The sequence below is a fragment of the Notechis scutatus genome, chromosome 4 (genome assembly GCF_049901735.1).
Source record: "Notechis scutatus isolate UNSWTSFEM ecotype Mainland chromosome 4, rNotScu1.2, whole genome shotgun sequence".
Classification (NCBI taxonomy): domain Eukaryota; kingdom Metazoa; phylum Chordata; class Lepidosauria; order Squamata; family Elapidae; genus Notechis; species Notechis scutatus.
Genome location: NC_142012.1, coordinates 136,895,712 through 137,184,069, shown reverse-complemented (window position 1 = coordinate 137,184,069; position 288,358 = coordinate 136,895,712). Strand labels below are relative to the sequence as shown.

General features: G+C 35.5%; 1 protein-coding gene across 3 annotated transcripts; it reads right to left on the bottom strand.

Annotated features, from left to right (window-relative positions):
- Positions 1–144,285: 144,285 nt before the first annotated feature.
- On the bottom strand, positions 144,286–282,389 carry NYAP2 (neuronal tyrosine-phosphorylated phosphoinositide-3-kinase adaptor 2). 3 transcript variants are annotated; one of them, XM_087965042.1, is made up of 8 exons: positions 281,806–282,389; positions 281,041–281,564; positions 273,694–273,916; positions 208,382–208,683; positions 187,534–188,631; positions 179,273–179,482; positions 170,058–170,161; positions 144,286–147,028 (listed from the first exon to the last, which is right to left on the bottom strand). In XM_087965042.1, exons 3-8 carry the CDS (start codon positions 273,897–273,899, stop codon positions 146,801–146,803), a joined length of 2,148 nt encoding a protein of 715 aa, XP_087821168.1. In that variant the 5' UTR covers positions 273,900–273,916; positions 281,041–281,564; positions 281,806–282,389; the 3' UTR covers positions 144,286–146,800. The 3 variants fall into 3 exon arrangements, with proteins under 3 accessions (XP_087821168.1, XP_026523805.1, XP_087821169.1); XM_026668020.2 differs by having other exon boundaries at positions 281,041–282,389; XM_087965043.1 differs by lacking the exon at positions 281,041–281,564.
- Between the last annotated feature and the right edge of the window lie 5,969 nt (positions 282,390–288,358).

Here is a 288,358-nt window from a genome sequence, read left to right as displayed (position 1 = left end):
ATCATTGTCTACTGATTCAGATATAATCTAATTTGATCTTGAGGCCAAGAAGGAAAATACAAAGGCAGAGCTTCCTGAGTTTTCAAACTGTAGTTTAGGCAATGGGAAATATTATTTCTATGTGTAATTTTCTGGAAGCCATCAGTCAGATGTTAAGAGATCAATTAAGGCTGCCGTAGGCAGTTTTCTTGATTAATACATTTCTCTTGCAGGGAAAAGGGTATTAGTTTTCATATAAGTAACTTTGTAGCAAGACATTCAAATTTCACCACAGGGCTCTCAAAGTTGCCTTGATTTGCTGAGTGTGTCTAAGCAGGTGGTGCCTACCTATTAAAAACTTAAGTGTTCTCTATCCTCCACTTTACAACTCTACAGACAAATCCATCATGCTCTTTGACATATGAATTCAATTGGATTAAAGCCATTTGAGGAGTAAAAGTTGTATTCCCACTGGGCTGTTACAAATCATGGAGATTTCCTCCCTTTAGTTTTAATTCAGCTTTTTCTCTCAGAAATGCACGAATAAAAGAATAGATGATGTGCTGATGGATAATACATTATATTACTTGCAAAATTTGTAATTATTCAAAATACATTTATTCAAAGGATTATTATAATGCCACAGAATTAGATCGCAGGCTAAAAACTATATGCAATGTGTACTAAAATCCATTTTAAATAATCTCTTTTCACTGCTTGATCCAAATGGATTTAGTAAACTAAGAGAAGATTCCACATCTCATTCAAAGATCAGAGGGTATTAAGGTCCAAACTGAAGTAAATGAACCTTAGATACTGTGCTCTGATAAGTAGAACCTCAGTGATCTCTAATTTCTTCTCCAGGTTTGCTATGTATTCGTTTAGAATATTTCTAAAACATCCACCACACACACACAAAAGCATTCTGGGTAATACAAAACATATCCTAAGTTGAGAGATATATTTTCCCCATCATCCCACTATGTTTGCTATCTTTTGCTAAAGAAGCAGACTTAATGTTTTAAGTTTAGCACTTCATAAAACACTGTTCCACTGTTGTCTTTCATTTCACTGAGGGTCATTGGTGGAAAAACAAATGAAAAGTCATTGAAAATGAATGGAAAGATTTTTAGGAGGGCCAAACTCAAAGAACTATTAGATATATTACTTGAATTACTACTTTAATCCAAAGCCTCATCAGGACAGGTCGTTTCCAGCATAAGCAACCCATGCTGACGATTCATAACCATCACTTCAAGCCATTTAGCTGTGCAGTTCTGTAGGCTTAAGTGCTGCTGTGCCAACGACTATTTAACATTTGTGGTTTTTCTTGCTGAGAAGTGTTGTTGCACTTATCTCATAATGGAGCATCAAGTTTAGCCCAAGAAACTACAAACTTACCTTTAGGAAAATAGTGCACACCCATGTACATTTGTAAATGAATAGAAACAGCCAGCATATAGTTCCTAGTCAATTGAATGCGAATATATTATTAGATATGTCATTATACAAAAATAATATGTGCTGCATTCATTTTTTCATCATTCCTGCCACTGGTAACAGACAATTGAACTATGTGAAAACCAAGAAGCTCTGTTACAAATTCTCATTTGGCAATGAATTTTAATAGGTGATTGTGTATTCTTCACTATCTCTCAGCCCAAATCTTGATGAAAGAAATATATATACCAGTATGAGTCTTTGGAACAATGGTAAGATACAAATGAAGTATTTATTTATTAACTTCTCCCTTCTGTACCTAGTTATCTGAATAGTATTTCGTCTTAAGGATATCACATCTGCCAGGGATTATTTGTACAGTGATTCATGTGAAGGCATTCCATATTCAAATATCCCAATTGTGGAATTGTCTCCCTATTCAGTTATGGTAGCTGTCAAGCCTTTCATTCCCAAATAAAAACATGTCTATTCTAGTTAAGTTTGTGTTACTGTACTTTCTGCTTTTGGGTTGATGTTCTGTAAAATGAGATATTCTTCCTATGTAAATAGATTTAAAGATTTAAGGGTTTTAGAAGGGTTTTATTGTAAATGGATTTAAATTGTTGTATGGAGTAAGGTAAATAACAAGCTTGCAGATAACAGTGTATCTTAAGCTATTTATTATGATTTTTGTCTTCATATTGGCAACAATGGCATCATGCAAAATGTTCGGCATCTGAGATAGGGTCAGGTGAAAATGTAAAGAAGGAGGGAATCCTTCTGAAGTCCATGTGAAACAAAATATCTGAGTACTTATTCACAATTACTCTTTTGTGTACTGATTTTAAATTATTTAGTAGCTAAAATCAGTAACTCTATATTTCCTGCATGACACTGAAATGATTCAAAGTAGTTAATATATCTAGATCCAGTAAAAGGTTTAGTGAATAGTTAGTTAACAGAAGCAGAAATTAGAAACTTAAAAGTTTAGGGGAATTATTAACTATATAATGAAGGTTTACTAGTATGGATAAACTAATATTACTATTACTATGTGATTATTATCAATGATATGTATATTGCTATTATTTTTCAAAACTAACTGTACTCAGACAACATGCTGTTCATGTAGATATTGAGTTTTTATGTTTACTAAAGAAAAATATGTAAATAATTTTTTTTTTAAATGAAATGACTACATAGCCAAATTTTTATTTCAGGGTGGATTGTTTACTATTATTCTTTATCAGCATTATCAGTACTGCTGATGTGGACTATGATGTCTATCAAATCAAATCTGGCTGACTTATTGGAGCAAACAATCAAATAACATTTGCATAATTTGTGTAATTTGCATATTATTTCCTAGTAGAAAATGTGCAAACTTAGCCTTCTGTTTTGAATTTCAAGATTGGAATGTATAGTAAACTAATATTTAGTCAGGCAGCTACCGTAGTTAGTCAGAAACTGGTGTAAGTGTCTCCTTGCCTCCACCACTAATTCCCAGGGATTTCTTGCTTTCCTTAATTGTTTTGCAGCAAGCCCTCTGGGAAATGGTAATAATAATAATAATAAAATATTTCTGCATTGTCCAGAAATATGAATGCCAGTGTACTCATTTTTAAAATAATTTTATTAGACTTATTGAAGTATAAAACACAAATGAAAATGAAAAGACTAGGGAAACAAGAACGGGGAACAGGGGAAGATGGAAGTGTAGGATAAAGGGGGAAAAAAGAGAAACACATTAACTTCCAACTCTTTTCAAGTTGCAATAGAATAAGAATATTTACAACCTCAAGTTTTTACTTTTGTACACTTAATATGTACTAGCCATTTCTATTACAATAAACTTACCTAATTAGCAAATCTACAAGTTTCATTTTTTTCTACCTCAAGCACAAAATCCAGAAGTGGTTTCCAAGAAGAAAAAAAGTTGGATGCATTCTTTTCTTTGTTTAAAGCAGTTAATTTGGCCAACTCTGCCAATTCCACCAGTTTTTCCAGCCATTAGTATATCTTTCCATTTTTGCACATAAAAAATATAATGTCAACTTGTATAACAACAAAGTTCCATTTTTGCAAATTCTTTGTTTAAAATAAATAAAAGTCTGTTTGATTTTTATAATCATTTTAAGAATCTTCTGTATTAAAATATGAATCTTAGCCCAGTATTTCTTTGCTTTGTCACAAGTCCACAACAGATGATAAAAAGTTTCTCCTTTACATTTGCATTTCCAATACACATTTGAGGCCCCTTTATGCACCCTTTTCACAATTTGTTCCAGTTTAAATACCATAATGCATCATTTGATAAAGTTTTCTTTTAAGTTATAGTTCAGTGTAAATTTTCAACCCCTTGTCCATATATTTTCCCATTGTTCAAGCATTATATTATGGGCAAAATTCATTGGTCATTGAATCATACAATACTTCACATATTTATTCTCCAAATTTATTTGAATGCTTTCAAACTGCTAGGTGTGTACAGCTGGGGCAACAATGGAGGTTCACTCCATAACAGGTACTTTGGATCTCAAAACCAGACTGTCAGCTTTCTAGGTAATAAGCTCAGCATCTTTAACTACTGAGCCATTGCACCTCCTTATGCCTAATAAAATGCTTCTTAAAATCAATATTTATTTTAATCTTCTCACACCATAAGAAGGACTTCCATCCAGGACTTCCGGCTGATGTAGTGGCAAGATCAGACACGAGGAGTGGGTCTCTGCTCTCCCACATGGAGTTCTCCCCATTGGAGGGCTCCAAAAGAAGCTAAATCCATTCTGTAGGGGTGGTAAAGAAAAGAGGGGTGCTCTGCAGGTTGTAGAGAGCTGTAACTCTTCCACTCGACCCAGGGCTTTCTTCCGTCTCATCCACGATGAGGAGAAGAGGCTGCCATGAAGCTGGGACAGCTGAGACAACAAAGAAAGTGCAGGAGGAGTATAGATTCACAGTCACTGGAACTGGGTGAGATTATTCCTTTTTTCCCTAGAACCTAACCCCAAAAGGAAAAAAAAAAGTCCAGGAAGAGAGACTCTTAGAACTATTTGTTAAAGCAGCAAACAATTACTCAGAGAAAAATCTCAGACCTGAAAGAAGGGAACTAAGGGGAGAAAAGTATTTTTTTTAAAAAAAGAAAGAAAATTGGACTTTTAAACTGGGTAGGAGCTGTTTTGGAAAGGCATTTTTAAATGCTGGAACTATCTACTTGAATAACTGACTTTGCTTCCATAAATTGAATTAAAATTGGGTTAAATGCCTGTCAGATTTGAGACAACACTAAAACCTAAGCTGAGGGCACCACCTACTGATGAATGGAAAATATACTATACCCCTACAAGTCTGGGGAAAATTTTGATAAGAGAAATAAACAACATTTATTTGATGGACTGTGGTGATACCTACTGTTCTATAATTATCTATTTTATGATTATTGGAGACTCGACTGTGAAAACAAGGAAGATACCTAAGTAAAGTGACTTTTGAATGTTAAGATATATGTTTAAGCTTATAGAGTGGACTGAAGGAGATATTTGGAAAGCTTCCTGGACTATCTAAATGGAATTGATTGAATAATCCTAGGATATAAAGAACTATTATTATTGTACTCTCTGAGGAGCAACATTAGGCTTGAATATATTGTTTGTGGACTATTGAGCAAAAGTGGGATTTACTAAAATAAGATGAAATGCTTCATCAGGGAGAAATGAATGTAATTAGAAAAGAAATGGCATTGTTGCTCCAAAGCATTAATGACATTATGACAAAGAACCACAGGGAGATAAAGAACTTACTGCATGGCATAGATGGAAAAATAGAACTGAATAAAGATCAAAAAAGAGAGAAGACAACAGAAAGAATGGAGGAAAAGTTAGAACAGGCAAATCAGAAAATAAAGCAAGAAGACAAGAAGGAGAAGACAATAAAGATAATAATGACTGATCAAATAAATCAAGGGGAAAGTATTTTAAAAGATTTAAAAATGGAATCAGATAAGCAGGAAGATACTTTTGAAAAGGAGATAGGGGCTTGGGCAGACACTCTGGAGGTCTGGCAGCATAGAGGGGTAGAGATGGAAGAAATATTTAGACTGAATAGTAAAGATAGAGATGTAGATAGAGACAAAGGTCCAGGGAGGAATATGGAAGGCAAGCTAAAAATGAATAAGAATTGAATTATTAAAATGAACAAGAGATGATGGATAGAAAGGAAATGCATTTTACTATGATGTTGACCTAATTAAAAACTAGAATAGAGGTAGAAATAAGAATACACACTTTTACATAATAGAATAAAAGCAATAGTTATATGGAAAGATTAGAGGTTGAAAGATGGTATTATTATGTATGCTTAAATAATGTGGTGATTGGCACTAGAATGGCACATTGAAACATTGAATAATTAAATAATGAAGGATTATATCTCAATACAAACATTAACACTAGGATTAGTAATAGTGACCTGATTAGAAGCTAGAATACAGGTAGAAATAAGAAATAGGGGAATATTTGCATACACATTTTTATATAATAGAATAAAAGCAATAATTAGATGGAAAGATTAGCAGTTAAAACATGGCATTACTATGCATACTCAAATAATATTGTGATTGGCATTAGAATGGCACATTGAAACACTGAATAACTATCTTAATAGAAACACGTGTATTAACACTAGGATTACATGAGTTTGACTAATGTAACAAATATTATTAACATTATTATTGTTATTTGTACAAAATGAATGATACCCAAATGCCACACTGTTCATGTATTGATGTTGATGTATGTCCTTTACAATGAAGACATTAAGAAGACAATATTGTGTTCCCTGGAAAAAATTTAGAGGGATAGGATATTGTGGACAGAAAGGTTTGGAGATTGTCTATAGTTGAAGGACTTGATATGTCGGTCTCAGAAATATTATCTTCATTTCTTCTCTGCCATTTGTATTCAGATGATTCTAAGGTATTTCAGGGTAGATATAAGAAAATAGTTTTTCATCATCCTGGCCTATGATTTTCCACCTCAAATGAGGCAAATAGAAGGGGCTTTTAACCAAGGTAACAAGGTGATCCCTAGTCTAAAAAGGACTCCAGAATATCTCATCAGATAGATCTTTTCACTTAAAGATTTTAACCATGAATTAGATGGCAAACTGCCTAGCCAAGAGGAGTTTTGTCATTTCATATATGCAATCAAAAGACTGAAGGAAGAAGTGCAGGGAAAAGCTCATAGCTTATAAGTGATGCTTGTAAGCTTATAAGTAGCATGTGCCTCTGAAATCTCTGATCCATAACAAACACTAAATGGCATGAGTTGTGTTTAAGTGGAACCAGAATGCATATATATTTAATCTTTTTCCAACTAGAATTGGATGCTGGAGTAACTTTTCTATTATAGGCTGCTTTCATGTGTTTCAGGTTGGGTTGAGTTTGATTCCTTAAGTCCTTGGTTTCAGCTCAACTTTGACTAAGTCATTGCTTTACTATTCAACTGCTAACTTCTATGCTTCACTTTGGGCATATCTATAGTTCTCATCAGTATTAAAAGTTTAAAGGCATTTTATCAGGATCTATTAGAAAAGCAGACATCATTGTTAGGATAAGAAGCAATTGAGGTTTATGAGTGGGTCTGGCCAGTATATGAATAATTGGATTGTACTGGCATGTTCTTATGCTGTATTGTACCCAGGCTTCTTATCGTCCTCTTTGATTTGTTTAAACTGGACATTACATGTAATAGCTGTGTGAGTGTGTGTGTGTGGGGGGGGGGGTACAAGGTTACATATTCTCATGAACTGGAAGGTGTCTAAAAACAGAATAGGACTAAATGGTTCATAAAATTGGCTCTTTCAGAATTAGTATGTGGACTATTCTGTTTTTAATTTGTTTATAAACAATCTGAATTCAGAGATAAGCAATGATACAGCCTGATTTGTTGCTGATTCAAATGTCTGAACATTACATAAAGTAAAACAGATTACAGAGAGCTCAAAAACACTTTATCCACTCTGGTGAATTAGCATCAAAATGGCTAATGCTTTTCAATGCAAGGAAGTACAAATGTGATTTACATTAATGGGACCTGAACTTGCAATGGATCGTAAAGGAGAGCTTGAGGAAAATGTCAAGCCAGTCTGCAGCTGTTGTAAAAAAATGTGCATTCAATGTTGATATTATTAGAAAAGAGATTGAAAATAAAATCACCAATTTAATAACATCCTATCCAAATCCATGGTAAGACTTCCTTTAGAATATTGTATATCATTCTAGTCATCCTATTGATAAAGGATATTGTAAAACTAGAAAATTTACACACACATCTCTCCCCAAAGTGCAATGAAATTTATTAGGAACTTTTGAAAAAGTCCACATTAGCAGTTTATGTAGTGCTTAGGGCTTTGAAGTTTGGATAGAAGAAAGTCAGGGTATGATACAAAGGATCATGAAACAAAAATATAGCATTATGGATCTTATGGGAAATGTTGAATGGGACTTTTTTCCCTTTCTCACAATTCTACTACTTGGAATCAATCCAATCATTAAAATTAAATGTGGAGAGATTTAAAATTGAATAAAGTAATTTACTGACACAACATATCAACATATTGGAATTTGTTGGTATCTGATATGACAGCTACTAGAGTTTTAAACTGGACATATTCATGGAAGAGGCTCTCTACTCTCTATGGGTGTTTTCTGCCTTCAGAATTGTAAGCATCCTGCTTCTAGGCAGCAATAGTCATTATTTTTCCAACAGTTGTGTAATTCTGGAATGTATCTTGATGGATCTGTGGCATGTAATGCTCTAGGAATGTTCTTCTTGTGCTGTCAGTTTCAGTCACTTGTGTGTGGCTCCACATATGTTGCCTGCATATGAGATATTACCTTCTATGCATGGTTCATGGGGATAATTAAACAAAGATTAGCTGCCAAAATGAAGAATGTTACTCTTTCTTCAAAAATCCATGATATAGACATAACATAGACATTGGATTTGACTGCACTGAAATATGCAAAAAAAAAATTCATCATGTACACATCTCATTAGCAATCCTGATTATTTCACAAGTTTGTAAGTCCTAATTCTATTATTTTACTTCTCAATTATTTTATTAGGATTTGCTTCTATAAAATTATTGACAATTCTGTCTCATCTGGTTGTTTTTCCCTCCTGTGATGCATGATTGCCAGCTGAGAGGAAAAAGCAGCTGTTCCTTGAGATGGGAATGAATAATAAGCAATGATCAGCCAACTGATTGAAAGTAGGTTTTAACATTTTTTAAATTCTTCATCATCTGTTATCGTAATCTTTGTGCACTCTTCATATTTTTGAGATATACAACGGTATAGAAACATTAAAAAAACATGGATGGCATCATGATAAAACTTTGAGTCTCTTATAAATTGTCTTATAAAATGTTTAACTTAAAAAGCATTTTGAAAATATTATTACCCGTGTATAAAAATCCACATTGCTGATGAATATTTGGCTGAATTTATCTGCCAACATACTATACATATACTGTATAAAGGTTGGTTATTAATTATCAGTCATTTCATCAAAACACTAGATATTCTTAATGACCTATTCAAATTGTAAAGCAAGATGATTTTTGGCTAAATATAAAAACACAATTGAAGGAATCTAAAAAAAACATTTTAGTAAACTATTTTAAAATATGCTGTGGTAAAATCTGCACATAATGATTATAAATATTTATGTTCAGCCAACTGAACATTAACACAGAAAATGTATTCGGGTCAATCCAATTCATATGCATGCATGAATAACTGCATTTTTATCATATCCCTAGGGAGTATAAGTATTTACAATATATTGTAGAAATTTTCTGTTTTGATAATGTTACAAATTTGGCTCTCAAGATACAAAGTATTTGGTCTGTGATCTGTTCATAAAATGGTGCATGAAAAGCTAAAATGTTCTTTACTCACATATCAAACTTGGGTGGATAACAATTTTATCATATAAAACCAAAAAGCATTATTAAAATAACTTGTACTAATTTGTTCATAAAAAGAATTGCAACATGAAAGTAAGGGTATGCTGCAACTGTAATATCTGGACCACAAATTAGTTGATTTGGAAATAGCCTGCTTACATTCAAATTGAAACAAACCTGTCTGACTCAAAGTTGAATCCAAAGATTATAGAGAAAGTGCAACTAACATTGGACTTCAGGGGAAGATATGATGAACTGAAGATACATCCACTAAAGTGAGAACTCCACTAAAGTGAGAACTGACAGTGTAAAGAAGAGCTAGTGAATAAGTTGGCTCTTAGTAATTCCCCTCTGAACAAGAAGAGGACTTGATATTGCCCACAAGTGTTCCAAACAGTTGATCCTCACAAGAGACTGCAAGACAGCAGTTTAAAACTCTGGGAGATGATGGAATAACCACCTCGCTCAAACCATAGTCAATGCCTTTAAAAGAACATAGGTTTGCACAGTAGCTTTTCTAATCATTTTCAGAAATTGCTTTTTAACTTAGGAAACTTTTGATTCAAATGTATGAAAATACTAAATGCCCCAAACATGATCAATATTTTAAGTTTAGATGTTTGACAAAGGAATGTTTTGTTTTGCAATCCTTGAAACTTCCATGCTTATATGCATTTTCCACTTTTTGTACTCATTATTCCCCTTTTGTTGTCATGACAATCAGTTTCAGGACATTGAGAAGAACAGTATCAATTGACATTTTAGGCTTTGATTTTTAAGCAGAAATTTTAAATTCTAATTGGAAATGCTTTACTCCTTATTTTAGCATTACTAGCATCGGGCAACTATTATATTCTGTTGGCCATAGAAATCTTATAAGCCCCCTTTATTCCATCTGTTATGATAACCTGATGATTCTGATGATACTATTCCTTTTCAGGTAGGCCTTAAACAGAAAATTACAATCCAGAAATACTAATGGAATATTATTAAGAAGGAGGAAAAGAAGCCAATGAAAATAAAGAAATAAAATTAGTGTTTGACAAAAACCTGGAAAAGGTTATACGGTATCTGAGAGACATTCTAGTAGCCAGAAATCAAAGAATCCAGAAATTCCTTCGTGTGATTTATAACTGTTGTTAGTGTCTCTTTTTAAATTCTTGATGGAAGACAAAGAGCAGCAAGGTCAAGGAAATCATGATTATGATGTGAAAAAAGTAGAAATGGGAAATGATGAAATAGGGAATAATTGTGCTGTTTTATGGCTGCAAGGCATCTTTTTTTGAAGAACTTGGACCAGGTGGGTTTCATGTAGCTCAACTGTACACAAGTGGACAATTTTTCTTCTGAAAAGAATAAATTGACATCCTGTCAAGCAGCCCATTAGATATCTCATGAGTAATGTTTTAAAAAGTAAAGGCCAGCTGGAGATATTGGGGTAATGATAAGGTAGTCCAGGCTTTTCACTTTACTTATTGTTTGCGTATAGGAAAGGTCAAGAATTGTACACATAGCTTGCATTAAAATCCTCTGACATTTGACTGTTTATTGTTAAATGTTTACTTGTAGAAAGAACGATTTCCTGCATTCCATATACTGGATGATAAACTGTATCTTAGGTATGTTTATAAATGGGGATCACAGTAATTTTTGTAGTGCATTCTTTCTTCCCCTCAACAGCATACCTGTTTGGGATGTCAATTAGTCACAACACCATTCAGGAGGAGCCCAAGAAGGCATTGCAGCCTCCACATCTCATTTTCTGGGTTTTCATTCCAGTTAACAGAATGTAAACACTCCTCAATGGACAAGGTAACTTCTGCCCCTTTATCATTTTTCAATAAACTGTAATTAATATGCAGCCCTTTGTTGATAACGTGCTTTTTCTTTCTTTGTTATCCAATTCATTATCATGCATCACTTATGCTTGTTATTAGAGGCAGTGATCCTTCCATAATGGTGGAGATATTTATAAATAAATGCATCAGTATAATTAAATATACAATAAACCGATTCATTACTATATTACATTATCCTGGCAATCATGAATATGTCCACTACAAAATGTTTGAACTAATTCAGAGTTCCAAACAGCAGTTATTGTTTTCTGTCTGAGAAATTACTTTTCCTTATGCCTTATGAAACTATTTCAATGTGTCATTGTTAATCCTTTAGTTTCAAGATAAATTAATTAGCAAGATGCACCTCAGGCTGCCTAAGGTTTTTACACACATGCACATATACCTATTTTCTATGTTAGAAGTCTGTTCTATGTACCTACATATTTTAAAGTTTTTAATCAGTTTAATAATCATACAGATAGCTCTGTTAGGTGGCCGCAAAGTATAAGATGACTTACAAAGATTTGAGGTAGTATGAATTTGTGACAAGAACACCATAGTGAACAAAGGTTGATTTAACACGGTTATAAAATGAGAACTAATTGCAACTATTATCAAGTCTTGGAACTCTCCAGATGTTTGGACTTCAACTCCCAGGATTTCCTAGCCAGCTTTGCCATTGCTGAGAATTCTGGGAGTTGAAATCAGTAGAATTAGGAAATCTGAGTTAGACTTGTAATAGGGCAAATGACAGGAATAATGCCAAGATTCAAAGCAATCTAATCATTTCTATGATTTCTGAATGGATATTACAAATATGTTTTAATGTATGAAACTTGAAGCCTGAGAGCATTTGGCCTTCAAATAGCAAACTATGTATGGATAACACACCGAAGTAGGTGGGAGCAGGATGAGTATCAGGTTGTTGTTGTGGTGGTTTTAGTTTTTATTGAATCATGGCAAAGAAACATTGAGTAATTAAATTAACATAAATTCAAGATACATAATGAAGAAAATATGGAAAATACAAACAACTCTGTTAAAATGTAAATAGATAAGTACTGCACATGCAGAAATTTACTATGTATGTAAAATATTATATTATAGTCTATACCTACTGAGGTAAGTCATAAAATAGATTTAGATTTCATTAATTTGTGATTCCTGCCCCTGCTATCTCATTATTTTAATTTTGTCTGTATTTTTTTCTATTGTAGCAATTGAATATATCTTATTAATCCACATCTCAATTATTATGTTTAAATAGAGAATTCCAATGTTGGACAATTATTATTTTAGCTGCTAAAATTAGATAGATAATAAGTTCCTTATTTTTAAGTTCATTGTTCATTGTCAATGTAATCAAAATTATTTTATTCAGCGCACATAATACATTTATCCAATATACAGATAGTCCTTCCTACAACCACAATTGAACCCAAAGTTTCTGTTGTTAAGTGAAACCTTTGTAAAGTGAGTTTTGCTTCAGCAAACTTTCTACAGTTTCAGGAATAGAGCTTTTTTTGTTATGGCAGGAGATTCCTTTTTCAAATCAAAGCCATGTGTGGCATTTGTTGATTGATTTTTATTACAAACATTTATATCACGCCTAACCTCTATAGAGCTCTAGAGAACTTAGAACATCAATAAAACCATGAAATATAAGCCAACAAATGGTTGAGGAACCACAATTAAATATTTTAACAAGCAGTTTGCTATACACTAAAAGCATTCCTAAAAAGGAAGTCCTTTGTTAATGCTGGAAAGCTATTAATGAGGAAATGAGAGCCACTTGGAGTCCTTGGAGCTCAGTAAGAAATAAAGAGCAATAAATAAATAATAGAATGACACAGGCTTACTTGGAAAGAACTCTATGGCCTTGGAGCAGCCACTGAAGAGGCTTCTCTTTCCCAATCAGATGGAGCTGTGGAAGTCTCACTGTATGGCCTGATTTCAGGTATGGTCAACTGCAATGAAAATATTGTTGTGAGCTACCTATGACATTGTATGATATAGGTGGCCATATAAGTCCTCTAAAGAAACAAATAAAATATTCTGATTCTAAAGAATTTGTGACCTTAATGATCAAAACATTGCTGGATTGATACAACTGTTTTTGAAATGACACAAGGATTATACAGGCCTAATTTTCATATTGCGTTGTCTCGAGCATTATTTGAAAAGCCCTTATTTCTGTCTTTCCATCATGCACCATAGCAAAGGTAGTTTATTAAAAAGAGAACTGAACATGGGAGCTACAAAAGGAGATATATTCAGATATACCTTTTTAATCTTTTTTATCCTGAAGAAATCATTAAAATGATTTTCAGGACTCAGGCATCAGACCTGCATAAAAATTGCAATAATGTCCTCCTATCCCAACCCTCCCACTTTACAATATTTTCACTACTAACTTACCCAATCAATGTTTCATAATGTTTACCATAGTGAAGCAGCAGGCAAGCAGTTGAGTCACAGGGTGGAAAAATTTCTAATACTGTAAGCACTAGCATTGTGCAGTATATGGAATACATGAAGTTAAAATATAGGTTTTTTTTCCATCATAATCTCTTACTGAATCAATTGAAAAAGACTGCTCCATATGTCCTTACATATATATCCCTATTGTCAGTTTTCAGCTTAACCACTTTGAGCACGTCAGAAAGAGATGTTCACTAGAGCTCACTAGAATTTGTTTGAATCTGAATGAAACTGTATACATAATTAGAAACCCTGAAAAAATCAGAGTTCATCATTATGATATTTTCACAAAAGATGTAAACAGGGAACAGAATTTGCAGATGCATTTTCATGTGGTATCTTTTCTTCTCATGCATAATAGCTAAAAATCTGCATGCAGCTCACTTGTAGATTTAGCACTATACATCATGTTATAATGTAAATTCAACTCATTTCACCTCACTCATCCTGTCATCTCATTTATACTGGAACTTCTGGCATAAACATGCTGAGCATATTTTACCACAGAGTGTTTCATATGCATTGGAAGATATAAACATCTTAAATAAAACCTACCAAAATAGATTATGTTTATGCATTAATCAATTAATGTTTAGATATAATAAGAATCTAAAAATGTTCAGGTTCCACACATCTAATGTACCATGTAGTCAGGAAAAGTTGGGAGAGGAATATCCTGGCAATGGTCCACTGGAGAAAGTATCAATTCTCAAATATCGGGATCATGTGCAACTGCATATGAAAAGTATAAAGAAATAGAAAGACCAAATAACAGAACATCAAATTGAAACAGTTGTCAGCAAACACAAATTATGGAACATGATTCAGAGAAAAAGCTGTCTGAAATCTTGCAATTTATCAAAACTTTTCTTGTTCTGACCTAGGCTTTCCCAACAGCACAAAGCTGACTACTCATCCCAATAAACTCCTTTTATTTAGTTTACAGTGAATTCCTCTCCAGCAAAGTCCCAGCCAACAGTCTTTCAAGATATTTCCCAATTACAGACCTTTATCAGGCTTGGAGATTTGCCAGGCTGATATCTTTCAGATGCCACATTGTAGCAGACAATACTTGGCAAGATCTCCACCCAAATGAACTAATCGTCTCCTGCAAAACCCCACTCCCTTTTCGCTCCTCTTTTATTCCCCATGGGAGGGGCCATTTGCCATCCACCTGTGGCTTTACTCCCATCGACCCTTGTTCCTTAGCTGTTCCCTTCTTCTGGCAGCTCTACGCATGCACACACTGGGAATAGGCTCCACTGTTCTTCTGCCTCACTGATGTCCGACTCCGAAGGCAGCTGATAACTGTCAGACAGCCCTGGCCCCATCCCTGCCTCTGATGCAGAGCACTTGTCAGAGCCTTCCCCAGACTCCAAGATTGGCCCATGTTCCTCCCCAACCTCCTCACTGTCTGAATCTGCTGCCAGTTCCACTGGCCGCTGGCAGGCCACAACAGTTCTGTGGATTTTGTTCATATGATATACATTTTAGAAATGGTCAACATTTCATGGAATGAAGAATTTTTGTTTCAATGGTAATATGGTGGGGAGATATCTGTTGAATGAGGTATATTTAATACTATGGCTAAGCAACTTTTTGGTTGGTTTAATTTGCATATGGAAAAGAACATCAGACTATGGGTAAAATACCAATAGCACTTGCTAGTAAAGATTTTAAAATCATCTGACAAGTAGAAAAATTTTGTTTAGCAGTATGCTAATATGCAATTGTTATATTATAAAGAGGATCCTCAAATATTAGTGAGATAAAGATGATTGAGTGTATTACTCAAATTTATATGGAATTTAAATATTGGCGCTGATTTGTAATTGTCACAAATTTTTTTTGTTGAAAATTTTATTTAGGTTTTCACAAAAACAATTAAAATTGATACAGTATTTTTGGTACTTATAGAGTATTTTATTTTGCCACATTTTAAATACTTAAGAAGTGTTTTGTGTATCCTTATCTGAGCTGTGTAAGTTTTGTCATAGAGATAATTCTGGCTCAGTGACTGTAATAAAGGTGTGTGTTTGTTCAACTCATCATTTGCCTATTAGTCTGATCCAGGGGAGATATTTTATCAAATCCCACATAGCTTTCCAGCCTAGCCTGTGGTATTCCTAAGCATATACTTCACCTGAAGGGTGCACTTTGCTTGTAATATTGCTATTTTAGTGCTATTCAAAGTAGAAACTGACACTTTTCATTGAAAAATTGCAGTGCTATTACTAGATAACATATAGAATCAGTATCTACTTTTTCTGACAGGATACATTTCCAGACAGTTTTTCTTAAGGATCAAAGCCTGTGCTTACATAATATAGAAATCTACAACTCCTGAATGAATATTTCTCATATTTCTAAACTTCAGTTTATTCCATTCTGTTTCCAATAAGTTTAGGATTTCTTTAAAACTTAAAAAAAAATATTTCTTTTGATGTATAGGTAGTCCTCAAATTATGACCATAATTGGGACCAGAATTTCCATTGCTAAGCAAGGGAGCTATTAATAGCAATAGCAAAAGCAGCTAAGCTTATATACTCTCACATGATGCTGTACAGCGCTCTCTGGGCACTTTACAATGTTAGCATATTGTTCCGGACAATTTGGGTTCTCATTTACTGACCTCAGAAGGATGGAAAGCTATGTGAGTAACCTTGAGCTCCGCCAGGATTGAACTCCAGGCTGTAGGCAGAGTTAGCTTGCAATACTGCATTTTAACTGCTGTGCCATCAGAGCATCTGGTGGGCTGTGAGTTGCACATAATTTTATGGGTTGCTTTTTTTTTTTGCCATAGTTGTTAAATGAATCACTGCACTTGTTAAGGGAATCATGTGGTTGTTAAGAAGATCTACCAGTGACTTTGCTTGTCAGAAGCTGGCTGCACAAGCTTTAAAATGGTGATCATGTGACCCTGGGATGCTGCAACTTTCACAAATACATACTGGTTGCCAAGCACCTGAAATCTGATCACGTGATCTTGGGGATGCTGTGATGGATGGTTGTAAGAATGAAGACTGGTGGTAAGTCATTTTTTCACAGCTGTTGTCACATTGGTTGCTAAGTGAACAGTTGTAAGTCGAGGATTATCTGTATCTATTTTGGAAACATACACACAGAGACACAAAGATGCATAGACGCACAGACACATACATCTAGCACTCTGCTACTTTTGCATGCTTCCTTCCCCCTCCCCAACACTAAGCTACCCATGTCCATGTTTCCTTAGTATACACTATGACAACGTCTTGTTTTCAAAGGACTGCGTTACAAAGATATGATGGGCATGAACACCACACTGGATATTGTTGTGGCCTGTCAGCCACCTACCCTTCCAGAAGCCAAATCAGAGGAGGAGGAGGAGGAGGAGGCATGGGAGTCAGGCCAGCATAAGGGCAATATGGGAAGGGAAGAGGGAATAAAGCTGGCAGAGAGATAGAGATAGAAGTGGAGCCTAGGCCATCCATCAGCCCTCAGATGGAGAGTCAATAACCCCCAGATCTGGAGGTGTTTGGTGAAGAAGAGGAGGAACAGGTGGGTCTAGTGCCTGATGCGCAGCTGTGCAGAAGGCAGAGAAGAGGAGAGCAGTGCAAAGCCATGGGCCGATCCTGGGGAAGGAAGAGCCACCATTGCTAGCAAGGCCTCACCCTAGCTCTGGGGATAAAAGCAGTGGTGGTATTCTACTGGTTCGGCCCGGTTCTGGCGAGGCGGTAGCAGCGATGAGCAGCAGAGACCGAACTGGTTCTCTCCACTGCTCTGCTGTTGGGCCCACCTGCCTGCCCGGGCTCCCATACCCTTTATCTGCTGAATTTGAAGCACAGCTGCTTTGCGTGGCACAGAATAGTACTGCACAGCAGCTGCTAAAAAGACCAGGATCATACAGGCTTGCAGGAGGTGAGTTAGAATGTCTCTGCGCCTGTGCAAAGTGCACGTTTGGTGCACATGTGCAGGCAAAGTGTGTGCAAGCATGTGAAGTGTGCCCACTGCGCCACGCCCACCGAGCCAGTGGCAAAAATATTTTAATCCCACTACTGGCAAAGGGCAGAGATGAATAGGTGTGGCAGAGAACTATTCATCTTCCAGCCAGACTTGTTAACCTGCTAGAGAAAATTTTTTGCTGAGGCTGCCTGCATTCCTAATAAAGGAATCTTTTGAGTTCAGATCAGAGGTTTGTCGTGTTTGGGGAGCTGGGTCAGAACAGCTACGAAACTGTTCTCCGTTTCTAATTGTAGGACTCATCAGGTACAAAAGTGCTAGAACAGGTCCAGTAAGGGTGTGTGTGTGTGCATGTATCAAAGCTATGCGCAGATATCCATTGTGGAAGTGACATCAAACTCTTATTAATATCAACAAAGACAATAATTGCCATTGAGCTAACTGTTCCCACTACAAATGTTCCCAGAAAACTTTAATACTTTTAAAAGGTCCCAGAGAAATCTAAAAGCAAACAGGAAAAAAGAACACTTGCTGCTCAGAGCTTAACATTTCTTTTAAACCTTTAAAATGGGTATTTACGACAAAATGAAATACAAGTCCATTTTTTTAATTAATCCAAACACTTGCATTCAACAACAACAGAATGCACAACACATGACATTAAAAGGGATTTAAGGAACAGACATCAAAAAGAAATTCTTGAAACATTAGGTAAGGGTTTTTCAACCTTGGCAACTTTAAGATGGAATTATCTTAAATTCAAGTAGAATTTAATTCAACTGGAATTCAACTCTCAGAATTCTCCAATATGTATGGGATTGAAGTCTGTACATCTCAAAGTTGCCAAATTTGAAAAGCACTGTACTCGATAATCAAATTGCTTATTTCCTCAGTATTGTATGCCAACTCCCACTTCATGACCAACTGGGCCTACTGCCCCATGTCTGGCTGCTTTTATTTTTGTATTAGAAAATGTGTCTTTCTCTGAGCATTTAAATGCTGGGCTAGGACTCAAATTAGGCATGTGATGGAAGACTTTTATGCTCTAGTGGTGATGAAACTTTCATGGGAGAAGAATGCAGTCAGACAAAACCTCAGAAGTAAGCTTATTTCTTCTTTAGTCCATTTGAGGTTTCCTTTCCCTTTTGGAATCTCCTCACTTAATGACTTATTGACTTATTGTACAAGGTCATTGTGCCAAAATCATTGTGCCAAAATAACAGTAATTAGGGCAGGCTTTATGAAGCTTCAAGAGTGGTGAATGGGCTACATGCTTTACGTTACCAGGGGCATCAGTTGCTTTCTATGGCATTCTTTTTTTTTCTTTAGTTACCTCCTAAATACTGGCTTTACTGCAGTTCTGAAAGCAAAACAAGTTCTAGAGCCAAATGATAATGTTAGTGCAGGCTTCCTCACAAGCTCAGTACCAATTAAGATTTTTGTTCCACCACTGACCACTTTACCTTACTAGCACTCAGCTGATTTTGTCATTCTAATAGGGCTAACAAATCTGAGGCATGAAAAAAGAGGTTTATTTTTCTGTTCCTTTGCTACTATCTAAGACAGGGGTTCCCAAACTGGGGTGTTCGCACCCCCTGGGGGTGCGAGACAATATTCCAGGGGGTGCGAGAAAAGTCCAGGTAAATAATAGGATATTGGCTATATGTTGGCATTTTTATTTATTATTTATTTCAGGGGGTGCGAGGTTCGAGTGAAATTTCTTTAGGGGTGCGGGGCGAAAAAAAGGTTGGGAACCACTGATCTAAGATGATCTGGATTTCTGCAGCTTTGGAGCAGAAAAATGAGCTCTTTTTAAAATGCCTTTTTAATTAATTTGGTGACAGCTTCTTGAACCAATAGCAGTTCCTACATGATAATCCCAGTTCCAAGCAATTTGGATCCATAATTCTCATTAGAATCATGAACTTTATTAGTTAATATTAATGGATTTTGAAAGAGCAGCAGAAGACTCCTGAGAATCTGGTGACAAATCAATCTAGAATTCTTATTCAAGGCATACCATGACAGACTCAAATTATCCTACTTTGGACACATTATGTGAAGTCCTAGTTTTCTAGATAGGCCGGGAAATGAAAGAAAGAGAAGACAAGGACTGCCATTAGCTCACACTCAGTTACAGGAACAGAATGACACACACACATACAAATCTCACTCCCAAAATGACATTTAAGAAATTATATGAACCGTGGTTTCCGGTTTGTCGGCTTCGCGAGCGGTAGGGATTCGCGAAGCTGCGCGATCCCTGCCACGCTAGCCGTTTTGGGGCTCCGATCCGGACGGGTGCGGAGCAAGGCTGCCCTGCAGGGGTAGCTGAAGGTAAGGGGGATCCGGAGGAAGGGTCTGGGGGTGTTGCAGACCCCCTCCCTGGCCGGCAGAACCCCCTTTTACCAGGACGGTGCAGCGGCGGTCCGTAATGGCCGCCACAAAGAAGTCGGCAGCCGGGCAAGTATGCGCAGGAGGAAGAGGAGAAAGTTATTAAAAGTGAAAGTTCTTCTTGGTCGACCCAGGGCTTTGAGATTTATCTAATTTAATTCCTGGAAAAGATGGTTTTTTGATGATTCTTTCCACAAGAGAAAAAAAGCGGCAATTTTGAGGTGCTGAAGGGAAAGTTTACTCTCCCTAAGACGGAAGGGAGAGGACAAAGAAAATATATAAATTTGGATCTTGGTGGAGGAGATGCCTTGAAGATTTGAGGACAGAAACATAATTTTAATAAGGCTTTAAAATATAGATCTGGACTCTCTTTTTTTGTTTGTTTGTTTGATACCACCCCTGGAAGAGGAAGGGGGAATTTTGGCTTGCTTGGATTTATTGAGGATTGTGGACTTTGGGATTGTTTTACCTTTCTCTCGGAATATTTGGTTGGTGTAAGAAGAAAGAGGAATAAAGAAAAGAAAAGATTTATTTATAATGGCTTTTCCTTTTGAGGAACTGAGGGATGAATATGAGCAAACAAAAGCAGCCTGCAAAGATGGTATGGAAAAAGCTTTTCTATTTCTAGAAATGGCGCTGGTTAATTACCAACAGACAATGAAACAGATGGAAACAGAAGAACAACAACAAGAAAAAGACGAAGACGCCATCTTTATTGAATCCCAAAACTTATCTAAGAAAGAAGGAAGGAAGAGAGCAAGGAAAATGAAGGACTTAAGATCTAAAAAAACATTTGAGAAAGAGAAAAATATGATGCAAAGTAAATATAATGATAGCAAACAAGAGAAAAAGGGAACACAACAGAGAAGGGATCCCAGCAAGGCAGAGGTTAGAAGAAGAAGGGTGGGTAGGAAGATTTGGTGGGGGAAGAAAGAAAGGGGAAAGGCGGAGAAAAGCCTCAAAGTTTTAAAATTGGATGGGAGAAGAGGAATTTTTTTTAGGGACAAAGGATGAAATATAAACTTCTGTAAGAAAGATTCTGCTAGGTACATAAGATGGTATTGTAACATTTATATTTGAAATAGTAAATTAGAATGGTTTAAGATTTAATAAGAAATTAAAATGTTGAAGTCTTTAATAATGATTGATTTTTAAAATGTAATAAAATATTGAAGGAAAGGAGGATACAATGTATTTAAACATTTTTGGTGGATAGAATGTACCAAGCAGAACCAAATTGGGTATTTGTTATGTTGAATGTTAATTTTACTAACTTAGGGGGAGGATAGAAAGGCATCATACTCTGATTAGTGATTTCAGGAGAAATTCTTTTTATTATAAGAAGAGATAGAGGGATAATGAATGGGCAAAAGATATAAATATAATGATTTAATTAAGATGGATTAAATAAGATAGAATTGTGAAGAGTGAAATGCGCTGCCCATACAAAGAGAGGTAACTGGGGCCAAGGTACTTTACTAAAAGATTTTTTATATGTTTGTTTGTGTTTGTTTGTGTTTTATGAGAATATTGGGGAAATTTCTGTAGAAAGACAGGAAAAGATTTAAATATGTAATGATTTGTTTGTTGTTGAAATTAATAAAACTTGTTTTTTTTTTTTTTTAAAAAAAGAAATTATATGAACCGTTTAGTGTAGGTTGCGTTGTAATTTTGGCATACAAATTATAGTAAATCTAGTCTGGGACAGAAATATGCCATCCAAGTTATCATTAAGAAAACATTTGCCATCTAAGTAAATGTGTGTCTTTGTGTGTGTGCATGTGCACACATGAACCCATGTGCAAAAATATAATAAAATATTTAAGTTGGATCAAGGTAATCCGACATTAAATTATAACTATCTATTCTGTAAATAATGAGGAACTATAGTTTAAACAAAACCCGAATCAACTTGTTGAAGCATGAACAATGGTGGGAGAGCAATGAGGGAAAGGCATAGAGATTCATAGCTTACTTCTACTTACTTCTATGAAATAATTAACACATAGCCCCCCCACTACTACCACCACCAATAGCTTTGCCCTATCCTTATGAAAATTTGAGTTTTGTTATCATATTCTCTCAATGATGCTAAGTTATTGATTAGAATGCCTGGAGTATCAATTCAGCTATTGATGCTCCTTTAACATTTTTAAAGAGTCTCTCACTTCTCCTTATTGAGACATTTATATGCTCATGTTTCCTTAGATAAGGTCTTTTAACATGCCTAAAACAGTTGCATGACAAATTGCTGACTTTCACTACTGAATTTGTATTGACATAAAAATATTTTTCTGGAATTTCAAACCTTTTGAAGTCTGCTTTAACACAGGAAGTGCTGGTAGTGAAAGTGACTGCTAAGTGATTCTAAGTCATTACTACTAGAAGCAAAGGCATCTTCCAGAACCCATTGAACCCAAGTTATTTATTATTGGTTCTTGAAACTTTCTGATTTATGTTGACAGATGTTCATCTTGATGACCCCAATCAGAAAGTAGGGCACATACACTTTATAACTTCTGATCTTGTTTACTGCTATAGTCAGAAAACTATAAAATTATAGGCACTCTAAATCTCTTCCTGTGTATTCGCTAACACAAGGAATAAGCTGCAAATATATATAAGGACTTTTGAAAACATTGTTGATAGTACTTTGCTAATATATAGTGTGTGACTAGGGGTGGGATTCAAATTTCTTAACAACCGGTTCTGTGGGCGTGGCTTAATTTGTGGGTGTGGCTTGGTGGTCATGTGACTGGCTGGGCTTGGCTTGCTGGCTGGGTGTGGCTTGGTGGTCACATGACTGGGTGAGTCTGACCAACTCAATGTCACTCACGTCAAGGGATGCCTCGCCTAACCCCTCCCCTCCCAGCCATTTCTTGTCACACCCAGCCTCAATTTATCTATAGTTCTGTAAAAATGTTGTTCACCTTTTTTTGACTTTATTATCTACGTGCTATAGATCACTGGACCACTGAAAGGAGGACATGGCTCATATGCTTTGCCCAAGAGGGTGATAGGCAACAAGGCTTTTAAGGGGCTGCCAGAAAGAAGAGGGTCAGAATGTATTTTCCAAAGAAGCAGAAGGCAAAACAAGAAGCAATGGATGGAAACTGAACAAAGAGAGAAGCAACATAAAACTAAGAAGAAACTTCCTGACCATGAGAACAATTAACCTGCTTGTTTCTAGAAGTTCTGGGTGCTCCAACATTGGAGGTTTTTAAGAAAAGACCGGACAGCCATTTCTCTGAAATGGTATAGAGTTCCCCCCAAGGTCCCTTCTAAGTGTTATTCTGACACCTTTCCCAGGACCTCCACTCAGATCCAAAATGTGGCTATGATAGTTGATCAGAGATCCTCTGTTTTTTTATATACAGCAGCTTTAGCGTTTAGGACAGAGGTCTCCAAACTTGGCAACTTTAAGACTTGTGGACTTCAACTCCCAGAATTCCTCTTCTGGCTGAGCCTCCCTGCATTTACCTGGGAGCCAGAACCAGATGCATGGGGTCTTCTGGGAGGCATGGGGTGAGGTGGGCGAGGCCAGCTGATCTTTAGAACTACTGGTTCGCCAAACCAGATGTACCAGGGGTGGGATTTTACCAGTTCTGTCCGGTAATGATGGAAAGGCAGAAAAAAGGGTTTTTCAAAATGTAAATCACCAAACTGGTAGTTACACCGGTTGGATCCCACCCCTGGGATGTACAATTAACATCCGGTTTGCCTGAACTGGTAGAATCTCACCCCTGTGTGTGACTGTTTTGAGTAATGGTTCCCTGATGGTATAATGGTGCTTGTCTAGTCAAGGTAAATGACCACTTACATTTGCACACTTGCTATTCCCCTTCAGTTGATATGGAAACAAGATGTAGCTAACAGAATTGAGAATACATATAAACTCTGGGTAAAATGCTAAATACTCTTTCTTAGGAAAAGGTTTCTATTAAACTGGTGGGATGATAAAAATGATATTTCTTTCTTTCAGCATGGAGAAAGAGAAAAGTAATGTCATAAGCAGCTTCATTAATTGATATATAAAGTGAAGTCCAAGAACCTATTTGGTGTAGCGGTTAAAGCACCAGGCTGGAAACTGGGAGTCTGTGAATTTAGTCCCACCATAGCCACAAAGGCCTGAGCCCACTGCTCTCTCTTAGCCCTAGGAAGCAGACAATGGCAAGCTACTTCTGTTAAACCTTGCCAAGCAAACTGCACTTACCAGAAGCCAACAACTTACTTGAAGCCACCAAAAGAAAAAAGGTTAAAAATGTATTTTGTATAAACTGGGTTATGTCTTTACAAAAAATGATGACCTGTTAAATATATAATATTAAAAATGGAAATTATTTCATCATGTAAAAATGACTAATTAAAGTTTTAAAGGATGTTTAACTGGAGAAGTTACAAGGGTATAAAAAAGAGAAAGCTTCTTTGGTTGATTAGTGAAGATGTTTTGTTACTGGAAAACATATTGTAATTTTCTATTGCTTAATAACTTCTGTTTGTAAACTTTTGCTACTTACTACTACTATTTTCCTAAACATGCTTAATATCTTTTGGATGCTGATAATAAATATATAAATGCACAATAAAATTATCAGTTTTATTAGAAAGTAGAAACTATTATGTATTTTTGGAAACTATAGGTAAGCAATAATTTCATTCCAAAATTTCACACTACAAATACTTAAGACCTGGTATGTTAAACAATAGAGATGATATGATAATATATTAACTATTTTAGGCATACTGCTAAAATAGGACAAATCAATTTTTACTATCTCCTTCTTTGGAAACATTTTTTTAATAAAGATATCCATTTCTCATTTTGTTTGCATTGAATACCTAGTCATTCTGTTCAATTTACCTTTCATCCCATAATAGTGAAGGATTACATTGGTATTTTATTATCTCAATCGTTTACATGTTTATAGCAAAAGTGAAATAAGAAAAAATAATTTTCAATGCTTTTGTTAATTTTTAATATGAAGAATAAATCCAGGCTAACTCTAAGTTTTCTAAGATTTCTTATTTTTACTACACAGTTACACATAAAAACTGCCAATCCTGATTTGCTCCAATTAATAACCAAGCTTGTCTACTTTCTTTCTAAGTTATAGAGATGTAGAACTGAACCAGTGTGTCTTCAGCCTGTAAATGAATTTTCACATGTTGAGGGAATATTCCTTTCTCCCTTTCCTCTACTAAAAGGGTTGTTGTGATGAAAGACAATAAAGATCAGAATAATATAGTTAGTATCCTTTGTTTGTTTCTTTTTCTGTCTAGGAAGTGGAGTACAGCATACTGAATAGGTTTACTACTGATGATAAACTACTTTATAATTAAAAAAGACAAGAGCTAATTCTCTTGTTTTACTCTATTGCTTGTTATCTCAGAAGTCTCTAATTAATTTTTTTGTCAGGAGTGGCATAATATAATCACAGTCTTGTCATATTCTTATTAATATTGTAATTAATCTAATTTGTAGAATTGGTTGAATTACTATTAGCATAGATGGGTACTGATATTTGTACCCTATTCCTTAATTGTTTGCAAACAAATCACATCACGTTTAAAAAAAATTCTGCAAGGAATCTTTGATAATAGGCTTATGTACATTTTGTAGCTATTTGAATGGTACTGATTTTGCTCAGACATATACTCCTTTGTCCTATCCATGCCTATGCAACCCCAGCCAAAGTGAAGCATCATTTTGAAAAAGTTTATTTTTCCCTCTTCTTAGGCGCTAAATGTCCATGCATTTCCTGATGGCATTAATGGTATATCCAATTGCAAATCTTGGCATACAACTAGCTGCACAGTGAGTTTCCCATCACCATAAAAACACCCTGGAGATATGATAATTAACATCTGACACTAAATGAAGTGTCTGAGAAGCTTCCAATGGGGGTTCATAAATCAGGTTTTGAATAAAAGTACATCACCCTTTTTTTGGGTTTGAGAGATATCTTAGCCACTGAAAGTCACATTAGGAGCACATTGCAAAAGTATATAACTAGAATAATTTTTAATTCTATGCTTTTCCCCCAAATACATATTTACATTTAAGCACATAGCTCTTCCATTCAGATTTTAGATGCAATATACACCATAATCTCAATGTTCTTCATTCCTTACTTTGTAAAAGAATCCCTCCACTGACCCCAAAAACACCTATGATGGAGACAAGATGGGGTGTGATTCTTCAGGGTTCACATCACACTTTCGGGTATTCTGAACATGGCTCAGAGAACATAGGTTGGCTCTTTAGCTTACAAGTTGATGATAAAGTATTGGGCAGTTCCATCTGTAACAGCTATCCTGATTAAAACTAAGATAGAGAAATGGGCAAAAGTTAAATGTGTTCAATTTAAGGGTAAATAATATAGCAAATAATAATTATTACATGATTATACACAAACCTATTTATTATTTTCCCCTTCTCTTACACTGAAAATTACAATTGGAGAGCAATTGTATGTTGAGGCTCAGTCTCCCTGTGACTGTGGGACATCAGGCTGTGACTCATCGATATAGTCTTCCAGTTCTCATGGCTTCTAATAGCTTCTCAAAAAAAACAACAACAACAAAGTTGTTGCTCATTAACTCTATTGACATGAATCTCATCATTTTGTAGTATGATAAGTGTATAAAAAGGTTGCTTCTACTTCTGTTTGAGCAAATATCCCATTATAACAATGAAATGTATGTAAATGAAAACTATTTTATGATTTTTAAAGCCTGATTTTGTAGTTCTTTTAGTTTTTATTTCTATTTCAAATAAGCAAGGGTTCTGAGATTCCCATTACTTCATGCAGATCATAGCAGAGCAGATACTCATTTCAGCAATTTCCCAAGTTTTCATTATGTATTTACAGTTCTTGAGGCCAGTTAGATGACATTCCCTCTAAACTACTCCCAAGAGATACTCATGTTCCCAGGCCACCCCTGGTATTTAGGGGACATTTTTTCACCCTCTGTTTCCAAGCAAGCAACACTTTATATGGAATCTACATTTTATCTACATTTATCTACATTCTCGCAACAGAATGTTTTTTTCTCTTGCCCTTATCTTCCAAGACATATTCAAAGGTTAATATAAGATTGACATGTCAGGAATCTATTTCAAGCATTTAGCAATAATCTGAATTAGTTAGATGTGCCACTTTGTTAGCTGTTATCTGCTGCTCTGAGTAGTTTCTATTAGGACAAAATGCTTCTAGCAGCAATATTGCTTTCATCTGTAAAAGCCCCTGGAGATTAGCAAAGATTAAACATGAAATTCTGAGATAATTTAAGATTATTTACAACTGTTTAAATATCAGGTGCTCAGGAGATGTGACATTAATTCATAATAGATAAATGCAAGGAACTTGTGCTTATTTATTATATTTTTATTCCCTCTTTATCCAAAGTCTCCAAGAACATTATGGAATTCTTATCTAGATACATTTACAAAAACTATGCAGTAAATGTAGTCAGGATTGTGATTGTGATCTCTCTTTCTTACTCTCTTATCTTTTTGTCTTGATCTCATTTATTGCCTACTTTTTGGACATACAATTTCTAGCAGGGATTTTTTTTTTAATGCTTTTAAGTCAGTGTTGACTCCTGGCAACTCCCTGTAGACTTCTTTGCAATGTTTTCAGAAGTGGTTTTTCATTGCCTGCTCCTAAGACGAGAGGGGGGGGAGACTGTCCCAAGTCACTCAACTTGCTTTGTGCCTAAGACAGCACTATATTTCCAGGAGACAGGACAGGATGAAAGTTTTTTATCTGAATGGATCTCTTAAGAAAGGGTTGAACAGTAGCCTCCTGAAAGACCTAAGAAACCACCCCCTTCTAAAAAAAATCATTTACCACTGCCAGAACCCATCCACATGTCACCTCTCAGGAACCTTAACCTGCCAGGGATCTAAAACACAGGTGACCGAGCTCACATCCCCTAGGATCATGCTTACTTCCTCAGGAGTTGTTTCCAAATAACTGGGAAAAGATCTACCCTTGGAATTTCCATTGGATCAGTGTTCACACTGTTACCTTATTCTGAATAGATCTAAGTGAGTTTTTCTGCCTTAAAATCGTCAAATTCCTCAGGACGCCCCTGCAGATGAACCTCTGAGTCCTATTTCCCGATGAGAAATCCAGTCACTCTAAAAAGATCCCCCAGGCAATTATTTACAACTGCAGTTTGTGCAGTATTACTCTTTTATCACATGATGAGGCTTTAACAGTAGCTCTTATCTGTGTTCCATTGAGCTTATTCTTCATCTTCCTCCACTGGTTCTCTAGTCATCTCTGGATCCACCGCTTTTCTCTCATTTCCTCCATAAACTACAGAGAATGACAAGATCCACAAGATGAGAGAAGCTACTTGGGTGCAATTCTGTCCAGGACCTTACTTACCTTCTTATTCCAGACAGCAACTAGTGTCTCTGCAGGACTGTACAGCAAATCCTGAGTTATAACCCCTGTATCCTTCTGAAACCAGTCAGAGTCCATTAGTCGCTGGGGGCAGACCAATCTTCTAGATCCTGTTTCCCTGCAGAGGGATACAGCTCTAGAGAAGCTCATAGCCACCAAACTGTGATCTGATCATGACAAGGGGACCAAAAACACATCCACCAATTCTACACCCACCACTAATTTTAAACAAACAAATAAACAAACCAAAACAGACATTGATTCAGAGCTGGTATTCAGCAGATTCTGACCAGTTCTGGAGAACCAGTAGCAGAAATTTTGAGCAGTTTGGAGAACTGGCAAATATTACCTCTGACTGGAGATTTTACAATATCCTTCCCCTGCCATGCCCACCAAGCAGAGGTGGTATTCAGCAGGTTCTGACCAGCTCTGGAGAACCGGTAGCGAAAATTTTGAGTAGTTCGGAGAACCGGCAAATACCACCTCTGACTGGAAATGTCACAGTATCCTTCCCCTGCCATGCCCACCAAGCCACGCCCACAGAACCGGTAGTAAAAATTTTTGAATCCCACCACTACCACCAAGCCATGCCCACAGAACTGGTAGTAAAAAAAATTGAATCCCACCACTGCATTGAGTGATTTACAATAGCTACAAAGAAACAAAAACTAAGCACATAAATTAAAATACAATAAGAACTAAAACAAAAAACAACAAAACAATATAAATAAATCAAATAGTTCTGGCAATCAATTAATTACTATAAACTGTCAAAAATAACACAATATTCAATATTTTTCAGAAAACTCCAGACAGAACAGTAACTGGTGCCCCAGCTGAAGTCAGGCAAGTTCTTCTCTCTGACCAAGGTGTCTACCATACTTCAACAAAACAAGCACTTTTAGCTATTCTAAGCAAAAATGAGTATTTTAATTTTACAGATGAGCAATTTTTTTATCAGAAGCAATATAACTGGGGGGAACTGGCATATTAAGAAAGTTGTATATCTCCAGAATGAGAATATATGGATGAGTGGGCTTTTTTTGGCATTGAACACTTGAATGATAATGGCACACTTTGCATGGTAATCTTTTATGATTATTTATATACTTCTTTCATGCCATTGCAATGCTCTATAAATGAAGAATTACAAGGCTGAATGAGTTGCTTGTATTCTAATGAAAGAATATAGCAAAACGGGCTAATTTCATATTTTTTAAAATATATTTTAATATATTTTTAATATAATTAAAATTTAACATATTTTTCTTAGCTGAAAAATAAGTGTAATCTCTAGCTCTTTCTTAAATATTACTTCAATTTTTCAAATGAAGAAAAAGAATCATATAATGATATTTTAATTTTTTAGTCCCATTGATCGGGATGTCTGTTATTATTTATTTTCTGCTGCTTCAGTTTCACAAGCCATTAAAAGGCATTGTTTCTACAAAATAGTGGTTTCTTACAGAGATAAAGAACCCAGAGGCATTCCTGAGAGTAAAGACAACGCTGGAGACAAGCACTTTGGTGCATACCAGCTTCCAATTTACCGTGTTTCTCATATAATAAGGCCGGGTCTTATTTTTTTTTGAGCCCCGAAAAAATGGCTAGGCCGTCTTTTCGGGGGTGACTTAATTCCCCCCCTTGCATCTTCGGGCGGGGGGCGACGGCTTGGATGTTGACCTCGGCATTGGTGGAGCACTTCGTATCGGGGTCAACGCAGGCAGCACCATATCCGGGTGTGCAACAAAAGTACTTCCTAATGGCAAGCCCCCCCACCATTCCCCCCCATTTTGCATGTTTTAATATAGGCCTTAATTTGGGGGGAGGGGCTTAATTTCATTTCATGCCTATAAAACATGCTGGGACTTCCTATTGGGGGAGGCCGTATTGTTGGAGAAACAGGGTATGTATTTTAAATTAATCTTTTAAAAAAGAGTACTAAGGGGAATAGGAATCTTCTGAGCATGAAGAGCTGGGTTTATAAGCACATCTGTATCTATGAGTGTTATCCTGAAGACCTCATGTACAGAATTATAGGGGTATTAATCAGGAAAGGAGGATACTTTAGCAAACACAAAGAAGCAAGCAACACCAGAATGTTTCCTTCCTGCCTTCCTTACAGGATTAGGCCAGTAATTTCTTCTAACAACTGGTTCTCTGAACTGCTTAGAATGTTAACAACCGGTTCTAGAGAATAGGTGCGAACTGGTAGAATCCTACCCCTGCTTGTAAGGTATATTAAAGAATATTTTATGTATTTATTTATGTATTTTAAATCAATTTTTTTTAAAAAAAGACCTACCAAAGGGAATAGAAAGCATGAAAATGTGTCTGTAAACACATCTGTAACTATGTGTGCCATTCTGGAGACCTACTGGACAATGATTTTATTTTTGGCAAACTAGCCAAAATGTGCAAAAACTAGCAGACAGGTCTCCCTTTATAAACCAGTGATACATTTATATTATATAACTATTATATAAATTTCAGACATCATTAACTCTAGCTCTTTAGAAAGCTCTGCCCACAGCAGTCTTGGAGGGCTGATATAAAAGAAGTCCCACATGAGCTGAGACTGAGACCATATGTGCCATTAGAACCATAGCTGTCCTGCTGTATTGCATCCTCAATAAAAATTCACAGACTTGTTTTATGACACTTTATTTGGCAAACTATCCTGGAAATTCGGATTTCTTTTATATGAAATTATTCTTATTGGATTAGTATGATACAGTTGCTTTGAACATAGCTATATTATGCTGTATTGTGTGTAAAATTAGGTAGGCCCTGGTGACCATTGATGATTTCACCATCATTTGTAATACATTACTCTGTCCTGTCCTGTCCTGTCCTGTCCTTTCTCTTTTATTTCATTCAAGATTTAACTTTTATTCTGGTCTGTGATTGTAATAAAAATTGATTGATTGCAAAACCTAACTGCTATTTAGCAGTGGTAATGGGGATGTGATATGTGGCCCTGGTACAGATAAAGCTGATAGCCTAATTTATACCTCTATCTTACTAAACAGTGTTATATAAATACCTTGTTTGCCAAGTACATGATATACCGCAGGTGTCAATTTTCATGGACCCGTTTGATGAGACTATGACACAGAAGATTTTGATCTGTAAGAGGAATATATAATGAATAGGTTATTGTGCGTTATAAATTTGCTGAAGAGAGTTGAAAATACAAATGGTTTGGAAGTTCAAGTACTGAAAGTCAGGAGACTACCATAGCAAAAAATAATAATAAAATAAATAAATAAAAAATCATAGACAAATCAATACAGAGTTTGCGTTTAAGGGACAAATGTTCAAACTCAAATTACTGTGTTTGGGGCATGTTATACAAAGACTAGTGCTCTCTGCCTTTATTGGGAGAGGTGGAAGTAAATAGAAAAAAATAAAGATGATGAAAAGCAAGTTGGATGGAGTCAATTATAGTGCCAAAAGGTACTATGGCACCTTTGAAAAATCTGAAGGATCAGATTGAGAACAAAATATTCTAGGGCAAATCTATTTGGTCACTAAAAATGACATTGACTCAAATGCAATTAATTAATGATGATTAAAACACTTCTGAATTAAATCTTTGATAAATTGATGGCCTTTGAAATGTCTATAGTTCTGAATATAATATTTTTAGAAGTAAAATAAACAATTCAGCTATATTGGCAATCGAGAATAAATAATACTTTATAAGAAATTTGGAATAACGACCTAAATCATTAAATCCTAAAAAAAATCAGTACCCTCAAGGTGATCTTCAGATTCATTACTTTTCAGATTATATCAGATGTGGACTATATAATCAGAAATATAAGAAAGGTGGGCTATATAATTTCTTATGTTGTAGATGCAATAAAGTAGAAAGTATAAAATCCAATTTAGATTTACTTATTATATTTTGATTGGATATATTTAGTATCATATCATAAGTACATAGCAAAGGATATCATCATGCTGTTTAAGTATATTCCTATAATGTGGATCCTTTCCAGTGATAAATAACTGTGGATTGCTTGTTGAAGGTTTTTAGAAAAACATTAGAAAATGTTCCTATTAGTTCCTGGAAAGATACAAATATGAATGGCTGGTTGAGAAAACATGCATATTCTCTAAACTGACTCTTTATTGACATAGTGGAATGGCTGCACAATATGATTGCATGTGATTAAGATTTACTTAATTATTTAAAAATTGAGCAGCATTGCTGTTAACCTTCATTATTTTAAAAAATGAGCAGCATTATTTGTTAATGATATATTTCTTTATTATATTTAGCCATTTTTTTCTTTTTTTCTACTTTATATGTTTTATTTTTGTTGTCCTAAAGCAATAAAAGAAATAAAAAGAAGAAACCATATAAACTATTTCCAGTTCCACATGTTATTTTTTTCTCAAGCTACCTTGCATAGCAAAATATTATAAATCCTCTTCTTGTAGATAATATTCCTATGTTACAATTTACAAAAAGCACAGAAGCATTGTAAAACTAATTGATTTTTTTGGTAATACAATTCACTGAAGCTTAAATGTAATTTTATCTTTTGCATTTTCATATAAAGGTATTAATATTTTATTGTTATGCTTATATAGCTTAGTCAGTTTTTCCATTCTTAAAGTGAAATAGCTTTTGGATATCATAAAAGTATATTCATAATCCTCAATGGTTTTCATGAAAACAATTTCAACATTTCAAATCTTTTCCCAATTTTTTTTCATTTAGATATTGTGTCCAAATGTTTACAACATTAGATATATTTCCGTTTTGATGTAATACCCACACTCAGATTAACACTACTGTAAAAGTTATATGTACATTGGGACTTCCGGTTTGTCGGCCCGCGGCGGCAGGGATTTGCGAAGCTGCGCGATTCCTGCCGCTAGCCGTTTTGGGGCTCCGACCCAGGCGGAGTGCAGACTAGGCTGCCCTGCAGGGGCAGCTGAAGGTAGGGGATCCGGAGAAGGGTTTGGGGGTGTTGCAGACCCCCTCCCTGGCCGGCAGAACTCCCTTTTCCCAGGACGGTGCAGCGGCGGTCAGTAATGGCCGCCACAAAGAAGCTGGCAGCCGGGTAAGAATGCGCAGGAGGAAGTGGAGAAAGTGATTGAGAGGAGAAAGTTTTTCTTGGCTCCTAGGACTCTAAGACATATTTAATAAAATTCCTGAAAAGTATGACTTTCTGAATAATACCTGCCAGAAGAGGAAAAAAGCGGCTGTTTGAAGGTGCTGAAAGGATAGCTTTCCCTCTTTTCCTACGGAATAAATAACTGGATATTAAGAAACCTATTTCTTTTAGGTGAAAATTGGTTTTAAGCGATGAGTGGGAAGAGAGAGGATTAAAAGAAAATATTTGTATGCTAAGACTTTGTTGGAGCAGATGCCTTAAGGATTTGAAGACTAGAATATATTGTAATAAGATTTTAAACAGATTTGGACTTTCTTTCTCTTGGATTGATATTACCCCAGAAGGAGAAAGTGAGAACTCTGCCTTGGTTTGGACTGACTGATAACTTTGGGACTGTTTTATTTTTTTATTTTCTTTTGAATATTCTGGTTGTTGTAAGAAGAAAGAAGGGGAAAAGAAAAGAAAAGATTTATAATGCTCTCTCTGTTGAGGAACTAAGAAAAGAATATGAACAAGCAAAAAAATGGTAAAGATGGTGTGGAAGAAGCTTTCCTTTTTTTAGAAATGGCACTTACTAATTATCAACAAACATTACAACAGATGAAGACAGCAGAGGAACAAGAAAGAAAGGAAGGAGCCATTTTTAATGAATCTCAGAATTTGATCCAGAAAGAAGGAAGAGAGAAAGAAAAGAAAAGAAGAGAAAAGAAGAAAACTAAAGGACTTAAGGACTTAACATCTAAAAAAACATTTAAGAAAGGGAAAAATACGGTGCAAAACCAATATGATGATAGTAAACAAAAGGGAAAAGGAATACGACAGAGAAGGGAGGCTGGTAAGGCAGAGGCTAGAAGAAGGGGGGTAGAAAGGTTTGTTGGGAGAAGAAAGAAAGGAAAAGGTGGAGAAAAGCTACAATGTTTTGAAATTAAATGAAAAAAAGAATTTTTTTATGGATAATGGATAAAGTATAATTTTTTTTTAAAAAAAGATTTTGCAGGTACATAAGATGAGATGGTAGCATTGTAATGGTTTAAGAGTTGATAAGAGATTAAAATGTTAAAATGTTTAAAAATGATTGGCTTTAAAACTTAATAATAGGGGAGGTTTAGAATATTGTTTTAATTAGTTTAATAAGACTATGGTATTGATGTTATTATAAAATTTTTATTATAGTATCTTTTTTAATATTTGGATTTATTGTCTAATTATGTACTTAATTATGTTGGATGTATTAGTTAGATAGAATGTACCAAGCAAAATCGGATTCGGTATTAGATATTATTTTAAAGATTAATTTGATTAACTTAGGGGGAGATAGAAAGGCATCATACTCTGATTAATGATTTCAGGAGAAACTTATTTTCTTTTTTTTTTATAAGGAATGAGACAAAGGGATGATAAAAAATGGACAAAAGATATAAATATAATGATTCAAACTAAGATGATTAATTAAGATAGAAGTAAGAAGTGTGAAATATGTGGGGAAGTTAATATAGAAGGCTTAGAATGGTAAATAAAATAAGTAATGATATGTAAGATGAGCATGAATATAATTGAAGTCCATGAAGAGAGAGATACCTGGGTCCAAGTTACTTTCCAAAAAGATTTTTTTATGTTTTGTGTGTTGTGTGTATATGTCTTTTGGGGGAGAATTAGTTAAAACTTGTAGAAATATAGAATGAGAATAATGGTAACTAAGTCAGAAAGAAACAGATGAAATAATAATAATGATATTGAATAAGAGTAAAGAGAAGTAAAGAGAAATTGAATAAGAGGTTTTGGTATGTTGTATGGAAATGGTTTAAAACAGAATCATAATTTATCTGACTTGTTAAATTGACAATGAAAAAAGGTTTAAACATGTAATGAATAATGATAATTTGTGTGTTTTAAAAATTAATAAAACTTGTTTAAAAAAAAAAAAAAGTTATATGTACATTGCATGCATATTACAAAACCTGATAAAAACAATTGAAACTGAAACCAAAAGACAGCACCTTTCATTTTGTGAAGGAAGAAAAAAGCATTGTTAGGTATCTGTTTCTTTCCCCTTTCATTATATGTGCCCTATTTCAGCTATGAAAAAGTTGGAAACAGTATAAAAAAATGGAAAGGCCATATTTTAGGGTTATGTTAGCACCATGACAGACATCCTTTGTTCCTTTTTGGTTCAGATCTTACCTTGCTCTCTTAGATAAAAAGAAAGATAATAAATCTTTCCAGGTGTTTCATTGCACATTACTACCTCTTGATGAAAATCTAGTGACAATGATGGATCTAGAGTACCAATTGCAAACTGCTTCAGGACAGGCAGGATACTACTCAGCTGGACAGATGCACTACTAAAACCAGTATTGTCTGAACTGAATCTTAAGTTTATTAGACCTCATCTGGTCAATTATCCTGATCAAGCCCTGGTTCAGAACACTAACCATCTCACCTGATTAGGTAAAATAGAGAGATAGAGTAAGGTGTTACTTTCATATTGATGGCATCTCAGCTTAATCTCTGAATGATCTCCCCCAACAGTTTCATGTAGATGTTAAAGAATAAAATAGAATCCTGAAGAACTGCATAACTCAACAACCATGAGGCAGAAGAGTTGCTCCTCTGTGGCACCTTCTGGAAATAAACATCCAAGTAGGAGTGAAATTACCATAGTACAGTGACTCTACAGTTCAACTTTGGCAACTTGTCCAGGAGGATATCATGGTTGATGGCACTAAAAGATGCTGAGAAGTCCAGGACAACCAAAAGGGTCACATTCCATCTAATTTTTTCTTAGCACAAGTCTTCCTATGGGTGGTCAATGCAGTTTCTGTTTCATAACCAGACCTGAAGACTAGATTGAAACTAATCTAGATTAAATCTGAGTGATAGAATAATGCTTTAATTCAGCAAGGAAAAAACATTCTCAGGTTTCTTTGTATAGCTTATGAAAAGACCATGAACTAGATACTTTTGATCAGGCAGACAAAACTAGAGTTATAGCAGCAAAACAGTTGAGAGCAGCTGAAGGGATTCTAATTTTGCAGGACATGTTAAGCCACTAAATGGCATCAAAAATATAATATTTTCTTTGCCTCTTTGCTGCTGTCTAGTGGTCATCACTATTTTTGAAGTCCCAGTCTGATTGCTCCACAGTGAACTAAAAGCTAATGGTTCACACAATATACTAAATTACAGAAACCTTATTGAGAGTTTACACTAACCAGGCTTAGCATGTTGTACAAATGTTGTTTTTTTATCTGCATTGCAGTTCACTGCACTGCAGGAATACAGCTAGTTAATTAACGGTACAGGAAAATAAGTTCCTGTGTTTTGTTTAATTAGTATCCAGTGGAAGATCGGGAAAGGAAAGTCAACTAAGGTTGCTTATTTAAAAGGTACCTTAAAGTAGCTGTCCAAGGTTTCAAGCAATTCATAAATTTGATTTTTAGTGGATGCATGTACATATTTCTACAAAACACTAAAGGAGAAAATATTAGACCAAACTAAACTTATATATGCAGGACAATAGCTTCTAATTTTTTGAATAGTTTTTAATTTTGCTAAGCTTATTATTTTGGGTATATACTAAATAACATCACTTTAATTTCTGTCAAAAACAATTTAATAGATGTATTTGTTTTTAGAGGTATGTAAATAATTACACAACCCCTTTTAGAATAGATTAATTAGATGCTTTGTTAAAGGGCTTTATCACAATGCTTATATTATCATGATAGGAATCTCAGGCTACTGTGAAAAAGTATTAAAACTCCAGTAAATCTTGTGAATGTTGGTGAAACAAGTAAAAATATATTGAATCTGGTATTTTGTTCCCTCACCTAGACAACTGTGAGTGTAGTTCAGTTATGTAAGAGCTGAAAAAACATTTATAGAGAACTTTTGATAAATTTGTGCAGATGAGTATCCTTATTCCCTAATATTTCCCTACTGTCATCAGAAATATATACAGAAGATTAGAATTAATACAAATGTTTTAGGCTGCCAATACTAGTTGTCAATAAATGAGTCTTGAAATACTGTAGCTAAAAGAGCAATTTTTTTTCTCTTGCTTCAGAGGACAGGATAAAATATAGTGTACAATACACTACTAAGCAATAGAATAGAAAGGATGGCAGATGCTGCTATGCTGGCAAGAAAAAAACCTAGAAGTACTCCCAAAGAAAGAAGAAGAAAGTGCAAGCCAAAATTATTCTAGATACCGTTGGGTTTTGAAAACTTGCTTTTGATTCCAGGAGAAACTGATGAAAAGCTCTTGCAGTGGCGATTCAAGAGAAGGTGTAATGAAACAATAAGTGACAAATGAAAGTTAGTTCATCATAACTTTCCTAAGGGAAAGCTCATTTGGTCACCCAACAGAAGAAAAAAAATAACCTGAGACAGTTAGAAAGCCAGTTAATATAATTATCCTTTACAAGTATATTTAATAATAAATACTAATTCAGAGCTGTGCTTTCAAACTCTGGCAGCCCAGAGTTAAAACAATTAATTAAAACAAATCTTAGAACTTCTGATCAAAATGGAAAGCTTTAGGGATAAATAATTAGCTAAGTTTGAATGAATTTTCCTTAGATCTTACAGATCACCATTAAAAAAACCCCAATAGAGTATAGTAGCAGCAGTGCATATACACCTTGAAAGCCATCCTCTAAGTTGAGGCCACACTGTGGTTCTGTTTCAGGAGAGTGAAAGACTTAGCTTTTAAAACTTTGCTCGATCATAAATCAAACTTGCTTATTACCACTCCCTGTTGATTATTTTTAAAAAAGGGAGGAAGGGATGGTAGCACCTAAGTTATTTTACAAGCCTGAAACTGAAAGTTATGTGTTTAATTTTTCTTTTCAGTTCAATAAAGGGAAAAACAATCATAAAGAAAGTGTCCTGCAATCCTATCAATTCCTTATGACAGTCCCAAATGGAGCAAATGGCCTTTCATAGCTAAGGGTGAATTTCAACTGTAGTCCCAAAGGTGCTTTTTCCATAGACATTTCAAGGGTAGATTTCAATCAAGGCCTAAAATGATGCATGTTAAGTTTTATAAGAGATATGCAGAGATTTTCTAATGCTCACTGCTGGAGGTGGCTGATGGGATAAGAAGACCACATCCCTGTTCTGTCCATCTCTTAGTTCACTTAGTTTTGGTTTTAGTACAGTTTTTAACAGTATTTGAATCTGTGTAGTTATAATGTTCAATATTTTAATTATTTTTTATTGGTTTTATACCTTGTAAGCCAGCCCTAGTTACCCTTGTAGGGGAGAAGGACAGCATAAACATTTAATAAATAATAATATTAATCTGGTTCACTTGTGGGATGCATTCAAAGCTCTAGGAAAGGATCTGCTCTCAAATTCTCTGGAATGATCCATAGATCACTAAATGATATATACCATAAAGGGCCTGTAAATTTTGATTTTATTATTATAATAGTGAACCTAATTGTTATGAATAGATCCTATGGGATTTTCTAGCTATAATGCCCTAGTTGACTGATCTTGGGTAATATCCATCTGGGATTAGATGGGTGAAGAAATTCCGCTTATCACTTTGCCTCAGATAGCAAAATATTTTCTGCTAGAGAAGAAGACAGCAATAAGTAAGACCATGGTAGGCCAATTCTCTCAGATTCTATTAAGCCACAGAAAATTTGAAAGAGAATGTAGAAATCTTTTCAGATTCCTTGGCCTTACAGTTCTCAAAGCTGAAATACAAGACTTGCAAGTTAATCAGACAAACGCTGCATCTCCTAGCATGAAAATTAATCTCCAGATGATTCTCATCTATTTTATGCTTTAAAGAGTCCAATAAATTTCAATAAACTATATTTCATTTTATTGCTTTTTTTTGAAACATGAATCGTGTCCTTAAGGAAAATGAAAATTTAATGTCTCTTCTACAGGAACACTTGGTTTTATTAGAAACTGCTGTTTCACTGCCCATCATATTAATATATTTAAGGCTGTGTATTTTAGGAATTGAAAAGCAAGATTCTCTGTACTGTACAAGATAATGTAAGACATTAAGGACAATGAATTATTTCTTCTTTTAAAAGTCGCAATCATTTCTGGTGCTTCGTATAGTGATAAACAATTTGGTTTCAGGAAAAAACTATCCTGTAATCTGCAACTCTTACACTGCAAAAACATATGGACGACACAACCGACCAGGGCAAAACAATAGACGCAATCTACATAGACTTCTGTAAAGCCTTTGATTCAGTGGTACACGACAAACTACTCCTAAAAATAAAATCCTATGGTATCTCTGGACAACTGAATAACTGGATAGAAGCATTCCTGTCAAACAGACAACAAATGGTCAAAATCGGGAGCGTCCTATCAAATCCAGTACCTGTCAATAGTGGTGTTCCCCAAGGCAGTGTTCTAGGACCAACTCTCTTCATACTCTACATAAACGACCTCTGTGATCATATTAAGAGCAATTGCGTTCTTCGCTGATGATGTAAAGCTGTTCAATACCACAGACAATACTGCTACCCTACAAAAAGATCTTGACTATGTATCCGAATGGTCAAACAAATGGCAACTTCAAATCTCAACAAATAAATGCTCTGTCTTACATATTGGCAAAAAAAATCAGAAAATAAAATACAAGCTGAATAGTCAAGATCTTGTTGATGACCCAAGCTCTGTAAAGGACCTTGGAATACTCACCTCTAATGATCTAAGTGCTAGAGCACACTGCAACTACATAGCCAAAAAGGCATTAAGAGTTGTTAACCTAATCCTACGTAGCTTTTTCTCTGGTAATATCACACTACTAACCAGAGCATACAAAACATTTGCTAGACCAATACTCGAATACAGTTCATCAGTCTGGAACCCACACTACGTATCTGATATTAGCACAATTGAGAAAGTCCAGAAATATTTCACAAGAAGAGTTCTCCACTCCTCTACTCGCTGTAGAATACCTTATGCCACCAGACTTGAAATTCTAGAACTAGAAAACCTTGAATTACGCCGTCTTCGGTCTGACTTAAGCATGGTATACAAAATCATACATTGCAATGTCCTACCTGTCAATGAATACTTCAGCTTCAACCATAACAACACAAGAGCACACAATAGATACAAACTCAAAGTAAACCGCACCAAACTTGATTGCAGGAAATACGACTTCAGCAATAGAGTGGTCAATGTCTGGAATACTCTACCCGACTCTGTAGTTTCTTCCCCAAACCCCAAAAACTTTAACCTTAGACTGTCTACTATTGACCTCACCCCTTTCCTAAGAGGTCTGTAGGGGGCGTGCATAAGCGCACCAACGTGCCTACCGTCCCTGTCCTATTGTTTCTCTTATTCTTTTATTTTTCTTATATGTAACCATTTCATGTATTCACAACTATGTATACATTTATACTTATTATCTTGTAAACAATTGGCAAATCAAACAAATAAATAAAATATGACTGTAACATGTGACATACTTTAGCATAACTACTTGTGCCATGCAAATAGGCTAACTCTACACAGTATTATATTACTTACTTACTTTGAGGGGCTGCCACAGGGAGGAAGAGGTCAAGCTATTTTCTAAAGCTCCTGTAGTGTGGGAATAAACTTTGACTTGAGTATTGGGTAATGATTAGTCTAAGACCTTATACATACATGTCTGCCTAAAGGTCACTGAGATAAAGCAAGGAAATTAAAAGCAAACACCAGAAACAATTAAGGAGCTCAGACAAGTATAAACAATTCTATGTACTATATCTAATTATTGTAATCCACAATGTGAATGCTTACTATGTACAAAATTCTCAATAAAAAGGGAGCACTGAAATTTGCTCTGGGCTTCCATCCCGAGTACACACGTTTGTGTCTCATTCTTTCCATGGGAGACCACCACAAGTGGTGACCCTGACGTGACCCACTGCAGGTGGTACGTTCCGGACCTCCGTGTTTCCTCGCCTGGAATAGGTAAAGTACGTACTTAACTATTGCTGGACAATAGGATTTTTTCAGGGAGCATGGGGGGAAAACTCTCTCAGCCACAGGAACGGCATGTTAGTGAGCTGCTGAAGTTAGTCAGAACAAACTTCTTTATCTTTAAACCCTCTGGGGGGGAGCAAATAGTTCTTTCAAAAGGTAATGTGAGAGAGCTGCTGCAAGAGATCTGGCGACAATGTCCCTGGTACTCTGAGAAGGGATCTTTAAAGTTAGACACATGGAGGAGAATTGGAACTATCCTTCATGAAGAGCCACGGGCAACAGCTGAAATTTTGATATATTGGAAGGTTGTTATGACTGCTTTAGAAACCCAGCAACAACCTCTTTTAAAAACTTTAGTAGAACCTTCTCCTTATGAAGGAGTTGTGTTGCACCCCCCAATTTCTAAATTGGAATATGCCTTCTCAACCCCAACAGCGCTTACGCCTGTAGAGGAGAAAATCCAATCACAAACGGGGAAAGTTCAAGCAATGATGCATCAGGCTTTCAATGAAGGGAAATTAGAGCCTGACGAGATTCCCCAGATGAATTTGTTTCCAGTTAATAGGCAAATAAATGCTCAAGGTAATCTGCAAACTGAATGGGTTCCGATTCCTTTAGCAGTTCTTAGGGAAATTAAAAAAGCAGTTAAAGATTATGGTATTCAAAGTCCTTTTACTAAGGGGCTTCTGACAAGTTTGGCTACCTCACGCATGATTCCTAGTGACTGGAAAGATTTAATGAGAATGATATTGAGCTCTACTCAGTATGTGGTCTTTGACTCAGAATACCAAAGGGAAGCTATCACTAGGGGAAGGAATTCAGGGGGGCTGTATACGCCAGACCAAATCTATGGGGCAGGCTTGTTTGAATCCACTGCTGATCAAGCTGCTAATTTGCCTGATCATGTATTTCCAGTGGTTATGGCAGCTGTCCTTGGGGCGTTGTCCCGCATCCAGGATGTGGGAACCCCAGCACAGTCTTTTTCTCAAATTAAGCAAACAGCATCTGAGTCTTATAACGATTTTGTGGAAAGGCTACAATTGGCTATTACCAGACATATCTCTAATGAGGAAGCTGCAAAAGAACTTTTGCTGAAATTGGCAGTTGAAAATGTAAACGCTGACTGCAAGCGTATCTTACAGCCTTTGGTGGCTAGAGGTGAGGTTACTCTGGCTGATCTGTTAAAGGCATGTGCAGTGGTGGGTTCTCAGGCTTACAACATGGAGACTTTGGCTATGGCATTACAAAAAGGGATGAAACCTACAGGGAATTGTTTTAATTGTGGGAAGCCTGGCCATTTTAAAGCCCAGTGCCGTGCCCCTGGGGAGGGAATGGCATTTAACAAAAATAAAAATAGGGACATCCGCCCGAAATCAGTCTGTCCAAAATGCAAAAAAGGGTTTCATTGGGCAAATCAATGTCGCTCTGATCAGAACCAAAATTTGGAAAACTAAATTTGGGGCGTGCAGCTAGCCCCGCTCCCAAGGCTGTCACAAAAGCATTGCCTGCAATTACTGGGAGTGCAGGTTTGAGTTTAAAAATGTTGAACTCAATTAATGTGACCTTTCCTAATCAAGTGTACATTGAGGACACTGATTTGCATGGGCCACTGCCAGAAAAAACAGTGGGATTGGTACTTCCCAGATCTTCTGCATCAGAAAAAGGGTTTTTTGTTATACCAGGAGTTATTGATCAAAATTATAAAGGGGTTATTAAGGTACAATTATACACTGATACTCCTACATCATTAATGGCCGGTGAATCTATTGCCCAGTTATTATTGATTCCATACATTCCTATGAATCCTTTAATTGGGATCCCACTCACTGGCGGTTTTGGGTCCACTGAAATGGCCAGTTCTCCAGTTGCTGCAGAATTGCTAGCGCTGACAAAAAATTTGACTACAGACCAACCTAAAATGACAATTGAAATTCAAGGAAAATCATTTTCTGGCCTTATAGATTCCGGAGCAGATGTCTCTGTGATAGGCCAAAAGGAATGGCCAAATGAATGGGCACTTGAGGATTCTCCGGCTGTTCGTGGAGTGGGTGGTATGCAGTTTGCAAGAAGTAGTGTACATTGGTTGAAGGCATTGCATAGAGAAACTGGTGAGACTGCAAGGATTCAACCTCTTGTGTTGCCCTTGCATATAAACTTGTGGGGTAGAGATTTGCTGTCACAATTTCGCACAAAAATTGTTATTGGATAATGGAAAAATTGCAATTGTTAACCTCTCAGCCAGTCTGGATTGACCAATGGCCACTTCCAAAAGAAAAGCTTACAGCTTTACATCAATTGGTAGCTGAGCAGCTACAATTAGGACACATTGAGCCAACTTCTAGTCTGTATAACACTCCCTCATATAAAAACAAAAACGGGGGAAGTGGATGGATATGGCTTGCCTTACATACAAAACATTCTTAATATTACTTTATATACTTTAAATTTTCTAAACATGACAGCTGCTACGGCAGCCAGTAGGCATTTTGCTTCCTCCCATTCTGCAGGTATGCCAAGACCGAAAGTTCGGTATAGGAGACTACCAGATCCAATGTGGAGAGGACCTGTCCCGCTGATAACTTGGGGCAGAGGATACGCTGCTGTTGAAGATGAGGGGACAGTTGTTTGGGTTCCTGCTCGCTGTGTGCGTCCTTATCATCAGCCAAAGGGGCAAGGGGATGGATTTGGGGGAATGGAAAAAAAACACGTTGATCCAGGACATGGGGAAGCTAGCAAACCTTCATAATAAAACTGATTGTTGGATATGTATGACATGCCAACTCACAAAACATCAGGGCTTCCAATGGCTGCAGTACCTCTGGCCGAAGGTGACTGGTATAAGGGACAATGTTATGGTTGTTCAGGGATGTGGTCTAACAGTTGGACTACAAGTAACATAAATACCTTGCACCTTGGAAGCCGAATCCAAGAGGTGGCGGGTATCTGCTGGACCCACAATGAGACAGTAGAAAATATGACTTACTTGGGGACATATCCGTTTTGCAACAAAACAATTGTTATTAGCAATGGAAGTCGGTTTTATTCGAATGATATGAAAACTAAAAATCTCACTTACTTTGTACATAACATTTCTCAATATGATATCATATCTTTGATCAATGAAAATAGGTGTCCATATATCCCTGCCACATGTTGTCCCACCACGAGAGAAAACCAGTTGTACAAATGTGCGAATGGGAAATACGCACCATCATCCACTTATTTGGCTATGTTAATGGAATCCTTTGCACAATTAATCTATGCTGAACCAAATACGGTTGGTCATCTCCTGGGAGCAAATCTATGGTTGCTGTGTGGACGGATGGCCTATGATCGCATGCCAGCACGATGGAAAGGGGTCTGCACCTTTGGGAAAGTAATCCCATCTCATTTCATTCAAAAATCTTTGGGGACTGCTCATATCCGCAATGCGCGTTCCGCAACGGAAGTAAACTCTGTTTTGACTCATGACTACTGGACACAGATATCAAGGGGAGTTATTCCTCCTTTAGGAGTCATGATGAACTATAGAGATTTACATTGTTTAAACAATTGGACAGTTACTATGTTTAAAGACACCATTAAAACTCTAAAGCTGCTGGAAGAAGAGCAAGGAAAAATCCTTGACTTTGTCCTACAAACCAGATATGCGGTGGACACTATTTTGGCAGCGCAAGGGGGAGTTTGCGCTGTGATTCATATGCATTGTTGCATGTATATCTCTGATTATTCTCCAAACATTACAGCTACTATACAGCATATGGAACAAACCCTGAATGAGAATCCATTACAATCGGAGGGTGAGGGACTGGACGTGTGGTCTGCACTTTGGTCCTGGTTGCCAGATGGTTCATGGATTCGTCACCTAATCGCTGGAGTGATATTGCTTTTTTTACTTTCTCTTTGTGTATGCTGTTGTATCCAATGTCTCCCTGGACTTTTAGGAATGTGTCAGGTGAAGCCTACGGAAGGAGAATTGCTGTTGCAGATGGAGAAAAGCTACCGAGGCATCTGCGATCATCAAAAAACTAAAACAGGGGAGATGTGGGAATAAACTTTGACTTGAGTATTGGGTAATGATTAGTCTAAGACCTTATACATACATGTCTGCCTAAAGGTCACCGAGATAAAGCAAGGAAATTAAAAGCAAACACCAGAAACAATTAAGCAGCTCAGACAAGTATAAACAATTCTATGTACTATATCTAATTATTGTAATCCACAATGTGAATGCTTACTATGTACAAAATTCTCAATAAAAAGGGAGCACTGAAATTTGCTCTGGGCTTCCATCCCGAGTACACACGTTTGTGTCTCATTCTTTCCATGGGAGACCACCACACTGTAGGCCAGACAAGGAATAATGGATGGAAACTGAACAAAGAGAGATTTAACCTGGAAACAAGGAGAAACTTTCTGACAGTGAAAACAATCAACCAATGGAATAGCTTGTCCTCGGAAGTTGTGGGAGTGCCATCACTTGAGACTTTCAAGAAGAGATTGGACTGCCATTTGTCAGAAATGGTGTAGGGTCTCCCACTTGGGTGGGGGGTTGGACTAGATGACCTACAAGATCCCTTCCAACTCTGATTATCTGTATCTGTCACACAAATGAATCTAACAGGAAAACCACAATGGAAATACTTACTGTAGCAGAGTGGAATAAATAATGAGAAATATAAAAGTTGAGGAAATCACTGCTCTAATGCAACATGACCAGCTCAATCCTATAGGAAAAAGTCATAGGTGCCCAATGGAAACAACCTGATAAGTCTGCAGAAGAATAGTTTCCTTCTCAATTGCCTTCTGGGTGATGCTATGAAAATAATACTTGAACCAGGGCAACAGGCCAATTGTGTAACTTTAACTCTCATCACTTTTCATTGTTGAACTGTATTCCTGTCACCACAGTATCAATTTTTGTAGCAGAAGGATGAAAAACCTTGGCTTTCCAGATGTTGCTGAAAAGCAGTGTTGTGGAATACTCATAGTTTTAAGCATTTGTACAAGAAATCTTTGAAAGGCAGGGGTGTTATGTGAAGTTATTTAACCAAAGCTATTTATTGAATGTATGTTTATATATTATGTAGGACATCTATCAGCATTCCATCCCACTGAGTATAGTCATTCTTGAATTATTGGGTCCGAAGAGTCCCCTGATGATAAGGAAGAGGTATTGCTTCTTCAGGAGTAGAAACATACTTACCAGCCACCCCTCAAGGAGGAACAAGAAGCAAATACTTCTTCAGAAGTGGAAACATTTGTAAATAAGAAGCTGGTGAGACACATGAACCATCTTGCCTCACTCTAATCCCAGAGAGCAGAGACACTCAGGCTGCAATGATGGAGATACAGGAGGAACAAAAACAGAATCGCTCTGGATGATTCATTAAGCAGAACATGGTGGGAATGCTGACAGATTTAAATAAGCTTTTTAAATTTCCTCTTTCATTTTTAAAAACCTTCCCCAGTGCATTTTGAATCTTCGGGGTATAATTCCAGCTTCCAGGACTTCTGGAATAATCTTCCATCTCCCTGTTCATCCCTTTGTCTTCTCCTAAGAATCATGATATGACCTGGCTACAGAGACCAACCATGCTTCAAATAAAGTATGTCCATTCACTGAAACTTTCCCCATTGCTTTTTCATCTCCTCCTAGAGCAGCTGCTTCTCTGCCAGAAGGATTTACAACTAATGTAACAAGAAGGAGAATATCTCTCCTGTAAGGTTTTCCAAAACATATTTTTGCTGTACATCTGCAAATCTTTAAGTTCTGAATCCAGAAAACATTTTATTGAGTGAAAGGACAAGATGGGAGCTCTACTCCATTGTAGATTATGATATTAATATATCACATATACATCAAATATCAAATATACATCAAAAAAATTCAGCTTCCTGCAATAACACCAGTGGAACTGCAAAAAATGTGCTACTTGGAACATCATACATCAGATACTAGGTTGATACCTAGGATGCTGGCAGCAACCTGTATCAATCATCAGTACCAGTCAATGATATTTGTTAAATGTTCAATTGACTGAGTTTCATGGTTAATGAATAAAATAATAATAATAATAATAATAATAATAATAATAATAATAATAATAATAATAATAATAATAATAATAATAATAATAATAATAATAAATATTTACAATTAGAAATAGAACAACTGTGGCAAAGGCAAGCAAGGGTAGTATCAATAGTAATAGGCATGTTGCATGCAATTCCAAAACAACTGGAGCATCACTTGAACATCATGGGCATTGACAAATTTGCCATCAGTCAATTGCAGTAGGTGGCTTTACTTGGCACACCTGCCATCCTGCAACAATATCTGTAACACCGTCAAATATCCAGATTTGCCTATCCCAGCTCCTTGATAAGTACTGATAGGTAGACAAAAATGCCAACCCCAATCGGAACATCTGACTGACTGTGCGATGATTAATAACAACAGCAGCAACAACAATAATATAACTTAGTAGTTCAATCTTGCTTCAGATGCCTTGAACTGGTATGAGCCAACATTGCCTTTTGCTCAACAACAACAACAACAACAACAACTGTAGTCAGAGAGCTCTGTTCAAAAGGGTCATCTAGAATCTTAATTTATTCTCCTGTTAACTCGGCAACACTATACCTACTCAAAAGAAATATAACATGTGATGGAGAGTTGAGGTGTCCATACCACAAGTGATACATGATGCAGTGGTAACAGCATGTTATTTATGTTCCAAACTAGTCAGCATCTTGCTGGGCTTGCAGCCATCATAACTGCAGTACAATATAAACTTATGTTACCTCAGCATTCTGTCACCAGCTTTGTGTTAGTAGAGTATTGTAAATTCATGTGGAATTGAGATCTAAGGATATGGGGATCAGAAGAGAGATATCTCAAAAAGGTGTGTTGTCTGTAGAAAGATATTGCTTCACTGTGTCTCATAAAGGACTGCTTGGACTCAACTGGCTATTTCAATTGAAGATAAGGAGTGTTTATATGTTTCAGAATGAAACAGATCTTAGCTCTACGCAGCCCTTTTGAAAATTAGATTTAGTATTTTTTTTAGTATTTATTTGATTTGTCAATTGCTTACAAGATACAGGTATAAGAATAAATATAGTTTTGAATACATGAGATAGATACTTACAAGAAAAACAAAAAACAATAGGACAGGGATGGTAGGCACTTATGCACGCCCCCTACAGGCCTCTTCGGAAGGGGGTGAGGTCAATAGTAGACAGTCTAAGGTTAAAGTTTTTGGGGTTTGGGTAAGAAACCACAGAGTCTGATAGAGTATTCCAGACATTGACCACTCTGTTGCTGAAGTCGTATTTTTTGCAGTCAAGTTTGGTGCAGTTAACCTTGAGTTTGTATCTATTGTATGCTCTTGTATTGTTATGATTGAAGCTGAAGTATTCATTTGCAGGTAGGACAATGCAATGTATGATTTTATGGCGTAGTTCTAGGTTTTCTAGGTCTAGAATTTCAAGTCTGGTGGCATAAGGTATTCTGCAATGAGTAGAGGAGCGGAGAACTCCCTCTTGTGAAATATTTCTGGACTTTTTCAATTGTGTTAATATCAGATACATGATATGGGTTCCAGACTGATGAGTTGTATTCAAGTATAGGTCTAGCAAATGTTTTGTATGCTCTAGTTAGTAGTGTGATATTACCAGAGAAGAAGCTATATAGGAGTAGATTAACAACTCTTAATGCCTTTTTGGCTATGTAGTTACAGTGGGCTCTAGCACTTAGATAATTTGAGATGAGTACTCCAAGGTCCTTGATAAAGTTTGGATCCTCAACAAGGTCTTGACTATTTAGCTTGTATTTTATTTTATGATTTTTTCTGCCAATATGTAAGGCAGAGCATTTATTTGTTGAGATTTGAAGTTGCCATTTGATTGACCATTCTGATACATAGTCAAGGTGTTCAAGATGTTCAGACAAGTATTCCCACAGTCTCTTTTTCTTAAACTTCCTGGACTGACTTTCCTTTTCAGCACAGTCATATTTCCAGGCTTGAAATTTTGGGCTTAGACAATCTGGAATTGCGCTGCCTGAGGTCTGATCTAAACATAGTACACAAAATTGTCTGCTACAATGTCTTGCCTGTCAACGACTTCTTCAGCTTCATCCACAATAATCCACAGGCAAACAATCAATACAAACTCAAGGAAAACTGCTTGAAACTTGATTGCAGAAAATATGACTTCAGCAACAGAGTGGTCAATGCCTGGAATGCTTTAACCAATTCCATTGTTACAGCCTCAAACCCTCACCGCTTCAATCTCAAACTGTCTACCATAGACCTCACCCATTCTTAAGAGGTCCTTAAAGGGGGCGTGCCTACCGTTCCTGTCTTACTGTCCCCATTTATCTGTATTTACTTCCTTTGTTCATATTTATGTTCATACCTATACTTGTTATATTGTGAATGTTTGATAAAAAATAAAATAAAAAATAAAATAGTTAAGACCAGCTATTTATATGCTTTATATATACTTTATATACTTCTTGAATTCTAGTTTATTAGATGATTGGCTATAATTTTTTTAAATCATTCCTCCAGGGTTTTGCAACAAGTTACCAAAATCATGGAATGGTGGGCTACTGTTTTTCATTTGGTATCTACATGAGTAAGGACTAAAAGAAGAAGGAGCAAATACAATATGTGCACTTATTCCCCCACCCACCAATAGTATAGCAACAATTATTAAAGAATTCACAACCATCAAAGTAGAGAGCTAAATCAATAACTGGGGCCTATGGAAATACCAAAAATAATAAATAGTAAATATTCCAATGATACATATTTGTGAATTAGCCAGCTGCAATTTGTTTGCTTTCTGTAGATCCATACCCAATTTGTAGCAAGTATGACTAAGGCATTGGATTGGTCTACTAGGGTATTTGTTGAACGTATTTGAGAGTAAACAGTATAATCATTATTTGCAAACAAATTTGCAAGTGGCAAAAGTGTTTCCATTAGTAAATGTATTCATAAGAAATGTGTATAAATCTATGCATTACCTTAAATGACATTGTTGGCCTAGTCTTCTGCTTCTGAATTAAGCTACTGTTTCCTTGGCAACTGGCATGTAAGAAGTATATCATCTGGAATTGCGCCGCCTGCGGTCTGGTCTAAGCATAGTACACAAAATTTATGGCTCTACCTTAAGATAAGTGCAGAGTTCCACTTGCTAAACTGTAAAGAGGTTTATGCACAGAAAAAGGATGGAGGATTATGAGTTATTTAACATTCATGGCTATATTGTATAAATGTTAAATAGATCTGATTTAGTGAGATGATTGCATTTGTGCAAGCACAGAAGGAGAAGAATCAACAGTTCAACTTACTGGAGGATAGTAAGGCATTTTTCTTTTGTTTCTGTTTAGTGCAAGAGTGTCTGTAAGTTTGATGAGTGATTCAATGAACTGGAGAATAACTCAAATCAAGCATAGGTAATGTACATCTCCCAATCATAGACTTGTGTGATATTTACTGATGCCTGGAGACAAGGAAATGGGATTCCTGCATCTCTTGACATTTAGTGCTCACGTTGATATCTCATATCTGAATATAATATCTGTTTTTCAAGCAGAATGGTGTGCTACCCTGAGTGCACATTTTAAGACTTCCAAATTCAAGAGATCCAGATCTTTTAGTTTCTGGTCAGTCCCTGACTTTGCCAAAACAGATGGATTGATAGATAGGGAACATAAAGAGCTTACTGGCTAGTTCTCAGCAAAATAATGAAGGAAAGTTCAGAATAAAACAGTTTCTCAAGGATGTTTCAGAATGGCTGTATTCAGAATAAACTCAAAATCTTTCCTTTCCTTTCCTTTCCTTTCCTTTCCTTTCCTTTCCTTTCCTTTCCTTTCCTTTCCTTTCCATTTTTTTCTCCTTTTATTCTTTATTGGCTTGTTAGTTCTTATGGTTTATGCAAGGTATCAAAATCAAGGAGCCTGTATCTATTTCATTTTGGGAACTTGTATCTATTTCTTTTGGGAATTTTGAAAGCATGAAAAGTAGATGACATTAACCATGCAAATTTCAGTCAGATAGCTACATTTTTGAACTATGTTACTGCAGTTTTTAAATGCTGAAATATTACTCTACCTCTGATTTTAGTAGTTTGGAAAGGGAAACCCACATTGTTAGTTAGCTTATGACATAGTGTGCTCTTAGACCTGATTTTTATTCATTTATTTATCTTCTATTTATTTGTTCATGAGGGGTCTTTGGTGTTCTGAGCTTGGTTGTTGTTCTTTGCAGATGTTTCATTACCAAAACTAGGTAATATCATCAGGGCTAGTGCTAGATTTATTTGTTCAATTTATATTCTTTTCTATTCAATTAGCTTTCAAGGCAGTTGACACTAAATAGAGTAACAGGATCCAACAGATCGGATTATATTTGCATACTTTATGGTGAAAATGAGCAGAGAGTCACAAAGATGCACACTGACTTCTCCCATGTCTTAAACCAAAGTGAAATCATTCATATGGGGAATATAGGAACACTTTCTCATCGATATATATGAAAAATATGACCATGACACCATTTTTCCTATGTTAAACTGAGTAAAATTTTCATTTTCAGATCTATAGGTATAATGAGGAAACTCTTATACCAAAAACTGTCACTGAAATATGTATGTACATGTTTGGAGTGGTAACAGGTTTTAGGCTACAAATGCACATTCCATAATAATTATTTTCAATGTATCTGGATTATTGTGGAAAATTAATAGTGACTGATAGTTTGGCATCCATGACTTTGGGTCAACAATTTGATTGTTTTTAACATTTGTCAAAGCTGTGTGTGTTGCTCAGTGATTAAATAGTCTTTGCACTCATGGAACATTTAATTTCAGGCAATTCTCTCCTGATCCTGGCTGAAACCCAAGCTTCACATCTTCTGGTTGCAGGATTCTTTTCTGCAAACCTTGCTGTTTGCAAAGGACTCTGTGTAACATGAGACTTGTCCCATTTCCCAGCAGGCAGCAAGTTAAAGATCTTCATGGAGGCCAGCTGCAAAGACAGGTGTTATTCTGTCTTTTCTTTCCATTTATGCTTGCAAATAGCCTTTCAAACAATAGGAACAAGGAAGGGTAAGAGGGAGGAAAGGAAGGAAGAAAGAAGGAATGAATTTTTATTGGCTCATTATTTCATATTTAAAATTCTATTCAATATTACTTACTGTATCTTCACTTCTTTGTATCCTCTTGGGTACCATGATTTCCCTGTCACTCCTGGAACTGAATGCTAAATTCCATTCACAATATTATTACGTAGATTCCTGCTAGGAAAATTGAGAATTTTGTTCATCTGAACTTGGGCTGGGGAATTGAATTTGGATATGGACAAGAGCCAAATCTCTGCCAAATATAAGAGTGTTAATTTCTGACTTCACTTTTTGGCTTGATCCAGCCTATAGATTAGATGGCAATAGTATTCTGAGCTAATCTGATATAATGGAATTTTCTGATCGTACAAGTTGCAGCATGAAGGTTTTAAGGTTTGGAATATGTTTAAGGTTTCCCTTGAACTTCTGTTTCTTATGCTTTCTACAGCATCAGATGGCCTGTTACTTCCCCACAAATAACCCAATTAAAAACAACTGTGGAATTGAAATGCATGGAGGAATGCCTTGTGGTAAAGATGGGTAATGTTCATTTTCCATCCTATGGTCTTTTGGCAGCCACAGCAGTGTTATGATCAACAAGGGACCTCTTCTATGAATGTATGTATTGTCTTAGTATCATGAAGAAAAATAGAAAGCAAAAGAACCTTGAAACACATGTGAATATATATACATACATGCATACATATAAGACCATATCTTTATAAAGAAACCTCTATATTTATTCATTAAAGTTAACAAATAAAGATCCCAAATTCATTATCTCCATAAATGCAGGAATTAGGTTTTTATTTCTTTAAAACAACTTAGCCATAATATTCATTCAAAATTCCACAACAAAATAGCATTCCTCAAGTCATATCACATCATTCCTTGAAGCAGATGTGCTGACAATTTTGAACTTAAACTCAGTTTCCTACTTTCTAGCCTGGTGCCTTAACATGAAATCAAACTGGAGAAGGAGACAATGACAAAGCATTTATTGCTCCCAAGAAAATTGCACAGATATATCTGTTTAGCCCATGCCACTAGGTGCCAGTCACTAGGAATTGAACTGACTACTTTGATTAAAATTGCAGCTCTTGTTGGCTTTGTATTAAGAGGAACTGATAGTATCCATGTAATTGCCTCTGCTCAGGTGCTGACATTCATACTGATACTTTTCATATAGAAAGTTGATCTTGATTTTGAAGGGTTTTTTTCTCTTTCTTTCTTTTTATATTCCAGATGGGATTAAAAAAGAGATGGATAAAAGAAGAAAGATGAAAGACAGATACACATGGAAGAATTTACATGAGCCAATGCATAAAGCACAGCATAATTTCCAAGGGTATTTGAATGTGCTTCATGGATTGCTTGAATGTGAAAGATACACCTGACCACCATTTGTTGAACTTTTTTTTTTTTTTTAAAGAATGAAACCTAGTACCACCAAAAGAGTAGTATTTAGGCCTGACATGCTTTGGCAATATTTTCCTTTCTCAAGGGCACTGTAAAAACCAAACAGAGAAACCATTAAAATTACTTATAACATACCATACATATATTGATCTTTCAAAAAACAGGCATCACATAAGTTCTAATTCAAAAATGCCTAAAATACTGTAGGATAGCCTCAGGTTATGAATGCAAATAATCAAAGATATAAAACAACAATATTCTTGTCTACATATTTGCATGCATTTCAGAAAGTAAAACATTTCCATGACTAGTTCTGTCTTTGTGGGAGTCTTTTCACTTTTACTTTCATTTACATTAGTGGCAAATATTTGCAACATATTTTAAGAACATTCATGTTGCTTGTAGTTAATTATTTTATTAAGTTAAACGATACATGCCTTCCTATCTTTTTGGGATATCAAAATGGTATACTAAACCAAACTTTACATCACACACCATCTTTGGTTCTTAAAACATCTATTTCAGAAGCCCTCATAAATTTATCCAGACACAACTTACACAGTTTTTCTATTCCTTTCAACTCATCATTTACTTTAATATATATGACTACCTATCATCCGTCCATCTCTATCTTTATCATCTCTCTCTCTCTGTGTCTATCTGTCTGTCTGTCTATCTATTTATCTATCTACACAGACAAACATACAGACATACAGACAGACACAAATACAGTATATGCATGCATGCAAGCATGTATGTATCTTACAGGCTGCCTATCCAACAAATATCCACCTTCCCAACCTAAGACAATAGGGAACATTTCCTTCCTATCAGAAATTACAATGTGTCTCTATGGCTGCTCCCTTCCTTTCAGGAAAAAAATTCTGACTCCATACAGCAAGATAGGCATCATCATAGCCGTCTAGAGAATATTTAAAACCTGGCTTTCACTAAAGGTATCTGGTAATTAGACAGCTAAAAAAGTAATATTATTATCATTGCTCAAAGTTTCATTGGTCTTTATTATATTGCACTTTCTGATGCATTTGACTTTGTATACCACCTATAGGCTTGCAAGGGATGTGGATTATAAATGTTGTAAATAAATAATTCTCAATCTATCATGCACTTACAGTCATTTTGTTTGTATAGCCAACATACTTCTATTTGTTTTGTATTAGTAACTCTCCTTTTCACCCAATCCATATTCTTTCAGCACCCATTTATTCCTTCTGACCCCAACTTTCATTATTTTAACATAAACATTTCTTAAGCAACTTATTCCCTCTGATATAACTAGCTTTCACTTCCATATAGTATCACACCTCTGCTTCATTGCAAATTTAAAGTTCAGTTGTTTTATATCCATTTATATCTATATCCATTCCTTTGTTTTTTTATATATATGTATGTATGTATGTATGTATGTATGTATGTAGGTAGGTAGGTAGGTAGGTAGGTAGGTAGGTAGGTAGGTAGGTCTAGATGTGTTCAGGTCTTTTCCCGTGTAAGATTAAGAGTATCTTGGCGACGTTTCGGCGAGGTCCCACTCACCATCCTCAGGCTGGTGCTTTTGGCTTTGTGCCAGTGCAAGCAGTGTGTGATCGGAGCTGCCGTCTCTCTATATATACCGGTGGTGGGGGCTGGTGTGCTGGGCTGGTTGGCTGTGCTGCTGCAAAACACAAAAACACAGTCAGAAGAGATGAAAATACTTCCTCCCTCTTCCAGCACCTTAAAGCCACAGGACATGAAATTAATTTCGAAGGAACCAAATTAATATCCAACACTGAACACTCCATCGAGATAGAGAAACACCCCCATAACATGAATAAACGGGATGATACCTCCCACCTACTAGACATCTGGAAGCTAGCTCTCACCAACAAACAAGTCCCAGCCACGAAAACCAACACCAGACCCAAAACAGCTTGGGACACCACTGCCAATCCCTCATCAGACCCAAGCCCAAGCCCATCCTATAAACGAAGGACAACCACCATCCAGAAAACAGACCATGGCTGCTTCGGCAGCTGTCACACACCCTGACCCCAAAACCAAACAAGCTGACACACACCAAGAACACAGACCCAGACCCCAAACTTGAAGCCAGACTAAAACCCAGAATGCTACATCACAGCCACCCGCTCAGGACATCACATCAGAAAACTCAGGAAATTACACCACAAGAACTCAAGAAGTTGCAACACAGCAAATGACCCAGGATATCACAGCACAAGACCAAGGATACCACAGCAATAAATCTCACAAGGTCATCACATAACCCATTACCCAAGCCATTACTACACAGGAGGCTAATGGAAAAGAGATCAAAACACAAGCGACCCAGGATATTACAACGCAGGACCCAGGATACTACAACAAAACTCACAAGGCCATCACACAGCCCATTATACCAACATCAACTCCATCAACCAATCAAGAGGCAGCAGCGCAGCCAACCAGACCAGCACCCACCACCAGTATATATAGAGAGACGGCAGCTCTGATCACACACTGCTTGCACTGGCACAAAGCCGAAAGCACCAGCCTGAGGATGGTGAGTGGGACCTAAATGTCACCAAGATACTCTTAATCTTACATGGGAAAAGACCCGAACACACCTAGACCTACATTCCAGTACCTGTGAAAATCTACGAAAACAAATACACACACACACACTTGGACAGATTTACACTTAAGCCATGTATCCAAAAAAGACTCATTTTCTCATCATTTTCTGTTTTAAATTAATTTCTTATATCCTCTCATTTTATTCTTGCCCAAATCACAACAAACTATTTCCCCCTACATGCACATTAAAATATTGAAATATTTTTACATGAACACAATTTTAAATTAATACAATTTTTCACAATTAGTACATTTAGTTAGCACTGATTTAAATTAACTGATTTCCTGGAATGTAACATGCAACTATATCAACTTCTAGATTCCTGATTTTCATCCACATCCACAGCAACACCCCAGCTGATTCTTTTTGCATATATTTTAGCCCTTTCATTCATAATTATAACTACATTTTTATTACCTTGCACATATTTATCAATTCCAAAAATCAACACACATTCATTTAGATCTATTGCATCATTTACCCTTCTCTTAGTTTCACAGAAACACAATGTCTATTTTTTATCTTTTATTTCATTTATTGACTCATGCTCACATACTCCTCTTACATTCCAATTTGTAAGTTATCATCATATTTTGTTTATTTAGCATATGGCAAATCCTTTGACATATAGTGGTTCAAATGTTAATATCTAGTCCACCCAGACATTCAAGGACAGGGTGGTTTATGTTGAAAAAATCAGACATTGTGCCAGTGTAAGCTCTTGATGGACATTCCGACACAATGTGATGGATATTTTGTCGAGGAGCACCCCAGTCACACTGAGGGTAGAGACAAGTTCCCACTTAAACAATGAGTCCTGGCAGATACCATGTTGGGTACAGATCCTGTTTAGAGTTGACCTTGCTGGTGAAGAAGGTCAAAACCTGGCACCTTTTATGTAGGGTCGTCTTGTAACTGCATGTTTCTGAGCATTCAGTAGCCTTTGGCTTTTCACTGTGTATTGATGTCAAAGTTGTTAGACAACTGTTGATCGAGTGCTAGAGAGGGCTTCCTGGATTTAAGCTTGCCAACTGATAAATGAGGAAGATCAGCGTGCACAGGTAGAAGTGGGTTTCTCAAAATCATCATATTATTCTATCTATATTGGCCTTCACTCATTATTGTGATGAATTGAGCTTTTTACTAAATGCTGTTTACTAAATCTACAAGACTAGTTACCAATCTTAGCAATATAAAACATTTATTGTGCATATCAACCTTATTTATAAATGAATATACTGTATAGAAAGAAAAAAACAATTATAAAGAAAACAATGCCATAAAGTTAATTAAATGGATGTAGAAACAAAATAGATTATTGAGACTAAATTACCTTGCCTTGATTCCAAAGCTCTTCAGGGGATTTGCTTAACAGAATGCTTAACAAAATCCATCATTAGATTTTAACTTTTGAATATTTTGTCCCAGTTGAACTTAATGATAGTTGGTGGGCTATTTATAGGATTGTTATATCTATTATATCTAATAGATCTAATTTCTAATTTGTATCTAATTTTGGTTCGATCCAGTCTCCTAAGAATTATAAATCTATGCCTGAGTAGAAATGCAGCATATAAGCCATTTAATTCTAACAGCACAATTCTGATGGATAAGAGCTGGAGTTTGCCTTGATGGTTGCAGAATGTAGCTAATTTATTTGATGGGTTTCTATGAGCCCCAGGAATACAGTTTCATGGCACAATTGTGTAGCTGGCAGTTCAGATGACTTGGGTAGTAGTATGCTTTTTTCAAAGTAATAAACATTACTGAATGCACTGTCTCAAAGTCCCCTGAGCAGCTTTGAACTGTGTGATCGTGATTGCTCCTTGACTTTTCATTAAGCTACTGTTTCTCTCAAGCCATTCCCTGAAGAGGTGATGATTGAGAGCAGGTCTGTGCCAGCAATACATTGTCATATGTCAAGGGACCTTTGGTTTTATGGCCTCTGTGAAAGCAGAAAGTCTTGTACATTGTGGCCAAGAAAATGGAAAGGAAGAATAATTTCTGTTTATTACAAATGCAGCTCATGAAATCTAGCCCTATGCCATTTGTTTTCTTTGGCTTAAGTAATTTCTTATAGTTAAAAATATTTCCCAGTTCTGTCTAAGATTGTAAAAATGATCTAATGGCTTTCCTTTCCCATTGTCTGTCTTTTCTGCTCCAAAGGTTTACAGTATTTTTGGAAAAAGTATATGAAAGCAGAGAAGTGGGTTAGTGATTTTAGTACAAGACTTATTTAACACAAACACTTCATCATTCTTACGAGGGAGGGAGGAAGGAAGAGAGGAAGGAAAGAAGGACATCATACAATAGTTACACAAAATTGTTTCTGACATATAATTGGAATTGAGAAATCAGCTTTCTATGAGAAATATTATCTAAAAGTTAGCAAATTTTCAAATTAATTTTAGCCTTGCTTTATTCCCCTCTTCAAGGCATATCCATTTACCTCAAAATTTATCACTTTTTTTATTCAGATATGCTCTGAAAATCAAATTACAAATGCAAATTTGTAAGAGGAAAAACACTAACAAAACAATCTCCTTGACAGATATCATTGGTGGGATAAGCACTCTGTAGCAATAAAATAAAATAATAAATGAAATAAAAAGGGGAAGATATATCCATACAATTAGCACCAATAAACTATTTCAGACAACAGAGTCATGGTTTGCCAACAGCTGGCACAATGTTTGGCACCAAGTAACTTATTGCAAACAATAAATATTTGAGTCCCACATGTGTATGCATATTCTTAAATATGTGTATGTGACAGCTGGCACCACTCTTTAAGATACTGTTGCTACATTCTGCACAAAGAGTTAAGAAAGATACACTAGGAAATATTAAGCTAATATATTTATTGGTGGCTTGTCAAGGCATGAATTGTTAGGGTAGGATTAGGTTTTTAAATAGGCTTTTAATCTTCAAAAATAGAAAAATCTAGATTTAGTTCTATGTAACTGGTGGCCCACAGTAAAATTTAAAAAAATAATCCGTAGCTCACTTTGTTCCTATCTCTTCCATTGAAGTAGAAAACACCAGCAGAGACTTGAAGCCATTTTAGACTATTCTATCTGTTGAATGATCAAAAGCTATGCAGACAAGCCAATAACATTTATTTACAAGTTAATTCATTTATAACAAGTACAGTTATTTGTATATCCATCAATCCACCCATCTTTGCTAGTTTGACGATAGTCAAGATGATTAAAAAGTTAGAAGTGTGAATTAAAGTTGATATTAAAATGCTTGCTAAATCATTTAGCAATTAAAAAATGGGTAAACAGCTACATGACCAAATTCGGATCCCCAAAAGTACATTCCAGAAACTGAAAGCAATCAGGAGAAGCAGGTTTACACAATGTTCCATTAAGATGGAGTTCTGATAGCAGAGGCTATTCAAAAGGGAGTCTCTTAACTTCAATCTAGATCTCAGGATAATGTAACCTTAATTAACATCTACCTTTATACTTAATTTGTTCATTTAATAATGAACAATTACCTTTTGATTTTTAAACTGCTCTTTTTACTTGATTTGTAGAAAATGGTTCAGAAACACTGATTCTTTACAGCTTTTATCCATTAGGTCATCCTCTTTGTTCTCATTGTCTGTGTTCAGTTTCTCCAGTTGGAGAAGCTATACTTTTTAAGTGCTTTCCTTCAATCTGCTTCCTACAAAAATAAATTATTCATTTCTTTTTTCCTTTTCTTCTCTATAAGGCCAGAAATCTCATAGCTGCAAGTTTCTATCACATAATGTGATTTTAAATTTTCCTAATAAATCCTCCATGTTGTTCCGAATCTTAAGCATCTATTTGTAATAGTTTGAATGTACCCACTCATGCATACTTTGATAAATATGAACCCCAGTGAACAAATTAGAGGATCCTCACATTTCCATACATCTGTCACATATTTGAAAATATAGTCCTTTTTTCTGTGACCCTTTTCGTTTTATAGGCTAACTGTACTTTCAATATTCCCTAATAAGGTTTTTTTTACATACTGCTGACTGTCTTTATTGGTCTTCTCTGAACTTACTCAAATATGTCTCTGTCATTTTTAAAGGAGGGTATTCAGAACTATTATATAATTCTGAGGAGAGGTGTTAAATAGAACTAGTACTTTCAAGCCCATGGTTGTATGAAGGGGGATCTCATTGCAACACAGGCCAGATACATATTAACAAGAGAGATCAGAGCAGCAAAAAGAAGATAGTCCGAAAAGTTAAGGAATCAGTTCTCAAGGAACCAGCAAACATGTGGAAAACTCTTAAAAACATCACTGGCTACAGCAAACCTTCTTCCCAGGCAGAAGGAAATCAACAACTAGCAGATAACCTGAATGTGTTTTACTGCAGGTTTGAAAGAAAACTACAGCCACTATTTCCACAACCCCCATCTCAAACACACCAGCAACATCCAAGCCTCCCACAACTGACCCCAACTCATGGGTTCACAACCCCTGGTGATCACAGAAAAAAAAGTGCAAGATCTATTTCACAGACAAAAGCCAAGAAAAGCACCAGAGCCAGACAAGACAACTCCTTCTTGCTTAAAAGTCGGTGCTGTCCAATTGGCCCCCATCTTCACCCAAATCTTCAATAAATCACTAGAGATGTGCTATGTTCCTTCTTGCTTCAAACGCCCTACTATCATCATGCAATGGATATTGGAATATTTGATGATTTTGGAAAAAAATTAAAGAAGAATTAATAGAAGCTGATCGTTGGAAATAAACATCAAAGACACTGGCTGAATTAAATTACTGGACAATTGGTCTGGACTTAAATACTAAAGAAAGGGATACGGAAAAACTAAAATAAGTGTATAAAAATGGCACAACTTTTCTTGGAACTAAAAATGGAACTAAGAAACATAAAGGAAATGTTACATGAAAGAAATGAATCATGCTGTATTGCCTTATAACTAATAGAAATGGTGATTTTGGAGAACAAAGAACAACAAGGAGTGCCAGAAGGGGAGGAGCTGATTAAAGAAGAAGCCAGCTTTAATGAACAAATAGAACAACAAATATTAAAATGAAGGGCAAAAGAATGGAAATTAAAACTTGGAGGCTTGAGGAGATAATTAAAAAGGGAAACGTCTGGAAAGCCAAACAAAGAAAAAGGAAACAGCAGAAAAGAAATTCACAGAAGAAAGTCTTAAAGAAGGAGGGGAAAAAAACCAGAATAAAAAATGGAGGGGAAAAATGAAGGGGGGAAAAGGCAATAAGAGAAAGAACCAGAAAATAAGGAGATATGGAAACCAAACAAAAATGAAAAATTGTTTAGTTAGGAGACATAATAGGTAGATAAAGATTAAAGAAAAGGAATTCTGCAAGGTAATGTGTTGTAATATATGAGAATGTAGTTTTTTAAAGCTAATGGAACTGATATCTCTTTTTTAAATTGGCTCCTTTTTAAATGATTATTGTTAAATTATATATGGATATAATTGAAATAAATGTGGAAATTGAAGCTATGATAAGAAAATGATACAAAACAAAGAATACAGTTAAAATGAATTATGAGGATTCTAATGGGAAAGACTAATGTCATTCCTATAATTAACTGAATAGATCAATACATTTGAAATAATAAATGATTTAGAAAGTAATTGAGGGAAAGAATACCAGGTGGAATCTATCTATCTATCTATCTATCTATCTATCTATCTATCTATCTATCTATCTATCTATATGGCATTCAGCTTTGTTCGGGTATTTTCCCACGTCATTGTAGTTGTGCTTTTAAAGTTGCAGCTACAACTTTAAAAGCACAACTACAATGACGTGGGAAAATACCCGAACAAAGCTGAATGCCATACATGTAAGTACCCGTGAAAACTTGAGAAAACATCTATCTATCTATCTATCTATCTATCTATCTATCTATCTATCTATCTATCTATCTATCTAGATATAGATATAGATATAGATTGATATATTGATATATGATATATATGATATATAGTAGTTAGGAGATTATTGTTATTAAACCAGAATGTGATAATTATAAAGTGATTATATTATGATAAATTTTGATTATGGATTAAAGGGGAACAAATTGAGGGACATATAAGACAAAGGGGTGGCACACTCAAATTGGTAATTAAAGAGAGAAATTTTTAAAATTATTAGATTTCAGATGAAATGTATTGAATAATGAAATAAAAGTATGTGATAAAATTGCAAATGTGACAGATAAAAGCATAAAAGTATAATGAATTTAGAATAAAAAACAAGAATGTTAGATTATAAAACAAGACATGAGAATATTTAAAGAAAAAGGAATTAAGATATAAATTGAAAATGTAATAAGTGTAAAGAAAATAAGATGGGGAAATGGAAGTAATGATATGATACGGAATTGAATGTGAAAGATAAATATATACTAAGGTCATGTATTGTTCACTGAAAGAGATGTTTTTAAAATGTAAAAATAACAAATTTATTGCAAAAAAAAGCACAACAAAGAATGTTCTTTCTATGCCAACTCAAAAAGCTCAAACTGCCCAATGAGCTGCTGATACAGTTCTACAGAGGAATTATTGAATCTATCATCTGCACCTCTATAACTGTCTGGTTTGGTTCTGCAACCCAACAGGACAGACACAGACTTCAGAGGATAATTAGGACTGCAGAAAAAACAAATACTACCAACCTGCCTTCCACCAAGGACCTGTATACTGCACAAGTCAAAAAGAGGGCTGTGAAAATATTTACAGACCCCTCACATCCTGGACATGAACTATTTCAATTCCTACCCTCAAAATGATGCTATAGAGCACTGCACACCAGAACAACTAGATACAAGGACACCAGAACAACTGAACAACTGATCACTAACTAGCCACAAGTTTTTTCCTAAATGCCATCACTCTGCTAAACAAACAATTCCCTCAACACTGTCCAACTATTTACAAAGTCTGAACTACTATTACTATTAATCTTCTCATCACTCCTTATCACCCGTCCCCTCCCACTTGTGACTGTATGACTGTAACTTTGTCACTTGTATCCTTATGATCTATATTGACTGTTTTCTAGTATGATTTGATTGCTGATTGTACCCTATGACTATTATTAAGTGTTGTACCTTATGATTCTTGACTCTTGACAAATGTATCTTTTCTTTTATGTACACTGAGAGCATTGGCATCAAGACAAATTCCTTGTATGTCCAATCATACTTGTCCAATAAAGAATTCTATTCTATTTTATTTCTATTCACGGATGAATTGCTATATCATCATCATCAAAATGCTTTATCATCATCATCAAAAATATTTAAGTCTGATAATATTATTGTTAGCCTTCCCCCAAAGCTTATGATTTTGATATGTTAAGTCTTTATTTTTAACTCAATGAAAGATTTATATCCCAAATTCCTTCTCAAAGATTGTTGTTAAAATGACATTACTTGTGAGTATTCTTTCTAAAATATCTCCATTTGCTTCTTTTCAGTTTAAGAACCTCTGGAGAAACATCTAGACATCCCAACGAACTTCAAAACAGTTTTATGATAAAATCTGAACCCTAACTACATTCTTCTGATTGATTATGCAAGGATTAATTTAACTACATTAAAATATTGTTATGGACAACTGAACTCCTTATAGTTTATATGAAACAATGGTTAATAAACTACACTGATGAGAATATTTATAATTATAAAGTTAAAATGTGATATACAGATGAATGTCAAACAGCATTCCACTACAGATAAACTTTGGAGTTATCCCCAAGCACCCATAAATAAATTATTCAGGCCTCTGTTCCTTTTCAAGGATTTCAATTCATCCAACTCAATTCATTTTAACAATTACCCTGAAATAAACAGATAGAAGAATGTCAAATTTTATTTACATCTTGCCCCACTTGTTTTATCTTCTTTGTTTCATTTATGACTAAAATAGTGCTCCTTGCTTTAAGAAACCTAATTAACTCTTCAAGTATTGCTGTTAGATGAACAAAATATAGTTATAAGGAATTATGAGACTGAAGTTAATTTCAGACTTTTTAGGCATAAGAAGAAAAGATTTCCTCCAAGCTCAGTATAATAGTCTCATTTCCTGCAGGATTTGAAGCTTCTGTGTTACATTATCTAGAGGCAAAGCTCACTCAATGGCCAACTGCCCACTACTGCAATATGTCCATCTGAAACACATGTCAGGAAGCAAAGAAAGTTTGTGGAGAAATCAGCATTTCCTCCTCCCCAGCACCATTTTAAGCAAAACAAATTTCAAAGCAAAGGGGCTGGAAAGGGAACCAAAACAAAAAATGCTTTCAATGAAATGAATGACGTATTCTTCTACTAGGTCTGTAGAAACCAGGAAACATTTGGATTTTATTCTCAGTTGGATTCAGTCCATGAAAGTTCAGTTAAATGTAAGTCCTTAAGCAAATGAAATTCATTTCCTACCCACAGCCTGGCAAAATGGACTTTGTGTTTTCCAGATATCATTAGTAATGAATCTTCTTCAGCCAAGCTAATTTTTCCTTTTGACTGGTCTTTAATCTTTGTCATTTAAAACTCGTGGCTTCAGATGTTATCTCTATAGTGATGAATATAGTTGACCTGTCAAGCCTTCATTAATGAATATGTGAATGTTTAAACCAGGAAGAGAGATAATCCAAGGTCCTCCTTTTTTTTTTTTATATGTGTCTTCCAACTTAGAGGAAATCTGGAAATCTTCCAATAATGGACAGAATGTAATTTAAATGCTCTGTTTTCTTGTCAACATTTTAATTAATTCTTTTTTTTTTATGACAGAGGATTTCCAGTAATTTGCCAAATTTTCTTAGCTGTTATGGTTATGGATAAATATACTTGTACAGTTTTTTTTCATTTTTGATCCACACATTGCCTTTGGAGTTTATAATTATTGAATTGTTAATTTACATTATATTGTCTTCTGGTATTTGAAAACTGTTGCAACTATGATTGTATTCAAAAGCAATGATTTCATGTTTCATGTTAAAATGCAAATTTGAAATATGCATTTATATTAGATGTTGGAATGAGAATATGTACAGTAACAGCAAATTTTGTCTTGATGTTGCTATGCATGTATCTCCATTATATTGTAAATTCTGAGCCGTTATGTGTGACCTCCTGGTTTTGGGGTGCTTAATAATGATATTGATGTCAGTGTTCTTAGGTAGACTAAAACGTGCCCAGATAAGCTAATTCTACTTTATTTACATAAAAGAATTTTGCATTTGAAAGTACAAATACCCCATTATTTCCTTTATAGTTTGAGAAGTTGACAAGTGATCCTTCTGAGCCATTTTCTCTGCTCCTTATAGAGCTGTGGGCTATGCCATTTCTTATCTGACCATCCCCTAGGCAGCATTTATTTGCCCCGGTTGTCCAGGTTTTTCTCAGACTGTTACTTTAAAATGAATTTCTACAAGTTTCTCCTTGAAGAACATCTGCAAGATTTAATTGACACAAAATGTAACAGTTAGACTGATAATTACTGCACATCTGATACCTGAAATTGAAACATATATATATAAAAACTAGAACAATTGCTTTCCAAATTCAGATCAGAATAAAAGTTTTAACACAGACATTCCCAGATTGTCTAGACCCAAGCTGTCAGACTCCCGACCCATGGGTTGAATGCGTCACATGCTAACCACACTCATGCCCGGTTTGGCAAAGGAGAAAAAAAATATTGATACATTACATGACGCCGCTGTGATGACGTGAGTTTGACACTCCTGGTCTAGATCCTAACTATCTAAGGACCTATTTATATCATTTTAGGATCTTTAGAAGAGGCTGTTTTAAAGATACCATTGCACAGAGAAATGTATTTTATCAAGTAGACAGAAAAAGCATTTTCCTTCATAACTGAAGACTGAGCTTTCTTCAGAATTAAGACCAATCCTTGCTCTTTCAATTTTTCATAAGCAGTTTAATTTGACTTTGTAAACTCCATTCACTAGTACTAATATTGATTTACTATTATTTTAATATTTTTATATGGTTTCATTATTAAATTATGCTTTTCATTTATCTAATCTATTGCCCTGGTTATATTTGTGGGAAGGTAAGTAAAGAAAGTTTCTAAATAAATATCACTGGAAACCAACTCTTCTGATTTTTGGGGGGATATTTCTATTAATTCAAAAAATATTTTAGGAAAGTAAACATATTTTGACAGTCTGCTTCAATGAAAGAGTTGATGGGCTATTAGCATGGCTTCTGGAACAAATTTGCATTCCACATATATGTTATGAATCCACATTATAGGCAAGTGAAATGTCATATAAAAATACATTCTTCAACAGCAAGAGAAAAATATATGTATTTTCCAGTTTCAAAACTTGTTTGCCAAGTTTTAGCCCAAAGCAAATTTTTATGGCTGAGTTACAAACCTCTGAAAATAAGGGTTTATAATGGAAACACTGACACAACACTGACTATAGTGGCACAGACGTGGCTGTTATAGTATGCACTAGAAATACCAAAGAAGATTAGAAATGACATTTTGGATGCGGGGCCTTCTTTGGGCTTGGGATTCTATTCCCCCCCCCTACCCTCAGAAAGCTTTCCCAGGTGGAATGTTATCTCTAATTCCATTTTTCATTTCTGTCACGTGTTTACTTAAAGCACTATTATTATTTCCATAAAATGTATTTAGGAACATTATAGTTTTTCCAATTTAAAGCATTTGGTATTGTTACAGATCTATTCCTTCCCCATTTCACTTCCATTGTGAGTCTGATTTCAAAGGACTGTCCAATCAGTTTAGGCTTAAAGATAAAGAGAAAACTCCAAAGAAGTGACAACAGGAGTCATTAAAATGGCCATCCATCATTAGAGCTTGAAAAGCAGGTTCAAGTGCACATGATAGTCATTCATTTTTCACCCTTAACTTTGTTTAATGGGGAAAGGTAAGGGGCAGCGTGTGTAAAATGAAACCTACAAAGCTACATGCATTTTTTAAATTATTCTTTTAAAACAACGGAATGATGGAAATAAATTATGTACAGGGAGTTTGCTTGTTAATAAAATAACTTTCCCAAGCTGAAGAGAACAGGACCATATTTGGTGTGAGGGGAGAAGCCAGCAAAAGAAAAATTGTTTATGAAAATTAGCCAGGGACTACGAAGTTAAAAAAAAATCCCCAAATTACCTCACTGCATCCCTATGCAAGGAGAGTTGGGTAATGGAGTGACCAATGCTCACTGCTGTCTTCTAATCCCACTTTCTTTCTCCTTCACTGTCATGTGACACAGAGCGAAAAGCATGAAGCTTGTCCATTCTCCTCAATATGCACAAACATATGGGCATTGCTGGTAAAAAAGTTTGAAAGAACTCCAGAAGTCATCCTCTGCATTATCCTATATTATGAATACAATTACCTTTTCATCAAATTATAATTCTATTTAACAAATATTAATGAAATATAACATGAACATGCAGAAAATATTTTTGTTAATTTGAATTATTCATTACTCTTGAGTCGATAACTATTTATGCCTTCATAATAATAGTAAAATTATTCTTATTTTGGATATGTCATACATTGGGATGGTTATTTTTTGTGTGTGAAGATTTTTTTAAAGAAACATACTCAAAATATAAGAGAAGGAACTAATTGGGCTATTCATTGTGGCAATCCTGGTTTAGTGACACAGAACAGTAAGTTATTTAGAATGGTCCTTAGCTAATGGGCTAAATGTATTAGGAAAAGGCCACACAGATGCTTGAACTTTCATTAACAAAATGTTGTTATAACCAAACAAAAACAGAGAGCATAAAACATATGGCATATACTTCTGTGCATTTACCCAGCAAGTAAGATCCAAAGGAATTTGATATTGAAGTGGGAAAAGTTATACCATGGGGCTTTGGTAAATTGTAATGCAATGAGTTTTTCACAACTTCATAATCCAGAATATTCTGAATTATCAGAATATTCTGGATTAGTTATATTTTGCACTTTAAATTATTTGCTTATAGAGAGTCATTAGTTAAAAATTATCCAAATTCTAATCAAAAACTTCACAGAAACAAGAGAAGTTTCAATCTGTCAGCAGAATGGAACAAAAGTATATTTCAGATTATGTTAGCATCTCTCTTCTCCTCCCCCCCTTCCCCCTCTCTCTGCATGTTATCATCAATAATGTTAATTTCAATAACAATATTAAAATACTGCAAAATTATATGATATGGATCTATGATCTTCCAAAACTACTTACAGAGTTCAGCAAGGCACTCAACAGAACGGATTATTGGGAAAATCCCAAGCACTGTCTGGAATCCCTTCAGATCCACCCAATAACTAATGAAGCAAATCCTTTGTGGAAACATACATAATATAATCCTTTTAAAATTAAATAAAATATTGCATATATTGTATACATAACTCTTAACCAAATCGGAGGTAGAGATTTACCACATATTAAAAAGGAATTATAATGAATACAGTTAATTTATAAGCAAATAACTAAGTGCAAAAGAAAATTGAAGCAGGAGTTAGAGGTATTATTCTAAAATTCTATGTAGAGGTCTACACATCCTTTTTATTTAGTATCTTCATGCAATGATCGTTATTTGTGAATTTTTGTTTTGCAGTCTTTCAAACCTTATAGCAGAGAAACATTTATAAGCCTCAACTATGAGCTTATTTCTTGGTGTTTTAATTTAATTAATTGTTTAAATGAATTTATATTATTGTTTTTTTTTTTAAAACAAGTTTTATTAATTTTTAAAACACACAAATTATCATTATTCATTACATGTTTAAACCTTTTTCCCTTATAAATTTAACAAGTCAGATAAATTATGATTCTGTTTTAAACCATTTCCATATAATATACCAAAACCTCTTATTCAATTTCTCTTTACTTCTCTTTACTCTTATTCAATATCATTATTATTATTTCATCTGTTTCTTTCTGACTTAGTTACCATTATTCTCATTCTATATTTCTACAAGTTTTTACCAATTCTCCCCCAAAAAGACATATACACACAACACACAAAACATAAAAAAATATCTTTTTGAAAGTAACTTGGACCCAGGTGTCTCTCTCTTCATGGACTTCAATTATATTCATGCTCATCTTACATATCATTACTTATTTTATTTACCATTCTAAGCCTTCTATATTAACTTCTCCACATATTTCACACTTCTTAATTCTACCTTAATTAATCATCTTAGTTTAAATTATTATATTTGTATCTTTTGTCCATTTTTTATCATCCCTTTGTCTCATCCCTTATGAAAAAAAAAGAAAATCAGTTTCTCCTGAAATCATTAATCAGAGTATGATGCCTTTCTATCTCCCCTAAGTTAATCAAATTAATCTTTAAAATAATATCTAATACCCAATCAGATTTTGCTTGGTACATTCTATCTAACTAATACATCCAACACAATTAAATGCATAATTAGAGAATAAATCCAAATATTAAAAAGAAATACTATAATAAAAATTTTATAATAACATCAACACCATAATTTTATTAAACTCTTTAATTAAAACAATATTCTAAACCTCTCCTATTATTAAGTTTTAAAACCAATCATTTTTAAACATTTTAACATTTTAATCTCTTATCAACTCTTAAACCATTACAATACTACCATCTCATCTTATGTACCTTGCAAAATCTTTTTTAAAAAAAAAAAAATTATACTTTATCCATTATCCATAAAAAATTCCTTTTTTCCATTTAATTTCAAAACGTTGTAGCTTTTCTCCACCTTTTCCCTTTCTTTCTTTTCCCAACAAACCTTTCTACCCCCCTTCTTCTAGCCTCTGCCTTACCGGCTTCCCTTCTCTGTCGTATTTCTTTTCCCCTTTGTTTACAATCATCATATTGGTTTTGCACTTTATTTTTCCCTTTCTTAAATGTTTTTTAGATCTTAAGTCCTTAAATCCTTTAGTTTTCTTCTTTTCTCTTCTTTTCTTTTCTTTCTCTCTTCCTTTTTTCTGGATCAAATTCTGAGATTCATTAAAGATGGCTCCTTCCTTTCTTTCTTGTTCCTCTGCTGTCTTCATCTGTTGTAATTTTTGTTGATAATTAGTAAGCGCCATTTCTAAGAAAAGAAAAGCTTCTTCCACACCATTTCTCAGTTCCTCAACAGAAAGAGCCATTATAAATCTTTTCTTTTCTTTTCCTTCTTTCTTCTTACAACAACCAGAATATTCAAAAGAAAATAAAAAAGATAAAACAGTCCCAAAGTTATCAATCAGTCCAAACAAAGGCAGAGTTCTCACTTTCTCCTTCTGGGGTGATATCAATCAAAGAGAAAGAAAGTCCAAATCTGTTTAAAGTCTTGTTACAATATATTCTAGTCTTCAAATCCTTAAGGCATCTGCTCCAACAAATCTTAGCATACAAATATTTTCTTTTTAATCCTCTCTCTCCCACTCATCGCTTAAATCCAATTTCCACCTAAAAAATAGGTTTCTTAATATCCAGTTATTTATTCCGTAGGAAAAGAGGGAAAGCTATCCTTTCAGCACCTTCAAGCAGCCGCTTTTTTCCTCTTCTGGCAGGTATTATTCAGAAAGTCATACTTTTCAGGAATTTTATTAAATATGTCTTAGAGTCCTAGGAGCCAAGAAAAACTTTCTCCTCTCAATCACTTTCTCCACTTCCTCCTGCGCATTCTTACCCGGCTGCCAGCTTCTTTGTGGCGGCCATTACGGACCGCCGCTGCACCGTCCTGGGAAAAGGGGGTTCTGCCGGCCAGGAGGGGGTCTGCAGCACCCCCAAACCCTTCTCCGGATCCCCTACCTTCAGCTGCCCCTGCAGGGCAGCCTAGCTCCGCACCGGCTGGGTCGGAGCCCCAAAACGCTAGCGGGCAGGGATCGCGCAGCTCGCAAATCCCTGCCGCCGCGGCCGACAAACCGGAAGTGTCGAATTTATATTATTGTTGTTGTTGTACCCCCATTTCTTTCTCTTGATTCTGTCCATAGAGCACCAGCTTTCAGTACATCAAACAAGTGTCGAGCACTTTTGCTGTACCTGACACAGAGACAGCAAAAAATATTTTTTCCATTAAAAAATAGCACCACTACAAAACCTAGCTAAACACTTAGCAAAGCAGCTACAGCCCCATGCTGAAGCAGCAGCTTCACATGTACAAAACTCATACCACCTCTTGGAAATGATCAAAGATCTATACATGGAACAAGAAGATCTACTTGTAAGTTTCGACGTGGTTTCACTATTCACTCAAGTCCTGATAAAAGAAACTCTTGAAATCATCAAAAATAAATACCAACCACCTCATTGAACTAGCAGAACACTGCTTAACCAACACATATTTCATATACAAAGGACAAAGATACAATCAAATTGAAGGAGCCCCTATGGGCTCACCACTGTCACCCGTCATTGCAAACCTGTTCATGGAAGAATTCAAAACCAGAGCCCTAGCTAATTCCACCCACAAACCCAAACTATGGTTAAGATACATCAATGACACATTTGTGATTTGGCCCCATGGAAAAGAAAACCTAAACAATTTCCCAAAACACCTAAACAGCACACACCCCAAAATCAAGTTCACCATGGAAACTGAAACAAACAAACAACTACCATTCCTAGATGTACTAATCTACAAAGAAAACAGATGGCACACTAGGACACACCATATACCAGAAGAAAACACACACCAACCGCTACCTCAATGCCCAATCCCACCACCACCCAGCACAGATAAACTCCGTGGCCAAAACACTAATTGCCAGAACCAAACGCCTGGCAGATAAGACACACATAAAGACTGAACTATGCACCCTGACTAAAGTACTGACAGCCAACGGCTTCCACAAAAGCAAAATCACCGGCTTGATCCACAAAAACACACTGAGACATAATGGAGACCTAGAAGATGAACAGACCTGTGGAACAGCTGTCCTGCCCTACATAAGAGGTGCTACAGACAAAATCAGTAAGATACTACACAGGTATCACATCAAGACTGCCTTCAAAACAGATAGAAAAATAACAGCCATCCAAAGAAACCCCAAAGATAAAATTGACCTGGAAAACCAAGGCATATATGAAGTCCCCTGTGCATCATGCCCTGCCATATACATAGGACAGACCAATAGAAGAATAAGTACCCGTCTGGATGAACATAAAAATGCAGTAAAAAAGCTGGAACACACTTCCTCACTAGTCCAACACATGAAAGCAACAGGTCATAGCATCGACTTCAATGGCATCCAAACCCTAGCCACTATAGAAAACCCCAGCCACAGAATTATCAGAGAAGCCATAGAGATTGAAAAAAAAACCTGAAAGCATGAATAGAAGAGATGATTCCACCAGACTGTCAATTATTTGGAAGCCTGCACTCACAAACAAAAAAATCTCCATACCACAAGCCAGGCAAACACCTGGGCACAAACAGATCCCCGCTGATACCTCCAGCTCAAACACACCCCAACCAGGCACCCAGATGAAACCTAGCTTCCTAACAAATGATAGCCGTCCATTTACTCGGAGCCAAGCTGCACTAAAAGCCTCCAATACAGGAACACAATGTTGCCAGCCAATCAAGACAAAAAAAGCCACAAAACAGACAGAAGATATTAGAAACACCAATCAAGCAGAACACAGCTAACTCCAAGACCAATAAACACAGACCAAGACTCCCAACCAATCAGGATGAAGAAAAAACCATTCTGGCACCGCAGTAGGCTAGCCCCAAATTTAAAACTGAAATGGCTGTGAAAGTCTGACTCACAGACGAACACAGTACAGAAGCCTGATGAGAAGCAGATGAGATTCTGCCGAAATGTTGCTACAACTTTAAAAGCACAAATATAATGACGTGGGAAAATACCGGAACAAACAAGTCACACTGCACTGGCAGTTAAAAGAAAAAACAGCTGCAAGCTCACATTACTCCAAGAAGCACAAAGCTGAAGACACAAGCCTGAAGATGACGAATGAGATTTCGTCGAAACATCGCCAAAATACTTCCAATTTTACATGGGAGAAAACCCGAATAACCAAAGATCCACACACACACACACACACACACACACACACACACACACACACACACACTACATTTCATTACAAAAGAAATCACTGTGAAAAACAAAACTAGTGCACATAAACCATATATGTTTCTCATCAATTAGACTGTGTGTTCTTTCCTCAGAAACAATTTTCCTAATATTCATTTCCTGTTGTTGGTAAATATTCTTAGTCTAACCCCTTTATTTTTTTCCAGTCCTTATCTTTCATTCTCTGGTTTTTATCCTTAATCCAATTGTACCATCAAAAATTACTTAAGAATATGCAATCCTTCATAGACTTCTACAGTGCCCTGCAAAGTAGTTTTAATTTTATAGACTGCTATTTCTCAATCTTGGCAACTTTAAGATGTATAGACTTCAAATCCCAGTATTCCCCAGCCAACAATAGTTGAGGAACACTGATGTAGACAACCATGAGTCAGAAGTTATCATCACATTGTAATGCGCAGTTTTTACTGTGGAAATTGGACCTTGGAATAGATGTGTTTGCCATCTACAGTGTATTAAAATTAGCTTTCTATGACAGATTTGATTTTAAGAGGAAGGAAAATTTTCTGTTTGTCTAACTTTGAACCATCTCTTTCCCATCTTACAAAGTGGCTCAAAAATTAGCACTACACTTGTTAACAAGGCTTTTACAACCACTTCAATAAGTTAGCTGCATACCATTTAGAATTTCTTGCTAGTACTTTGATGCAAAAGTAGTAAAATGAACTCTTTTCTTTTATGTCCCAAAGGTGCTTTTTCAGGAGGCAGCTGGACTTGCTTGTTGTTTTTTTTTGCAGATGTTTTGCTTCTCATCCAAGAAGCTTCTTCAGCTCTAACTGCATAGTGGAAAATGGAAGGATTCATATATTCCTTGCAGATAGCTGCAGGAGTGGGATTCAGTTTTTTTAACAACTGATTCTGTGGGAGTGGTTTAGTTGGTGGGTGTGGCTTGGTGGTCATGTGACTGGGTGGGCGTGACCAACTTGACATCACTCATGTCAAGGGGCGCTTCTCCTCACCTGGCCTCTCATGACAGTGGGGATGCTACAACGGTCATAAGTGTGAAAAATGCTCATAAGTCATTTTTTTCAGTGCTGTTGTAACTTTGAATGGTCACTAAATGAACTGTTGCAAGTCAAGGACTACCTGTACAAAAATACAAAAAGCTTCTTTGCTTGCAAAAAGCTGCCCTAAATACCAATCATTAGATTAAAAATACCTGCAAGCTGAAGTTTCAAATCAGGCAGGGTGCCAGAGCACCTTGAGGAATGAAAATATTTAAAATGCAGTGATAACTATCAAGCAGCCAACTTTTGCTCATAAAGTGAAACCCTTTAGCAGAGAGGCCAATTAAGCTCTCCAGAAAAAGCAGACCCAGGAAAAGCAATCCTTAGATCCATTTGCACCACTTAAAATACCAGCTGGTCTCACTCACCTCACAAGATATCCTAAGGAAATCACCCAGATTTAAGGAAAGGTCACATGCTCCCCAGAAAGGCAGTAAAAAAAATCAGTGCCAACCTTGCATCCTGCCACTCAGAAGTATACCCCAAAAGGACAGTGCCAGATAGTATTAAAGCAGTGAAGGAAGACCCCCTCCCCAAATAGAAAAAGAAACCCTGAGGCAAGAAAAAATTCAAACACAATATAAATAATTAAATTACAACAGTAGCTGTTGCGTGTTGAAGCTGAATAGGGAAAATTATCCCATCAATAAACACAGGATTAAACTTCACAAAAAACCAGTTTTAGACCAAAACTCAGAAAGAGTATGTAAACTCATGTTTGAATGTCAATTCTTCTAGCTAGCCAAGAAGCCTTGCTGAATGTCACTCATCTTGATTCCCTGTCACTAAAAGCTTTGCTTCATTATTCAATTATTTCTTCAAAGTGCTGATTGTCCAGGGAAGTATTTCCTCCCAACAGCAGTGTAAAAATCTTAATACAACCCTTCCCCTTTAAGAAAGCCAAGCCTCACAAACTCTGAAGACAGGAAGTCTAGGCTGTCTGCCAAGAAGGGTGGAAAAAAACAAACAGAGATTGCTTCTAACTACCAGTTCTCCGAACTACTTAGAAAGTTAACAAGGGGTTAACAAGGGGTTCTATAGAACCAAATAGAACCAGTAGAATCCCACCCCTGGATAGCTGGTCATTAGCTGGTCATATTGTTGGTTTGGAGAACCAGCAAATACCACCTCTGACTGGAGCTTTTACAGTATCCTTTCCCTGCCATGCCCACCAAGCCATGCCCACAGAACTGGTAGCAAAAAAAATTTGAATCCCAGCACTGGTCAGCATATTCCAACAATCTGGGTCCTCATTTTATCGACCTTGAAAGGATGGAAGCTGAGCCAACCTTGAGCCAGTGAGAATCAAACTGCTGAACTGCAGGCAGACAGCAGAAGTAGCCTGCAGTACTGCAGTACAGCATTCTTGTCCCTGCACCACCATGGCTCTTATTCCCTTTCCATTTTTATGTTACTTTAATTTTAATGTTTGATTCTGAAATTTAATTTTTTTTTTTAAAAAAATAAACAAATAATTTGGAACATACGGTAGTACACTCAACTATTTATTCTTCCATGACAGATAGGACTGTGCTACTATTATCGTAGCCGATGCTGCAGTGGTTCCTGCCCATGTGTTAGTTGGTAAGAAAGTCATTAATTTTGTTGGTAACTTGCTCTAAAAGAGAACATCTTGTAATTAACTGCTGAAAGGTAAAGATTATGATCTTTTCCGAAAAATAGGAGAAGCTGGAATGGAACTATTATGTAAAGCAAGTAGTTTTTTTAATTGCATCCAGCATTTGGTTCACAGGTTTCACAGGAAATGTGCTACACAGTTAAGTATTACACCATTTGTCATTTTATTATGTTTAGTTGTTGTTGGGTTTTACGTAAAGCAATAGTGAGCTAGATCCTGCTGTGTATTAATTATTTATTAAAAGTGTTTTAATTATCTATATATGCCCAGAGGCTTTACTAGGTTGGATGCTTGTTTTTTTTAATAAAAAATTGAAACATAAATAATTAAATTCCTAGAATATTAAATAGAAAAATATATTGCTGAAACACAATAGATGTAACTGGCCATAAAATAAATACAATAGTTAAAATCATAGATAGGGGTCCTAAACTATATTTTGCTCAGTTACTTCCTTTCTAATTTAAGTGAGTATTTGTATGGGTCTGTCTTTATATTGTATACACACACACACACACAGAAGGAAGGAATGAGAAATTGAGGAGAGGTAAAATTGAGTTCCCAATTTGGTGAAAATATTACTTGGGCATTTCTTTGGATTTTCACTCTACCTCTTTTTTTTTACATAAATCTACATATAAGGAAGGTGTGATGAGGTGGGGGCAGAGAATAATAACTGTGATTGAATTATTCATGGCCTCTATAATACATCAACCTTAGACTAAGGTGGAAGAAGATCTATGAAAGCTGTCCCCAAACATTGGCATTGACATCAACATAATTTGAAGATAAGTGAATATATTTCTTGTACATGATAATTGTGCAAGCTTTTAATCCCTCATTCCATCCTACACCATTTCTATTTTAATCTAAAATATATAAATCCTTCCCAGAAACACTACTTACATTTTCTTTGAACTAAATTTTACTTCCTAGTTTCTAACTCTGACAGGAGGAACTAGTTAGGTGACTTATATTAGTGGTCACAGATACTAAGGCTTCAAGTCCAGAAGTATGGAAGAGGCAAAGGACTGCTAAGGTGGAGGTCATAAAACTTCTTCCATCAATACTTTCCATATCAAAAAGGCACCATTTAAATGAAATAATTGATTCCTGAAAGGGAAATAATTTTGAGTTCAATTCCTGCTTTTTTAATGACTCAAGCTTCTTTTTCTAAAGTATTGCATTGGTACATAAAAGGCAATACTTTTGAAAATCATATTCCATTTAGTCTGAATTTCATATAGTAAAACACATCATTCAATTTCAGTCTGTCTTCCACAGGCTGGCAGCATTTGAGAGGTAGTCAATGGCATAGCTATGACTTAGAGCCTGATTGTAGCTTTTCTAAACAATGGTGCTTGGATGCTGACTTTAAGGTTCACAAGCTTTTCCTTGCTAAGTGAATTGAAACATTTCTGTTCCACCTTCAAGGACTGAAGAATTATGGCTGCATTAAACTAGGGCAACATTCCTAGAACTTATAAAGATTTATTTTAACAATTTATAATAAAAGAAATATTGCTGTGATTCAGGAGATCTGATGCTCATATATAGTAGGTTGGTAATATATAGTACATCGGGCGAATAGAATTTGAAGCATACAGACTGTCTGGTTGCCAATATTTTCTAGATGATAGATGAAGAACATTGAAAAATAGGGCACTGAACTCAAGCTGGTTTTCTGTTCAGAGATAGACACATAAAATCTAGTTTCTCTTAATATTTTTCCCCTGCTGGTATATTTCTCTTGATACAAATAATTGATTTTGATCAACATTACTGCACCCACTTCTCCAGTATTGTTGATAATGCTAAAATGGCAGGTACAATTTCTTCCCTGCAATTATTTTAAATATCAGCTGCATGTTCTTTCCCTTTGGATAATACTGAACTCTTGCACTTCTCTAGTATTGCTTCAAACCACATGCTCCTTTTGAAAGCATGTATCTCTCTAAGCCAGAGATGTCAAACTCACCTCGTCATGACATCATCATGTGATGTATCATGACTTTTCCCCCTTGACTAAACAAGGCATGGGCATGGCCAGCATGTGATGCATCTGGCCCATGGATTGTGAGTTTGACAGCCCTGCCCTAAGCAATTCTATCATTGAATTGAGGAATGACAAGATTTTTCATTTGTTCTTCTTATTAAATAAGAATATTAAGGTCTTTCCATTCATGCAATCAGAGGATTGGAAGGATGGAAGAACCTTGGAGATTTACTAGTCCAACTCCTGTCTAGAGCTGGAATCCTCAGACTATCCCAGACAGAATCCAATTTTTGCTTGAAAACCTGCTCTGTTGCAACATCTATTATTCAGGGATATAGACTGTTCTATCACTTAATATCTCTTATGGTCAAGAAATTCCTCCTATTTTGAGCTTGGGACTCTCTGTAAAGCTTCCACTCACTGATTCTTTTCTTACCCACATTTTCCTGTGTGACATCTCTCCAAGTATTGAAGTCCTATCAGGTCTTTCCTTAGCCTCCTCTTCTTCAAGATGTATTTCCAATTCATTTAATGAAAAATAAAGGCTGTAATACAAACATGTAATCAATTGGGATATAAACTTCCTCTTTGCTTATTTTTGATTAAATTGGCAACAGATTATACAGTTTTTGCAATATTTCAAATAGACAACACTGCAATTTTTATTTATATATTATATTTTAATCTATAAATATTCAAATAAACATGCATATTCCCAAAGCCTAAATATTTTCAGTGAGGAATCAAAAGGCGAAAGGTAATTAGGGTCTGTGATTAAAGTTATTCTTGTTTTGCCTCTGCAGAGCCATGATCCTGTAGCTCCTGTCCAAAATCTTTTCTCGTGAGAGAGAACTCCAATTTCAGCGAGGGGAACCTTTTTCATGAGCTTTCCCTCAATGTAGTATCTTTCAAATGTGCTGCATTTATATTCCTATCATCTCCAGTTAAAACATCTCAAAATAATAGGAGTTGCAGTCCAATACATCTGGAGAGCACCAGCTAGAGGAAGACAGTATGTGTCCATATTCAACAAACAGATGTTCAGAAAACTCCTGAACCTTCCATTCCGGTCTCATGTTGGACTGAGTATTTTAGCAGATATTCTCTTTAAGATTCTATCTACACAACACAATATTATCAAATGTCTGGACAAGTATTACTTGTACAATGCTGTGGAATGTTTGAATATAGGTTACAAGTAGACAGTTTCTCTCCGCCCTACTTTGTCTGACATCTGCATACAAAACAGACTTGGAAGCAAGAAGAGGCATATATTTTGCTTGCTGTTAATCGTCAATTATCTAAGGATGCTTTCTTACATTCACGGTGGATATTGTTTGCTTATTGCTTTTCATTTAATACTACATTATGTTAATATAAAACAACAACATAACATGTCTAATATTAATTTATATTCCTGTTATGAAACTTTTGTGAGAGCTGCTAACAAAAGAAAAACTGGAAAGATTTGTTCATGGAGCTGCAGAAGCACCAGTAATGAAAGCAAAGTCACAGTCTTTTGTTAAAATGAATAAAAAGGCTTCACTGGCAATAGTGAACATTTGTGGAGAAGTGGGAGGCCATTAAACTGACTGGAAAATATAACGCTCCCTACATTAATGAAAAATTTAATCAGCTTTCTGATGTTCAAAATGACTGGCACATCCTTTCCTCTGTCCTTTTTAAGCCATGGTAGTTGTCTGAGTCAGAGATAAGCTATGTGGTCTGAGGCAAGTATCAATTAAATCAGGGGGTGACGTGATAAATCAAAAGATCAGATATGCTGTCGAGAAAGGAGCCAAAAATAAAAGGCAGCTGGGAAGGCAAGTGTAATCCCCTGTCTTTAATGGGTTAGTAAGATTGCGGAAACAAAGCCTGAGTTAGTTATTTATACAAAAAACAAAAATTCCCTACTGGTTATGCAGGATATCTGATTTAGTTGAACTAATCTGCAGTTTTTTGTTTCCATGTTACATGTATTTCCTGGATGTCTATGGAACCCAGACATAGGACCAGAAAGAATAATGGCCAAGATAATGACCATATTCATTTTTTATATCAGAAAATATTATAACCAGTCTTCATATATCCTGGCTTTACTGCAGTGATATCTCTTAGTGGAATTTGTAAATTATCCCCTATTCAATTCAGCAGTTAATTCTGGAAGAGTGGATCCTGAAAGACAAAGATTTTTTTTTCCATTTAGGAATGTTTAGGCAGAGCAACAAATCAGCAAGCATGTTGTGGATTATGAAATCTGAAATCCCTTATATTTGACTAACATGAACCTTCTCATTTGACAGAGAATTCCATTATACTTTTCTTCATAAATTGCGATATTGAAGAGAACATTCTTGTTCCTTCTGCTCTACCCAGCACAGGTGAAGAAGTGCTTAATTAAATCTTATAATAGTAGTGGCTGAGGAATAAGAATTCCCTAGCAACCATGTACTGGCAGGGATGCTGCATAATTACCATAATATTTGAATACTCAAGAAAACTCAGTGGATGCATACAAAGAAGCTTCTCTATTACAGCTGTAGAGGAAAAGGTCTTGCTTAAATAAGAAGGGAGGGCTGCCAATCATTTCTGGCTAAGTAAAATATTTAGGAGGGAATGTAATTGTTTGAAAGCATGGGATGGAAGAATGTCCTACATCTTATTGGTATCAGTTGCTAATATGGCTGTTACAGCACAATGCGAAGAATGGTGTTGAACTTACTAGATCTGCCACTTTCACTCATCCTGTCTTATGTATTTTTTTGGGGAAAAAGAACTTTACCTTTTACCTATAGCTTCCATGTGGTATTGCAAAGTTCCATATAAGGGGAGACCTAACTCTTCCATGCTGCAGATTTTTACCCTATTATTGGATGGGAAGGAAAATGTCAGCAAAACATGAGCAACCACAGAAAAATCAAAATTTTCAGAATAATAGGTACAATGTCATGATCAGAGCTTTGGGCCTTTTCTATGTCCATGTGACATTGGGCAGGACTTCCATCATGGACCCAGGACCTCTATCTGCTGCTGCCAGCTAGGGAATAGCTCTTTTTCTCTTTTTTGTACATATTGAAATTCTAAGTAAGGATATGGTGCTTATCTTTGACAAGACCAGCCCAAGTCTGGCCAAGATTGGACTCACAACAGGCTCAAATCTGTGAATGATTTAAAAAGTAAACTACAAATGGATTCCTTGCAAGTGGCAAATAGGTGATTAGTAAGTAAAATGTGATGTGTGATATGATGAACTGGGAATGTCTGTAGATGAACAAATATGTTTTTTCATTAAATTCACATTTTTGAAGCATAGGATTGTTTCCTCTTATCATTGCATGAACTTGCATATAAACTGAAAATGGAGATGGGGTGAAGAATGGCTTAACCAAAATCTGATCAGTCAAGAGTCAATAAGACCTGATATTACAGATTTGATTTACAACTATTTGTTTAACAACTGTTCATAGTTACAATGACTGAAAAAGGTGACTTTCAATCTGTCCTCGCATTTATCACCATTGCAGCATCCCCATGGTCATCTGATCAAAATTTGAGTGCTTAACCCTAACCCTAACTCATATAAGGACTGCTATTTTAGTAGGATATTTTATTATACGTTGTCCAGAGGTCTTCAGAATTTGCAGCATAACAACATTGTGATAGATAGATAGATAGATAGATAGATAGATAGATAGATAGATAGATAGATAGATAGATAGATAGATAGATAATGATAGATAGGAAAAGATATATCATACTAGGATATATATAACTAAATAAGACAGATCAAGATGAGTTGCTCAAGTTGAATCAAGCAGATCACATAAATCAGATTGTATGAAGAAAACCAGTTTCCTAATTTTGGAAGTTTTAAGAGAGCAATAATGAAGATGAATGGAAAATGATGTCTTAGCAGAGGAAGCCTGAAGATTTAAAAAGTCAGACAGAACTTGGTCTTCCAAATGTTTAAATTTCAGCTTCATTGATAAAATTACTGAAGTTGCTTTTATGCACTGAAACATAGGAATAAGCATATGTAGCACATTTAGAGATGGAAGATGATAGGAAAAATAATCAGAATGGCAGGTGTATAAGGACTGCTGGAATAGTAGACTTGGAAGTAGGACATAGCAAACTAAGAATACAAATTTGGATAGCGATCTGCATACTGGTGCACAATTGATTCCAAACTGGGGTATATTTTATTTTAAAATATCAAGGATGTCCCTCCATTTTATGCTTTCTAGGGAAGTGTAGGGATTAATGGCAGCCAGTAATTCTTTTACAGTTTACCAGTAGAATCCCACCCCTGGATAGCTGGTCATTAGCTGGTCATATTGTTGGTTTGGAGAACCAGCAAATACCACCTCTGACTGGAGCTTTTACAGTATCCTTTCCCTGCCATGCCCACCAAGCCATGCCCACAGAACTGGTAGCAAAAAAAATTTGAATCCCAGCACTGGTCAGCATATTCCAACAATCTGGGTCCTCATTTTATCGACCTTGAAAGGATGGAAGCTGAGCCAACCTTGAGCCAGTGAGAATCAAACTGCTGAACTGCAGGCAGACAGCAGAAGTAGCCTGCAGTACTGCAGTACAGCATTCTTGTCCCTGCACCACCATGGCTCTTATTCCCTTTCCATTTGGCTATTTCAGTACCTGTGACCTTACATCAAGCATGTAGACTGTAGCTCATTGTCTATAATCAAGCAGATGATAGCTTTCATACTGAGATTATGTTAAGATCACTAAATCCTGTGATCAAATAAATAGCAAGCATTATGTTAAGCATCATGCCTATCCAAATTGTACAGACAAAAAAGCACATATATTTTCACAGGACAAGTTAAGACAGGGATTCCAGAAATATTCTGCGTCTCTTATTTTATGCTCCTGAGTCAGAAGATCTACTTACTCCATTTACAACTTTCTGTTTCATAATTCCCCAAACTTCTATCTTTCTTACATATACTGTTACGAACTAAGCAAACGCGTTAGTTTAAAATCCTAAATAGTTTTGCTTCCATGGCAGGCTCGTAATCCTGCACTTCTGATTGGCCCGCGAACAGCGGATCGTGATTGGTCATTTCTGGCTGATCTGATTGGCTGACAGCGGGTTGCCACTGATTGGATGCTCCCAGCGCTGCAAACTCAAATCATTGGTTATTGTGACAGCAGCCAGCTCTATAAAAGGAGCTGCTGCTGCCCAAGTATTTTGCTCTGTTCTGAAGTCACTAATAAAGAGTTGGAGTCACTATTACATGCCTCGTCTCCGCTTCTTGCGCCCACGCTCCAGACTTAACACTGGCGACGAAGGTGGGATACGGAGACGATAGAGCTGACTAAACACTCACCGAACGCTAACAGAGCACGTGGCTGAGAGAGGACCAAGAAGCGGCAGAATGACCAGCAGCGCTATACCACCCGCTCCATTTGACCCGGCTAACGAAGACTGGGACTCGATATAGACAGGTTCCAGATGTTCCTGGAGACCAACAATCTGAAAGATGCTATGTCTGGCAAGAAACAAGCTGTGTTCCTGACCCATTGCGGGCCCACCGCTTTTAAGATGGCGAAAGCACTTGCGAAACCAGCAGAAGTCAAGACAATGGACTGGGACACCTCGCCCCAATCCTCTGGGCCCATTATGCACTGGCAGTGCCAACGCTCATCAGGAGACACGAGTTTTACCAGAGGGACCAACAGGAAAGCGAAAGTGTTGGAGACTTCATCGCTGACCTCAGGAACCTGGGGGGACTCTGTGGCTTCGCAAATCTCGAGGAAGCCATGAGAGATCGAATTGTTCTGGGCCTGAAAGACCCCACGACCCAGAGCAAGATTATGGTGAAGGGAGACATCGCCCTCGCAGATGTCATCACCGATGCTACTGCAGCAGAAGCAACCAGGAAGTCAGCCGCTCGAATGCGCCGAGCGAACGCACCGCACCGCCAACTCGCCAGTGACACTACGCCTTTCTCCGAGAGGCACACAACGACCACCCACCATGAGGACCTCGAATCCTCATCAGAAAGCAAGGAAGAGGAGGTCAACAGACTCAGGTCAGAATGCGACCAGCGAGACCAGCGAAATCGCAAGCCTCCGTGCCAATGTACTGGATGTGGGGAAAATCACCCGCGATCAGACTGCAAATTCCTAGATGCACTCTGCTGTTCCTGTGGGAAGAGGGGCCACATCGCAAAGGTCTGCAGAAGCAAGCGAGGGTCCAGCCCAACCAGAAGAGAAAATAGTTTCCGGCAGACAACAGACACCCCACCAGTAAATCGGGACCGCCTAAGCAATCAATGGAACCACCACTACAGAAATCGAGCACCTGCCACTTCGTCCAGACGAGAAGAGGCACATCAGACCATCACCATCGCCACGCTTCATCCCTTGATGCAAGGAAGATCCGAGTGAAGGTCGCCATTGAGAATCAACCATGTGTTATGGAGGTCGACTCTGGGTCGTCCCTATCCATGGTCTCCTGGAAAACCTTCAAACAGCTGATCCCTGACATCCGCCGCCAGGACCTCAGCACTCAAAAAATCATATTGAAAGACTACCAAGGAAACAGAATTCCAGTTGCTGGTTCCAGCCACGTCCGAGTATCCTTCAAAGACCACACCGCAACCCTACCTCTGACCATCGCCGATCGAGATCGGCCCAGCCTGCTAGGCTTGCAGTGGTTCGCGCATTAGGAATTGAACTAGCTGGCATCAACCAGACCGGAAGTGATGACTGGGAAGCGCCCTCGTCCAGGAATTCCAGGACGTGTTCACCGAGAAGCTAGGCAAGTACAAGGGATCCCCATATCATTTAACCTCAGCCCCGAGGTTGCGCCCATTCGCCTTAAGCCTCGTCAAGTGCCCTTTGCACTCAAGCCAAAGATTGATGAACAACTGGACAAATTAATAGCCCAGGGTGTGTTGGAACCGATTGACCACGCCCGATGGGAGACCCCAATCATAACCCCCATAAAACCTGACGGATCTTTGAGAATTTGTGGGGATTACTGGGCCACCCTAAATCACGCGCTCCAGCAGAGCGCTTACCCTGTACCTGTGGTCCAACACCTTCTTCATTCCCTGGGAGGTGGGAAAATATTCGCAAAATTGGACCTAGCTCAGGCGTACCAGCAGTTGCCCATAGATGCACAGACTGCAGAGGCCCAAACTATAGTCACGCACAGAGGGGCATTCAAGTGTAATAGACTTCAATTCGGAGTGAGTGTAGCACCTGGCATTTTCCAAAGTTTGATGGAAAGATTGCTACAAGGCATAAAAGGGGTCGTGCCCTACTTCGATGATGTCTTGATAGCTGCCCCCACTAGAAGCCTATTAGAAAAACGACTCAGAATGGTTCTCCAGAAATTTAAAGATGCACAGACTGAAGGTCAAGAAGGACAAGTGCCAACTATGTACGGAGAGGGTTGAATTCTGGGTACCTCTTGACAAACAGGGAATTCACCCTACTGAGAAAAAAACTGACTGCAATAAAAAACACCCCAAGACCTAGAAATAAAACAGACCTCCAAGCCTTCCTGGGACTCATTAATTTTTATAACATCTTCTTGCCTCAGAAGGCGACTGTTGCTGAACCCCCTGCATAGGCTCCTCGACAAGAAGGCTTCCTGGGTCTGGGGACATCGGGAAGAGCGAGCTTTTCAGCAAGTAAAGGACCTTTTAACTTCAGATGCTGTATTGATACAATATAACGAGACTTTACCCTTAACTGTCACCTGCGATGCCTCACCATTTGGGGTAGGAGCCATCCTGAGCCATGTCCTACCAAACGGTACTGAGGCACCTATTGCTTTTTTTCAAGAACTTTATCTAAAACTGAGAGAAACTATAGCCAACTTGATAAAGAGGCTCTCGCTATTGTGGCTGCGATCAAACGATTCCATGAGTATGTATATGGAAGACCCTTTTCCATAATTACCTATCACAAACCATTACTTGGCATTTTAGCGGAGACAAACCAACGCCCCCATCTTATCGCCAAGAATGACACGTTGGTCAGAGTTTTTAGCCGCATACGATTACCAACTGCTACACCGCCCAGGGAAAGCCATTCCCCACGCTGATGCCTTGAGTCGCTCGCCGCCACCAAGTCATAGATGACCCAGCTCCAACCCTAGCTACGCTGCAAATCGAAACCCTTCCTTCACCACCACTGACTGCACAAGACATCGCCTCAGAAACAAGGAAGGATCCTTGTTTGGCTCGAGTCCTCAGCTGGGTGGAAAGAGGTTGGCCTGACAACGAACCCAACAACACCTTCAAACCATTCAAAAACTGACAGACAGAGCTTTTCTCACAAAGAAGATGCGTCTTGTGGGGAGACAGAGTCTTCATTCCGGAGCGGCTACAGCATAAAGTTCTGAAACTACTGCACGATGGACACCCTGGCATCGTGCGAATGAAGGCACTAGCGAGGAGCTACGCTTGGTGGCCAGGTACAGATAAGCAAATAGAAACCTGGGTGGCCACTTGCAACAAGTGTCAGGAAACTCGCTCAGCTCCACCAAAAGCCCCGCCAACTGAATGGGAAATGCCCCAGGGTCCCTGGTCCCATTATCCACATCCATTTTGGGACCTACCAAGGGGCATACATTTCTCATAACTGTGGATGCCTATTCCAATTGGCTAGAGGTCCACAAAACGAAGAGCACCACCACAGAAGCAGTCGTTAAAAAACTAAATAGACTATTCACTACACACGGGTTGCCAGATATCCTGGTTTCAGATAATGGACTCCAATTCACTGCTCTTGCATTTGAACAGTACCTAGCAAACCAGGGATACGCCACGCCTTAACATCGCCAGCTCACACTGCGGCCAATGGCAGGGCCAATTCATAAAGAAAACTTTACACAAGATGGAGCAAGGGGACATTGATGATAAGGTGACCAGGATGCTCCTCCTCCAACATATCACCCCAAACAGCACCACAAACAAAACCCCAGCCGAACTCCTGATGGGCCAGAAACTTCGCTCACATCTTGACCTCCTACACCCTGCCTACACACCAGAAAAGCCCCTGGGGTCCAGCAGCAGGTATCGCACGTTCAAGGTAGGCGACCCAGTTTTTGCAAAAAACTTCTCAACTTACGGGCCCCGTTCCTACCGTTTACAAACTGCTGATGGGAAAATGTGGGCGCCACATCGACCAACTTCGCTCCAGACTGGCACCCACTTCCGTCACAAGCCCTGAGCCTCAAACCTGGGGGGAAGGGAAATCGAGGGCCGGAAAAGAGCTAGCATATGACCCAGTACTCAAAACCCAGAAATCAGCACAACCAACCCTGGGATATTCACCTTCCAAAGGAGAGCTGGACCAGATGATCACCTCGCCACAAAGCAGCACTGTGACAGCAGCAAATCCAAGGAATCCAGATGACAGCCTTGACGGAAGCAGGGATGACAACCCTGAGTCGCCCAGCGAAGAGGTTGGACCAGCCTTGCCGCTGAGCTCAGCGAACAGCCCATCGGAACCACAGTCAGGTCAAGGACTGATGGAGCAACGCAGATCAGGTAGACAGGTGAAACGACCTGCTTACTTGTGAGAATACATCACCCCACCCTCAGACGGAACCTAGGGGAGGGGTGTTACGAACTAAGCAAACACGTTAGTTTAAAATCCTAAATAGTTTTGCTTCCATGGCAGGCTCGTAATCCTGCACTTCTGATTGGCCCGCGAACAGCGGATCGTGATTGGTCGTTTCTGGCTGATTTGATTGGCTGACAGCGGTCGCCGCTGATTGGATGCTCCCAGCGCGGCAAACTCAAATCATTGGTTATTGTGACAGCAGCCAGCTCTATAAAAGGAGCTGCTGCTGCCCAAGTATTTTGCTCTGTTCTGAAGTCACTAATAAAGAGTTGGAGTCACTATTCGATGCCTCATCTCCGTTCTTTGCGCCCACGCTCCAGACTTAACATATACAAAAACTACTCCACCTCCTTTTATAGTTACTCAAAAACATAGAAGAGACATCTAGGGGGTAAATCGCTGCTACTGGTATCATTTTGTTAAATTCATTTAAGTCAATGAATTTAACAGAGCTCAATGAAGTTATTTATACCATATCAACAAAATTAAATTGATGTGTCAAATTTAAAATTGGGAATAAATGATACACTAAAATTAATATATCCTTCCATCCCAAATAGTAGGTTGAGGCTTCTAAAGGAAAAAAACCGAAGGATTGTAGATGGCTCTATGAAAAGCAGAACTGATAACCATGGTGGAATGAAAAGTCAACAAAAAGATCCGCTGTGATAATTACTATCTAGAGAAGGAGAGCACTTGAGATCACTCACAAATGCTCCAGATAACTGTTCCTCATGAGGTGGATTTAGAACTCTGGGAGACTAGTGAATAATTGACAACAGAATAGCTATCTTGCTCAAACCATGATTGGTCCCTTGAAAGTGACTAACTTTGGATAAATCCTTTTCTAACAACTTTAAGGAACTGCTCAATAACTGCTTTTCAGCTGTTAGAAATGTTTGGATTAATAAATTTGACAGTAATGGGTAGGTCCTTTAGCAAAAAATGTTTTAAATACAAGTTCTAACATATTTTAACATTGGACATATTGATGGATATTTTTGAACAATGCACTCAAAATAATTTTTATTTCAAAATTAAAAGATATATACAACAATAGATTATGAAAGTGACATGGATAATTTTCCTACATTGGATTTGCAAAACAGTTTTGAAAAAAATATCATGACAAGAAGCAAAGAAAAAGTGAAAAGGAATAAAATTCAATGACATTATTTGAAGGGACTAAAGATTAAGATTGTTAATTGTAAAAAAAAAAGAATATAAATTTGGTTAAAGGTTAAAATAAATATGTTATTATTTCTGGTAATCCTTTAATGGACTTTTGCTGATACTAGAACTGAAATGATGATACTTTATGGATTTCTTTATAGATAAAAAGAAGATGCAATTTGTTATATTTTAAGAGGATGCAATAAGTTACTAAAATTGTTTATACTTGTTGAGACGAAAGTAGGAAGTCTTTTTATGTATTTATTTTCTTTTTCTTTTTTGCTATTGTTGGAAGAAAAATCCTTCTGAGTTCAGTTCCAAGTGGGGAAAAAGACACTGGAAACATGGAGGCTGTTTGGAAGATTTAATGGTGGACAGGACCACATGGCCTGGAGCTCTAGAGTGAAAAGAAAGGATGATCACATGCTTCAAGGTGAAGGAGGAGATCAAGAAAGGGCTGAGGTGCTGAGAATGCCTGGGTTTTATAACCTTTGTTGGGATTTGACTTGGAACTTGTATTCTGATTGGTTGTTAGACTCCCATGGGCCATGCAGGGGCAACTCTATAGGCTGTCCTGAGTTCCAGGGTTGGTTGAGCCTTGCTGGATGATGATGCACTGAAAAGGGCTTTTGGCAATTGCTATCACTTTACCTGGAGATCTTTGTTATGTAAAGTATTCTGGCCCAGGCCTTAATGGCCCACCCATTATCAAAGGTGAGGGTGAGCTTCTGCTTCTGAGGTGAGTTTCTGCTTTTAAGTTTCTACTCTTTTTAGAGGAAATATTCTGCCTTTTTAATATTTCCCAGGGTATTTCATTTTTCTAGGAGAGGAGTGGCTGCTAACTTCCTACACTATATTCATACTTTTTTCTTTTCCCCCCCTTCTTTTCTGCATCTTTTACTCTTTCTTTTTATTCTTTTTTTTAAAGTTTGCATTACCTATTACTGTTATAATTAGTCATCTTTAATAAAATTGCTATATAAAAAAAATGCTAGATTGGATTCTTTACTGGTCAAAAGAAAATCAGGAAGAAATTGTTGGCTGGAATCTCACGTCACCAGAAAGTTGTAACTTGGGAATATGTATCTTTGACATAACTTCCAAATGAAATAATGTAAACTTTTGTTTTAATCTGTCAAAATGTTATGCTTCCTGAAATCAATTTATAAAACCAAAAACTGTAAAAATACAAAAATTCCTGAGTTTTAACGATATAGCTGCCTGTCTGAAATATTTCTTCAGGAAGCTTTCAATCCATCAATGCCCTCGAGGGTTAGACAAACAGGAACCCAGAGTTTTATGGAACTGTTGTTATGTATGTTGCCTAGGGAACCAGAACTGGAATGCTGAAATGTGCTCTTTCTCTCAAACCCATATGAGGGTCTTTGCTGTTTGGGAAGGGAATTGGGGTTTCATCAAACTAGATGTTTATCAGAAGTGATAAGGGTTCACATTCTTGCCCAGTTTAATTTGGTACAAGATGCTTTCTCTCCATTTCTGCCGAAAGCAATGCTCTGACAACACATAACTTATGCATTTGTAGGCAAAACACATCTAGTTTAAAATGCAGAAACTTTAGTGTGCTGTTATCAGATATCTGTGTTATTTCTAAAACAGACTTGTTAAGAAATTGTTATATTGTACACAATTTTGTGCACTGAAAGTGGTTTCTCATTTATCCATATGAATGTCCACACACGTATACAGCAGCCAAAGGATCAGGTTTAGGTATATCATTCAAAGCAAAAGTGAAATGGTTTATTTAATACTCTTTTAGTTTAACATGAGAGCAAGTACTATTCCATTAAAAAAAAAACTTCTAAGGATGGGCATGTCATTTAATTTAATTTATTAATATATAATTTACTTTAATTAACTGATCTGTTTATTTAATGCATTTCAAAGAGTTTTGCTGATTTATTGGCCCTGCCAATAGATTGTTGTTAAATAGCTGAAATAATTCACAGAAACCAACTAATAATTTGTGCAATGCTTTCTTATATTTTACACTTCTTCTCAATGGGAGCCTTTTCAAGGTTTGGAACTTTTCATCCAAATGTTCATCTTCAGCTTTCTCTTTCAAAATCTGGCCTTGTGTTACCAATCATTATTTGTAAATACTGAGATAATGATTAAATAAAACACATAGCTTACTGAGATGTGTGAAAGTCTGCTGAAAGATGAAACCATCTTATTTTTATAAGACTCTGTGAAACATTCTAAATTCCTACCATCTTGAAGTCCTTGCTTCTGGGAGAGTTCCATTCATTTTCATTTTTCCTTAAGACAGTTATTTTGATGGACTTTAAGGGGAGTCCATGCAGTGAGAGGAGTGGGTTTTGAGTTGGAAGGTAACCAAATTCATTGGGAGGTCATCCTGCCCAGCTCCCAGTGAACCCTGGCTGAATCACAGAAGCACAATATATAAAGCTAACAAATGGAGCTTTTAAAAACATAAATGTCTCTAGTTTAAATAGCTTCTATCTCATGGAACATATATTTTTTAAAAATAAATTTGTCAAAATCTGATCATTTTTTAAAAATTTGCATGCTTAGGAGATCAATGTCCAGAATAATATTGTCTTTAAATGCCATGTGATTACAAGTAGTAGAAATACAAAGAAAAAGGGACAAGTGAGAAGGAATGGTAGATGTAAGCACTATTGAATAAAATACTTTCACATTAAAGTATGACACAGCCATATGCCTTGTTTTTCCTTTTCCCTTTGAAAATATGTGCAGTTGTATTCAGTATCTATTAACCTTTACATAAAGCCTACAGTTTTCTTTGCTGTCTCAAAATGTCTTGACTTGGCTGCTCTTATCAGTTGACATTGATAAGACTCCATCAGCAGCAAGAGGATTATAAATGATAATTGCCAAAATAAGTCATTTTGTCATAGTGCCATTTGTATGGATCATACAGTAATTGCACAATTTGGTTTGACTGGCAGGTTCTTGGGAGCAGCTAACATCTAGAAAAGTATAGTTAGCTTATATCTTCAAAGTGAATTGCAAAGTCAACATTTGGATGTAAGTCATGGACCTGCAATTGACTTAGACAAATCTTTCATTGCTGGAATTATTATGCATTTCTTAAATCGGTAAACTGGAATCACAATTTTGTTCAGAAATTGCCAAAAAAAATTGAATTAACCAGAGAACCTAATTGAACTAATTAGCAGTTATTCAGGTTATTGAATATTTTGAAGTAGAATTCATATCTAATTTTAAGAATAAGATTATTTTATTTGTATTAGAAGTCCTAAATATCTTTGATACTAATTGAATTTCAGAACTGCTAAATCTTATTGAAAACCATTATTTCAGAGTGAGGGAGAATAGTGAAAAATACTGAAGTAATTGGTTCCTTGTGATTATCTATTGAATTGATATAGAATTTTAGCTTTACTGAGCCTTGTCACTAAAGTATTTCAGAACTGAAGCATCAATCATGATTTTTTTCCTTATTTAAAAGATCAAAAGAAATGTTAACCTTTGATTTGTCATTTTAAAGATCACTATACATGTCTAAGTAAACTATCATCAGATCAGCAATATTACAGACTTAAAGTATCAGAAAAGAAATAATGAAATACATGTGCATATCTAATACCAGTTCTCTTATTTTGCCTGGGTAATTACTAAGTTCTTGTCAAACATGCATTCTTATCTGATAGTTTTATTAATTTTCATTAGACCCTAGGCGGAATTGATCAAAGAAATTTAGTGCTACAATTCAAAGACACAATAGGTATAACTTTGCAGGATTCTCTTTCTTTCTTTCTTTCTTTCTTTCTTTCTTTCTTTCTTTCTTTCTTTCTTTCTTTCTTTCTTTCTTTCTTTCTTTCTTTCTTTCTTTCTTTCTTTTGTTCTTTCTTTCTTATTCCCCAAAGTAGTTGTTTGTTTATTATTTATTTATTTAACCATCCATCCATTTTTGCTTTCAATGCTTTTTTGAGCTGATGAAAAGAAACTTAACAGATCATTTTCACAAACAAACAAAACAAAGTTCTAATAGTTCAACTTCAAATAGTAGGTATTTCACTCCTGCCTGGGGAATTGGAGATATGTAGATGTAGGTCAGACTGGTTAACATTCCAAACATGTCCTTCCCAAACAGAAGATGTTTGAATCCTTGATAGACTCCCATTTAAGTAGAATTTTAGGAATTTAGGTTCACTCTTACTTTCTGATGTAAACAAATAATTTAGCAGCATATCTGGATTTTATTACAACTCTACTTTTTCTACAAGAAGCCATGGTAGCATGTAAGCTTCCCATTTTATTCTTAAATCAAGGGTTGACTGAATAACAGATTAACAGAATTGGTAAGGGACCTTGGATGTTTCTAATCAAACCCCCTTCTCAAACAGGAGACCCTATACCCCTTCAGACAAATGGCTGACCAATCTCTTCTTAAAAGCCTCCAATGATGGAGCACCCATACAGTAACTTCTGAAGGCAAGCTGCTCCAATGGTTAATTGTTCTCACTGTTAGGAAACTTCTCCTGAGTTCTAGATTGCTCCTCTCCTTGATTAGTTTTCATTCATTGTTTCTTGTCTTGCCTTCTGATGCTTTGGAAAATAAGTTAAGCCCCTCTTCTTTGTGGCAGACCCTCTGTGAAGACCCAGGGTACGACGCAAAGGCAACACAGTCAGAAAATCAGTAGGAGTCCCTTTATTAGCTCCAACTTTGCCCCCAATGTCCTGGTTACTTTCGGGGGTGGAGAAAAACTCTCCCAGGAACAGCCTTTGGCTGCAGAGAATCAAGTCCAAAATGTGGTCAACAAAAATTGTAACTATAAGTCCAATCAAAGCAAAATGAGGTAATTAGTCCGGCAGGACAGAAGCAAGAATTCCAGACATGAAGGCACAGCAATAATTCAACACAGTTGGGAAGATACCAGGAACTCAGATAATCAAAGTCAACACAAGATAAAATCATGTTTGCTCCCAGTAGCTGCTGTACTCAGCATGCATTTCTTTTAAACTCTCTTCCCAGCTGTTGCTAATGAAGGAAATCAGGGCCCTTTCCTCCCCCATAAGCCACGCAACCCACATTGCTCTCTTCTCTGTTCCTCTCTACATGTCCTAGGATGAAGAGGGGTGGGCCTGGGTTTTCCTCTGAACTCCCTCTCCCTTGTTCTACCTCTTTCCTACTCTGCCCAGCCAGACTATGCCCTTCCCCAGTTTTCTCCATAGCCAATGGATCCACACTCCCACTCCCTGTCAGCTGTTAGTTTTCCTCCTTGGATTCAGACTCCGACAGGGGCATGACACCCTCAAATATTGGAACACTGCTATCATATCATCCCAAGTCCTTCTTCTCATTAAACTAGACAAACCCATTTCCTGCAACTGTTCTTCATATGTTTCATATGTTTTCTAATCAGTTGTTCTTTTCCACATTCTTTTCAGAGTTTCAATATCTTGTTTTTAATATGGTGACCAAAAATGGATTCTAAGTGTGGTCTTACTTAGGCTTTACAAAGCAGTACTAATACTTCATGTGATCTTGGTTCTATCCTTCTGTTAATTCAACCTAAGATAGTATTGGCTTCTTTGATTGCTGCCACATACTGGTGGCTCATATTTAAGTGATCATCCACTAGGACTCCAAGATCCTTCTCACAGTTACTGCTATTGAGTCAGCCTAATCTGTACCTGTACATTTGGTTTTTCTTGGCGAAGGGTAAAACCTTACTTTTCTCTGCATTGAATTTCACTTTGTTAAATAGTGTTCAAGTCTGTCATGATCCATCTGGATCTTGAGCCTACCGCCTAAATAGTTTATGAAGATATTGAAAAGTACTGAGTTTAAAATGGAACATTGGGTACCCCACTGTTTACTTTCCTCCATGTAGATGTAGTTCATTGAGGACTACACATTGAGTGTGGTTTGTCAGCCAGTTACAAATCCATCTGGTGGTGATACTGTCTATCCCACATTTTTTATCTTACCAAGAAGCAGGTTGTGGTCCACTTTATCAAATGCTGTACTGAAACCTAAGTATACTATGTCCCCTGCATTTCGTTGGTCCACTAATTTAGTCACTTTGTCAAAGAACGAAATAAGATTTGTTTGGCATGAACTGTTTTTGACAAACTTGTCTTGGTTTCTGTTATAACTTTGCTTATATTGATGTGGTTTTCATGATTTCTATTCCGGTTGACAATGGCAGCAACAGCAGATGGTAAAAAGATGGCAACAGTGGCAATAAAGCTTTCATGCCTTTGATTAGTTAGGCTAACATCAAGTGGCAAATTGGGAATTCACGGTCAATACTACAGAAGGTCCTGCTGAAAGAAAATGGTGTTTTTTCAATGTAAGCAGGTTAGATCTCCTTAACTCAGAGAATGTCATTTAAATTGCCTTTAGAAGTCTGCCTTTCAAATCACATTCTTCCATACATGCACAAAAACACAGTTCTTCTCCCGCAGCCAGCCTTTGAAATGGAAAATTTATATTCTGTTGAAAGGGTTGGTGTTATAGTAAACAGCTAGTGCCATCATTCTGCTAGTATTTAGACTGCAATTAAAACTAAACCTCACACAGACATGCTGTTTGCAACAGGCCTGCTCCCTTGGCCTCTCCTTGACTGTTATTATATACTTGGTGTTTTTTTCCCTCTTGCCCTTCTGCCAAAATTATCCCCTCTTCTTTCCATCAGGCATGTAAAGTTGGGGATTTTGCAAACAATTATATAACATGTGAGTCGGTGGATTGTTTAGGCACAGCACTGCAAGAATGTATCTGGAAGGCCAAAACAGAATCTTGTGCTTAAATTCCTTGAGATAAATGAGGTCATTTTCTCATCGTCGTCTCCTCTTTTCTGTATTTGCCACAGACATGCACACCTTTAACAACAACCTCTTTCTTCATATTAGAAATGGAAACACATCCTCTGCAGGAATTTTCCACTTAATAGCTTGTGCTTTCCTACCAGGGGCCTCAGCACACCAGCACTGCAATGCTGTATTTCTTTCCACTGCAGTCTGACATTTTGCAGTTTGCACAATAAGCCGTATTCAGTCATTGCAGATTTTTAAAAACACATCCCCGTTGGCACAGAGGACACAGCTAGACTGAAACATATTTTGAGCAAGATCTCTTCGCAGAAAACATTGTCAAATGGTAATAGTCTTTTATAGCACTTTCTTAAACTCCCACCTTTTAGACATAAATATCAAGATACAGCTCTCCATTTGTGCCTTGCTTTTTCAGCAAGCATGAAAAGGCAATTCTATGTTCCAGAGCTGACTGTAATTGTTTGCCTTGAATTATATCCTTTACATCACATGTGCAAACTGTATATCACAGCCTGACATTATGATAAGGGGGAACATAGATTGCTTATAATCTCAGCAATAAAAAAAAAACTAGCTTTCAAATATGCTAAACAGTCTGTCAGGAAGTCGTAGCATCTGCAAGACCGTTTGCTTTTAAATGCAGTTGTTATAGGATCTCTCACCCAAAAATCCAAATTGGTGAAGCAAATCATTGAAATTGTTTCATTAGGAGGACTAGGTTATAAAAATGATGATATATCAACCTCTCCTCCTCCTCCTCCTCTTCCTTGCCTGGATGCTGGTTTTGTCTATATTTACTCCTCTTTTTCTGGCATTCTTAAATCAGAGTATTTCAGGGAACATGGCCATATTTACTGATGGAGCAGAGGGTTTCACTCTCTGGAATGGTATAATCTCCTGACAGAAAGACCATTCCATATTGGCTGGCATTTGGCTAGAAATCAAATCATGGTTTAGGAGAAGAGATAGAAGAAAAGGAGGGAATGGGAAAGTAGCAATGAAGAAGTTAGGAGATGGGCAAGACTCTGTGTGTGTGTGCATGAATGATTGATGGTTTGCAGGACACCTAGGGTATTTCTTTCAGAGGGTATTACTTCCACTGTTAGCCAAGAACAAGGCCTGGGCTGGGGGGAGCAGCAAGAGTTGACAGCCTTCTGTTGATCAAAGGGACATTGCACTGAACACCTTCCTAGCTATCTTTTATTAGAAAGACTGGAGGGCTTTGCTATTCTAACAAGGAAAGGAGGATTAAAGATCAAAAATAGAAAAGAAAGAAATGTATGGGCCATGTGTATGTGTGTGTGTGTGTATGTGTGTGTGTGTGTGTATATATATATGTGTGTGTGTGTATATATATATGTGTGTGTGTATGTGTGTGTGTATACACACACAAACACATGCTATATATCAAAAAGGAGGAAAGAAATAAAATACAATATTTTCCCAATGAGTTACATCAACTACCTATTTTTAGTGGTCAGGTTTTCTGATTAGGAATAACTAAGCATTCTCTATGTGTGTGTGCATGTGCACATTTAAATGTAAAGATCTTGTCCCTCTGTGGGGAACCTGATTGTTTATAAAACCATCTTTTAGCCTGATTAACCTAGGAAATAAAGTTTAAATGCACTGCTGGGATTCTATTAGGATCATTCATACACACAGACAACAGGGAGAGGTATTCAAAATGGACTTCCACAGAATAGCTAGATTTTGTGCTGCAAGAATGATTATCTACTACAGGACAGATAAGAAATATTCTTCCTGCATAATTTCTTATATCTCTAGCAAAATTACATATTACAACTCTATAGCCACATATAACAGTATCCTGATAATAATTCTTCTTTTACAAAACAGGTTATCAGAATTATAAAAGTACAATGTTTTTTCTTGCTTTCCCCAAATTAATATTGAGCTATATTAGAAAAATTCAGATCTGAAAAAATAGATGGGACAGATGTCTTGTTTTGTTTTAGAAATAGATTGCAATTGTCCTTGTTCATGGCACTTTCAAAGCATGAATTGCTTTGGCTCCTGAAAGTATACCAATCAAATTATTTCAACTTTTTTCTTCTTAAACAATTTTTCTTCAATTCTTCTTAAACAATTCTTCTTAAACAATAAAAATATATTTTCTTCTTAAACAAAACACAAGAACAGAAGCTATTTTACAGCAAATAAGATGGAAAAAAGGAATATTTGTCCCTGCTTTTTAGGATTTTTAAAAAAATCTTTAATCTGTCTTTTCTGTGGCTGTATTTGGTCAGTATTAATTAGTCAAGATATAACTTTAATATTGATGGATTGATAGCATTGTCAGATAAATTTAAACTCTTTTCTGGTAAAGGTGATCTTTAAATGCTAATATATATTATTTTCATTGAGTACAAACATGGTAAGCCAGTTCGCTTACATCTGGAAGTTTGCTTGATTATTTTCTTAAGAGTATTCTGTTCACTGTTATCAGTGTTCTGAATTCCAGTATTCATGTTGCTATTTATTTTACCACTTGAAATTTTTACTGAATTAATTTTCTGGAACTCAGAGTTGAGGTGTCTCAACAGTGCTTTTTTCTTCAATAGGACTACGTTTTCCTTCAGGAAAAAGAAGAAAATGTTTTACTTAGTTTGGAGAAAAACATTTTCTTCTTTGTCTTCCTTAAGGAAAAAACAGTCCCGTTGCCTTTTGGGTGAAAAAAAGCACCGTTGAGACAACTACAATGTGGATGACTGAGAATCTCCATAGATAGAGCTGAAGTGGTAATCAGATTAATACAAGCTCTAGACTTTGCATGTAGGTAGACAGTGGTGGACTGTCTGGATGGTGCCTTTGGACCACCTATAATTTGAACCACACTTTGAGAAGCTCAATCAATGTAATTCCACAACAGCTCTTCTCCATGTAGAACTGGATGGATGAATAATAACAATTCATTAAATGTGTATATCACCCATTTTTCACTGAATGCTTTTGATTTCTACACACATAAGGAGAAGAACCATACCTCTGCCCTCTATGAATGTATGTGTTCATCATAAAATTATGTCCATCCAGTTCTACATGAAGAGAAGCTATTGTGGAGTTATATTATTTGTCCAAACAATGCAAAATTTCTTTTAAAATGTTTTTTTTTTTTCAAACAAAATGCACCTACAGACTATGGTAAAATCTAAAAAAATCCCCTTCTAAATAACTTCATTATAAATATGATGAAAAATATCCCACTGAATATCTTTGCTTACCTATAGTTTGTTGTTCTGATCCAGCCTTTATGGTAAAGTTCTGCCGGTAGGAAAAGGAGAGATCTAAAATAAAGCAACAACATTTGCAGTATACAAATTGTATCTCTTTGTCTGTTTTTGGTCTTGTCTGAATTTTTGTAGCCTAGATCCAGTAGCTCTGGTGGATTCAGACCTCTCTATTTGTGGCCTCTTTTTTAATGAGCAGCAGATTTGTTGGTCTTCAAATTGTCTTATCTTGTTGAAATGTTTTATTTTCCCTCTCTGGAAACTTAAAATGAACTAATTCAAGAAAAATGTCTAAAACATACCTCATGGTTTAAGATTTTTTTTAACTTTTCCCATTTTCCCTTTTATTCTAATTTTCTTGTTTAAAGATCATTACCTGGAAATGCCTATAAACAGCTGCAGTATTCAACTTTGTTATACGCTATATGTATGACCACAAGTTTTCCATCTTATATTCTGCCTGCACCTGCGGATAGATGAATTAATTAATAGAATCAAATTCCTATGAATTCTATATTATACCACAGTAATTTGGCCAAAAGTAAACACCTGCCACAACATATTGATATTTTGTTCTCCCCCCCCAAGGTTAGTAATTACAATCATGAAGAATGTGCTAATTATCATTTTTGATGTATCCTTCACTCTTCAATTTATTCAACCAGTCAAATGATGGCTTGTAAAAAATATCACAATTTTCTCCAGAATTGTGGAGGCTGTAAAAGCCCCAAAATTGGAACTCAAGGTGTCATATAATATGAAGACACTGGGCTACTACCAATGTCTGATTTAAACACCAATTGAGCATTGCTTAATCTTGCAAATATAATTACTCCCCTTGTTTTGATTCTGAAGAATATGCCAGTTAGTCCCAAATCATCAATGATAGTAGATTTTAGGTTTTTAAACTTAGGCATCAGCTAGTCATTTCTAAACTCAGTTCTCTTTCACTCAAACATTATACATCATCATGCATGCATACCTTCCATGGTAGGAATAGGATCTGAATAGGATATTGGATGCTGTTACAGTAATGAGTATTAAATATTACTGAAAATCCAAGTGAGGGATGGGTAATTTAGACCATCTTTCCATTCCATTTTCTCAACTATATCTGCAGAAATAAACCCATCTCTGGGACAGTAACTTGACAGAAAATATTGGAAAAGTTTATTGTATCAAAATGATCCCTTTCAAAATCTCCTATTTGACCTCAATCAGGACTGATTTACACATGCCTAGTTTATATATTTGAAAAAAACTTTGCATATAACACACTGGATTATTCAATAAATCCTTTGGAACAATCTGCACAGAGGTTTGATCTGCAAGGGCTTGCCTAGAAGAATTTATATACAAATTACTCAATAGGTTTTATAAAGTACAGTGTTGTCAAGTTTTGGGAAGCATCCTTATTTTCTGAAGAAGCGCATAAACAGAATATAGTTAACAATACTTTTAAATTATTAATGAAAGAAAGTCAGTGAAGATGAAGAATATACAGTATTACATCCAAGAGTTTTCTAGGTATGGCTTTATCAAAAATAAGCAAAGTAAACTTGATAAAACTGGATGTCTTTTTAAAAAATGGAATAAAATATTGCAGAGATAAGTAAACTGTTTTTATCTTAATTATGAAAAGCTAAGGATATACTGTTCCAAAACAAAACCAAGTATATTTAAGATGATATACCAGACTATATTGAGTCCCAAATGTAAATATTCTTTTATTTGTTTGTCAAATTTATATAACCATCTCATAAGCAAGTGACTCTACGTTAAACAACAATTAGTTTATATATATAAAAATAAATTGTTGTTGTTATTATTATTGTTATTAAAACTTTTATTCATTAAACATTAAACTTAGTCGACTGAACATTTAAAGATGTATCACAAATATCATTGACTAGCTCTGATGGTTGATACGGGTTGCTGCCAGCATCCTAGCATCCTTGGTATCAACCAAGTATCTTCGTAAAATATATGTTGTTCCGAGTAGCACAGTCTTTTGCAGCTCCACTGGCACTACAGCAGGAAGCTGCAACTTCTTGATGTATTTTGCAAAAATCTTGGACATGGTAACAAGTACCACGATGACAATGAGTATCACTATTACATGTTTCATCCATACATGTTTTGGTGGCCAGGTCACAATATTTCATGATTTTTTCCAGTTCTTTTTCTTCGACTTTAGTGTCTCGTTATACAGCGATATCAATAAATTGTACATTTCAGTTTTCGACAACTGTGATATCTGCCATGTTGTGTTCCAAATGATGATCGATCTGTATTCGAAACTCCCACAAGATCTTCACCTTCTTATTTTCAAGAACTTTTTCCACTTTATGTTCCCATGAGTTTTCAGATACAGGTAAGTTGTATTTTTTACATAATGACCAGTGGATTAATTTAGCAACTCGGTCATGTCTCCTAAATTAATCAAGTCCTAACTAAGGACCTGTTATTATAATTATTATTTACACAAAACTCTGAACCTACAGCTGTCAGTTATTTAGCTGGTGGTCACCTTCGCATGATCAAATTCTTCCCAAGAACCTAGGATGATGTAAGGTATTGGTAGTGTATGTGTTGCCTTTTGTAATTTTAAATTACTTTTTCAATTCTATATTCCTCCTTTTTTATTGGTTGGCACACTATAATTTTAACAGACATTCCAGTGAATCGTGTTTTTTTAGTTTTGCCTTGATTTCATTAGTTTGAATAGCTTAACCTTGAACAATTCAAAACCAGTTTCTTTTTTTTAATATTCCAATTGTAAGCCATTGCCAGATTTTATATTTATCCATTTCTCCCTTGACCTTTTGTAGAAATTGACAGTGTAATGCTTTTTTATTCCCATAATTCTCTTTATTTTAAAAATTATATTATTTTGATATTTATGTTTTGTTTCAATTTTTAACTTGCATCAAATGAATGTTCTTGACTGTCTTTGTCAACTCATTACAATCAGCCATTGCATGCTTTTCTTGCTTGAGAGTTTGTTTGACTAATAATATTTCTTGTTTTTTGGTCCAAACTGTCCTGTCTGGATTGTGACAATTAATCATTCTAGCAGTGTATCTTATCTCAGATATATCTCAGGTATTGATGTTTCTATTGTTCAATTTTGTCTTTAGCACTTTCCTCAGCATTTGGGTATATTCCTTACTAATCAAATTTTTAACTTTATGCTTAATATTATCCAACTGTAAAATGCTGAGACCCTTGCAGGCATCATACTGGTGGTTTGGCCATTCATCATTTGTAACCATTATTGTTCATGATTTTACCCAAACTTATTGCTACTGTAGCACATTTCTCTAGGCCAAATTCCATTGCTATATTTGTGCTAAAATTCTTATGGTATTTGTCAATGATATGATTTCAATTTCTGATTTCTCATAAAGCTTCATATTATCCATATAAGGCAAATGTGATATTTTATCAGCATGCTTTGTTGTCTGATAGCCAAAGTTTGTTTTCTGCAAAATTACTAAAAGTTAGAATATAATTATTGGCAAATAAAAAGAGTGAGAATGAGTCCCTCCTAAAGTTGACAAGCCTATTTTTCCCCATTTTTTAGGACTCTGAGCCATAGCAAAACCTTTCAATGGCTACATAGAGCCTAAAATCTCAAGCTGTGCATATATCTGCTAGAACCAACATGAGAATATTGGCCAGGTCAACTGGCTGATCAGCTTCTTTAAAAACTGACCAAGAAACATCCAATTCAGAAGTATTTTGAAAACCAAGAAACCCTGAATAGACTGTGAGAAGCAAACATAATTGTAGAACAGCTCACATCTGTTCCTCATAGCTTTACATGTTTGTAACACCTTCAATATTTTATTTTCTTCAAGCTGATTTTATTTCCAGTTGCAAAATCCAGCAGTTGAATCAGTAATGCCAGAAAAGAAAGGAAGGATAGCTGATGAAATTCAAAGCACATTACTAATTTCCTGATTTTCCCACGAAGACACCTTCTTTCCTATACATAAGATTACACCATCAAATCAAGTTATGAGAATTGAATTTTTCCCATGTCATTCCAGTTAAAGTTTTTGGCAGAAAACAATATCAAAAGAAAAGAAAGTGCACTTGTGTTATTCATGTTCCCTTGTGGATTCATGTCTAGCTCTTTCAGATGAGAGCTGATAAGGAAGTAACAGTGTTTACATGGCATATCTAAAAAACACAATATTAGCTTCTCTGGAACCTCTCTCTGGGCTTCTCCTCCCTATTTTTTCCTGTGAGTGATTTCATCATGTACAATTCCACCCTTTTACGAGGTTGATTAGGAACATGTTTTTATACCACTACTATTACTATTACTCCCCCTCTGTGTCCTCCAGTCTAGATTCCCACCCAGCTTATGTTATGAGTCATGATAAATGTATGCATTTAAATTAATACAAATTTGTTTTGTTCCTGTCTTTCACCTTGCTACATGCACTCTTTATAGCCTCATTTCACAAGGATTTTCCCTCTTGCTTCCCATAAGCATTTTACATTTACATTTATATCTTCATAATATAAATCATGGCTACACTGGAGTAGTTCATTTTAGCAGATTTACTGCCATATTCATTTAATATAATCAGACCAAACAGATACAAAAAGGCAAAGCAAACGAGATGTTGGTTTACAGTGAACAGAGAAGCACAGTCCATTTTTACACATGAGTTCATCCTTTAACAAACATTCATTGCAAAACAAATCTTTCTGTGAATAGTGGTTTATTTGATAGCAAAGAATGAAGTTATGCATATGCTGAAAAGACAAGAAAGAATAGCATTGTCACATGTTGCATTAAAAAAAATTGAACAAAATATGTTCACAAACTTTGTCCAATAGCTAAATCTACAGCAACTTTGAATGAAAAATGAAAATGTTTCTATAGATTTATTGAAGCATTTAATGATAATGAAAATAAATTTATAATCTCTTTTTAAACAGACTTCCTTGGTATGAGTTCAAAAGTTGTTTGGAAAAAAATAGTTTTAAACAAAACTCCTGGTTTCCATTGGATCTTATTAATTTATTACATGATAACTTCTAGATAATTCTTCTATAGTAGGGCTGTCAAACTCCCGGCCCATGGGCTGGATGCATTACATGCTGCCCACACCCACGCCTGATTTAGCAAAGGGGAAAAAAGTCCTGATATGTCATGCAATACCACCATGACAACGTGACTTTGACACCCCTGTTCTATAGTCTACTGTTACAGCTGCATTATTCATTCCCAATTTATAGCTTCTACTACAAAGAACAGTATTTACTGATAGAAGTATAATTCAATAAATTGTTATATTTATTTATTGGATGTTAAATGTTGCCTGACTTCAAAAAATGAAACTACCCAAAGAAAACAAAAAATAACATTACAAAACCACCACGAACATCCTAACCCTAAATTTGGAAAGGGAAACATTCTACTTCTACTCAATTTAAGGCAGACATATAGGGATTGTTTATTTATTTATTTATTTTTATTTAATTTAGTTTGTCACGCATGCATGAGAAAACAAGTTTAAGTATATGAACATAACATATAAGTATATAAGTATTAAATGGGTATAAGTATATACATAATAAATGAGTACGAATAAATGGGAACAGTAGGACAGGGACGGTAGGCATGCTAGTGTGCTTATGCACGCCCCCTTACAGACCTCTTAGGAATCGAGTGAGGTCCATGGTAGACAATTTGAGGTTAAAGTTTTATGGGTTTGAGGATATAACAATAGAGTAAGGTAGTGAGTTCCAGGCATTGATCACTCTGTTGCTGAAGTCGTATTTTCTGCAATCAAGCTTGGAGCAGTTTACTTTGAGTTTGTATCTATTGTTTGTGCATGCGTCATTGTGGTTGAAGCTGAAGTAGTCATTGACAGGTAAGATGTTGTAGCAGACAGTTTTGTGTACTAAGCTTAGGTCAGAGCGTAGGTGGCATAGTTCTAAGTTGGTCCAAAATTTCAAGCCTGGTGCTATAAGGTATTCTATTGCAAGCTGAGTAGTGGAGTACTCTGGACTCGTTCAATTGTATTAATGTCCGTTATACAGCATGGATTCCATGCAGATGAGCTGTATTCAAGAATTGATCTGGCAAAGGTGTTGTATGCCCTGGTTTGCAGTTCAATGTTACCGGACAAGAAGCTTCACAAAATTAGGTTAACAACTCTTAATGTCTTTTTGGCAATGCTATTACAGTAAGCTCTGGGGTTTAGATCTTTTGAAATGAGTACTCCTAGGTTTTTGACAGAGTGAAGGTCATCTATGAGGTTGTATCCTCCCAGTTTGTATTTAGTGTTCTGATTTTTGTTGCCAATGTGTAAGACAGAGCATTTGTTGGTTGAGATTTGAAGTTGCCAATTGTTCGACCATTCTGACACATAGTCAAGGTCACTTTGTAGGGCAGCAGTACTGTCAGTGGTGTTAAATAGTTTTACATCATCAGCAAAGAGGATGCAGTTGTTCAATTGATATTCCTAGATCTTTTGGACTGTAATGTTCATCTGTCATAGTCAACATGGCTTCAGAATAGATTAAAAAATACACCTTGAAACATTTAACAGTCTGACCACTGCATGATTCACCTTGTACCTGCCCACAGATAAAGACTTAAAACCATGAAACCAACAATTAAATCAATGAAGTCTTGGTCGGATGAGGCAAAGCTGAAACTCCAGGCCTGCCTTGATTGCACTGATTGGAATGTTTTTGAAGGTGCCTCTGCAGACCTAGATGAGCTCACAGATACTGTAACATCATATGTTAGCTTCTGCGAAGACTTATGTGTACCAACAAGGAACCTGCAAATATATAGTAACAATAAACCTTGGTTCACAGCTAAGCTTAAGCAGCTACGTCATTCCAAAGAGGAAGCCTACAGAAAAGGTGACAGAATGCTATACAACCAGGCCAAAAACATATTAACAAGAGAGATCAGAGCAGCAAAAAGAAGCTACTCTGAAAAGTTAAAGAATCAATTCTCAACAAATGAACCAGCAAACATGTGGAAAACTCCTAAAAACATCACTGGCTTCAGCAAACCTCCTTCCCAGGCAGAAGGAAATCAACAACTAGCAGATGACCTGAATGTGTTTTACTGCAGGTTTGAAAAGAAACTACAGCCACCTATCTCCACAACCCACATCTCAAACACACCAACAACAGCCAAGCCTCCTACAACTGGCCCCAATCCATTGGGCTCACAACCTCTGATGATCACAGAAAAAGAAGCGCAAGATCTATTACACAGACAGAAGCCAGGAAAAGCAACAGGGCCAGACAAGATAACTCCTTCTTGCTTAAAAGTCTGTGCTGACCAATTGGCCCCCATCTTCACCTGAATCTTCAATAGATCACTAGAGATGTGCTATGTTCCTTCCTGCTTCAAACATTCTACCATCATCCCAGTGCCAAAGAAGCCCTGCATCAAGGAACTGAATGACTACAGACCAGTTGCTCTAACATCTGTAGTTATGAAAATCTTTGAAAGGCTTGTGCTGTCCCATCTGAAAATTATCACGGATCCGCTGTTAGAACCAATGCAGTTTGCATACTGAGCAAATAGATCGACAGATGATGCTGTTAACATGGCTCTGCATTACATCCTACAACACCTTGAATCTCCAAATACCTGGGCAAGGGTCCTCTTTACTTCAGTTCAGCATTCAATACCATCATTCCAGACACTCTTCTAATTAAATTAAACCAACTAGCGGTACCTGAGCACACTTGTAAGTGGATCATAAGCTCCTAACAGACAGGAAGCAGCAGGTGAAGCTAGGGGGAATCACATCCGATACCTGTACAATCAGCACAGGGGCCCCTCAAGGCTGTGTGCTATCTCCACTTCTCTCCTCCCTATATACCAATGACTGCATCTCAAACGATCCATCTGTTAAAATACTGAAGTTTGCTGATGACACAACAGTGATTGGTCTCATTAGAGACAACGATGAATCTGCATACAGACAGAAGGTTATACAACTTGCCTCATGGTGTAACCAGAACAATCTGGAACTGAACACACTCAAAACCGTAGAAATGGTGGTAGACTTTAGAAGAAACCCTCCTATACTACCACCTCTTACAATACTAGACAACACCGTATCAACATTAGAGACCTTCACATTTCTAGGTTCTACTATATCACATGACCTAAAATGGACACCTAGCATCAAAAACGTCATCAAAAAAGCACAACAAATAATGTTCTTTCTGTGCCAAACTCAGAAAGCTCAAACTGCCCAATGAGCTGCTGATACAGTTCTACAGAAGAATTACTGAGTCTATCATCTGCACCTCTATAACTGTCTGGTTTGGTTCTGAAACCCAACAGGACAGACACAGACTTCAGAGGATAATTAGGATTGCAGAAAAAACAATTACTACCCACCTGCCTTCAATTGAGGACCTGTATACTGCACGAGTCAAAAAGAGGGCTGTGAAAATATTTACAGACCCCTAACACCCCGGACATAAACTGTTTCAACTCCTTCCCTCAAAATGACTCTAAAGAGCACTGCACACCAGAACAACTAGACACAAGAACAATTTTTCCCCGAAAGCCATCACTCTGCTAAACAAATAATTCCCTCAACACTGTTCAACTATTTACAAAGTGTACACTACTATTACTGTTAATCTCATCACTTCTTATCTCCTATCCCCTCCCACTTGTGATTGTAGGACTGTAACTTTGTTGCTTGTAACCTTACAATTTATATTGACTGTTTCCTAGTATGATTTGATTGTTGATTGTACCCTATGACTATCATTAAGTGTTGTACGTTATGATTCTTGATTCTTAACGAATGTACCTTTTCTTTATGTATACTGAGAATATTTACACCAAGACAAATTCCTTGTGTGTCCAATCACACTTGGCCAATAAAGTATTCTATTCTATTCTATTTAAAGAACCCCAATTTCAGTTCCTTGTGAATGGCTATATGGCTTTTGAATTGATTGTAATGAGTGTTTGAAAATCCTGCTTTTAAAGAAGAATATTCTAAATTAACTTGCAAAAAGCAAGAATTCCTTATGAATATAAAACTTACTGCATCAATCAACAAATATTAAATGTTTGTATAATGCTTTCCTTCACTAATTTGTTAATCAGATTGTTGTAGGATACTTTGTCACATGCTTTGCTGCAATCAAGAGACAATATATCTACAACATTCCTTTAATCTTATGAGGAAGTTATCCAAACAAAACATGAGATAAGATTAGTCTGGTAAGACTTTTGAAACCTCACTTTTGGAATTCTATTTACCATTGCTCTGAGGTTAGCAAAATATATTTTTCTGAAGTCCAAGATATATATTTGACTATCCCATGGCTCCAGAAATCAAAATCATTCTGATTTGCACATCTAGTTATTCACTTGTGAATTTTTTCTTTCCTGTTTTCTTCTATGGACTGAAAGGATGGAGAATGAGAATCTACTATAATCTATCTGTCTGTCTGTCTGTCTGTCTGTCTGTCTGTCTGTCTGTCTGTCTGTCTGTCTGTCTATTATCATCTCCCTAATTAAGAAAATTTATATGTCTGCCCATGTCACCCACAATGACTCCAGGTGACTTACAAAAATAAAATCCCAAATTCTAAATACAATAAACAACAATCACATAAACCATTTGATGGGCTCAGTATCATTTTGTGTTCTCAGCCCCATGACAAAACCATGTTCAGGGCCCTTCAAAAAGGTATCAAGGTCTTATCTTAATAGTAATGATGTTCTGCAGGAAGAAGGCCACCATGGAATCAAACGAATGCCCAAATTTTATCCCCCCACTACAAAAACCTATTATCAACAAGAATACAAAGATAATAACTAGAAATTAAATATTTATTTCCAATGTAGAATTCAAGGCCAATCTGTGATGGAATCTGGAAGGGGAAATAAAAAGAAGCATCAACTTTGAGTCATTGCTATGCAATAAGCAGTGCAGGGGCAACCTCCATAAATTTTCATAGCTTTAACAGCTATGCAGAGTGTGCTTTAGTCTGGCAAGATTCTGTTTATATAGCAAACACATATAAAGTAACATTGTGAGCTTTTACATGTGTTGTTCTTGTTTTCCTATGCCTGACAAGATCCCCATCCAGTATTGACTTTATTAACATTGCATTATATACCCTCAAATCATACCTTGTCATATATTTTTGATTATTTTAGGTATATATTCAAAACAGGTGATGTTAAACTAAAAGGAACCAGCTTTATTAGTCCACACAATGTTGTGTGCTGTAACCTCTGATGTGATGGACTGTACAGCTGAAGATGGTGTGTGTGTGTGTGTGTGTGCGAAACATCAATAGTAATATTGTGCTTCCCACATTCCACAGTCCAAAGAGATGCCAATGACAAGAGACTGTGCCATCCTAAACTGGATAGGAAAGGAAGGAAAAAGTTTGGCGTAGCCATACTCTAGAATGTCTCTGAGTATAACTATTAGATTACAAGGTTATGGATTTGGTCTGGCAGAACTCTGTCTAGTAGGTATTAGCAAATTAGCAAATACTGGATTTAATTGGACCATTCTATGTTGTCTTTAGGATAAGGCTTGACACTAACTCAGTCACCATGGACAGCTCACAAGTAAGGTTTAAAACAGGAGTCAAAAAGAAATTATAACTTAGGTGGCCTGTGAGCACCCATTTTGCAACTCCAGGGCCCCCAAAGTCAATCCATATTTTCTTTTGGGTAGGGGGTGTGAAGATGAAATGAGCAATATACATAGGCATCTTAAGCCTTGTGGTATTTTACGATATCATTCTCACCCTTTAAGAACAGAAACACTTCTAAAAACTGGGGTTCTGCCTCAATCTCCTTTTGGAGTATAGGTCCCTGTAGCTCTTTCACTAATTCTAAGTCAAAGTGCTATTGCTAATGTGTACTCCTAGGTTAAGGAAATGGCATTTCCACACATGCACATTCTTTTTCATCATTGGAAATCAATTGCTTACAGTCTTCAGGGATACGTCTGTTGTGCGTTTTAATTTGAAAATTTATTAGAAAGATCATTTCAGGTGTAGTGTGGCATACTGGATAGAGCAACTTTTTTCAATGCAAACTCTCTTCTAAGAACATAAAGAATAGATGAGTATAGCCCAATATATACAAGTGACCCTACTGCTTTAGGACAGTTGGCTTCCAAGTGTGATTCAAGGTAATAGTTGTCACCATTATGATCCTCCAAGGATGTTATCATTTATTTTCTGCCTAACCAACCAACCAGATCAAATAATCAGATCCAACAGAATCATGTCCCTGTGGGATTATTTCCTGATGGGGTCTGAAAATCAAGCATTCCCAGTAGTGGCCTCCATTCTTAGTATTTCTCTAATAGAAATTCAATCATGTTTGTTCCTATTCACCTTCTGTGAATTGTATTTCATCTTGCACATCTTGCTCTGTGATTTAAATGTTGTCTTCTTGATGCATGGTATTTGCATTTGTTGGTTTTTATTGTTTTCTCTTTTTATTTTTTATATATATTTGGGGGTGGGTCCTTGGGTTATTTTTATATGCTTATAGATAGCTGCCTTAGAGTCTTCAGAAATGGGTGGCATATAAGCTAATTAAAATTCCCTTTAAGGTAATTAAGTAGGTAAATAAGTTAGTAAATGAATGTCATACACTATTAATGTTATGTATTTATTGCAAACTGTTTTTTAATGATGTATTTTACTGTTGTTATTTGCCTAATACATAATTATATAGTCTAAACAAATATGTCTGTGTATTTCTATGTATGTTTAAAGAAATTTGATAGTTTGTTCATCTTTTGTAGACAATTAACCCGATGTAAAATCCAGCTATGCTAATAACTGATTGCATTATCTTTGTAATAAACAATTTGACAAGTTACTTTGGATCCTTCTCTTCTGTCATGACTAAACATTACTGCTTGTCAATAGAATCCATTATAGATATGTGGGTTTAAAAATAAAATAAAATATTGGAATAAATTGTATTTATGATAGCAATTTTTTTGAACATCATCCACCAGATTATTTCAAAGTGTCTAACATCCCTTTGTTATAGGGAAAGAATTCCCAAGAGAATGTAATTGAGAAAGGAGGTTCCTTATTTTGTTATACTAGATCATTTATTGTTGAAGTTTGTTCATTTCAGCTTGAAAAAACATTCTTGCCTGTTTATTCCACGTAAACACTACAGTTTCTTTATGCCAAGTCGAATGTTTATAATTATAGAAAGTTTTTTTTTTTTTTAAATCCTTCTGTTAAAAAAATGGTTCACTTCTGTTCACTTCCACTACTTAGACGGCCTTTGGATTTTACAAACCCCATTGAGTGCTGTGTTATGAGCAGAAAAACAAACTATGCCACTGACCTTTCCCATGACCTTGACACAAATTCCAATCCACATTGATCAGAAGAAGGGAAATATGAATGGGATCTGTCCCTTCCTCCTTTTCACCATGCCTCATTCATTTCAAAGTGACAGAGGCAGAACAGAAAACCATAAGTTCGGAGTGAAAGGACTTCTCTTAATAACAACATTCCCTTGGGGCCTCACATTCTTTTCTTTCTGCATTTAAAGAAGCCAAGTCATTTTGTTCAAATGCTATTTTTAACACAGTGTTATTGACAATTTTAAGAAATTACATATTGTCCGAATAATACTTTAAAAGGCTCATTTTAAAAAAATGAATGACATGGCTTATTTTTTTTTTAAATTAAATTTCCCACCACTTATTGATTATACAGTATAATTTGTTTACCCCCTTTTAAAATTATTAAAATTCTGTAGTGTATTATAGTTTATGAAAAACAAGAAAATAGCAGTTAATTTGGCAAAAAGTTACAAATTCATTAAATAAACAGATAAACTAAAAATCTTAAACCATCTTAGAATAATACTAAATTATAAACAAGTTTGTCAGGGTGCAAACGTTCCTTATTTTTTTTAAAAAAATTAGCTCTTCAAAAGTGGAAAGTCTTGATTTTTTTTTTTTTTAAAGAAACAGGTATATTACATATCACTTCTTGTTAGGTTAGCTAAGAATAAAGCCCTGTGCAAATCTAATCCAAAATAAATGAATTTAATGGGGCTTAGTCCCAGGTTACTTTTCACCCAGCATTGCAACCTAAAAGCAAGATAGTGTTAATGAATCATAATTCCAACCATGGACAATGTTTGCATCTGTTAATAGAAAGGCCGTGTCTCTTGGCGGTTAGTATATGCTAATTCACTGGAGGGGTATTGAGAGAGAACAAATAGCTTAATTGCTTGGGAGTCCAAAGGAAATCCAAATATAGTTTAGTAATGTAATTGTGTTAATATCATCTATTTCTGCCCCTGGCTTCTGATGCTGCATTTCTCATCTCTTATCTTGGGACTGCATTTTTATTTTTATTTTTCAAAAACCAAAAATAGTAACATCTTCCACACACACCCAATTTTTTAATTCACTCAGTACAAATACATTGATCATCCAGAGTACAAGTCATGTTAATCGCCCTGCTCTTCCATTGTATTACCTTTAGTCAGAATTTTTTTTTTCTGTTTCTGTCCTCTATAGCTTAACATTTCTGAAGGGAGTCAATGCCTTGCCGGAGACTTCGGTGATTGTGCTTGCTTTAACAATTCCAGGGCTCTCTATATCATCTTTGTTTGGTAAACATTTTCAATCATCTTGAAAGTCATAAAAAAACCGAAGCTGTATAGTAACAAAATACTTATTTGTCTCTTTAAGTGCTTGTCTGTAATTCAGTTTAATGTGGCTGCACTTCTTCATGGTTTCTCCTTGCCTAGAGGATAGTTTGAATCGATTTAGTCATTGTGCTAGTCTCAGTAACAAAGTACCACATAAAACACAGACGATGAAAGGAGTAACTTTTCTCAGAGGGGGGAATAAGCACATTTATCAATGAAAATAAATTTTGTATGCCAGGTATATATTTGAAAGGTAGAAAATAGCACTAAATAGAAGATATTGAGAGGATTATAGATGGATATAAATTCTTGTCTAAATCTCTCCTTTATTACTGGAATAAATATGTAAAAATTAGTGGGGGGAAAACTTATATAACTATATCTCCTGAATACCCACTGTTCAATATGCAGATTATTTAATCTAATTAAGATTTTCTTGACATATTATGCCTGAAAGTGCAATATCTCACAATTTCATTATTTTAGAATAATGAACGATTGGGAAAAATATAATAAATGTCAACTTCTTAGCTCTGTTTCTCATGCTGGACTTTATGTTCTGTTCTACTATCTGACATTTATATAAAATTGCTCTTTTCCCCTTTAAAAGGAATGGAAACAGCCACTGAAAGAATTATCAGAACCTACCTCTATGTTTTTTAAAATAAAAAGAGCTGAATATAAAAAGGAAAAATATTTTAATTCATATTTGGTTTCTAACTATTTACCTAATATTAATATACCTACCTATATACTTTTATGATAACTATAGAGAAAAAGTGAGAAAGAGTCAAAGTACAATTTACCTGAAAAGAAAACAAATTTTATTCCTAAACTATTTTAACTATTTAGATGGAAAACTAATCATAGATACACAGAGGGTGCACTAAAGGAGACATCTTAGTTTTTAAAAATAAGTTTATTTTCATGTAAATTGGATGTAACATGCTCTAAACAAAGCCCACTCCTTTGTGTTGATATTTGTAGCTGTTAGCTATTGAAATAAGAGAAATTCTTATTTTTGAAATAATTGAGGTAAAATAATAAACTGCTGAAGCATACTTTCAGTTACTTTTCTAGAAGAGCAGCAAAGAGAGAATATAATGCATACTCATATACAAAACTGATAGACTGTCTTAATTCAATGGTATTGTGATCAAAGGTTCTGTGTGAAGCAATACATGCCAAAACAACCAGCTTGTTTCACTTTGCCTATCTCTGAAACCTCCTCCAGCAGTTTCAGTACAGATGGGAAACGTTCTGCATCTGAAAGTCAAGGTCCATTGTCAAGGCAATTTGCAACTGGCTCATACACTAACTTTTTCTCTTTCTCACATACAAGTATAGAAAACAGAACTCACATGTTGACCAAAATCTGCAATGTGCTTAATAAATGCTTAATATGTAGAAGGAAAGAACTAGATATGGTAGGAAGAAACGGACCTTTCAAAATCATAATCCAGCCTGTCCTTTTGAAGATCTGGGTTATTGAACAGACTGTGAAGGTTGTGAAGGTTCAGACAAATCATTCTCTTGAAACTGCTATGGGAAGTTTGTGCTTCTAATAGTGAAATTAGTGAAGAGGGTCACATTATTTGGTTGTCTCTGCTTTGTTGTTTTCCACAACCTTCTCCAGGACTTGTAGTAGCCAGAAGTTGCTGGAAATGTCATAAGAGACATCTCTGCAAGTGCTTATGCAAAAGTCTCTTTCACATTTTCCAAATAGTAAAAGGAGGCTTTGAGGTTACATTAAGTGTGGCAAATTGTGTCATTTCTATATCCAAGGTGAATTGTGTTATCTTTGCTGCAGCTGTACCTTTGTAAATTATAATCTTTGCCTTGATAGGGCTTTGTCATTTAGTACTGCATAACAGTCAGATTTAATTTACTATGATCGTTTTGCTGCTGGGAATGATAAATTTAATGTTTGCAAATGATTAAGAATTGCTCTGGTTTGTCAATGGACAATATCTAAAGGTATTGTGTTAGCATAACTTAATGAGCTTATGGACACACCTTTTGTTTAGTAGACCAGAGCACAACCTGCCATTTGGCTGTGCTCTGCAGATGTATTAGAAACCTATCCTAAGCAGGCAATTTTCCTCTACAAATTGTACCCATAACAAGAGTTTTATGAACTAGGATACATTAAGAGAACAATTTCTTAATATATGTTACCTTGTTCTGTGACAATGTATAAAACCTAGATTGTTATGTTGGAATTAATTTGTAACAAGCATAGTAACAAGCATAGCTGCCTTTTGATTGGTTGATGGATATATATTGGTGGGGGTCAGTTCGCTTCATGTATGGCTCAGAGGGGTTTGAAGTGGGTAGTGATGCAGCTGCAGTGCGGCTTCTGGTCTGTGGTTGTGTCTCATCTTCTGTGTGGGTGTGAGTCTGCTTTTACGTGGAAGTGTGGTGGTGGCATCTTGTGTGGCCCTCGTGGGTGTGGGTCTGGTGTCATTCATCATGTTAGGTACTCGTCTGTTCATGAGGGCGGGTTTCCAAATGGCTGGTAAGCGGGAGGTGTCATCTCTTTTATTCATGCTGTGTGGGCGTTTTTCTATCTCTATGGCTTCTCTGATTATTCTGTTGTTGAAGTGTTCGGTTTTGGCGATAGTTCTGGTATTTTTAAAGTCAATCTCATGTCCTGTGGCTTTGAGGTGTTGGACCAGGGAAGAGGTCGGTTCTTCTTTTGATTGAGTTCTTATGTTCTTCAACGCGTGCACTTATTCTTCTGTTAGTTTGTCCAATGTATGTGGTGGGGCAGGCGGTGCAAGGGATTTCGTATACTCCTTGGTTTTCTAACTCGATTTTGTCTTTAGGGTTTCTTAGGATGGTGGATATTTTTCTGTTTGTGCAGAATGCTGTTTTAATGTTGTGTTTTTGGAGGATCTTGCTGATTTTGTCTGTAGTGCCTTTTATATATGGGAGGAGGGCTTTGCCATTCTCTTGTTCTCTGTCTTGGATTTTGGTTGGGGTTTCTTTTTGGATTAGGTGGGTAATCTTCTTTCTTTGGAATCCATTGGCTGTGAGTACGTTGGTGAGAGTGTTTAGTTCGGTTTTTAGGTGTTGTTCATCAGCTAAGCATTTTGTTCTGGAGATGAGTGTCTCAGCTACGGAATTGATCTGTGCTGGGTGGTGGTGTGAGAGTGCATGTAGATAGCGGTTTGTATGTGTTTTCTTCTGGTAGATGGTGTGTCCTAGGGAGCCATTGAGACACGACCACAGACCAGAAGCCGCACTGCAGCTGCATCACTACCCACTTCAAACCCCTCTGAGCCATACATGAAGCGAACTGACCCCCACCATGAAGATGCAGCACGACCACGAACTCGAAGCCAAACAGCAAGATCACAGCTCACCAGCTAAAATCCCCAGTAACTAAGACCAACCTGAGCACAACCAAGCCCCCACCTGAACAGAACACACCTCCAGCCAATCAGAACATGGCCAACCCCCAACCAATCAGAACACAGCCAAACCCCCAACCAATGAGAACACACCCCCACCCAATCAGAACACAGCCAAGCCCCCACCCAATCAAGTCACACCCCACTAGCAGTTAAAAGGAAGAAGCAGCTGCAAGCTCACATCACTCTGAGAAGCACAGAGCTGAAGACAGAAGCCTGAAGATGATGAATGAGACTTCATCGAAACGTTGCCTAGATACTTCCAATCTTACGCGGGAGAAAACCGAATAACCAAAGATCCACATACAAATACCCGAGAACCTCAGAAAATATATATATATATATATAGACAAATGTATATGTATATGTAAATGTATATAGACAAATGTATACAAATGTATATAGACTGCTTGCACTGGCACTAAGCGAAAGCACCAGCCTGAAGATGGCGAGTGGGACCTCGCTGAAACGTTGCCTAGATACATTGAATCTACGCGGGAGAAAACCCGAATAACCAAAGATCCACATACATACATACATACATACATACATACATACATACATACATACATACATACATACATACATACATATATATATATATATATATATATATATATATATATATATATATATGGTGTTCGGCTTGGTTGGTATTTTCCACGTCATTGTAGTTCTTTTAAAGTTGTAGCAACGTTTCAGCAGAATCTCATCTGCCATCATCAGGCTTCTGTATTGTGTCCGTCTGTGTATATGTGTATATATATAAAGTTTTCAGAGTACTACATGTATGGTATTCAGCTTTGTTTGGGTATTTTCCCACGTCATTATAGTTGTGCTTTTAAAGTTGTGCAATGTTTCATCTCTGCCATCACCATCATCAGGCTTCTGTATTGTGTCATCTGTGAGTCAGACTTTTACAGTTGTTTCAGTTTTAAATTTGGGGCTAGCCGATTGCTGTGCCAGAATGGTTTTTTCTTCATCCTGATTGGTTGGGAGTCTTGGTCTGTGTTTATTGGTCTTGGAGTTTGCTGTGTTCTGCTTGATTGGTGTTTCTAATATCTTCTGTCTGTTTTGTGGCTTTTTTTTGTCTTGGTTGGCTGGCAACATTGTGTTGCTGTATTAGAGGCTTTTAGTGCAGCTTGGCTCTGAGTAAATGAATGTCTATCATTTGTTAGGAAGCTAGGTTTCATCTGGGTGCCTGGTTGGGGTGTGTTTGAGCTGGAGGTATCAAGGGGATCTGTTTGTGCCCAGGTGTTTGCCTGGCTTGTGGTGTGGAGATTTTTGTTTGTGAGTGCAGGCTTCCAAATAATTGACAGTCTGGTGGAATCATCTCTTCTATTCATGCTTTCAAGTTTTTTTTCAATCTCTATGGCTTCTCTGATAATTCTGTGGCTGGGGTTTTCTATAGTGGCTAGGGTTTTGGTGCCATTGAAGTTGATGTTATGACCTGTTGCTTTCATGTCTTGGACTAGTGAGGAAGTGTGTTCCAGCTTTTTTACTGCATTTTTGTGTTCATCCAGGTGGGTACTTATTCTTCTATTGGTCTGTCCAATGTATGTGGCGGGCATGATGCACAGGGGACTTCGTATATGCCTGGTTTCAGGTCAATTTTATCATGGGGTTTCTATGGCTGCTATTTTCTGTCTGTTTTGAAGGGTCTTGATGTGATACCTGTAGTATCTTACTGATTTTGTCTGTAGTACCTCTTATGTAGGGCAGGACAGCTGTTCCATAAGTCTGTTCATCTTCTAGGTCTCCATTATGTCTTATGTTTTTGTGGATCAAGCACGGGTTGGTTGTCATCTGTGCATGGTCTTTATGTGTGTGGTCAGGCATTTGGTTCTGGCGATAAGTGTTTGGCCAGAGTTTATCTGTGCTGGGTGGTGGTGGGATTGAGGTAGCAGTTGGTGTGTGTTTTCTTCTGGTATATGGTGTGTCCTCGTGTGCCATCTGTTTTTTTGTAGATTAGTACATCTAGGAATGGTAGTTGTTTGTTTGTTTCTGTTTCCATGGTGAATTTGATTTTGGGGTGTGTGCTGTTTAGGTGTGTTAGGAAATTGTTTAGGTTTTCTTTTCCATGGGGCCAAATAACAAATGTGTCATCGATGTATCTTAGCCATAGTTTGGGTTTGTGGGTGGCATTGGCTAGGGCTCTGGATTTGAATTCTTCCATGAACAGGTTTGCAATGATGGGTGACAGTGGTGATCCCATAGGGGCTCCTTCAATTTGCTTGTATCTTTGTCCTTTGTATATGAAATATGTGTTGGTTAAGCAGTGTTCTGCTAGTTCAATGAGGTGTTTAGCTGGTTGGTATTTATTTTTGATGATTTCAAAAGTTTCTTTTATTGGGACTTGAGTGAATAGTGAAACCACGTCGAAACTTACAAGCAGATCTTTTTGTTCCATGTGTAGATCTTTGATCATTTCCAAGAGGTGGTATGAGTTTTGTACATGTGAAGCTGCTGCTTCAGCATGGGGCTGTAGCTGCTTTGCTAGGTATTTGGCTAGGTTTTGTAGTGGTGCTCCTCTGGAGCTGACTATGGGTCTGAGGGGTATGCCTTCTTTGTGTATTTTTGGGAGGCCGTATAGTTTGGGGCATCTGGAAGCTTTTTCTCTTGGGATGATCGTCTGTTGGATCTCTTTGCTCTTGTGGCTGGTTATAATTTTCTTCTTGGTTATTTTTTCCAGATATGTGGTTGGGTCCATGTTTAAGGGTTTGTATGTGGAGTCTTCGAGTAGGTCTGTCAATTTTGTTTTGTAGCCTTTTCAATCCATTACTACTGTGGCATTACCTTTATCTGCTGAAAGTATGATTATGCTGCTGTCGTTCCTTAAGGCTTGCAGGGCTTTTAGTTCCTCTTTGTGCAAGTTGCTTTTGGGTGGTTTGCTTGTGCAAAGGATGTTAGTAACTTGGTGTCTTATTCTATCAGCTTCATCTGTATTTAATTTAGTTAGGCTGGATTCTACTGCACATATGATGGATTATGTGGATATGTTTTTGGGTGCTATAGCATAATTGAATCCTTTGGTTAGGACATCTGTTTCTGTTTTGGTGAGTTCTCTGTTGGAAATGTTGTATACTAATTGTTTCAGGTGTTGTTGTGAGTTTTTGGGGGCTTTCTTGTCATGTTCTAATTTCTTTAGTTTCTTCAGGGGTTTGTCATTTTTGTAAGTGGTTTCAGTTTCAGCTCTCCAAGTTGTAAGTTGTTTTATCTTGTCCCAAAGTAGAGGGTGGATTTTGTTGCTCAATTCCAGGTGTAGAATTAGGGAATCTTTGTTGGAATCTCTTTCTGTGGAGCTCGTTCCTGAGTAGAGCCATTTCAGTTCTTTTCAGGATATGTTTAGTAGCTGCTGTGCTGTGCTGAAATGTTAATTTGAAGCAGGTTGGTGTTGCATTGTTGTCTCTGCAGCTGCGTAGGAATTTGAGGTCAAATAGTATTCCTGCTCTTTTAACTTCCAGCTTCTCATAAGTTTTGCTCTGGCTGTTTGTTTCCTCCCTGTAGAGGTCTGATATTTGTTTTCTTAAGTTTTCATGGGTATTTATATGTATGGTATTTAGCTTTGTTCGGGTATTTTCCCACGTCATTATAGTTGTGCTTTTAAAGTTGTAGCAACGTTTTGGCAGAATCTGATCTGCCATCGCCAGGCTTCTGTATAGTGTTCATTTGTGAGTCAGACTTTCACAGCCAGTTCTGTTTTAAATTTAGTGCTAGCCTACACTGTGCCAGAATGGTTTTTTTCATCCTGATCTGCAATCTGCAAACATCAACTCCATCAACATCTGCAAACATCAACTCCATCAACCAATCAAGCAATGACAACACAGCCAACCTCCCCACCAGTATTTATAGAGAGATGGCAGCTCAGATCATGCTTTGCTTGCACAAGCACGAAGCCGAAAGCACCAGACTGAAGATGGTGAATGGGATCTCGTCGAAACGTTGTCAAGATACTCTCAATCTTACACGGGAAAAGACCTAAACACGCCAAGACCTGCACATATACATATACATATACATATACATGTGTGTGTGTGTGTGTGTGTGTGTGTGTGTGTGTGTGTAACATATATCTATTTAAAGGGATATTTAATGTCAAATATAAGCCCAACACCATATATCACTCACAATATCTGTGGTGGCGGAACAGAAAAATTTGCCTTATCTGGTATAAATGAAAAACTAAATTGGTGGAGAGAGGGAGGAAGAGGGAGGGAGAGGGAGAGGGAGAGAGTTTAGGAAATGGCAGTAATGTTTTATCTCATAAAAACTGAATGACCTCCACTTAAGTGTTAACAATAAATGATAAAAGAGTTATTTTTAATTCCACATTGTTTTTTATGATGTTCTGACTTTTAAAGCAAACAAATTATTATATAGATGTGCTGTTCAACAGCTTTTTTGCTTTCAAAACTCATGATGAAGGACCTATTGTTACAAACTAGTAAGATAATTATAGTAGTTGAGATTTGTTTCCTTAGATACATAACAGAACCCAAACATTTTGGTTGCAATTTTGTGGCCACGGTTTCAGAGTTATATTTGATTAAAAATGCAGTATTGCTGGATTGCTTCAAGCCAGGGAGTGCCTGATATCACTAAAAACTGCTTAGAAGTGCTACAAAGTATTATTATAACATATTCTATTTAAAGGGATAGTTAATGTCAAATATAAACCCAACACCATATATCGCTTACAATATCTGTGGTGGCGGAACAGAAAAATTTGCCTTATCTGGTATCAATGAAAAACTAAATTGGTGGAGAGGGAAGGAGAGGGAGAGGAAGAGGGAGAGAGAGAGAGAGAGAGAGAGAGAGAGAGAGGAGGAGAGAGAGAGAGAGAGAGAGAGAGGGAGGAGAGGGAGGGAGGGAGGAGGAGGGAGGGAGGAGAGAGAGGGAGAGAGGCAGAGGGAAAGGAAAAAAGAGAAAAATATTAAGTACTTTAGAAAGCAAAGCTATTGGGTGAGGAAAGAGTAAGCTGCATATCTTTACTGCAGCAGCCATTTAAAAAGTAACCTCAGCTGAAAGACTTATTTTACTTTGTAAATTTTCCAAAGAAAATCAGTGTTAAAAGGATCCCTTGCTCTGAAGCATTCCACAGCAAAGATAGATAACTCAAAGTAGGAAAAAACCTTAATAGTATTAAGAAACACTATGTATTCATCAAGATATAATAGGTTTTTTTCACATTCATCCTATGGCTTATTTTATTTGGATGTCAGGACCTGCCTGCAAACTAAATGCAAAATCTTGGAAACCACAGTTTGGGATATACTTAAAAGCATGAAAAGGGGTATAGGTGATTGGCTAGATATTCAGCTGTTATTCCTGATCTTGGTCTAAGAACACCCTTTATTTTCCATTTACAATAAATATTAAATTGCTTCATTTTAATGTTAGACTATGTATTATGAGAGAGGTAGTGAGAACAAGAAAACACATTGCATAGTATGTCTGGAAGGTCAAGGAAAAAGATGTAGGACTGGATTAGACATGCCTTATGAATGGGTAGACTATTGTGCTTGCTAATACTGGAATTGTTGCAAGTTCATGACATCTGCCTTGCAGGAAAGGTATTTTTTTAGTCACAATCACCTAATGCCATCAGTCTCCCCTTCCTCTTCTTAATTCCCTTTTAAACATCTTAGCTTGTGAAGCTCTAAATCCTTCTTCTGAACAATCCAGATTTCAAACTGTATAGGAATATTTTAAGCTACACTTTCAAGGTTGATGATATTTTTACCAAAATCTTTCATTAATCTTTCATTAAATCTTTCAGGATATAATGATTATTTTTTATATATGTATTGTTTTATTTAATTGTTGTACATTCCCCAGAATCACTTCATGTGATGTTGATGGCCATAAAAATAATTATTATTATGGGTGGTTGCACAGCCAGCCAGATGTTAAACTGGATTTGGCATTTTAATCCATCTATGGACTCCTTCCCAAGAACCTAGGAGAGACAGAGGTTGTTTGATGGTGGGAAAGATATTGTCACAAGTTGCAAGTTGTTCTAGATAAACCTGCCTTTTACAATTAATGATGGAGATTTTGTCACTGATGATGATGTTCAAGTGGTGCTCCAGTTACTTACTAAATATTTAGGAGATGTTGCATGGCATAAAATCATATGGGATATGTGCTTATATGAAGTGTATATCATTATATAAACTGAATACAAAAAAGCATATAGTGAAGAAATATGCATCCAAGATCTGTATACCAACCACTAGTATGGAGTGACACTTATTTGCACATCCTTAAGAAAGATATATTCTTAAACTTATTAATATGAATTGACAAATGGACAAATGAGTTTGGCTGTTGATAAAAAGAATGCTGCTTGTCTTATTTAAAGTTGTGATCTATTTGATGAATACCTTAACTAACTACACATGTATTTTGTTAATGATATTCTTCTGTTCAACAATGCTGAAAACTAACACAGATGAATGATAGAAAATCATGAATTGGAGAAGATCAACAACAGTTTCTATATCTGTCAAAATATTGCCACGAAGGAAGATATAAGAGGAATATAAGAGGAAATTTGAGTATGGCTAGGTTTGACAACATTTGGACATTTTCATGTTCAGAGTTTTAGAATAGCCCATTGGAACTGGACCTTATTGCCTATCTCTCTTTGAACTACAGCCCAACTTTTCCTCCCTGTTTTCTGTGAACTATAGAACAAGCAAAGCTACATTTTTTTCTGCTAACTTTTCAACTTTTCACCTCAGTAGTTAGTTTTAGTTAGGCTAGTTTTCTCAGTAGCATAGGATTGCTTTCTGATGAGAACATTAGTTCAGTGTCACAGAACTGTTTTTTCTTATGCCTCACAATCATCACAGCAGATATGGCTTTGTTTTGTCTTCTCAGTTTTCTTAACCAATTTGTTATTGTGGAACTTATTAAGAGCAATTGCGTTCTCTTCGCTGATGATGTAAAGCTGTTCAATACCACAGACAATACTGCTACCCTACAAAAAGATCTTGACTATGTATCAGAGTGGTCAAACAAATGGCAACTTCAAATCTCAACAAATAAATGCTCTGTCTTACATATTGGCAAAAAAAATCAGAAAATAAAATACAAGCTGAATAGTCAAGATCTTGTTGATGACTCAAGCTCTGTAAAGGACCTTGGAATACTCACCTCTAATGATCTAAGTGCTAGAGCCCACTGCAACTACATAGCCAAAAAGGCATTAAGAGTTGTTAACCTAATCCTACGTAGTTTTTCTCTGGTAATATCACACTACTAACCAGAGCATACAAAACATTTGCTAGACCAATACTCGAATACAGTTCATCAGTCTGGAACCCACACTACGTATCTGATATTAGCACAATTGAGAAAGTCCAGAAATATTTCACAAGAAGAGTTCTCCACTCCTCTACTCGTTGTAGAATACCTTATGCCACCAGACTTGAAATTCTAGAACTTGAAAACCTTGAATTAAACCGTCTTCGGTCTGACTTAAGCATGGTATATAAAATCATACATTGCAATGTCTTACCTGTCAATGAATACTTCAGCTTCAACCATAACAACACAAGAGCACACAATAGATACAAACTCAAAGTAAACCGCACCAAATAAATAAATAAATAAATAAATAAAATAAACTGTGCACATGGAACAAACCATACTGTTCCATCTTACTTCCAGGTACAGATCATGACTTCAGTTCATTTTCTCCTGAGGACTTTTATTCTTACTTCACCCTATTTTTATTCTATACTAAAGTTTTTATGATTCTAACTTTGATAGTGTCATATTATTATGAATTATTGTGAATGTTTATTTATTTTTATAAGTCAGCTTTAGTTATGATTCTTCTGTTTATAATTGGTTCCTATCTTGGCCTTCTTGTTTTCTCTTCACCCACTAAGACATGGATTTCTATGCAATCTTAGTCTTCAATGAATCTTAGTAAAATCAATAGAAGTCCCTCATATTCTGTCCTACAGGTTTTAGGCTGAAATTGGTTTCCTATTTAATAGGGGTTGCAGTACCAACCAGATTAATCTTCTTGGACATCCCAACAGAAGAAAAAGATTTCAATACCATTGTTATACAAGCAACATGTCAGAGTGTTTCATTTTGCATTTTATCCTTACATACACACCATAAAGAAATTGAACTGTAGTGGGTTTTTTAAGAAACAAGTCGAAAGTTGTATTTAAAAACTGTAAAAAAAAGTTTGAACAGTTGTTTTGACTTTTTATTAAAGGAAGAGCTTGATCATTTTTTGAACCACAAAGAATAAACAATTTCCAGAATAATAGCCAAAGATCAGAAGGCAACTTAAAAACTAATAAATGACTGATGATTGGGTGTGATTTTTTTTTCTTCCAGGGTCTTTTGTCCACAGAAGTGAATGGCCCTGTAAACAGGAGAATGCAAAGAAATCTGATACTTCTAGGATACATATGTTATATTTCAACCAATAAATGAATAAATTATTTCATCTGATCATTTCAAATGAATTGGTCCCATTCATTGCATACAGCCCCCTTCATCCTTTTTAGAAATAGTCTGCTCATTTAATTTCTCTAACGATTCAGAGATCTTCTGTATTTAATATATGATGGCAACAGACGGGACTATTCCTATGCATATTTAGCTGCTAAGTGAACAGGGAGAAGCATGTCTTGATGTTTGCTCTTTTGAACAGCTGGAAAATGGATGACAACATAGATGGGAACTTTGGCATCCTATCTGTGAAACTGTTGAACAATTGGAAATTATTCCAAGCACTTAGCTAATTTTGGTGTTGTGACAGTGATGTTTGATAAATTGAAATGCAATTAGATAATTCAAAAATAAAAGAAACTCTGTTTGTTTTATAAGATTTTTCAGCATTTTCAAAATAGCCCAAACAGATTTTTAGTGGGTTTCTAGTGATTTAAAACTTTTTTGTTTTTTTATGGAAAAGAGAGCTCAACCTCTCTTGAGTTTAAGATAGCATCTTTAAAGGGCATTGTGTATCTAGCTGACACAAATAAAATATTTTAATTATACTAATAAGAATTTAAATTTTGTTTCATGCTCCATAATGTTAAATTTGGCATGCTGCAGGGAGAAATCTGCACAATAGGTTTTTCTATAACTCATTTAGACTGTTATGTTCATGTCAGTTTGACCTTGTAAAGAACACATTGTACTTTGAGAGTCTAAAAATGACATTCTAAGCAAATGATCCTGCCTACAAACTCTTTCTATAACTTTAGTTTGTAATTTGTTATATTGCAAAAGAAAGGAAAAGCTAGGGCCCAGTGTCTCTCTGTCACCAAATTCTACCTTGTAGCACATATAGAAAAAGGCTTGTTTGGGAAAAAAATGCTTATGGATAGAAATATTTACATCCTATACAGTAGACTAGACAATTGTTTGGTAGTCAGGGAACACAGTTAAACAATCTAGAGAGAAAACAGAGATCTGTAAAGTTGGCAAAGCTTTCTCATGGATATAGAAGAGGTCTAGTTTTTCTGGCATTTAGGGTGGATTGGAGATTTCCTCTAAATTTTGAATGGCATTAAATTTTATTTTAAGGCTTACAGCACAGTTTTCATAACTTTCCCAACTCAAAATAGCAGAAAACCAGCAATTATGCCTTGAAATTCAGCGGTACATTAGGAGAGAACTCTGAAAATGGTACAATGTAATAATAATGAGCCACGGTGGTTCAGTGGTTAGAGTGCAGTACAGCAGGCTACTTCTCCTGACTACTGGCTGCCTGCAATTTGGCAATTCAAATCTCATCAGGTTAAAGCCTTCCATCCTTCCATCAGCCTTCCATCCTTCCAAGGTCAGTAAATTATGGATCCAGATTGTTGAGGGCAATATGCTGACTTTATAAACCACTTAGAGAAGCCTGTAAAGAACTGTGAAGCAGTATACAAATCTAACTGCTATTGCTATTGCTAATGCTACTGGCTGATCACCTGTGCCCTACTTGGTCATTATAAAAACTATTAGCATCTTTCTGTGTTGTTTCCAAATAATAAGTCTCAGTCTGTCATATATTGATATAAGCTATTATTATATAGCAGAATAATTCATAAACCCCAAATTGTTCACATTTCATATTAAAAAATGAAATAGATTACATATAAATACAGTGCATTTACACACCCATTAGCATGTTAATTAAGCTTAGTTTGAATTTCAAAACTATTCATAGGTAAAGATCCACATCTTTTCATAGCATTTGTATTCTTTTAATATTTATTTAAAAACTATTAAAATACTTTTAATACTGTACCAACAAAGCAAACAATTTTTAATAAATCTTAATGCATTTTGATCTTGAAAAAATGATAAGATACCAGTTTAAACAAGTAGAATAGGTGTATAATTATTTCAAAAAGGAAACAGTAAGCTTCGAGTACTATTCATTTATTTCATACCTATATTGATAAAAAGTAAATATATCCAAACCTTAAATTTCTGAGATAAATATTATAATGGTTAACATGGATATTTTCAAAACCTTTAGATCTAAAATATCTTAAGCCTAAAATACTTTCTTTTATTTACAAAACCACATAAGTGTGTGATAAAAAAAAGTCAGCCCATAAAAAATGTGACTTTTGCGTCAGATGTCAAAATAACAATTATGTAACACCAACTTTTGTTTGTGTCATTACTTCAACATTTTCTTCAACAATTAGAACATTATTTTGACTTTAAAAGAGCTCCCTTTGAAGATCAAAACACCTGTTTCAAACTCAGAACAGAGTTGTTTCAAATTTGAAATACTTCCAGGGTGGTGAGAACAACCTGTTTTAAACACGAAGAAGAGTTTTGACCTGGAAATGGAATATTTGGAATATCAAACATTTAAATTTAAGATGGTTTATCCATTCCTACTTTAATGCGCCCCTCAGAGAATGGCCCAATCTTAACCCTTCATCTATACCAGTCTGGTACTGAAGTTGCTGGGAAAAGTAAGAAAAATAATAACACTTTCCATCCTAACTAAGCCCAACTTATTGCTTTCTCTGATGCTATTAGAACTATCCCATGACTATTAAGAATGTTTGTAATATATATATCTTATGTTTAATAAAACCTGGACTTAACTTAATTTACTGGTAAAAACATCCATGGATTTCAGAATGCCATGTATAATTCAAATTATTCATCTTCCCTTTATAATTCAAATGTATAGTCTTTATTATAAAAAGTACAATGAAAAGTATATTTTGAAACATCAAGGATATAATTTAATAATTTAAACACCTGCAGAATAGCATGTGTCAAACAAACAAAAATTGCTGCCTATGTTTCTGAAGCTTAGTGTCGCTTTCATGTCAGTTTTCTATAAACCTAAGTAGTCATATAAAGACTCATTATGGGTCCTTTATGAGTTTAGTTATTGAAAATCATAAGCCTTTCAACTCATTTTGAATCCCTAACTTCAAAAGCTGATTTGGGCTAGTCATGTGAAATATGGACATATATCAGAGAATGGCAAGTGTATAAGAGTGGTGAGATATGTTAGGTGTGAATCTTAGAAATACAGTATTCAATCTAATCAGTAACAATGGATTATCCTGCACATATTCTACTTAAGGCAGAATTTATTAGAAACAAAATGAATTGTCTTTCAAGCTTTTTTATTTTAAGCCAGATTCCTGATTTCCTTTGCTGAGAAACCACATCCAGCAGTAATTCTGGAAACCACAAGAAAACATTCAATACTGTTGCTCTGACACTCAGCTGGACCAGCTGGCAAAGCCACTGTAAAGTTGTAAATAACTAAATTTGTGGCTCATAAAATAAGCCTGCCTCCAGATGTGATGCAGAAACCACCAAATGCCTGACATTGTCTTGAGATATAAATCTCAGTTGGGGAACCATAAAAGAAATTGCTTTGAAATCATTTCTAATATAAACAATGTTGATAGTCATTATTTGCTTCAATAATATCAGTTGGCCAAAGGCATTTTACACACAGAGAGAGAGAGAGACAAACACACACACACACACACACACACACACAAACACATGACATTTGCTCATTGCACACATACATACAAGTAGACATATCAAAGGAAATATTTAAATTATATCACATGAAGTGTGAAATATAAATTCTATGCTTAATTCCCTATTCCCCAACATCTGATGCCTTTGAAAGAGATTAATAGCAGAAAGCAACTTTTTTTATATGCTGTATGATTATCTTTCTAGTTTCATTTTAATATCTGTCTGTGTTGATGAAAGCATTTTTCTCTCTCTAAGGATTGCTTATTCACACAAAACCCTTTCAATGACATATCAGTTGTAATCTATTCCAAATTCTTGCTAGAATAATGGGTTCATTTTCTCAGATGTTTAACCAGGAAGAATGGAAGCTAACTTTATTTTCTAAAACTATATGATTTTGATATCTGAATGCAAGAGGTCAAGGATTCATTCAGAGTACAATAGTTTCCATGTTCTCTCTGAAAGGCATTTTCCTCTTTTCTAAAGTCTGGTTTTCAGCTATATCTAACAGAGGAGATATCTTCCAGGTTCATGAATTCTTAGAATTGAAAAGAACCATTTATGCCATTAACTTCAAGGACTTCCTCGGTGCTGGAATCCACTGTTAGGACATCCCTAACAGATGGTTCTGTAACCTCTTCTTGAACATATTTAGAGAAGGGAAATTCACTGCTTTTCATTGGAAACTGACTCCACAGTTGTGCTTCTTTATTATTAGAAAACTTTCCTATTTATAGCCTTTGGGCTATTTCTCAGACTTTACTTCCACAACAAAGCCTTGTGGCAATGGAAGCAGACTCTGAAGGGAGCTTCAAGTGCTGGTAGGAAGGAAGGATAATTTCTTTCCAGGGATTCCATTATGCAGTGAAATTGCTGTAGGGGTTGCTGAAAACAATGAGGTTTCAGAGGCATTCAGATGTTTGTGGCTACATGTATCACAATCAGTTGTTGAATCCCAATACCACAGCCACAGTGACAGCACTGCTCTCATACTGACACCTTCAGTGATCATACTTTTTTATGACTTATGGAAATATCAAGATACAGAAGTGAATCCCTCCAGGCTCTCCTCAGCCTTTCAGCAGGCTTCAATACCATCAACCATTGTATAGTTCTGGATCAGCTCAGGGAATTATAAATGGGCAGCACCGTGATTTAAACAGTATTATTGTCAATTTTCTGACTTTTATAGTTTGAAATTTTCACATGAAACATATTTCTGAGGTGTAGATTGGCTCCCTATATTTGAGCACCTATTTAAATTTAAATTCCTAAACTGTCTGTCTAAACCTTTACTTTATAAATATGCAGCATCAAGAGCAATACACAGGTATTATAAGATAATCTTGATGGGCTTTGCAATTTTCTATGATTGATATTATTCAATGGATTCTGTCACATTCGATCAGTGGTTCCCAAACTTTTTCAGTCCACCGCCCCCTTAGTGCTACAAACTCATCCTCTGTGCCCCCCACCCAGGGGTGGGATTCAAATTTCTGTCAGCGTGGCCTAATTTGAGGGTGTGGCTTGCTGGTCACGTGACTGGGTGGGCGTGGCTTGGTCATGTGACTGGCTGCCATGGCTTGCTGTTCACATGACCGTGTAGGTGTGGTTTGGTGGTCATGTGACTGGGTGGGCATGGCCAAGTGACTGGCAAACCAAATACAAGTGGTCCTCACTTAATGGCCGGTTGTTTAGCAAGTGTTCTAATTTATGACTGGCCTCCCCAGAGCTACTTGACCTGTTTTTGGAGTTCTGACAGCCATGCACACACATACACACACACACTCCCTTCTAACCCTGCTGGAGCAGGTCATTGGACTAGAATCAGCAAAGCATCTGTGATTAGATTCTAGTAGTGAATAGAATCTAATCAGAGATGCTTTGCCAATTCTTGTTGATTTGTTTTATTTGTATTTCTTTATTTTATGTTGCTGAATTGCATTGACATGTGTGTCCCTTCTTGTGCAGAACCCAGCTTTTGTGATATTTTGCAGCAAAAATTACCAACCTCTGGCTTTGCTCTACTTTTCAAATGTGCATTCTAGGTGCCGGTCCCGTAGGTCCACCCCATTGAGCCCGCTGCACCAGAGGGACCTGCCCAAGCAAGTCCGAGCGGAGCGGTGCACCAAGTCAATGGGGTGAGCCTGAGAGAGGGAAAGAGAAAGAGAGAAAAGAAAGAGAGAGAGAGAGAGAAGGAAGAAAAGAAAGAGAAAGGGGAAAGAAAGAAAAAGGGACAAAGAAAGAGAGGGATGGAAGGAAGGGACAGAAAGAAAAAGAAATAAAGAAGGAGGGAGGGAGGGAGGAGAAAGATAATGAGATGTCTATTCTAGTCCAATCACCTGCTTCAGCAGGGTTAGTAGGGAGTGTGTGTTCTTCTTGTAATTTACCAGTACATTTTGGTTTTGCCTTCTTCAGAATTGGCACTGTAATACATTGGGGAAAAGTAATTTTTAGGGTGGAGATCTGGTCCAATGGATCCTATTTAAAGCCTCAACAAAAAGTGAGAGTTTCCTGATAGTCTTGACCATGTTTCGTTCACAAAAGCTTTAATAGAAGCCAAATATATTTCAATGTGATGGCAACGATGTTTCAATGTGGAAAAGGGCCTCAGTCTAAACTAGGCCTTATTTCAATCTAATGCATCAGGTCTCTCTCTCTCCCTCTCTCCCCCCCTCTCTCCCTCCCTCCCTCTCTCTCTCTCTCTCTCTCTCTCTCTCTCTCTCTCTCTCTCCCCTCCCTCCCTCCCTCCCTCCCAGACTGGCTTTGCTTTATTTTAATGATGTGCCTGCAGGGCCGGAGCTTCAAACATGGATAGATAGATGGATGGATAGAAAGAGAGAGAGACAGAGAGAGACAGGCAGGCAAGCAGGCAGGAAGACAGACAGACCTTTTGGATGGATGCATGCATAGATAGATAGGTAGGTAGGAGGATAGATAGGTAGGTAGGTAGGTAGATAGATAGATAGATAGATAGATAGATAGATAGATAGATAGATAGATAGATAGATAGATAGATAGACAGACAGACAGATAGACAGATCTATATTGGTAGATAGGTAGGTAGGTAGGTAGACAGACAGAAAGACAGGCAGGCAGGTAGATAGGTTGGTAGGCAGGAAGGCAGGCAGACAGACAAACAGACCTTTTGGATGGATGGATAGATAGAGAGACAGATAGATAGACAGATAGACAGCGACAGCGGCAGCACTTTGGGAAAGTAGAGCAAAGCCAGAGTGGGAATTGAAGTCTTCACAAGTTGCCAAGGTTGAGAAACACTGACTAAATATATCAACCCAGCCATTCTGGTTTAGAGTTTAGCACGCTGTTTGATTCTGGCTTAGTCAATAAACCATGGCTAAGATCTTCCTGCTCCTTAATGCAGCTGCCCCACTGCCCCTTCTCCAGCCACCTGCCCCAGTTCTTTCTTTGGCATCCAATTTTGCAATGCCAACCTCCCCGGGGCAGCGATGCAGCCGACTTGACCCTCTTTGCTTCGACCCAAGGTTCACTTCCATCGGGCCAAGCAAGGGGAGGCACTCTGCACACGCTCAGAGACTCCCAACTTCGGGGAAGCACTCTTCCCATCTTTACCCTCCACCCGGGGGGAGGAAGGCATGCGGAAGCAGCCCAGACTGGCAGAGGCAGAGGGAACGATAGCTTGGAAAGCAAGTAAGCAAGCAAGCAAGCCCAGGGCTCAGTTGAAAGAACCGGGCTGCAGAGGAAGGCTAGGTCCTAGGTCTGGGCCGGCCACATAGAGCCGAACCAAACTGAGCCATGCACTTTGGAGAGCCGCAACTGCACCCACCCGCATCCTGTGCACAAGCCCAGCTGGCTGGAGAGGCAGAGTGGGCGCTACACGCTCCCTTGTTCTCCTCTGGGGAAGGGGGCCCTAACACTGGGCCACCCACCCCTTCCACTGTGCGTCTTGGGAGGGTTTTGCTTTCGGGCCTTCTGGCACACCTCCACCACTTCCACCGGAGAGGGCAGCCTGCAAGCTAAGGCGCCCCCTTTCTGCCACCTCCCCCCTCGCCCCCAGGCTTGGCAAGGCTCACTGTGCACGGGTTCCACATTCGAGGCGCCGGCTATGGAGCAGTGAAACAGTCAATGGGGTGACCCTGCAGGGCCGGTGCCTCGAACGCCCCTCCCTTTGCCTCTTAGCACCCCCCAAGGCATCCCACCACCCCCAGGGGGCGGTATAGCCCACTTTGGAAACCACTGCATTAGATCATTATGTCATATTCAGTTACAAGGCAAAGTTAACTCAGTCCAAGAACAAGTGAAATTATATCAGATTATAAAATGTTCACAAGTCTTCAAATTTGGGGAATTGGTGGAATAGTTAAAATGTTCAAAATAGGTAATGGCTAGTTTGCTAAGGAGAAGGACTACTATTTATAAAGTGGCATAATGGTGATCGTCCTTAAGAAAACAGTCATTTATCAGTCAATAAACTAATGAAACTGCTCTTATCTGCTTCCTATAACTCTTCCCCAAAAGTTTCAGCCCAAAATTTCCCCCCTTTTTTTTCCGAGCAGGAAAGCACCCTTCCAAATAAAGCACTGAGTTGCAAGTACCCATTATTTTATTTTCTAACATACCTGTAGAATCTATAGGAAGCCCAGAGACATTGCTTGGAATGCCAGAGACTGGGGACTTAATTTTCAATAAGCCAACTTCTTCCCGCTGTTGTTGTTGTTTTACTTAAAAGGCTCAACTGAAAACATTCAGTTGGGTTGGAAGCCAGGTGGGTATCAAAAGAGTTATGCAGAGGCATACTGGTACCTATAGGCACTATGCTTGTGGTGGTGAACCTGTGGCATATGGTGGCATGCAGGACCCTCTCTGTGGGCATGCACACTATCACCACAGCTCAGCTCCACCACACATGCAAGCACGCCTCCTGCCGGCCAGCTGCCACACATGCATGGGGGGTGCATATGAGGGGGGCGGGGGAGCATGCAGGGGGTGAGGGCACATGCATGGGTGACAGGGGCACATGCACAGGGGCCATGCATGCATGGTGCATGCACACATGCACAGGGGCAGGGGCACATGCATGGGGGGACGTGTCTTGCATTTTGGGTATGCACACGTGCACATGCCATTTGGGTACTTGGGCCCAAAAGGTTTGCCATCACTGCACTATGCTGCCAAAATTAAATGTTACTACATATATTTCCCTTGTGGCCAAATAATCAAAAGTAGCCATGATGCCTGAAATCATGTTGGTTATATTTTAAACCATTCAGAATAAGAGACAAATGGAAAATTGCATTTTGGCACCCTTTAGTATCCGAAATTAAAAACTTGCAAGATTCTTAAATCACAATCCATAAAGTATGCAATACATATAGGAAGCTGACTAGAGAATATGCAATATGTGCCATAAACCTTAAGCTAGGGCTTAATATTTCCATATTGCTAAATTTATGGGGTTACATAATGAATAGTGGCAGAATGCTTCTCTGCTGATTTTGGTAGTACTGGGGATCAGGAATAAAAATTATGAATAACAATGTTAGTGACAGAAGTGAGTCTTTGCTGTAAGATATGTGGATTCCTATGAGGATATATGGGATTGTAAAATGTGTAGGAGAATGTGGAATTGGCTAGATCAGAGCAGAAGTCCCTTAGTAATTACTGAAATCCTTATATTCAAATCCATATTTATGTCTCTGAATTAGGAGTTATCACTCACACACACTCTTTTTTCCCCCCTTTTGATTGATTCTTCATTTTCCATAGCTATGTGGTAGGCTTTCCATAATAGTTGTACTGATTGGATTTGGCCAGTACAGATGAATAAAATGTGCAAAGCTTTTGACTAATTTTTAAAACAACTTTGCAGTTTGCAAACTGAACTTGAAATATTAACAATTATAAGAAATGTAAGAAAGAACAAAACTCACAAATCCACAAATCATTGCATATACCTAGCTAGTTAAAAGATTGGTTTGTTGCACTGTTTGTGCAAGCTGCTTCACAAACAGTGCAATGCACCAATCTTTTCAAGCAGCTTGTCACTTTTGTATTTTGTATTTCAACCATTGCTTCTTTCTAGGTAGCATTCATGAGATCTGTGAACAGGAGATCAGCCACAAGTATAGCCTAAGTGTTTGGAGCACAGAGCTTTATGTACAGCTTCCTACAATGGAGGTACTGCTGCTTTTTGGTGATAGTTAAGTTCTACAGGCCAGGAAAGGGCTCATAAAAAGAAACTGTTCAAAAAAATGTTTTCCAGTTCTATAAAAACAAAACAGGAAGTTCTAAAGATCTGTTCATAAATACAAATACCTTAGTTATAATTCTATGAAGTAACTTTGCTATTGCTACATAATGATATGTGGAAAATAACAAAAGCATACCAGGGTATTCCATAAATTGTTTCAGGATCAAAAGCAGATTTTAGCCTTTTTTGTGACAGTCTTAAATACAAAGAAAGAGCAAATACATCAAATGTAAGTGATGTCCAAACAAAGAAAAGCTAAATTAATTAGACATATGTGCCATTTAATTTGACACAGTCTAATATTTTATGGTTAGAACATGGAACATTGCTTCTCTTGGAAAATTTAGCATAAGGTTTATTAACACCAGGCTTCCATGGGGATGTTTATTCCAATCATGTAGAGATTTATAGAATTAACCTTTAGCTCATTCACAATCTATACATAAGAATACAAACAGATGTGGAGTTTATAAAACAAAGTTACACATCAGGAAACATTCAGAAAGGAAGGAGGGCGGAGCTGGCATCACGGCGATACAGCATGCGATCTTTAAGCTCTAAGATCGCTGCTGATATCTCTGTTGCAGGACGGTCCCAACGGACCTAAACCATCCCGTAGAGATGGTGACTGAGGAGGGCACATCCTGCTGATCCCAGGGACATCACAAAATCCCTGGTAGATCCAGGAGAAACCCTTTTTTCCCGTGGCGGAGAGGCAGCCATTAAAGCTGCTGAAGCTGGGGTAGCTCCGGAATGGAAGAAAGCTGGAAAGAAAGTGTGTCATTTTGGTGAGATAATTTTCTACTTATTTTTTTCTGGAGAGAACATCCTAAAAGACTAAAAATTAAATTTAAAGTGAAGATAAAAGTGCTTAAGCGGCGAGATTAAGCACAAATTAAACCTGAAGGTTTTTTTTTTCCTTTTTATTGGAACTTTGGATTTTTGTAAAAACTTTTCAATTTTTAAACTGGACTGGTCTTTCCTTTTTAATTTTAATTTTTTCCTTTCAAAATAACTCTTTGGAAAAGTTTTTTATTCTCTTGTTTTTTCTTTTTAATAATTTTAGATTCTTTATATATTTTTTTATTTCTGATTTTAATATTAGAAGGGAAGGGAAAGGAAAGGGAAATAAGTAGCACTGCCATCTGGAGGCTTGGATACATTGTTTTCCTTTCTTTCTTTCTTGTTGATACATTTGCTGTTACATTCAAGGACTCTGTGCTTTTCATTGAAAAGATAGATGTAGATTGTTTATGCAGGTGCTCTTCTGTGGAACTACTGATAGCTGGAGTCTGGATTTGAAATTGAAGAAAGAAGATTGAAGTGACCTTAAATTATTAAGAAAATCATGGACTGTGCTGAAATGAGTAAATTGACATTTGAAATTAGAGAACAAGAAGACAAACAATTTTATATGATATGGGATTTATTTTATCAATGGTTAGATAAAAAGACATGGTAAAGAAAGATTAGTAAGCCTTACAATAAAAGTTAATAGATTGATATAGAATACAATATAAAATATATAACCATTGGATGAATGTATAAGATTAAATCATAATAAAAATTAGAATATCTCGTATAAAATGATGGAAAAATAGTTTAGTCAAATGAATGTTTAATAATTGATATTACATAAGCACAAGCTAGATTGATAAGGTGAGAATTTATATAACTTGTGAGTAATGGTAAAAAAAGGATAGCACAAAGATTGTAACCAATTGACACACTGTATGTATATAATTGAAAGAGGGTTTTATGTTTTTATGTTTTGTTTGCATGTTTGTTGTAAAAAATAAAAACTTTGAAACAAAAAAGTAAACATTCAGAAAGACAAATGACAATAGGTTGAATTATTCAGGACTTTTAACTGAAAATAAAAAAATAACATTATTAATATGTTTAATGCTAAAGACAACCATAATTAGCGTTAGTGGTTACTTATAAAAATTAAACATTAACAAATCCTTTTAGCATGCCTTTACCCTGAAATCCCTAACCATTTTTTGTGGGGCAGTTAGGCATTTTAAGTATTTTGAGAGCATAGCACAGCACATGGCTGACATGGCAGATATTTGTTGTATTACTATGGAAAATTAGTTTGTTGGAAGAAGTTTATCATCAAAAATATTAAATTAGACTCAAAACTTTGGAGTCTTAAGAATAATTTTTCAGAGATGGAAAAATACTATAATTTCAGAGAAATTGGATGTGTGATTTAGTTAATTCAAGTTCGAAGAACAGGTGGTGGTTGTGGCCAGGAGGGCCTTTGCGCAACTGCGAGTTCTGCACCAGTTACTTTCTTGGATCAGAGGTCCCTACTCACAGTCACTCATGCCCTGGTCACTTCCCATCTTGATTATTGCAACATGCTCTACATGGGGCTGCCCTTGAAGAGCATCCGGAAGCTCCAGTCGGTGCAAAATGCAGTGGCCCGCATGGTTTTATGCAGACCCCGGTGTGTACATGTGTCACCTCTCCTGCAGGAGCTGCATTGGTTGCCAATTTGTTTCTGGGTGCAATTCAAGGTGCTGGTTGTCACCTTTAAGGCCCTTCATGGCTTGTATCCAGGTTATCTGAGAAAACATCTCTTGCCAGTGACATCTACCCGACCCATTGGAGCGAGGAGGCAGGAAATGTTGTGGGTTCCATCCCTGAGAGGGATACACCTGGTGGGACCTAGAAAAAGGGCCTTCTCTGTAGTGGCTCCATCTCTCTGGAACATCATTCCCCCAGAGATTAGAATGGCCCCCTCATTAATACTATTCCAAAAGGCACTGAAGACCTGGTTTTGCCAGCGGGCCTGGGGAACCCAGAAAGGGATGGAACCCATCAAATGGCTAGTGTGATCTGCTGTTGTCGGGGTGGGGGTTGGGAGTTGGTTTCAAATATGTATCCAAAAAGGAGAGTTTTTGCAGCAAAGATGTATTTTTAAAAGAGTTCTATTTGGAAAGCTTTGTCTTTTAAAGTCTATTCTCTGTACTATTTTCTTTTTAAAATGTTATGGAAAGTTACATAAACAACTATACATCATGAAATACAAAGAAAGATAATGAATACAGACTTTCTAGCATTTAAAAATGCATACCAATAAACAGTTTGCAGGTGATAAGAAGCTCAAATTGAGTTCCATGATGGAACCCCATGAGACATTGTGGGCAGGTTGGGGGAAAACATATTAAACATAAACCAAGATCATTGGCAGCTTGTCTCTTTATCGGCAACTTCATCTCTATGGCAATAGGAAAATGGTTTCAAATCTTCAAGTCCCGTCTGCCTTAATGCATATAATAATAATCAAAATGGAAATCCTTGTACTTTCCAAGTTTCTGTGCCTCTGGGAGAGCAAGCAGATCATCACAATGGTGACAGGCAGGGATAGGTATAGCAGGAACAAGGGGATCCACTGTTTGAAAGTGGACCTGCTATCTGACCCTCATTAGCATCTATCTGGCTGTTGGGTCTTCAAGTTTAGTGACAAGCCTGCTTTGTATCACTGAGACCATGCTGGGCTTAGAGATGAAAGGAAGGGGTTGTCTCTTAGAATTGTGCCCACCTAAATTTTATGTTTAGTAACAACCAAAAAGAGATCACTCTGGCGGAAAAACAAATCTGGTCACGTTGCCAATTTCAAAAGCCGATACAAAAATTTATGCCACCAGATAAAGACCGAATGCATCAATTATCACATTAAACAAGAGGAAAACCTTCTAAGCACCAATTCCACCCGTGCGTTTTACAATTTTGTAAACAACAAACTAAAAGACTCAAGGTCTATCCCACCCTTGATAGGACCTGATGGTAAAGACTGCAACGACGACACCATTAAAGCCAACATCTTTAACACATTCTTGACTCAGTATTTGTAAACAGCAATGGATCATGCCCAGTATTTCCTAGCCGTACCACAGATAACAACAATGATCTAATACATATCGATTTTACAGAAGACAATGTTGAAAAAGCACTACGCAATCTAAAACCATCTCTATTTATTGGACCGGATGGAATATGTGCCTACTTCTTAAAAAAGCTATCCACTGCCATAGCCAAACCTCTAAGCATAATCTTTGAAAAATCTTTCAGGACCAGCTCCTTGCCTAACCTATGGTCACAAGCCACAGTCATCCCCATCTTCAAAAGGGAGACCCAAGCCTAGTTGAAAATTACAGACCAATCTCCTTATGCTGCGTCACCTGTAAAGTCATGGAATCAATTATTAACCAATCCATCATCCTCCACTTAGAGACAAACAACCTACTCTCCAATAAACAATTTGGTTTCAGAAAAAAACTATCCTGTAATCTGCAACTCTTACACTGCAAAAACATATGGACGACACAACTCGACCAGGGCAAAGCAATAGACGCAAATCTACATAGACTTCTGTAAAGCCTTTGATTCAGTGGTACACGACAAACTACTCTAAAAATAAAATCCTATGGTATCTCTGGACAACTGAATAACTAGATAGAAGCATTCCTGGCAAACAGACAACAAATGGTCAAAATTGGGAGCGTCCTATCAAATTCTGTACCTGTCAATAGTGGTGTCCCCCAAGGCAGTGTTCTAGGACCAACTCTCTTCATACTCTACATAAATGACCTCTGTGATCATATTAAGAGCAATTGCGTTCTTTTCGCTGATGATGTAAAGCTGTTCAATACCACAGACAATACTGCTACCCTACAAAAAGATCTTGACTATGTATCAGAATGGTCAAACAAATGGCAACTTCAAATCTCAACAAATAAATGCTCTGTCTTACATATTGGCAAAAAAAATCAGAAAATAAAATACAAGCTGAATAGTCAAGATCTTGTTGATGACCCAAGCTCTGTAAAGGACCTTGGAATACTCACCTCTAATGATCTAAGTGCTAGAGCCCACTGCAACTACATAGCCAAAAGGCATTAAGAGTTGTTAACCTAATCCTACGTAGCTTTTCTCTGGTAATATCACACTACTAACCAGAGCATACAAAACATTTGCTAGACCAATACTCGAATACAGTTCATCAGTCTGGAACCCACATTACGTATCTGATATTAGCACAATTGAGAAAGTCCAGAAATATTTCACAAGAAGAGTTCTCCACTCCTCTACTCGTTGTAGAATACCTTATGCCACCAGACTTGAAATTCTAGAACTAGAAAACCTTGAATTACGCCGTCTTCGGTCTGATTTAAGCATGGTATATAAAATCATACATTGCAATGTCCTACCTGTCAATGAATACTTCAGCTTCAACCATAACAACACAAGAGCACACAATAGATACAAACTCAAAGTTAACCGCACCAAACTTGATTGCAGGAAATACGACTTCAGCAATAGAGTGGTCAATGTCTGGAATACTCTACCCGACTCTGTAGTTTCTTCCCCAAACCCCAAAAACTTTAACCTTAGACTGTCTACTATTGACCTCACCCCTTTCCTAAGAGGTCTGTAGGGGCGTGCATAAAGCGCACCAACGTGCCTACCGTCCCTGTCCTATTGTTTCTCTTATTCTTCTTTTATTTTTCTTATATGTACCCATTTCATGTATTCACAACTATGTATACACTTATACTTATTATCTTGTAAACAATTGGCAAATCAAATAAATAAATAAATAAATAAAATAAAATAAACCAAAATCTTGGGCATGTTGGAGCAGCTCTGTGAATCTTTGAAGGCTCTCATAAGCTCTGCAGATAACCATTCTCACCTTTCCTTCATGAAATCTGTATAATTCTTGCCATCTTGATCTGGGTGTGGACTGGATGTGGCCTGACATATATCCTGTAGCAAGCCTAATGGGTAAATTATAAATGGCCTTCCTTTACAAAAACACATTAAAGATTACATCCTAACATGTTTTATCTGTATATTTTTACTTGGCCCCGTTAGAGAATACAGCTTATGTGTTGACATAATTAATCAGAGATCAAGGACTGAATATTTAAACTATTGCTTTTATTATAATTACACTGGTGCACAAATAAATAAACAATAAGTTATTATAAAATATTATCAATGCACTAAAAGAAAGCAAAACTGGTTTTCAAACAACATCTTATTACTTGAAAAGTATCAAAGTACATTTAATTACATCTTACCTAAAAATAATCAAGTACAAAAATGAAAAGAAATTAATATGTATTCATACGGTGTATATAGAAATGGTTAATATATGATTACAGTTATTATCTATCTACTTCATACACATTTCAGGTAAATTCCTGACATTTCTAATGAAACATGAAAAATAAGATGACATTCAGTTTTAAAGTATCGGTAAACATATTACAGTGGAATGGACATGTTATAGTTTCATTTTATTTAAAAACCCTGTCACTTATAAAGGTTGGGCCATTGGCCCCTGTAAAAAAGAAAAAAACCCAAACAAACATTATTTAATACCATCAGTTAAAAATTAAAAAAGAAGAGCAATAAACATACATTTGCTAATATACGTAAACACATTTTTAGTGCAAGAATTAACAAGACCTGTGACCTTACTGTGCTTTCTTGAAATCACAGTGCACTTGACACAAATTGCTACACTAGAATGCTTAATTTTAGAAATGTAAAGCAAAGTTAAGTGCATACGAAATATTTTCCATATATACAATTAGTGTAAGCGTGTGGATATCTATGCATGGCTTAGATGTCATAGGGATTGCATATATCAATACAGCCATTTTTATGTGTTCACATTGCTAATACTGTTCAACCTCCACGCACTAAAACAGTAGAGCATAGAAAATGTTCAAATAGCATTTGGTTAGGGGGATCCACATCCTCTCTCCAGGAGAAGCATCCTTTTAAACTTGGAACAGACAGGTCTGTATTTTCACAAGAGGTTAATTATTTGAGTTTTTCAGGTACTGACAAGTATCTGAAAGCTTTCAGAAACTATTTTAATCATTCAGCAAATCTTTCTATGAAGTCCAAGTGGGTAAAACTAATTCTGCTTTTCTGCCATAACTTGGGAAATTAGAATTGTTCACAGGCATGGGGGAGAATTCACACTTCCATGCAGAAGAGGCATTTATGTATCTTTTAAACTAATTTCTTGTTCATCATGATTGAATAATACATACACAGACATTTGCACAAAAAGATAAACCTTCTTAGGTATGGAAATATGTAGAAATCTCACTTCAGAATAGTAACAAAGAGTTATTCACTCACAAGATGTTTGGTGGCTCAGGCCTGATCAAGTAATTCAAATATGATTTATGCAGATATGGATTAAATTATATAGTATGTTAAATTTGAGTGTTTTGATGAGGATGTAGAATATAAAAATAAATCAAAGAACTTGAAAGGGTTGGGACACCTTTTCTTGGGAAGAAATCAGCTCTGATTTTATTTTCAATTTTCCTGAAGTTCACAGATATGAATGCGTGGGTGATTTCTGGAAAATATTAATTTGGTAATTCCTACACATGGAATAACAGATATCACTTTCTTTGAAGTATATCTATTGGGCAATTGCCAGCTTTGTGTGGGTTTAAATGCTGATTTAAAAACTCTTGATAGGGTTAAAATAATTGAAAGAAGAAGAGACGAAGCTATGAGTGATTGATTCACAGAAAGGCAAGGGTTGGGTTGTTATGCTATAGGCGTTATTTTTAAAATTTGACAAAATAATTCCAGAATTAAGGCCAGAACAAGATTATGCAACTAATCAAACTTCATGAACATTGCTGTAACATTTAGCTGAGTTCACCAGATTTGAAAACTCATGTGTTCCATTTGTGCTAGGAAGAGTATAGACCTTCAAGAAGTATACCACAATATATAGCCTCATCAGAATTGCAAAGAATTCTTGGGTATTGATGGTGCCAGTACCACAATCAGAATACCGGATATGAGAATCAGGAACAAAAGAAAACTTGAGATTGTCAAAATGAAGATGAAGTGTACCAGTTGAATGTTTTATTAGTAAGAAAACTTAGGTAGACTGGAGAATGCCACTTAAATACAAATGATATGCAATAATTTATTCAGGCTTTGTCTAGAGTGACAGTGATATGTAAAAAGACATATAAGTATTAAAAGACAAATTAATTACTATTTCATAAACATCAATGTTACATTAGTGTATGAATTTACTATAGATGAATTGGAGGAAGACGCTGAGAAATGTTATGGAAGATTACATGAGATGCTAGTTGTAATATCAAGAAAGGCTGTAACATTGTTAGTAGGCAACTGCAATGACAATGTAAAAGAAAATGAAAAATCACATGAAGTTTTCAATTGTCTCAACAGAATAAGGCAAGGGAGATTTTTTATTGTTGTTTATCATCCCCACCTACTTCAAGCACCATAAATTGAAACTCAACACACATGGATATTATTCAATGAATAACTCTGGAATAAAATAGTGTACAGAATGAAGTACACTCTCTAGTCAGTCCGGGCACTTTTAAGTGCACTTCAAGAACAGTGCATGAGAACCAACACTGAATTATTAGTGTGACATATAAGGGTCAGACTTAAAAATAGAATAGAGTTGGTGTGGCATAAAATATGATATGAAAAATGTTAAATCAGAACATGAAACCGAACAGGTTTACTCTATTATGCAAAGGACAAATTGGAGAAATATGTGAAGAAATGGCACAAAGCCAAATCTATGAAACCTGTGATCATTGCTTAATTATATGCATGTCTTGATCATATAAACCAAAATCACAATGTCAGTTCTTCCATTTTTGTTTGATTGATGGAGTAGTTCTTATGGCAAAAAAACAGCTGCTGGAACATCTGCAACCAAGTCATTTTTAGCATTCCTGATAAATGCTCTGCCAATCAATTCATTTTCCAATACTCTTTTTGCCTGATTGTGTTATATCATTGATATGCATTCAGTATTCATGTGTTGTGAACTAGGAAGTGGAAAGAGACTCTCAGAGAGTCATTCTCCATGTTGTCCTTGGAGGCTTCATGGGTGAAGCGGATGGGTTGATAATACTGTAAGATTAACAAAAGGATGGAGTGGGTTTTTGACAAGTTCCTCTGCAACAAGCTGGGAACAACATATGTGGTAATAGTTGAGAACATATAAACTTATTTTTTCTTCTCTGGATCAGTGAGCAAAATGGTATATAAAGAAGGGCTGTGGACAAGCAGGAAACATGTAAAAAGGAGCCAAGAACTTAGCTGGGAAGAAGGAAAGAATTGAAACTTTTTCTCTCAGGCTCAACTCCAAGTCAGAACAAACTAGGGAGACATAATGCTCAACTTACATCAAGTTGCTCTGTGCTCAATGGATTTCTGATTAATTGCAAATCTAGAACCAGGCCAGACTTCTTAGGAGATCCAGTAGGTACATAATGTATGGCCTTCGTATAGCTCCCAGCAGTCCTCAGTATCAGGCATGTTAGCAGACCTGTTGGGATTGTTGGGATTCAGCAGCTTCTTCAGGTCCACATGTTGTGTATTGTGTATTATACCTTTGGGGAACAAGTCCTCAGACAATTCTTTAAAGACATTCCAGATAACAAAATTTTGTGTGCTTCAGAAGAATGGATACATTTTGCAGGTTTTCCAAACAGCTATTTCAACATTTTCTTTCTTAAGAAAATAAGAGCATTTAAAAAAAAATATTAAGTAACATTTTCTTTTTTGGAAATGAAAAATTCCTTCTATATGTTTGAAACAGTTTTCTGACATGGGTCATGAGTGCACATGAGCAGGTGAACCACATACCCAATTCAGTTGTTGCATATGCACAATGTGACAATATGAATTTAAACATCTGTCCCTGTGTTAATGATATTGATAAAACATAAATAATCTTGCTTAAACAACCTACTATACACACTTATAAACCCTTCACTTTTTAATATCTGATACAGAAAGCATCAATTTGGACATTAAAATATTCATTAGTTATAAAATATTTAAAAACTTTATTTTTATTTCAATCTGGAAAGAAACTACTATTGATAAAGTAATCATTGATTTCAGCAATATAGTACAAAATAACCTAGTAAAATTTTATGATTTTTTTTTCTTTTTGGTCTTATTGTTCAGCAGTTGCTCTTGTGGCATGCTGTCAATATCATTTTAAACTAAAAAGCCAATATGATAATAAATTCCAATGACACTTTTTTTCTTTTCAGAGAATATAATATTTTTAAAATGATTCTTAAAAGAGGACCCTTTTCATGCTGCCAAACGTTTAGAAGCATAGATAAAAATTTAAATATATAAAATATATGTGATCACATCAACTCTACAGCAATATGGATTCTTTTTAAATCTTATCCTACACAGTGCCTTCTGGAAGATACTTTAATGCACAAATCTCACCCTCTTATCCAGAATATAAACCATCTCTTTCTCCTGTTAAAACCAAGAGGCCATAATTCTTTGGTCATGACATTATAGTCTAGTAAGATGGGTGTGATGTCACAGAGGACTATGACCCAATTACAGGATCAACCAGGAATATGACATTGTGCGACTTGAGAGAAATGTGCTCTACAGATCCAACCCAAGGGTCAGATATCCCAAGATGAAGTCAACCTTTCATATTGACTTTAGTGAGACTTTACACTAACTTATTCTACCTAGACATGAAATGTAGTATCTTACAAAAGGAACATGAACATTGTGAACAGATTTGTGTTACTTTTATCTTCAACAACACAAAACAAATGAATCATTTTAAAAGTCTAAAAATGGCAGAAAACAAATAACTCATGTGATGTACAATATTTAGTCACAGTGAACCCTGGTCTCCGCAAATCATTTCAATAGAAGAAGAAAAGTTCTCCATAAAGGTAGTACATGTACAAGACATATACATGTTTAATCACCCTAATTTATTGGCATTGCTAAAGATATTTACCCTGATCCAGTAATGTAATCCATGTCAAGAAGCCTATTTCTATGTGCAGATGCCCCTTGCATTTATCTTTATTCTAAGTAATGATCAATGTAAGTAACGATCAATGCTTTCAAGAGTCTCACATCCAAATCCATTGGTCAATATGCAGCATTCTTGCATATTTTATACACTGCAAAGCTAAACTAGCAAGCAGAGTTGCCTGCTAACTGATAATCTGTATGGGAAGGGCGAGGTGACTCACTTCCAGTTATCTTCTCCCTACCACTAGTTCTCTTTAAGGAAAGTGAGTCCAAGGATTGTGCAAATATTTGATTTAGAGATTTGATCTAGATGCATTTTAAATTATCCGTTCAAATAAATTTAAAATTGATTTTATTTTTGGAAATGATTTGAAACACTAAAATTGGACCAAACTGACAAATGTGGACTGAATCAACAATTAAAATCAGTTTGCTAATCTATGCAGTTGAACAGTGTTTAGTGGGAATGTTCCTTAAGCAGCACCTGTTTTCAAAGGTTTTTGGAGGATATCCATCAAATACCTCTCGATCAACTCTCCAGCCATATGAGGGAGGCTGGTGCAAGTGATTTTGCCCATCTTTCTAAATAAATTAATATTTAGGAAATCTGTAATTGATGTTTTGTATACTAACGAACACACTCTTTTAAAAAAATGTGCAGAATAATCACATTGAGCATCCAAGCAAATACTGTTTTACCTGCATTATTTGCACTTAGATTCTAGGACTTTTTATAGAAAATGCACCTAACAAATCCACGTGAATCTTTATTTAATGACTTCAGCCCTAGCACCAGATTGAGTTGAATATTTTACTGTTGAACCAAAAATGTACATCCACATGCTTTTGTAAAGATATTAAATTGGGCAGATGCGAAAATAAAAACATATACGTAACACAGAAAAAAGTTAAAAGAGTACACAATTAAAACATTTCATACATATTTGCATTATATTTGAAAAAAGTGTATTAACTTGGGTTTTCTTTTAAAGAGATTTGTAAAATATTTACATCTTACTCTTTTTCTTGGTCCAAAAGAATCCTCAGAAAAGGTGCATGCCTTCATATTCTGTGGGAGACATAAACTCGGGTCTGATGGACAGGAGGGTACCATTTTAGTAAGCTTTCTCCCTAGGTAGTTCTTCACCAGAAATTAGATTCTAGCAACTACCTTTCTAGAAAGGTAGTCTGACAGTGCAGTCTTCAGGAATGTGTGGAAGATAATCCCCATGGACGTATCATATTGCAGTATCCCAGAAAACAGTTTGTTGCTTGGAATATGGAGGAGGACTGTATTTCTTGGTTCCTGTGCTTTTTTTCCAACTTGGCAAGATAGGCATGCTGTCTTGTTTGCAAAGTCCTTTCTCTGATTTCTGTCTTGCCTTGATTTCTTTGCACAGGCATCGTTTTTTCTCAATCATTTCCAGCATTGTATGGTCTCCATGCAACCACTGCATGCATGTCACCTATTTAAAAAAGGCAGAAGATTTAAACATGGTTGATGAATGGTACTGGCTTCTTGAGAAAAATCAGGAAACAGTTACTTGAGGGGATCTTTAAAACAGTGAAATAAAATGAAATGAAGGACAACATATAGAAGAATAGCTTCAGATGTATAAATGGGTAACTATAATTTTGTAGTCTTTGTAAATGTGCATTATTCTAGATTACCCTTCCCCAAACTGAATCCTTCTGGCTTCAAGTTCCATGAATCTATTGATTGCAGTAATGGGAGATAGGGTTAAAATTGAATCTAGGTTGCAGTGTAGTGTAGACAAGAATTTAATTCATTATAAAAAAAAAAAATCTGAACTAAAATAAGACTATAGGAGACAGAATGCCTATTTGAAAAATCTTGTACTTCAAAGAAAATGCCTGTTACTAAACTATAATATGTCCTAAATAAGTTTAGACAAAATATCTGCCATAGATAGAATATGATGCATTTATAAATAAAAAAAATCAATTTACAAAATTCAGTGTTAACTTCTAGTGGCACAGCTATCTAATTCATTTGTCAGTTATGTCAGATTAATTTTTGATATTTGAACAACCAAGCAACTTATCTGAACATTTCAGATATCAAATCTATTTAATGGAAAGTTACTGAAACTTTCCTTCAAACAATGCCCAGCTGCAGTGTAAATTATCATATGTTGTGCTAATTGGCTTAAAGTTGGTAGGTTTGCATCTAACTAACAATAAGAATTATTTGTTTTTTAAAAATAAGCACATAGAATCTTCAGAATGAAAATATATTAAATACCCCCCTCCGATTCATGCTCTATGTCAGGATTCCAGCAATCATTTTATTAGTTGACACCAGAGGTGGTATTCAGCAGGTTCTAACCAGTTCTGGAGAACCAGTAGTGGAAATTTTGAGTAGTCCAGAGAACCAGCAAATACCACCTCTGATGACTGGAGATTTTACAGTATCCTTCCCCTGCCACACCCACCAAGCCATGCCCAGAGAACCGGTAGTAAAAAAAAAAAAATTGAATTCCACCACTGGTTGACACTATATATATAAATCATTGCTATTTATCTGGGGAAAAACTAGTAAGGTATGACTTACCTATAGCTGCATGTGCTGCAATGAAAGTTCTCAGTTTAACACATATTTATTTTACTGTTTTTTCCTGTATTGGGGGTATTAATGTTTATAACCTGAACTCCATAGTGACTGGAATTTCTTTTAGGATTCTTAAGATGTTACCCTGTTCCTTTTCTCTCCCAACCATATTTTCATCTTCATCTTATTTTATCAAGGTTTTGTTCTGCAAAAAGTCTATATCACAGAAAGACAATTATGCAATAAGGTTAAATTATTTTCTGGAACTTCATTCCCAGTGTTGATTCCTTGATTTCCCATTTTTTCCCATTATGAGCAAAACATTTCGGTGTCTTCACTCAGAAAGCTCTGGCTTCAGGTGATTCTTGCTTGAGTTCTCAAATAAAGTAAAAGAATAACCTACCCAAGGTTTTAAATTTCAGACACCATAATTCAAACAAGAAATTAAGTATTAACACAAATATTTCTTTGCTTATAGTGAAATCCTATCTACTTATAAGTATTGTCCACACGAATGCTGCAAATGCTTGTAGGCAGCTATACCTCAACATGTAATTTCAATCTTTTAATGTATAATTAATCAATCAGGTTCACTGATTAGCTGATTTAATTATATGCCCAGAATCATGCGTTTATTGCTAGTTCATTTCAATGAAACGTTACTTCATATTATCTACATTTCAAGATATGATTCTTCTTTGTTGTCTTCAGCACTAAAAGAATTGAAGATACTTCATAAAATAGGCTAACTTCACAAGTTTGTAGATAAATATGCAAATACAACACAACTTAAAAATATGGAAACACTTCTGGATTGTATGAAGTAAACAAACAAATACCAATACAAAGAAAATGTGGAGTTTAGTGCAGCTACCACAAGTGAGTTGCAAAAATCTGAGCAATTGACAGTAAAGTGTTACAATTTTTTGAACTTCTTTGCTTAGAGTTGATGCCAACTAAAATAACATAGAAGCCCAGTAAATAAATAAATTAAATGCTTTCTCTGACTTCCAACCATAAGAATGTGCCCAGAATAAGTTTTTAAATTTAGTGGTCCAGATCCCTGCATTATGTCCCAAGCATGACCTTGAGTCAGAAATGATGGAAATAAAAGCTAGAAAATGAATAGTTACAATTAATCATTAGCTAAATTTATCTTATTTTTCTGTGGGACTTGGCTCCATGAACTCTTATGTTTGCCAATCATTTGTTGAAAAGAAGATGTTTAGGTCTTCGTTAGCTAGCCAATACTTCTGATAGATACAGGGGTGGGATGCTACCAGTTCTGCCCAGCTCTATAGAACCGGTAGCTCTGAAGAGCAGCAGACACCGAACTGGTTCTGTGTTTGCTGTTGTTTGGCCCACCCACCTGCCCAGGCTCTTACCTGACCTTTATTTCCTGCTTTTTCAACCTCAGCTGCTTTACACAGCACAGCTAAGGTTGAAAAAGCAGGAAAAAAGTGGCTTAAGGTTTTTTTACATGTGCGCACAGTGCACATGATGGATAGATATAGATGATATAGATATAGATCCCTTGCATTTCCTTATAGCAGTGGATGTTGCACATTGGGTAGCAGTCTACCTACATACTTTTGATGATTCCATGACAACTGGAGACGTGCATAAGTGCTGGCAATATTCTCATGCAATTCAAAGAAGTGCACAAGAGCATTTCTCTGAAGTACCTCTATGTTTTCCCCATTCATACAAAGATCCCACATGTGGAATATCCATTTCTATGCAGGACTGGGCAAGCTGAGACTACTAAGCAACTTCTTCTCCAATATTGCTACACAGAGAAACTTTCAAAGAATTTGAGCTGCTGTATTTTACAAGACCCTTGCTGTTTTATGTTATCTTATGCTGTTAGATCAGGAGAGAATCTACAGTGGGCCATTGTAGGGAGAGACCTCACAGCCTTGTCCAGCTTGGGGGCTAGAGAGTCATCTATCTTATCTATGGCTTGAAGATAAGAACAGGACTAGTTCACATCATAATGTGTTTCTTTTTACCATTCCTAGTAGTTCCTGTTCAGCTTTTTTAGCTGACGGGAGTAAAGATTTGTAGACAGCAAGGAGGCTGATGATGTACAGTATTCAAATCCAGGCAGTATACTACACCAGCTGCTTGTGAGAACTGTAATTAAAGCTGTGGTAAACTGCTTTTAACCCCACTGGAAAATCAACAGTGTCCCGAAGTCCTTTAAATACACTTGTCACAAAGGGTGAATGCATTTGCCTATTTCCCTCATTAGATAAGCATTGCATAATATAAGTTTCTGCTTCTGTGTTGGGATAATCTTTAGCATTTATATCAATGCTTAATAATTCTTTGAATTATCTTCAGAATTTAGAAGACAACAGACATGTGAAATTATGAAGCAAATTTCTACCTTCTTACAATCATAGCATACTTACATTTTTGGTAAATAGCAACAACGTGGATGTCTCCACTGTATTTTTATAAGTTCAACAATTACAGAACAGAATAACAGAGTTGGAAGGGACCCTGGAGATCTTCAGATTCAACTCCCTGCTCAGTCAGGAAACCCTATAATATTTCAGACAAAACTTTCAGTACTGGAGCACCCACAAGTTCTAGAGGCAAGTCATTCCACTGATTAATTGTTCTGTCAATTTTTCCCCTTAGTTCTAGGTTGGTTCTCTCCTTGATTGGTTTCCCTTCATTGCTTGTTGTCCTGTCTTCATGTGCTTTGGAGAATAGTTTGGCTCCCTCTTCTTTGTGACAGTTCACAACAACCCAAAGAACTTGTCATGCCATTTATTAATCAACCCCTTAAAACATCAGTTAATCACTAATGCTGGAAAATTATATTTTGAAGCAAAATGCTAATTAATTGATTACAAAATTAGTCCTTTTATATTAATTCAAGATAGATGCACCTGCATTATAAGAAGCAGTAATTAAATCCTATTAGACCCTCCCTACTAAAAATCATTTTATAAACACCTGTTATCAATAAATCAATTTACGACTGAAATTTTTAAAGACTGAATGGAATAAGGAATGTGTGTAAAATTGAAAACAGTTTTAATATTAAAAATGTAAATAAATACTAGATTATAGTTTATTCAACAAAAGTTAATACTTCAATCTTATTAGATACCATTGTGCTTGTTTAAAAATAAATTATTATATCCTCACGGGGTGGGTGGGGGACGACAAGAAAGTTCAATTGCCTTTTGGAAAAAGCATCTTTGGGACAACCATGTCCTGCATGATGGAGAATCTCCATAAAGATTCAGTTTATAATATACTGTATATGAGATATACACTGATTCTATACATTTCATTTCCAAACTTCCTGAAAAATATTTTTAATTGTAGAATGATGTTCAAGCACTTTCCAATGTAGAATTTTGTATCATGAGTATGCTTCAGCATTCAAGAATTATCAAACTGTTTATTCATCCCTGGAATGAATCTCATTGAACTGATAGGGATTTGGGTTATGTTTCCCATGTTTGAATTCCACAATAGGTGTAGTGAATATGTTTTTCACAATTAGTATTGTTCATGGTTTCCCAAATCCATTCCTCTGTGCTATTCTAAAAACTAAAGAATTAAATAATCTAGAGACCACATCTAGTTTTCTGAAGCAAGTCATCAACATGATTAACCCAGAGGTGGAAAATCTTGTGCTGTTGTTATATTACAAATGAAGGCAAATATATGTGTCTCAGGATAATGATGCAAGATCAAATCTGGATCAGTCACTGGGATCAGAGATTTACTCTTCCAAATTTCCATGGGCTCCAACAAGAGTCTGAAAGATTGGAAGCGTAAATCATTGGTCCCAGGTCCAGATTCGATCTTGATGTTATATTGTATGTATGTATAGGTCTGTGTTGTTATATTGTGTGTGTGCCTTTGGGTGGATAGATGGATGGATGGATGGATAATCCTTTTCTCTCATACCACCTATCTCGCCACCTCTTTTTGTGAAGATTTGGCCTCCTTCCAGCAAGAAAATACATGAGATTGCAATGATTTATTGTCCAGGCACAATCTACCTGGAAAAAATCCTCAAGGATAAATAATATAATTAACATTAAATTAGTGGAAAATATTATCTTTACAAAATAAGTATGTTTTATGTTAGTACAGATAGTTCCTAATAAAGACTGGGAGGATTCAGAGCACTAATGTGCCCACTGTGAAGTGTGATGTTATTGATTATCTGGAGGTCCAATAAGTAGAACACGGAGACTGGCCAAGCTTTTATCTAGAGCCTTTTGGTGGCAAGTGTCCAGTTGGAGGAATGAGATGTTGCAATAAAACTATAGAGACAAAATATATTGTATATTACTATGGAAACATATTAGGAGCTGGAGGGCAACAGCTATTTTTCCAAATAATATTTACTTGGTGAGTTACTGTGAAAAGAGATGTCCTGGGAACTGTGACAAATTCCATCATACTAGATACATTTTTATTTAATTTTGATATAGTCTACCCAAAGTGCTAAACAGTGACAAATGTTCCAAAATTCAAAATTAGTTTGGTAATGATATTTGTTTTATTGTTGTTTTCATTTGGATTTTTTAAACTTGCCTATCAATTTCTGAGTTTTTGGGTTGTCTATACAGCTATGTTTCTTTTTATTTTTTCATCTTGAACCATTACAGAAGAATTACAATGGCCATCTGTGGAGGATATCAGTGATATTCCTGTGATTATGTTTCCTTAATATTCTACTTGTCTCATGTTATGGCATTCTTTATTTTGCCTAGCTCTTAGAAAAAGTAACAGCATGCAATGGGTTAGTCAACCATGGGTAAAAATGTGTGATCCAGTGTCAGCCCAATAAAGCTGAAACTAGCTTCAAGTTAAACAATGATCAGGCAAGAAGTTTTTCATGACTTTATTTAAAATATAAGAATGCCTAGCTGTAACAATATGCAGAACTGATTGAATTGTCTGTCTTTTAAACCAGGAGTCTCCAACATTGGCAACTTTAAGACTTCTGGACTTTAACTCCCAGAATTCCTCAGCCAGCAAAGTTGCCAAGGTTGGAGACCCCTGTTTTAAATGATAATTCCATAAACTATATGCTACTAAAAAAAAAACCTATTTGTGTGTAACCTTTAACCAGGAGAAACAGTGTACCATAAAGCAACTATTCTTGAACCAAGATACCTCAGACAGGCTAACTTACAAAATACATCCAAAATCCTGTGATCATGATTCCCATAAAATTTGGAAAACATTAGAAAACATCTTATGACATAAAATTATCATAAAACATTTTATCACATAATGCAAATGTCATAAAATATGTTATTACATAACACAAAATGTCACCAAACTTTTTCTGTGGTTAGTTCCTGATGTTTCACTCTGCCATACAGTTGAAAAAAAGGCTATTTTCAAGAGAGATACATCTTTGAATATTTACCTATATTTTAAAGAACCTGAAGGTGGTACATTAGCAGCTCTGCCATTGTTGAAGACATTGAGGAATCTGATAAGGAAATACCTCTGAACCAATGACCCAACAGGTCATGGTTTGTCTAGTGTATCATTTTTTTTTTACTTTAAACTTACTTATTTACTTACTTATTCAATTTCTGTAACTACCCCTCTCAATGACTCTGCATGGCTTACAATTCAAAAATAAATTACAGTCAAAATACTAAAAACATTTTAAAACAATTCAAGTATCTAAAATAAATATACATTTAGACACTTGGCTAGTTAGAAATACTAGGAAATGTGAATGATCACATTCAGTGCCTCGAGTTCAGAACACAACCAGGTTTTTAAGGCCTTACAGAAAGCTAACAGGGCCATTCTAATCTCCAAAGGGAGGATGTTCCATAGAGCAGGACCCACTGTGGAAAATCCTGTCTTCTAGTCTTTGCCAGCTCTTTGGCTGGTGGGATCCGCAGCATGCCCATTCTGCTCCAACTGGTTGGACAGGCTGAGAACCTTGGAAGAAGGCAATCTCAGGTGAGCATGATCAGGATCAATGCCTCAAACACCTGGCAACTACTAATAATTTTCCCATATTAACCCAATTCTTGGTAGCAATTTCCTCCTCTTTTTTATCTACCAACTAAAACCCAGGAATGGGGAAGTTAGTAAGTTAGTCTTTCTATGTGATAACTCTATGGCTAAAGGAAAAAAATGATTAAGAACAAAGCCTTGCATGTAAGCTATAAGCAGTATTAATAACATAAGTAGCCAGTCTTTGTCTACACACAAGTATTTGTATAATAGCAGAATAAATGATACATATTAGGGTATATTATGCATTGTGTCAAGTTATAAATTTTTATTTTATTAATGTGTGAATTGCTTTATTATTTTTCTGTTCTGTTATCTTTTGTTTAGTAATGGGATATCATAGAAATAATGTAAAGTCATGAATATATACATTCTCTCAAGAGGGTGCCAAGTGAAATCCTTAGTTTGTTGTTTCTGTACTGATTTTCTCTTGATGACATATTTGCTTTCTTTATCTGGAAATCTCATCAGTACTACTTTGGTCTTGCTGGTCTTAATATTTGTTTTAAATGTAGGTTTTTTTCTTCAGGTCATCTGAGAATATATATGAAACACCATTCTGTAGGGAGCTTAACTGAAATTGTATAAGCCACTCCTGGATTTAAAGGGTTAATGTAGAGGTTAAAAAAAAGAAAAGTAATCATATTTTAAAATTCTCATTTAAAATACATAAAGTTTTATTTTCATTGTTCAACAAGACAAACTGAAAATTATAAATTATCAAAAGTGAGTGCTGCCATCCATACTTGATTATAACTTGCATACTACATATAATGTATATGAAGAATTCAAACATTTCAATGATAGACTATGAAGAGACACATGTACATATACAGATATATAAACAAACTATACATACATACATGGGTGAATAATATACATAATTATGGGCATACAGTATACAGACAAAGTACTATACAGGTGCTGTAAGTGCAATATACTGTATAAGGCTATATAAACATTTGAGGGAATCTGATGAAATCATGATCACCATGGCAACAAGGCTAGATCAGTCTGTGATGTAACAAAGTGATGGTGATAAAAACAGAATCTTTTCACAGTGCGATGTGTAGTGTCTCCCTCTCTCTCACACAGATAAATACAGAAAATCCACTGCATTTCCATATCAAAATGATAAAAATGTGGTATTTCTTAACAAAATGGAAATGTATCTGAGATGAAACAAATGATGTTCTATTTATATCATATTCTCAATTGGCTCTTTATTTTTCTCAACAAGACAAGGGACAGGACACATGATCTCATTTTTTTTAACAAGCTTCAGCTTTATATCAGTTTTTATTCTTGTGTTCTTCAATGTATGAATAATATTCTACAAAATTATTGCCCTGAGTTAAACATAAAGGTACACTAAAAAAGAAACAAAGGCACAACATTTCAAACAGGTGGAAAAAAGGAATTTGTTTGAAAGCAATTCAACAATATGGTGGGAAGTCATTTATTTTTTACCTTGCTAAAAAACAACAACTTCAAAATGTCAGCAACCTAATTTCCAGTCTTTTTGTAAATGACAATACTTTAAACTGTGCAAAAAAAGAAGCCTTAAAGCATAGCTTCATCAAATTAAACATGAGTAATGCACTTTAATCAGCATATTTTGGCTTTTTGGGAAAAATGATTCCACAAATGAAAAATTTCACTTATCCAGGAAGTTAAATCTGATCTCAAATTAATCAATGAAACAATATATCTACATGGTCAACAACAATTCTCTTAATAAGTTGCACTGCAATTCTTTACACATTTATTAAGTTGTATTGATTCAATAGGTCTTATTCTAAGAAGATATTCCTATAATTGCACCTTTAATTGTTATATATTGTTTTAAGATTATATGTGTGTGTATATGCACATTAGCTTGTAAGCAAAGCGTATATTTATATAAACATTTATGAATAGAAAAAAAGTCTAAGAAAGTGTGATTGGAATTATCTTAAGATTGCACTCGTTACGCAACTGTATTTAAGGTTATCTAGAACTGCACTATAAACCATGAAGAAGAAAAAGATTGAAGAAATTGAATAAATGTTGCTGAAAGGCCAAATTAGGGATTAAACATTAACTTGTTTCATACCCTGAAGAGTTGCTACTTATGATAAAAAGTTATCTGTGATTTCTTGCTGCAAATTGTCATAGAATATTCAATTAATTGTAATATAAAAGAAAATGAGTCAAATAATGGATTCCAATGAATAGTTTTTCTAATAAAAAAAACTGATGGATTTCTGTCATTGCCAAAGGCATAACAGGATGATTTTCTAAAAATGCCTTTCATTAAATGGAGGGAATGGGTAAAAATAGTCAATATTGCTGTCCTTTCTAGTCTCCATGTATCCATCTAAAAATATGAAAAATGGCTTATAAGCAACAAAGCTGTGAATAAATAGGCTACATTTACCTTATAGGAACCCTCCTAAAAAGGTTCATGATCATGTATGCCACATCTACATGCAGACAAATTATACGACAAATATTGTTGAAAATGAATTGACGCGAGCTCACTTCTACCACAGGGCATAAGTTCCCTTCCATTCAGTGGCTCAGTCTTAGAATGTGTTGTTGTGTCACTAATTTGTTGGCTGATAAAAACAACTATATAAAATTGATTTAAATCTTTATATATTGTATCTTGCTGAGATTGAATAGTTCGAAGTGCAGGTGTAGAAGATAAGAAACCACTGGATACTGCAAGTAATTTAATAGCTATTTCTATGCATTCTTATTCACACACCCACACACACACACCTTTTCTCTCTGCAGTCTTAGGAATGTGCTGAATTCTTGTTTTCTCGTAATGTTGCACTGTCTACTATACACTTATCTTCCTTCTGTCCTTCAAGAGCCCTCAAAGTTAAGCTAAATATAGCAATTTTCAAAACATTTGCATTCTACTTTCTGTTATTTCCAGCTTCTATCTGACTGGCTGATCATAAATAGTTTCAGAGACTTCTATGGGAATTCTTATAACATTTCCACAATGCCATAGATTGACCTGAATATTTAGAATAACAGAGTTGGAAGGGACCTTGGAGGTCTTCTAGTCCAACCCCCTGCTTAGGCAGGAAACCCTATACCATTTCAGGTAAATGTTATCCAATCTCTTCTTAAAAACTTCCAGTGTTGGAGCATTTACAATTTCTGGAGGCAAGTTGTTCCAATGATTAATTGTTTTAATTTTCAGGAAGATCTGTGGCCTGTCTTTTCTGCCATGAAATTCTTGTTCATGCCAGCTTGAAATTAGTCTCAGTTATCTTAATAATCTATATTTCCAGATTATCAGGTTTTCATATGATGGACAATTGCATATATAATATTAGAATTCAAAGAACTTGCAAACCAAAGATACATGGCAGAAGTGTATATTATTATTTCAACAACCAAAAGTAGCTCAGATTTCTTGTGTATGAAACTCTACTTAATTCTTTTTTAAATCATGTCTATTTAAAGATGGCAACATTCAATCAAGTAGTCCATTTGTCAAAATTTAATGTCTTCAACATATATGGGGGAAATGGGATAGGAAAAACTCTAAGAACAGACCAGCTGTTCATGCTGTCGATCAAAATATTGGTGATGTATTTTTATGAGTTGTAGAAATATGCTTTATTAGACCAGCTAATTGTTAAGAGGGATCTCCTGGAACACCCAACAAATACATCTTTGTCTGCATGGCAGACAGTATTCTCTATGTGCCAATATTAGTCACACAACTCCTAGATGTTACATAAAAGAAGAACCAGTTTATTCTATTTTAAAATGAGAAGGAAAGCAGAGGAAAAGAAATCTGTGTTGACACTTTTATGAGGAAACTTATCTAATTCTGATCAGTTGAATAGAAAACTATAAGGCAGTTAAATTCTTGCTGCTGTGGTTGAAAGCAGATTTAAAAATGCTAGGTTAAAAACTAAATTGTTAGTATACAAGCTGTTGTCTTTAGGGGGAGAAAGTAGATAGTATTAAAAGAAAAAAGACCAATTGCTCCCTCTCGTGGCTATCCAAAATACTGAAATAAAAATCATCTAACATCTTAGAATCTTAGTTAAAATTACATTGAGATTCTGCAAAAAGATTGGGCAGATTATAAATTTTAAGAGTATATAATTATTATATTAAGAGAATTTGAAGGAACTCCATCACAAATTTATGCCTGAACTATGCCTAAAATGATAATCTTGCTTAACGGCTGGGTTTTATACATATTGCCGAGTTCTAAAATAACTTTCTTTTTTGTGATTCATCATGTTATATGGATGCCTTGCATTTTGAAAATGTGTTTTATTGTATGTTGTGAAATGGAAATCTATATTTACAGAGATCAGCAAAAATATAAGAATCCAATCTAAAACAAAGACAATAAGATGTGATAATATGATGGGAATATCAAATACAGATATAACCAAATGCATTAGCTTTTTAAAGGTAGTCCAGAGTACCCACTAACAAGCTTTGTCAAGAAAATGTGCTATGTTGGGGCTTCCGGTTTGTCGGCTTCGCGAGCGGCAGGGATTTGCGAGCTGCGCGATCCTGCCGCGCTAGCCGTTTTGGGGCTCCGACCCAGATGGGTACGGAGCTAGGCTGCCCTGCAGGGGCAGCTGAAGGTAGGGGGATCCGGAGAAGGGGTTGGGGGTGTTGCAGACTCCCTCCCTGGCCGGCAGAACTCCCTTTCCCAGGACGGTGCAGCGGCGGGTCTGTAATGGCCGCCACAAAGAAGCTGGCAGCCGGGTAAGAATGCGCAGGAGGAAGTGGAGAAAGTGATTGAGAGGAGAAAGTTTTCTTGGCTCCTAGGACTCTAAGACATATTTAATAATATTCCTGAAAAGTATGACTTTCTGAATAATACCTGCCAGAAGAGGAAAAAGTGGCTGTTTGAAGGTGCTGAAAGGATAGCTTTCCCTCTTTTCCTACGGAATAAATAACTGGATATTAAGAAACCTATTTCTTTTAGGTGAAAATTGGTTTTAAGCGATGAGTGGGAAGAGAGAGGATTAAAAAGAAAACATTTGTATGCTAAGACTTTGTTGGAGCAGATGCCTTAAGGATTTGAAGACTAGAATATATTGCAATAAGATTTTAAACAGATTTGGACTTTCTTTCTCTTGGATTGATATTACCCCAGAAGGAGAAAGTGAGAACTCTGCCTTGGTTTGGACTGACTGATAACTTTGGGACTGTTTTATTTTTTTTTTTTCTTTTGAATATTCTGGTTGTTGTAAGAAGAAAGAAGGGGAAAAGAAAAGAAAAGATTTATAATGGCTCTTTCTGTTGAGGAACTAAGAAAAGAATATGAACAAGCAAAAAAAAATGGTAAAGATGGTGTGGAAGAAGCTTTCCTTTTCTTAGAAATGGCGCTTATTAATTATCAACAAACATTACAACAGATGAAGACAGCAGAGGAACAAGAAAGAAAGAAAGGAGCCATTTTTAATGAATCTCAGAATTTGATCCAGAAAGAAGGAAGAGAGAAAGAAAAGAAAAGAAGAGAAAAGAAGAAAACTAAAGGACTTAAGGACTTAAGATCTAAAAAACATTTAAGAAAGGGAAAAATGAGGTGCAAAACCAATATGATGATAGTAAACAAAAGGGAAAAGGAATACGACAGAGAAGGGAAGCTGGTAAGGCAGAGGCTAGAAGAAGGGGGTAGAAAGGTTCGTTGGGAGAAGAAAGAAAGGAAAAGGTGGAGAAAAGCTACAATGTTTTGAAATTAAATGAAAAAAGAAATTTTTATGGATAATGGATAAAGTATAATTTTTTTAAAAAAAAAGATTTTGCAAGGTACATAAGATGAGATGGTAGTATTGTAATGATTTAAGAGTTGATAAGAGATTAAAATGTTAAAATGTTTAAAAATGATTGGCTTTAAAACTTAATAATAGGGGAGGTTTAGAATATTGTTTTAATTAAAGAGTTTAATAAGACTATGGTATTGATGTTATTATAAAATTTTTATTATAGTATCTTTTTTTAATATTTGGATTTATTGTCTAATTATGTACTTAATTATGTTGGATGTATTAGTTAGATAGAATGTACCAAGCAAAATCGGATTGGGTATTAGATATTATTTTAAAGATTAATTTGATTAACTTAGGGGGAGATAGAAAGGCATCATACTCTGATTAATGATTTCAGGAGAAACTTATTTTCTTTTTTTTATAAGGAATGAGACAAAGGGATGATAAAAAATGGACAAAAGATATAAATATAATGATTCAAATTAAGATGATTAATTAAGATAGAAGTAAGAAGTGGGAAATATGTGGGGAAGTTAATATAGAAGGCTTAGAATGGTAAATAAAATAAGTAATGATATGTAAGATGAGCATGAATATAATTGAAGTCCATGAAGAGAGAGACACCTGGGTCCAAGTTACTTTCCAAAAGATTTTTTTATGTTTTGTGTGTTGTGTGTATATGTCTTTTTGGGGGGGAGAATTAGTTAAAAATTGTAGAAATATAGAATGAGAATAATGGTAACTAAGTCAGAAAGAAACAGATGAAATAATAATAATGATATTGAATAAGAGTAAAGAGAAGTAAAGAGAAATTGAATAAGAGATTTTGGTATGTTGTATGGAAATGGTTTAAAACAGAATTATAATTTATCTGACTTGTTAAATTGACAATGAAAAAAGGTTTAAACATGTAATGAATAATGATAATTTGTGTGTTTTAAAAATTAATAAAACTTGTTTTAATAAAAAAAAGAAAATGTGCTATGTTGCCATAATGCTTTATTTAATACTGTAAGTCATAGATTATGATATATAATTCTATGTGAATTATTGTTCTATCATCTTAGGTTTTATCAGAGAGACTTATTCTTTTGTAGCATCACTATTTCACATTTTTAACCCATATTGATTCTGTAATACAGATTCTGTAGAACTATGTATAGTACTACAGATAGTGAATCATTGTCTCTTTTCTTTTCTCTTGTCTTGGCTTTCATCTTCTGATCCAACAGATTTCTCTATGAAGTTTTCTGTACAACATTTCAGCAAGATCTGGGCTATATTGATAATGAACTGATTAGGTTTTCTTCATTGCTTATGGCACCAGAAAATTGTACATTCTCACTCCATATTTTTGAATATTTAAAAGAAACCATAAAGTTTTATCATTGTTTCCTGAAGTAATAAACAAGTCTACACTTTCAGAATTGTGGCAATTCATAGACAAGAAAAAAGAAATAATAGCAGAACATGACAGCAGTATATTCCTCTAGGCCTAAGGTTATTGTTGTCTCTACTTCTGCTACTATTACAATTAATGTAAATTTTATTTGCTTTTTTTCATTCCGTGGACATTCAGTTGATGGATCTTTTGTAGCAATTATAGTATAGATCCTCCATAGGTAAGTGTGAATATTTATTTTTGCCATATTTTTATAAGAACTTATCAATATTTTCAAGCCTATAAACAACATGAGAAAAAAACTCTTGACTTTAAATCTCAGCTGGGATAAATCATTTTTTAAAATGTCCTGCCAAATATGTTGGCAAAGAAATGGTTAAACATTATGTTTAAGGAAAAGAGACATTCTAAAGTAGGAATGTCCATCCTTGGCAACTTTAAGATCCATGGCTGGCTGGCTTGGGAATTCTGGGAGTTGAAATCTATAAGTTTTACAGTTGCCAAGTTTGTACACCCCTGTTCTAAAGAAAAAAAGTAATTCTTCATTTTTTAAGCTCATACGCACAGAGATAAGAGGTAGGAAACCAGTATGTTATTTTGAAAACTGCTGTCTCCAGGGTGCAATGTGGCCAATCATATCGCTGCTGGCAAGGAAAACAAGGTGTCCTAGCTTTCTTTTCTTTTGTACGGGTCATCCTTGACTTACAACCACATAACCTTGTCATAAATACGAGTCAGGTAATCCCTGACTCACAATCAAATAACCTTATGATAAATATGAGTCAGTTTCCAGGCATCAGAATATTGATCACATGACCATGGAGATGTTGCAATAGTTGTAAGTGTGAAAAATGGTTATAAGTCACTTTTTTCAGTGCCACTGTAATTTTGAATGATCACTGAATGAAACGGTTTAATTGAGGGCTACCTGTACTGCTGTGCACTCCAGCTGCTGCCTCCTAAGAGAAAGTCTTTCTTCTAGCTACCTATTGCTCCAGCTGCAGGGATTCTCAAGTAACCAGTATTATCTCCAGGCATCACGCTGTGTGTCTCTGCTGGCAAAAGCCAATTCATCTGAGTTGATAGAGTGAAATCTACCTATCCTCTATAGATATGGGGCAGCGGTGCATTTCAAAGAAATTTACTACCAATTTGGTGGGCGTGGCTTGATGAGAGCACTTTGCCCGTGTGCACACACTTTGCATGCACACACCAAACACACACTTTGCGCTGGTGGCGTTTTGACTCACCTCCTGTAATCCTGCACTCTCCCTGTTGCTTTAGCAGCTACTGCGCGGCAATCTGCTGTGCTGCACAAAGCAGCTGCGCTTCAAAAGCAGGACATAAAGATTAGTATGGGAGCCTGGTCAGGCAGGTGGGCCCAACAGCAGAGCATCAGAAAGAACTGGTTGGGTCTCTGCTGCTCATCGGCGCTACCGGCTCGTCCGAACCAGGCTGAACCAGTAGAATACCACCACTTGGGATATGGGTGATTATAAAATGAAATGTAGGATAGTCACACGCTCTCTTTAGCCACTTCTTAATAAGTGAAAAAACTCCATCCATAAGAATTTATTTGAAATGCTCTTCTCCTTGAAGCATTTTTAAAAGAAAGTGTCTTTTATACAATTAAAGGAACAAAACAAATCCAAGCATATTTTTCCGCTCTGAACCAGTTAAAACATCAAAACATAAATTGAAGAGAAGTTAATATATCCATTAATCTAGACAGAAAGCTTTTGAATCTTTATTCTTAAGGGAATGCGTTGAATCATATAAGATCAGCTACATTTTTTTTTCAAATCCAATTTCATTAGGTTTCTTATTTTTCAGATTTTTAGTTCTCCTACTTCAACATCAGTTTGTAATTCTTATGCAAATGTATATGATTTTCTATGCATCTCTCTCTCTCTCTCTCTCTCTCTTCACTGAAGATTTTCATCCTAATAAAATGCCTCTATTGTTCCAATCATTCTTTTCATCTAATTTTAGCATCTCTACAAATTTTTGTATAAGTTTTTGATTGGCAAAATATAACAAATCTTCAGAATAGAATAGAATTTAATTTAATTATAATATAATTTAAAAACTGAAAGATGAAATGAAAGTAAAATTGATTGATGAATTAAAATTTCTCATTTTCTTTCAAGGACCTCACTTTGTATTGTAAATACAAAGATTTAGATTTTTTAAAGGATAATTTAGATTTAGATTTTTTTAAAGGATAATTTTTTTAGACCCAGGTAGTTTTACTTCTCTTGGCGTTGCTTTGATATATCTAATATTTATTAAGAATATGTGATTCTACTTGTGCAGCTATTTGATAGGGATCATTGCATTAGTTCAATTTGAACTGTTGATTGAATCATTCAAACTGGAACTCTTTATTTTATAATTATTTGGATTATAAAGGTGCACATGGGCTTGTGCAAAGTAATCCATATCAGGTCAACTCAATTTAAATAAGTTTGAATATACTGAATATGAATTTAATGTTTATATTTAGAATAAGCATTTTAGCTGAGAATATTAATTCAGTATGGAGATTTAAGCTAATTTGCTTTCAGCTGAAACTCCAAATCAAATATTCAGACACTTCTAACAGTTATGCTGTTCAGTGAAGCACTTGACAGTTTCAGTAGCCATTGACACATATATCAATAGAATTAGAAAACAGCAGGAATGAATTCCTGCTGCTTTTACAAATGAATCCCACCTCCCAAAAGGCACTTACAGAATAATTCTAAAAGTGGTAAGTACCGAGTCAACCTTGGCTAAATTCAAAAAGCTGTGTAGGGTCAGACATGGTTACCATTTAAATGGAGGCCATGAAAAAGTCTTATGGTTATTGACTTGATAAGATTCTAGAAGAAGCATTCCAGAAGACTCTGGCAAATCACTTGCCAAGAAAAACACATGCCTGACTCAATGGAGATTTTAAGTTTTAAGGTCATTTTTACTCAATTTTCCCCCAACCCTGTAATCCTCTAGCTATGTAGATTTAATTCTCAGAATTGTGGCAATGACAATGATGGCTAAGAAATTCTGCAAATATAAAGAGAGTTTAGTTTCAAAAAAGCTACCCTTCTGATAGGGTATAAGACTGATTCTTCTAATGGGCTCATATATCCGTTGGGCATTTGGTTCTCGAAATACTATCAGGCTGGTGAAAGTCTCCAATTACTCAAAGTGATGGAGAATTAAAGGATCTAAAGAAAACATTAAAACATTGTTTTTGCTTCTTAGAAATCCCTTTCCCAATCCTAGTTGCAGTTGGTATTTTCATACCTCTAAATTAGAAGCCATTCAATGCTTTTGTCCAGCACAATATGACAGTTAAAAAGGAACCCTTGCATTCAGAAGCAGAAGAATAGAAGTGCCTCCTTCTTTGAAAGTGGAGGGAGAAATAACATTTTTAAAATAGCTACAATAAAATTTAAATGTGAAAGAAGTGAAAGGCCAGATAATTTATGCTCTTTAGAAAATGTGGTTTACACCTCAGAAATATTGATAGGAAAAGAAGCACTATTCATGGGGATGGGGATTTTTAAATTATGATCAAAGTTTAATTATGTTCAGATACTAACTTCTGGCTCAAGAAATGATTTCTGTAGTATCATGGTGCTCTTATTAGTAGCAATAGCATTGTAAACAGCTGCTTGAAAATTTAGATCCAGTTTTATGAAGCACATTCATTTCTGAATACATTTCTCCCAATATATACATTTTCCTATCCATTTTCCTTAACAAACACATCCTTATGCTGTCCTTTTTCATATGCTGCTTGCAGTTTGCTAAGAATATATTACTGTACACAGATTTTGATCCAAAAACTGCACCATAAAATTAAGAGCAACCAAAGAATAACTATGCCCATTTTTGTATTAATTCCAAAATAAGAACTATAGCACTTTGAAATAAATTTCTCCTTATTTAATACTGCATTTTAATAGTATGTGTTCTTCCAAAATAAATGCAGAAAAAAATCCCATGTCAAGAAAAAATATGCTTGAAAATATCAACATTCATAAATTAGGATTTGATTTTTCCCCATTTTTAGGCAATTCTGTTTGAAGTATGGATTTGTGCTGAAAATAAAATAATTACAAGTTGATTGATAATATATCAAAAGAATCCAGCAATTACTAATTATTATTAGTAGTATTTATTTAACTGAGTTATAACTAACAACAAGAAAAATAAAGAAAAGCCAGCAGACTTCTAATGCAGTAAGATAATTTCTGTCATGATCAGAATAAAATTTTAAAGTATTAAATGACAGGTCAGCAACATTTCTTATAATTTTATATAAGTCTGCTTTATGTCATGGTGATTTAGGAATAATGGGATTTCTACTACAAAATACCTGGAGAAGCCAAGTTGAAGAAAACTAATTTATAAAAATACAATCCTGCATATTTGGCATTGGCCATAAGATGGAGCCATTGGCCCACAACAGTTATTTGAAACATTTAAAAAAATTACATATATTTACCAATAGAAATAGCACTTAGACTTATATACCACTTCACAGTGCTTTACAGCACTCTTCACAGAGTTCAGTATATTGCCCCCAATAATGCTTTCTGACATCTTTGGAAACCTATCAACAATTTTTTTTGTTCATTATAGTATAAAATAGTATAAAACTTTTTCAATTATGGGTTAAATCTAGAACTAGTCAGGTTCTAAGGAGACCTTTTCTAACATATTGAAACATTTCTGCAGAAAAATCTTTATTCAGTTCTGGGGTTGCAAAACTTCTTGAAGTGAGAGGATCTGGTTACAATGGCTCACGGCCTCATGTCCATATTATTGGGTTTTTGCAATGCACGAACATGTGACAGCCTTTGAACAGAAGTTACAGTCAGTTTGTAACACAGTAGTCAACTTTATGACTGGCGCTCATGGCTGTGATAATTTTAAACCTATTTCATGGATCCTGCATTGTTTACCAATACTGTAGGATTTTGGATACAATTTAAGCTAATTAGTTAAATAAATAATTCTTATTTCTATTATATTGTAAGCGTTTGACAAAATAAATAAATAAAGTAGTTCCAACTTAGAATGGTTCTGTATCTCTTGGCACATTTATAAGGCAGACAGAAGCTATAAAACTGCCTTAAATCAACCTTTTGAGGACATCCCTCAGAAAAAAGCTGCTGGTGATGTCCTAAGCTAGTAAAGTGAGGGGGTGATAAGACCAGAAAATTTCTTTTACATAGTGCTGTCATTGTCCCCTGGGTGCTAGAGTGGACCATTTGATGATGATCTTATAGAAATTGGTAAAAGTGTCCCAGAGTGCCTTGAAACATTGACTATTCTATCATTCGTGTTTGGTGCAGCCTAACTGTCACTTATCTATTTCTATTTTTGTAATATGTATATTTTAGGACAGATGTTAAGTTTTTGTTTGGTTGCTGTTATAAGTCACTAGGATTATCTAAAGCAGGGGCCACACCCATCCCAGCTCTATGAAGGGAAAAATACATCACAAAACATCACATGATGGCAACGTGATGCCGTGAGTTTGATACCTATGCTCTAAGGATTTGGGAGATGATGATGTATCAGTGCCCATATAATAAATCCACATTTTAGCATCTAGATTTGACATGAAATTATTGATAATTACAAAACTGGTATAAACAAAAATGCTGAAGATTATATAATTTTTATAAAAGAAAGCTAAAATGGAAGGGAGCTCAAACACTTTTTAATTTCAAGCTTAACTAAAAATCTACAATTGTGAAGTCCAATTAGTAAAGTAGTAAAGCTGCTTTATATGTGAAATGGTATCCCTGAATCCTTAACACTGGGTGGATGTATCAATTCCTAACTGTTTTTAACCCATCTAGAAATTGTGCACCTGAATTATCATTAGAAATTTCAGGTGATGGTTCATTTACGGCTATGACATTCAGACATATAAACTGAGTGTTTTAAGTTAATCGTGGAACTCTATTTTTACTATTCTTAATGGATGTTATAGGCCAACCAACAAAACATAGCAACTGTAATGCTAGGTCTCCTTTTAATTCCTTTCCTCCATTTCCTCCATCAATGAGTTAAAATATGAAAGTGTCTTTACCATTTTAAGTCTCATAATAGATTTTCAAAACAAATGTAAATCAAAAGAGGGATTAAATATTGCCTTCATACTTTGGATTTTAGGGAAGACCTTAATAACACTTAAGTGAAAGGCCTTGTTCCACCAGTTTTTGATTCTATAACATGCTATGACATCATTGAATATGCTATTTCATAAGTTAAGTCTTTCATTTACATAAAAATGTCATTGGATATGATCTCAACAATCATATTAATAAAGATGTCTTCTTTTTCCCCTCCATGTTGTATGCATGGTCTGATGTTTCTTCCCTACAACTTCTGCAGATGCAAAACTTCAGCATATTGCAAATAGCCATTTTTACACTGGAGATATATAATATATAATATAGCTAATATGGCTACATATCCAATAAAATATATAGCAAAACACTAAAGGGATATCCTTACTGCTGTAATTTTATGGCATGACAATTCATTTCAAAAGAAGGAATGGATATGAATGACATACCAATCATGACAGGAGCAACATTTTCCAGTAGTATCAGGTTTGAGACAGTATCACTTTACCAGTCTGCTAAATAGATCCTCCTCCAGTCTATTATTTCTCCACAGATGGTCTAAATTGCCTCTTTCTATCTCTTGAAGGAGTAATTTTGGTGACATTCTGCACAAGGTATAAGTTTGTAAGATAAGAATATCTCATCTGAAGCATAAAACAAAACCTCACTTCAAATAGAAAAAAGCTAATTGGGATAAAAAAGTTGTCACTTAGTTCTTTTCCTGCTATGTTAATTTGAAGGGTTTAATGAAGAGTTTACAAAAGTTTGGAGGACCTGCAAAACATTCAAACCAAACTATTATGTCACTTTCTTCTGCTACCTATAGTCCTTAACTTATGACCACAACTGGAACTGGAACTTCCATCACTAAACAATGAGGTTTTTAAGTGAATCACATTTGATTCTACAATCTTTTTGCTGTGGTCATTAAGTGAAACATGTGGTTGTTAAGTAAAGCTGGCTTCCCCCATTAGAGTTTGCTTATTGGAAGTTCCCTGGGAAAGTCCCTGGCGATTATGTTGTGCTGGGACACTGCAACTACTGTAAATACATGCCAGTTGGCAAGCACATTAATTTGTATCATGTGATTGCAGCAATGTTGTGATGATCATAACTGGGAGGGATCATCAGTCACTTTTTTCAATGCCATTGTAACTACAAAAGATCATTAAACAAATCGTCATAAGTTGACGTGCACTTCATTCAAATTTTCAAAACCTAGGACAGTATTGTATCTATATCAGTTGGAAAACAGACTGAAACCTGAGATACATTTGGGAAGAGAATATTTGCTTTCTGTTACGAGTAGAGAGTCTCAAATGCACTATTTATCTATAACACATGACTATATTTATTGGGAGTAAATTACACTAGAGGGCAATATAACTGTAGAGTCGAAATGTGGACTAACATATAGAAAGAATCATAAACCGCCTAGAAAAAGCAGCTGAACAATTAGATATGGTCTACAAGTCATATGAATCACTGTATAGAGGGTGGGAAAGCCCAAATGCTTCTTGATAAAAATTGAATGAGACAACTTTTCTCTCTCAGCTTGTAAAAATTGCTTAGATAAGCTACAGGAAAAAAAGTTATCCCTAATAGCTTCTATGCAAAGAATTACATTTTCTTTAATATATATATTTTTTCAAACAGTTTGAAGACCATACCAATTTGCATATTGGCACACAGCAAAACCTGCCCAGTACTCAAATATTAAATAATATGTATCCTTCCATTGGAACCCCACTATTGAAGGAAAATGCAAAAAACATGTTTAAAGAACATATCAATCTCCCAAGTATTCATAATCCATGAAAATTCCATTAACATCTAGACAGCTTATTATAAGGTCTTTGCTATTTTATACGGGATACAGGATATTATGGATCAGTCCCAACACGATTATATGTAATTTGGGAATTTCAAAGGAATAAAATTACTTCTGATAAATAGAAAACAAGTCTTTTATTAAGTTGTGTTTTTTTGAGTAATGTATGTGCATGGATTTATGTGTGTAAATACAGTATATATGCATACACACACAATCATGGTATATGTGTATGTATACACACGCACACACACTAATTTTATTTAATTATTCATGCACTTATCTCAAAATGACAGAATACAAAGAGAATCGAGTTCAAACTGTGTATACAAAGTCACTGAGAAGTCTAGTACAAAATGGTATAGACAAGATGCTTGAAAGAAATATACATTATATAAAACACAAATTTATAAAATGCTGCTTTTTAGCAGAAGTTTTCAGAAAAGAAAATTACTATACAGGACCATTTAAAAAAAACACCCAAGATATTCAACTACACAGAGTAAAAAAAAAGGATCCATATTCATATTACAGAATGGAGACATATAAATGTTAAAGAGGAGACCATTGCAAAGAAAGCTTGATGCTAGAAATGATAAGATTTCTTTGCTTATGAAAGGGAGACACACACACACATATATCATAAAAACAGAAATCAACCCAAAACACGCAGAAGAACAATTTACAATAACAGATGGTAGACAAACACAGAAGGGAGAACATTTGGCATGTTGCATCACAGGAAGTCATTCACGATTGGCTAACGATGGTACCTGGCTCGGTTGCAGTTCACTGGCTTGCCTGAGAGGAGGAACAGAGGGAGGAGGAACACCTGATGTGGAAGCAGATCTCCCTAATCTGCAGCTTGATTTCGGTTCTGGAAAGGAAAATGAATGGATTAAAGAAGACTTCTAGACTCTCTTAAATTAAGGGGCCAATCTGGATAAACTGTAGCTCCAGGGCTACATGGAGCTATTCAACTTTTCAATCATGGCCGCTGAAAATGAAGGCAATGTTTCCTGTCATTTGAAGTTCGAAAAGCTGTGAAAACTCTAGTCGAAACTCTAAAAGAATCATCTCATGGGTGTGCTTTTCTCCCAACACCTAATCCTGCCTACCCATGTAATCGAGTGGTATCCCTCAAATATTAAGGATGACTTATTTTAGATGACAAATCACAGCCTTTCAAATATAGGGCAGCACTGTCTGTGTTGGTTTTCTTCATTGTTTTCTTCATTTTGAATTTTTGATGTGTTTCTGCTTATTTTGCTAGAAAAATTGTGTTGCTGAATTTCCACATTTTGCGCTGAATTTTATTGTACACCCAGAAGAGGAGTCAGAGTTTGCAAAAAAAAAGGCTAGTAGGCCATATGTGTCCTATGGAGAATCTACTTCTTTTATATGTAGAAAGTTATAGTAGAAAAAGGCTTCTATTTTTTTCAGGTCAACAGTTACTAAAGGAATCCATAACTTTCAAACTTTGCAAATATATTGCTTTAAAACCTGAGTCTCACATGTTGATCCAGTGCCTCCTTTCCCCATATGTTATATGCTAAAGGTGAACATGATTCACTTTTCCTCAATCAGCTATTGGAGAAATGCTAACATAAGATATTTTTGCCACTTTTTCATCTCTAAAAAAAGATCTTATATTTCACTATTATGCTTTGCATTTTAATCGCTGAATACTTTCAGTAATAGCAGCATCTGGGAGAGCAATGCTCTTCTTGGCTTAGAAGCAAAACAGAATGAGGCCTGGTTATTACACTGATTGAGAAACTATCAGCAAATGCCATGAATATAGTTTAAACATCACCAGAAAAAGACAGAAATCAGATCTGTATGGTTGCCAAGAAAATTGCATGGATGCATGTATGAAATCATCAGGAGTCAAATGTATTTTGAGAAAGACTATATGTTTTAATAGTTTTCTTGATAACTATGTCATACATAATTATGTGTAAAATTGGTAGCTGTGAATGTTTGATGAAAACCAAGGTTGGTTCTTTATCAATGTTGACCTGAAAAAATTAGAAGCCCTTCTCTACCATAATTTCCATTGTCTGTCATCTAGGTCATAGCTGTCTCAAAGGTACTTTTCTAAAAAGGCAACTAGACTGTTTTTTTGAGGAAGAAGACATTCATCCAAGAAGCCGATGAAGCAAAACATATTCTTCCTCACAAAACAGGCCAGTTGCCTTTTGAAAAAAAGAGTTTTTGAGTCATAATTTCCATAATGTTCCTCCATTCTCACAGAATATGAAATGGTCAGCTTAGTATTTAACTCCTAATAATTATATTATAGATATGTATAGCTTTGGTGGCTGTGCATGCTTACTGTTTGATCACCATCTTAGGCCATTATACATTGCTGATCATAAAAAAGAAAAATCCTACAGATTTTTCCATAATTTTGGAAAATTTCTGAATTGTGTGCAATAAAATTCAGCCTGTTCAGCTGGGCATCAACATCATCCTTAAAGATTATTATGTCTATAATAACAAAATCCTTTCATCTCATATCAAAGAAAGAGAGAGATGGTATTTGTTCGTTTTTCCTTTCCAGGATGATATGCCTGTAAAAATGTCAAGTTCTCTTATCTTAGAAGTCACCTGTGAACGCTCCATCCTCTTTTTTTTTTGCTTCCAAAATAATGAAAAAAACTCTTATACATTAGTATAAATTAATGATTTACAAAAAGAGAATAGAACAAATGGAAATGTTTGTCCAGTTTTGGAATGAAATGCTGAAATTTGCATTCCAACAATCTTGCATGTAATTTTTTTTCTTCTGGTTTACTCTCTCATTTTCAGGGTATTTGGACATTTATTTTGTTGGGTTTTTGCAGTCATTATATTATATTACAGTGTAGAGAGAGGTGTGCTTTTTCTGTCTGTCTCTCAAGTCTTCTGCAACTTCTTCTTTTTTTTTTAAACAAGTTTTATTAATTTTTTCAAAAACAAACAAATCATCATTAACCATTAGATACTTAAACCTTTTTCCATTATAAATTTAACAAGTCAGATAAAACCTTAATTCTATTTTAAACCATTTCCATATAAGCATACAAAAACCTCTTATCCAGTTTCTCTTTACCTCTCTTTACTCTTATTCAGTTTCATTATTATTGTTTCATCTATTTCTTTCTGACTTGACCACCATCATTCCCATTCTATACTTCTGCAAGGTTCCACTAATTCTCCCAGAAACATAAACACACAACACATATAACATAAAAGAAAAACAAAAAAAATCTTTTAGGAAAGTAACTTGGCCCCGGATATCTCTCTTTTCATGAACTTCAATTATATTCATGCTCATCTTACATATCATTACTTATTTTATTTACCATTCTAAGTCTTCTATATTAACTTCTCCACACATTTCACTCTTCTTAATTCTATCTTAATTAATCCATCTTAATTTGAATCATTACATTTGTATCTTTTGTCCATTCTTTATTGTCCCTTATAATATATATATATAAAAAAGAGAATTTCTCCTGAAATCACTAATCAGAGTATGATGCCTTTCTGTCTCCTTCTAAATTAATCAAATTAACATTTAAAATAACACCCAGTACCCAATCCGATTCTGCTTGGTACATTCTATCTAAATAGTAAATCCAAAATAATTAAATACATAGTTAAACAGTAAATCTAAATGTTGAATCTTATAACATTCCCATTGTCTTTTCCAAAAACAAATGCTATAATAAAAATTTTATAATAACATCAATATCATAATCTTATTAAACTCTTTAATTAAAACTCAATATTCTAAACCTTCCCTTTAATATTATTAAATTTAAAATCAATCATTACTAAACATTTCAACATTTTAATCTCTTATCAACTCTTAAACCATTTTAATTTTCTATTTCTAATACAATGCTACAATATCATCTTATGTACCTTGCAAAACCTTTTTTAAAAATTTATACTTTACCCTTTATCCCTAAAAAAGATTCCTTTTTCCCATCTAATTTCAAAACTTTGTAGCTTTTCTCCACCATTTTCCTTCCTTTCTTCCCCCACCAAACCTTTCTACCCCCCTTCTTCTAGCCTCTGCCTTACTGGCTTCCCTTCTCTGTTGTATTCCTTTTCCCTTTTGTTTTCTATCATTATGTTGATTTTGCACCTTATTTTTCCCTTCTTAAATGTTTTTTAAATCTTAAGTCCTTCATTTCTCTTCCTTTCCCTCTTCCTTCTTTCTTGGTTAAATTCTGAAATTCATTAAAGATGGCTTCTTCCTCTCCTTCTTCTTCTTCTGCTGTCTTCATCTGCTGTAATGTTTGTTGATAGTTAGCAAGCGCCATTTCTAAGAAAAGGAAGGCTTCCCTCACAGCATCTCCACCATTTTTTGTTTGTTTGCTCATATTCTTTTCTCAGTTCCTCAACAGAAAAAGCCATTATAAATCTTTTCTTTTCTTTTCTTTTCCCCTTCTTTCTTCCTACAACAACCAAGATATTTAAAAAAAAAAAACAGTCCCAAAGTTATCTATCAGTCCAAGCCAAGGCAAAGTTCTCACTTTCTCTTCCTGGGGTAGTATCAATCAGAAAAAAAGAAAGTACAAATCTGTTTTCTTAAAGTCTTATTGCAATATATTTCAGTCTTCAAATCCTTAAGGCATCTCCTCCAACAGTCTTAGCACACAAATATTTTTTTTAGTCCTCTCCCTTCTCACTTATCACTTAAAGCCAGTTTTACCTAAAAAAATAGGTTTCTTAATATCCACTTATTAAATCCGTAGAGAAGGAGAGTAAACTTTCCTTTCAGCACCACCAAGCTGCCGCTTATTTTCTCTTCTAGAAGGTATCATTCAGAAAGCCATAATTTCCAGGAGTTTTGTTAAGTATATCTTAGAGTCCCGGGACCAAGAAAAACTTTCTCTTTTCAAAAGCTTTCTCCACTTCCTCCTGCGCATTCTTACCCGGCTGCCAGCTTCTTTGTGGCGGCCATTGCAGACCGCCGCTCACCGTCTTGGGAAAAGGGGGGTTCTGCCGGCCAAGGAGGGGGTCTGCAACACCCCCAAACCCCTTCCCGGATCCCCCTATCTTCAGCTACCCCTACAGGGTAACCTAGCTCTGAACCCGTCCGGATCGGAGCACCAAAAGCGGCTAGCGCAGCAGGGTTGCGCAGAGTCGCAAATCCCTGCCGCTCGTGAAGCCGACAAACCGGAACTACCTAAGTCTTCTGCAACTTCTTGTCCTCCTATACTTTCTTCACCTAGAGAAGTTCCCACACCTTTGATTTAATTGGTTCTCCAATAATTTGAGCAGTTTACCAACTTAACCAAAGTACCACAGAATATTTCTAATCTAGGTCCTGAAGTGCGTCTGTCCTATATCCTGGCCAGAAATTATAAACAAGAAGCATTTTGTGAAAATTGGAATGTTGTTTATACTTAAAAAGGCAGTGACTTGCTAAGAACCTAATTTAAACCTATAGAAATTTTAGAGTCCAAACTGTCATACTCTATGTTGCCAGTTTTCAAAATTAAATAATAACAACTAGACCAAGGGTGGGCAGCTTACAGCCCCTGGGCCAGTTATAGCATTCAATATCTTTTTTTGCAGACCTTTGAGCAATTTAGAGAGAGTTGGAGTGGTTAGCACAACTCCACACATACTGATTCCTTGGGAGAAACGGAAGTATTGAAGAGCTGAAGTAACAGTTCTAAATCTTGGGGTTTAGAGTGGTGCATTGGTATAGCAGTTAAGGCATCAGGCTAGAAACTGGATGACTGTGTTTTCTACCCTAGCCTTAGGCACAAAGCCTACTGGGCAAGACACTCCCTCTGAGCCTTAGGAAGGAGGCAGTTGCAAACCACTTCTGAAAAACCTTGCCAAGAAAACTTGCCATGCAGTCTTCAAGGATTAGAGTCTGGGGGGGGGGGGGGGAGTAAGTACATTTTTTTTTAAACTCTTCACCATCACCACCATTCAGATGTATCAGTATTTTCCTGTTTTTGCATGTTTAAGAAGATAGAATCGATTCTACAAACCGCATGCTGTCACAATACTACATATTAGATGTGCACAACATTTCCAACATGATTTTTAAAAAAACATAATACCACTGCTTTCCCTGCCAGAGACACATCATACTAATTCAATTTGACATAGGAAACATCCCCACAGACATAAAACAGGTAGGTCCTTGTATCAGTAGGGAAATTCAAAGAGTTGTAAATATTTTTCATGTAGCAATTATTTTAATTAATATTGCAAATAATATTTTGCAGGCAAAATTACTTAATAGAATTTCCTTTTTAGAAAAAAAAAGAACCCTACATTTTTTTAAACTTAGTATTTATCTTGTAAGATGTTCCAAAGGGTAGTGGTAATGATGGTAGTGGTAATGATAGTAGTGGTAATGATAGTAGTTATAGTAAAAAATAACTGAGCAGTGATGTAGGCAATCAAATAAACTGCACTTTAGGAATATTTTTTATCTGCTAAGAAAATTGTGTAGCATTCTTTAAAATAAATATTTATGACATTGTGACATTATGCACTCATTTTGAAACATTTTCTACACTTATTACATATCTCACTGAAGACCTTTATATCTGAAGAAATGATTCTACTCATCTCCAAAGTACTGTATGTCAAAGAAAGTAGGAAGGTTGGTGTTGCTTCTTCAATTTTCAGCGGACTCTTTTATCCAGCATGTGGAATAGGCCAGACATGCCATTTTTGTACAATGGGATTTGAGCTCTGACTTTCTACGTAGTAACACAGAAATTAGAATCCATCACAGTCCATACAAAGATCAGAACTTCTCCACCACTGCAATCTGAGTTATTAATTTATTGGAAATAATCCTTGCACATCATTTATATATCATATTTTTATTCAGCAGCATTGAACAACATCAATACTGGGATTATGTATAAACGCATTTCTGTATACAGGGGTAGTAGGGGTGTAATCATATATATTCATCTATTAAATATTTGGAAGTGAATTAAGCCACATTTCAAAGAAGGAATGGGAAAGAGAAAAGAACATCCTTTCCTTTTCCACAATTTTGTCATAACCTCTAAGTTTAAGAATCAGGTAGAATGGGTCCCTCATTTTTCTTCTGTTTTGCTAAACGATTTGGCAAACATTCTGTTTTGCTAAACAATTTGCTAAACGATTTGGCAAGGTCTGGAATATTAAGTTATTAAAAAGATCCAGATATACCTATTATCTTGTAAGTGATTGACAAATCAAATAAATAAATAAATAAAATAGGCAACATAATATTTGAAGTATTTGGAAATGAGATGTAGTGCATGTTTCCAACAGCAGATGGCAATGCAAAATACCATCTCCTAGCAGCTACAAGCCTGCAGAAAATGTTCTTCGAAATATCCACCATTAAGCTCATTAAAGAATTCCATTTTGTGAACCCCTTGTGGTCTTCACTGAAAAAGAAACAGTATAATCTTAAGGAGGTGGCATGTATAAAAAAAAATATCACTGAAATCTGTTTCCTCTCTGAAGATGTCCCAAAACCATCAGAGAAGAAACATCCTTGCAACATTATTGAAGAGCTACATAATACAAGAATGAAGGGCAGCGTTATATTTGCAGATTCAGTAGGGAATTAGTTTGCTCTCAGTGGTACAGTATTGTAGCATGTTGTTTATATTGAGAAAGGAAAAAAAATGGATCTAATTGGCCAACATCACATAATAGCAACAGTCAATTCTACAACAGAAGAATAAGATCCAGCTTTGGATTTTAGGATGGATGAGGACTTGGAGGGGAGAATGGCCTCTTGCTTTCAATTTTCATTGTAATGGAAACATGAAAACTACCGTGAGTTTCCTTTATCTCATTGTGTAAAACCAATCTCAGCTGGTTCCATTGCCAAAAACATTCTACTCATCCTTACAGCAAACAAGGATAATTTTTTTATACAGAAGTAGCTGATTTGGCAAGTAAAAAAGAAGTCAACTACTATATATATTTTAAAATTGTCTCCAGACTTCTTTAATTCAAACTCCACATGAAAAAAAACAAACCTGATACTGTATTTCCTATGGATATATATAGGCAACAAAGCTTCAAAGAGAAAATGACACATGTTAATAGCCCAGTGTGTTTTTTCCTACAATTCTGCTGCAGCTGGATAGCTTGGGACCCCACAAAAAGATGCAGCAACTTTAAGCATTGTCCTCTGGTGGTCCATTAGTACCTCCATGCATATACCATTTCCCCACCCTTTAAATCTGAAGCAATGCAAACTTGATAGACAACACTTGTTTAGTTTTATTCAGCTCCTTGGTTTCACAAAGCACTATTATAGAATTGGATCTTGATTGGGTAATTTTAATTCAATACCTGGGTTACCTTTGAGGTTGAGCTTGAAGTTGCAGTCGGTCCATGGCTAGGTTGCTGCTAATTTGCTAAGTTTGAAGTGCTTGTAATGACATACAATGCCTTATATTGTTTGTATAATGTGAACTCCCTTTTGTATCTGCCCAGCAACTAAAATCTAGTGGGGATATCTCCCTGAGGCTTTTTTATATGCCAGCAATGTACTACCCATAAGAGATAATTCTGGTTGTGAAATTCCCTCTTGCTCAGAGAACACTTTACTGGTGCTGAGAATGTTAATCTGTCCACTGGACCTTTTGTTAAACTAGAACTCCAATGTCCTAACTCTTAAACTGATCAACTTTTAAACATTTCATTTTTTAGATATTTTATTACATTTGCAAATGTGTTTCATTTATTGTAACTACTTTAAATTATTTCCTTACTGGGGATCAATTTTGTAACACTAAAAATCAGATGAAAAATATTAAAAATCATTTTAATTTTCTCCAAGATCTTCTCCACTAATAACAACCTATGACAAAATGTATATGCACATAGAATAGATGTAGTCGATGTTTCATACTTTTTAAACCTAATCATGGGAAGACTTATTACAAAATAAATAGTTATCATAGTGTCAGAGGTGCTGCTATTGAAGAATATAATGGGTAATGTGCTATCCAAATCCATTATATTCAAACTCATTTCGTTTTATTAATGATCTCAGTTCATTAATAGATTTTTTTTCTTTCATTGATTTGGATTCTAGCCAGTCTTGGGAAGGGAGGGAGGGAGGGAGGGAGGGAGGGAGGGAGGAAGGAAGGAAGGAAGGAAGGAAGGAAGGAGTATATATGCATGTACATTTGTGCACATTAGCAAGTGAATCTGCTTTATGTGGGTGTTTTTATATGTTTGCTTTCATTCAAGTCTAACACTTTTAGTCCAGACATAAGTGTAGTTCAAGCCACCATATTGGCTGTACCCCAACATATTAAATCTTCAACCTATTAACTAGCAGGCAAATAACAACATTTTTGGAAAGTGCAATTGCTTTTTAAAATTTAGGGCAATATGCATTCACTTTTTACTCCAATTTTTAATGTTAATGATCATTGAAAATCATAGTAGCAGTTTAAAAAAAAACAGTAGTAAAAACCATATTAGTAGAAAAATTTTAGTAGAAAATCATAGTAAGATTATATCATTTTAAAAAATCATAGTAGTAGTAGATGAATTGATTAGTCATCAATTAAAATAATAATAATAATAATAATAATAATAATAATAATAATAATAATAATAATAATAATAATAATAATAATAATAATAATAATAATAATATAACTTGTACTTCTGCAATATTACTCATAAAACTAATCAAAATGTCACAAAAGAATATACAAGAATGAATACGTAGAAAATATCTTACAGAAAATTAAAAAATGGAGAAGAATTAAAATAGATTGTAATTAGACAAGGATTTCCATGTTCTTGTTTGGCACATAATTTTGGCCAAAGAAAGATAATTATGACCTGATTACATTTGGCTGAAGTACCATCCATGTTGAAGCAATATTGATTTTAGAGAATTTCATATATCTTTTCACTAGAAACCCATAGTACTAGTTGTTTATTGTACTGCTATGCTAATGGGTCTAACTATACATACCTGAACTATTATTTCCTGCCAACATGGTTGGACTAACAGAAGACCTTCCAAGTCGGCTAGACACTAGTGATGGTCCTGGTGTTCCATCCCATTCCTGAGCTTTTATTGGCTCTCTGGAAGATGACCCATGATGACCTCCTTTTTCTTTGTTTTCCAGCTTTGGTAATGGTTCGGTACTGTGACTTCTGATCTTTAGTTCCTCTAATGGTTCTGCAAAAAATGCAAAGTTCATACTCCATTACAAAGTGGAAATTAATTGCATCCATACACTACTTTTCCCCAGGTCTGCAAGCTACTGCCTGAGTTCTACTGTAAATGTACTGTACAAAAGACCAAAAGTTTAAACAAATCAATCAAGAATTATAGTTGCTTCATATTATTTGTAACCCATTTGGATGGAAAGATTGCAGGTAAAGTTAGAAATCTATTGATTTTATATCCTACATTTTTTTAACAATTAATTCAAGGTACGTTCAAATATTTCATGAAATCATCTTGTGAGTATAACTCTTAAGTACATTTTCTCACTGATATATAACTCATATATAATTGCAGCTGAGGTCAATTCCTGATAGTATTTTCATGCCACCCACTGTGAATATCTTCAGAATAATTTTTATTACAAAATATATTTAAGTGAAGCACAATAAATATTAACTAAATTTGCATTAAGCTCATATAAAAAACAACAAGATTAACAACACCAATGGGAAGACTGAGTCATGAAAAGAAATGGGACAGTAAGGAAACTTCTACAGTGATCAAGTTTCCAAATATCTACTGATACACTGTTAGAAATAGTCTCTCCTATTTATGACTGCTATTCACATTGATAGTAGGGATGAAAAGCAGCATGTAGTTCAGATGCAACCCTGACTAAACATAACCACAAAAATAAAAGAAATGAAAATTTTCTGACTTAGTTGAGATTATATTTAGATTAATAATTTTAAGATGTGAACAAACAGCCTCAAATATTCTTTAGCTCCTTTCCCCTTATAGACTGAAACAGTGAAAGACAGAAATGTTTACAGGTATCTTGAATGACTTGCATGCTTGCATCTTGTCCTTTAAAGTATTTTTCTATAAAACAAATAAGTACAACGTTTATACTGCAAAATAAAATCCAATATTGTTTTACATTCTTCTCGTGTTTGGAAGATCTAGTAACAATGATTGATGAATTCTGGCTTTATAGAAAATTTACCATTGCTTCCTATAAATCAAAGAAGATAACCATGTTCTTAAACCACAGCCTTATGAAAAAAATTAAAAGCATTCTATGTGGAAAAAACACTTTAGACAGATGCAGTAGGACCATTATATAAGCTCATAAGGTTTATATTTTTCAATATACCACCACAACAAGCTGTCAAAGTAGGATGCATCTTTTCCATCTCTCAGTCCCTCCATTGGAGTTGCTCACAATACAACCATAGCAAAATACAATTGTAATGAAGAACTGATGCCAACTATAGGTTGTAATGTAAAGGTACAGAAGCATGGCTCAGATTGGAAACTGGGATGTTCGGGAATCAATAAAGAAGTATTTATATGAAATCTGTGATATCAAGGTTAAGAATATTCTATTCAATTATTCTATTCCAAACAATACTAGTTACCAATTCAGAACACTGACATAGTTTTTCTCCAGTTCTTTGGATAAATACTGCAAATACTGTTAACAATATTAGCCAATTCTGTTTATTTAAGATCATTGCTCTGCAGACATGCAGTTTGTCCCCAACAGGACGTTTAATTATTTACCCCTTCTCAGTTTATTTAAAAACTAATGAAGCTACAAGAAAAAAAGCAGCCAGAATGGATCTGTAGTCCATCAAAGTTTATTCTTTACCCACATATTGTGCAAAATATTGTATAAAATATTTCACAACAAAATTGTTCAAAAACACAGCTTTAAAAAAACTGAGGACATAAAATAGAGAAAATCATTTAGAGAAGATTATTGTCTGTATGTCATAGTGATGAATTTGTTTCTTGATTTAATATTCTTTAATGAATGGGAAATTTGTTTTACCCAAAGTTTGAAATCTCTTGCTTCATCTAAATCCATATTTGTGATTTGTCTCCTTGTGGCCTTTTTGTTTTTAGTTTTACAAATTAAGTTTGATAATTTTTTATTGAGATGGAGCAGCAAGCACTTAATAACTGAGTACATCCATCCAAATTCAGGACTTACAATATCTCCCCATGGTTTTACATATTTATCACTTCTATTCCAGAACTACAATAACTAAAGTTATTTGTGAGTACTTGCTGTTCATGAAACACAAACCAACATTTCAATTTTCATCCATGAAAATTCATCCATGTTTTGTAGAATTTTTACAAATCCCAATGGAGGAAAAAAACTGAAATGGAAGGAGATTAAATTACATGAAATGAAATGAAGACCACACTTTGATTGACTATTAAAACTCAGAAATGGGACATATTTTCTTCCACTTGGTTATAATGAGTGAAAGCCTTTGAAGTTTATGGAGAAATTCTATAGTGTGGTTCCATCAGGCATCACTGCCTTCCCAATATTTTGTTGCTGCTGTTGCAGTAGCCCCTTATGTTATGGAACTCTGTAGCTGGAGGATTATGACCTCTAGCATTTCCAACAGTCTATTCAGCAGGAAAAACAAGTCTGTTAAGATGTATGTTTTGAAAGCTGGCTTTTCTTTTGTATTGCAGGTTTTTTCAGTTTTTCCCTTCCTGTTTTTTTTCTTATTTTATTGTATGTATCCCAAAGTTTACATATTAGGACAGGTTATGAAAATTGCAAACCAATGAACAAGCAAGCAAAGTTTAGTATAAAACTAGATCTTAGTCTTTTAAACCAGTTTTCATAATTATAAGTCCTTATTTATGGGCAAAGGAGAAGAAAAAAACACGCACAATTTTTTCTAGGTGGAACCAACACTAATGTAGATTTATTTCTCCTCACTTTTTTATTGCTAAATGGTAACAGCATTGAAAATATGAATTCCTCATTGCTGAGGGAAAAATATGATTTACCACAAAAGGAAAAAAGAAAAATGAAGATCATTTAGAGAAAATTCTGCAAAACAGGCTTATTTCCCACCCACCTAAGTAAAATGGAAAAATTAAAATATCAGACTTTTTTTTTTTTTTGCAAAATGTCTCTTAGTGAATTTAAGTTAATTTTGACTTAACTGCACAATAACAGCAGGCAGATACATCAGAGCAGCGGGAATGCTTTATCTAAAATTCCTATTATTCAAATGAATATACTCTACCTGATTGATCCGGCACAAGGTTTCCAAGAAATTGTTAACTGATACGTTATTGTTATAAACTGCAGACCAGCTTTTAGTAAGCAAACAAGGTACAATTGAAGCATCTCTAAATGAGGACAATTCTCAGCTAGTCTTCTCTAAATAATCCACAATGTATCAAATAACAACGCTTGTATTATTCATTCATCTTTCCCTGCTGTCTGTGATGAATCCAAATATATCAACACTCATTTTAGCAGAAAGCACTATTTTATGTGAGGTTATATGTAGGCCAGTGTTTTAACTAGATGTACTTCTAAGCTATGCTGCTTCAGCCTGTTTGAAGCTTCATCCTACTGAGCTGACCAATTCTTTAGCCTTATAAACTGTAAATAACACCACCACCCCAAGCTATTAACTGAATGGTTCCTCAGCATTGTCTTGGGAATGAATTCATACAAGCATTTATTAAATGACACATCAGCAAATTTCTTAGATGATGGCTTCTAGAATGGCAACATATCTGCTTCTGGGTCAATATCATGATTTTGTATGGGTCCTATTTGCAAGTCTGTCTTTCTGTTACTTATACAGTTATGTATTTGTAGTTGTTCTCAGATCATCACTAAGCCTTTTCTCCAGCTATCCTGACTTCTTTGTGATTTTCTTTAAAAGAATGATATTGTTAGCAATGGTATTTCTGGAAACCCTTTTAAGGATTTCAACAGGCTTTTAAACTCATTTTCCAAATAACTTGTCCAGCTGTGGGATCTTTCTTATTGCTCTAAGAAAAAAACACACCACTTTTTGTTGCTTGATGATCAGTTTTAGATTCCCTTAAAAGATGAACTCTTTATATTATAGTCACTTTGCCTTATTGTTCCTTTTATTTCCACTCCCTCAACTAAGTTTGAGCCATTGATTGTATCAAATATGCCCATTGTAGCAAATATACTCAAGCATAGCTGATTCTCTTGTGTCTTCTACCTTTTGAAGGAGAAAGTTGTCAGCAAGGAGAGTCAGGAATTTCCTGGAGGGATAATCTATGCAGATCATTTTTCCAAAACAGATGTCAGGGTAAAGACTTTTACTGTTACAATTTCATTTCTTTATAAGGTCTGCATTGTACCATTTTCTCCTTGGTTAGGCAAGTAATAATAGACATCAACAACACTATTGCTTTTATTTGTTCCTTTATGTAGTATATCCCAGATTTTCTTCAAAAGCAACGCAAATATAATCATTTGGATTTCTGGGTAGGGATCTAGCATATTTGCTATGAGTATTAATTAAATATTAGAATGAAAATTTGCCATTTCTGTTTCAAAGGCCAGGCAAGCAAGCAAGCAAGATGGAGGGCAAAACAAATCTCCAGCTGTTACCTACTGTGCTTTCCTGCCACCTAGATATTTCATATGTGGCACTCAATTTTTGAGTAGATTCTTATATTTTCTCACTTCCTATTCCCTGCCATGTGCCATCCCATCTCTTCTCTATTTATAGACTAAACCAGCTGTGGCTGCTACTAACTCCGTCTTATCAGTCTACCATTATTTACATCAAGTAGCATACAGTCCCTCCTCAAAGAACTCAAGTGTTCTTAAGTTGGATTTCCATTTTCTTATATCTACAATACATTATAAATGACCATTGTAATGGAATAACAAGAACAGCTCTTTCATATATAATGCAGTTTGATTATAATGTTGAGGAACTTTTGAATTCATTAGCAAATTGGCAAAGATCTACATAGCAGCTGCAAATCAAATTTGCAATTCAATAACACAGAGATGCACACATATTTAAGGAAAAATGCTGTACTAACTGATAGCTAGTGTAATAGTGTGGCCAACAACATAGACTTAGATTGGGTTCTCTTTGGTTCAGTTCCCTGCTATATCAGAATTATTTGGGTGAGCTTTTAATCAAACTTTTTCAGCCCAATGCAATGAAACAAAATTAGGGTTTTTTTCAAGTATTATCTGAAGCTGCATCTTCACTACATAAAAATTTATAGTGTAAAGTAGAAAGCATTTCAAATAGTTATGTAGAATTAGACCCATACCTTTGGTAGTATGTATGTGATATTTTTTACAACATTGTCAGAATTATCTAACTTCTGTCCTGTCTACATTCTTTTCATTTCTTCTTTTTTATTGTTGTAAGCCTTCTCTCATGGCAAGATAGATGGCAAATAAATTTAACAAACAAATAAATGGCAAGAAACTGTTAAAAAGAGAGCATTTCCTCATGGCGAAAGAAATATGAGAGAACCTAAGGGCTAATGATTAATTTCATTCATATATATAGCTACTCCTATCCACTAAAAATGACCAAAATCAACATCAGAAGTTAGTTGATTGCATCCCACAAAATCATAAATCTGGTGTTATTTTCTACTAATAATTGTGTATTTTAATCTCAAAATACACACACACACACACACACACACACACACAAATGAAGTGTGACTTTTTTTACATGATGGACTGCAAGCTGCCAAGGTACTGTACAAAGATAAAATATTTTGCAGTGAAATATTTTTCAGTGACTCATTCTTTCACTTTGTCTCTTTCTTCTCGTACACTTCAATATAAAATCACTAATTCCCACAGCACTATTCCAGCATTCTTGCCCATCTCATGGTTGACTGGGTTGAATGGATCTTAACATAATAATAGAGTTAGAAGGGACCCTGGAGTTCTTCTAGTCCAATCCCTTGCTCAGGCAAGAAACCCTGTATGGAATGGTTGTCCAATCTCTTCTTAAAAACCTCCAGTGTCAGAGCACCCACAACTTCTGAAAGCAAGCCATTTCATGAATTAATTGTTCTAACTGTTAGGAAATTTCTTCTTACTTCTAGGTTGGTTCTCTCCTTGATTAGATGCCATCTATTGCTTTTTGTTCCGCTTTGGAACACTGCTATCATGTCACCACTTCTCTGTCTTTTCATTAAACTAAACATATCCAGTAGCTGCAACCATTCTTCATATGTTTTAGCGTCTAGTCCCCTAATCATCTTTGTTGCTCTTCTCTGTACTCTTTCTAGAGTCTGAACATCAACCAAAACTGATGCAGTTTGATTTTCTGATAGGAAGATTAAATGATGGAATTAACCTATAACTAAGTAAAATATTTATATTTTATATACCAAAGTTACATGTTTCAATTTCTGCATCACCAACTTAAAAAGAAAATCAGTAGTTGGTGGGATGTAATAAACCTTGCCTTGAGGCATTCAAATGAAAGTACTAAGCTAGGTCACCAAACTACCCCATATGGAATAGTGAACAGGAGTGAGAAATTTATAAAAGAGAAAGATGTGGCCTTATAACATATAAATCATTTAAAATTTGGCTACCATTTTACAAATAACACCAGAATGCACAGTTTATTGGGCTCAGCATGTTTTCTGTGCTATTTTTTTCTGTCCAAAAGACATACTTTATTTCTGGTTGCTTTTTAAACTACAGAAATAGAAAATAAACTCTCAAAAATATGTCTCAGCTCTATTGCCTTCAAGATAGCTCAAAGTCATTCATAAATGGTTTTATAGGATCTCCAAGGAATAGTATATCAGACATACTTACTTTGTAATACTATTAAAGATTTAGTGTTCAATTCCTATCTGTATTTTATTCATTTTTCCAACAATCTGTACCAGAACTCTCTCTGACATGGAGCAGATAATCAGAAACAATATAATATGAAAGACTGAGGTGCTTTTTATGTTTGCTGTGTTCTTTGTGTATTTCTGCTTTCTTTCAAATTAATTCTGCCCCTTGCCCAATCTAATCTGATTTTGAGGACAAAGACCTCCAAATCTAAAGTAGCAATTAAGCCTCAAGTCATTTTAAGGATGGCAGTCCTTAAATGTATTTATTTATTTACTTGCTAAACAGCATCTTAAGATGCAATGGTTTCTTTTCATGGTTTCATTAAAGTCAACGTTTAAAATTATATTTAAGCATTTTAAAAATGCAAGAAAAAAACAAGGAAAGACAGAAGTTCAGTAATGGTAACTCAGTACCTGCTTAATATTTCAAAACAGATCTGGCAATCCTTCAAAAAAAAAAAAAAACACCCCACCCCTCTGCTTATAAGTTAAGCTTCATGATTGATTAAATGTGTAGGATCCTGATGCTTTCTCTGATTTGCTTTGGATGACAGTGTAAATCCACAGGAGCCAGGTTCTGATCAAGATCACTTGCATAGATAATTTCCACTCACCCTTTGCTTTCAAAATCCCTGTCACTATTAGAAGAATTGTGTGTGTGTGTGTGTGTGTGTGTGTGTGTGTGTGTGTCTTTAAAAAATTGATTTAGAAATATTTTTTAATGTCTTCAAAATATTTTATTTGTTTCTCATTCTTTTCCAGGTCCTCTTTGTACTTGGATTTTATGTGTGGACGTGTGTTTATGGGATTCCCATTGATGGTGGCCATAATTTGTACCATAGATTATGTGTATTCTGTAGTCAAAACCGATCTACAGTTGTTTGTAAATAATATATTAATGTTCAGAAATCATGTTTATGAATTCAGAAAAAACTCTTGAAATAGATGATTTTTTTCAAATATTTGCCATGTGATAATATATGAAATAAATGAAACTTTTTCATTTTAACATGAGCCAAATTATTTCATTGCTACTGAAATTCAGTAGGGGAATACCTGCATTAAGGGTGAAAAAAAAAATCTGAATTTCTGACAGTTTTAATTTATATCACAATTTATGTCCATTCTGGTTTATTATATATAATATTTTTTTAAAAATGAAAAGAGAATACATATGCATTGCCTTGTGAACATTTACTGTAAACAACATTTTTTGCCTAATACTCTTAAACTTAGTTTGCAAATGTGTATATAGCATATCATGAATATTTTAAATCTATGAAACTTCACTTTTGATCTATTATAAATCCAGTTCATGTTAGAAGAGGATGTTGATACAAGTTTCACTGCTGGACATTTCACAAAAAAAATATTGGAAAACAATAATAAGTAACACTTACTTTCTGCAGGCTCTTTAGACTTTCTTCCACTAGAAGATTTCCTCAGTAAGCTTCGTCCTGAGGTAAAAAGGCTGGTTAATTCCTCCAGAGGACTAGTTGGTGTTCTAGAACGTGAAGTACTCTGTGATGATGACCCGTAGGTATTGACAGAGGCATTTACTATTTTCCCTCCTTCTTGCAATATGTTTCTGGCAGTAGAGTGAGGCACTGATGGAGAACTTCTTGAGAGACTTCCTGAATGTACAGAATCATAAGGAGGAGGTCTTTTGAGACTTAAAGGAGTAAGTGACCGACCCATACTCACAGGAGAGGGAGATGCTGAATGGCTTTTGGAATAGCCATGGGGAGACTGTGTTCTGTATAGGGTAGAAGGATGAGGAGGTGAAGAGGAGTGTCCTGGAGTACTAGTTCCATGGGAAGCTGTCTGGTCTTTGTCTAGTTTTTGATGACTTGGAGTATGAGGTGGCAGTGAGGATGGAGAAGCTCCAGTTTGCGGTTTAATATAACACACATTTTCTAATACGGGAAGCTTTGTGACTTCCAGTGGTGTTAAAGGAGATTCATCAGAATTTGGGGAACATTGCACTGGTGCAGGTGGGAATACCAAGAGTGGTGGTCTATGAGAAAGCAAATTTGGAAATGGTGGTGGAATATCACAAATCACACCTTTGGGAGTGGATGGCACTGAGGACTTGGTAAAATCAAGGTCAGGCACTGTGGGAGTAGCACACTGAGAGGAACAGCTGTGATGGTCAAACTCACATGGACACTTTGAATCTTGGCCTCCATCCTCAAAGATGGGATATTTCATTTCTTCATATACTGCCTCGTTTTGATCTTCCTCATCTTTTTTGAAGTCTCTTAATATATTTCCAACCATTTCAATATAAACTGGCTCTTCTTCCTCTGTATCTGGAACAGGACTGCTGACTTGGGTCAAAGAAGCATCTCTATTTAGCACAGACTTTATGGAGCCATGCTTTTTGATATAAGTTTCATCAAAAGATGCACTTAGCTGAGTGTTTGGATTCCGCTTTGGCTTTGGGGGAGGAACCTTCTTTGTGTATTCATCACTGTGAGGCCTTGGCTTGGTGGATACTATAAGGCAAAAATGATACACATCAATCAATACACAGAAAATGAATGAAAACATTGTGTATTTTCAAAATACTTGCTGGAAAATGCCTATGTTGTTTTGATGATTGAGCCTTTATGTAAGTTCTCTAGAACTATCTTGTATGCTGAAATATATATAATGAAACATAGTGGAAATAACTAAACCAAGTTCACTGATTGCTTAGATGTGGCAACATTTGGTAAAAAATGATATTGTCAGTTCATACTTTATGAACATAAAAATACTCATATGATATCATCCATGCATCCATCTAGTCCAGTATTCTATTCTACACTGAATAAGCAATGGAAAGAGTAAATGCACTTAAGATCAATTCTGACTCATACATTTTTCCCCAAGTAGCATCCTACTCACCCCCAACCTCTCCATGTAATGATTTAAACTTCATGTTAATAACTGGAGAACATAAAAACTTATGTGCTATCTTGTTATTTGAATAATTCCATTGTTTTCTCAATAAGGCACAGGGAACATCATAAACATATGCCTAAATAGATTATTTTTCAGAAATGAATATAATTTTATCTTTAGTATGATCTAATGTTATTTTCAAATATTTCCAAATCATTTCCACTCATAACCCACATTGATGGGCTAAGTTAGTATTTAAATACATTTTATTATACCCACAGATGGTTAACCAAAAGGATTGTTCAATTATGGTCAGCTTTAGGGCAGAACTTGAGATTAATAGGGCATGCCATTGTTTTTACATTAGACACATGTGACAAATTTCTGCAAAATCAGCATAAATTTGAAATGGAAAGGGTAATTCAGAATCAAGATTTTGTAGCAGGAATTGGTCTTTTGTTACCATGAGGTAACTAGACTATGTTTTTTTCCTTGAGGAAGAAGGTGTTTTGCTTCTCATCCAAGAAGCTTCATCAGTACTGTTTGATGAGAGTTAGAACTTAGAACTGATGAAGCTTCTTGGATACAGCAAAACATCTTCTTCCTCAAAGAAAAACATAGTCCAGTTGCCTTTTCAAAAGCACCTTTGAAACAACCATGACCCGGATAACTGAAAATCTCCATAGACATGTAGAACATCATTTTTTTTTCCTGTGCAAAGTATATGGAAAAGACAGATGACTTTCTTAAGTGAGTCTAAAGTATGGTGATGTTCAACTACTGGACTCAGCCATGACTTATTTTATGCCCAAACTAATCAGATAATTAGTATGCATTCAACTCCCACAGGTTTGGATTTCATGAAATGGAAATTAAAGCAATCTTGATGCAGAATTTGATTTAAGATGGATGGCTACATAAATGTTTTAAAGAAAGAAAGAAAGAAAGAAAGAAAGAAAGAAAGAAAGAAAGAAAGGAAGGAAGGAAGGAAGGAAGGAAGGAAGGAAGGAAGAAAGAAAGAAAGAAAGAAAGAAAGAAAGAAAGAAAGAAAGAAAGAAAGAAAGAAAGAAAGAAAGAAAGAAAGAAAGAAAGAAAGAAAGAAAGAAAGAAAACTTGACTGCTGTCTGAAACCCATTTCCAGTTCATGGAGTTTTCTATACCATGCAACAAACAGCATGGCTTAATAACTAAGCTTTCTTTAGATGTCAGCCTCCTTCTAAGAAAGATTGTATGAAATGACCTTCAGGTCTATCCAAATCTGTGCCTCTCCATTCTTTGAAAAGGTCCTTCCTTTCATTAACTCCCCTCAGCTTGCCATTTAAGCATTATGTTAAATGCTTTATATATAGCATGTTGAAGATAGAATGGTTTGAAATGCACTGTGGTAGTGCCTGCCATTTTCTCACCTGGTGTACAATGTCATTTTATGCCACACACAGAATATGCAATACAATCAGTAGCATAAAGGTTAGTTGATTGTATCCCTATGCTTAATTTAAAAGATAACTGAATAAAATACACATCTTCTTTCATTACAAGTTACAAGACTCATATTCCTTTTGTGAATGAATATATGAAGACCTTTAATTAAATGAAAAAAAAAAATGCCTCCTTTTCTAGGTAGTCTGGGATATAAATATTTTATAATTTATTTTTAAAGATCTGTGGTGTTATTTTGCTGTTATTTAATCACTATAGGAACAGTAATATTAGGAAGAACAGAGGGAAAGCAAAAAGAAGGACAAGGAAGCATCTCTTATTTGGAAAAATGTGGTCACAAGCTAATGAGAAGGGAAAGTGGGGCATTGCCCCAAAAAGGAGCTTTAAAAGGACAAGATATCCTAAAAAGGGAGAGGAAGAAGGTACATAATCTTCAGGGATAAACTTGCCTTCTGATTCCTATTTTTTCAAGGACTCCTTCCTTTTCCTCTTGGGGATGATATTAGTTGAGATATCAAAAATTGTTTGGCTTGTCTTGGAATAATTCTTCATGAACAAATATGTATGGTGTTTGGTTCCAAAATTCAGTATTCCTTGAGTTGATTCTAACAGAAATGTGCCTGGAGGAAGGATCTGATTTGAGGGATAAGGCTGGTAAACTTGGGATGTGCAATAAAATGTTCTTAAATTAGTTGGGGTACCCCAATAAGATATTCACAGGGGCTGTTCATCTGCAAAAAAAAATCTGTGCATTTCTGCACTCTTAAGTTGAACTGGGACACAACAATATTATCAGTATGTTGGTGATACAGACCTTTACATCTCAAACCCAAACCAAACTGGAGGTACTATGATCTTTTGCCCCAAGAAAGTAACTCTAACAAAATATTCAGTTCTCCATTTTTTTAAAATGAAGAATGAAGAATCCATCTGGTAATGTTTCTCACTTGCACCCCAACCCAATAGCAATATTGTGAGCAGTATTCTAGAAACAGATAAATTGGAACTATTCTGAAAGGAATTGGACAATTGAAGAATTGATGTTCTCTTTTTGCTATTTCCGCATTATTTATTATTCTTGCTTTAATATTTGATTTTCATCACCATGGTAAGCTCTTCATACATTGTTGCATGTTTAAACTGTATAGCTTATATACAGCAGTATATAAATGAAACAAACAAATAAACATAGGACTACAGCAATTCTGCACACAGCAATCATGGTAAAAAGTATGAAATGTTGACAAGTAAGTAATGTTTCTGCACATTTCTGAAAACTTTTAGCATGGATGGTTCAAGTGTGTATATAGACACTCTGTATGTTTCTCTTTGTAGGATGTTTAGTGTCTATTGGCAATGAAATGGAGAGTTGGCAATCTCTTTGACTGAGAAAAACATAGAATGTTGTGTTAATACTTTGACATTTCAGTCAAGGACAATATTCTTTCCATGCTAGCACATAAACTCCCACAAATAACCCACCCTAGTCAATAGCCATGTTTAATGATAAGTCAAACTTTCTATGTTTTTCTTTTTTCTTTTTCTTAGATATAAAAACCTGCCAAATTACAGCAAAAATATGTTGAGTGAAGAATAAAGATAAATAAGTCAATAGCCACCCCTGCATTAACATGTTTGCAAAACACCATTTTGCATGCTTTGTACTACCTTAAGTACATATTTTCTACATTCATGTATGAACAATATATCTGAAATAAATGCTCCCTTCTCCCAGCTATATAAAAACAGTACTGAGTTCATATTATTTTTTTGCAATATTTTTAATTGTACATTTTGTATAATTTAATATTAAATGAAGTAAAGCCAGACTGTTATCTGGAAACCCTAATAATGAAACTAAAGCTTCAATATTGCATTTTGCAATAAAATACAAAACTCCTGGTGCTTGGAAAAAATGGAGGCAATTGAAAAATAAACTGACAGAACACCAAGCAGGAGCTTATAAGAACACAAAAAAATAGATGTATAGTTTTCAGATAGTCCTGAAAAAAATGTGTTTTAGATTATGAAATACCATTCCATCCATACTAGAACTGGGATTCTAGCTTAAAGAATGATAGCATTCAACCTTTGTCCTCCTCATCTTTAATCAAGATAGAATTTTTCACATCTTTCCTTTTTTTAAAAATGGTTTTACTATGTACATTGTTCAGTGTGTATAGAAAGGTTAGGGATGTGGGGAATATGAACTGCAACTGCAGTGAAGGTAAAGCAGAAGAGTTTACTGCTATAATACTAGATCCCAATCCAAGTAAAAAGGTACACATGCCTACTTTTAAATTAAAAAAAGGCCCCACATACCTATGTTTGAAAGTTAATATATAACTTGGGTCCAAGTTTATTCAGAAAATTTTATGCAAAGGTAAAGTGTGTTCTATTTCACAAGTTGTGGTCGCACTGCTGAAATGAATGAAACTGGTACAGGCATATAGAGGTGTGCCAAAAGAAGCACATAAATAACTTGGCTGTTTTGAAACTATCAATATCCTCAATGTATGACCACAATCAAGCCCAGAATATGGTTGTAAGTCATGGCAGTCACTAAGCAATCACCATGTGATCACACCTGATTTTACAACCTTTTTAATGGTAATCATTAAGCAAATATGGATATCACCTGAGGAAATAAAAATAAGACAAAGTTTTAAGGTGAGATAGGAAAATAAAGGAGTCAGATAATTTAATTTAATTAATGTAACTTTTAAAATTTAGGCACCACTCATCTCCAAACTCTAGGAGGTATACAATAAGACCAAACAGAATAGCAAATACAATATAATGTTTATTTTTAAAAAATGGAAATGAAAAGGGAAGAACAAGAGCTAATTCCAAGTCAGGATAACAGCCATGATACTCTTAGACAAATCTGACAGGAGGCCAATCATTCTAGCTCTAATTAATTTAAAATTACAAAAGGGAAATGAGAGACAAAACATTCTTCTTGGCGTGTCAGGAAAGTGACTCATGTGTAAGAGGTAACTGGAGACTGTACAAAGGCTTTTCCCGGCTTTATGCCCTGCTGGCATGTCTGCTTGCAGCTTGAAAAAATTCTGTCCGTGAAGGAAATGAACCCAATACTATCTGGAGAGATGACTGAAGCCAAGAAAGTGAAGAGCACACCACAGTGTGTGATCCATGGGGGAGGAGTAGATCATAAGTGGAATAACCAATGAGTAGCACACTTATATTTGGGTTGACATTATCAGGAAGATGCAAGAGAAAGTAACTCAAAAATGAAAAGAAGAAATGGACTTTTACAAGACAACAAGGTTGTTGAATTGTGTGCTTGTGTTGGGGTTTAAAATGTACTTCTCTTTTAAGAGTTGCCTGGCTATGCTTTAAAGGAGTAGGCTACACCCCCCCCCACCAAATCTAATTGGGACACTGATTTCTGAGTTAGAACTATTAGAACTATTGTTCTAATTTATATATGTAATCTTGTTGTGAAATGTATATCTCTATGATTATTTTTAAATAATAAATTATTCAGACTTTGATACCAAGATCAAGAAAGTCAGTTAAGTTTGTTCATTACAAGACATGATTTGGGGTTTCAAGAGTGGGAGAAATATTTCTGAGATGACTGCTAGTGAGAGTGTCAGCAAGCTGAGTTGAAAAAGTTTGGATAGGTATTAGAAAAGAAAATACTGAGCCCAGATGTTTTGAAGTTTTTCCTGGAATACAATTTTCTTGAACTCAGAACTGCTGCTATGTGATTAAACAGGGCAACCCAAAGAGCCAGAAAAATAAGTACATTTTTTTTAATCCTAGCAAACATTACAAACTCTGTTTCAGCATCCAGGGGTTCAGGGTTGAAGAGCTCCAGGGTTGCTCCAGCTGAGCTAGCTGTAAGTAAATTTAACTAGAAGGCATTTTTCAAAGGAACAGCACAGTTTTCAAACAGAAATGTGGCTTCTGTAGTTTAATGTAGATATTATACTTATCTGTCATCAGTAATCAGGGTCCCTTTTTCCCCTCCTTATTGGGTGAGTGGAAATATGAAATTACATTCTGCTATTTCTTTTCATGATTGTAGTGTATAAGGGAAAAGGACAATTAAAAGAAAAATAACAGGTTTGCCATTTTCTATTCTGCCTCAGCTGCTATTTACCAGTTTTTGGAACACTACAGAGGTAATCTGCTGTGCAGTTCAACTCAGGAAGGAGAACAGCACACAGTACAAGGGACAATTAACACCTACTCTTAACCCGAATACCTTCATTCTTTGTTTTCCTTAAAATCCCAATAAAATACTGGTAACAATCATGAAAGGCAAGGTTACTGTTTTCTTTATCTTCTACTGCCATTCCAGAGTTTTGATGCCCAGATGTAGAAGCATCATAACCATGCCTGAAAAGCAGCTCCCAACAGGGTTTTGAAATGAAACATATTCTCCCTCTGATATGTTTAGATTATATGAAACTTACTTTAGCCTTCTCTTAATTGAATGCTGCATTTAGAGTTGTTTAGATTTATTGTATTTATTTAATACAATATTGGATTCCTTCTTCTTCTTCTTTTTTTACATTGTCCTGAGTGGTATTCATTTTAACATAGAAAGGTATTAGTAAATAGATAGGAAGGAAGAACTACTATTTTCATACTCCTGGAGAGAGAAAAGAATTCCTAAAATTGTTAAAAACAATAATTCTGCCTGTGGTGTGTGTGTCTCTCTCTGTGTGTGTGTCTCTGTGTGTGTGTGTGTCTAAGACAGAGAGAGATATGTAGAATATGAACTCTAGCTGATCTTTGAATTCTATTAAGGTAAATTGCTAATCATATGATCCTGAACATGTGGGTTATGGTGAGGCAAAAGAAACATTTATAAGAGTTTCTCATGATAACATCCAGGATTGAAAGTCAGGTAAGCTTTACTATTTTGCCTACTAGAGACACAAAGGGGTAGATGCAGTTCCATTCCAATAAACTAAGAGATTTAGACTGACTGATATTTTGTATTAAATCAGTATTGTGTTTATAGTGAACTGAATTATTAACTGTTTTGACAATGAAAAATCTATCCCCACGACATTCCTTGGAAATAAGAAAATTCTGCAAGTACTCTCCCATATCTAATGGTGAAAGTAAAATGGTTTCATTGCTTTACTTGGTGTTGCTTCTTCTCCAACATATCAATAGTCTAGTCACTCACTAGTTGCCAAGAATATATATGTGTGGATTACAATAGGACTTGTGATGTAACAAAAAGTAAGACTGATACTTCCCTCCAAAGGTGACATTCTTGAGTTCCTTCTGCATAAGTAGAAAGTAAGTATGGATTTAAGACAAAGAATCAAAGAGAAAAGAGAAAAATGTTATGGGATGATATCATAGATTAAATTTAAAATAAAATAAACATTCCAGAGTTTGGCAGCTCCCAACTTTTAGTTGACTAGATGAACAAAACTTCAGTGGAATACTTTGCCAGTGATTGTTTTTTTTTTTGAGCATACAGTATATCCATGCTTCTGACATCAGTAATAATATTTATTAGCTTTTATACTATGTTTTTTTTTATTGCTTTTGATTCTTCCAATTAACATTGTCTTTTTCAATGATTCATACCTGGAATTGATTCAATGATTCATACCTGGTATTCAAATTTTAGGTTCATTATTAATGCTCAATTTTCTCCAGCACCACAATTCAAAACTTCATTTTTATTTCATTCAACATGTCCAGTGGTCCAGCTTTAATAGCCATACATTACAAGTGTGGGAAAATGGTATTGATAACATATACCTTTGTTATTGTCAATATGATGTCCCCAACTACTTGATCACTATTCATTGTCCCTGTTAGGGTTTGGGAATTAACCCCTAGCAGAGTATTGCAGCAGTAGTCAAGCCAGGAAACCAAAGGAGAGCGGAAGGGCCCCAGAGTATACACACACTGAACACAAACACTGTTTGTAGTTTAAATAGTTTTTAATCCAGTTAGAGTTTAAGCATTGTCATTCAGTCCATTAAGTCATTCACAGTATTTCCATCCAGTAAGACTCACTAGTATAGTCCAAGTTAAGAGTCCTTGTAATATCTTTATCAGCCGATAAAGATATCTTCTCCTCCTCCGGTTTCACTCTCCAGAGAAACAAACGCTGGATATTCAGCAAACAGTAGCAAACAATAACAGTTCAGTCACAGGCACTCACAGTCAGTAATCACAGTTAGTCGCAGCAGCACACAGTTACAGTCAGAGACAGTTACAGCCAGAAAGCTTTCCAGCTTCTAATGCTTCCTTATATTGTAACTTCTAACCGCACCCTTAATCGGCTAATTGCCTGCTGCATTGTGCTTAAAGTGATAAGCACTTAAACCATGATATCTAAGTTTTATATATTTATTCACCCAAACCATATTTGGTATCAATGTTATACCTAACATACTCCCCTTTTGGGTGAAATAAATATATAATACCTTACAATCTTATCCCATATTTTTCACAACTCTCCTGGTGCTTACTGGCACCTTGGGCTTTAGTAAAATTATCAGCTAAATTGTCCTCCGACATACAGTACTCTAGCTGAATCATCTTACTTCTTACAGATTGTCTCACGTTTAGGTATCTTAGATCTGTATGCTTGCTTCTTGTTTTTACTCCAATATTTGTGGCCATTTGAATTGCTGCCTGATTATCTTCATGTATAATTATAGGATAATCTACAGTTATACCTATATCAATTAACATTTGTTTATACATTATTAATTCTGTACATAACAATGATAAACAGGAGAATTCTGCCTCCATAGTAGACAAACTTATATGCTGTTGTCTTATTGACTTCCAGCCTATTAATGTCTTACCCAGCATTATGGCTGTTCCTGAAGTCGACTTTCTAGTGTCTCTTTCTGATGCAAAGCTAGCATCTGCATAAGCACTCAGAATTAAATCACCCTTGGTTCTAAATACAATGAATAATTCATTGTCTTTTAAGATATCTTAATATCCTCTTAGCTGCATTCCAGTGTCTTTCACATGGTGCAGAATTGAATCTAGCCAACTGATTCACACAGTACGATATATCTGGTCTAGACCAATTACTAATATAACTCAAACTACCAATTAAAGATTGATAAATCACCTTATCAAACTCAGGGCTTTGTACATCAGTGTTGCTAAACTCCTGACTCATTGGAGTCTTAGCTGGCTTACAAAGCTCCATCTTGTAATCTTTTAGTAATTTGCTTATCTTATCTTCCTGAGATATCTTATAACCTTTTCGTGTTTTCTTTATATTCAAACCGAGATACTTCTTTATCTCCCCTAATTGCTTGATCTTTATTCTCTTTCCTAATGATGCTATTATTTTATTTGCTTCATCATTAGTTTCAGTTATCAAAGCAATATCATCTGTGAATAGTAATAATAATGATACTTTCCCATTTGTCTCCCTTTTAAACAGACATGGATCGCTAAACCAGCTTTAAATCCTATATTGTTAAGTTCCTTTACAATATACTGGTTCCATTCATAGCCTGATTGTTTAAGACCATAGAGGCTTTTCTTTAACAACCAACAATCATTATTATACTTATTTTCACTTTAATACCAACAGGTTTTTTCATATAAATAATATGTTTTAATGGGGCGTGCAAGTAAGCAGTTTCCACATCTAGATGGTTAACTATATAGTTTTTACTAGCTGCCCACACTAAAACTGCCCTCAAGGTTGCTGCCTTAAGACTAGGTGCAAACACCTCATCATAGTCATTAGCATTCTGCCTAAAACCTTGGGCTACTAACCTTGCCTTATGGATTAAATTACCATCTTTATCTGTTTTTACCTTAAATATCCATTTGCAGCCAATGGATTTCTTTCCTACAGGTAATTTGGCATTTTCATACACCTTCATATCACTTAATGAATTCAGTTCCTTATTCATTGCTGCATACCATCTTTCTTTTCCTTATTAGGATACTTTTTAATTTCTTCAACAGAATTAGGAACTTGATTAATCTGGCACACTGTGTTAGCCTGGTACCTATCAGGCGATCTAGATATACGTGTAGTTCTTCTGGGAATTACAGGGCTTACAGGAGGACTTTGTTGAACTACTACCTGTTCATCTTCCTCATCCTGTTCAGCTATTGAATCTGTTTCTTTTTATGGGCACTATTTCTTCCTGTATTTGTCTCTTTACTTTATTTTTAAAGTTACAGGGATAACTAATGGGATTTCTATAGGATTCAATAATTACATCTTTATTGGCATCCTGTTCTAATTTCTCCCATCCTTCATGTTCTAGAAATTGGGCACTAGCACTACATAACACTTTAGATGTGCCTTTCTCCCAAAATCTATATGCCCTATGGTTTGCCTGATAACCAACGAAGAAAAATCTTTAGCTCTATGTTGCCCTTTTTTTCTGAGTTGTGCAGGAATATGCACCCATGCTGGTGCACCAAATGTGTGCAGGTAACTTAGATCAGGTTTCCTGCCATGCCATCTGGTGAATGGTATTTCACCTGTTGTTGTATTAACAACGTTGTTCAATATGTTATTAGCACACATTGTAGCCTCCCCACAAAGAATCAGGTAACCCAGAATCATTTAACATTGTTCTAACCATTGCCTGTAGTGTTTGGCCTCTTCTTTCAATAAAAAGCGTTATGTTCTGGCCTGTATGGAGCAGACTTCTTATGCTCTATTCCAGCTACCTTAAGTCTGTTCTGAAATTTGTTATTAATAAATTCCGTGCCATTATCTGTCACCAGGGTTATCAGTTGACGTTTAGACTTTCTTTCAGCAAACCTAAGCCAATTGAAAAAATGTTGATATGTTTCAGTTTTGCTTTTCATTAAATAGCAAAACCCATATCTAGAATAATGATCCATAATGCTCAGTATATATCTAGCACCCCCATACTGGGTTTCTTGGACCTATTATGTCTGCAAATACTACTTCTAAAGGTTCTTTTGTTTTGAAACCATTTAGCCTATTTGCAGGCAATACTTTGCTCTTATCTTCACAGCAAACATTACAACGCAAATATTTATCACAATGTTTTAACCTTATTCCTTCAGATAACTCAACTGTACGTTTTAGCATTTTAAAATTTACATGCCCCAAACGCCTATGCAATAAATGGATACATTCATCATGAGGCTTTATATTATTAAATACAGTATGAGCCTCCCTTTCTTACTATTATCTAATACATATAATGTTCCATTTAAAGCTGCAGTTACCCTTTGTTATCTTTTTCAATTATGCAATTATTATCCTTAAAAGTAATTACATAACCTAATTTATCTAATACCCTTACTGAAAGCAAATTAAACTTTAGTTGCGGTACATACAACATTTTTATATCCTGGTTTATGTACGGACACGTGCAAAACCTTGACCTTTAGCTTTCAGTTTCCAGCCGTTAGCAAGAGATATATGTTGAGAACTTGTAGACATTTTTATAAATTTTGTCTTATCTCTTGTGATGCAGTGGATGCGCCACTGTCAACCACCCATAAATTATTCTTCACATCAGAGTTGCTTAACGTGGCTAGTTCAAATGCTTTCTTTGGCTTTTTACATTCTGGCTTTTTCTTTTTGCAAAATCTTGCCAAATGTCCTCTGCCTCCACAATTAAAACACTTTTAATTGTATGCTGTCGAAGATAAATTCTCTTCTTCCGGTGCTTTACTTTGCTAATCTGGTTTCTTTCAAGCTTTGAAGATAATTTCTTCTTTTTCTTATCTTCTCTCAGCTCGTCACGCTCACGCCTTCTTCTGGCTTCTTCTAGTAGCCTGCCTGTAATCTCGGTTAATGAGAGGCTTTCTTTTGGCAATACCTCTAACGAAGTCACATAGTCATCATAGCTTTGATCTAATGAAGATAATATTATGTAGACTTGTTGCAGTTCATTAAATATAAGCTCTTTTTCTTGCAAATCTTGAAAAATGCTCTTCATACAGTTTAAATGAACTAACATATCTCCATTCCTCTGAAGATGCGTCGAAAAGCTTCCGTGTAAGATTTATATGTGCTCCTACACTGTCCCGAACATAAATCTTCCTGAGGTTCTCCCAGCAGTTTGCAGCATTTTCTTCTCCACGAATATGGACAAGCTGCTGATCACAGAGAGTCAGTCCTATGATGCATAAAGCCTGCTCATTCTTCAGTTTAAAGTCTTGTAACTTTTCTTTATCATCATCATTAGCAGGATCCCAGCCTCACATCTGGTGGGTTGCTATAATGTCCCACAAACCTTCTCTCTGCGTAGAAGTAAACTACATTTCATTGACCATGAAACATAGTTTGTTCCATCCAGCCTGGATATCATGGACAGTTGTGACAAATTTACTTGTGCCATTACTCTTCAGATAGTTTAACTATTTTAAACTAATTAAAACAGTTTGTTTTTACAGTAATGTGCAACTCACACCAACTCTCTGCTATATCCTGGTTAGTTAGACTATGCTGCTGGGCCCATAACCAATGTTAGGGTTTGGGAATTAACCCCTAGCAGAGTATTGCAGCAGTAGTCAAGCCAGGAAACCAAAGGAGAGCGGAAGGGCCCCAGAGTATACACACACTGAACACAAACACTGTTTGTAGTTTAAATAGTTTTTAATCCAGTTAGAGTTTAAGCATTGTCATTCAGTCCATTAAGTCATTCACAGTATTTCCATCCAGTAAGACTCACTAGTATAGTCCAAGTTAAGAGTCCTTGTAATATCTTTATCAGCCGATAAAGATATCTTCTCCTCCTCCGGTTTCACTCTCCAGAGAAACAAACGCTGGATATTCAGCAAACAGTAGCAAACAATAACAGTTCAGTCACAGGCACTCACAGTCAGTAATCACAGTTAGTCGCAGCAGCACACAGTTACAGTCAGAGACAGTTACAGCCAGAAAGCTTTCCAGCTTCTAATGCTTCCTTATATTGTAACTTCTAACCGCACCCTTAATCGGCTAATTGCCTGCTGCATTGTGCTTAAAGTGATAAGCACTTAAACCATGATATCTAAGTTTTATATATTTATTCACCCAAACCATATTTGGTATCAATGTTATACCTAACAGTCCCTTTGGCTAGGAATTATTAGACTTGTGGTCTAAGAAATCTGGAGGCCATCAAATTTCACAATCATGATTTATCATATTATATCCCATTAGTTCTCTAAGCCTTGCATTAAACTCCTCCTGGATTTCAATTTATCAATGGGTAGGAAAGCGGGGAGAGGTGATTATGCTTATAAGCTGCATCAGAGAATTTTCAGATCATACTATGTAATTGCATGTTTTACCACTGGAAAACATGGCAGTCATGTCTTCCTCAAAAGTCTGTTGAAGGGCCCCAATGACCCAGATACTGTAGATAGATGCACATAAAATTCCTTGATACAAAGAATCTTTACAAGTGAACTTCATGTCCAAAATGAATTTTCCACATTTTGGCATGAGTATTAATTCACGTATTTTTTTTTCCTCCTCAGCATAGAATTTGGCATGTTGCTAAGAGCATTTACTGGTTAAATAAATAAATATAATAGAGTTTAGCCATGTTTCTTCAATTTATTTCAGTAACTGAATTTGAAAGGAGAATTTCATTTTTTTCCTTTAATCCTGGGTTTCTAAATAGAATTAATATGCTATAAAATCACTGAGGGCAACATGCAAAGTTGTGAGAATATGATCTTTAGTTCCTCCATCTTTTTATCCAGATCCATCCCAATAGGATCTCTATACATTCCAAAGTAGATTTGATTGGGAAATTTATTTTGCTAGCTCTCTGTTTCACTGGTGGAGGTAATAGAATTAGAAAATAATTTTATTGTTTATTTTGTACGTGCATGCTGCTGTAGTCTATCTATTTATGGCAGTATAAATAAATCCTGAAAGCCATGAAGAGAAAAATAATACTTTGGTAAGAGAAACATATGCTACAACCAATCCATGTAGATAAATTGAACATTAAAAAATATTAAGATTTATGGAGACAATCCACATTCTTAGGACTTTTCCCATCAATAAATTACAATGTTATCCTCCCATCCTTAAATCAGCAAAAAGCTATGGTATGAAATTCTTGAGCCCTGTTCAATCTCTAGTGCCTTTCCAACTAGTCATCATCATTACCTGCCTTTTCTGCAAAATAATGGGTGCAAAACCAAGAAATGTGATATGTTTGATACTGCTTTTCAATGGAAAAACAACTTTAATGCCAGTACAGCTAAGAAGGTCTTAAGTCTGTTTCAGTCATGGATCAAAGACAAGATGAAGCCAGAACAAACATGATGCTAGGGCATATTTTTGAGTACAGATGAGAACATGGCCTTAGGACAATTACCAGGAAAAAGCAGTAATATTCTAAAGTCAGAATATTTTTTAAAATTCTGCTTGATGTGATGTCATTAGTTGATGCTAATATTATTTTTTTAATTAATTGCATTTCCAATTGCACAATATCCTAGCTAAACAAATACCAGTGGGAGTGCCCTGTTTAAGTTGAAAAGTATTTACTATATTAACAAGAAACTGATTAAAATAGATTCAGAAATAGAAAAAGAGCAGCTACAGAGTAAGGGTTTGGCTGCCATTCCTCCTTAATATATCAATGTCTATGAGATTCTTTTGTGGAGATTATCATATCAATATTTATCTGTACAAAGAAAGCAGACCCATTCAACGGTTACTGTGTAAGAATGGGCAGCATGTGAATTCTTTTGTTAAGCCAGTGACATGAGCTCCTTAGTCACTTGTGTATTATCTGCCTGTGGGCTTATCTACACAGCTGCTTTGCCATGCTTTTTTCCCCAGTTTGAAACCAGGAGGAAATTGTTGGCAGAAATCACAGTGTAGCCATAATGCACATCTGGCCATGCTGTGGGGCTGCCTATATAGCAATTCCACCAAGACCTAATAAGGGTAGTTATTTATTATTTTCCCTGAATTAAATTTGAAAGAGCACTAAAAGTGGAAAGAGTTGGAAAAGCCACTACCAATCATTGTAGAGGACATATAGTAGGATGGTGCTTGTAAAGTCTGGGTACTCTATCCAATTATTATTTTTAATTGCTCCCACAAGATCTTGGTGTCTATTGGATGGTAACAAAGAGTTTAGCTTTCTTGGCTGCAAGGCACCTGAATTTGTGACAGATGTAATTGTCACATCAACCAAAAAAAAAAAAAAAAGACCTTTTGGTGTGGTGAAAGCAATGTTCCATTATAGAGTTCTTGAGTATCTCCATATAATTTCTCCAAAATGACCTATTAAATAATCAATGTATCAACCAACTGGCCACAAGGTAGCAGTAAAGAGGTAGAGGAGTTTTCCTTTTTCTCTGTTGCCATCTGATGGGTTTAAATTGTGTAACCACGAGGCAGCCCCTAAATAAATGTTGTTGAAGAATTGGAGTTTGACCCAAAGATGCTGTTCAAAAGGCAACTGGACTTTTTTTGTTTGTTTCTTCCTTGAAAACATTTTGCTTCTCATCCAAGAAGCAAGCTAAAACTGGAGAAACTTCTTGGATAAGAAGCAAAATGTTTTCAAAGAAACCCCTTACTCCATCACTCACCCAGTTATCACACAATCATATCAGAAATAGTTTTTTCATTGAATATAGACCAGAGAAAAACATTTATGCAAGAAGCTGAGGCCTAATTACTAGATTCTCAAAATACCCCCAATCATAGTTTGCTAAAGCAGAATTGAAGAAAAACACTGGATTACATAAATTATGAATACTTCTGGAATTTTTTTGATGTCAGCTATAATGAGAACGATTTTGAAAAGTTAATTTCATAAATAGATACAATACTTTTTTTAGATCTCTTTAGATCAGTTCCTTCATTGTATAATAAAAACAAATATAGCAGATGTTGTGCCCACATCAGAGGCCTTACAGCTGCATATATCTCTCCAACATTGGATGCAAATCACATGGATTGCTACAAATTATTATATATTTTGAAATGTGATAGAAGGCAAAAATATGGGCTTTGTGGAAAATTGTAAAACAAAAAATGCAAATGCCTATGATTTCAGTTAGCATATTAATTTCAATATGATTAAATATATTTGAGCCACATTCTTTAATAGGACCAAATTGAATCTAAGCTATTTTATAAAGTTTGAATGATACAAACAAGACTAAACTTTGATACATTGAGAAAAATAATATTTATTGGCATGCTGGAAACAGTGTTGGGTAAAAGCAATAAAACATTATGCAACACCCAGTCAAACTTTCTTAAGAATTATTACATCTGGAAAGTAATTTTATTAATTGTACCATGTGTAATTCTGTTATAGTTAAATGGAAATGAAATGAAGTTGACTTCAACCTACAAGTATAAAACCTGAAAATGTTTTGGATTGGAATTTTATTTTTTGATTAACTTTATATAAAAGTGCTTTTCTTTTTCATATATATAGTATATGGGTTTTATTACACAACTATTTTGCCAGAGTTACTGCTAGCACTGGATAGTCACATTTGCTTACATCTTTATAGAGAATACTAACTACTGAACAAAGTATATTCTTACTTAGAAATTGATATCTTCATATTATGATGTGCCAGAATACACAAATATTCCATCCTGCATAACTGAACAATAATCACACATTGAACAGAGGTGAGAAATTCAGAAAATGTGTTTTGATCTGCTTTTCAACACTGTTAAATACAACTTCCTCATCAGGAATCACTAGGATATCTTGACTACAAGTATTAGTAATTAGTTTCTGAGCAAAACGTTATTCTTAAGTTGCTAACTATATGTCATATATTTTAACACTACACAGACAAGTCTTCACACAGTACCCACAACTTCCTTGAATACCAATGAGTATGTATATGGAATTTAAAGCATAGAAAAAGCTGATAATAAAAGAAGTGAAACATGTTCAACCCAACCATAACATTTAATCACAAATATGCAACTCTACTATGTAGAGTTTATGTTAAATGAGGAATTTTAAAGAACTCAGGAATGTACAGCATGAAGTATAACACTGCAAATAATGCTTTTCTAAATAATGCAAAGACTTCCACATGCTAAAGCCGAGCCAAATGATTTTACAGAAAGTCTCCAGAATAATAAAAATGACACATAGCAGAACAAAATGTAAAAAAAAAAAAATTCTAAATTGTGAAATGTTAGAAAAAAAAATTTAGTTTTAATTTTTATTTACTTTATTATGCCCCATATAGAATCCTTTTGCTATATCAATTTTATTGTGCCTTAATATTGATACTGCCTTATTCTTGTTCTATCAAGGTTCTCTTGTTTTAATATCCTGCTTTTGCATAGAAATATAGTACCTAAATTTATTTTTGTCTGCTTGTTCCTGTTTGTTTCTACATCTACAGTTCATCATGAATTTATGGATTGTGTATTTCTTTTCTTTTAAGTCATTGAAATATAGCGGTATTGAATAGCTATAAATGTATAGAAAATCTTACAGTTTCTACCTGTTCCATAAACTGTACCCATAGTACTGTTTTATTTATTTTATTTATTTATTCAACAATGTATACAGTTGCCCATCTTATGAAATATAACTCTGGGTACCCCCAACAACAGGAAAAATAATTAACAACAGTAAAAAAAATACTAAGGAATCTCTCAGGATGCCTAACTACAATTCATCCCCATCATCCACAAAAAACATTTCTGATGCCAATGTCACCAATGCTTGTGGGAAAACCCAGATCTCTAAAGCTTTTTGGAAGGCTAGAAGATAAGGGCCTATCCTTTCTGTATTTCAGGGGAAAGGGTCTTCCAAAGGATAAGAGTGGGCTACCAAAAAGGTGTGCTGCCATAAGATAAGGATTGGGTTACCAAGAAGGTAGATGCCATAAGATGCAATATTTAAAGAACTTGAAGTTTGCTCACTCTTTCAGACTTAGTGGAAGAAGAAGAATATACTTGCAAATAATCTGGATCTGTGCCATTTAGGGCTTTAAAGGTGATAATCAGTAACTTAAATTGCACTGGAAAAAAAATGGAAGCCAGTGCAGCTCCTACTGCAGTGAAGTACCATGAGCAAACCATGGGACACCGAAAACTGAATGCTTCCCCCACATTCCAGACCAGTTGCAATTTTCAGTTGCTCTTCAAGGGCAGCCCCATGTAGAGTGCACTAAAATAATCCAACCAAGATTTACATTATTATCCAACCCAATTATTTCTCTTTGAAGTGTTTGCATTGCCTTATTGATATCATATAATGAAGGAAGCATCAAAACAACCATCATGGCTAGATTATTTTTTCATAGATAATCTTGCAGTTTCCAATGTCCTTGGTCTCCAACAAATACTGGTTAGAGGCTAAGAAATGTTTCAGTTTAGGCACACCATGCATTAATTAAGCATGATATCCAGTTATATCTACAACATTTTTACTTACCTTATAGGTTTTCTGTAATGAAAATCGTTAAAAATGACAATAATAATATCCTTGTGTTGGCTTTAAAATAATCCTCTCATTATCAGGGAAGAAAGTATGTTCTATGATATAATGGTAAGTATTAACTGCTTGTTTTCTCTTTGGTTGAAGCCAATCTTTCCCCTTCTTTGAGTTTGGGATTGTTTTTAATTGCACTTGTGGTCATTACCTGGCATCCATAGCAGAAGTGAAATTCAACCACCTTGCACCACCTCAGGAGAGGTGGTAGGGACAATTTGAATCAGCTGGCTCTGCCCATGCCCACCCGCCTTCTTCCTTTTCGACACTGAGTCCCATCAAGCCACACCCACAGAGCCGGTAGGGGAAAAATTAATTTCACCCCTGATCCATAGGTGAGAAAGAGAGGCAAATGACATCACATACATGATGACATCATAACACAGTTGCCTAGTAGTATCAGTCATTGAAATGCAGGTATGTCATAGTTGCATTTGCTTAGGTGGATGTTATGTGTCACTAAAGACCTCAGTGGAGGGTAAGGCTAACTTGACAGCTTAATTAAAAAAAAATTGGCATTGAACTTATAATAAATTGATTTTTATCCTAGTCATTTTATTATTTTTAAAATTCAGGGGTGGGGTTGCATTTAGGTTAAACCTTACATGTATTTTCACTTATTTTATTTGGCTGCTTAGTGTTAGTTTGGGGGTGAACAAATTACAAATGCTCACATTTTAGTGATAGCGCTGTTGCTGTTTTATTTCCAACCATCCCTCCATCTATTCTGTTTTTCAGTCAAAAGTATATTTCAAAATTTTTAGAAGTGAACAAAACTTGTTCTCAACCAAACTTGCAGTTTCTTTCTCAGATCTCTTATTCTGTGCTTCTTCTTCTTTCCTTTATCCTTTTATCCTTTTCCACCTATTATTCTTATTTAATCTTTTCCACCACTCAAATAAATCCAATATTTTATATGATGGTGTATGTTCATATTTACCTTTGATAGCCTGTTCTTGTTATTTTTTCACTATTGAATTTTAAATGATAAGCTCCCTTATGGCTAAAAGGGATCAGTTTTGTTTAGGAAACTGCAAAACAAATGGATCTTGGCATTACACTTACCTTTAAAACTAGCGTATTAGCAGCTGCATTAATGACAACAATAAAATATATAAAACTTATCAATAATTTATATCCTGAATTCAAGTTTCTTCTGCTAAATGTATGCATTCTGGGTAAATGTATTCAAGGGCACACTGATTGAAACTCATTTGAATTATACAACCAATATTATTCTTGGCACTGCTGTACTTTTCAAGAATCGCCCTTCCCATTCTTCAAAGGGTCAGGTTGTGGGCATAGGGGAAAGAAGAGGAAAATATTAGCCACGTAAACAGGTTTTTTAAATCACTTTTGGCTCTCAACTACATTACTGGGTTATCAAATAGCAACCATTTTATGTTATGATGAGTATACATCAGTAAGTGAATCGCATATCACATTTTTTTCCAGGAATAAAGAATAGGAGTTCAGCATTTACCTTCAGTCCTGTCTGGCAGCTTTGCACTCTTACTTGTTGTTCCAACATTTACAGTTTCAGAGGATGTGCTTAGTTTGGTACTGGGGTCTCGTTTGGGTTTTGGTGGTGGTTGCTTCCGGGAGCAGCTACTGCTATCATCATCAGTCCCTCCAACAGAATGAAGCGATTGGGATCTTACGGTAAAGCCACTTGAACAAGGGTGGGGCAGTCTGTCCTGAGGTGCAGGCATTGTCATAAACCCCATACGAAAATGTTTGCCTATGTAGCTTCCCTCGTTTGCTTTCCCCACTTCACCACCTAAGCTGTAAAGAAAGCAAAAGCATACAGATAGATATTTTATCAATCAATCAATGAACTTTACCATGGTTATTGGGCAATTCAAAGAAGACATATTTTGGAAAAAAGCAAATAAATATCATAATAAATCAAAGTAATTATGCTATAAAATTGATGATGTGGTCAAAGTCCATATTTTATCAAAGGTCAAACAAAACTTAGCCACAAAGGGACTATTGTTTAATGACTGTAGTCATAACCAGATTTCATGACGTTTAAAGTAAGTAGTTTTAAATTGTTCATAATACTTGTTCTCATATTTAGGAAAAGCATTACTTCAGTGTAACACAGACTTGCAGTCGCAGACCTCCTTATTTCATGCAAACAATTTCATGTAAACAATGAATAACTGCTATTACTTTGTTCAAAAAATTTTCTGAATCATTATTAAGTTCACTTGATTTGCATTCAAAAGATGAAAATTACAATTGCAAGTGGAATGTGAGATCACTTAAATTAAGCATGAATCATCTTTTCAGGAATCTGTAGTTTTCCATGCTTCCTTCATTTTAGATAAATTTCCAAATCCTGTCATGTACAAATTCCTTCCATTTTTTTTTGTCCTGATCAAGAAAGTGGGCAGGTAGAAAGAGTAAAGAGTGATGGAGAAATATGTATTTTTTTTTTTTTTTAAAAAAAAAAACCTTCCCCACTATTTGACAACTATCAAGCAAGCTCAAAAATATCATATCCAAACATTTTAGGAAAGATAATGAAATTTATAAGCACAAAATGTTTTATAGAGTCCCCCCCCCCCCAGGAAAGTAGAGAACAAATTTCAACGTATTATTTAAAAAATAGTAATTGGGACCAATTGGAACCAATTTCCAGCACTAAGTGATGTGGCCATTACATGAGATTTGGCTGACTCTACTGACTTTTTGTCCTCATCATTAAGTGGCTTCCCTCATTGATTTTTCTTGATGGAAGATGGCTCACAAGGTCACAAATGGTGATCACATGTTCCCTGGATGCTACAACTATCATATATTATATACCGTACATGCGTCTTTGAATCTGAATCATGATCACATGACCACTTGGTTGCTACAACAAGCCTAAGTACGAAGACCAGTCATAAGTCACTTTTTAAGCACTCTTATAACTTTGAACAATCCCGAAACAAACAGTTGTAATCCTGGTAATCAAGGTAAGCCTTGATTACCTATAATTAAATACTCATAGCTGAGTATTTAATATAAGTATCATTGCTGTTTAACATTCAGAGTGCTTTGTGAATGGCACCCACATCCACCCAGTATTCCAATATTGATTAATTTAGGTTTTTTTCATGTTGTATTTTTAAAAATAGTTTAGGATTTGAACAACACTTGGCATACATTTTCACTGCAGCAGGTTGCTGCCCAGTCCCAGCAAAATGCATACACAAAATAGTTACAATTGCATTTCTTAAAATGCTGGAATTCTGCCAATCTCTGCTTGGTATAAAATGGAAATATTAACCTCACACTTCTTTCAAACAACTCATCAATTGGATTATTCTTTTTAAGCTAGAAAAAATTAAGCTGAGGAAGCATGGATGCAGCACCTGTCACATCAACTAATCTCTCACACACAGACACACTTGGTTCTTCTGCATATTTGTATCAGAAAGCACTGTCTTTTTACCTAGGATTATGCCAGTTATTTGATTTAGCCCCCCCCCATCCCCCATTTTTAATTTTTTTTAAAGGAGATGTTTAAGTAGGCATTTTTCAATAGCTGTTGTTAAGAGTGGCCATGAATTGAATGGTGGACTGCCACAGTTCTTTGTGACACTGGACTTTCCATTAGATGCTATGATTAGCAGGATTTTAAAAATATTGAAGACTGCTCCCCCATACTCAGCCACATATGAGTAGATGCATTAAACTCATATGGGTTTATTTCTGAGTAGGCTCATAATAGATTTTTTTTTTTTGTAATTTTAAAGCAGAAAACCAATTTCTTAATGATAATAGGGCTAAACAATGAAACAAAGTGTAACTGAATAAAGAGAAAAGCAATGAGTTTTTTTTTCTATTCTTTTTAAACAACACCTCTGTGGTGAAAGCAATGATCACAATTTGGGTGGGCAGGTGGGTGGGATCAGATTGTGATTGTGTAGGATACCTATAAATATAATTGTATAAAATATTCCATAAATACTATTTCCACATCTTAAAATTAAGCACACTTAAAACCTGAGTTAACAAACTTTTCTGCTTTTTGTTGTATCTTCTACTTTATATCTTTATATTCCACCAAAAATCAGCCTGCTGCCATGTTAGTAAATTATATAAAGATAGTAAAATATAGCCAAACAAACAAATGTTTTCACTGATTTCTAAATCATACAGTAATTAGTTTCAGTTCCTTGTGAATTGTTAATGCTAAAAGAACAAAAAATAGGATGTTATAATGAAAGCTGAAACTAATTTTGTTTTACCTTTAAAACATATAAAGGTAAAGATTTCCATGTCAGTCATGACCGACTCTAGGTCATGGTGCTCATCCCCGTTTCCTGGCTGATGGAGCCAGTATTGTCTGAAGACAATTTCTCTGGTCATGTGTCCAGCATGGCTATATGCCAAAGGTGCTGTTACCTTCTCACCGAAGTGTACCTATTAACCTATTTATTTATTTTTTATTTATTTATTTTATTTATTTATTTTATTTGTCAATTGTTTACAAGATAATAAGTATAAGTGTATACATAGTTGTGAATACATGAGATGGGTACATATAAGAAAAATAAAAGAATAGAGAAACAATAGGACAGGGACGGTAGGCACGTTGGTGCGCTTTATGCACGCCCCCTACAGACCTCTTAGGAAAGGGGTGAGGTCAATGGTAGACAGTCTAAGGTTAAAGTTTTTGGGGTTTGGGGAAGAGACTACAGAGTCGGGTAGAGTATTCCAGATATTGACTACTCTATTGCTGAAGTCGTATTTCCTGCAATCAAGTTTGGTGCGGTTTACTTTGAGTTTGTATCTATTGTGTGCTCTTGTGTTGTTATGGTTGAAGCTGAAGTATTCATTGACAGGTAGGACATTGCAATGTATGATTTTATATACCATGCTTAAGTCAGACCCGAAGACGGCGTAATTCAAGGTTTTCTAGTTCTAGAATTTCAAGTCTGGTGGCATAAGGTATTCTACAACAAGTAGAAGAGTGGAGAACTCTTCTTGTGAAATATTTCTGGACTTTCTCAATTGTGCTAATATCAGATACGTAATGAGGGTTCCAGACTGATGAACTGTATTCGAGTATTGGTCTAGCAAATGCATGCTTTGGAACTGCTCAGTCAGCAGAAGCTGGGGCAGGAATGGAAGCTCATCCCATTGTGTGGTGTTTAGGTCTTGAACCCAGACTGTCAGGTGTCCAGTTGACAAACTCAACATCTTTAACCACTGAGTCATCACACCCCCTTTTAAAATACATACTCTTCATTTTATTAAGATTCCATCTCACAGTGTTTTCTTATCAGAACAATCCCATTTGGCACTTTATTTAGTAACTTATCACTTTGATCTAGGAACAAAAATGCCATATATAGAGAATTTTTTTCTTCCTCCTCTCCCAATAGTAAAAGAATACTGCAGTACGAACTCTATGTGGTAACTTGTGTTTGAGTTGGAGAGATACTATCTGGGCCCATAACCAGCCAGGAAGCGTCATCATCAACTAGACTTTATCCTAGACTCTTCAATTCCACACAACACTGGAAACCTATACACTGCACTGAGTCTGAATGAAAATATTCTGAATGAGTCAATATTCTGAATGAATCAATCAGCAGAAGAAGTGGAAATCCTTAGATTAATGCTATATACACCATATAGAAGCTTATATAGTTGTATATTCTGACAACTATTTTTTCTACATTTCCATATAGAAATTTGTGAAAAGTATTGTTATTTTTTTCAGTTGACTACAATTGAAACTACTATAGCTTTTATCTTATTTCTATAAATTTTCATTGTGCCCAGAAATAATCATTAAGGATCAAATATAAATGTAATTTCCTTTTGCTTTTTTATATTAATGATTTTGTCTTGAACATTGATGTAAGGAGAATTAGTTGATCAGAGGCCAATGCTCTTCCCTTTTTGTAGCATAGAAAACAATGCAAGATTAAGCTTTGTTTTTTCTGCAAGAGAAAATGAGGCCGGATAATATAAATGGTTGGGTAGATGATCTCATTCTGTTACTTTTGACAGAACAAGGTCTGTGATCTTCACTATTCAAAAGATAAGCTCTTGCTTATTTCAAAATTCTATTACAGGAATTTCAGCATTCTGAAAATGCTGCACAGCTTATTAATATATATAGAAATATAAGTCCAGAATATTCCCCTAAGAGGTTTCCATTCAGACTTGGTCAGGTTCAAGTTGTATAAGTTGCAAGGAAGAACTGTCTGAAATCCAATACAGAATAATGCATTATGAAAAGAAGTATGCTAAAATGCAAAAATAAGAATATATATTTCAGACCGTTCATTCTCTAGTAAACCTACTGATGAATACTTGCTTTAGAATTGCATTTTTGATCATGGTGAGAATAGTTATTATGTAAAATAATATTCATAAGTTTTAAGCTTTTGGACTTTGACTATCCTAGACACTTACCCAGCATGCCTTTGGATTTGTGCTGGACTGAGGTTAAAAATCTGTGTGGAGATTTTTTTCCATGAAAAAAGATCCTTACAGTACCATATTACAAATCAAAATTTTATCATAAATCAATTTATTTATTAATGGTCGTGGATACAGAGAACGTCCATGGCCCTGACTAAGGGATTTCAATAGAGGTTCAAGACATTTTTAAAATAATATATTTTGAATTACATATGCATTTTCTTACTTTGGAAAAAGAATATAAGCAACTTCTCCTGTAAACTAATTAGCACATTCAGATTTTAGGTAGCATAGGATACAATCCAGTAGGAACATTTTCCTATGTGAATCCCACTGACAGCCGTACAAAAGTATGGAAATTCTTGGAAGATTGTGCTTGATGTTTTCCAATTCAATTATTTAAATCTAATGACATTTCTTTCAATGACAAATTATCTGAGAATTAAGGACTCAAACTTCTTTGAAATCTCTATTTCCATTAACAATACATATAAAATATTATACTGAGCATATATTTTATATGTGTATGTACTTATGCAAACATAACTTTTTTACTTAGTGTCAGAAAAGTTATTTCAGGATTAGCATAAATTGGAACTGTAAATTGGAATGTGTCTAAAAATTGAAGCTGTACTATTTTTAATCCAGTCAAGACAAGATTCTTCAGTCCATGAAGAATCCCATTAATGGGAGGAGAAAAATAAAGAAGGCTTACATCCTAACAGCTGCACATAAGCTACTCTTGAAAAAAAAAATAACTATATTACAAACTGATCTTTTTTTCAGTCTTGTGCACAGCTGTGTGCAGATTAGTACGTATGCATAAAACACATCTTTTTAAAATGCAAAGTATTTTGAGTTTATTTAGATTTTTTTTCTGAACAAGGCTCTTGATTTATGGTGTGGCTGTTGCTTTTCTGTGTCATAGGTACTAGTTCTTTCCCAATGAAAATGTTTGTATAGCAAAGAACATCTTTACACCCAGTCTTATTTTTAAAACAGATTCATGAAGAGTCAGATTCCTGGACCTCCTACATTTAACCCATACACCCATATATTTTAATAAAGAGTTAAGCACCTGCCCATAGCGTGCCAAATAAGATGGAATTATGTTCCATTCCATTCCAGAATGGCATCTATATGTCTTGGATGAAATCTTGTTCTCATTAGGTTTAATTGCCAGAGATGGGAAAGTGTTTTGAAAGTTGACCTTGGCTAATCTCAAAAAACCCTTAGCAGGGTTTCATCTGGTAGTATTCGGAAGAAAAAACTATCAGGAAATCTTCAGATTATGGTATGATAATCAAAAACAAGTCCCACATAGGGCAGTGGTAAGCCATGTCCATACCATTACTTCAAAAATATCATGAATATAGTCATCAAGATGTCACATGCAAATCAAAGGAGACTTTGAAATTTTCTTTAGTTTACCAACCAGATTATTACATCTCATCAACAGACAAGTATTGAGATTTGTGTAGTGATGCTATAAACCAAAATGGAGGAATGCAGAGACTTTTAAGGGAATAAGAACAATAAGATACAACAAACGAAAGATAGAAGTTCTTCCTTGTAGCCTCAGTTTGGAATAGGAAAAACTACTCCAAATCTGAATGTGACAAAGCTCCTATACCAAAAGTAGAATACATTCAACTGCCCAGATCTGCAGAACTGTCCTGTATTAATATTAATATAATTATGCTTATTGAATCCTATGACTACTATTAAGTGTTGTACCATATGATTCTTGACCCTTGATGAATATAACTTTTCTTTTATGTACACTGACAGCATATGCACCAAGACAAATTCTTTGTGTGTCCAATTACATTTGGCCAATAAAGAATTCTGTTCTATTTTATTCTATCTGAGGTTTTGGCTGATTTTTTTGGCAACACCAAGATGCCAAAAGTTGCCAATGAAAAGTTTTTGCATTAGAAAAATTTCTGCATGATCTCTTCTGTGCTATCGGGGTTGCCTAATTTAGGGGGAAAATGTTACCCAAAACAACCAAACCAAAAGCAAAACACTGAAAGTTCCACATTCAGTGAAACCTCTGAGCCTTGAGTGGGCCATTATCTGCGATCCTCTGTTGCAAATAAAATGGATTTCCACTTGAAAAACTCATAACCATGGATCTCCAAGCTCATGTAGAATAACTGCACTATCTGAGACATTATCTGTAGAGCCACATAATGCTTGCCTCAAAGGGCTAATATTGTCTTGGTTGGCTGCTGGAAGAATTTTCTCTCCCATATTTTAAAATTAATTTTTAAATAAAATTGATCTTCCTGGCTGTCAACGAGCATCTTTTCTCAATTCTGTTAGAAAGTATTAATCATGGTTCAATGAACCAGAACTTTTGTGAACCTTTTTCATTTATCAGGTAGGTATCCTTGTTGGTTTGCTTAATTTCCACCCCTTTTACTGAATGTTGTTTAAGGGCTGTCACTGCGTGTTCATGACCCAACATCAAAAGGGTGTTAAATTAAAAAAAAAAACATATTTTCATTTCTTATTTTTGAAAGAGTTGATTTGGCAATGCTCACTCATGAAGAAATTTTTTACACAATGAATAATAGCAACAGTTTATCATATACCAGCACTAATATCCATTGTCCCAATATACCTTAATATCTAACCTGTCCCATTTTTTTACTACACCTATCCAGATTCTGAAAACTAATCATACAATATAAAAGTCATGTACTGTATTTCTCAATTTTACAAAATGGCAAGCACCAGAACATAACTCATAAAACTGAGTGAGAAAACTTTAATATTAGTTATCTGCCCTTGTCCTCTGTGCATGTGAAGCTAAAGACACATGACTTTAATATGATAAAACTACTCCATCCAATATTGTAGATCAGTATTGACAGCTTTCAGACTTGTGTTTCATCCATGCCTAAAAGGCTGCAGGGTCTTGTTCACTAATATTCAAATTTTCCTTTGAAATATGTGCTAGAGTTCTATTTATAGAACATCTTTATTCATAACAAAATCATAGCTAGTGCTACAATGGAATATTTAATCCTTTATGCCCAACTTTAATCCTGGTGAGTTTATTTCTTGATGGAAGGAACTGTCTTCAACTGGGACTGTCACATGAATAATTAAAATAAGATCTCTGTTTCTCTCTGTGTTTTTGTCTGTATATAATGGCATTCATATATATGCCAACATACTTTTTCTGGATGAGCAACATGATGCAGAATACATGCAATGAATAAGATATAATAAAACAAAGAGGCTAAAGTATGTGGTAAGAATAATTAAGCAAAAGATTTGCATCATCAATATTCATCATTTCCCATATTTTTTATTATTTATGTTTGTTTCTATCATATTGACATACCATTCATATGTGATCTTTCATTCCTTAAAATTCTCACTTTTTTTGTATTCAGTTCCACAATTTTCTCTCAACCCATCCACTCTTTTTCCATATATTTATTCTACAATTCAATCTTAATTCATTTTGGTTTTTTTCCAATCAACATATATTGATTCACTCATTTAGTCTTCACACTGCCTATATTTCCAATATATCCGTCCTTCTGCTTCCACTGGAGATTTTAAAAATAATCTTAAATATTTTTATGTGAAATTTAATATTTATAGTGATGTACAAAGAGATACTGTATACACAACACAGACACACAAGCTATTTTTCCTGACACACACAAAATAATTCCTTATGTACTTACCACATCCCTTATACTGTATTTCATATAATAAAGTCCAATAAACTCAAACTCAAAATACAACAAGAATTTCTAATAAAATATTCCACCAGCTAAATTGATTACTTTATATTGTGCATTATATGACCATATTGTAAGATTTTCATTCCCCACTCCTTTTTGGAGAAGGGGAATTGATATTACATTCACATTATTTAAGTATTCAAATATGCCCGTTTGAAGCATTTTGAAAAATATATGTTTCATTCTGAAAATTTATAGTCCAAATCAGTTTGCCCATGTCTTGTTTTGTTTTGTTAATATAGATTTTTAATATAGATTTTTTTTTGACATGCATGGATTTCCTTTCATAGCCAGTAAATAAAGTTCTTACATGCCTGTTCCTGAAAGTGGTGCTTTTATTTAATTTTATTGGGGGGAGCTTGTTAAGCTTTCATAAATATGCTTTGCCTAGAATCTTTTACAAAACATCATTATTTTATAGATAGAGATATAGATGGACAGATAGATATAGAGCTTTGCAAATAGAGCAAAATAATGTAATTTCATTAAATATCAGATTTTACCTCCTGAAAGAAAAAAAGTATTTCTTTATTATATCTTTCGATGTTACATTGAATTCAACATCATCCCTGTAGCTTGAATTTAAGATGAAATTGTTTCAGAGAAAGAAATATGAATTTGCCCACGACTCTTTTAAATTAATTTTTAAAGAAAGTCCAGGCAGCCTGAAATAAAGATTTGTAATATTTATTTCTTAGCAATTAACTTTGAGTGAACTATTCTGCACCTCCTGGAATGGCTTGACATATAATTTTAAATCACAGTTTGGACTAGCCTTTTTCAACTCATGTTCCAATAAATCCCCAAGTCCCATGGAGGGTTGCTAGAAGCTCCACAAGACATTGTGACAGGAAAAGAATCATTTTTGAACTTCATATTTTGTACAATGCTGTTGTTCAAAGTGGTGAAAAATTTGTGATGCTGTCTATTTATGTGATGCTGTTGCCAACTGTGTGTTATAGACCTGCTGCTTTGCTGTTATAAACACTATAAAACATGTATTACATTAGAAGTGGAGAGTCCTATTATATTTTTCAAAGTTTTAAAGATTTTTATGCAGGGGTTTCCTAAGTCTTGAAAATTAATTCCCAAATTTCACTTGAATAAAAAGTTGTGAAAGGCTGGTTTGGATTATATATGTGTGAATGCTGTGCTATTACTTCCCGTCTCTCTACATATATACAATTCTCATCCAATCTATCCTCGGAATTGAGAAAACAGTAATTCGTTTGGAAGAATGGAAGAATGTTACTGGAACCTAAGACAGCAAAACCAATTCAATTCAAAGTATATTTTTCTATTCTTGCATATTTTGTACAGTGGGACACTTTTAAATGTAATCCTGATAAAGATAATCAAAGTATGCAAATAAAGCAAAATGTGTCATGTTTGAGCCTTACTCAGAACAGATTTGGTGTTTTCTTGAACCATCTCAAAATGTATGGTAACCACTAGTCTTATTATTATATGGCTCTATGTTGGCACAATTTATTAACTGTTGAATTATATGATTACCAGAGAAAAGAGCTATGTTTGATTGGGATTCAAACTGATTTAACTAGAGGCTCATTGGGCATTTTGGATATAAATAAAGGTCTAATAAATCAAGAAGGTAGCTATGACAGCGTGATCAAATTCCACCCCATTTTAAATCCATTAGCCAGCCTGCCCTCTGGAACATCTTAGTCCCAAGTGAGGTCAGTTACAATTCTCCTGACCTTCCATAAAGAGCTCTGCCAGTTGGCTTGGGTGCCAACAGAGAGGCTTCATGTTGCGAGTGGTTGATGAACAACAGATCCCACCCTCTCCCTCTTTCATCATATTCCCTTTCCCCATCTTTTTAGCTAATTTTACAATATTTATAGTACAGCATTTATACTATTATAAATTACATAGTTTTATGTTTTAATACTGTAAACCATCCAGAATTACTGCGTGGCAGGATGGGCAGCTAATAAATTTTACAAACAAGCAAACAAAGAAATAAACAAGGCACTTGTCAAAATTACCAGGTGGACCAAACAGGAACATGACCAGATGAGTTAATTCTACTTTATTGTAGACTACCTTAAGAGAATTTTGTGTGTCTAAACATGCAATTTTTCTCTATCTTTTTTACAGCCTGTTTAGGAAGTATAAAATTAGTGAGGGTCTCTTCCAAGCCTCTTGCCCCGTTTACTGTTCTAATATAAACTACGTTATCTGAGCCTTCCCTAGGTAGTATCTCTAGCACCTACATACCATTATTTCACTGCCTTGGTTTCCTTTTCACCAGCCCTGCAGATGTACCTAGATGTAATCCTGCTCTACAATACATTTACTTTAGATTATATTGACCCCGATAATTCTAAATATCTTTGTGAAGGAGAAGCCTTGCAGTGCCAGTGTCAGTTCTTCCTTCTCCTTGTTTTCTTCCTTTAATGTCTGAAGAGCACTGGGCCACTCCTGGTTCTTCCCAATTATAGAAAGAAAATGTGGAGAGCACCTATGCTGCAGGAAGATTTGTACAGGTGGCAACCCAGAGAAAGACTCTGCAGGCAAAGAAGTGGAGCTACCATCACAATAAATTGCAGATTAGCAGGCAACTGATGGTGAAGGAGAAGCAAGCTTGGAGATCAGAAAACCAAAAGCAGATAAGCTTAAAGGGGAAGCAAAGCCCAGCAGCCTTACCACTCCAGCAGAGATGCTGAGAGCCTACAGCCATTTAGCAACTGGTGAAGCATCTGCCTTCCACCTTACAGCCCTCAGCACAGACTGGGAAATTACACAAAGCTAACTTTTCCACAGCACTGTAGTATAGCTACTGATGGAAACACTAATTTGCAGGTGGCTCAGGCAACAAAAGAGAACAAAATTGTTCATTGTGCTGTTTTGAAATTATACAAGCACACTGGCACAGACATAGACATTAGTATAATATATGTTTGGTGATAAGTGTAAATTTAGAGGTTATGAAATAGGAAAGTTTGTTAAACCTTTTACATAAGAAAAGCTTCCCTGTAAACACAAGAGAAGATTAAAAACAGTCTCTTTGTTAGCAGTCTGTACCATTTTCCAAAAAGAAGCCCTCACAACCTCAGATATCTCACTTTCTTCCAAATGTAAGCATTTTGAATCTTACATTTTACCAGCTAACTGGTAAGAAAATTAGAAAAATTAGGATTTATCACTTTATCAACTGTCAGTGTGATATTGGGGCTATATATGATGCCAGTGGACCAATTCTGCTATATGCAAAGCTTAGTCTGCTTTAGCTGCCTCATGAAAAGCCCTTTTTCTGAACCTCGCAGACTTAGTCACATGTCAGACAATTGCAAACTTTCAAATGATTAATAGTGACATAGCTTCTATGTTATATGAAACAGATTATCAGACTAAATTTACTTCGATTTGATGTTTTTTGCCACCTTGTAGAACAATCTGAGTGTACTTACTTCAAAATTAAAGACGGTTGCCTTCATTTAACGGACATTTGTTAGATTATAGCCTTTCTGCAGGCTTTACTGTAGCTGCAAGTTTTATTATCTAGTTCTAGTAAAAGATAAAAATGATATAATGATATTTCCAATTATTATGAATGAGAAATTGAGCTTCAGATCCGAATACAATAAGACACTCTACAGATCCATTCTAAGTTGAATCAATTTATTTTCTGTACCAAAATATGAATCAAATTTCCTTATCAAGTCCTTTGGTTGGTAAATATTCATGTTAAAATTATTTTTTATTTGAAATCATTGGTAGTTAAAAGCTAGATATATTCAAATATATATATATATATATATATATATATATATATATATATATATATATATATGTATGTATGTATGTATGTATGTATGTATGTATGTATGTATGTATGTATGTATGTATGGTGTTCGGCTTGGTTCGGGTATTTTCCCACGTCATTGTAGTTCTTTTAAAGTTGTAGCAACGTTTCAGCAGAATCTCATCTGCCATCATCAGGCTTCTGTATTGTGTCCGTCTGTGGGTCAGACTTTTACAGTGGTTTCAGATTTAAATTTGGGGCAGCCTATTGCTGTGCCAGAATGGTTTTTTCTTCATCCTGATTGGTTGGGAGTCTTGGTCTGTGTTTATTGGTCTCGGAGTTTGCTGTGTTCTGCTTGATGGGTGTCTCTGATATCTTCTGTCTGTTTTTTGGCTCTTTTTGTATCTTGATTGGCTGGCAGCATTGTGTTACTTTAATGGAGGCCTTTAGTGCAGCTTGGCTTCGGGTAAATGGACGGCTATCATTAGTTAGGAAGCTGGGTTTCATCTGGGTGCCTGGTTGGGGTGTGTTTGAGCTGGAGGTATCAGGGGGGATCTGTTTGTGCCCAGGTGTTTGCCTGGCTTGTGGTGTGGAGATTTTTTTGTTTGTGAGTGCAGGCTTCCAAATGATTGACAACCTGGTGGAATCATCTCTTCTATTCATGCTTTCTGGTCTTTTTTCAATCTCTATGGCTTCTCTGATGACTCTGTGGCTAGGGTTTTCCATAGTGGCCAGGGTTTTGATGCCATTGAAGTTGATGCTATGACCTGTGGCTTCCATGTGTTGGACTAGTGAGGAAGTGTGTTCCAGCTTTTTGACTGCATTTTTGTGTTCATCCAGGCGGGTACTTATTCTTCTTATTCTTCTAAGAGCCAGTGCAGGGGATTTCATATACTCCTTGGTGTTAGTTTGTCCAATGTATGTGGTGAGGCAGGCAGTGCAGGGGATTTCATATACTCCTTGGTGTTAGTTTGTCCAATGTATGTGGTGAGGCAGGCAGTGCAGGGGATTTCATATACTTTGGTGTTAGTTTGTATAATGTATGGTGAGGCAGGCAGTGCAGGGGATTTCATATACTCCTTGGTGCCAAGGAGTATATGAAATCCCCTGCACTGCCTGCCTCACCACATACATTGGACAAACTAACAGAAGAATAAGTGCACGCGCGTTGAAGAACATAAGAACTCAATCAAAAAGAAGAACCAACCTCTTCCCTGGTCCAACACCTCAAAGCCACAGGACATGAGATTGACTTTAAAAATACCAGAACTATCGCCAAAACTGAACACCACAGCAGCAGAATAATCAGAGAAGCCATAGAGATAGAAAAACGCCCACACAGCATGAATAAAAGAGATGACACCTCCCGCTTACCAGCCATTTGGAAACCCGCCCTCATGAACAGACGAGTACCCAACATGATAAATGACACCAGACCCACACCCATGAGGGCCACACAAGATGCCACCACCACACTTCCACATAAAAATCAGACTCACACCCACACAGAAGATGAGACACGACCACAGACCAGAAGCCGCACTGCAGCTGCATCACTACCCACTTCAAACTCCTCTGAACCATACATGAAGCGAACTGACCCCCACCATGAAGATGTGGCACCACTCACGAACTCGAAGCCAAACGAACACAGACCCAGACCCCAAACTCAAAGCCATATTAAAAACCCAAAATGCTACATCACAGCCACCCGCTCAGGACATCACATCAGAAAACTCAAGAAATTACACCTCAAGAACTCAAGAAGTCACAACACAGCAAATGACCCAGGATATCACAGCACAAGACCAAGGATACCACAGCAATAAATCTCACAAGGTCATCACACAACCCATTACCCAAGCTGTTACTACACAGGAGGCTAATGGAAAAGAGATCAAAACACAAACGACCCAGGAGATTACAACGCAAGACCCAGGATACCACAACAAAAGAACTCACAAGCCCATCACACAACCCATTACCCAAGCCGTTAAAACACAAGAGGCTAACGACCCAGGAGATGACAGCACAAGAATCCAGGATATCTCTACAACAAAAGGCCATTACACAGCCCATTATACCAACATCAACTCCATCAACCAATCAAGAGGCTGCAGCACAGCCAACCAGCCCAGCACACCATCCCCCACCACTTGTATATAGAGAGATGGCAGCTCCGGTCACACACTGCTTGCACTGGCACTAAGCCGAAAGCACCAGCCTGAAGATAGCGAGTGGGACCTCGCCGAAACGTTGCCTAGATACTTTGAATCTTACGCGGGAGAAAACCCGAATAACCAAAGATCCACATATATATATATATATATATATATATATATATATATATATATATATATATATATATATATATATATATATATATATATATATATTCAAAGCTAAATATAAAGTAACACAGTTAGACCTACTAAAAATTGTTCTCCATTTATTAATCTCTTTTCCAAGAAATATTCACAAAAATGTTCCTATTTTGAGGATAGGGCAAGGGATGATCAATTGGGAGAGGTTAAGAGATAGAAGATTAAACTACCATATTTCCAGTTCTTAATAGGGCATCAATTTGAAGAAGACAATAAGTTATAAGGGTTATTACTAGCTTCTCTCCCATGTGAGGGACACTATCCCTTCTTTGCCAGTATTCTAGGAAGGATGCTGAGAGTTATACCTTTCTCATTAATCACTCTTATGAAGATGGACAATTATACTCCCTAATAATGGAATGTTGAGATAACTGATGCACAGCAGTTGCTGAAGAATGAAACCTAGCAATTATTTGCAGAGATCTGCGGTCCTCTTCCCTATAAACATTAATTATGAAAAAGATATGTTACCACAAGCAAAAATGCTGACACTTTGGAATATGTATGTTATATGTGTGGGTTTTCTGCAGAAAAGATTTATCATATAATGATAACATGAATGGTATAGTGACCACAAATACATAATGACAATTCATCTGTTTCAAAAGTTGTAACATCATTTATTTCTACCAATCATTTCTTTTATTTACAATGCTGTTTGTATGTGTAATCTGACTCCTTTAGGGAAACTCTTAAGCATGAGTCTGCTTAGTGCTTTGAAGTGGTGAAGTCTTTCAGAAGTTTTCCCAAGATAAATGTTTATATGGTAAGCAGGATTTTGATTGTCTCAATTCCTGAAACACATTCCCCTTTGAACATTAGCATTTGAATAACCATTTGGTTATGGCAACTGTGATTTAAATGTATGTATTTTTTTTTAATCTACCAATGGTGCTGCAGGTCTAGTATGCTCAGGAAGATGTAAACTGGAAAGGGAGCAGGCACTCTGCAAGATGAATTAACAGTAGAAGAGAAGATAAATAAGTCAATAGTACTGCTCTAACTTTCTGGCAATATAGCTTTGTGTGATAAGCACAGAGATAAATGGATGTAAAACATCAGAAGCAAAGCATAAAAGAGAGAATAAAAATTATGAAGTACTTCATGGATGGAAAACTATATGCAGTGTTATAAAAAGCAAAACAAAACCCTGCAACAATAGCCATTCAGTAGATTTAGGATATTGAATATTTGCACTGCACATTCACAGTTTTTTCCATTGTCTGAAAATGCAGTGCCATTAAAATCTAGATCTTTGAGATAAATAAATGTCAATGAAAATCTGAAGAAATGACCAGACTTGTCGTTTAAAGATATCAGCCTGGAACATTTTACAAAGTTGGAAACTAATGACCCTAAAAATTTGGGTCTAAATTTTGTAATGACAATTTTTCAGCCATGGCCCACTTGATTCACACAGTGTTAGTCAAAGACTTTGCATGTGCAAAGCTGATTTATGGCACATGGCTTCAAAAGATACTCAAACACCAGTCCAAGACTGGACTCAGAATCTAAATCACAGATTTCACTAGATAGTAAAGCTGCTGATATACCGGCCAGATTTGCAAGCTGTTTCTCCAGTGAAACTTAATATACAGTAATTTATATTCTCATACTCTACTGGCCACAGGCAATATGTTTCTATAGATTACTTGATGCTGAGGTTGCTGTAGGGTCCAAAATGCAGAAGATTGCTAATGTTATTCTTTTAGGCCTCAGTAATATTCTCAGTAGAGAATATTACTTTGACAAAAATATGACAATTTTGATTGTTTTGTAAGTTAAACAGGTACCAAAATCTACAGGAATGTCAAATGTGCTTCCAAAATTGGACTTCACTCAGATGGACAAAAAAGAATTCTAGTGGCATTGTAGCCAATACAAATTGAAACTAACAAGATTACCATCTCTAGCACATATTGTTATAACAAAGATGTAGAACAGTGATGGCTAACCTTTCTGTCCTCATGTGCCAAAAGTGCCAGTAGCCATAAGGCAATGCACCCAGGCCCTCACACACCCCTGTGCATGGGTGCATGAACCCTCGTGGGCTGTGCATCTCTGTGCATGCACGTGCAACCCCTCCACATGCACCACGCGTTTCTGCACATGCACACATGTCTCCTGCGCATGTCCCACCCCTCGCACGAGGCGGGCAGTGCCTACTCTGGGGTGACGGCTCGCGTGCTGGCAGAGATGGCTCTGCATGCCACTTCCAGCACTTGTGCCATAGGTTTGCCATCACAGAGGTAGAAGATATATGTTTAAGAATTTCTGTTTAATGCTCTTTTTTGTGTTAGTTGTATTCTAGTTAATGGTTTTGGAAACCTTGGAGGAACTTGCTAGATATGAATTCTAGATTTCTTCCATTTCCATTGTTGGAAACATGCCTCATCAGCCGTTCATTTTTAGTAGCAGTAAGTTCTGAGGGATCTCTGAACTTTTTGGCTGAGGAGATTTATTTGTTTAATAGGCTCTTTATATTGCCAGCTGCCCAAATAATTAAAAGGCTGAGAACTTTGGTAAGTGGACTAATTTTAGAATGGAGGAAGAATAAGGACTTCGAAAAAATGTGACATTGATGGGTGAACTTAAGTCAGAGGTATTTAGGGAATATGTTAGCTGGGCATTTTGAGTGCAGAGTTTGCAGAGTTTTCTGATCATCCAGCATTTAAGTACAATGGGTGCCAGCTAAACCCTATTATATAGTTGTTTGTAAAGAAACACTTGGAAGGAAAACATTTGTAGAATTCTATAGATAAATAAGGTCTGGGTGCCTATAAGACCTCCCAATATTAGCATTATCAAAGAAGCACAGAATTATGAATGCCATGGTTATTGCTAATTTTGCAGTCATTTGAAAATTTCCACTCTAGATGGCTGATTTAATAATTAAAAGTGCTGCCAAGAATGAATCATGTCTTTCAAAAAACTACTAAATATTTAACACACAGCTGAAACTTTCCAGGAAACATTTCATGTGAAGAGTGTAGAGTGGTTTGTGTTGAATTTTTTATTACAAAATGGTGCCTAAACCTTCAGCTGCTAAAAGTGTAAAACGAATGCTGGCATTTCTCCCAAGACACATACCATTACATTCCCCGGATTTGCTTTGGTTTTCGCCCTCTGTTGCTATGTTTTTAAAACTACTACAAATTAAGGAAAGGCTGTTAGCTTTCTTTTACTATCTTGTAAAAGAATGTTCTATCTTGTTCAGTGTGTATTTGTAATTCCACTTAAAAGAACCCAGGAGAAAATAACTAATATGTTTCAGTTTGACCTATGTAGGTGAAAATCTGAATAATGTAGGAAGGCATATGTCTTCAAGTACTGTAATTGTAAAGCTAAATTGTTTTTTAAATTTAAATTATTATTTAAAATTTAAAGCTAAAGACCTGAATATTAAGGTATTTTTAAAGCAACATTTTCTGTTCTTACATGTCCGTAAAAAAACATTCATAAGAAGCATAGGTTTGCATGTACAATTGGGATAGGCTATGAAAAGCAACAAGATTTCTAATAACATTCCCCCTGGGGCTATAGATATACTAATAGTGCACCTATTAGTCTACATTCATTTTGTCCAATTTCAGCAATAGCTATAGGGTCAGTTGCAGGTTTGCAGTTGCCCAAAAGAAATTATTATCTGGTGGATTCATTTATCTGCCAATGAGCCCCTTCTGGGTTGTCTGTTTGGAACATATGAAAGCACCCCAAGAAAAACTTGTTTCTAGCTAGTGACTCCACAGAAGCTTCTAGAAATAGTGTGCAGAATTTATTCAATGCCTTGGAAACTGCAATCTTCATAAAAACCTCTAGAAAGCAACATGAACTTCATTGGTTCCAGTACACACAAGTAGATTTACTGATGTTGTAAAATGCCTGAGTTATTCCACAGGGACAAATGAAGATTTTACTGGTTTACTGACCTATTTTTACGAGAATCTGAGAAGTTCTTAAATCACAATCATAGCAATAATTTGTATGAATCTAGTTACCCTAGATATTTAGAAGTAAAAAAGAAATATTGAATGACTGGTTTATCCATGACAATGATGCCAATTCAATTACACAGTTGATTAATAATCAATAGAGCAGAGAGGAAAAAGGCAGTATTTCTTACTGCATCATTTAAAGGCAGTACTTCCTACTGCCTCAAAAATATTTTTTATTATCACAAAATACATTTGACTTTATAAATTATGACTGTTTCCCTTATGAATATTCTTTATATATTTTAATATTAAAAATAACAATTATATGAAAACATAATTTTGTTTCTTTAATGAAAGAATGTACTATTTGGTTGCTGTTTTTTTCTTCTGTTCAGTCATATCTGATTCTAGGAGACTGCTGGACAGGTGCTAGCAATTTTCTTAGTAAATATTTCAGAAGCAGTTTGCCATTGCTTGCTTCCTCTAGCTGAGCAAAAGTAATTGTCTCAGGTTTACCCAAAGGTGGGAGTAGAACTCATGGTCTCCCAGTTTCTAGTCTGATGCCTTAACCATTACATCAAAGCTCTACTATTTAGTTATATGTCTTATTCCAGCTATGTGACTTGTAAACTTAATTAAGAGTAAATGATAATCACTTTCTGTTTGGTTTTTTTAAAGAAAACAATAGAGGCTTTTTCCATAGTTTGTCATCTGCAGAATAATTACACTGTTCACTTTACTTTAACACACTTAAAATCTTGGTGGTTTTTTTTTTTTTTTTGGTTAATAGTATTTAAGTTTAAGCCCAATAAAATAAAGATGTCATCTGATCCAGAATGAATCTTGATTCTACAGAAGAAACCACTGCATGGTTTTCAGTCCTTTTTCCTGCAGATTAAGAAGGTGAAGGGCAGGAAACACCCCCCCCACACACACACACACAAAGGGATGGGCAACCACTGCCAATCCTTCACACATTTATCTGAAAATAAGTTATATTGAGCTGAGTGAGATTTGTTTGAGAATAAAGATGCTTACAGTTGCAGTATGAATGAACTGCTGGCAATCAAACAGTAGCATTTGTCTTAACAGATGCCCCAAAGACATAGGTTAAGTTGCAAAACTCTCTCATAGATTTCATACACAAATAGACACTTATAATAATAATTGGTTAGTTCGTTCAAATATCTGCATATTAGCTGCAAGGTATTGTTAGGATTAAAAATCAGTAGATATCTTAAACTAGGTCAGACTGTTAATTTAATTCAGCATTAGGAAGCATATGGTATTTCTGCTCATTGATGTGCTCATAATAATCTCCCTTGGTGCCCAACCTCACTTGATTTTTAAAAAATATATAGCCTAATTAAAAATAAATAAATAATAGGGAGTTTGCCTATCAAAAAATCCAGCTTCCAGTACTATATTTATTTCAAAGAATCTCTGGTTATAGGATATAGAAGCAATTTTTTTAGTCATGAAGGACTAAATCAAAAGTTTGCTAAACTCTCCACCCTCACCTTAACCCCAAACAGAATGACCAAAGTAACTTGAGAAATGAGCTCTTGGCATAGCCATTTTGTCAATAGTAGCTTTTTTAAAAATACATTTTAAAAGAAAAACTGTATCCTAAGTATTCTTTATTTATCATGATATTTCTGATGTGACAGATTAGCATTGTTTACTATCAATGATAACAGCTTATAGTTTCTGGGTGGCCTGTGGCTCCCATGGAACCAGAGACTTGGTTAGATGGTTCCGTTTTTTAAAATTCTTCCTTCACTTTGACTGTATTTTGACTATTTGTTACTATGGTTTTTATGTTTGTATTTTCTGTTTTTATATTTTTATGTACTGTGTTTGTTGGGAGATAAATGATACCCAGAGTATCTTTGGTGGTGAGATGGGAAGCTACATAAATAAACAAACAAATAAGTAAATATAGTCAAATCTGACTAGATATTTGGCCAGACTTCAGCAAATCTCTTCTATGTCATTACTGGGCACTTGTAGAAGAGAAGGAAGCTACCACCAAATCTGGAGTGAGATGGGGAAATATCATCAATACTATCTGAAGTTTTATTTTATTTATTTATTTATTTATTTATTTGATTTGATTTGATTTGCCAATTGTTTACAAGATAATAAGTATAAGTGTATACATAGTTGTGAATACATGAAATGGGTACATATAAGAAAAATAAAAGAAGAATAAGAGAAACAATAGGACAGGGACGGTAGGCATGTTGGTGCGCTTATGCATGCCCCTACAGACCTCTTAGGAAAGGGGTGAGGTCAATAGTAGACAGTCTAAGGTTAAAGTTTTTGGGGTTTGGGAAGAAACTACAGAGTCGGGTAGAGTGTTCCAGACATTGACCACTCTATTGCTGAAGTCGTATTTCCTGCAATCAAGTTTGGTGCGGTTAACTTTGAGTTTGTATCTATTGTGTGCTCTTGTGTTGTTATGGTTGAAGCTGAAGTATTCATTGACAGGTAGGACATTGCAATGTATGATTTTATATACCATGCTTAAGTCAGACCGAAGACGGCGTAATTCAAGGTTTTCTAGTTCTAGAATTTCAAGTCTGGTGGCGTAAGGTATTCTACAACGAGTAGAGGAATGGAGAACTCTTCTTGTGAAATATTTCTGGACTTTCTCAATTGTGCTAATATCAGATACGTAATGTTAGGAGGAATGTGCAAATTTAGAATGTACAAATTTAGAATGTACACTTTTTTTTAGCATCAAGAAGACTTTGAAAAGAATCCAGCTTATCCAAAGCATTTGAAAACTCAGTCAACCAAATTTACTCATGCATAAAGAAGATACAGCTCTTTTCAGTTTGAGTGTGTGTATTTGTGTGTGTGTAAGAACTGACATAAACTGAAATTTCTGTCAGACAGCAAGCTTTTCCTGTTGGATTAATTTGATGATCATGATTTCCTGACTCAACAACACATAAATCATGCCAGCCATCACACAGTACAACAGCCTCTGCAGTTGTTCTTTTATATTGCACTACATGTAGTGGGAGGTGAATGCAAAGCAGCTGGTGTTTGCATCAGACTCAGGAAGAAATAGTCTCCAGATATAAATTCACCTTGATTCTTCACTGCGAAAAATACATCAATAATTGTACCATACTAAGAGAAAGAGAAGATCTGTATTTCGGCTTCATATGTTGTAAGAAGAACATACAAGAAGTTTAAAGTATTTATTTTTTATTTTTTATACTATGTTATATGAATTTTGCTTTGCTTCTGTTATTTTTTCATAAAGCACACCCTGGAACATATGTTTTTTTTTAAAAAAAACTTAGGAGAATATGGATTCTTCAAGAGTGCATGAATTTGAGATTCAGAGATGGCCAAATGTTATTGGAATTTGAGATTTAAGATTCAGAGGCAGCAAGAGTTGATGTGAATTTGTTCAAGATTTTATCTGCAAACCAGAGATACTTAGGTGAGATGAGAAGTATAGAATTTTGATCAATAAACAAATAACCACCAGTAAAAATTGTTATAAACAGTGAAAAGTGTTTGGATATTCCTGGAAGAACGTATCTGTTCCAGAATTTGTAAGTTGGCTTGAATAAATTTGTAAACTTTAAGCCCTTGAATTAAATTTATTAGTAAGGAGAGGAAAAATCAGAAAATCTGACCCTGTGGCCTAGGTTTAATTCAATCTTCCAAAACAGAATTATAACAAAATGAAAAAAGTTATATAATTTCAAATATGAATGTGGGAGGGAAGTAATTTTCTTTTATATTTAGAATTAGATATGATTTATTGTGTGTGTTTAGTTTTGTTGAGTTGTTCAGGGGAAATTTTAGTATTTATTTATTTCCCACCTGGCTTTGCTTTTTTTAAGAGTCAGGGTATCTTTCTTAGGTTTTTTTTTAAAGGTTAAATTTTGTAATGGAATTCTCTGACCATGGGAAGGAAAAAGAATATTTCCAAAAATATTGCAAAACATGCACAGACATACATGTTGATGATATTAAGTAAATAATCATCATTCTCTCCATCAAGGCTTTGTTAGACAGAAGATCAAAGGGAATACGAAGATATGCCTTAATTTACAATACTCACTGATAAATGAGTGCCTAAAACATCCAATTTCCAGGATTCTAGAACCTAACCCACAGTTTCTCAAACTTGACAATGGTAAGATGTGTTGACTTCAACTCCCAGAATTCTCCAGCCAGTATGTGAATTTTTTAAGAGGTGTATTCACTTATACAGTAATATTACAAGTATGTTGTTATATAGTTACTTAGCATATAATTATATGATAATATTAATTGTAATGTTTTGACATTTAATAAAATATTGTCTACGCACCTCTTTTAAGGCAAAAACTGTAGAGTTAAGAAAAGGATAGCATAATAAATGTGCTGAAATTATGTGAGCTAATGCAAAACAGTGCCTCATTTATTTATTTTTTAAAATCACAAATAGTTTAGAAAGTAAAATTTTACTAAATATTGAAGAGGCTCTGTACCCATGTATAACTTGCTATTCTAGGCTGGAAATTTTGTTGATGTGTCTTGTTCTCAAGATTATCCTCTTTTTGGAATAATGTTTATGTTGTTCTGCAACAATTTGTTTCAGGGAAAAAAGATTCTTCGTGTGGCTTTCCATGGTATACCTGCATTATTTATTTATGTATTTATTTATTTCTTTGGGCTTCAAGTGTTGATTCCTGACATATCATTTTCTTGACAAGGTTTTTCAGAAGTAGTTTGCCATTGCCTTCTTCCTAGAGAAGAAAGAAGAGAGGGATTTTTGCATCTTCTTGAGAGAGTATGCAAGATCACCCAGATTCTATGAAACTAGAACTCATGGTTTCCCAGTTTCTAGCCTCATGCCTTAACCACTATACCAACTGGCTCTCTACTATTATGAATGTATTATCATTACTGTATACATATTTGACTATGTTATAAATAAACATTGGAGTATAATATATAGACTAACAGCAGCTTTCTATCTTATATCTACTCACACAATAAAGATGACTCAATATAAATGAAGATGGACAAGTAACAGTAAAGCAACCCAGGAAATAGGTAGACCTCACATTTTCAATAAAAATGAAAATGGTGGGAATCAATTTGCTGGACAACTGCAAAGAATTTGGATATATAGCACACAGATCAGACAAAGAGATAAAAGTTAAGAAAGGATAAATAGAAAAAGAGAACCATTTTGATGTAGTGGTTAAGTCACTGGGTTTGAAAACAGGAAACTGTGAGTTTTAGTCCTGCCTTGGGCATAGTGACATTGGTTTCAGCTCTAGGAAGTAGGAAAGGAAAAAATACTCTATAAAAATGCAGGGACTGGAGCAGGCAGTGGTCAGAACTCAGGTCCGACTCAAGGAGACAATCTCTCTTCCTCCAAAAGGTATGAGTTTGAGTAAACACAGGGGCCCACACAACTCCCAAAATAGCATCTGAAGAAATCTGGATCTTTTTATCTTCTTCTTCTCTTCCAAGTGAAATGCCCTAAACCAGGGGTGTCCAACCTTGGCAACTTTAAGACTTGTGGACTTCAACTCCCAGAATTCCTCAGCCAGCAAAGTCTTAAAGTTGCCAAGGTTGGACACCCCTGCCCTAAACATTCATTCTGGCAGAAAAGAAATGAGCAGACTAGTACTCCCCCAAGGATTCTTGAGAGGCAGGCTTGGGAGGAAAATAAAACTCATTGGGCTGGCTACTCATATCAGCATCACAGAGCACACTAGAGCACTTCACTCATCCTTCCCTACCCCACATTTCTTGTCCAGATGTAAAAGAAAAGTTACAATGATGTCAATGATGCCCCCTCTTTGATGTTCACAAACCCTGTGATCTATCCACTTGATAATAAAGAAATAAATAACTAAAATCAGCACTGGTATTTATTTATTTTCACTTGTATGTATGCATGTATGCAGGCATGAAGAACTCTACAGACTAAAAAAAATTAGAGCATCAGGAGATAATCTATAAATGGATGATTTATTTTTATATTTACTTTCCCTTACATACAATGGCTATTCAAATGCTATTCAAAACTTCCGTTAACAAAATTTAAAATAAAAAAATTAGAATGTTTTTATTACATTTGTATAAGGTTGAAGCAAACCAATTCACAGCTGGAATATAATAGTTGTAAAAGATAACTGTTTTATATAGATAAACTCAATCAAATGAATGGAATGAATGTAATGTAGCAATCATTTTTGTTTGACAGACAGTTTAGCATCCCTGGCCAAAAATCTGCCTATCAATGGTATCCAAGCAATGTAATAGTTATTGTAGTCAATGAACTTTTGCACTGTGAAATCTACATAATCTTTCAAAATTCATCTAGGCAGTGGGTGTATATTAGGATTAATTCCTCTCTCCAATGTTAACAGTTGAAAGAGCACTAAGGACTGGATTAGGGATTTTGGCTTAAAATCAGCAGAGTTCTTAAGTCCTGATGTGGCATGCATATGAAATAATATAAAATGCTGCTTAGGCACTCTGCTATGCAGCTATTTAATCCTACAGATGTTAACTTGAGACAGAGCTTCTACATATAAGAGGAAGAGAGAAAAACACATATTAATCATAGCTTTGCAAGCTGATAGCAGATTTTCTATTTTGCATTACGTTTTGTCCATTGGACACTAGGTAAAGAGAAGACTAAAAGAAAATGAAACATGTTATTTCAAATCTTTTCACAAACAGAAAGAATGAATTTTTTTACTATTGCTTTGAATTGCATAAGACATACCACATAAGCTTCCTTTTATTGAATGCATTATATATAATAACTACGGTTTGAAGGTTTAATTGGAAAATTAATCACCGAGGGCAAATTGTAACCTGAGAGTTGAGGTAATTGATGGAGGATTATTTTAGTTCTGGTACATTACTGAAAAAAAAAACTATTACAGATTTATTTGTTTATAACAATGACAGGTATTACTTAATATGTACTTCCCACAGTTGCTCAAATATTCTAAAATGGTTTTCTGTTTTAGAATATTTTTCAATTTAATATCTGAAATACATTGTCATATGATAAGGTAAGAAAGTTTTCTTATACGACAGTGGATATACAACAATGTATTTTCTTTTTCTTTGATTATTTGTATAGAATTTATTTGTTTAAGAAAGTTACTTGTGAACCCATCTTATAAAATATAATTCAGAGGAGTTCATGGCAAGAATAAAAAACAACACCTTCCTGGCACCCTATTACTATAGTTAATGGGGTTCAGTCCCATAAATATAAATATATTTTGGATATAAATTATTTTATGATATACCAGTGGTTCTTAACCTTTTCTTCACCAGGGCTCCCCTTTAAATATCTTTTGTGGACAGAGATCATGGCCACGGACCACCAAGATTTAATTTAGGATTTAAATCATAACATTTCTTCAAGCTTTTGTGGACCTCCTGTGATAACATTGAGCCTCCCCAGGGCCCAGAGACCACAAGTTGAGAACCACTGATATAGACTTTTCAATTTGAATAACTTCAAAGAACTACACAGTTCAAAGAAGCAAAACAGTAAACTGAGAATCAAGTATCTTTTATGCAATTGATCCTCTGATTTTCATCAAAGAAGAAAGCAATGAACTCAAACAAGTATCTACACCATAGATGGAAAGGTTTGCAAGGTGTAGTAAATGAGCATGGCTTGTGGCAGAGCTTGTTTGCTTATTAAAGAATGGTCTACCCTTTTTTATTTATTATTTTAATATTGCAGATGCCAACTGTAGCTTTAATTTCTCCAGGCAATTTACAAAGCAACAAGAATAATAATATACATTTAATAATAAAAGCATAATAAATGCCAATATTTTAATCAAAAAACCTACAGCAGTAACATTAAGAGCCCTGGATTCATAAATATGCTTTATGTCTTATAGCTGCAGTTAAGAAGGAGTTGCTTCAATTTCACTATCAATTTATTCAATAATATGGGTGCACCATAAAGAATACTAATTTGGTTGTTGATACCAAATTATGAAGCAGTATGAAGCAGAAAAGCATTAATGTTTGCTTAAGTGGATATAGGTGAGACTTTACTTTGTAATGGGGATAATTCCAGAAATTGGATTGCTTGGAGGGATTGGAAGTTTTAAAGTGGTTCTAGTATTCCTTCAAGGCTTTCAGTTGCTTGTCATACAGAAGAAGTGATTGTCCCAGTGGCTGTTCCTGTGGGAACTTATTCCTCCTTGTTCTTTCACATTTACATATAGTCACTGCAAGAGGTCATCAAAGAGTTGAGGGTGAATCAGTAGGGCGGTTCTGAAGGTTGTTGAAGTTTAGGACCCTACATGAAGCAGAACACTCTTACAATTGTAGTAGTCTAACCACATGTTGATTTCACTCCCTGGATTTGTACTACTACAATTATCATGATCAGTTGCAAAAAATGCAGTTACTGGGCCCTGCTGGGTGCTGGAACTTCAGATCCAACAATGACAGCCCTTCGTCCACCAATTCCAAGGCATTTCAGGCCTATCCCCAGCTAAGCACTGAAAATTATCTGGCCACTTTAGGAGCTAGAAAGCATGGGAGATGTTTCCTGTCTGCCAGATGACATTCTATCAAAGTCAGCCCCCTATGAGTAAGTGGCAAGATGTGAAACAAGTAAAGATCTTCATTATCGGCAACTGCTGAGTGAGATAAGCTTCAGCCATGTGTGCTCATTGAGAAGTGGATTCAAACCACACTGGGATTGTCTTCTGTTGCTGGAAGCAACTTTGGCATCTGGCTTCATGCTCCGAGTTTTGTGCTTTCTTGTTCTTGATTCTTATTACATTCTCAACCTCAGCATGTTCCTTTGGCTTTTCCCTTGATCTTTTCGGGACATTGTATGTTTTCAGATTATGGACTGTTTAGCATAGCTTTATCTCTCTTTCTCAGCCAACACAGAACTGCTATCACTCAAATGGCCTACATTTTTCTCTCACCTGCCTAGGCAGATACTGTCCTCCTACCTTTACTTCACTCTCCTGCCACCTCTTCTCCAATCAAGCACTCTCTTGATATGAAACAGCTCTATGGTACTTTAAGGATCACTGCAATTACACCAGGACTAGTTCCCACACTCTCCTTGCAACTCTTCCTTGCTCCCTCCTATTGCATCTACTACCAAGTCCTTTCTTCAACACGTGCCTTGCACGCAATTGTGTACACTGTGTTTGCTGCACAAACATATGTCACCTCCAGTAAAGCAGGGTACTGAGATAAGGCTATCTAAGTGGCTTGCCTTTTGTGATTGTGTTTAGTGATTGTGTGACAATAATTACGTGGTCTCTTCAGTGTTGTGAATAGGATTTTAGGTTCAACTCAAGTTTGTGGTTCACTGGTTTCAATATATAATGCCATGTGAGAACTGGCACCAGGGAACCTTTAAGATTGCCTTTTTCATTCCTTCTTTTTTATGTCTCTTCTGAGAGGAACTGTCTGTGGTATTTCGTTTCTCAGATTGAGAAATGTGGCACTCTAGACTGAAGTGGAAAAAAATATCCCTAATTGGTAAGAAAACCATATTTTCCATGCTAAAATTTCTTTTTCAGATTGTGTGAAGTAACAAATGTCCTGACTGAATAGGTAATTTATGATACTGTTAACGTTTATACACATCATTTTTTTTTATCATGCAAGCTTTCTTTTTTTTTGACTGACACATCTGGGGACTCATATTTCTGCCAGATTCTGACTGATGATTTTTAAATGAAAATGCCAATGGATTTCTTGTTCTTCAGTGTATTGGCACTGCCTGTCACAGTTCTCTATGGCAAACTCCTAGTTTATTGGTAAAGAGAATGATGCCTATTCGTTAAAGTCCTGTTGTCACAACACTGACAATCTAGGGCTTCCAAATCTTGAATGCAAAAATCTGGATCACCACTAAATGTCAGCAGAGAGATACAAAACTCTATTTCCTTACTTTCATCTGATGGTTATGTGATTTTTTTCCAGCCCAGATATGGCATGCCTCATTAATCTATCAAAATATTAATATTTTACAATTAGGATTTAAAAAGTTGCTAAATAAACATTTAAAACTTTAGCATTTATAAGAGCACTGGTGAGCATATTTGTGATATTTTATATTTGTGATGTGTGATATTTAAGATACTAGACTAGAAATTATGAGATTGCAAGTTTGCCTTAAGCATACTTGGGTCAATCACTGTCTCTCATCCATGTGGAAAAACCATTTCTGAAAATCTTCACCAAAAAACTGCAGGGACTAGTCTGGTAGTCGTTATGAACCCATGACTGGAGTAGAAGAGGAGAGAAGAGAATTCTTTGTTGGCCAAGTGTGATTGGATACACAAGGAATTTGTCTTGGTGCAAATGCTCTCAGTGTACATAAAAGAAAAGATACATTTGTCAAGAGTCAAGAATCATAAGGCACAACACTTAATAATAGTCATAAAATACAATAAGGAATCAAATCATACTAGGAAGCAATCAATGTAAATCTTAAGGATACAAGCGACAAAGCTACAGTCATACAGTCACAAGTGGGAGGGGATGGGCGATAAGGAGTGATGAGAAGATTAATAGTAATAGTAGTGCAGAAAGATGAAATAATCTTGTTTTTCTAGTAGCTAGCAGAAACTCTTCTTTCATTTTGTTTTTGTTTTTTCTTAAAATAGTGAACTATGAGCATTTCATAGTTCATAAATGTTGTATGTTTTGTTTCTTTGAAGAAAAAAGAAACTGCAGGTTACTGAATAAGTTAGTAAGATTTTCAAGTCTCCTTCTTGCCAGCTACCTCTTTCCAACATCTTTAAAAATCAGAATGGCAATGTTGCCTGGCAAGAAACAGAAAAGAAAACCTTATCCTATAAATACGGTGAATTACCAATACTCATATATTATCTATTTTTCTCTCTCCCCTAGGTGATAAGAGATTATCACAGCTTTTACAAACTACAATTTATTGTAATCCTTGCATCCTCTTTTGTAATTCGATAATAAAGTATCAATTTATTTGTTAGGCAGTGAATTGTTCAGAAATTGGTGTATTTTTTCATAACATATGTCAAAAGTAATAAATATTATACTTCATTTGTTCATTTATTTTGCATTGGGAAATGAAAAAAGTGCTTCATGCTTGCTTCATCTCATCTTACATTAGTGAAAAATGGTTGGTCCAATTATCTGCAGTACACTAAAGTGGTCCCTATTCCACTATTATAATAAATGGCCTCACAGAGAGAAGGAATCCTGGTATGGAAAATATGCCTGTGGCCTTCCAGGACTTTTACATTTCTATAAGTAAAACAATTATCCTCAAAACAATAAATCCGATTGTAAGGTAAAAACAAGAGGAGGGGAAGGAACATTATCACAGTTAATGGGATATATTGTTGTTTTTTTTTAAACAACAACAATGTGGTACTTCTCATGCTATAAAGTTGTGTAGTCTACATTTTATATTGTAAAAACAAGTACGGAATTCATTACACTTTCATTGCTCTGATATACTCAAAAGTACTGATATTTTTTTATTTATAGATCATGAGATTATCTTTCCTGTAGTGTAGTAAGGAAACTTTGCAGGACTACCTATTAAAACAGTCTGAATTATATTGTATTTAATTTGAATTACAAAGCACATTTATTTGATGGTCTTCATATTATACAGTTCTGAAAGATGAATTTGAATTTAATATTTTTTTCAAAATGTGGTAATGATCCAAATTTTTCAAGGGATATTATGTATTTATAGACACTGGCATTTTTCAGATACATAATAAATGTGAGTACTTGAAATTGTACAAATGAGTACTTTAGAGAAACAAAGTTGTAGGGTCATAGTCAATTTAATTATCTCTTTTTATAAAATTAAGTGCCTTTACACAGTGTATGCCAGTAACAAATAAATCATTATATTCTTCCTGTTAAAGTAATCCAGGAACGAAAGATTCAGAAATCTCCTTCAATTTTCTAAAACAGAATATTCTGTCCCATTATGGTACTTTGTTTGCCATCATACCTACCTTACTGATTGTTGAAAAAGAAAGATGATCTGGTATTTCTCCCTATATCAAACATGTCCTAAATTATTTGGAATTGGACTTAAAATAATTGCTGAATTTAGCAAGCTATAAAGGAAGGGATGCATTTTCTTGACAAGGTCCTTTACTCCGGAAAAAAGTGTCATCAGGTCATAATCTTCATCTGCAAATGAACCATGTAAGTCATAACTTTCTTATAATTTCCATGACCCCAGACAGTGTTTTTCTATTGAGTTGTTTTACATATTCAGATACCAGCTGAGTAATCAAGTGATGAGAAATCAAATGACAAGCTACTTTTGATTAATTATTTTGTTCTAAAAATCTTGCCTGAAAGTACGTGATTAGAATAATCTCTTTATGATAAGTGGAAGAAGGAAGGCTATGACACCCCTGGAATTAACCTAGGAAAGATGAAACTATTAATGGTTTATGGAATTCCTGCAAGCCTTCCTTCTTGAGCTTGTCTTAGGTAAAATGATCCATGCAAATGAAGACATGATCAGTGCCTATTCATAATTATACTATAGATATTCCCAAAAGAATTCATGGCTTGGTTTTTAAGAAACTGGCTTCCTTTGCAATGAAAGAAATGAATATCCCTGATGTATGCACTGACACCTCTTTCAACAAGGTTCTTTGGACAAAATAAACAAAAAATTTAGCCTATCATTCCTGTGTACACTTCTCTCAGAAGCATACTGAAGATGAAAATTTTTCCCAATAAACAGTGTACACTGGTTGTTTACATGCCAAGTCATCATTTTCAGAAGTCCAACAGTTGTTAATGTGGTTGAAAACTAAATTTTAAAAAGGCTACATAGAAAATAGACTTGCAAGGCAATATTACAAAATTGAGTGCTGCTACTTTGAATAGTCATTTCACTAGATCCTTTTGTTCTTTCCAAAACAGTGATCACCATCCAATAGGCTGGGGATCACTGGTAGTCCATGAGAAAATTTTGGTGGTCCACAGAGAAATGTCACCCCCAAAGCACCCCCAAAAGCAATTAATCCAGGCCAAGCGGGAACACAAGGCTACACTACCCACATGGCCTGTGGGAACACAAAGCTTGCATCATTTGCATTGCAAACAACACAAGGTAGTGACGGGACGGGGGAAAGGGCAAAAGGGGGAACTTGCCCCACACGCCTTACTTGGCCACAGGGCTGCTTCTTTCTGCTTCTTTCTTCTTCTGCTTTTGGCTGCATGCAAGGAAAGCAGCAAAAGTCTTTCTCTTCCCCAAACTCCACCAGAAATGATTCTTTGGGACCCTGCAAGGTATCCTGCTCCAAGAGGCTGTGTCGGCGCGACAAGTCTCACAAAGACTCATTTCTGGCGGAGTTTGGGGAAGAGAAAGAAAGACTTCTGCTGCTTCTGCTGCTGTCCTTGCATGAAGCCAAAAGTCTCCTCTCTCTCTCCCCCTGAGAACAGAGTTGGAGACGGTATCCTGCGGTCCCAAATAAAGAATGATCGATTGGTAGGAAAATGGGGTGGGGAATTTTTCTGCAGACATTTTTTTGGGATTTTCCCAGGGTCTTTGGTCCGTGGGATTTAAAATTATGAGTTTGGTAGTCCCTGAGGTCCAAAGGGTTGGTGACCCCTGTTCCAAATTATCCCACGTTCTTCTCCTCAACTGTTTCCACTATAAAATGTAGCTGCTGTTCCCTGAGAAGTGGAAAGGTTCAATTCTGCTGCTTAGATGCTTCCCCTTAGATTTAGAAAAAAGCCAAATAATGCATTTATGACGTTGCAACTCTTGTTATCATCCCTGTGAGCTTGTAATATCCATGTGGTGTGCTAATACGAAGATTCTGACTAAGAACCAGCACTCAAAAATCAGCTATCTTTTGAATTTTACAGAGATGAGAAAATACCCAGAAATATGGAGCATTTTGCTATAGAAATTCTCTTTGCTCAAGTTAACATAGATTATGAGCTTCCACATCAAGAATGCCGTTGTAGTGGAAAATAGTTTTTCTTGCTTTTCTGTGCATTATGCTATAGATTTATCTATATCCTTTTACTGAAAAGTCTAAAAAATATAGGTCCACTTCCAAAAGGTGGTTCCTCTTTTTATTTTATTTTTAGTACTGTATTTCATATTATCAGAATTGAAGGACGTATCTTGGATATTTCTACTAAAGCTTTTGATAAAACAGAATTCAGAATGATAGAGTTGAAAAGGACCTTAGAGGTTTTCTAGTCAAACACCCTGCAGACCTTATTCCATTTTGGACAAGAGGCTATCCAGTCTCTTCCATTCTAGTAATGAATGGAAGTTCTCTTCTTCTGTCTAACTGAACAGAAACTGGAAACCTCTTGCATCTGTTATTGAAGTTTAACATAGATGAAAAATTGTAGGTCCTACTGCACAGTCCAACAGCCAATGAATGTTATTCAATAGCTAATGCCTGGATGCATCTTGTTTCTGGTGGGATTCCTGCTCAGGAATCCTCTTTCTCCTGAAATGTGGGTGTCAAATCATTCAGATACCTTTTGAAAATTTATCTCTTTATCCAGGCTTTTCCAGCTTTGAAAAACATGTGATTATCTCCCATTCCTTCGAATAAATATGTTTTCATTTATTTACTAAGCAGATTTATATAGCCACCAAACTCACATACAATGACAGCATCCTTCAATATCTATATCTATATCTATATCTATATCTATATCTATATCTATCTATATCTATATCTATATCTATATCTATATCTATATCTATATCTATATCTATATCTATATCTATATCTATATCTATATCTATATCTATCTATATCTATCTATCTATCTATCTATCTATCTATCTATCTATCTATCTATCTATCTATCTATCTATCTATCTATCCATCCATCCATCCATCCATCCATCCATCCATCCATCCATCCATCCATCCATCTATCTATCTATCTATCTATCTATCTATCTATCTATCTATCTATCTATCTATCTATCTATCATCTATCATCTATGTATATATGTTTTTATTGTAAACGGATTTAAGATGCTGCAGCTGGTTTATATAATTATCAAATAACTGTAATAAATAAATAATCAACCAACCAAACCATCAACAAACACATGAACACAAAAAAGGCTAATGTGTACAACAAAAAGACAAACAGGCCTTAGCATAGGCCAAGAGGGAAAGAGAGGAAAGCCTAAGAGAGGAAAAAGGGAAGAGTAAGGGAGGGGAAGGGTAGAGTAGAGAAAACAGTTAAAATAAAACCATATTTTGTGACTGTCTGTTAGATCCTTTCTTCTTCAAAAATATCGTCGGCAGTGCTTTTCTTTATCTCTGCTTCGGAGGCCCTCGGCCATAGTTTTCCTAGAGGTGATCTATCTTTGGTTTAGCCAATTATACAAAGGATTCCAATTGTTGTAATAGGATGAGGATTCTTTATTTTTTAATGCTTGGGTTAGTTTGTCCATAACTTGTAGTTGTGTTGTGCTTTTAAAGGTAAAACTAATAAAGTATTTTTCCAAAAAAGGCTAATGTGCATATAGTTTGCTCCAGTTTAACATTTACACTTTCTGCTTTGAAATGTACTGGATTTCCTTAAACCAGGGATGTCAAAAATACACCATCATGGTGGCATCATGTGATGTATCAGGACTTTTTTCCCCTTCACTAAACTGGGCATGGGTGTGGCCAGCATGGGCCAGGAGTTTGACAGCCCTGCCTTAAACATTTAAAAATAAAAATTTTAAAATGATTTCATATCCTAGATAATTTAGACAAAATAATAGAAGATAGGTAGATAAAGATAAATAGATGATAGAGAGACAGATGGATGGATGGATGGATGGATGGATGGATGGATGGATGGATGGATGGACGGACAGACAGACAGACAGATAGATATGGTCTTATCTTAATAAATACTTTTTCCTTTTTCCCCACCCACCCCATGCATAGGAACACAATAATTAGCTTTATTCACTTTACTAAAACTTCACATTACTTTTAGGTATTTTGTTTTGTTTTGCTTTGATTTCATTTGTTTTTATCTCCTTCATAAACACAGTAGGAATTCTGTCCATATTCCTGCTGAGGCAGATAAAGAGATATAGTAAATGACAAGGTCCCAGGGATTAAAAACTAACCGGCTTCTAGAAAGTCCCTTCTGAGCTCTTGCGGTCTAGGAGACAATTTCTACAAGACAGTTACTTGGTGGGCATCAACTATAATAGGCCAATTGGGACTAAATCCTTCAGCTATTTAGGTTTAAGTCTATCCTGGGGCTACTATCAGAGCAACTTAGAAAGATGATTATACACAAAATGGGCCAATATGGTTGCAGTTTTGTCGCTTGTAATGAAGCCATCAAAAAGCTGAGCTTAATTAGAATTTCAGCTAACTTCCTTCTGAAGAAAAGAATAACAAGCATTTATTTAGGTAAAGAAGGGAAATGAGTTTATCTCCACTTTTCTTTACTCTTCATTAATTCTAATCTCAAACTGAGGGATATTTGCTCAATATGGAGAAAACATACTTATCATCATTCTTAAGGTTTGTGCCCACCACTGGTTGCAGATAGAACACAAAATGGCAACAAAACCACATCAATTGCCAAATGGTATCCTTCAATAGTTGCAATAAACTGAGAAGGAAAAAGGATGGACATCTACAGCATATGCCTTGTGTCTAGCCAGAGCAGAACAGCAGTGAATTTTGAGTGCAATCGCCAACCATTTTGTTCAGTCTAAGGTTTTACAGGTAATCCTCAACATGTGATCAGTTGTTTAACAACCACTTGGAGTTACAACAAAAGGTGCTTTACCTATACTAAAACATCAGAAAACCCCATTTTGTTGTTAATTTGTATCTATAGAAATTCTATCTATCTATCTATCTATCTATCTATCTATCTATCTATCTATCTATCTATCTATCTATCTATCTCCCTCCATTCATTCTATCTGTCTATCTTTCCATCCATCCATCCATCTGTATGTCCATCTGTTTGTTCATCCATCCATTCTATCTGTATGACTACCATCTCAACAAATGACTCTGGGCAGTGAACACAATTAAAATAAAATAAAAACAATTATAATCATAAAAAATTAAAAACTAGAAAGCAACCAAGAAACATCAAACCCAAATCACTAGCACAACCAAGAAGTTGGTCTCTGTATGCATTCAGGACCCCAGATCCAGCCACAGAACCAGGTCTTTAGGATCTTATAAAAGATCAGCAGGATTGGAGCCTTCCTGATCTCTGGAGAGAGAATATTGCACAAGATGGGGATTATGCCAGAAGAGGTATGTCTTCTAGCCCACCAACAGGCATTCTTTTGCTTATGGGGCCTGAAGCATGCCCATCCTGCTGGACTGGATAAGAATGGTAGAACCAAATGGGGAAAGATGATCCCTGAAGTAACTGTATACTTACTCATGAATTGCTTAAAGGTGACAACCAGCACCTTGAATTGCACTTGCAATTGCACACTGGCAAAATGCCATTCACAGAGCAGTGAAGTTACATGCACAAATAAGCAGCACCATTTATACCAGCACTTCCACATTTGGTACCATCTGAAACTTCTGAGTACTGTTCAGGGGTGTGTGACTGTAAGCCAGTTCAGAGGTCAAGAGGACACAAGTGACAATGAGTGGAGCTTTCCAGTCCAGGAATAGTGCTCCTGGTGTACAATCTGAAGGTATGCAAATATCCTCTAATATTACCCCCAGATTGTACACCAGTTCTATCTGACAGTGTCTATCTGAGTGTCACCCCACTGAAGACCACCAGTGGATGATTCCCAGCACCAAAAAGTCCAAACACCCAGACCCACTAGTTTTGCTTGGGTTGAACTGAAGCCTAAAATACCCAGGCTCCCACAGCCTTCAGACACTGGGGCAGAATGTCCATGGCATCATTCTGGCAATTTGAGATAAAGCCATAAAACTGAATATCATCGGTATATTGGTGATATAGCTCACTCTAAAGCATGAGATGACCTCATCCAATGGCCTCATGTAGATGTTAAATAGGAGAGAAAGGACAAAGCCCTGCAGCACCACACAAAGAACTATTTTCCCTGTGAAATAATATTGAGAGATGAGAGTCATTCTTCATTTTTTTAAGCTGTAACAGAATGGCTAATATGATGATACAGCTTCTCTGAGTGACCTTGCAGATAAGAAGCTAATTTGCAAGCTAATTAATGAAATGTTAACAGATTCTTTTTCTATTTGGCTCTAAACCTTTCTCCGCTCCCCAAAAGTGGCACAAATAAATATGCTAAAAATAGGTAGCTCCATATTCAGTGACATTTGCAAGGAAATGTAGCTGCTAGACAAACAGGAATGAAGGTCTAATTGATTTGAATTGTAAATTGAATGGAGGCTTTTCTGAAGTTCAAATGCTACATCACAAATCAAAGAAACCATTAATTCCATTATGCAGCACTTTTCAGAATGGATTTTCTTGATGAAATAGAGTAGCCAGAGAGTAACAACATAACCAACAACAAAGATCAGATAATTAGTTATGTTTTATAACATAAAACATAATCTTCATACCTTATAATGTTACCCTAACTTTAAAAAAAAAAATCATTGATGTAGTAATTGTTCTGCAATTATAAGTCAACTAGAACAGCTGCTATATATACACAAAGACACAACACATTTATTTATCAACTTGCATACACAAGGGCTTTGGCTGTCTCACAGAACAAACCACAATATACACAATTCAGATTTTTTTAAAAAACAGCTATCAAGAATCCAAGTAATGTATTTACACCCTACAAGAGGCTTCAATCACTCTAACCTAAAGTTGGAAAAAGAGATCTTTATCACCCTCTGAAAGGCCATCAGGATGAGAGCCACTCAGATCTCAAAGAAGCCTCATTTGAGAGGGCAGACACCACTACAGAAAAATCACACTTCAAGACTTCCAACAGATGGCACTGCTTGATTTATGAAATGTCGATCATGTCAACCCTGATGGATCAAACGTACTGAGCTGGTACTGTGGGAAATCAAATAACCAGTCCCTATGTCATGTATAGATCATAAACTACATTTTGAATTGTACTTGGAAGCAAACTGACAGCCATTGCAACTTGCAAAGCATGGGCGTTATATGAGCTTACTAAGTCCTGTCACTACCTATGATGTGCATTCTGAACCAATTGAAACTTTCAAAGACAACCCTTTGTAATAGACAAGCCATAAAGTGACTAGGTCATGAGTGACTGTCTGAATGATTTCCCAATCTAGGAAAGGGTAAATTTGGCACACTAAATGAAGCTTTGCAAAAGTCAAAGATGGTCAGAGCTGCCATGTTCTCATGGAAATTTTGAAAGCAGGAAAACTCTCAAGTTACACGACACTTTTGAATAAGAAGTGCTGCTCCATCAAAAATTAAATATGGAATATTTCCAGATCTTCCATGTGGGGGCCCTAACATTCACAGCTTCTTAGTGTTGATTGGATTGAGTCACAGATGGTTCCTCCTCATCCAAACTTGAACAACTCAAGGCACTGAGAAGGAACTTGACAGCCTCATTTGTCTGGCCTGGGGTTGGAAGGGGTAGTTGGATATCATCACCTATTGATGATACCAAATCTCAAAGCAGGCAATGACCTCACCCAATGGTTTCACATAGTTATTGAATAAAAGGAGAGAGGAAGTCAAGCCCTGTGGCAACCCACAAAGGAAGGATTTAGGGAACAACTTCTATTTATCTAACAAACACTAACCAAAATCTATTGGAGACTAGAAATTGAAGATACACTATCTTTCCTATCCACAACCCTCTGGAGTTGACTCAGAAGGATACCATTTCTAACAGTATTGAAAGCCAATTAAGGAGCATAAGAATGGACACAACAGAATCAGTGGTATAAGAAAGACATGTTGAATCGGTTAAGTAAATAATATTGTTAATATTATTATTGATATTACTATAATGTTAATGTAATGAATATTGTTATAAACATTTTGATTATTATATCCTAAAATATTTGTACACACACTGTTACATTGAAATTGAATTTTTATATGCTATAAAAATAAAAACTTGGGGGGAAAAAGAATGGATGCAACATTTCCATCTTGGCTTAGCACAAATCAACTACAAGCATGACTAGACTGTCTCTCTATAAGTAATAAAGAACTGAATTAAAAGTATGAAAAGAATCTGCACTTTCTAGATTTTGCTGCTTTTTTTTTGGAGTGTGTTCATTATTGGTATTCCTGTACTTCCACACTAACATATGCATATGACTCAAAACATAAATAATTACCAATCTGTGTAAGTAATTTTATTTCTTTGCTTTCTAGTTCTTTCATGACAAAAAGTCTCCCTCTAATAACCTTTTGATTTGTGATTTCTTTCATCCCTTCTAAAAAATGCAACTGCATATCATCAGTGACAGAAATTATCTATACAATAATAGAGGCCCAAGAAGAAACTTTGATTAGTGTTATAACTATCATTTTTTAAAATAAAAGCCATCAATTGTAAGGCAAAGTCTTTATAAAGGTAAAAGTTCCCCTCGCACATATGTGCTAGTCGTTTCCAGTTCTAGGGGGCAGTGCTCATAATTCCTTTCTATTCTGCTTTGGTCAGTTTGAATACAGTACAGTATCACATTGAGGAAAACTAATCTGGAATGTGTCCACATTGCTGTCTTCTGAAAGAAAACTTCTATCCATATGACAGAATGAAATAACTGTAATATACCTTTTCATCATTTATACAACAAGGTAGCCAAATTTAATTCCTATGGCAAAATATGTATGCACTGCAAATTGGTTAGAGATTTGCTTTGTAAAATATAGATCTTTTCTCCTCCACCACATCCCTTTCTTTGACTACCTTTTAATATTCTGCACTGCCTTTCCCTCTCATTGATCATGCACAGTTTAACCTACTGTCCACTTGATGACAAATGTACCATTTAAGCAATGGCTAAAAGATATGTCCACGTTTGTCTGGCAAGGCAAGAAACCGAGATTTTAATTTTTATTTATTTCATTTGGTTTGACAATTGCTTACAAGATAATAGGTATAAGTAAAAACATAGTTATGAATACATGGATACATATAAGAAAAATAAAAGAAACAGTAGGACAGGGACAGTAGGCACGTTGGTGCGTTTATTCACACCCCCTACAGACCACTTAGGAAAGGGGTGAGATCAATAGTAGAAAGTCAAATGTTAAAGCTTTTGGGGTTTGGGGAAGAAACCACAGAGTCAGGTAGAGTATTCCAGACATTGACCACTCTGTTGTTGAAGTCGTATTTCCTGCAATCAAGTTTGGTGCGGTTAACCTTGAGTTTGTGTCTACTGTGTGCTCTTGTGTTGTTATGGTTGAAGCTGAAGTATTCATTGACAGGTAGGACATTGCAATGTATGATTTTATATACTATACTTAGATCGGACCGAAGATGGCGTAATTCAAGGTTTTCTAGGTCTAGAATTTCAAGTCTGGTGGCATAAGGTATTCTGCAACGAGTAGAGGAGTGGAGAACTCTTCTTGTGAAATATTTCTGGACTTTCTCAACTGTGTTAATATCAGATACGTAATGTGGGTTGCAGACTGATGAGCTGTATTCAAGTATTGGTCTAGCAAATGTTTTGTATGCTCTAGTTAGTAGTGTAATATTACCAGAGAAAAAGCTATGTAAGATTAGGTTAACAACTCTTAATGCCTTTTTGGCTATGTAGTTACAGTGGGCTCTAGCACTTAGGTCATTAGAGATGAATACTCCAAGATCCTTGACAGAGTTTGGATCATCAACAAGGTCTTGACTATTCAGCCTATATTTTATTTTCTGATTATTTTTTTGCCAATATGTAAGACAGAGCATTTATTTGTTGAGATTTGAAGTTGCCATTTGTTTGACCATTCTGATACATAGTCGAGGTTTTTTTGAAGGGTAGCAGTATTGTCTGTGGTGTTGAATAGCTTTACATCGTCAGTGAAGAGAACGCAGTTGCTCTTCATATGGTCACAGAGGTCATTTATGTAGAGTATGAAGAGAGTTGGTCCGAGAACACTGACTTGGGGGACTCCACTGTTGACAGGTACAGAATTTGATAGGACGCTCCCAATTTTGACCATTTGTTGTCTGTTTGACAGGAATGCTTCTATCCAGTTATGCAGTTCTCCAGAGATACCATAAGATTTTAGTTTTAGGAGTAGTTTGTCGTGTACCACTGAATCAAAAGCTTTACAGAAGTTCATGTAGATTGCGTCTATTGCTTTGCCCTGATCGAGTTGTGTAGTCCATATGTTTTTGCAGGATAGTTTTTTTCTGAAACCAAATTGTTTATTAGAGAGTAGGTTATTTGTCTCTAAGTGGAGGATAATGGATTGGTTAATAATTGATTCCATGACTTTACAGGTGACGCAGCATAAAGAGATTGGTCTGTAATTTTCAACTAGGCTGGGGTCTCCCTTTTTGAAGATGGGGATGTTTGTGGCTTGTGACCATAGTTTTGGCAAGGAGCTGGTCCTGAAGGATTTTTCCAAGATTATGCTTAGAGGTTCGGCTATGGCAGTGGATAGCTTTTTTAAGAAGTAGGTACATATTCCATCCAGTTCAATAGATAGAGATGGTTTTAGATTGCGTAGTGCTTTTTCAACATTGTCTACTGTAAAATCGATATGTATTAGATCATTGTAGTTGTGTGTGGTTCGGCTAGGAAATACTGGGCATGATCCATTGCTGTTTACAAATACTGAGCCAAAGAATGTGTTAGAGGTTGGCTTTAATAGTGTTGTCGTTGCAGTCTTTTCCATTAGGTCCTTTTAGGGGTGGGATGGACCTTGAGTCTTTTAGTTTGTTCTTTACAAAATTGTAGAAAGCATGGGTGGAATTGGTGCGTAGAAGGTTTTCCTCTTGTTTAATGTGATAATTGGTGCATTCAGTCTTTATCTGGTGGCATAAATTTTTGTATTGGCTTTTGAAGTTGGCAACGTGACCAGATTTGTTTTTCCACCAAAGTGATCTCTTTTTGGATTGAAGCTTCCTTATTGTTATGGGTAATCTGTTTTTTCTGGTTTTTGGAGTTGTTATTGGTACATATAGTTTGATGACTCTTTTGACTTCAAGTAAAAATATGTTGTAATGGTCTTCAACAGTATTGCATCCAATGAATAGAAATTGCCAATCAAGGGATGAGTGATCGTTGTCTATAAGTTCATAGTTGACTTTTTTGAAGTTATAATTGGGGATCACATCATTGTGTTTATTTTTGTGTGGACGTATGTTGAGAGAAAAGTCAATCATGCTGTGGTCACTGTTAGAAAAGGGTTCTTTAATTTGTATTCCATAAATTGAATTCAAACTATTGCAGACGATGAGATTGAGGCAGTTGTTAAGTCTAGTATTGTTGATTACTAGTTGTTCCAGTCCCAGGTTTGTTACAGCATTGTAGAAGGTTGCATGTATGGGTTCAGTTGTACATTCATTAAGGGTCCAGTTAATGTGAGGTAGATTGAAGTCACCAAAAAAGATAAAAGTGTGTGGGCAGGATGTTGCCCATGTTAGTGGTGAATTTAGCTTGTTTACATGTTTGATGTCATAATCAAGGGCTCTGTAATATAGTAAGAATTGAAATGTGATATTTAAGGACAGTTCACAGATGATGGTCTCAGGATGGTCTCAAGCTCTTTGGTAACTTGGATGTTTTTAGATATAAGGACTTTTTATAGAAGATAGCAACACCACCTCCTCTACAGATTTCACGATCTGATTGGTAAACATGATAGTCTCTTACTGTGGTAATGGAGTCAGGGAGAGATACATTGAGCCATGTTTCACAGACAAATATGATGTCGAATTTAGCCATATTTACTAAAAGGAGAAATTCAGGTATTTTATTCACAAGGCTTTTTGTATTGAGTAGCTTGCATTTAAGGCCAGTTGTAGTTGGAATTGAGGTAGTTAGGGGCATGCGTGCCTAGTTTTGCAAACTGTTGCAGGATGGTAAAGGAAGAAAGCTTTATGGTGATGCTGACTTCATTTTCTAGCCTTTTCCACTGCCAACAGCACCAAAACCTGGTTCAATGACCTGGGATTACTGTGCTTGATTGGCCAGCAAACTCGCCTGACCTGAAACCCATAGAGAATCTACAGGGCATTGCCAAGAAAAAGATGAGAGACATGAGACCGAACAATGCAGAAGAGCTGAAGGCCGCTATTGAAGCATCCTGCTCTTCCATAACACCTCAGCAGTGCCACAGGCTGATAGCTTCCATGCCATGCCGCATTGAGGCAGTAATTGCTGCAAAAGGGGCCAAAACCAAGTTCTGAGTACATATGCATGCTTATACTTTTCAGAGGTCCAATATTGTTCTATGTACAATCCTTGTTTTATTGATTGCATGTAATATTCTAATTTTCTGAGATTGTGGATTTGGGGTTTTCATGAGCTGTAAGCCACTATCATCACAATTATGACAAATCACGGCTTGAACTATCTTGCTTTGCATGTAATGAGTCTATCTCATATATTAGGTTCACCTTTTAAGTTGCATTACTGAAATAAATGAACTTTTGCACGATATTCTAATTTTTTGAGTTTCACCTGTAATCTTAATGGAAACATTTTATAAAATGATGTATCACTGGTATTTAACACCAGGTAAATTGTCAAAATGTATAACAGGATTTCAAATAATTTTTGGAAATGTAATCCAATTGAGAATACAATATTTAATAGACATGTAAGAAATAAAATATTGGGATCAAATATGACTCAATGAAAAGCAAATTTATAGTTGAAATCAAAGGTTTTTCTCTTGGGGTTCACATGGACAAACAGATTGAAAGAACTTATGTAACTTCATTTTTAAATATGATAACATCAGTGAGACTCCTATACACATAAAAGTGGAAGGACTTAGAAATAGTCACAATAGAAAAATGGATGGTTAAACTGATGGAATTGGTGGAAATGACAAAATTGGAAGCTTTGATTAAAGAAAATAGCAGTTTTATTTCTACTTAGAAACCACTTGTGGACTTTTTGTGAGAAAGTGAAAGAAATGAAATTGTGATTTGGGGATTTTATTGTTAGAACTATGTGGGATATATTATAGTAAGAGTATTATTGATTTTAGTGTGATGTATATATACATAAAAAAAGTTGTAAATCATTCCTTTTCTATTGTCTTTACTTTTTGTTTCTGCACTGTCTTTCACTGTTCTTAGGTTTTCTTCTTTTTCATCCTTTTCTTTCTGCTTGTTTTTTGTTTTTGCTTTTTTATTCTTTCTTTAAAAATTCAGTAAAGTTTTATTATATTAAAAAACCCTACTTTCCAGTCACAATAAGAGCAGGAAAAATTAGAAAACAATTATTTATATCAAATAATTATTTTCTCATTTATTTTGCTGAACTGTTAACAGTTTCTTTATTTAAATAAGTTTATACATATAATTTTGGTTTCTGTGCTGGAACATTTCTATTTTCAGTTTCAAATCTATTCTCAGTCTCTAAGAAAATCACAATGAGCAAATCAATAAGCATATTTATTTTTATTTATTTATTTTATTTATTTGATTTGCCAATTGTTTACAAGATAATAAATATAAGAGTATACATAGTTGTGAATACATGAAATGGGTACATATATGAAAAATAAAAGAATAGGAGAAACAATAGGACAGGGACGGTAGGCACGTTGGTGCGCTTATGCACGCCCCTACAGACCTCTTAGGAAAGGGGTGAGGTCAATAGTAGACAGTCTAAGGTTAAAGTTTTTGGGGTTTGGGAAGAAACTACAGAGTCAGGTAGAGTATTCCAGACATTGACCACTCTAATGCTGAAGTCGTATTTCCTGCAATCAAGTTTGGTGCGGTTTACTTTGAGTTTGTATCTATTGTGTGCTCTTGTGTTGTTATGGTTGAAGCTGAAGTATTCACTGACATGTAGGACATTGCAATGTATGATTTTATATACCATGCTTAAGTCAGACCGAAGACAGCGTAATTCAAGGTTTTCTAGTTCTAGAATTTCAAGTCTGGTGGCATAAGGTATTCTACAACGAGTAGAGGAGTGGAGAACTCTTCTTGTGAAATATTTCTGGACTTTCTCAATTGTGCTAATATCAGATACGTAATGTGGATTCCAGACTGATGAACTGTATTCAAGTATTGGTCTAGCAAATGTTTTGTATGCTCTGGTTAGTAGTGTGATATTACCAGAGAAAAAGCTACGTAGGATTAGGTTAACAACTCTTAATGCCTTTTGGCTATGTAGTTGCAGTGGGCTCTAGCACTTAGATCATTAGAGGTGAGTATTCCAAGGTCCTTTACAGAGCTTGGGTCATCAACAAGTTCTTGATTATTCAGCTTGTATTTTATTTTCTGATTTTTTTGCCAATATGTAAGACAGAGCATTTATTTGTTGAGATTTGAAGTTGCCATTTGTTTGACCATTCTGATACATAGTCAAGATCTTTTGTAGGGTAGCAGTATTGTCTGTGGTATTGAACAGCTTTACATCATCAGCGAAGAGAATGCAATTGCTCTTAATATGATCACAGAGGTCGTTTATGTAGAGTATGAAGAGAGTTGGTCCCAGAACACTGCCTACATGAGAAGAACATGTGTACATTTAAGAACATGTGTACCTTTATAAATTAAAGAATTACGTTTAGTTTGGAAAAAAATATAAAGAAAGAAATGTAAGTGTGGGCATACTGACAAAAAGGGAAGGCTAAAAAACAAAAGACTTAACTTGAATTTCAAAGACATATTCCAAAGCTGCAGCCAGACATTTCAACAGCAAATTGTGATAAGTGTTAATACATAGTTTATGTTGATTGCTTTAATGATATAGCATGTAAAACAGAGGCATGCATGAGCCACCATATAAGTCTAACTAATTAACTAAATAACTAACTAGCTATGTCTCCTCAACCTATTTCTGCATCTAAGTTATTACGGTTCACCAAGCAGAATCAGATTTAGAAATGTCCATTTCAAATCTCTCTTTTTCAAAAGCAACAACAATTAGGAATAGATGATAATATTTATCTTCTGGTCCTATTGGCTTAGATGCCAATAAGCTAAATAAAGTTTAATTAAAGCAACATTTGCTTTCTGTGATGAGGATGCTGCCTTGAAGCACTGCTTAAAACAAATAAACAAATAAAGCTTCTTAATGACTTGATATACATTCCTTAATATTGCCATTGCCTAGAAAGATTTGGCTAATGTTTCAGAAATTAAGTTATAGTGTAGAATAACCAAAGGTGTGAAATATGCACATATCCTGATATTCAAGTCAAAGGCTATAATTTGGCAATTTGTTGAATGGTTCTAAATATGTGATTTAAGCTTAATAAATTAAATTGCCATCAGCTAGCACAGTCTACCAGGAAGGTTGTCCTATTTAATCTATTAACAATAAAAAATGATTAATTGATTGTAATTTGTTGCGTAACATTGAACTTTTAATATTTTTAAAAAGAGAGCTAACATAATTTCATGGCTACTCACACTGTTTATAAACAAGAAAATTTTCAGATATGCAGATTCTTGAAGCATTTGAACTATCTAGTTGTACTTTGCTTGGTTTACTTCAATATGTATTATGAACAAATTGCCTTTCACTATTCAATTGGTATCTATTTTGTACAGATTTGGGTTATCAGAGGAAGCTTTTTGTTTCATAATTTAAAAGAAATCCAGAATTAAGGAAACAGAGAACTATCCAAGGAAAACAGTGTATTTAATCAGCTCTCACACAAACAAACAAACAAACAAACAAAAACCCGGGTCTTGTTCACTATATGAGTACATGTATTTTTCAGTGTATGAGATGCATTTTACCCCCCCCCCCCAAAAGTGGGTGCAAATGTCTGTGCATCTTATACAGTGAATGTTGCCGAAGTCCCACCCACCCACTGACCCACACCCTTCTGCCTCCCAGCAATTTGCCTCCTTGCAGCAAACAGCAAACAACTGGTGAGCTTCAGCACAGCTTGATTAGCAAAGCAGCTGATTGTTGGTTGGATCGGCCTCCAATGATCAGCTGTTTCAGGCTGCAGGAATTGCCATCACTATTGCCACCTCTGTGCACCCTATTTTCGGCCTCCACATCCCATTTTCGGCCTCCTCATGCCCCATTTTCAGCCCATTTCAGGCAGCAGGGATCAGAACAGGTGGAAAATGAGACATACAGAGGCCGAAAATGGGGCATGTGTGGCCAAAAATGGGATGTGGAGGCTGAAAATGGGCACACGGAGGTGGCAACCGGTCAATCCCTGCAGCCTGAAACAGCTGATCGTTGGAGGTTGATTCAACCAACAATCAGCTGCTTGTGCTAATCAAGCTGTGCTGAAGCTCACTAGGCTGTTTGCTATTTGCTGCAAGGAGACAAATTGCTGGGAGGCAGAGGCAGAGGCAGACTTTTTTTCTTGTTTTCCTCCCCAAAAGCTAGGTGCGTCTTCTACTTCGGAGCATCTTAAACTCCAAAAAATACAATATTTCCTTTTAAGCCTTACACAAATCTAATTCTATTGATGGGGTTATCTATCTATGATAGCTAGCTGGAAGAAGAAATAAGGAGAAGAAAACCACCAGAACCCATATTCGAAAGAGCTCACTTCAATGGAAATCAACTCATAGGCTAGTGGAATTCTATTCCTAACTAAATTTTGCTCATTCTATTATCAACTTTAAGCCAATCCTATATAGAAATAGTTATCAGACTGTCATGTATTAAGATTTTCATACAAGCATACCACCACAAATAAATGATCTCTGGACAATCCGTATAAAATCAATGTTAAAATGGAGTTTTTATATGTGTGTATTATGCAATAAACACTATTATCTATCTGTCTGTCTGTCTATTTATCCATCTGTCTGTATCATCTATTTATTTATCTATACCAGCTAGCAAATGAATGTGTTACAATAATTAAGAAATTGGACTACATCTCAGAAAACTTAAAGACAAACATTATTTCAGAAGGCTTATAAGGGTAAATAAATATCTTCCAGTCCAATCAATCTCGCAGGTAGATATGAGGGAAAGTACAACTGAGGAGAGAATGTTTTATGTGACACCTTGATCTTTTGGAGATAAATCTAACAAACAATGCATCATATTATATGAAATATAATTTCAGCAAATGATTGCTCAATATATTTAAATCTTTTCTCACACTAAGGTGTTTGAAAACACTCATTATGATATTGTCTATAACCATATTCTTGAATATTATTATATTATTATTCATATTGATTAATTTACCAATCTAAAGCCATATATGAGTGCAAGTAATGTACACAACACCCAAGTGTTTTCTGACTAATTAGAAAGGAGCCCTACTAATTATACTTAAGGGAAATTCAATAGGCATAAATTAACTAGTTTTAGAAGCTCTCAAAATGGTCTGGGAGGTACTGAAAGAACTTTGGAGTTACTGAATTTAAAATACTGTTATTCCCTTGAGAAAACTCTGGATTTCTTTTTCTAACTTCTACCAGCCTGGAGTTAACATACTAACAAAATTTCTGGTAAATGAAGGGAAGAGTTTTCATAGAAATGATTGAGCTTTGTGTGAAGAAATGGAAGGTATGAAATAGTAGTGATGTTCATATTTCTCCCCAGCCCTCCTTTCTCTTTTTGGGTAGGTAGGTAAGTAGCTTGGTCAGTTGATTCAAGATTTCAATACTCTAAGACTCTCTTTAACAAGCAGTGCTATTCACATAAAACACAATAGTGTTCTCCTATTTGTTTTGGGTATAACTTGGACAATAAGCACTATACAAAGGAAGCTATGCAAAAATGAAAAGCAAAACTAAGTACATACATTTCTTTTTTGCATTCTTATAAATTAGTCTCCAATAAAGTGGTTAATTGTCTTTGATCATGCTGGTTGGAAATTATTACAATTGATGCATCACATTTGGAGGGTATCTGTTTGGGGGTCAGAGGTAGGGACTATACAATATATAAGAGTTTTTATTTATTTATTTACTTACTTATTTACTTATTTAAAGGCTTCTATATTTTTCCCAAGAATATATGAACCACCTGTAAAATTAGAGCAATTTCTTCCATGCCATTATCTAATTCCCAACAGCAACCAATTAGTATAAATGGTCAACCATTGGTTATTAGGAGACTCAAATCAAGGGTCTTCTAGAATGATATACTGAAGTACTCAGTTAAAACTTAGTTGATTCTTCTACAATTTTCTTTTATCAGACATTTTTGGAGTCCTGGTAATGCAGCAGTTAGAAGGCAGTATTGCAAGCTAACTGTACCCACATTCTGGTGTTTGATCTTGATGGGCTCAAGGTTGACTCAGCCTTCCTTCCTTCTGAGGGCAGTAAAATTACGACCCAGATTTTTGATGGCAATATGCTGATATTGTAAATTGCTCAGAAAGTGCTATGAAATATTACGGAGTGGTATATAAGTCTAAGTGCTACTGCTATCGCTATTGCTGCAAAAATATTTACTGGGTTACACCCGGATACTTACTTTGTTCCTGTCTAATCCACTTCCTTTACTGAAAGCTTTTCTAATTCTGATTATCTTCCTTGTATTTTGTTTCTCTTTTACTCTGGCTGCCTTTCTGGGACTGACTTCATCTTGCTTCATTTTGCTGTCACATCATTTTCTTTGGTCAAATTACCTTACGAAAACAAAACACCTCTGAAAAAACAACTTACTCCATGGATCCATTTCTCATGTATCAGAAGATAGATAAATGCTGGATAAGTACAATGTGTGTATTAAAAAGGCAGGTTTATTTATATGTAGGTTTAAAAGATTAAAAAAATAACTTTTGTGTAATTGCTATTTCTTAAAAAAAAATAGATTGACACAAAAAAACCAGGTTTGGCTAGACTTATGAACTTGAAATAGCTTGTGTTACCCATCATTATTTTCTTCCATTAACATTCTTTAAACATTCAGAAAATATATATGTATACACACACACACACACACACACACACACACAGTATGTTACTGCTGAATATCAGTGTTATTTGATTTTGCTTTTAGTATTAAGTGGTGTCTCGATTTTTTAAAAACAGTATCTTTTCCTAGTGTCAAGCAGAAGAGAATTATTGTTCCTGTGTTCAGAATATTGAGATCAGTTACAGTAACCACACTTTAGGAAGAACATTGAGAAATTAGATCATGTCCAGAAAAGAAAAAACAACATTACAAAAGCTCCTTTTTATGAGGAATTGTTGGAGGCATTAAATGTTTTTAGCTTGGAGAAGGCTACAAAATAGTAGGATAGCTGAAGGTCTGCCATGTAGAAGATGGACAGAATTATTCAGTATAAGAAACAATGGGTTAAAGTTTCAAGGAATGATATGTCACTTGGCATTTTAACAAGTTTTAATGGCAGGGCCTACTCACTAATGGGACAAATTGCTTTCCTTAGAGGGGTGATTCTCGTTTGCTAGGTGGAAATAGAGCCTTGATGGCCATTTACTGGGGATGCTATAAAAATTGATTCCTATAATGAGCAAGGGATTAAACTAGATTATCTCCAAGGTATTCTCCAAAACTTATTTTCTATGACTCTATTATGTAAGAAACAATAATATGGCAGTTCCATTATTAAGTAATGCAAATTAGTATTTAACAGTTTATAAAGCCCCAGAAAGTTCAGTGTTCCCCATATGGCTTCATTACTTCTGCATTCTGACTTCCAAAATATATTATTATTTATTGTTGTGCTGTTGTTTAAGATGTTTTTAACTTCTGTTAGCTGCCAAAGTCATGATTTTGAGTTATAAATTGAAATACATACTGTACCCATACACATATATAGAATATTAAAAATAGATTAACAGGTGAAATGCAAAATACATTTATGTATATGTCCCATTAAAAAGCAGGACAAGTTCACAGTTCTCTATACTTACTCTTTTCATTATTATCACTCAGTTAGTTCCCAATCTCTACAGTGCAAGTCACAAGTAAAGAAATTGTCTTTTAGCAAAGTGATCAGAGCTGCTTTTTGCTAATATTATAGCAAAAAGAAAATGCCATTTTGTTAGAAATATTCTTTTATTAATGACAACATTTTTCTGAACTCAGTGTGTGGCTAGTTGGCAATCAAGATTCTTTTTTCAGGCTTCTTTTCTTTCAACAAAATATAATATCAATTTAAATATTAATTTAAAATATAACATTATTTTATTACATTAAACATTAATTAATATTTTGCATTAGAAACCTGAATGTTTTGAAATTCTAAATTGTTTGAAGCCTTCAGACACTCAAGTCACTTTGCCTGTGAAAATGCATATTTTATCACTGAAGAGACGGTTTGGTGTATTGGTTAGGGCAGGGGTCCTCAACCACCGGGCCACGGACCGGTCCCGGTCCGTGGAGCACTCTGTACCAGGCCGCAAAGATTTTTTTTTAAAAAAATGGCGGCTTTCTTCGCCTTCGGTGAATGCTGCTGGGATCGGGATCAAGGACACAAATGAAAGAAGGGGAGGGAGGAAGCAACCGAAGCCTGTCCTGCTCTCTGGCTCAGTGGCTTCGGTTTCCTCCCGCCTTGTTCCTCTCTCAGTCGCTCTCTCGCTCCTCCACCAGCCCAGGAAGAAACTGCTTCAAAGAAGCCGGGGTGGTGGTGGCTTTTCCTGTCACCGCAGCTCCTCCGAAGCACCCGTTTACCCCCACCCTGCCCGCCCGCGCGCGCTTCAATCCACAGTGCCCCATTCTGCCTGCCTGCCTGTCTGGTTGTTTGGGAGCAGCTTCGGCTGAGAATAATAACTATTCGCCTCTTTTTATCAGCCGAAGCTGCTCCAAAACGAAGAAGGCAGGCAGGCAGGCAGAATGGAGCACTGTGGATTGAACCGCGCATGGGCAGGCAGGGTGGGGGTAAACGGCCGCTTTGGAGGAGCTGCGGCGACAGGAAAAGCCACCCCCCCCGGCTTCTTTGAAGCAGTTTCTTCCTGGGCTGGTGGAACAGTGAGAGAGCGACTGAGAGAGGAACGAGGCAGACACCTGAGGGAGGGAGGGAGACACCTGAGGGATGGGGCTGAGGGAGGCAGGGCCGAGGCGCTCCCTGAACTTGGTGGTTTGCTGGCAGACGTTTTATTACCCGACTAGGTAACAACACCAGATGTTACCTAGTCAGGTAATGAAACGTCTGCAAGCAAACCACCAAACTCGGATCCCCCCCCGGTCCTTGAAAAAGTGTTTGTGCTTGAAACTGGTCCCTGGTACAAAAAAGGTTGGGGACCACTGGGTTAGGGTGCAGGCCCGGACACCTGGAGACTGAGTTCTAGTCCTGCCTTAGCCATGAAAGCCAGCTGGATGACCTTCAGCCAATCACTGTCTCTCAGCCCAACCTATTTCACATTGTTGCTGTTATGGGGAAAATAAGAGGAAGGAGTATTGGGTATACCGTATTTTTCGCACTATAAGATACACTTTTCCCTGCCTAAAAAAGTGGGTGAAAATATCTGTGTGTCTTATAGAGAGAATGTTGCCGAAGCCCTGTCCACCCGCTGGCCCCACCCTTCACCTGTTTTCAGCCTCCATGTGCCTGGTTTTTGACCTCCGCACGGCCTATTTTCAGTCTCTGCATTCCATTTTTGGCAGCCTGGAACAGCTGATCAACGTTATTCCGGGAGGCCAATCCAACCACCAATGAGCTGCTCATGCTAAATCACACTGTGCTGAAGCTGACCAGGCTGTTTGCTGTTTGCTGCAAGGAGGCAAATTGCTGGGAGGAAGAGGCAGAGGTTTTTTTCCCATGTTTCCCTCCCCGAAAGCTAGGTGTGTTTTATGGTCTGGAGCATCTTATAGTGAAAAAGTATGGTATTTGTCACCCTGAGTTACTTATAAAGTAATAAAGGTGGGATAACAAAAATCTAATAAATAAAATAAAAGTGCTATGGACAAGTATTTCCATGATAAATACGGTATATATGTTTTTAAGTGATGTTGGTTACGTGCACAGTTTGTACTAAGTAGGATTTAATTGTATTTGACCATTTAATACAGCAAAATATCAACTTTTTGATGTGATCATCTGTAAAATGTATAATACTCTCAACATGAGCAAAGCTAATTTTGGCCCCAGAAAACACACATTACTTTTAAAAAATTGCTTTCATTCATTCCATTTATGGCTTGGGATGGCTTGCAGGAGTATTAATATTATAATATTATTACAGGAGTATTAATACTCCTGTAGTAATACTTACAGGAGTATTAATACATTTATGTAGAGTATTAATACTCTATATAAATGACCTCTGTGATCATGTTAAGAGCAACTGCGTTCTCTTCGCTGATGATGTAAAGCTATTCAATACCATCTGCTACCCTTCAAAAAGAACTTGACTATGAATCAGAATGGTCAAACAAATGGCAACTTCAAATCTCAACAAATATCACACTAGTAACTAGAGCATACAAAACATTTGCTAGACCAATACTTGAATAGAGTTCATCAGTCTGGAACCCGCATTACGTATCTGATATTAATACAGTTGAGAAAGTCCAGAAATATTTCACAAGAAGAGTTCACCAGATGCCACCAGACTTGAAATTCTAGACCTAGAAAACCTAGAACTACGCCGCCTTCGGTCTGATCTAAGTATAGTATATAAAATTATATATTGCAATGTCCTACCTGTCAATGAATACGTCAGTTTCAACCATAACAATACAAGAGCACACAATAGATACAAACTCAAGGTAAACCGCACCAAACTTGATTGCAGGAAATACGACTTCAGCAACAGAATGATCAATGTCTAGAATACTCTACCTGACTTTGTGGTTTCTTCCCCAAAACCCAAAAACTTTAACCTTAGACTGTCTACTATTGACCTCATCCCTTTCCTAAGTGGTCTGTAGGGGGCATGCATAAGCGCACCAACGTGCCTACCATCCCTGTCCTATTGTTTCTTTTTATTTTTCTTATATGTATCCATTCCATGTATTCATAATTATGTTTATACTTATACCTGCTATCTTATAATCTCTTGACAAGGTTCAGACAAATAAAAGGACTAGAAAATACACTTTTCAAGGAGAGTTTGAAGGCAGTCAGTTTTTAATACTGAGAAGTCATGATCGTAGTGGGGGAGGATGTGATAGCATTCATGAAACACCAGAAAGAATGTCACACATTGACAAAAACCAAGTTGTGTTTTCTCATACACAACAGTGTCCTCCCAGAGTTAGAATGCTGGTAAGAGCAATTCCAATTTAGTATTGGAAACATTGTGAGTACAGTAGATCCAAGTGATCAGCTTCCCTTCACTGGATTTGTTCCAGCAGAGATTGGATATATAATGGCTGCATTGATTTGGATTCCTGAACTGAATGGGAGTTGGACTGATGCCCTAAATAACCTCTTCAACTCTATGGTTTTTATATATGAAAGGAGTATTGCTATATTAACACTTCTCACATTACACAACAAGTGGCTGACAGGATCTCAGTATAAAGAGACAGTAAACTGAAAAGTTGTTTCTGGTTCTCATACTACACTGAACCATTAATCAATTAAATAAATTACATATGTACAATAAACTAAGACACAAATATCCCAACATTTATCAAGCATAGAGTACTGTATGAATGCATTTGCTAGGTGGTGTTTACTTGACTTTTTAAGCATGTTATACACAACCACAGGATAACCACTTTTTAAGAGAAATGTACTAACCAAGGCAATAGGCAATAAAATTGAAACCATTTTATTTGTCTTGTGACGGTTACTGTAATGACTTGTCTAATGGAAATCAAGATATATAATATTGTAAATAATGGATCTGATGGCCAAAATGAATTATACTTGTTTGTTTAAGAAGAATATGATTATGGATGCTGGAGATTTTAATCCAAAGATGAAACCCAAAAATATTGTGATTCATATCTCCTGGAAATATAATTAGGACTGAAATATTATATCCTTTATGTGTATCCACTGCAATTCAAATATTTAGTAAAAGCATATATTGTTCTTGAAGCTGCATATGCCTTTTTTTCAAGATGCTTCATTTTTGTGCTTCATCCTTGTGTTCATATCAGAGATCTTCTTTATTAGAGAGATGCTAATGGCATAAACAGCTCTCCATTTAATGACTGATACCACAGCAGGCATCACGGACAAATGTTTCATTTAACCAATACTTCAAAAATCTATAATGAAAAATATTATTAGATTTTCACTGATGTTATGCCTGATTCTATTAGGAAGGGATGGGGAATATAGAAATTGTAGCAGATCCATATAGAGTTTCAGTGTCATCAGTTGGCATTCATGCCAGGTTTTTAACATTATCACAAGGATCTAAACTTTTCTTTACCACAAATGTCCAGCTCAAAATTTGCTGACTGAGGTGAATAGACATTTTAATTTTCCACGTTGCCCTATTTTTCATGATCCATGTGACATTGCATCAGGGCTGATATAGATCATTTAAATTTTGAATTTGTCAAATTCAAACCAGAGAGCACTAGGGCCCACTGTCATATAATTCTGCCAGAGGTGTTTTTTTTTTTTGGATTTTCTTCAAATTGTAATCAGTCACATTCATATTTTTTCATAATGCTAAGGATTCATTTATCTAATGGTTTAAACAGTCTTTGTTCATTTCCCACTATAACAAATGATTGTTCAATGGATTTCTGGTACTGTGAATTGCGGCTTTCCTGTCCCTGAACTAAATAAAGTTTTGTTGTATTCAGCCTCTTAGCTTCCTAAAATTATTTATACTTAACTCAGAAATAAGCCAGGAGTAAGCTAATGAAAATAGTTCATACATAGATAAATATAAGAGACACTTAATGAGGCAGCAGGAAGCAATGATGCATGAGCTCATCAAGTTAAGACTATGACTAAAATGATTGATAATAGATAGCAATAAAATGTTTTGGACATTGGCTGAAAACACTAGTCTTAGTATTGCACATAATTGCATATAATATGGTCACACTCCATAAGATTAATTGTGGGAATCATCGAACTAGAGTTCCAGTTAAATCCACTCACATCCCAAATTGGCACCTTAGGTCTTCCTAGTCCCACATTCTCTGGCATGCCCTAATTATTTCAATTGGTATTGTGTCATTTCCTTTTTTAAAAAAAAATCTATGGGAGCATCAGGTTAAATATTCCTTCCAAATTGATAAATTTTAGTGATTTTCCCCCCCTTTGGTTCTGTATGATGATTACAAAGAAATTGCTAGGGCTGCCACAGTTCAGTTTGGCTTGCATATGGAAAGACATATGGATGCAAGCATTCTGGCTTTGTCATTTAGATCATGTCAGTTATTTATAAATACAGTGAATTCATAATTGAAAGGCAATCTACAAAGAGCAGCAAATCCAAGTTAAACTGTCTACAATCTCTAGGTTGTGAGATATTAGTGTGTGGAGTATATTTACTGATGTCATAGAACTGGACAGAACATGGGAAAAACTCTGGCATTTCCTTCTCTTTGTATCGTGATTTGTTTATAGGTATATATTATTTGATTAAAACAAATAATTAATGAAAATTGACACAGGAGATAAAAGTATTAAAGTGACAACTAAGGAATGTGTGTGTTTAGTCTGTCTATATCTTTTGACATATGATTCCACCTACCTCTTTGCAATGACCTAGATGCTTAGACTACATGTAAACTGAGAAACTAATGGATGCTAACAGGTTTTTCTTATTACAATTAATTATAATTGTTGGATGGAATCCCATGGTTATATTTTATATCAAATATTAGAGTTCAGATACCTCCTAGCCCTTCCCCAATCCCCACCCCCAATATTATATGCTCTACAGTTGTTTTGCCTTCATCATAGCACCAGCACCAGCTCAAAATCCTGGTTTGGTTTTTAGCCTAATACAAAACCACAGCTGATGATATTGCAGTGCTACTATAGCCATTGCAAGCTGGCCAAATGCTTACATTTTTCACTCTGATAGATTACAGGGTCAGATTCCTGGAAGACTTAACTCACAGCATGCTGTCATTGACATTCACTCAGCACAAATCTTAGCCAGTGGCAATTTTTAAATTATAAAAATGGCCTATGCATTTTTATGTTGTCATATCATCCTATCGCCTCATCACCCCCTCATTATTGGATTCAGCAACTGGCTGATCTCTGAGCTTGGGAACTAAACAGAATCAAGACTGATTAATGCTTGAATGTGAGATTAATACCAAGTCTATAGATTAGAATGACAAATTAAATATCACTCCAAAAGGCAATGAAACAGCATGGATGAGTTCATGAAATTGCCAGGAAGTAATGTTGGTTCAAATTGCCAGGAAGTAATGTTGGCTAATCTTAAACTTTGAAGAAATTATTCACTCAGATCAGAACATTGTGGCCATTTGCAACAGGTTGCTGATGGCAGGTATCTCTGGAGACAGTGGAATTTAGAAATAATAGAAACTTGACCTGACTTGTAGGTCAGGTTTTAGATTTTGGTAGTGGTTTGCTCTCCAAGCTGGTTTCAATTTAATTTCTGAATGTTTTGTTACCAGACTAGATAACATCATCAGCAGGTTCTTCTTAGCTTATCAATGTCTTGTGTGCCAGTTTGGCTAGTTAGTTGTGTGATTGGTTGTTCTTTTGGAGCTATATTTAAATTCTGAGCAGCTGACTGGTTCTCTTGTTGATTGATGATTCAAATGATCTAGTTTCTTACATAGTCATATGCTGGATCTAGATCAATATGCTTGTTAATTGTTCCTTTGATAGAATACCAGGCATCAATAAATTCACGTGTGTGTGTGGCGGGTGCTGGCATGGACAATTATTTTCATTCTTCCCAATCGGACTGGTGTTGTTTATTATTAGTGTGGTTTGAGATCAGGAAATTTTTGTTGTATTTTTTAACTGCTAGTTGATGTTCATGAACCCTTGTTTGCAATCGCCTTCCTGTTTGTCCCACATAGAATTGGTTAAAATTGGTGTAATTGATTTTTATACTATGTTGCTGTTGTCTTCCTTCTGTATTTTGTCTTTGACTTTAGATAGCTCTTTTCTAAGTGCAAATGTGGGTTCGTAAACTATCATTAGAGAGGGGAATTTAATTCTGTGGTAAATATATATAGGACTAGATTGCCAGTAGACCAGTGCTTAATAGTCCTATTAATGTTCTCATTATACCACTAGGTATGTTGTCAGATAACTTTATAACCAGAAATAAGTCTGTGAAATATGAACTTTCAACTTACAGAAAACTCATACTTATGAATAAATTGCCATAAAAGCTTATTATGTTAAAAATTGAGTTAAATGTAATGGTTCATAATAACGAATCCATACACTATGACACTCATGAAAATATTGTTTGACTTCAATGGTTCAGTGGTTCCAGGAAGAAGCCAGCCTGCCATTTCAATGATCACTTTTCTTTTATTTACCCTCATAACTATCCCTCTGAAGCATAAATCCAGTCCAAGTGCTGGTGATGCATGAAAGAAAAAGAAAGTGATCACAACTGAAAATAAAGTGGAAATAATAAAGTCATCAGAGCAGCAGATGATAGCTTTTGAGAAAGAAAACTGGAATTGAAAACTCCAGAACTGAAAGAGTTAGCTGAAGCCTTTTTGTTTCAATGAAGCAGGAATGGCAAAGTTATAGAGGAAAATCCAAATCAGAGGGGCTCACCAAAATTTATAGTAGTTACCAAGGGCCTCAAATGCTGCAAGGCCATGTTTGATGAGAAAAAGAAAAGCTCTGGATGCCTACTTCATGATAAAGATAAAATGTATGCTTTGAACTAATATTTGACTAACTGACACTAGATAAGAATCATAAGTACCCATTCTGACTTACTTACAATTTCGACTTAAAGACAGACTAAAAATGGATCTCATTCATAACCTGTGGATTGCTTATTCACATCCACTTAGAACAATGCTCTATTTATCTTCATTGAATTTAGTACAGAGTCAGGATAAGATTGCAATGTTAACTTCAAAATTGTTCATAAATAGCTTTTTGGGGATCTTGTTTAACTTTAAATGGTAACTAAGTAACTGATCTTCAAGCAAGAACTACCTGTTAATTAAGTACCCTCACAGAACATCTCAGTTTAATCAAATTTATTTTAAAATATTCTGTAAATATAATTATAGTGCATTAATGCAAATAAGCACTGAACATGGACAAAAGTAGTATAAAATGTCTGGAACTAAAGTCCTGTTTTTAGTTTTGTACTTGCTACCTTTAATAAATGATAGATATATGCAGGAAACAATATTATATTATTACCTACAAGAATCAAGATTCATGAACTGATGGTCATATTTAAGAAAGGTCAGCATCAGATCATTTGAAAATTTTAAAATATAGATTTCCCTATTGGATCTCCATTAAAAGAACATATATATTGAATGTAATCTTTAGCAGTCAAAAACCTTTGATATGTTAGTTTGGTTTGTTTATAATGTATTCATAAAAACAGTCAGAATCTTTAAACCTCTGGATGACTTATATGTGTATTGAGTTTGCTGTCAAGGTATTGATGGTTGATGGGCAAGTTCAAAACCTCTGCCTCTCTTTCATTTTTTATCTTAAAACCAAACTTGTCCTTCCAGAAAAAGATATGTTTCTTCAGAGATCAGTATCTTGAAAGTCCTTCAAATAGACTGATATTTTCTATTAAATAAGGTAAATGGCCGCTATAAGGATTGTTTTGCTGTTTGAATGTTATCTCTTTGTCCGTGGTTGTCTACAACTGACTTTCAAGAATATTTTAGTCCCCTTCTCACATTTTTATCGTTCTAGTAGCCTCTAACACATTTATTTATGGAGCTAAAAAAATAACATGCAGGAAATTATATTCAATTGCTCACTAAAAAGTAGTGTTAATACTTGCAATTTCTAATGCTAGGGTCAAAAGGTGCAAGGCTGCAAGGTTAATGGACCTGAGAAAATTAAATTATTGGATATGTATTATTTCATTGCACTTTATAAGATATAAATACAAATAAAATAATACCTTTAGAAGGAGCATGTTTAATAGTTGTCAATAGTTAACCATTATAGCAATATAACAGACAGGAATCATAAAGCGGTTCAGAATGTTGTGCTAATTTCTATTTCAAATTATATTGAAGTAGAAATTATTTCATGACTTAGCAAGAACAGCATTCAAGGATCTACATAGAAAGGTAGTGAGCGATAAGATCTGATCGATAAATGAAAAATATTTTTTTCCAATATCCTGAGTGGGTGGCACTTTCTTTACATTAATAGGCAGTAAAACCTTTGACAACTAAGTTACTTCATCTGTAAATGATGCACAATACAGTAGATGTTTTGCACTAATCAAAATTACTGTCATTTTAAATATAAAAGTTATAACTTTTCTTTGTTTTTGTTTTGGAAAGCCAAGGCATCTGATACTAACAACACCTAAAAATTACATCTGTATTCAGTCCACAAAATCCATGTTAATGTTGACTTTGAACTGCTGCAGACTTTGAACTGCTGCTTAATGATCTGCCTAATTTATGGCCCTTTTTTCTTTCCCAGATATGCATTTTAGACAAAATATAGTCATTCTTTTTCAAACTGCTTCCTTTATGGCAGTGGTGGGACTCAAAAAATTTTACTACTGGTTCTGTGGGCGTGGCTTGATGGGCATGGCAGGGGAAGGATACTGTAAAATCTCCAGTCAGAGTTGGTAATTGCCGGTTCTCCAAACTACTCAAAATTTCTGCTACCGGTTCTTCAGAACTGGTCAGAACCTGCTGAATACCACCACTGCTTTATGGTTATCTCAATACATCTTTTTCCACTTCAGTTTAGTAGGGGAGTAACTTTAACAGAAAGAGAAAGAGGGAGAGAAAGAGGGAGGGAGGGAGGGAGGAAGGAAGGAGGAAAGGAAAGAAGGAAGGAGGGAGGGAGGGAAGGAAGGAAGGTTGATATGGAGGACAATGTGTTAGGGAAATAACTTTTTCAATAGTCATTTCTTCCTGGGCATCTTAGATATTGAAAAGTCCATGGAACGCAGGTTCCTCCATTTCACACCAGGTAATATATCAAGCATGCCATGCACGTCACAACAAAACAGTCATACAACTTGCAGGCCTTATTCTCAGAGGACCAGTGATGGTCCATTTTGTGGCTGAAGCAATTTAATTGATCTTTTGCATGCCTTGATCCAACATTGTAAAAATTTTGCTCCATCATTAAAAAAAAAAAAAACAGTTACAGCTACATCCATTCCATTGCTTGTATTATATTTTTAATATCTTCCCAATGCTACTACATTTGCTTTCTTCCTGCAGGTCTAATGCCTAAAACAATCTTAAAAGAGTAAGCCTCAAGAGCAGTTTTCTTTCTCTGAATTTTGCCTTTTTGTCACTTACAGTATTTGAAGAAGGCAGTTGTAACATGATATAGGTTGCTCTGAAGGATTAGCAATGGAGTCTACTAGGGGATGGATCTCCAACAATCCATCAATGCCAAACCTCAAAATAGCAACCAAAAGGTCCCTATATCTAGATTCTACTCTATCATAGTCTTCACAAATATAAACATAAAGCCAAGAAGCTGAGATTTGGAACATGAAGACAATTATTTAAATTTCCTTACTTGACTTTTATCAGGTATGTTATCAAGTACTGATACAATCTGTAACTGTTTTCTTGCATTTCCACAAGTGATCGTTCAAAGTTACGACTGATCCCCAAAAAGGTCTTATGACCCAGATTTGAACTTCCAACAGCATCATCTCTTGGGTCATGTGATCGCATTTTGGGGACTCGGCAACCAGGTACTCAGCAGCTTATATTTAAACTTCATCAGTGTTATTGAAATCCTTAAGTGATGAACATCCATGTGTATATATAGCAATCTAATGAGCATAATAATTTAAATACAGTATATACATATACATATATAATGTTATTTTAGCAATGTTCTTTTAATTTTTCATTGGGAGCTATCTAAAGTTTGCTATATAAATACTTTAAATAAATTAAATAAAAATATCAAGGAAATCAGGTGGATATCCTTTGTGTGGCATACTAATAACCATACCCCCAAAAATGAGAGAGGTGGAAGAAGATGGTAACAGGACAAAATTTAAGATTGATCATGTTTAATTTCAATTTCAATTTAGTTATTAACAATCAATTACATATTATTCATATGACTATAACCCCTATATCTAATAATTGTTTATCTTCTGCTACATTAAAAAAAAACAGTTTTAATGAGAGATCAAAAGGCAGGCAGGCAAGCAGACACACACTCACATATATATTTGCCTTAAGGTTGCCCCTTTCTCTCTACTAAGGCCAAAGTTCAGTTTTCTAATTTTGTTCCCCACATGGCTGTAGGATACTAAACAATGATAATGGTGCACTAGACAGCAACGTCTGTAGATAGCCTGTTTCACTGTTTTGTTTTTAATCCATCAAGCACTCAAAAAGACATCCTCAGTAAAATCATGGAACTTGCTGACATTGCTAAATTGACTTCTTTGATCAGAGAAAAGACAATGTCTTTTATTGCTGACTGGAAACGTCTTATAGACTTTTTGCATAAAAATAGAAAAAAATGAAATTGATATCTATGTTTTGATGATTAGACAGCAGAGATTATAGAAAGGAGAGAGTTATAACTACAAAGTAAGAGCTAATTATATCATTGTACTTACAACTGCTATAAAAAAGTTCAAAAGCTATTTATTTATATTTTTCTTTCTTTTCTATTTTTCTGTTACTTTCCCCCCACTTTTGCACTTTTAGTTTTCTCTTTTATTTATTTCTTTTATTTATATTTTCTTGCTTTTTATTAATTTGTATTAGGTTTTATCTTTCTTTCTAAAAATATAATGCCCCATCTAACCCCTATAGGTGGTGTGTGTATCTCTGTGTGTGTTTGCAAATAACAAAACAAGAAAATCTCTTCAAGAAGAATTATTTTGGGCTTAAAAATTATAAAAGTTATGGTTACTATTATTCATAACTAAAGATAAATAAAAGATAAACATGAACATTTGTTTTGGCATTGAAGGCTATTTTGGAAATAAGTCAAGAGAACAAAGGCTCTGGTAAACTTGCATGTAAAATAATAAACATTTAGAATTAATAAACATTTAGATCCCACACAATAAACATAGCTGAATATTCCATATACAATGGACATGGTTGGAGACACTATTATATCTATTACACATTTGAGAATATTATACTTGAATACAGGGAAAAAAGTGCACCAGATCTTTGGAATTGACTACCTCAGTTTTTAATCACTGGGATCTACTATATGTTGAATCCAGACAATATGGGAAAACTGAACATCAGTCTAGGAAGAGATGCTCAGCTTAAGGGATTCTCTGAAGGAGTAGGTATCTACTTTGGAAATTTTCTTATCTTTTGGAGAGAGAAGATTTTTTTGACCAGATTTCTATGTTTTCCAAACAAATTAATAAGTTAACATATTAACTCATTCAATAACATGATATTGTGCACAAACAATATTCTGAACACAAAGACTATATTAATCAGGAGAAAGAAGGTACATTCTGAAACACATGCAGAATAAGTTATATTTAATTAATTTCTTTTAATTTTATTTCATCTTACATTTAAAATAGATCTGTTGTCATTGCCCTTTTCTACATTTTATGATGAGAATCCCAGTATGCTAATCAGAAATACAATACATACATACTTATTAGATAAGAGAATTCCCCCCCATCCAGAAAATTAACAACAACAACAAAAGAAGAAATAAGAAACCTTAGACCAAATATCGCAAAATTCAGCATTTAATATATCCAGATGAAATTTAGGCTGGAGAATAAATCTATCAGGAAAAAAGCCAAATAGAATTCTTTGCTTCTAATAAGGCATACCTGCTTCAATTCATGTAACACAATAGACTTTATAGACTTCAGAACTTTGTATGCATTCATTACTGTACATGTTCTTAGACTGATGCAAAGTGGCAGATGCCACTGGGCCCACAGTCTTCATTTCTAAAGCAGTACAAGCAAAGGAAGCAGTACAAAGAAAGGAAAGGAAAGGAAAGGAAAGCAAAGGAAAGCAAAGCAAAGGAAAGGAAAATAGTGTCGACATGTAACCTTATGCAGCCATTTTTCTGCCTATGAAAGAATTTACATGGTGGAGTGATAGGGAATATGCATATATGGCTTTATTTGCATAGTGGATTCTAATCATGGTTAATGCTTCCATGAGTGAGGGTTTTTTATTTATTTATTCAACAGTCACTTTCCTGTGAGATGGGCAGGTACAATAATATGATAATAAATTATTTAAATTTTATTTCATGTTTAATACCACATATTTTTAGAATAACTAAGATTATTTGGTAATCAAGCCCTTGGAAATACATTCATTCCAATTTTGCTGTTGCAATTGTTAGTGCAATCCAACATCCATTTGATGATAGGTGAGGCCTTTTTTGTTGTGTTCACCAAGAAAGGCCACAGAGTAATGAGGCAAAGTCTTGCTCATCCCGTAAACAGTCTTGCACATTCAGCTGAGGGAATGGTGAAACAATAGAAGTGCTTCATGAAATTTGGCCTCATGCACTTATATTTGAACAATTGCTGTATTTTTGATGCAGAGGTACCCTTGAAATCCACAAGGAACATGGTGTTTGAAAGCCAAGATTTCTCCATGATATTGCTGATAGACAAATATGACTTTCTGCTGGCAGTCCTGAATCAGATATAGCCAGCATTTGTTTATACACTTTCAAGGCTCCAAACCGGAGCTGAACAATATATAATCATAATAACTCTTGACAGGATTGAGAAAACACTTGTTCAGATTCTCCTGCAGAAGCATTTCCTTCTTCCATGCCATTCAGTTACAAAGATAGAGAACCCATGGCCCACTAGCTACATAGAGCCCTCCAATTCTGCTTTTTGCTTGCTGTACAATCCATCACATTCATATTGTCAAAACACAATAGTAAATCAGCAAATTACAAAAGTACTATATTATTTTTCTTTGACTTAGGAAAAGAAAAAGCAGAGACAAAATAGCTAATATAATATATCCAAGTTCTAGTGCCTTTATACAGAAACACCACATAGCCCTGCGGTCCTCAGCTGCATAAAAAAGAAGTGTGATTTAAGTTGCACAAATAGACACTCTTCTATCAGGGATCTAATCCATTTGCCCACAGCAGCACTAAATTTTTGTAATATGTCAATACAAAATTTTTCCAAACAAAGGTAACAAAGATGATTTATTAGGCTACCAATTTCATGATTTATCTATCTCATTTAATCTTAGTCCACTGAAAGCTGCTGTTTAGGTTACCCATCTCATAAACTTACTTCCTGATTTCTTTTCTAAAAATGCACCGAAATAACTAAACCAATTTTTTTTTACAGCTGCACATTTAATCATTAAATCTACAACCGTTCTTCCAGACCCTGTACAATTTGTATGCTACAGATCTTTAACAAAGCCGTAGTTCCTAATTTTATGCAAAAGACCAATTCTTACCGTTTTATTGCTTCTTCTTGTTTCCGGCGCTTTTCATTCTTTTCTTTCAAGTAAGCCAGGTTGGTTTCATTTCTCATGCGATCGTTCTCCCGAGCAATGTCAGATGCATTCTGTATAACTAAGCCATCGTAGGCCTTCAGGCCCATATCTTCAATGTACTGGAAAAAAGTGCCCAAAGTGACCTCCTCCTGATTAGAATTCATCATCTTGTGGGAAATACTTCCTGTGGGTTGAAAAAAAGAAAAATGTTCATGCACTCATACTTTTTTTTGTCATTTGTCAAAACTTCCTTATTTTTGAGCATGCTCCAATTTGGGCTCCTGTTAGCTCTGTGAGCTCTGTTTTAAATGAATTGCATCAAATAAAACCTTTATTGCTATATACCAAATTATTTTTTTCCCTTCCTGTCTATTCTCGCCCACTTTGCTTGATAGAAAATACTGGGAGTTTCAGGTGTTTGTGCATTGGCTGTTGTTTTCCTTTCTTATCATCAAACACAACTGATTTAATTTAGAACATATATAAGGTCTAAATTTACAAGCATTTTCTAATGTTGTGACCTGTTTCATATAAACACACATGCACAGAGACAAATTTCATGATTTTATTTATTCTTTCATTTAGGTATTTATCATATTTCCACACTGTCCATCTCACATAAGTGCTATATGGATTAATGCATGAAACTTGTCTATCATGCAAGAAAGTATTCACACTAAATCCATATGTTCTTTTCCTTAAAATAAATGCCATGCATCTGATTGAAGTTGATTGTGATCCATGAAAGCTTTGGCAATAGTAGAGGCATTTCTAAAGTGCTACCAGATTGGTTTGGGGTTTATTTATTTCATCTTTATTTTTTAAAAAAGTTTTAAAAGCAATCTCCAAGGGAATGTATTGATAATACCCTCATATAAAAAGTATTACAGCTTCTAATTACATTGTCATTATAATCATATTTAATTTTAAATACTTGGAGAACACCTCAGTATGAGTTCATTTCTTAGTTTTAACAACAAACAACAATATTTAGGTCTATATGCTTACTAGTTAAGCAAACATGAAGTAAGAAAGGTTGTTTGCCTTTTCACCAAATCCCATGCTGCTGAATACCAACAAATTATATTCAAAAATATTTCAGAATTTGCAATGGCAAAGATAGGACTGAATCAAAGTTTACATTGAACAAGTAAAGGGCAAATCTTATAATAGTTCTATCCATGAAAAAAGGGGAAAAATCCCACAGTTTTTCACCCTATCTGTTCTTAATCATTTGGTGAAATCATTTGGTGAAATTTTTGAACTACCTGTTGAAGAAAATAATTTTAGTAAAATTCTTACAGGTGGGATACAGTGTAGTCCTTATAAGTCAAACCATAGAATGCATGAATATGCTGTATTTCATTCTAAATCATCTCACCACCAATCTGTGGCCTTGCTAGGCTTGTCAGAGTTCAATTAAATCCCAAGGGAAGACATAATTTCACTTTTTTCATTGGCTTTTTCAGGTTTGGAATGCAAAAGAAGCCTTAAAGATATGAAAAGCCAACTAGCAGAAAACAATAGCAGCAGAGGTGGTATTCAGCAGGTTGTGACCAGTTCTGGAGAACCAGTAGCATAAATTTTGAGTACTTTGGAGAACCGGCAAATGCCATCTCTGACTGGAGATTTTACAGTATTCTTCCCCTGCCGCACCCACCAAGCCACGCCCACAGAAAAAAATTGAATCCCACCACTGAATAGCAGCATTTGCACTGTCTGCTAATTCCAACATTGAAACTGGAAATTGCTAACAAAAGAAATATCAAAGAAATGTTTGTGTATACTAACCATAAAGTAAGAAAACTTTGAGATAAATTAAATTCAAGCATGCTGAATTTGGAAACAAAATAAACTATAAATTAGGAAGGGTCATTTACCCTAGTCCTAAGAACGGACATACATCAGCAACCTCGTTTGTTTTTAATTTCTGCATTCTGCATTTGCTTTAATTGTTCTGGATTTCAAATACTGAAGATTGCAGATCCAAAGTATCCTTCATATGGATATGTAATACTTCAGTTTCAAAGCAAAATTTGCTTTGGAGTACATAAGGTATACCTGAAACCACAACCAGAGGATCTTTTTCCATACATTCAAAAGCATGTTTTTGCCATTAAATGCAAAACCTAATATTTCTACTGTATACTAGTCAGTTTCCTTAACTAATGTTTTCATGAAAGTGAGGTGCCTGAACAGCCACACATATAAAGAGAGCTAACCTAAGCTGGAAAAAGAATTACTGCTTTCACAATTCGAGAAAAGGTGCTTTGTACATGCTACTGCTTCACAACATGTCTTGTGAATGATTTACACAAACTGTAATTTATACTTTTACTAAAAACATTATACAATTCAAATTTCCTTGTTTCCTTTATTAATTTTTCTTTGATGATGAGGCAAACAAGGTGAAAGGAAGAATGAGAAAAGACCAGTGGTATAGAATATTGGACTATGGGTTTGAATCCTAAAAAAAATGGCAGCATTTACAATGCTGTTATTGTTCTTCCATTCAATCATACATGATTCTCAGACATTGCCTGTAAGGTTCCTGCAGTTTTCTTGACAAGGTTTTTCAGAAGTGGTTTCCATTGCCTCTTTCTTAGGACTGAGTGAAAGTGGATTGTCTCAAAGCACCAGCTAGTTCTATGCCTAAGATGAGACTCCTGGTTTCTGGCCTGATGATGCTTTAAGCACTACACCAAACTGGTGTAGTTTGTACTGTACAAATGTTGTACTAAGTAGTCTAAATCCAAATGTAACTTGCAATACATGTTAAGGAAGACCATATTTTCTTCAACACCAATGAAGCTAACAGTGTGACACTAAATAATACATAATATTAACACAGAACTCAGTTTTCCAAAGTTTTCATATTGTCTCAGTCATTCTTACATTCTTACATTCTTTATTATGAACACCTTTATATTAAAAACACTAAACTGAGCTTTGAATACCTTCATCAATCATTTGAAGTGAATGAGAACCCCAAGCTTAATCATGTAATCTCCTTGCTATGTTATAATCCTTTATATTCTAGGAAATATTACTGTATTTAGCTTTTAGTAATTTGATTTCATGATTTCATTGCCTGTACATAGCAGATTTGTCACTGAGCTGATTGTATTAATAACATTTGACTTTATTAACATTAAAGTAGGTTACATGTTTTTCAACATAGCTATTATTATTATTGTACTTGGTCTTTTACACTGTTTTAAACCCATTGTATGCAAGGGAAATATACAATATTTATACAATTCAAAATATACAGAGAAATCATAATTTCTCTGAAAACAAGTATTTTAAGGTTCCAGCCAGTCTTTACCTACAAGTAGGACATTTCTCACTTTTCCTCACAAAAATTCTTATCTCTTGAACTGCATTTCATGTCTGTTAAATATGTTCACTCTTGGGTTTGTTTGTTTTTTTTGAAAATGTCTGCATTTTAAGATGGCAGGATATTTTTTCTCTTCATTGTGGCAGAACATAGGATTGCCCTGTCCATTCTAGTTTCTTGATTAACTCACTTTTCCTACAAATCAACTCTTACTCACACCTCTTCATGCTATTGGATGTATGGTGAATCAGTTATCAATTCAACACTGAATATCAACAATTTAAGAGTGAATGACATGCAGCTTATACAAGCTTGTAATTTGATAACTAGAGAAAATATCCAGCCATGTAACTCTCCTACAAGTCAGAAGTTTATGTATGGAGGTCACAGTTTCCTTAAAAACACAGTAGCATGGTTTAACATTTTTACTACTTTTCCTTCATCTCTTGCTTACAGTCATGATGGGAGTGCTGTGATAGGAGGGAATGCCTTAGAATCATTCTGTGCAAAAGGTTTTCTGTGGAGAAGAAATGAAGTCTTTTTACTTTTTATTTTCCTGTTGATGTATTCAACTTACATAGCAAGGTCACTGCATGATACATTCCCTCTCTTTTTTTGGCTTGTGAATACTCCCATGACTAATTTCAGTAGGATGATAACAATGCATGTGCAATTTCAGTAAATGAAAATAAATAATTGATTGGGTTTTTCAATCAAGTGTTTCTGATTTCCAGAAAAGTGATAACTGAATGTAATAAAAAAAACCTAAAGAACTGAGATGCTAAAATCACTCAGTAAAAGGGGGAAGGGGAAACCCATGAATGATGTCAGACTAATTAAACAATAATGTTCCAGTTCATCTAAGGCTATAACATGATGGTGAAGAGTATATATGTAAAAATATGTGCTTTATTCCTGATCTCATTTAGCAGCTCTGGTTAAGTCAGCTTTCCACAATTTAGTAGTTTTTGGATGAATTGCTAATTAAATTCCAATAATTTTTTCCTTGGTAATTCTGTGAATTACAATCCCAATTTAGAGACTGAAAAATTGGAAATACTAAGGCTAAATCATAATATTTTTATGATTTATAGAACGGAGAAGTGCCAAAGGATGGAGTGAAATTATCTGAAAAGTTTATGATAGATAGCACATAAACAAACAGATTAGACAACTAGTGTGTGACCCATCTCAACTTTTTCTTTGTGTAGACTTTCCCCAAGAATTTCACTGTTGAAGGAAATTCTTCGTAAACAAAAGAAAGTAAACTTACATTTGTCCTCTCTATTAGCAGCATTGTGGGAAAAGAAGCATCTTCAAGATGCTATAGGAAAAAATATACTATACATCTTCTATTTTTTCTTATTATATCTCTAGTTCAGGTTGCAACTGATGTACAAGTCAGATATAATAAGTTTCATGGCTCAGGTGGGAACTGAATCTGAACCAGTATTAATTCAGGATTACAATCTCTATATCAAGTTGTCTCTCATGCAAATTTTGAGGAATGATGCTCATTTGTAACAACAGTTCTTTTCATGACTCCTAGCCATTTTCAGCACACTTAAGAAAATCCTCAATTGGCATTTCTTCAGATTTGCATGGAAAATTCCCTAGTCAGCTTAAGAAGCCTCTTGACCCATATGGTTAGCCATGTGATGTTCCTTGTGTAGAGTTTCATGTGGTTGCTGTGATGCAATTTATATGTCTGGTTTGAGCTGTGCTGTGCTGGAAAGAAAACAAAATGTGGACAAAGGGGTAGGACAGGTTGTTAAAAGATAACCTATTCTGACAATTCCAGCTATCGTAGTATAGTGAAGTGTCTTTGTTTTTTAGCGCCAAAGTCAATTTATCCATTTCTGCGCATTTTGAGATTTTTTCAATAATCATATTGGTATAATTGGATTGACCAAAGATAAATTATATATCATAAGGCATAAAAGAAAAGTATCAACCCATAATAACGAGGTAGCGATATAAGTTAAAAACAGGTGTGGTTATATGACACAAGTTAAGGTTATGAAAACAAAAGAAGATCTTGCAAACTGTTAAAATAAGAATACTTTTTATCTTGTAACCTCTTTCTTTCTTTCTCCCCCTTTCTTTTTCTTTCTTTTCTCAAAATTCTTTCCCTCTCTTCCTCTTCTCTCTTCTTTCTTTTTCTTTCTTTTGCTTATTTGTGTATGTATTGTGACTGGTTTTAATTGTAAAAATTAATAAACTATATTTATATATATAAAAAAAAGATAACCTATTCCGGAAGTAAGAAATTAATTTCCTATCACTTACATCCCTGTCTTGAATTAAAATTATATTTTCCCCCAGCTAAATGGAATAATATAAAAGGGAATAGGTTTTCAAGCTTACACAAGTCAGCATGCAGATTTCCCTTTATCCTCTCTTTGATATGTTCATTTCTCAGCACATGTAAATTCTAATGGAACAATGACATCATCAAGTAGCAGATGCATTCCATTCCAGTTGTAGCCTTTGGGTTCTGTTTGAATGATTTAAATGCTTACAAGACATTTAAGTGCAATACAGACAGACCACATTCCGTTTATACCAAATTGCTGACTGCAGCACCACTATAGGTGTATTGCACTGTAGATTCTCCCCTCTTTCAAGTTGCTGCCTTTTATGCAATGGCTTTTAGAAGACATATAATTTCCCAGATAGACACATTGTCAATGAAACTCTCATATTATGTCTGGCTCCTTCCTTGATAATTTTTAAGTGGACTTAATTTTTGAAAGGAAATTACTTCTGATTCCACATAGTAGACATGCTGAGAAATATTATCTAGGTTTTTTATATAGTGCTAAAATTACTGATAATGACAAAGATAGAGCAAAGTCTAAACTTTTCTGCAAAGTCTTGGTTCAACCTATCTAGAAACTTTCTATGTACAGTTGCATTAATTTATTATATAGGTGTATGTGTAAATGTAAGAGCCTTTGCACTGGTATATGTATGGGCATGCTTATATGGTTGTGTTTGCATATGTGCATTTACATATATGTGTATTTTTCCCCAACAGGACTTCACAGAGAATGAAGAAAAGCTCCTTTACACCTAAAAGAAGCCACTTGTATGAAAGTATTGGCAATAAAGAACTTTACAAACTGCATATATTAAGGATGGGTGTAATTTGCACAATAGATTCTCTTTCCTTCAGGGCATAGTCCACAAGGCTTGAAGAATGTGGATCACTGATACTGTTATTATGGTGGTTTACATGTCAATGGTAAGATGTTTATGCCATGATGCCTTTTCATATGTGTCTTAATCCCAAATGCAATTTCTAACAAGTAAATAGCATATAACTAGAGTCTTAACAGCCAGAAGTAACCACAACTGGCAAATTAAGCTTATCTATAGATGACTAGGGCTGCATGGTTAGGTGTGAAGAAAGATATATCATATTTGCTTAAGTATGTACTTATGTACTTAGAGGGGCATGTAGAGAAGAGAACAAGGTAAAGTGAAGATATTTTGTCTAAGAGAAAGAAATTAAAAATGTGAAATATTAACAGTATGCTTTATATAAGAAATAATTAATATAGCTATAAAAGATATTTGAAATATATTTCAGAAAAAAGGGAAAAACATTTTAATAATTTAATATGGCTTTTACAAACGAACACTCCACCCACCAAATTTTCTTATAAGACAGCCTAATGCACAGAAAAAGAAGGAAAAAATCCCAATACATTACATTTTAGTTTAGCTGCTGTTTAATTAATATTTTTAAAACACAAAAAGTTTTTAATTAGATACTTCTAGACTGTAAATAAATCATTTTTGGTGATATACATTTTTACAGCATTTCATTTCATTAGCATGCTTGGAGGTTGTTTTAAATAAATGGATGGATGTATATGGATAGATGGATGGATGGATGGATGGATGAATAATGTATGTGCATGCATACATGCATATATATGTATATATATATATATACATACCAAGATTAAAGTCCTTGGGGGACTGCTAAGTGCAATAATTAAAGGTGACTTTTATCTGTAAAAGCCCTTTCTTGTGATTTAGCTCAGTGCAGTCTGAAGGGATATTTCAGCACCATTAAAAAAAAAAAACCCAACAACAACAGATTTTCCAGACTGGCTCAGTTTTTCTTCAGTTAAAGTGCTTGAGATCTCCTTGGCAAAGATATCCAAATGGTAGCATTCTGCATCTCCAGAAGTCAGTATGTTCAATTCAAAATACAGGTCTTCTCCAAACAGGATTAAAAAAAGGCTTTTAAAGTTTGACTTTCAAAAATACAGTATTGGGAAGAGAAAAGATCTGGCATCTTAAATCCACCTTGAAAGAAAAGACAGTTAAGGTATCAGGGGGCACCAATGGTACCCTGCTTTGAAGTCCAAAAGAAATGAAATGGGAGGGTTTTTTGCCCACTTCACCACACAGAAGATTACAGCACCAGCATATGTGATGATAGAGAGGGGGTTAAGGTGCCTCATTGGAGTGGATGCTGTGGAGACCAAAAGGAAGAAAAAGAATGGATAGAAAGCATTGTATCCAAATGGCTTCGTGCAGTTGGAAAAGCAGTCCTTGTTGCCATCTAAACACGGAAGGTTGTAAAACAGTCTTTCTTGCGCTCTTCCCTCTCCCCCCCGCCTTCTCGCTGTCTCTCTCTCTCTCTCTCTCTCTCTTCCTTTCTGTGGATGCTGTTGTTGATTAATCAGGGATTCTCAAACAAAGAGCAAGCCTACCTTCGGCTTTGAGCAGTAATCTGAGGCTTCACTTTTCTTGCAATCCATTTGAATTCAGTAGCCGAGCAGCCAGCATTCTAGCACCTTGGACAGTTCCTCCTTTTTTGCTTTCCTTGGGCCCGTTGGGAAAAAAAAATGAGGCAGGGGGACAAGTGAAGAAATGGCAAGAGACCGGAAAGCAGCAGCCTTCGACTCCAGCTTGCAATCCCCAGGGGCGCAGCTGCTCATTAAAACCTCCTATACAGACAACAGATTCTCTCTCTTTTTTCTCTTGGCTACACAGAAGTCTGACCAGCAAAATAATCCAGTGTGGGTGTGGGTGTGTGGAATCTGAACAAATCCACCCTCTTTAGGTAGGACAAAATATGAAATGAGACTGTTCCATTCTTATCCCCCACTCCTCCCAAAACATCTCTCCACGGAGAATGGACAAGTTAACCTTTAGTCCTGGAAAGAGCAGCCACTTAGAGAGAACATTTAAGTCTCGGCTTGATGTTCACATATTGATGTATCGTTTGCACTCACCCTCGTTGTAAAAGCCATGCAAAGCTCACAATTACTGCTGACGCAGATTAGGCTGCTGCTTGGGGAATGGTAGGAGGAGCTTTTTAACCTCATCAAAACAACTTCCCACCACCTGCTCCCACTGCATGAAAACATATCTCCCCTACTTGGAATGAGTAACCATGTAATCATATGATTTGTAAGGCATTTGACTTCCTGTAGGTTAGTGGATATGAAACAAATGAAGCTGTGATCTACATGATCTACCACAATATTTTATAACAGCACTTTATGTTAACTATTAAAAGCTGAAATAATTTTAGATGTATCAGAATATATATAATTCAGCTTTGTTTGGGTATTTTCCCACGTCATTGTAGTTGTGCTTTCAAAGTTGTAGCAACGTTTCGGCAGAATCTCATCTGCCATCATCAGGCTTCATCAGATGAGATTCTGCCGAAATGTTGCTACAACTTTAAAAGCACAGCTACAATGACGTGGGAAAATACCCAAACAAAGCTGAATACCATACATGTAAGTACCCGCGAAAACTTAAGAAACACACACACACACACACACACACACACACACACACACATATATATATATATATATGCAAAATGTTCAAATACCTTTAATCAACAATTAACTAAATAAATAGTTAGTTATTTCATAATGAACATGAATCCACTAATCAATTAAAATCTATGTTGTATTACTAGTTTTTACAAACTTTTGTCATCTTCTAGATGGATACTTAAGTATAGCTTCCCAAATTCTCAGTCATCATGGTTATAGTCATGGTGACTGGGAGTTCTGGGAGTTGTGGTTCCTGTGCATGTTATGGTAGCATTAGGTTGGAAAAGTGTCTGGGAGAGATAGGATTCATATCAATGAGGAGCTTCATGCTGCAGAAGCATCACACCTTGCTTTCTTGAGCACTGGCTTCTGTTTGATATGGGGCTTAGCTTACCAAGTTAGATGTTTATTTTTGTATTTTTTTTCAAAATCTGATGTTAACCACCAAAAGTCATTACCGTGACATGTGTGGCCATATAGATCAAACAAATAAACAGATAAAAATGTTTGTAGACTTTTTTTTAGCTGGAAGCTACCTTTGGTTCATGTGCTACTTCTACCTAGGAACCATTTCCTCCAGCTAATTAAACAAACCATGTAATATATATTCTACAATAAAAACTGTGTGTGTAGTGGAGGGATGTCATGCTGCTTTATGAAACTGCTCCAAAATATTATGTCTATGAATCATCATCAAAGTGAAACAACTCTGAAGATATTCACTGTCCTATTTGTTACTGACTGGCTTTGGCATCCATGGTTTCACTCAGGAGTCTTTCCTAGCTGAAGGGCCAGATTATTGCAAAGGTTATTATTCTACATTGAGCAACAATTCCTTTTTAATACAAATATCTGATCTTAACATTCATTTATTTATAAAAATATTCTGCGTATATGTACATGTTCACATGTGTGGTATGTGGCAGGACCAATTGTGCTAGACCTACTGAAGTTAAAGATGTTATGTTTATTATTTTGCTTTGCCTTTGGAATCTGTCTCCTATTCATAGCTCATACACTGACCAAATTATACAGTTCAGTGAAAACAAGATACTTGGATGTTAAATACAGAACATCTATAACAATGGAGATAGTGTGAATGAATCATTATGGAATAAGATAGAAGGAAAGGTTCTGTTACCATGTGAAAATGGTAGCACCATAATCTTTAATGTGTAAGCACAGCATATATGTATTGAATTTCTTCCTATACCTTCAGTTTTAATATTTGCTTTGATAAGTTGATACAGATTTATAGTATCAAGGCACAAACTGTATTATGATAGATTTTATGGTCCATGTTTAACTTCATTCCACTAAATACAATTAGGATAGAGCCAAAGCTTTCAGAAGGATATAATTCTTCAATCTCTCATTCAAATGACCAGTACTAGCTAATATGAAGTTGAATTATGAGTGTATACAATATAGTAAATCTGACTAAATCATCCCGATTTCTTATTAAAGTAATATGTTCATCCTATCTAAATTATATATTATATGATAATGAAGGATCCCCTCAGCAACAATTTTGAGATGCCTGTAGGTTAACCTATATATACATATACATACACACACACACACACACACACACAGACAGACAGACAGACAGACAGACAGACAGACAGATAGATAGATAGATAGATAGATAGATAGATAGATAGATATGTTTTCTTAAGTTTTCACGGATATTTATATGTATGGTATTCAGCTTTGTTTGGGTATTTTCCCACATCATTATAATTGTGCTTTTAAAGTTGTAGCAACGGTTCAGCAGAATCTCATCTGCTTCTCAACAGGCTTCTGTATTGTGTTCGTCTGTGAGTCAGACTTTCACAGCCGTTTCTGTTTTAAATTTGGTGCTAGCCTACTGCTGTGCCAGAATGGTTTTTTCTTCATCCTGATTGGTTGGGAGTCTTGGTCTGTGTTCATTGGTCTTGGAGTTTGCTGTGTTCTGCTTGATTGGTGTTTCTAATATCTTCTGTCTGTTTTGTAGCTTTTTTTTTTTTTGTCTTGATTGGCTGGCAACATTGTGTTTCCTGTATTGGAGGCTTTTAGTGCAGCTTGGCTCTAAGTAAATGGACGGCTATCATTTATTGGGAAGCTAGGTTTCATCTGGGTGCCTGGTTGGGGTGTGTTTGAGCTGGAGGAATCAGGGGGAGTCTGTTTGTGCCCAGGTGTTTGGCTGGCTTGTGGTGTGGAGATTTTTTTGTTTGAGAGTGCAGGATTCCAGATAATTGACTGTCTGGTGGAGTCATCTCTTCTATTCATGCTTTCGGGTCTTTTTTCAATCTCTATGGCTTCTCTGATAATTCTGTAGCTGGGGTTTTCTATAGTGGCTAGGGTTTTATTGTAGCAGTTGATGAATAGTGTCTACAATGGATAGCTCTGATCTCAGTTTTGTTAAAGAAGCAACCATGGATAATAAATGGATATGCTAGCAGTAATGTGTGAATAATGTTGTGGATTAGACAGAAATTTTTTAGTACTGCATTGCATATAGAAGAAAGTTGAAATCACCTGACTTGTGCAGCCAATAAATAAGTGTAGTCCAATAAAGGCGGTTGTTCTACCAGAAGCAACCACATATGTGTTTTGTTTAGAATGTTGTAACAATGTATACAATGGCAGTGGTGGAATACATTCATACAAAAATGTAACAGTGGTGGAGAAGACAATGGAAAACAATCACACTATATTTCTATGGGAAACTCATCAGTGAGCAGTGATGGTTGCCAACCACCAGTAGGACATGATAGAGCCATGGTGGCACAGTGGTTAGAATGCTATATTACAAGCTAATTCTGCCAACTGCCAGCAGTTCAATTCTCACTGGCTCAAGGTTGACTCAGCCTTCCATCCTTCCAAGGTCAGTAAAATGAAGACTCAGATTGTTGGCAGCAGTATTCTGACTCTGTACCACTTAGAAAGTGCTATAAAGCAGTATGAAGCAATATATATCTAAGTGCCATTGCTAATACTATTGCTATACTAAAAGAGGATCCTTCTCTAGCATCATTTAAGTTTCAAGCACTAATATTGTGTGAGAAGTGATATAAAAATACCCAAGCATTTTCCCTTCATCTCAAGTATCACAACCTACAGCCCATGGACCTGATCTAACCTGCCACCTGAAATCATCTAACAGGAAGTCTAAAAAAGAAATTGATCCACCTTGCTTGTAATGGTCCTTTAAAAAAATCAGATTTTGATTCTATTCTATTCTGTTCTATTCTGATTCTACTCTATTCTATCTACTCTACTCTATTCTAAATATAATAGAATAATCTAAAATAAAATAATATAATCTAAAATAGATTATTATTCTATTCTATTCTATTCTATTCTATTCTATTCTATTCTATTCTATTCTATTCTATTCTATTCTATTCTATTCCATTCCATTCCATTCCATTCCACTTCACTCCATTCCATTCTATTAATAGATTATTTTAATAAATTTTAATCACACAAGCCATATGTAAACACAGGCAAATGTTTATAGCAGATCTCCAGTTACTGAGGTCTTCCTTCTCCATACATAAGAATTTTTTCCTCAACCTCAAGAGGAGCCCCAAAACTTTACTGAACATGTTCTCATTTTCCCCTTATGCCATGTCTCCTTTTATAGTCATAAACAAGAAATTTTACTTTCAGTTACAATTTGATACAATGCAATTTAGATTTTATTTTTAAATTATACATTTTGTACATTTGTGTTTTAAAATACATTACTGTAATATTTAAAAACATTTTTGAATGCTGGATGCATGCACAAAAGTTCAGAAAATATAGGTTTCAAAATACAGTTGGGTTTTTAATCTATGTATTACTTCTAAATACAAGTTGATCTTCAAAAGCAAACTAAACAAAAATTGCTTGGTAACCAATTCTCAGAAAATTCTACTTTCTAAATCAGGTGAAATCCTTGTAAAGCAATTGCTAACATTACTATTGGTCAAATATATTTGCTTAAATATCAATTACCATTCCATTTTATACATAGCTTTTAAAATAGCCATTGTACATGCAGAATAATGTTCGATTGAAAATACTATACAGGTATTTTTATTTAAACAGTGATATGTGTTTCTTATTCTTTCCTACTAAGTTACAAATGATGCTATCAGATTCTGCTAGACAATGCAAAAATATTTCACCCATATTTACCATTTTATATCTTCAGGAAATGTCATTTAGTTGTTTATTTAAAGTAGATTAGATTATAGAATTTTGGCAGCTTCCCAAGTTCTGTAATTATTGAATGGAATATTCTAAATGAAAATGTTCTGATTTAATTAAGCACATTTTTAATCTATTCAAATTTTGTAGAAGCAGTGGTTCTCCATAAAATGGTAAAGTATAAATCTGACATCATAATAATAATACTGTTTCATAAAGTTAAATTTTAACCAAAGAGGCTTTCCTAATTCTTTTTGGTGTTATTTATTTGGAAATAAACCTCACTTATTTCAATGGAAACTACTTTTGCATATACATGTTTAAAGTTGCAATTCTATATTATATCCCTATACAAGATAGTTCCTATAGCATAATTCTACATGACATGGGTTTTTAGCCTCACTTCCAATGCTTGGTTGGATTTTCAGTCGTCTTCAGTAGAAGGGGTCTACAAATTCAAATCACAAAGAAGGAAAACAACAAGGCTACTTAAAGCAGTGCAGAAATATAAACCATAATCCCCTTTGAACCAATTATAACTCTTAACAATTTAAAATTATGGAATTCAGTTTCATTATTGGAACTTATGTCCATGGATTTCTTTATTGCTATTTGTGTCAATTTTATATAATACCACACATTCATATTAAACAGAATGATAAGTTAAAATATGCCTAATAGTAATGATACAGTCAAAAATGTGGCAATAGATTATTCTAATAAAAAATTAACCTCATATCTAAGGACAATACCGTTGAAACAAACATTTATGCAAAGTGTTTTAATTTATATAAACTATAACACACAACATGCATACATACAAGCCTATACAATTGTGTATTTCTTTAAGAAGAGATTCTTTGTAAATTTGATCAAAATATGATGTTGAACACCTTAACAAGTGAATTGCCTGGTGAAGGAGTGATAGATTATATGTAAAAGAATAGCTCGTACTAAAATACAGGAGGAAATGTAACAACTAGTAGAAGCTTTTAAATTATCACTATGTCCCATATTCCACAAAGATGTTTAAGAAACAATATTAAAAAATGAAATGATTGTGGCTGATCACATATCTGTTTTTCAGTTGCTTATTTTGGGTTTATTTTGCACCCAAAAAAGGGTAATTTGTTAGAATTTAAATTCTTCATGTTTATTGTAATATATTTCCAATATTACAAGCAAATTCTGAGCAATTTAATCATCCAAAGGATTAAAACTTAATAATAATGTAAATAATGTAAATAATAATGTAAACAAGAAATATGTTTATGCAAACAACCGTTTT

Bases quoted from the DNA above. Each gene is read 5' to 3' on its own strand.
- NYAP2 (XM_026668020.2), bottom strand. From the start codon at position 273,899: ATGATGAATTCTAATCAGGAGGAGGTCACTTTGGGCACTTTTTTCCAG. The intron at 188,632-208,381 runs GTAAATGCTGAA...TTTGCCTTATAG, and splicing joins GCTGCCAGACAGGACTGAAG to TATCCACCAAGCCAAGGCCT. The intron at 179,483-187,533 runs GTAAGTGTTACT...CATTTTTTGCAG, and splicing joins GTCTAAAGAGCCTGCAGAAA to AACCATTAGAGGAACTAAAG.